We start from the raw sequence: 261,822 nt of genomic DNA on the forward strand, positions 1-261,822 counted from the left end.
GGTTCTTTAGCTGTGATTCCTGTATTGGACTAGATGACAATTGGTGTTCCTTCCCACTCCCATTCCACATATCAAAAGGTTGTTGATTTGGGAATATGGCCCACAGGCTGAAGAAGCTTCCTGTCCTAACATAAACACAGTTAACTAAGAGTACTGGTGAGTTGTAGTGGGGAATTCTTCATTTGTTTCACATCCCTTCGCATCTTTGCATAGCGCTGACGGTGAGGAATTATCCAGTCACCTCTTTATTTATAGCCACTGCATGCTATTTATTAACAAAGCACCACAAAAGGAGAATTTCTTGCCTGGCCGTGTTCAAAAGGGCGTTTCTCCTGTCTTGAAATCAGAGCCAGGGCAGATTTGGAACACAGAGCACTCATTTAGCGTTTAAAGCGTTTGCTAGACTTGGGAGGATGGGGAAGAAAGAGAGGGAAATCTGTGGCATGATCTCAAGAGGAAATGTTCAAAGGGCACCGTGCTCTTGTGGAACTCTGACTGATAATCAGCAGGGCGTGCAAAGCAGAACTTCCCAGGTGATTGTGCTCAAAGCTGCAAAAACGGCCCATTCTGGACGCACTATTAAATCTCTGGAGTGGATTCAGGGCATCTGGAAGCAAGACACTCGGAAATGGACGTGGCCTTGGCCTGCAAGCACTAATGAAGGGTGACACAGGGGCACATGCACACCATATGTTTAAAGCAACGTCAATGCATGTTTAAAACAGATGACCCCCCCCCAAAGAATCATGGAAAGGGTGAGTGGGGAACTACAGTTCCCAGGATTCTTTGCGGTAAGTCATGTGGGTCACTCCTGAGTCAATCCATTGGTCCATCTCTAGCTCAGTATTGTCTACAATGATTGGCAGAAACTTTGCAGGGTTTCAGGCAGGAGTTGATCCCAGAGATGTCAGGATTTGAATGGGAGATCTTCTGCATGCAAAGTGGGCAAATCTGTCAATTTCACTTTCTGTCTTTCATTTTTCCATTCCCAAATTTAGTTCTCTGCATTTATGATTGTTGGTTTTTTTAAAAAAAAAACTCCTCATGCAAATCCATCACCATTTTAGTTGACTTTCTCCTAATATACATATGTTTGTAATGTACGGAATTTTGCCCAATATACACATTTTTGCAAAACACATTCTGTCTGCATTCAGGGTTAGTTCCTCTCCCGCATGGATGTTTCAGCTGCATAAGGATTCTACTCTCAGAGAAGGAATTTGCTGCTAGTATATTATAGGATGCACTGTTTCTTTTTATTTAAAATCATTGATAATCTCCTTAACATTTTCAAAATCTCCAAGTAGTGTACAACATAAAAACAATAAACAACACCATCAATAAAAAAAACCACACCAACAAAACAAAAACACGGTGTAAAATAGCAGCATAAAAACCTACTAAAAGAAGGTTCAGGGAATCCAAACAAAAACGGACCAGTCTTACTGGTCACGGACAGCCTGGGCAGAAAGACATGGCAGAGGGAAGGACATTTCACAATATAGGGGCAATAGCAGAAGCCTGCTTTAAGGGTTACCAGTCTATGGTATTTTGTAAGTAGAATTCCTAGGAAACGTATTCTGAACTATGAAATGCATGTTAGTAGGAGACATTAAAATAATGGTGGCCTGGTAAAGGATGGAGGTCTTGATGAGCAGCTGATTCCCCAAATGGAGCATGAACAAAGGTTCTTATCCAGGAGACAAAGGAATATGCACATAAGTAAGTAAACCTGGTTATCAATAGGATACAAAGCATAACTAGCTCTTCCTTTTACTCAGAGAGATGGGATGACAACAATGGGGTCTGAACTATGAAGGCTGCAACGTTCACAACCACAACCCACCTTAAGAAAACGTCCTGTTATAAATGTTATAATCCAATAGCCCAAATATATAATATGGTTCATAGAGGGTAATGAAATGCAAAGCTCTCCCTGCCCTCCGATGAACCAGTGAGCGTTCCCCCAGTCATTAGTCCAAATTAGCGAAGCTGAAATGAGAAGGAAGACTCGGCAGGCTCTCCTAACGGTTCTGATGCAAAGTTCAATCTGCCTCATTGTGTTGTTGGCAGAAAACAGCTTACTTTGTTCAGATTTTTGGAAGGCAGCAAGGGAACGGTTACATAATGGAGGCCTGGTCCCATTCGGTGGCTTTGGCCATCACAAATTTTGCCCAACACAAGCCTGTAATAAACGGAAATCTGCCCTTATTCCCTTATGGGAGACACAAGAGCCCTTATAGAGTCCTTTGTAGGTTCTCCATTGGTCGGAGAAAATAACAGAGGCCAACCAGAGAATATTGAGAAGCAAAGCAGCTAGTAAGCATGATCTTTATTGAATTGTTGCAACAGGGTGCTCCCCTCACACGCAGGAGAAGGAGGAGGACCCTGAACAAAGGCGTGCCTGCCCTTATATAGACATTTTAAATTGCCCGCCCTGGAGTCCAAGACCACCCCTAGACACATCATATCTACATCACAGAAGGGGTGGTCTACAACAGAAATCTGAGTGCATTGTTTATCTCCTGTCGTTGTTTATCTCCTGTCTGGCAGGTTACCTGTTAATGCTTACTTGATTGGCTATCCTGGGGAGCCTGGCCAGTCTTTTGTAGTGACAAATACTTAGTTCCTGAGCCAGGTCAAAGGCTCACCCTATTCATACACAGATATACCCTTAAGACAGGTTTTGTGAATGAAAAGACAATGGGGAGGCCTTTCCATTTTCCTTTGACCTTGCAGAGCAAACATTTGGTCAGTTTGGGAGCCAAAATGGCTCCAGGGCTGCCCTCCTGTGCTGCCTCAGACCTGTGGCCCATACATTTATGTACGTGTTTGCCTGGCTCATCCATGAACATTTATTATATATATAAGACCTTAATTTGTTTATTTCAAGCCCCTGAAACTTTTGTCACCAGGAGTCCTTTCCAGCTAAGGAGGCAACAGCCTGACCTCTCAGAAACTCCCCAGCCCATTCTGATGGCACAGTTGCCCCCTGGGCTGCATCTTGAAGGCTGGGATCCCTTCCACCTCGGAGCAAAATTGCACACACTTTTGTGCAAGGAACTCAAGGCTATGCATGTGGCTCACTCCTTCCATTGTATCCCCGCAACAACTTTGTGGGCATAGGAGCCAACTCCAAGGTGTTGAGGTTACTTTGCACCCCCCAATAAAATATTTGAGTACCCCACCCCAAGTTGATGGACATTGCCATTCAAATGGTGTCCGTGAACTGTGTCATGTGATTGATTATGCCTGCCCCCCCCCAATATTTTATTCAAGTTGGCACCCCTGCCAATAATACTATATTGCAACAAATGTCATATAATAACCGATAACAGGGGTTCCCAAACTGTGGTCCATGGATTCAGGTGGTTCGTGGTGTGTTTGTAAAAATACAAGTATACATTGTACAAAATTTAACATGCTGCAGTACACTTGCTACAAATGGCAGGAAAACCATTAAGGGGTCCACTAAGACCCTCAACAAATTTCAAGTGGTCTGTGGGAGGGAAAAAGATTTGGGAACCATTGACCTATAAAACACTCCCCCAAAATAGCTGCAGTAATTTATCAATAGACAGGAAACAGATAGGGTTGTTTGCATCAGAAAATGCACTTTCTTTATCGCTGCTTTGCTGAGACCATTCTAATAGGTTTTTCTCTCCATCCCTTTCCCTTCCACAATCAAAGTGTTCAGGTAGCTTTCAAAGGCCAGCCCCGTGGGGACCTGTTAAAAAGGCCTTCATCAATGCCCATCTCCTCCTGCAGGAGTGACCTTTACCTCCTCTCGGCTGCTGCTGCGACCAGATTCATATCACCTTGGAAGGAAGGTTGCCATAGCGATCAGAGATGAAATTCAAAGCTGTTTCTGCTCCAACCCACCTGTGCAAATTGAAGTGCAGTCGCTTCTATCGCTGCCTCTGCCTTCTGCGGTTGTGTCTTTCTACTCTGTATATATTTGCTGATGCATGCCCAAATTATTTTTTAAGTATACAACTACAATATGAAGGTACTTGCAAAGGTGAGCATTGTGTACGTATCTTCACCTGGAAGCTGAGTTGAGTTGCAGCCCCAATAAGTGCAGTCAGTGGCAAAGCTCTCTCTCTCTCTGTGTGTGTGTGATGCCAAAAAAGGACAGTACTGTGAAGATCTGCCTGAAGAAGTACTAACTGGATGAATATTCTGTGGGGTGAAACTTTCCCCACCCCCCAACACACCTTTATTTAGTCATCGTTTCATCCTTGGGACTGCGCAGCAAATCTCACTGAATATTAGCAACTAATTTCTTCCAAAACCAGCTGCTTACTCTATCTCATTTTACAGGAGCTGCTTGGAGGAATCTCTGGGATTTATGAAGTGGATTTTCGCTCCATGGCTGCTTCCAAAGAGAGCAGGGAGCATCATGGAATGTGGGAACAGCAGCGTCCTTTAAAGTAGCAGGGCTGAATTCATTGTGGTTATTAAGGAGAGAAGACTCACAACATCCTTACCCAACCCCATGCCCAAACATCCTTTCTTTTTGCTCTGGAGCTTTCCCTGTGATAACCTGCTCTTTAAAGCTGAACTGGAGCAAATGGAAATCCATGGAACACCTGAATTGCTGTTTGTTGTGCCTCAGCTTTAAAGAACAGGTTTTTGCTGGGAAAACTCCAGGGGAGGAGCAAAGAGCGTTCAGACAATGAGCTTGAAAGCATGGCACTGTGCTTGGGAAGAGCAAGGTAAAAGGTAAGTATGGATAAGCCCTCAGACACTTTTTCTGTGAATGAATTTCAGCCTCCCTCTGAAATGTGCATCTTTAAACACCCCACACAAAGCATCCTGCGTTGCTATCTTCACTTTAGTTAGTGAAGAAGAGGTCAATTGAGAAGCATTTTGATTATCTGGAGCCCCATTTCTAAGTGCGTATTTGTTGGCGACCTCAAGAGAACTGCAAAAAAGAGCAAGAGCAAAATCCATACTAGAGAAACCAACGTTACCATGATCTGTTTCACATTAAAAAAGAGCATAAATGAAGGCACTGTCTTCCTTCCACCTCCCTGATTATCTCCTTTCCCTCACACAGATAAAAGATAATGAAGGATCCCATGGTGTTAATCTATTCTGTGGCCAAGGAATTGTCTCTCTCTTTCTCATTCTCTCTCTCCATTCCTAATTATGCTTCTTTTCAAATCTGCAATTAGCAAAATGACTTTGTCCAAAAAGAAATTACAGAGGCTCCCATGCCCAGAATTACGCTGAATGTCTTTGTCAGTTCTTGAGAGTTATAACACTGTTGGCATTTTGCTGACATTTGATATGACAAATGTGTTAAGTATTCTAGGATTTAAACACCCCCCCCCCCAATTCTTTTGGTTAAGAGAAGGGTTCAATTCACTCAGGGCCAAGGAGAATGGAAAGTGTAAATTAAGCTGCAAATCTCTCTCTTGCTCTCCTTTCCAATGGGTTGGGGATTGTTAATGACAAAGAAAGTATGAGTGTGACCCTTTCCCAAAACATCTAGATGGAACCAGGTTAAGGAAGATGGTTCTAAAGGAGCAGGTTGAGGGATGCACCACGTGAGAGTCATAGCTGTTAAAAGCTCTGGAGAATGCGTAATTGAGTTATTTTAGTGGGGAACTGTCCTCCCTTCACGGGATGGGTAATGCTACTGTTCATATAGAACCCAGGTAGGTATCTCCTGGTTGCTATGGGAACATAGAATGCAACCACTTTGAAATCCCTACTTGAACAGTGCAGCGGAAACAGGTCAGGATAATTCCCCAAGTGTCTTTTCAGGTGTGCACAGCCTACCTTCCTATTTGATGATTTCAGAGTGTTGTGTGGTCCAGGGTCAAGATTCATAGAAACAAAGATAATTGAAGAGGAAACATGTGCCATATGACAGAGGTTTTCAAAATCATGAAGTCGGTGGAGACAGTGGCTAAGAAAACCTCTCATAATACTAACACCCAGGAACCTTAAAGGAGCTTGCAGATGGGTACTTATTATGGGATGGACACCCTTCACACAGGCAAGTTAATGATGTTGTTTGTAGGGCTCTGCACGCACTCCAATTTGGGGTCTGATCTGGTGCTTCAGAGTAGTCCCGATCTGACCTGAGACGGCTTTGAAGTCAGCTTGTTTGTGGTCTCTCTTGCACTGCTTGCTGTCTGTCGAAGTGACTTTCTCTTGGGGAAAGATTTTGAGTACCTCTCCTCCAACCTGCTGGCTTTCAAAACATCCTCTTGAATGCCAAAAACACTCGACTCATGATAAAGATAAAAGATAAGAGAGGGGGAATACGCTGAAATTGTGAAACATCTTAGTATATTTCTGTTCATTCAGACAGGGTTCAGAAAAGAACCGTTAGAAACCAAACACATTTCAGATGCACTGAGCAGCAGATCAAAATATCATTATACTCTATTTGTAAATTCCAATCTAGGCATCTCCCATTTAGCAAATTAGGCAGAGGTGCTAATTAAGGTGATCATTAAATGTTCATTTTCCTGAACGCTTTGGTAAAATCAACATCAGAGCAACTAAATAGCTCAAAAGTGCAGGGCTGTAGCCCTCCAGATGTTATTGGACTCCTGAATCCCACCAGTCCCAGCCAGCAAGGCTGTTGGTCAAGCATGATGGGAGTTGTAGTTCAATAGCCTCTGAAGGGCTGTATGTTCCATGCTCTAAAGTCTCAAGTTCACTTGGAATAACTTAGGTCTGCAGTATCCTATAGTCTTGGTATAATAGTTATTTTAGGCCAGCTTTTGCTGACCTGGTGCTGTCCAAATGTTTTGGACTACAACTCCCATCAACCCCAGCCAGTGCACATTGTCATAGACTTACAAATGATCTAGAGAGACAATTGGTGGTAGAAACACCAGTTTCTGGGATGGCTTCCCCTTCTTGTCTTCTTATTTTGACACATAGTAATAAGTCACGAACCCCCATTCATAGGTGTCTCTTCCAGGAAGGATAATCAATTGAAACAACTGAAAAAGAAAGCGTCAGAATAAAAGAACTTGCACCCACACCAGTTACCAAGCTATAAAAGGTAAAGGTAAAGGGACCCCTAACCATTAGGTCCAGTCGTGAACGACTCTGGGGTTGCGGCGCTCATCTCACTTTATTGGCCGAGGGAGCCGGTATACAGCTTCCAGGTCATGTGGCCAGCATGACTAAGCTGCTTCTGGTGAACCAGAGCAGCGCACGGAAATGCTGTTTAACTTCCTGCCGGAGCAGTACCTATTTATCTACTTGCACTTTGACGTGCTTTCGAACTGCTAGGTTGGCAGGAGCAGGGACTGAGCAATGGGAGCTCACCCCGTTGCTGGGATCTGAACCGCAGACCTTCTGATCGGCAAGTCCTAGGCTCTGTGGTTTAACCCACAGTGCCACCCTTAGATGCCTAATGCAGTGTTTCCCAACCTTTTTTGGGCAAAGGCACACTTGTTTCATGAAAAAAATCTCGAGGCACACCACCATGCCAGATGGGGAAAGGTCACTTTTTACTTATTCACTTTTTGAATAATAAGAATTATACGTCACGGGGGGGGGGGATTTTAGAGATGTTTAGGTGGGGCATGGCCCCAAAAAAGGTTGGGAACCACTGTTCTAGAGCAAGTAAGAAAGCTACCCCAGAGGGGGAAGGGTGGATTGAAAAAGTGGAATGAGGACAAGAGCCTATTCTTGCCAGGCTGCTGCTACACCCACTGGTCTTCCAATTGATCCAAATTGGGTCGCAGTGCCAAGTGCAACCGTGCAAACTATATGGCCAAAGATTTAAGAAGCTGGTCCCCCAAGTGCAATGTGTTTGGGTTCATTGTGGAAAAAGTTGACAGCGGCGGGTCTGCACTTGGAGGGCAGGAGCTCTGCAAGGTTTCCAAGGCAGGGATCGACGCCGGGAACTGATGTGCCTGGGATCCTTTTCGTGCAAAAACACACCTACACTCTGCCCGCTGAGTCATGACGCAGAAGCCTCTGTGGTTGTTTGATGCTTGTTCAGCATTTGGCGGTCATTCTGGGGGGTTGGGGGGTGTCTGGAAGAGGGGCAGCCCCCCGCCAAGCCCCTCGAGGCCCCGTCTCGGCTGCCCCTCGCCTCCTTCCCACGGCTCCCGGGGCTCCTTCCAGAGAACAGGAAGGCCCGCGACCTGGGGCGTGTGTATCCCCCCCCAGTCTCGGGCGCCTTCCTCACCCGTTCAGCGGGGGTCCCAGGGGCTCGCAGGCGTCGGTTTCCCCCTCCGGGACAAGGCGCAGGACTCCCGCCAGGTCCGCCCGGCACTCCCAGGAGCAGGCGGCCGGCGGGCGCAAAGGGGCCTCCAGCGGCGGGAGCTTTTGCGAGGCCAGCTACCGCCGCCAGGCTGCTGCCGCTCGCCATGGCAAGCAGGAAGCCCCCCAGGCTCTGGGCGCCGAGAGGATGCTACGCGGCGGGACCATACGCGGGCAGCGGAGAAGAAGAAGGGCGGCGGGAGAGGGGCGGTTCTCGAGGGGGGAACTCAGCTTCCCAAGATCGCGGGTCTCACCGGACGGTTCTTCCCCGCAGGAACTTCCGCCCTTCCGCAGCTTCAACCATAGACGTATTAGCATATGATAGGATGAAAGCTGGCCATAGAGAAAAGGCGAAGTTTGGCTGTCCGCAGCCTGGATTCCCGGGTTTCTTTCGACGTTACAGCCCCGTGACGTCAGCGCCATGCAGGCAGCCAGACGGTGAGAGCCCCGCGCTGGGCGGCCTCTCCTCGTCGCCGCCGCCCCGCCTCTCGCCGCCCGACTCGCCCGCCTCCCTCCCACGGCACACCAGGCAGCGTCTCGCGGCACACTAGTGTGCCACGGAACACCGGTTGGGAAACACTGGCCTAATGCATCCAACAGTTCCCAGGTTCTAAGAACTCTCCCCAGGGTGCCATCATTACATACATTCGGGCGAAAGGCAAAAGCATTCCTTTTTAGCCAGGCTTTTGGGCTTTTTCCTATCTATGGCCTTTTCACATGGATGGGATATTTTAACACAGGAAGGTTTTAATGTATGGGTTTGTTTTTTGCTTAAAATATTCTAAGTGGCTTTGAGCTGCTGTAGCAAAAAAGGTGACTAATAAGGGACAACTACTACTACTATATTCAAAAACTATCAATATTGGACCATGACTTTGCCACCAGCTAAACAGACAGATTCACAAAAAGACAACTATGCCTGTTGCATCTGGACATCTAAAGGTTCATATGCTCAAGTGGGGGTGGTTGTCTACGTCCCCTTTGGTTTGTGTACACCACAAAACAAATGCCATTATATATTTGGGAAGCTGTTACCAGAGCCCCTGCGGGACGCGGGTGGCGCTGTGGGTAAAACCTCAGTGCCTAGGACTTGCTGATCGTATGGTCGGTGGTTCGAATCCCCGCGGCGGGGTGAGCTCCCGTCATTCGGTCCCAGCTCCTGCCCACCTAGCAGTTTGAAAGCACTCTTAAGTGCAAGTAGATAAATAGAGACCGCTTTATAGCGGGAAGGTAAATGGCGTTTCCGTGTGCTGCGCTGGTGCTGGCTCGCCAGCTGCAGCTTCGTCACACTGGCCACGTGACCTGGAAGTGTCCTCGGACGGCACCGGCTCACGGCCTCTAGAGCGAGATGAGCACGCAACCCCAGAGTCGGACACGACTGGCCTGTACGGGCAGGGGTACCTTTACCTCTACCTTACCAGAGCCCAAGGCTATGGAACTAACGAAGCTTAAGCTTCAGGGGCCCCCAAAGCAACATTATTAGTGTGTGTATAACATTTCCCTAATTTTCATCCCCCGCATAACTTGAAAACTATAAGGCATAGGAAATATTTATTCGCACTGGAGACTTTGTCATGTGAGGCGATCCAGTGCAGCAGTTTAAATGAAAATCTGAGGTGTAGATTAAAAAAACATTGTGGTGCTCTGTCATGGAACAACCCCATCAAAGAAGATAACAGGAGTTACCCAGACCTCGTTTCTGGTTGGGAAGGGGCCCCCATAACAGTTCAAGCTTCAGGACCCCCTAAAATGTAGATCTGCCCCTGCCCCAAGGAGTGGCACACCTTTACAGCCAGTCTCCCTGGTCTCTGTGGGCAGAGAGGGACCAGGGGCAAAGCTCTGCAGAATGCCTGCCCTACTCCTAAGCCAGTCAGAGGAGAGGCATTCTGCCACCCAGCTTTGCTGCTGGGCAGTGCTATGGGGCTTTAAACTGGCTTCTTATGAAGGGAGGAGCTGCTGCAAAGCCCCACCTGCTTAGCAAGGGAGACTCTGCAAGAGCTTCTTGGGGCAGCAGTGGGGCTTTTGGTTTTAGGTGCCGAAACATGTCATGCCAACCCTGCATGCTACTATTCCTCTTCTTAAGAGTCTCTAATAATAATAATAATAATAATAATTTTTATTTATATCCCGCCCTCCCCAGCCAAAGGCAGGCTCAGAGTGGCTAACAACAGTAAAATAATACAGCATTCTAAAATCAATTCATTATAAAATCAGTTCAAATCAAATTAATGGCAACCATTGGGCTAGAGTTCTGTGAGGATTACCAAAGGTACCTCAGTGGCCCTTGCCAGGCTGTCCCTGTGGGAGCCAGACTCAATCGCATTCTGGCAAACTCAGGGTGTGCAGCTATAGTTGATGGGGGGGGGTGTCTTGTGGAACAACCCTGCCTCCCCCAAAAGCAGACTTTTGCGATAAGGAAAGTGACATATCAGTGCACTGGGAACTGTGGGAGAACATTTGCTCGACTCAACATCACCCTAAGCACTCCATAAACAATTCAGAATTAATGGTCAATAAATAGTCACTGCAGGATGCTTTCGGGCTGTCGTTTTTGGGTAGGATCCAGTCAAAGGCTGGAAAATTCAGCTTGCACAATTATGGTTGTCTTGGAGCTCACTTGAAACAAATCTCCCCTCCCAATCAGATTGTTGTGCTAAGGAAAGTGATTGGAAAATGTAGTGGAAAACGTAGGATTGCACTCTCTTTGATGCAAGTTGTGTAACCTCCTGGTAAAACAAATGATGAACAGCTTGTCTGGATGTAACCTGATTGTTTGGCAAAATGCTGTCCTTGAGGCTATCATTTGCATCTGCAGCTTGGACAGAGCTGACTTTTGGAAAAAGATATGGCTTCTGCTTCACTTAGTGCAGCGCTACTCAAAGTGGTTGTCCGTGGACAAGGGCCACAAGCCATTAGTTGCTGGTCTGCAGTGACTCCACACAGCCCAGGTTGTGTAGGCAGCTTCAGGGAACAAATATGGTATCTGAAGAGTCAATGCGAAGACAGTGCCAGGTGGCCAAGCAATGCTGCAATGATAGAAGTCATCATGCGATTCTCTCTCAGTTTAATGTTCTATACAGGTCTCCTCAGGCCTGTAAGCCCCAGTAACTGCAGTTAAACTGTGAGCTCACCCATATTTCTGTTTGTGCTGTGATTTATGGGCACAGGCCAATGATTTACAAGCACAGGTCTGAGCAGGGGTCCCCCCCCTCCATCCTGTCATTTCCCCCAGGAAAACCTGCTGTTTACTGCTGAATTGGAACAAACACCAGTCAACTTTTCTATAGGTTGCCAATCATTCTAATTCAGTGATAAATGCACGGTAATTGTTGGACTCGTGACTGAAAATTATGGACCTGAGCCTCCACTCTCAGTTAAGTGTACATAGGATTACAGACCCAGATTCATCTCCAACTAAGTTTTACTCAGAGTAGGCCTACTGAAATTCATGGAGCTAAGATAACCATGCCATTGAGTTTAGTAGGCCTGTTCTAACTTAGTTTGAGAAAATCCTCAGTCTTCTCAACAAGGGAGGGTTTGAACAATTCCCTTGATTCCAGAAGGTTCCTGGTGGTAAAAGGTAATAATTTATCATTACTACTACTTGTACTTGTACTCAGTTGTTGCTCAGGGATTCTGAGAAACCAACAAAATCAGTACAGTTTTTAAATAAGTGGTTTAAAATAAGTGCAGTTTTGAAATGTTCAGTCCACCACCATGATTCAAAATGGCGTCCAATTGCATCCAAACATAGACAGAAACCTGATCCTTGATCTTAGGAGCCACCATTAAGAATTTGGTTGCAATATACTGTATTAAAATGTGTCCAAAAGCATAGTGAACAAATAACTTTCCAAAATATATCTAGATTAAAGATCCTCCAGGTGTCCCCATTTTTCAGGGACAGTCCTAGATTTACAGAAGATGTCCCAGTTTCTGAATTGATCCCAGAATGTCCCGCTTCCCCCTAGGACATCCCTATTTTCATAGGAGAAATGCTGGAGGGTGTGGAGTTAGGCAACTCCTGAGCCAAGGAGTTAACTAACTATACAACCTTTAGAACACATCTGAAGGCAGCCCTGTATCAAAAAGTTTTTTAATGTTTAATTATGTTTTTATGTATGTTGGAAGCCACCCAGAGTATGAGATTATTATTATCCACCTGTCACTGGAAGGTCCCAGGGCAGGTTACAACAATGTAAAACACAACAATTAAAAACAGTATCTGAAGAAGTGTGCATGCACATGAAAGCTCATACCAAGGGCAAACTTAGTTGGTCTCTAAGGTGCTACTAGACAATTTTTTTATATTTTTAAATATATTTCTAGTGTGTCAGACCAACACGGCTACCTACCTGAGTATAAAGCAAAGTACTATAGCAACTAGGGTGGGTCCTTATAGATCAAGTGTCAGAAGCCAGTGCATCAAAATAAGTCAATCCATTTGGGCTTTTTGTAGGTCAGCTGCATCCAAAATCCTATGATTTGTCATTTGCAGACTAGGCAAGCATGTCAAAGGAACAAGAGTCTGGGGACCACACCCTAGCAAAGCCAGAGAAAGCCCAGGTGGTGAGCCGACTCTTGAAGCAGGCGCCGCCCGGAGAGTTCAACGAGGCCTTCAGTGACCTGCGCATGCTGGTGGATGACGACACCATGATGTGTGAGGAGGTGGCCAGCCTTTGCGCTGTGCACAACAAAGATCATTTCACTCCAGTCAAAAGCAAAAAGTGTGAGGTGTTGCTGACCCGTCACAATGAGCTGGAGGAGAACCGCTTCCTGGACCCTCAGAACAGAGTCTCCTTCAAGTACGACCACCTGAAGAGATTGCCGAGCAATTTCCAGGATCAACCCGAGGAGGACGAGAAAGGTGAACTGTGGAGGAGAGCACTTCAAGAGGCCTTGAAGGTCTATGTCAGCAACCACTACCCTGAGGGGCTTTGCAGCGTCTTCATCAAGGACACAGCTGTCCGGAAGATCTTTGTGGCTTGCATCGAGAGCCACCAATACAAGCCCTCTTCTTTCTGGAATGGCCTGTGGAAGTCAGAATGGACTTTTGCATTGGCACCGGCCTCCACTTCTACCGAGGTGTCTGGCACCATCATGGTCCAAGCCCATTACTTTGAGGATGGCAACACACACCTGACGGTCATCAAGGACGTCGAGGAGACCCTGCTGGTCACGGATGAGACCCAAACAGCACAAGACTTTGCGAAGCTGGTGGAGAAGGCAGAAAACGAGATCCAAGGTGGGCTGATGGAAGAATATCAGCACATGAATGGCACATACCTGAAGTCCTTTCGGAGACAGCTGCCCATCACCCGCACCAGCCTTGACTGGGAGAAGGTTGTGATGACCAAGATTGTTGCGGCTCGTGCTAGCCAGTGAACATCCCACTTCAATGCAGCAGTAGGGATGAGGGAAGGGAGGCAATGCCTGTGGAAATGTGAGATGTTTGGAATAGCATTTTAAAATAAAGTAAAGTGAGGGCACTTCCAGGCTGTTGCTGGTTTCATGTGGGATTCAGTTAGGTAAAGGACCCCTGACATTTAAGTCCAGTTTCAGATGAGTCTGGGGTTGCGGCGCTCATCTTGCTTTACAGGCTGAGGGAGCAGGTGTTTGTCCACAGACAGTTTTTCCAGGTCATGTGGCCAGCATGACTAAGCCGCTTCTGGCGCTATGGAACACCGAAACCAGAGTAGTGTATGGAAACGCCATTTACCTTCCCGCCGGAACGGTACCTATTTATCTACTTGCACTTTTTTGGGCGTGCTTTCAAACTGCTAGGTTGGCAGGAGCTGGGACCGAGCAACGGGAGCTCACCCCATTGCGGGGATTCAAACTGCCGACCTTCTGATCGGCAAGCCCAAGAGGCTCAGTGGTTTGGACCACAGCGCCGCCCATACCCAGTCAGGTTGTGGGATTGCCTTACCTTAAATAGGCCTGTTTGACCACTTCAGTCTGCGAAACTGGCACTATTACAGGTGCCACAAAAGACCTGCTATGCAGTTGTAAGAAAGAAGGTAATTCCTGAGTGTGGGTGCCGCCCCACTGAAAGATCCAATTCTTACAAACATGGCATCTGTATTGTGTGGCACTAATTTCACAGAGGAGATGTTGGCAGAGGCTGCTGTGTGCATACAGAACACTGTAGAAAGAGACAGTGTTCTGTACTCTCAGCGTGGCCAACCACATGCCCCAAAACAAAGCCCAAAAGCCGAACCTGAGCAGGCACACCGGGTTCTACCCAACACTGTGGGTGCCTGGCGTGTGTGTGTTTGTGTGTGATGTTATGTGCAGCAGCTATGGGGAAATGGGGAGGTCATCCAGAGAGAATACACAGAAGCAGCCTGTCCTATTAGAGGGAAGCAAAAGGAAATGGGAGAAAATGAAGAGAGACAAGGCAGTCCAAAATAGACCTAGAGGTAGACATAAAGCGTGAGTGAGCTGCGGCATGTGTGTGTGTGTGTGTGTGTGTGTGTAGGAGCTGGGGAGGGGCAGTCTGTATAGAAAGCTGCTGCTGTCATTTGGGATGTTATTACAGATGCTCACAGTGTGACGCACACATGCAGATTCCCATCTGAGGAGCATGAATCCCCTTTCCCTCCCATTCTCTTTGGGAAACGGGCGTTAATTAGCCACGGAGATATTCATCAAGCTGCTGCCTCTTGGAGCAGATCAGTCCCAGAGACATCTGGCCAGCCCGCTTTCCACCCTGCTTCCAAAAAAGCAGAGAGTCTGGCTTAGGAAGAGCTGCAGTCCTCCCTGGTCCCTGCCCTCTGTCTGCTGGAAAAAGGCAAACTGCAGGATGTAGCGCCGAAATGGCTTTAATAACACAAGCTGAAAATGTTTCATTCTCCTCATCCTTGACCCAGAAGATGGGTTCTGCAATGCTAAGTTCCCTGTGTACCAGGGATGGGGAACCTCAGGTCCAGGGAGGAGGAGGAGGAAGGAAGCAGAAATCCACGTGGTGCTGGCTGGAGGAGGCTACACCAAGGGATGGGGCCATGACTGGCTGCTGCTTCAGATCCCTGCTTGCCATGAATGTGTCTAATCTACTTTTAAATCTACATCGGTGGGCATCAACAGCGGGAGCAAGTTCCACAGTTTACACTGTGTGAAGAGGGACTTTCTCTTATCTGCCCTGAATCTTCCAACATTCAGCTTCATTGGAAGTCTACAAGTTCTAATATTAGGAGAGAAGGAGAAAATGCTTTTCTCTCTACACTTTCTCCATACCAAGCATAACTGTATAAACGTCTAGCAAAGGCTTCCTCAACCTTGGTGATCCAGATGTTTTGAGACTACAATTCCCATCATCCCTGACCACTGGTCCTGCTAGCTAGGGATCATGGGAGTTGTAGGCCAAAAACATCTAAGTGAAAAAGTCCCAAATGCTGCAACTTAAAGGATTTGTTCCCCTTTGCCATGCAGGCCCCTGCATTGACGGACGTGGGAGCCAAACAATAAGGGTAGAGACAGAAAGAGCTGGGGAAGATTTAGCTCTTGTATTATCAGTAACCATGGGAAGCTCATGGTAGCCAGAAGCGCAAACCTGCCCAGCTTATACACTGTGCTTGACTTGGTCTCCCTTGAGCCTGAGTGGAGAGAGGGAATGCATTCGCGTTTCCAAAAACAATGAGACACCAGCTGTCCAAACCTTCCTAACCCAGCTCCCAACCAAGTTCTAACTTGGCTTGGCAAGACGCCACAAGTTGCTAGAAATGATAAGGGCATGCTTAGCAATAGGCAACGAGGCTTGGCTTCGATTCATACGACAGCGCAGAATGGTGGGGAATTTTGAACAAAATTCAAAAAGATGTAGCAAGCTTTTCTCTGCTCAGCTTGGAAATGTCCCACTATTGACGACCTTCCTTTGGCAAGTTGTCATGGAGCTTTGTAATGTGATGGCAATTGATGGTGCTTGTGGATTTTTCTTTTCTTTTTCTTTTAATTAAAACTAAACAGAACATTTTTATCCCCGCCCAAAGGCTTCCAGAATGGCTTACAAATACCCGTGATAAGACAGCCCCTGCCTTCAGATTTACAATCTAATATACATCACACACGGGCACGCGGGTGGTGCTGTGGGTTAAACCACAGAGCCTAGGACTTGCAAATCAGAAGGTTGGCAGTTCGATCCCGCACGACGGGGTGAACTCCCATTTCTCGGTCCCTGCTCCTGCCAACCTAGCAGTTGAAAAGCACATCAAGTAGTGCAAGTAGATCAATAGGTACCGCTCCGGCAGGAAGGTAAACGGCGTTTCCGTGCACTGCTCTGGTTCGCCAGAAGCGGCTTAGTCATGCTGGCCACATGACCTGGAAGCTGTACGCCAGCTCCCTCAGCCAATAAAGTGAGATGAGCGCCGCAACCCCAGAGTCGGCCACGACTAGACCGAATGGTCAGGGGTCCCTTTACCTTTACTATACATCACACACAAACACAATGCCAGGGTGGGAGGAGGAAAAAGAAAAGCCCATGCTCTAATTCTTTGCTACAGAGTTGTACCAGGAAGTACTTTCTGTGGGCAAGATATTTTTGACAGTGGAGCAGACTCCCTCAGAAGGTGGTCGACTTTTCTTCCTTGGAGGTTTTTATACAGAGGTTGAGTAGCCATCTGTCATGGATGCTTTAGTTCAGGGGTCAGCAAACTTTTTCAGCAGGGGGCTGGTCCACTGTCCCTCAGACCTTGTGGGGGGCCGGACTATATTTTGAAAATAAAAATGAATGAATTCCTATGCCCCACAAATAACCCAGAGATGCATTTTTAATAAAAGCACACATTCTACTCATGTAAAAACACGCTGATTCCTGGACCATCCGTGGGCCAGATTTAGAAGGCGACTGGGCCAATTCCGGCCCCCGGGCCTTAGTTTGCCTACCCATGCTTTAGTGGCAATTCTTGCATAGCAGGGGGCTAGACTAGATGAACATTGGAGTCACTTCCAACTCCACAATTCTATGATTCTATAAGTTATGCTCTTAAACTCACCACCATCTGGAATCAAACAGAATTGATTGTGAGGCTGAGTCATGACAACCGCTAAAATCTCCATTTAACCAACCCGTGCCATTTTCTTCTAGTACGCAACAATTGCCGCAACTGAGACTTTTCTTCCTAAGCTTCAGTCTGTGATGTATTCTTTTAAACTGTTCACCAATGCTTTTGTCACATCATCAAAGCTGACATTATTTTAAAAGTCAATAGTGAGTTCTCAGCCACGAAGATCACTGGATGACCTTAGGCCAGTCACTCGCTATTAGTCTCATCTACCTCATAGGGTTGTTCTAAGCAAGCCTTCTTTATTGGATTCCCATTTCCCCCAGCTTTGGTGGTTCTAAACCCACCCACCACATCCAACGTTTTTCAGCCTTGCACCTTTATGGAAAGAAAAAACTTCAAAGAATAAGAGGAGGTTATCAGCTTGGACCACCCCCTTGTGGCTTAGTAAATTACAGAGATTTAAATAATATGTGCTTGTATGCCAGGCGTGTGTTTTGTGGGTGTTGCGTTGACGTCCCCTCCTGCAGTCACACAAGATTCCCTGAGAACGCTCGGCTTTGAAGGCCCGCTAATGAAGTCATTAATTGCACAGAGCCTTTGATAACCGCAAAAAGCCTTTTTGTGTGTGTTCCGGCAGCACTTTTCCCCACTGATGTTTCTCAAAACGTAATCCATCATGTTCTTGTTGTGAAGACTCAAGGTGAATGCAATAAAGTGCCAGTTCACACACACACAGCAGACACTGGCAAGCGGCTTCACACTGTGGGTTGAAGCAAAAACAACCTGTAGCATCTTAAGGAAGACTGGAGACCCTCTCTAGTCTATATAAATTTTTTTCCCCCATATGCGAAGACCACAGGGGAGTTTGAAGTGTAAGAAAATAGCAGAACATATTAAGAAACACATTAGAGAGGATGAAATTAGATAAGACAGAACCTTAAAACACAGCTGCACGTCATTTGGGTTATAAACATTGATGCTGGGTGAGCGGGAAGTGACTAGTTTTGTTCAATTGGAATATAATTGTTGAGTAACAAATGTAACTTTCCGCATGGAAAAAGGAACAAAATATTCTTATATTTAGAAAGACTTATGTAGCATCTTAGAGAGTCAGGGTGCATCTAGGCTGTTACTATTTTCATGTGGGGTTCAACCACATACCAGAAAATTTAATGAGCATTTAATGTGTGTGTGTGTGTGTGTGTGTGTGTGTGTGTGTGTGTGTGTGTGTGATGATTTTAGTTCACAGGGAAGGTGTTATGTACTGAGCTAGGATCCTAGACCAATAGGCAGGTAGGATCCTAGAATGCAACAACCGGATTGGCCTGCAGGAACAGCCCAATCAGGCCCCAGGAGGAAGTTAATCAACCTATTAGGTCAGGAGGATCCTAGAATGCAACAACTGATTGGTTTGCAGGAGCAGCCCAATCAGGCTCCAGGAGGGAAGCAGAGTCAGCCAATCACACAGGACCCATCGTATAAATAATGTATATAAAGCCTGAAGGTTGGGGGTTTTTTTTTGGGGGGGGGGGACTCAATTCACTGTTATGAGATGCAATAAAGAGCATGAAATCACTATGCAACTCCGAGTATATTTCAGAAGGGCTTTTAGCACCTCCCCTCTCACATAGGGAGCTACTCTCAAATAGGAAGCTATGATGGTATTCCTGGTTGGAACACCACCAGCCCAGAGCGATCCATTAGCAGCTGCTATCAAGCTGTGTGCTTCCTCTCACAGGAGCACCTCAACATCACCCGGAAAGTCTTTGATCATTTCCAAAGAAAGGGCACTTTTACAATCAGTTAAAACATGCTCCTCCACTGCTCAGGTGACGCTCTTCTCACTTCCCTCAGTTGTCATTGTCTCTGCCATTCTCCAGTGTCACTTCCCATGCAACTCTCATATCAAGCGACCAACCACCCTAGAAAGTTGTGGCAACCCTGAGTGCCTGCTACCTCTCCTCTTATATAGTCCTCAGTTGCTGGGCACGGACTCTCCACCTGAGTCTTGGCTCCATTGGTTTCAGTGCTGACCTGGCCCTTAACTGGCTTCAGGTGGTGAGTTATGAGCTCTCAATCTTGCACTCCTTCATACCAGTTGCCTCAGCTGTTCTGCCCTCTGCCTTCTGGCCCTTGGAGGCAGCAGGGGTGGGAAGTCATGCTTTGGCAGCATCCTTAAAAAAAATAATATTCAATTTTACAAATATATTTTAAATTCAAATATCAGTCATACTCTTAAACAAACTAGGATTCCCTGAATCTTAAGACTTCTTTGTAAAAAATACCAGAAGCATTTTTATTAGGTATAGTGGGTAGAGAGATACCGAGACAAGATAAAAAAAATATTCTTATATGCAACAACTGTGGCAAGAATTTTGTTAGCCTAAAGATGAAAACAACAGGAGTTACCAACAAAAGAAGAGTGGCAGATGAAAATGATGGATTTTGCAGAACTGACGAAACTGATGGGAAGAATCCGGAACCAGCGAGACCAAGCATTCCAAAAGGACTGGAACAAGTTTATATTATATTTGAAAGACAACTGTAAGCAATTAACACCATTCGCAGGGTTATCTGAAAATCTGTAAGGTGAAATTGCTACCTATTCAGGTTCAGTAATATAATCTTTTAGGTAATGATATAACAAGGATAGGAAACGAAGCGAAATGTAAAGATGTACAGTTTAATTTTGTAAACCATCAGACGAGAGGGAGGGAAGTCCTTAGGCTCAGTCGAGCCAAAGAGATAAAACAAGAGGATATGATGTTACATAATGTGATTATATGTAAAAACAATAAAAATCATTTATAAAAATCCTAAGACTTCCCTCCACCCCTCCATGGTTTCCATTATTCCGTCAGAAGACACCTTAAGGCAGCCCTGTTCAGGGAAGTTTTTAATGTATGACATATTAGTGTATTTTTGGTATTTGTGGAAGCCTCCCAGAGTGGCTGGGGAAACCCAACCAGATGGGCGGGGTACAAATAAATAAATTAATAATAATAATAATAATAATAATAATAATAATAATAATAATAACAACTAGTCTTTTTCAACTGCATCTTATAATAACTTCCGTTTTTTCTTAAAACTCTTACCATAGGTCTTGTTACAAGTGTTATAACAGTCCTGCCAATGTTTTTAGTTCTTTACAGTGTTCTCCAAGGGAACTTATAAATTCCCCCCATTCCCTATTAAAGTTCTTGTCTTCTTGATTTCTGATTCTCCCGGTCATTTCCCCCATTTCAGCATAGTCTATCAGCTTCTCCAGCATCCTAGCCCGCTCCGTGTTGGAGGGCTGTGGGATCTCTCCTTCTCTTCTTCCTGCTCTCCCACTGGCTTCTCATCCATCTCCTCTGATGCCCTTCCATGTTCCACTTGGGTGCTGAGGTCTCCTGGCCAGAGTCCCAAGGGTCCCCAGTAGCTGCTGGTGTGTCTTCCTCTGGGTCATCCTCTATCTGCCAGAACTGTGGCTCCCACTGCTCCACAACAGGAAGTGGGCTTGTTGTGCAAGGCATCCCAATTGACTATAATTGTTCAATATAAATTTGCTGGTATGTGAGCAACAAGTGTGGCTGAGGGCTCCCATGTAGGAATGCTGTTCCATACAAGCAAAAATCCCATCTACTAAAAATAAAATGTTGGAGGGAAGTGTTAGCAATTCACTTAAATCATGCTGACAGAGTCCAGAGAGGAAAGTCTGGATATCACTTTACTGAGGAAACTGGACAGAAAAACAGTGTGTAATTTGTAGAGAAAGGAATGAAGAGGTTTTGTCATTCTTAGTTTAGACCAGGGGTTCCCAACCTTTTTTTTGGCCATGCCCCAACTAAGCATCTCTAAAATCCTGATCCCGCCGCCGTGACATATAATTCTTATTATTCAAAAAGTGAACTCCTATTCACATGCAGGAAGCCTAAAAGGCCATTAACTTGGTCTAACTGATTCCCAGATTGCCCCCCTTAAAAATCAAATTGCCCCCCTGTGGGGCATGTGCCCCACGTTGGGACCCTTGTACATAGGGAGCCCTTTTTACTAAGCAGAGGGAAGACACCCTCAGAACCACACAGCCAATCAGAACACTACCTCAGTGTGTTCAATCAGAACACTGCTACCTCAGTGAAGATCATGTCACTCTGCTTGGTTGCTAAGCAACACCCCCCTCTTGTTTAGCTGATGTACTGGTAACAGAATTAACCCTTAAATTGCAAAGAGAACGATCCCTGCTGTTGGCCTTTCAACAGGGTGGTGGTTCCACCCTACCCTTCTCCCTGATGTGCTAGTTTTCTACACAAGGTTCTTCTTTTTGCTTTGATATGAGGAGAGTTGTGTCATTTCAGACCTCACCTGCAGTCTGCATTGATACATCTCACATACAGGATTACCTCCTTAACCTGCCGCCTGTGAAAACCAGGCCTATATCCAGAGAAAGTGATTGTTGTAAGTGAGGATGGCATACCAACGTTTTAATAAAGAACTACAAGAAGAAACAGAAGGCAACAGTGACTTAAAAATAACTGGTTTAATAACAAATCAGCTAGACCACAGCAAAGCAGTCACTTGGGTGATCTGGAAAATTCAGCTTGTTTTTTTGAACTCTGCAGTTTGATTCAGCTAGAGAACCGGTCATGAGTTCAAATCCACCTCAAGTCTTCTAAAAGCTGGAACTCTTGACACCTTCTACATACTACATCCCAACGACTTTTGTTAAGAAAGATAGAAAAGGAAAGAAAACCAAGCGACCTTTCTAAGTCCACCTCAACCGTGTGTGTGTGAATTTCATTTATTTTACATCAGCCACATTACATCTTCTTGAGGCCCTGGCATTTTCTCTTCCTGTAGGAATGTCAACAAACCCAGCCATCTAGTTTCCAAGGATTTTCGGCTTGCCTTTCTGCAGCAAGACACCGGAGAACTTCTAGCGGTTTCCAGAAACCAAAGGGCACCCCCTTCACTTAAGAAATAGTATCAGATTGAAAGGGAGAAGCTCAGTCGACGTCTCTGGGATTGATGCCCTTGGAGAACCGGCCGTGGCTGCTACTCCTCACTCCCCTCCCCTCTTTGCTTTCTCAGGCAGATCTAAGGATTAACCCCCACCCCTATTCCCCCCTTGTTACCACTAAGCCAAGAACACAACACGAGCCAGAAGTCTGGCTTCTTGGCCAAACAGGCCCTACCTACCAACTCACAACACTTGGCCCTAACATTTAGTTGTCACGCTAAAGTACCCACACAAACCACAGTGACTTCCCAAGCTTGGTTTTTTTTTGTGGGATGGGGGAGGCTGCCGTTAAGTACCAACCCCCTTCTGCACCCAGCCACTCTCCCCTGTCTGGGGCTGCTTCTCTCACCAGTCCTGTCCCTCACGTTCCACCCGCGAACACCAAACAGCAACACCATCAGAGGTAGAGCACAACCTGTACCCCAGATACAGGTCTCATGCATCCCCCATTCTGGACGTCAACAAAGAAAACCAATCCCACTACTGCCACCACCATCACCACTTGCTGCTCATCTGTGCCTCCCCCTCCCCCTTCCTCCCATGGGGCATAGCCTCTAGGAAAGTGGGTCCCCCAGAGACCCCATCCTACGTGGCCCCCTCACACTCCCCCACAGTGAGTTTCAAGGCTCCTTGTTGGTGCAGTGCCTTCAGGGCTTTGAACTCCAAGGGCATGGTGTGAGGGCTGGCCTGCGATGTGTAGCCATATCTCAGAGTGTCATAGTAGTGATACTTCACGGGGTTTTGGTCTTGATCTCGAGGAAAGGGCCAGAAGCCGTAGAGATGGATCCGGTTGCAGAAGCGCGTGGCCAGGGTGTACATGAGCAGTCCGGTGGTTGGGCGTTTTATGTACACTTTGTTTGTCAGCCAATACCTAGGAGGGAAAAAGAGAAAAGAAGTCTGGAACTTCTTTGTGAGGAGATACGAGAAGGACCTGGGAAAAGTTGAAGGGGAGGCGGAAAGGGAGGAACGACAGAGAGACGAGGAGGGTGAAGGGAGTGAAGAAGAAGAAAAAGAGGAGAGCTTAACAGGAGAAGGGGAAGAACAAGAGGAGGAAAGCAAGGAACAGTAGTTTCTATTTAATCTAGTTAAATTAGCTAGAATAGTTTAATAGATGGCTCTAAAAACAATAAGCTGGAATGTGAACGGTTTGAAAAATAAAAATAAGAGGAATCAGATTGCGCATGTATTGCTGAAAAAGAATTGGGATCTAATTTGTCTTCAAGAAACGCATGTAATAGGAAAACACAAGAGGGTATTAAGTAATAAGAGATTGGGATTGGACTTTGTGACCTCCGACAAGGTTAAGAAAAGAGGGGTAGTAATTTATATAAAGGAAAAATATGACCCGCAATTACTGTACAAAGATGAACATGGGAGAGTAGTGGTGGTGCAGATGGTGTTTCATGGAGAAAAAATAGTTGTGGTTGGAATATATGCCCCGAATGAGAAAAAATCAGCTTTCTTTTTGGAATTAGATAATATACTAACGGAATGGATGGATCAGAAAATGATATTGATGGGAGATTTTAATGGGGTGGTGACGCCGAATACGGATAGATTAACAAAAAGACAAGATGGGAAAGAAGGTAAACTACCACGATCTTTCTTTGACATGGTAAATAATTTGGGATTGACGGATGCTTGGAGATTTAAAAATCCTACTGCAAAACAATTCACTTTTTTTTCAAATCCGAATCAGAGCTGGGGGAGGATAGACAGTATTTGGGTCTCGAGGGAATTGGTACAGAACTTAATTAAGTCTGAAATTTGGCCTCGAACTTTATCTGATCATAGTGCGGTTTCCATGGAGTTAAAAGGTAGAGAGGTTAAAACAGCCAGATGGAGAATGAATGAATATTTATTTAATGATCAAAAGATAGTAAATAAGGCTATAGAAACAATTGAAGAATACTTTAGGTGGAACTTAAATGGAGAAACTTCCATAGAGACGGTGTGGGACGCAGGAAAAGCGGTCATGAGGGGTTTTTTGATTCAGAAAAATAGCCAATTAAGAAAAGAAAAGGAAAAAAAGAAAGAGCAGATTTTAACACAGATTATGGAAAATGAAAGAAAATTAACTGTTAACCCTAGTGAAGAGAGTTTAAAACAGAACTTAAAAATATTACAAGCTAAATTTGCTACAATAATTAACCAAGAGATAGAGTGGAAAATTAAGAGGATGAATCAAAAGAACTTTGAGTCCGCAAATAAGATAGGGAAATATCTAGCGTGGCAGTTGAGAGAAAGGAAGAAGTTGAGTACGATCAGTAAAATAAAAGAAGGAGATATGATTATGGAAGAACCAAAAGAAATAAAAAGAATATTCCAAAGATATTATAAGGATTTGTATAAAAGAGGAGAGGAAACAGAACAAGAAATAGATCAATTTTTGCAAAAACACCATCTGGAACAAATTGTAGAAGATGAAAGAGCAGCACTAGATGAGATAATAACACAGGAAGAGATAAAAAAGGCTATCAAAAAGATGAAAGTTGGGAAGGCGCCGGGACCGGACGGCCTTCCGGCCAAATATTACAAAATATTAATTAACCAAATATCACCAGTGCTGGGAGAGGTTATGAACAATATATTGAGAGAAGGAAAGATACCTAATACCTGGAAGGAAGCCTATGTTACATTGATTCCTAAAAAAGAGGTGGACACTATGGAAGTAAAGAACTATAGGCCAATCTCATTATTAAATAATGATTATAAGCTATTTGCAGACATAATGGCGGAAAGATTAAAGAAGGTCTTGATTAATAAAATTCATGGTGACCAAACAGGATTTCTCCCAGGGAGACAATTACGGGATAATGTAAGGAATTTGATTGACATTATTGAATACTTGGACATGAAAATAGACAGAAAAGCTGCACTGGTTTTCATAGACGCCGAAAAGGCATTTGACAATGTTTCCTGGAACTTCCTAAAGAAGGTTTTGGAGAGGATGGGAATTGGCGAAAAATTTAGAAGAGGCATAGAAGCAATATACAAAGAACAGAAAGCAAAGCTGGTGATAAATAATAATACAACAGAATATTTTAACATTTATAAAGGGACCAGACAAGGTTGCCCCCTGTCCCCCTTATTATTTATTATAATTTTGGAAGTACTTAATAAGAGACTGAGGGAGGCAACAGAAGTGAAAGGAATTAGAGTAGGAAAGAAGGAATTCAAAATCAAAGCCTTCGCCGACGATATTGTTCTGACTTTGGAAGATCCACAAGATAGTGTAAAAGAAGCACTACAAAAAATTGAGGAATTTGGAGAGGTGGCAGGTTTTAAGGTAAATAAGAATAAAACTAAAATGCTGGTTAAAAATCTAACTAAGGAAGAAACGAAAGATCTAGAACAAAAAGTGGAAATCATGGTGGTGAAAAAAGTGAAATATTTGGGAGTGTGGATCACGGCAAAAAACATAAACCTATATAAAGATAATTATGAAGTTACATGGAAAAAAATAAAGAAAGATCTGGAAATATGGGGGAGGATGAAATTTTCCTTTTTAGGGAGGATAGCAGTGGTTAAAATGAATGTTTTGCCGAGGATGTTGTTTTTATTTCAAACTCTTCCAGTTATTAAAGGTTTAAAACAATGTAAAGAATGGCAGAGAACCCTGATGAAATTCATCTGGCAGGGGAAAAGACCAAGGATTAAAATGAAAATATTAACTGATAAAAAGGAAAGAGGAGGTTTTGCTCTCCCAGATTTGAGCCTATATTATGAAGCAGCGTGCCTACTTTGGCTAAAAGATTGGATAAAACTGGAGAACAGAGACCTATTGGATTTAGAAGGTTTCAATAATTGGTACGGGTGGCACGCATATCTCTGGTATGAGAAGGTGAAAGTCCACAGGGCTTTCTTAAATCATATTTTCAGGGGACCAATATATCAGGTCTGGGAAAGAAATAAGAACCTTCTTGAAAGAAAAACACCATGGTGGATCTCACCGGTAGAGGTCTTAACAATAAAAAAAACCAACATGGAAGGGAAGTTAGCCACTTACGAAGATTTGGTAAGAAAATCAGAACAAGGGCTTAAACTTAAACCGTATGAGGAAATAAAGGATCAATTCACCGGTTGGCTACAATATCATCAGGTGAATGATATGTTAAAGCAAGATAAAAGAAAAATGGGCTTTGAGGACAAGAAATCAAAATTCAATATAGAAATAATAGAAGGTAAAAACAAAACATTGTCTAAATTATATGACATATTACTGGAATGGCATACAAAAGACGAGGAAGTCAAAGAGGCAATGATTAAATGGGCAATTGACTTCGGCTATAACATCGAATTTGAAAAGTGGTTGAAATTGTGGAATAGAGATATTAAATTTACGGCCTGTACGAGTTTGAGAGAAAATGTTTGGAAAATGCTCTATAGATGGTATCTTACGCCGGCAAAATTGGCTAAAATCTATAGATCAGAAAATAAGACATGCTGGAAATGTGGTGAAGTGGAGGGAGACCTCTACCATATGTGGTGGCAATGCAACAAGGTGAAGGTTTTTTGGGAAGCAATTTATAATGAACTTAAAAAAGTTTTTAAATATACTTTCCCCAAAAGACCTGAGGCCTTTTTGCTGGGAATTATGGGTAAGGAAATAAAAAATGAAGATAAAAAAATATTTCTCTATGCCACCACAGCCGCAAGAATTATGTTGGCACAAAACTGGAAAACAGAAACTATACCTAACGTAAGTGACTGGCAGGTCAAAATGATTAACTATGCCGAGCTAGATAGATTAACAGGCAGAATACGAGACCAAGACGACCAGAAATTTCAAAAAAATTGGAGTAAATTTTGGAAATATATTGGAACGGATATATAGGAGGAACTGGCGGTATTAGAAAAACTTTATCAGCTAATAATTATAAACTTTAATAAACTAATTACGCAACCCGGGATTTATTTGATACTTACCAAAAGGGTGAAGGGAAGTCAAAGGCTAAGTAGAGCCTAATGTTTATATTATTTTTTTGTATGATTGTACACTTACTTTTTGTATAGCATGAAATTAGGATGAATAATTTATGTTAAAATGTTTATTTTTGTATTTGTTTGTCCTTTTTTCTTTTTTCTTTTACAAATTCTGAATAAAAATTTACTTGCAAAAAAAAAAAAAAAAAAAAAGAAGTCTGGAACTCATCGCCCAAGGAAAGTGAACTGCGGCGGGTCAAAGACAGACAAAAGGAAAATGCTGGCCACATCCACTGTGTAAAATTAAAGCACTCTTAGACAACTTCAGCAGTCAAGAAGACTCCTGGAAACTTCAGTTTAAGGGTGCTGACCTCACAGAGCTATAAATCTCAGTCCACCCCTTTCTTTCTTCTCTTCCCTCTGTATTTCCTGGGAATCTGTCTCTTTAAGGCAAGGATGGGGACTCCCAGGCAGGGAAGAAATTTGATTCAAATTGACCTCATTTGCACTTTTTGAAACTCTATGCTCATTCTTCAGAATGTGCACACCTCCAAATTTTGCAATTGCAGTTCTTCAGCCAAATCATGTGTACGACAATGCAATTTACTGGGGTAAATGCATCTCTTAGTGAAAATGACATATAAAAATGCATTATATAGGGTAAATAGTGTGTGTGCATGTGCGTGCGTGTGTGCATGCATATAAGAAACATTGCAAAAATGTTTATATTAGGCAAAAGTGTGTACAAAGTTGTGTGTGTTAGGAGGAATTTGCACTAAAATGCCGGATAATGATCACAAGGATTTGTTTATTTTTAATCACAAACCGCTGTGGACCTGTGGAAAACTAAACTCGTTTGGAAAAATGAGAAATTGACAGATTTGCCCCTCCTTAGTGTGTTGCAGGATCTCTTGAGGTTGGTGCAGAGGGAGCACTGAGGGCAGAACGTTTGAACTGGGGAGGGAAAATATTCTGGCTAGACTTCTAAATGAGGAACAAATTGCTGCATTATCTCTTTCTTCACACTCAGGTCAGCTTTGACACTGTCCATGTAGGTGCCAAGCACAGCTCTTCTGTTTTGCAAAACAGCTGAGGACCGTAAAAAAAGCTAATTAATTTTGCAGACCCAAACGAAGGTGCCTCAAGTGCACGTGGGATGCCATATCAACGGTGCACCTTTTGCTGCTGGAGACTCCAGGTTTTAATTAGGAAGGGAGGCTGTCTTGAGGAAGACTGTAATTATTCCCCCCCACTGCCGCCAAATTGGCTACACCAATCAGCCTTGCTGTTGAAGCCTGAGATTTGTGTCGACTCAGGAAGCTGGAAAAAGGGCTGAGGACCTGCTGTTTGATACCTCTTTTCAGCAAGCCATAGTGGCAGGGAGTATTTTCTTCCTAAGCCAGAAAAAGAGAATTTGTAAAAATAAATATCTGATAATAGGGACGCGGGTGGCGCTGTGGGTTAAACCACAGAGCCTAGGACTTGCCGAACAGAAGGTCGGCGGTTCGAATCCCCACGACGGGGTGAGCTCCCGTTGCTTGGTCCCTGCTCCTGCCAACCTAGCAGTTCGAAAGCACCTCAAAGTGCAAGTAGATAAATAGGTACCACTCAGGCTGGAAGGTAATCGGCGTTTCCATGCGCTGCTCTGGTTCGCCAGAAGCAGCTTAGTCATGCTGGCCACATGACCTGGAAGCTGTACGCCGGCTCCCTTGGCCAATAAAGCGAGATGAGCGCCGCAACCCCAGAGTTGGTCACGACTGGACCTAATGGTCAGGGGTCCCTTTACCTTTTAAATATCTGATGGGGGCTCTTTAAGGGCCCCCAAGAGGTCCTTTTTATTGTGCACCCCTGATGATTTTCTCATGTTGACATAGAAACAGGAGAAGAACCTTCCTTCTCCCCATATCTGATTCCCAGCAACTGTTATTCAGAGACACATTGCCTCCAGCAGTGGAGGTAAGACCCCCTGGCATCACAGTGACTTAGAGACCCCTCCGGACTGCTGTCCTCCACCCCCACTGCCCCATGGATATTCTGCGACAAGTCACTGATGCAACACTAGTGCATTAGTGGTAGAGTTACACTCAACCACCCACCATTCTGCTTTCTTAGCTCTTCTGCACTGCTTTCCCAGCATCCCTGCATTGTTGCCATGGGGCACTCCTGTGCTAAAGCACAACAAACGTAGGGTCAACTGGAGTATGAAAAGTTAAAAGGACTTCAGCAGGAGGTTATGGTGCAAACACTGATTGCAAATGAAGCAGTAGGTCTGGCCCTAAACCTTTGCGGCAGCTAGACTGGCACAATTCAAAGTGTTGGTGTTGACCTTTAAAGCCCTAAACGGCCTCAGCCCAGTATACCTGAAGGAGCATCTCCACTCCCATCATTCTGCCCAGACGCTGAGGTCCAGCGCCGAGGGCCTTCTGGAGGTTCCCTCATTGTGAGAAGCAAAGCTACAGGGAACCAGGCAGAGGGCCTTCTCGGTAGTGGCGCCCACCCTGTGGAACGCCCTCCCATCAGATGTCAAAGAGATGAACAACTACCTGACATTCAGAAGACATCTTAAGGCAGCCCTGTTTAGGGAAGTTTTTAATGGTGACATTTTAGTGTATTTTTGGTCTCTGTGGAAGCCGCCCAGAGTGGCTGGGGAAACCCAGCCAGATGTGTGGGGTACACATAATAACTTCTTCTTATATTTGCAGGCACAAACAGTCTTGAAAGCTCTACCTCAGAGTTTCCCAAACTTGGATCTCCAGCTGTTTTTGGATGACAACTCCCACCATCCCAAGCTAGCAGGAGCAGTGGCCAGGGATGATGGGAACTGTAGTCCAAAAACAGCTGGAGACCCAGGTTTGGGAAACCCTGCTCTACCTTCACTGTCAGAGGCAAGATTGGAGAGAGAGGTGATGTTGTTCTCAGGTCCTGCTTTTGTGAGCATCTGATTGGAGAACTGGATGAGAACTGGGCCTTGGCCTGATCCACAGGCTCTTCTTATCTTCTTAGACCCTCACCTGGAGAGTGCACTGGTCAACTGGGTATAGAAGGGATGGGATGATCTCTCGGGGCCCTTGTTACCTGGGCAGGAGGATGCCATGGCATCATGGGTGCAAAGGAGCAGCACTGTGTAGTCATCAACCATCTGTTTGCATCCTTGCCTTGCCTTCCCTCCCCATTGGAGCAGAGTGACATATTATACATGCCCACAAGACAGCTGGTCATCTTGCTGCCTTTTTGGCTGCAAGCATGGACCTTGTCTGTGGCTTGGAGCTCTAATTGAATTAGCTCTTCCCAGCCCCAGCTGTTGGCTCTCCTCACCCCGCCTTCCCATCTTATTCATTACAGCGCGGACGTGTCTTTGCAACAGACAAGCCCTCTGTGCTTCTCTCGCCATCTGACCTGCTAGCCTGCGGCACCGTTTCATGGGCGGAAAACCAAACAAGCAGAGAAAAGCAACCCTTTGACGGACAATGTACACAGAAGATTTGTCAGCTGGACAGCCGGTTCCAAATTTAGATGCAAGAATCTTCCCTGCTGTCACCAGGGATCACCTCCCCCCCCCCCCCGTGGCATAGCCCAGGTGGTTTTCAAGGCCCCCAAAATCTAACAGCTGTTGAATTTCTGCTAGGCAATGCCTTAAAGGCACAGGTCCCCTGCCAGAAACAAAGAGCTGGCAGTCCTACTCAATCCCTACCATGATCTGCACAATTACACTTTGGCCCCATACCTTCCTGGCTCAGGATGAGTCAGAAAAGGAGATCCAAATCTGCTCATCCTCCACCTTGTCTGCCCTGATGGCACCTCCAGGGATCCAGGGAGCCTCTCCAAATTGCAGCAAGCCTGGCTGATAGCTTATGGCATGAGGCGACAGATGCAAGCACAGGTTTAGGAACCAGTTGATATGCAAAGCTTTTTTCATGAAATCCACTTAATTACAGCTTGGAAAACAGCTTGGAAAAGAGTAAGAGACCCTTGTTTCTCTTCCGGTCCACCCACCCACCAACCTTCTCCTTGCTGTGGAGATGTAGGGTTACGCTAGTGCTGGATTTACGTATAAGCTAAACAAGCTATAGTTTAGGGGCACACTCTCGGGGGGGGGGGAATTAAAGGGGAAAAAACCCTGGATGTTCATTTCCAAAATATAAGATAAAAAGCAAATAAAATAAAACCTACGTACAGCAACAGTGTTTTGTGTTGTGTAGGCTCCTATGATGTAAGTAATGGGCCCCACCTGCTAGTCTGCTCCCTAAAATATCACTGGTTTGCTCATTTCTATATATAGGGTGCCTACATTCTGCATGTGCAAATGGCTTTAGATACCTATTAAGTCCGTAAATTACCATATAGCATATACTCAACACAAAAAACAGTAGCAATTTGTTGTTGACAAAGGGCAGCTGGACATATAAAGGGCCCCATTACCTTCAGTAGCTTAGGGCCTCATCGAACCCTGGGTTAAGCCTAATGCAAAATGGAATTTCTCTCTCTCTCTCTCTCTCTCTCTCTCTCTCTCTCTCTCTCTCTCTCTCTCGTATGTTTAGCTTCTGTTGACAGTGTCATTCCTGTTGGCAGACAGAGCAAAAGTCCACCTGCTGTGGGCTAGTGGGTTCTGCTGTGTGTGTTGCTGCAGCCATTCAGGCTTGTGCACCTGCATGCAATGGGCTGTGATTCCTCTTCTGCTTTTCCTTGTGTTGGCAAGAAGGAGCAGAGCCACAGCCAAGGGTTGAAATCTCCACCTGTATCTCCTACCATAGATGACGCAGGAATTAATTCATGCATATATGTGTACATCAATATTTAGTGCCGATCCACACATTCAGAGTAAACATGCTATTAAGCCTGGTATAGGAGCCAGGGAACAGCACATCCCTCCCTAATAGTTTGCCAAGGGTGCTGGGAATTGTAGTTCTTTGAGGGGTAAACTACAGCTCCCAGGGTTCTTTAAATGTACGATCTGTATAGAGTTATGTGTGCACGTCCTTTCTCTAACCCAACCAACAAACCTCCCTGCACATAGAAATATAGCTCATGAAGAACTACCCTTGCACTAGTTTTTAGTTCTCTCTTTTTCTTTTTTAAAATGAGCATTGCATTTGAACATGAAACAAACAATCCCAGGACATGCTGTTTTGCTGAAGGCTCTGAACGGCGTACAGTTTTTAGAAGCCATCTCTCAAAACTGAATTTGTGAGTGTCATCCCTGATGGGAGATGTGAGGCAGGCTTGGTTTAACTGGGATGCCTCTGCAGGGGACTTCATCTTTGATCAGTGCCACCAGAGGATGGCCTGGGAAGAGGGGCGTTGCTTTTTCCTTGCAGGCTGTTTGTCTGCTGATCAAAAACAAGCAAGCATGCAAGCAAGGTACCCCTTCAAACTGCTTTATCTTCTAGCAGGGGAAAAAGATACGTGGAGCTAGTATACACATTAAAACAACAACGACACACAGTTGGGTGTTGGTGATTTTGTTCAGCAAAACAGCCCACAAGGAACGTTAAGCATCCCTTTCTCTCTGTATCTCTGCTCAAATTCAGATAAATACAAGCTAATGCAGGAGCAAGGAACCTTTTTTGGACTGAGAGCTGGCATTCCCTTCTCAACCACCTGTTGAGGGCCACATGCTAGGAGTAGTCAGGGCCAGAGCAAAGGAGAGCAGAGCAACGAAGGTGAGTTTTATTCTTGTGAAGCAGGGCCTGTGAGGGGCGTGGCCTAGAGAGAAGAGGTGTGGCCTGGGGAATAGAGAGGCTTGGCAGGCCGGATTTGACCCCAGGGCCTGAGGTCCCCCACCCCACATCCCTGCACTAAAGCATTAAAGACAAAGACCATCAGGAACTGCTCTGCATGTCTCCCAAGAGCCAAATTTTGAGTGGCTTTTTGGCCCGGGTCGCCAAGCTCCTCACCCTCTGACGGCATGCAGCAGCCGCAAGGATGGATAGGCGGTGCGGACGTTGATGCGGTGCTTGAGGATGAGCTCGTTGACCCACTCCACACGCTCCTTGCCTCCTTTGGCCATGAAGGCTGGGATCCAGAGGATGCTGCCGTTGAGGCTGTGCAGGCGCTGGAGCAGCTTCTCCCGCCAGGTGTCGTTCACCAGGTCCTCAAAAGCACGCTGGATGACTGATGGGTTCATGGTCACCAGATCTGTCTTGGTCCCCACGTCCCGGGTGTACTCTTGGACTGGGGCGAGGTTGCACCTGGAAGGGGAAATGTCAGGGCACACATCCAGGAGGTGGACGTTAGAGCAGGCACCAAAAGAGGGTCTGAAATGATCAGGGAATGGGTCTGTTTTTTGGCGAGGAAAAACCCTTTCTGACCTGAGGGTTCCATTCCTTTCAGGAAACTTCCTACGGGTTTCATGTCAGGAGTGGTGGTGCAAGAGGCCATGGGCAAAAGAAGGTTGCCCAGCCAAGAACGTGGCACTTGGACAGGGAATCCCAACTCCCTGTGTAGCATGTCAGCAATGGTCACAGTCTTATCTTGAAGCACTGGCAAAGCCACAAGAGTGATGAAGCGGCTCAGCCCTCATTGCTTCATGCTTCCTTTCCCATTGTGTAAAAGTCATACAGACAACCCACAGAAGTTAAGAACAAGGCAAGAAGAGTCCTGCTGGACCAGACCAAGGGACATATAGTCCAGCATTCAATTCTCACAGCGGCCAACCACATGGCCCCATTGGGAAGCTCACAAGCAAGACATGAGCACAATAGCATTCCTCTGCTCGGTTTCCCAGCAACTGCTCTGTGATACAGCCTTCATGTAGTGGTCTGGGGTCCTTGGAGGTTGAAGACCCTCTACTATTTCTTTATCAGGGTACCTGCCCCTGGCATCCTAGAGCTGCCCAGTCAGCATGAAAGGGGAGCTTTTTAGCCACCGTATGCCCTGAAGTGAAGCATTTAGGAACACTCAAAACACAAGGGGCTTTCATTTCAAGAGAATGGTGCTCAAGTTCTGTTACGTACAATGGAATGTCAAGGAAAACACATATTAATTCACTCTGAAAGAAGATATTGGAGCACTGCAAATCATTTGCCCATGTATGTACATGGAAAGTTGCTGAAAGGCAACACATGGAGATCTGCACTGATACATCTGTACACAATGCATCTCTTATTATTAATAATATGATTATTGTATAATTACAAGATTACTGTATAATTTTTAACTTAGAAAAGGTGTGGCTGTGAGTGGGGAGAGGCTATCACTGTCATGCGCTTCTGAATTTCTCACTACACTACTGCCTTCAAAGCCTCATCCTCCGTGAATTTGTCTACACCCCCATATCTATTCTTCCTTTGACTAGATGATCCTTTGGGGTCTCTACCAAGTCTACGGTTCATTTAAATGCAAACAGACTTGGATTTCTCCTCCACCCCTAGTTGAGATGCATGGTTTGGTTGGGGGTTATTTTAAAGAGAAGGGCCTTCTTCAAAGCCGAGTGCTGCTTCTTGGAAACCACCATTACCTTATCACAAAGTTGTGAGCATCTATTTCCTCTCCACAGCTGCTGTTCAACAGGATGCCTGAGTTGCCCACAATGGCGCATGTCCGAAAGTGTTTGCCTTTCAGTGGTGAAGTCCTGGGCAGGAGGGCGTAGAGGTTTTGGGAAACGTTCATTGTACTGTCTCTGTCAAACACATAGTGGATAATATCCCCAGGCTTGAGAGTTCCCTTGAGCACTGAGATGTCTTTTTCAGCATCCAGAAATTTCAAGATGTGCTTTCTTTTTAAAAGAAAAAAGGAGGGAGGGAGGCAATAAGTCTAGTTAGGAACAAAGGAAGCTGTCTTCAACTTAGTCAGAATCATTGTCCTTCTAGCTCAGCATTGCCTACACCAGGGTTGGTAAACCTTTGGTCCTTCAGCTGTTGCTGGACTAAAAAGGTAAAGGACCTCTGACTATTAAGTCCAGTCGTGGCCGACTCTGGGGTTGCGGCGCTCATCTCGCTTTACTGGCCGAGGGAGCCGGCATACAGCTTCTGGGTCATGTGGCCAGCATGACTAAGCTGCTTCTGGCAAACCAGAGCAGAGCACGGAAACGCCGTTTACCTTCCCGCCAGAGCGGTACCTATTTATCTACTTGCACTTTGACGTGCTTTTGAACTGCTAGGTTCGCAGGAGCAGGGACCGAGGAACAGGAGCTCACCCCGTCGCAGGGATTCGAACTGCCGACCTTCTGATCGGCAGGTCCTAGGCTCTGTGGTTTAATCCACAGCGCCACCCACGTCCCACCGTTGCTGGACCGTTGCTAGTCCACCGTTGCTGGACTACAGCTCTCATAATCCTGGACCATAGTCCATGCTGTCTGGGACTGATGGGAACTGTGCATGGAGATGTTTGGGATTGAACCAGGGACCTTCTGCAGCTATAACCCTTTCATAGTCATGCACCTAGTTATGTAGCTTGTGGACTCAACAACTAAAGAAGATAAGACGCAAGGACCATCACACTTGAATAATGCCATTTCTTGCAGTGTTGCTGCACTGTATATGTTATTATGTACTGTAATCCAGAGTAACCAATGTGATGTTCTCCAGATGTTCCTGGATTGCACCTTCCATAATTCTTGACCATTGGCCCTGCTGGGTGATGGGAGCTGCAGTTCACCTACATCTGGAGGGCACCATGTTGGCTACCTCACATGTAAGCTGTGCCTTGATGCTATGGTTGTGCTGTCTTAATGGTATGGTTGTGATGTTGAGGGTCCTCTGTCATGGAGCCATCAGTAGACTGCATCTAGAAGGTTGCGGGTTCCCCATCCCAGCCTTACATTTTTTGTATGCCACTCTGCAAGTTTTTGGGGCGAAAGGATAGTGTATAAACAAACAAACAAACATTTTTACATATACCGGTATCTAAAAGGCTGCCACATATGCAGCACAAAAGCATCATTTTCTTGAAGGATCTCTTTACACACACAAACCATGTGTGCACAAACCCCATTCATGATGATGACAGGCATTTCCCTGTAATAATAGTGAGGCTGCTGTTTGGAATTCATAATGCGAGTGTTCCAAGCAGCTCACATCGAAATTATCTCTGTACTGCTTACATCAACCACCTTGGTGGCCGCATTACCTCCAGCTGGGGGGCTGAGATGAAGGGATTTGCTGAAGGCTGCCCACTGAGTTGATAGCAGAGACAACATTTGAACTGGCGGCTTTGTGACTTAGATGCTGCACCAGCAATCCTCAGTCCTCACTTCCCATGGTACTCCTTCTACTTTGGCCCCCAGCTCCCTGCTGCTGCTCTGTCTGGAATTACTAGTAATGCTGCCCAAACTCAAAATAACCTGGCTTGTAGATCTAATGCTTTAGTTGAGATTCCTGCATTGCAAGGGGTTGGACTAGAATTATCAGGGGTCAGCAAACTTTTTCAGCAGGGGGCTGGTCCACTGTCCCTCAGACCTTGTTGGGGGATGGACTATATTTTGGAGAGAGAAAAAAGAATGAATTCCTATGCCCCACAAATAACCCAGAGATGCATTTTAAATAAAATCACACATTCTACTCATGTAAAAACATGCTGATTCCCGGACCATCTGCGGGCCAGAGTTAGATGGCGATTGGGCTGGATCTGGGCCCTGGGCCTTAGTTTGCCTACCCATGGACCAGATGATCCCTGGGGTTCCTTCCATCTCTACAATTCTATGATTCCATGAAATCTGCCAAGTTTGTAAATTCCCAAATAGAGAACGAGCTTTGCTACAACGGAATTTAATATTTGTTCAATATTTTTTTGAATAACTGAGATCAATTATGGGTCAACTTATTCTTATCTGGGTGAAGCGGTTGTTTTATGTTGTTGGGTGATATTTGTGGATGAATGCTTTTATTGCTTTTCTGTTATGTTATTAGTGCTTGTCTTCTTTATAAGTATTTTTATATTTTCTCTGTAAATGGCCTCAAGCCTTCTGCTGACTGTGTGAAATGATGCACAAATTGAATAAACTAAACCAAACGGAAAAAAACCTGTAGATACGTCAAAATCTCGAAACAAACATCAAACTTTCATCCAATCTTGTAACACTGGATTTTGATGTGCCCATTCCTAGAAATTAGATAGTAGAATCACAGAACTGTAGAGCTGGAAGGGACCCTGAGGGCCATCTAGTCCAACCCCCTGCAGTGCAGGAATATGCAGCTGTCCCATACGGGGATAGAACCTGCAACCTTGCTGTTAACAAGTGAGCTATCATCTAACCAACTGAGCTATCCAGTACCTGATCTTCAAAGAGAGTGTCTGGTTGTGTTGCCATTTGGATGGAGCTGGATGGTGCTTAATACTTTCATTGCTTCTGTCAACAACAGCTGGAGATAAGGAGCCATTTATTAACACTTCGGCTCTGGAGAGGAGAAAAAGAGAGAAAGGGAGAGGTAGTGGCGGAGGAAGAAAAAGAGCAGGATCCATTAGCACAGATTCCAGCAAGATCTCTCAAGATACCCAAAAGAATTATGGGCGCTGTAGTTCACCCTTCACAGAGTCACAGTTTCCAGCAACCCTGAACAAACTGCATTGCCCAGAATCCTTTGAGGGAAATCACGTGCTTTAAAGATATAGTGTGTACACAACCCTTGTGGAACTCAGCAAAGTGAGGGGCAAAGCTAGAATTGTTTGGTGCTGCCTGCCATTGGCTCTGGCGCCACCTACTGTTGATCTCCCTGCTTTCTGCCCAATCAGTCTCAATGACTACAAGCTGCTGGTGGTAATGAGATAGGAGAGTACTGCAGGAGAGGTGGACGATTCTGGGTGAACAGAGGGATGATTAAGAAAATCTGCAGCAGAACAGGAAAGGAACAGGTATATACGAGGTGAGTTGAAAGAGCACCATCCCACATAAAAGAGAAAGGGGGGGGAGAGAATATGCATGAGAATGTGTGAGCATGAGTGTGTGTATGAGAGAGAGAGAGAGAGAGAGAGAGAGAGAGAGAGAGAGAGAGAGAGAGAGAGAAGCAGATTAATAGCCCTCTTAAAGCAAAACACAAATGAACACAACATCCAATTTACGAACCTATTAGGTTTGCCATGTAAGCTGCTCAGTGCCGATCTGATTGCACCTCTGCTTCCAGAATTCCTACAGGACAAAGGAAATGCATTATTCATCAAACTGGTGCCTTTTCACAAAGCTTTTGCTCAACCGTCGGTGTGATCTCCTCTTTGCTGTAGTCTAGAGGGCTCCAAAGTTAGAAGCTTTCATTTATATATCATGTGTAGGTTCCAGGGCATAACGTAAAGGCACACTTTGTGACTGGAGGCATTTTCTTGTAATTAAATATCTTCCAAAAATTCTACAGAATTCTATTGGCCACAATAAAATATTTACCCTAGCAGGTGGACTCCAGAAGCGATGGATGGCTAACCCCCATCAGCCCAGCCCGCCCAGCTGTCACCTGGTCACTGGCTTCCTCACTAGGCAGAAATGGATTGTATTTCTATTTAAATTACAGGGTTGTCTCTAAGATAACACAAAATGAAAGCCACTTATACCTGCCCAGCTGGTGAAATGTTTTGCACCAGCAGAACTTCATTGTGCAATTGAATTTTGAAGCAGGTTGCTGGTAACTCTGTTGCATAGTAGATTGTGTGATCTGTTGCACAAGAGGTTTCTGCTAGCACAACAGTTGCATTAGATTACTCTGCTGTGCAACATTAAAGTGCTTCCATTTGTTAGCCTGAGAGTCCTTGCTAGAAGACAGAGAACACTGGATACAGACCATAGTAATTCTTTCTAAGCCTGCATATAAATATGTGATATATGTTTATTAATATGCATACACACATGCAATTGCATAAATCAATATGTGCAATTATATAATATGTATAATTGGTGCTTTTTTCTAGGGGTAGTCAAGGGTATGCAGTACCAGAACCACACACACACATATATATACACACTATGAACAATATGCTTGTTTAACCTGGAGGTAGGCTGTATGAATTGTGTATTGTTTTGTAATGATTTGTTGGGTCTCTGGACCATAATAAAGATTGATTGAATATATATACACACACACCTGTGTCATTTTGGGGCAGAGGCGTAGCGTGGGTTGTCAGCACCTGGGGCAAGGCAAGTAATTTGCGCCCCCTAGAGTGAGTGAGCCAGGTAGGGGCAGAGAGCTGCGAGTGCGAGCGCGCGCGCCCCCCAGATGTTGCGGCCGGTGCGGCCGGCCCCCCCTGCACCCCCACGCTACGCCACTGTTTTGGGGGGCTGATGCTTATGTGGACATCCTGCTAAGGGCCCCTTTACTCTGGTATCCACAGGAAGCGGATGGCACAGTGGTCTAAACCACTGAGCCTCTTGGGCTTGCTGATCAGAAGGTCGGCGGTTCAAATCCCTGCAATGGGCTGCACTCCCGTTGCTTGGTCCCAGCTCTTGCCAACTTAGCAGTTCGAAAGCATGCCAGTGCAAGTAGATAAATAGGTACACTGTGGCAGGAAGATAAACAGCATTTCCGTGCGCTCTGGTTTCCGTCATGGTGTTCCATAAGTGGTTTAGTCATGGTGGCCACATGACCCGGAAAGCTTCCTGTGGATAAACACTGGCTCCCTTGGCCTGAAGCGAGATGAGTGCTGCAACCCCATAGTCACCTTTGACTGGACTTAACTGTCCAGGTTCCTTTACCTTTTACCTTACTCCAGTATCAACAGTGACTGATCGGCTGTTTCTGGGAAGCTGGCTAGGGTGCTTGGAAGTCATAGCTGTCCCTCCTATTGTTTGAACACCACCCTGAGCACCTGATATTCAGAGGTCCTCTGCCTCTAAGATCGTATCCAGATCATATATCTAAAGCAGCTGTACACCTCTTTAACAGTTGTGGCTTCCCACAAATAATCCTTGGAAGGGTAGTCTAAAAAGGTTGTTACAGGAGAGGGAAGCAACAGTGACCTTACTGTGGGTGTCTGCTATAGACCTCCAAGCCAGACTGAAGACTTGGATGATGCCTTCCTAGAGCAGATTACTAAACATTCAAAAAGGAGAGCTATAGCAGTCACAGGAAACTTCAGTTACCCAAATATCTGGCGGAAATAAAACTTTGCCAAGAATGTAAGGTCAAACAAATTCCTCAGTTGCCTTGCTGACAATTTCATTTCCCAGAAGCTGGAAGAAGCAACAAGCGAATCAACTATCGTGGACCTGTTCCTCACCAACAGGGAGGAACTGCTCAGTGAGGTAGAAGTAGTGGGAAACTTGGGAGGAAGTGATCATGTCCTCTTGGAATTCAGTATTGCAGAGGAAAGAGAAAGCTGAGTGAAGTGGGATGTGCACTCTAAGACTTTAAGAAGTGGGATGTGCACTCTAAGACTTTAAGAATGCCAATTTCAAAAAGCTTATAGAACCACTGGGTGAGATCCTATGGTCAGAAATGCCCCAAGAGAAGGGAGCTCATGATGGATGGGAGTTTCTTAAAGGTGAAATACTGAAGGCACATTCACAAACAATTCTAATACAAATTAAAAGTAGGAGGCATCTAAAGAAACCAGTGTGGTTGCATAAAGAATTTATGGATGAACCAAGATTTAAGAAGAGATGAATAAGAATATTACAAAGGTAGGGAACATGACCAGCCAACACTCGCAGGGAGAGGGTCAGGTGGGCTAGAGCCCAGGATTGCAAGAGAGGTTAAAAATAATAATAATGATATATATATATTTTGCTATGCTCAGAGCAAGAGGAAGAATAAGGAAGTACTATTTCCTCTGTGTGAGAAAAAAGGAGAAATGCTATTGAGCGAGTGAGATAAGGCAGAACTGCTCAACACCTACTTTCCCTCAGCCTTCTCCCAAAAGGAAAACAGTGCCCAACCTGGTGATAGTATAATAAATGATGCAGAGAGGGAGTCGCAGCACAAGATAGGAAAAGAGGCAGTAAGGAAACACCTAGCTGCTTTGAACTGCATCCAAGGGTATTAGCGGAATGTGCAGATGTAATCTCAGAGCCTCTGTCTATAATCTTTGAGAATCATTGGAGAACAGGTAATGTCCCTGCAGACTGGAGGCAGACAAATATTGTCCCCAGCTTCAGAAATGGGGAAAAGAAAAGCCAGGTAACTAGTGACAGATTGACATTCAAGCCAGGAAAAGTCCTAGAATAGATAATGAAACAGGTGGCCTGTGAGCTCTTGGAAAAGGAAGTTGTGGTTACTAAGAGCCAGGCTGGGTTTCTGAAAAACAAGTCATGCCAGACTAAACTTATTTCTTTCATATATATATATATATATATATATATATATATATATATATATATGCAGGTTTTGGTGTCTTCGGGTGTCTTCCTGTGTAAGAGTTGGGGTGTCTAGGCGACGTTTCGACGAGGTCTCACTCGTCATCTTCAGGCTGGTGCTTTCGGCTTCTTGTTACTGGAACAGAGCAGGATCTCAGTGTTTGAGTTCCTATAAATACTGTTGAGGGGGTGTGGTGTATAGCCTCCAACATTCTGGGCAGAGAGGAAGTTCCCAGGTTAGTGTGCCTTTTCTTCTTTTGTTCATTAATTACTTGAGGGATATCTTGAGTGATTTCTTGAGTGATATACTGAGTACCACTTAGGAGGGTCATTAGGTGTGGATTAGCCATCTTCTCAGAAAAACTCTTCACAAGCTCAAGAGGTCAAGACACGAAAGCTTTAGCAACTAATCCACACCTAATGACCCTCCTAAATGGTACTCAGAATATCACTCAAGAAATCTCTCAAGATATCCCTCAAGTAATTAATGAACAAAAGAAGAAAAGGCACACTAACCTGGGAACTTCCTCTCTGCCCAGAATGTTGGAGGCTATACACCACACCCCCTCAACAGTATTTATAGGAACTCAAACACTGAGATCCTGCTCTGTTCCAGTAACAAGAAGCCGAAAGCACCAGCCTGAAGATGACGAGTGAGACCTCGTCGAAACGTCGCCTAGACACCCCAACTCTTACACGGGAAGACACCCGAAGACACCAAAACCTGCATTCCTGTACCCGTGAAAATCTACGAAAGCAAATATATATATATATATATATATATATATATATATATATATATATACACACACACACACACACACACACACACACACACACACACAGCAAGAAAGAATTACAAGCTTGGTGGATCAGGGGAATGCTGTGAATGTAACCTATTTGGATTCAGTAAGGCTTTAGGCAAAGTCCTCTGTGATATCCTTGTGGAGAAGCTGCTAAAACGTGGGCTGGACAATGTTACTGTTAGGCGGATTTGTGTTGGCGGATGACTGATCAAACCCAAAGAGTGCTTACCAATGAATGGCTCCTTGTCAGCCTGGAAAGTGGCAAAAGAACTTTCAATGTACATTGTAGCTGTAACCTGCATCTGGAGAGACCATTTAGGGCAGCCAAGCTTCAGAAAAGAGCAACCAAAATAATGAAGGGGATGGAGTGATTTCCTGATGAGGAAAGGTTGCCGCGTTCGAAATGGTGAGGATGAAGTGACATGGAAGAAGTTTATTAAATTATACTTTGCATAGAGAAAGTGGATAGGGAAAGGTTTCCTCCCTCTCTTATACTACTAGAAGCCATGAACAGCCAAAGCAGCTAAATGCCAGAAAATTCAGGACAGATGGAACAAAGTACATCTTCATGCAGCTCATAGTTAAACTGTGGAACTCCCTCCCACAGGACGCAGTGATGGCTTCCAAGATGGGTGGCTTTAAAAGAGGATTGGACACATTCATGGAGGGGCAGGCTATTGGAGTTGAATAACAGCTGGAGGGTCACAGGTTCCCCTTCCTAGTGGACATGTACACTGTACTCCATGTGTTGGCAACCTTGAGGCTGGACTACAGCAATGCACTCTCTGTGGGGCTTCCCTTGGGCCTGGTTTGGAAGCTCCAGCTGGTGCAGAACCAGGCAGCCAGACTGCCGGAGGGGGCATCTGACCGACAACATGTGACTCCATTGTTAAAACATCTGTACTTGGCTGCCCATCTACTACTGAGCCAGGGTCAAGGTCCTTGAATCAAGTTACAAAGCTCTGAACAACTGATGCCCAGGATACCTTAGGGAACCCCCTGGATCCTTATATCACTGAGATCGTGTGCAGGCGTGTCATTTGCTGCTTCCCAAGTCTGCTTCCCCAAGAAACTGAGGCATTAGTGCTCTGTCAATACAGATCCAGCAGGTGACTTCGAGTTACACCTTTGCTGGGAACTTTTATTTGTTCTCCAGGCTTATGCAGACAAGATAAACAGTTTCTGTGTTAGCTAGCTGATGATCTAAAAAAACCCAACCACCTGTGGCTTTTATTGTGTATGTATAATTGTTGTGAACCATTTAGATTTTGTTGTTTAAATCAAATTTCAGGTCCCCAGTATTTTTAAAAGACAAATAAATAAACTAAGTGCCCATGTGTAGCTCCTTTTCTACTTTACTTGACACCTTGCATCATTTTCAATCTCTGCCATTCCTCCTTCTGGGAGTTAAGTGTTTGATAAGTACTCTGAGAAACAGTCGGATGCCCATCTTCCCAAGGCTGCAGGCAGCAGCCGAATCCACTCTGCTGGTTCATGTGTATCATTTTCCTCAGCAGATTCTTCTTCCCCTTGCCCTCCCCCTGCATCCCCACCCAGACCTTTCATCTTTATGTGCTCAGCCATTCAGTGGCCTTGGGAAGAGGGAGCTCACTTTCATGTCTCTTTATTGTTTGCCAGTCCCAGGGAGAGGAAATCCAGGAGAAAGGGCCCTTTGTTTGCTAAAGAGCAAAGGGTGTGTGTGTGTTTGCGTGCGTGTGTGTGCATCCATTTTGGCTTTACAGGTGGCCTAGGGCACCCTTCCCCAACCTGGTGCCCTCCAGATGTTTGGAGTGAAGCCCCAGCCAGCACAACTGTTTGATCCATGTGTGGTTTAAAGATTCACAACCTTTATGAAAGGAGTGGAAACCTTTTGCACTTAGCAGCACCTATGGTAGACAGCTGAGGTCACATCCACACCAAACATTTAAAACACAGGGCTTTCCCTCAAATAATCCTGGGAACTGTAGTTTATCCCCCCCCCAGTGCTACAATTCCCAGCTCCCTTAACAAACTACAGTTCCTGGGATTCTTTGCAGGGGGGGGGCATGCTTTAAATATACACTTTAAATATACCAGGCAGAGGGCCTTCTCAGTAGTGGCACCTGCCCTGTAGAACGCCCTCCCACCAGATGTCAAGGAAAGAAACAACTATCTGACTTCTAGAAGACATCTGAAGGCAGCCCTGTTTAGGGAAGTTTTTAGTGTTTGATGTTTTATTGTGTTTTTAATATTCTGTTGGAAGCCACCCAGAGTGGCTGGGGAGGCCCGGTCAGATGGGCGGGGTATAAGTAATAAATTATTACATTATTTTTATTGTTATGGATATGATCTGAACAGGTATAATTCACCTGCTCACGATCTGTAAGGTACAATGTGTTGTACTTCTGTCTAAATTATGTTAATTCTTTCCATGGATATGTATGCAAATTGGATGCAGACTGTGCAAAGAAAAACCTGGGTATTTGCAGAAAGGATCACTCTCCCATAAGTTCTATCCTCACATAGCTCCTGGCCTTGAAGTTTCTCCACCCCATGGCTGTGGTAAGCCATCAGAAAGCCCGTTGCATGACATTTTTAGCAACCCTGATCAGCTCTGCTTCCTGGGCTGCCTCTTCCTGGAGCAGCAAAACCAGTCATGTCCTGTCACACATTTTGTGTTACTAGATGTCATGGGAGAGGAGGATGGAAGATGACTGAAGGGGGTGCAGAGTAGCTTTGTCTCCCTTGAGTGAAGGGATCTCCCATTTGAGCACAGCCTCCCCAGACTTGATCTCCCCTGCCCAGGACAAGGGGAACCTTGTCATATTCCTGCCTTGCCAAGATGACTTGAGACCTTGCACATCAATGTTTAAAGGTCTCATCTGCTCACGTTGTCACAGCCTGGCAACGAGGTGTCTAAAAAAGCTCTCCTCCGAAACAGCAGGTACTCTCTGGGGAGCCGAATCGTTCTTCAAAGCCACGGCAGTGAATTCTAGCAACGTCTCTGCCAATAAAGTCAAGAATTGCCTTTTGCTCTAGCTATACAGAACTTCTCCTTCCTCCCTTGGAACCATATAAGGAGGAGGGGGGGTCAGGAGGCAGACCCCTGCAGTTCAAATTATGCCCTGAAAGGAAGGCAAGATAACTCATAACTTTCAGGTTTAGACAACCGGGGTGGATGGCTTTATAGTGCAAAAATCCATACCCTACCAGGGAGACTCAGAATATTATGCTTGCTTTATGCTTTTCTTCATTCAGGGCTGTGTCCACCATATTCTGTCTGCTAGCACAAAGTCTCTTGCACTATTGGACAGGTGAGTTTTTATGTTGAGCGGCAGAGGAATTCAAAGCAACAGTTGTGCTAGAAGGAACTTGTTGCACAACAGATTGTGAAATTTACTGCACAGCAAAGTCACCAGAAAACCTGCTTATGCATTCTTGTGTGCAACCACGTTTTGCTGATGGCAAACCTTTCACCAGCAGACAAGTATGCTGCTAAGTGACTTTAATTAGCACCACAGCCTTTAGGTTTTACATAATTGTATTCAGAATTGCAAGCATTCGTTTTTGTTTCATCTCATTTTAACATTTTATCTTTCTTTTTAAAGGGAAATTTACCAGAGAGAATTGGCATTTTACATCTGTTTGTGTGGCGGTTTATTCAGCTCTGAGTTCACTTGTTCTGTGATGACCAGATACAAATATACCAGTCTAATACTACTGCTCAGAAGTAAGGATGGGGAGAATTTGGTTCACGGGAATTCACATTTTAATGTGAAACTACCTAATCTTCATTCTCTGAAGCAATAAGAGAACTGAAACACAATGATCCCCAGGTTCAATCCTTTGTATCTCCAGGTAAAGCTGGAAAGTCACAAGCCAATCATTGTAGATATTATTGAGTTAGATAAGCCAGTGGTTTGACTCAGTAAAGAACTCTTTATTCCTGTATATTCATTGTTGTACGTATGAAATACAATTGCAAAATTCGGAGGTATGCGAAATTTGGAAAAGGGCTGTGCTTTGGTTTGTGCAGTGCTTCAGAAAGTGCAAAGGAGATGGATTTGGATTGAATTTCTTCCCCATCCTTGCCTCTAAAGATCCCCCAGGAAACATGGAAGGAAGAGAAGAAAGAAGACAGGAAAACAAAGAGGGAGAAATGTGGAAAGTGGGATCTAAAAGGTCTGCTTGCTGAGAATGGGTGGGAGCAGACCGGGGGTGGGGGGTGGGGAGACCAGCATCCTATACATAAATATAGCCTGACATGATTGTCATTACACTGGGACCGCCAGACCAGAACCGGCCACCGGCCCATTTCACATCTCATCCCTGTCTCTTCCAGTGGTTGCTCCTGGTTAATTCAAAGGCAGGTTATTATCCCTCTGATAACCTCCCTCACCTGCGCCTCATCATTCACACTGTATCCTGGTGTAGGAGAAGGAAGGAGATAGCGAATTAATTTGTGTTGCTGTGGGGGGGGGAGTCGGGAATAAAATAACTGCAAGCTGTGTGCCAGGCAGACACTGGGCACCCTTCCTAAAGCACTCTCTAGTGCCTAATTGATTTCATGATAAAGGGGAATGATTAGGACACAGTGTGATTTTTCTCAGGGTGGGGTGGGGGAGAGGGACAGAAATTTGGATGGGGAAGTGATGCCCTGCTTCTCCTTAGACGACCCAAGTTTCCAGGTGTAGAGAACTCCTGGGCCTCCAGATGTTTCAGCGTGGTGCTGATAACGCCAAGGTTGCAGGTTTGATCCCCATATGGGACAGCTGCATATTCTGGCATTGCAGAGGGCTGGACAAGATGATCCTCAAGGTCCCTTCAAACTCTATGGTTCTGTGATTCTATGATTCTCTGATCTACAGTTCCTTTGGATTCACCGACACGACATCTTTGGATTCACGGGTTCCCCAGTCATTGAGACCAAGGCCTTCTACGGAGAACCCTCTGGTGAATTTAGGGTTAAAAACCTGAGCCATCTCCACAGTATCACAGCTTTGTGGGAGGGATTAAGTGCCTATAGTAGATGTAAATGTAAAGGTAAAGGGACCCCTGCCCATTAGGTCCAGTTGTGACCGACTCTGGGGTTGCGGCGCTCATCTCGCTTTATTGGCCGAGGGAGCCAGTGTACAGCTTCCGGGTCATGTGGCCAGCATGACTAAGCCGCTTCTGGCGAACCAGAGCCGTGCACGGAAACACCGTTTACCTTCCCGCAGGAGCAGTATCTATTTATCTACTTGCACTTTGATGTGCTTTCGAACTGCTAGGTTGGCAGGAGCAGGGACCGAGCAACGGGAGCTCACTCTGTCGTGGGGATTCGAACCACCGACCTTCTGATCAGCAAGTCCTAGGCTCTGTGGTTTAACCCACAGCGCCACCCACGTCCCTATAGTAGGTGTAGGTTTGCACAATTAAAGTGCAACAAATGGTGCAACAAATCTATTTAAAATATTAATAATAATTGACTTCTGGCAGCTTGAAAAATGATAGGGAAATCTGCTGTAAAGTATAGTATGAGCAAATTACTAATGGGACTAATGACTAAACAGCCCTCGAGCAAATCGGGATGAATACCAGGTGAGTGTTCATTGTCTTATGACTGCCACAGAATCAAATCAGCACAAATGCTCAATCAAGTTCCAGTATAGCTTGTTTCCAGGCTGTCACTGTTTTCAAGTGGGATTCAACCACACATGGACAAATTTAGGTTGTGCGATTAAAGCTGATTGGGAGGTTTTTGTGCCACAATCTCACTTCCCTAAAAGATTGGACTTTTTTGTGATACGGAAAATGATGGAGAAATGCCCTGGGAAGTGTGGAGTGATGCTCGATGCAACATCATCTATCCTTCCTGCAAACATATCAGGATAAATGCTCAATGAACAAATTATCTGGAATCGGGGGGGGGGGCATGCCCCATTTTGCTGTTTGAGGGCTCTTCTGCTCGGGTCTTGCTTGCAGGTTTCCCATTGGGGCATCTGTTTGGAACAGGGTGCTGGACTGAGGCCAGAGATGGAAGGAAGAGATAACCCTGACTAGAGAAGAATGGCAAATCAAATTGATGGACTATGCTGAAATGGCAAAACTAACTGGGAAGCTTAGGAATCAAGAAGACACAATTTTTTTTTTAAAAAAAAAGAATGGGAAATGTTTATAATGTATATACAAAATCATTGTAAACAGGTCAAAACATTAGCAGGATCTTAAACACACTTGTTTAATGTAATAGAACGTACAGATAACCTAGGAAGATGAAAAATTGGAGAAGTATTGATATGTACCGTATTTTGCGCCCCATAAGACGCTCCGGCCCATAAGACGCACCTAGTTTTTTGGGGGGGAAATAAAGGGAAAAAATTATTTCCCCCCCAGGCGCGGGGCTGGGGCAGCCCGAGCTTCCCCCGACCCCAGCCCGCAAACAGGCAGCTCTCTGCAAGCCGTGGGAGCCCAGCGGTGGTTCCCGCTGCTTGCGGAGAGATCCGCGAAGCCTGCAGGCGCTGGGATCAGCGCGGGCAGGCTTCGGGATGCCTGCAACTCTCCCCAAGCAGCGGGAACGTTCCCGCTGCTTGCGGAGAGATCCGCGAAGCCTGCAGGCGCTGGGATCAGCGCGGGCAGGCTTCGGGATGCCTGCAACTCTCCCCAAGCAGCGGGAACGTTCCCGCTGCTTGCGGAGAGATCCGCGAAGCCTGCAGGCGCTGGGATCAGCGCGGGCAGGCTTCGGGATGCCTGCAACTCTCCCCAAGCAGCGGGAACGTTCCCGCTGCTTGCGGAGAGATCCGCGAAGCCTGCTGGCGCTGGGATCAGCGCGGGCAGGCTTCGGGATGCCTGCAACTCTCCCCAAGCAGCGGGAACGTTCCCGCTGCTTGCGGAGAGATCCGCGAAGCCTGCAGGCGCTGGGATCAGCGCGCGCAGGCTTCGGGATGCCGGCAACTCTCCCCAAGCAGCGGGAACGTTCCCGCTGCTTGTGGAGAGATCCGCGAAGCCTGCAGGCGCTGGGATCAGCGCGGGCAGGCTTCGGGATGCCTGCAACTCTCCCCAAGCAGCGGGAACGTTCCCGCTGCTTGCGGAGATATCCGCGAAGCCTGCAGGCGCTGGGATCAGCGCGGGCAGGCTTCGGGATGCCTGCAACTCTCCCCAAGCAGCGGGAACGTTCCCGCTGCTTGTGGAGAGATCCGCGAAGCCTGCAGGCGCTGGGATCAGCGCGCGCAGGCTTCGGGATGCCGGCAACTCTCCCCAAGCAGCGGGAACGTTCCCGCTGCTTGCGGAGAGATCCGTGAAGCCTGCAGGCGCTGGGATCAGCGCGCGCAGGCTTCGGGATGCCGGCAACTCTCCCCAAGCAGCGGGAGCATTCCCGCTGCTTGGGGAGAGGTCCGCGAAGCCTGGAGAGCGAGAGGGGTCGGTGCGCACCTACCGCTCTCGCTCTCCAGGCTTCAGCGAAAGCCTGCATTCGCCCCATAAGACGCACCCACATTTCCCCTTCATTTTTGGAGGGGGAAAAGTGCGTCTTATAGGGCGAAAAATACGGTAGTTGAAAATAGAATCAATAGGACCCATGGAAGGGATGCGGATAAGTCAGGAGATTCGGCATAATCTCAATAATTAGATTGGGAATTGTTTTTGTTGTATGTTCATATTTTGGAAAATCAAATAAAAATGTATTTATTTATTTTTTTAAAAAAGGAACTGGATGGGCCATTGGCCTGATCCAATGGGACTCTTCTACTGTTCTTCTGTCCTATCCCATTTCAGTTTGGCAAGTACCAAATCTCAGACCCTCCAAGTGTCCCTATTTTCCAGGGGCAGTTCTGAATTTACAGAAGCCATCTCGGTTTCTGATTTGATCCTGGAATGTCCTTAGGATGTCCCTATTTTCTTTGGAGAAATGTAGGAGAGCATGAATCTCTCCCTGACGACTGAGACTCTTCCCTTCTGATTTATATCTAGAGGGACTTTTCACAATTGCACCTCTAAAGGTGTACCTTTTAGTTAGGGCAAGTAAGGAGCAGTCCACCTTCTGGATACCTGCACAAGAAACTGCTCTGGTTGTGCTTCCTAACTGGAAGGAAGAAGGTGGGCTTGGAGTGGTGTTTTGTGCCAAAATGCAGCAGACAGTCTGCTGCATCAATGGCTACTCTGGAGTCACAACAGTCTTTAATTAAGTGATTGATTTCTCATGGCACAGTCTGAGAACTACATTTTTACACATTGCTCCATCCGTATCTCGACTAGCAGCTTCCCCTTCAACTTGATGGAGTGCTCCTCCCTCCTTGGTCTAATCAGGACCACACACTCCATCACAGAATAATAGGAAAGTGGAAGAACTCCCTTCATTTTATCCTCTACTCAGCCTAAGACAAGATTGACAGCAACATCTAAGGCAGGGGTGGAGAGACTCTAACTTCTGTCTTCCCTCCCTGACTATTCGCCAAACCCATCCCTGACCGGGAAGTGCCCACAGCAGATATCCACCCAACCCTTTTCTCCAGAATGGCAGAACATAAGAAAAGCTCTGCTGGCGTAGGGCAGAGAACTGTCTGCTCCAGCATCCCTCTTCCATGGTGGCCAATCAGATGCCCCAGTGGGAAGCTTGCAAGCAGGACCTGAACACAACAGCAGCTCTCCCCTTTTGGGATTGCCAGCAACTGGTGTTCAGAAGTCCTCTTGAATTAGATTGACAAATGGTCTCAATCAGCACAAGACAGTTTCCTATGTCCCCAAACAGCCTTTCCCATGGCAGTACAAGTCCATAAGAACATAAGAAGAGCCCGGCTGGATCCAAAGGCCCACCTATCTAATCCATCCTCCTATTCTCACAATGGCCAACCAGTTGCCCAGCTGGAAACCGAGAAGCAGAATTTGAGCATTTAAAGCACATTTGGAGCATGTGGCTTCCCCCGAGGAATGCTGGGAACTGTAATTGATGTGTTGCAGAGCTGCAATTCCCAACATCCTTAGCAGTTCCCAGTGTTCTTTGGAGGAAGCGATGTTCTTTAAATGTATGGTGTGTATGGTGGCACTGTAAAGGCACCATACATTTAATGCACACTTAAAGAACATGGATCTGAAATTATTACTCCGTATTGAGAGAATTGCACTCAGTACCAGCCCCGTGGCACTGGGGCACTCCTCTTACTTAATACATTCCCTTCAAAACAAACACTACAGCTGGGTCCTACAAGTGTGGAGTAGGTACACAGAGAAGGGGAGAACCATTGCAAAAGGGGCTTCTATCCATGTCACAAGCACTAGGGCAGAAAAAGGATAAGTGCAATGAATGGTTATTGCCTCTCTGCTAGATATACCTGAGGGACATTTGTGGCACTGTGGTCTAAACCACTGAGCCTCTTGGACTTGCCAATCAGAAGGTTGGCAGTTCGAATCCATGCAATGGGGTGAGCTCCCGTTGCTCTGTCCCAGCTCCTGCCGACCTAGCAGTTCGAAAGCACACCAGTGCGAGTAGAGAAATAGGTACCACTGTGGTGGGAAGGTAAACGGCATTTCCATGGTGTCCCATTGTGCCAGAAGCAGTTTAGTCATGCTGGCCACATGACCTGGAAAGCTGTCTGTGGGCAAACGGCGGCTCCCTTGGGCTGAAAAGTGAGATGAGCGCCACAACCCCACAATCGCCTTTGACTGGATGTAACTGTCCAGGGGTCATTTACCTTTTACCTACACCTGAGCATGATGCCTAACACTTTCCAGCTTTGCCAACAATGCCATTGCCACTGCCCCTGGTTGTCAGTGGAGTGTGGTGGATCCATGTCTCCCACTTTAAACTTCCAACATTTCTCAAGTGCTAAACCTGGAGCTTTTCGGTACTTCTTGCATTAAACCAGCCCTTCTACAAGTCCCTATCCCAAGATGCAGAGATGTAGCTCAGTGGCAGAGCATCTCCTTTGCACACAGCAGGTCTCAGGTTCAACCCCTGCCTGAAACCCTGGAGAACTACCGCCAGTCAGCGTAGGCAATGCTGAACTAGAGCAGCAACTGTATCCTTCATAGAACCAGAAAACTGTGGAGTTGGAAGGGACCCCAGTCTTCATGTAGTCCAACCTCCTGCAATGGAGGAATCACAGCTAAGAAAACCCTAACAGATGGGCATCCAAGCTGTGTTTAAAAGCCTCCTGCGAAGGAGAGTCTACCACCTTCCCAGCTCATCTGCTCTACTGTTCTTACCATCAGAGATTATTCCTCAAGTTTTGTTGGAATCTCTTTTCCTGTCACATGAATCCATTGGTTTGGATCCTCCCCTCTGGAGCAACACAAAACAAGCTTGCACCTTCTTCCACATGACAGCCCTTCAGATATTTAAAAGACGGCTATTGTGTCATCTCTTAGTCTTCTCTTCTCCAGGCTAGGCATACCCAACTCCCTCAACTGTTCCTCATAAGGTTTGGTTTCCAGACCCTTGATCATCTTGGTTGCCTTCCTCTGCAACCAAGTTCTAGTTTGCCAATATCCTTCTTAAATTGTGGTGCCCAGAACTGAGCACAGTACTCAGTGGGGTCTGATACAAGACAATATAATGGTACTATTACTTCCCTTAAACAGGACTATTACTTCAGTTGATGCAGCCCAGAATTGCATTAGCATTTCTTGCTGCAGAATCACACTGTTGACTCATGTTAAGCTTGTTGTCTACTAAGACCCCCTAGATCAGGGGTAGGCAACCTAAGGCCCAGGGGCCGGATGCAGCACAATCGCCTTCTAAATCCAGCCTGCAGACGGTCCAGGAATCAGCGTGACATGAGCAGAATGTGTCCTTTTATTTAAAATGCATCTCTGGGTTACTTGTGGGGCATAGGAATTTGTTCATTCCCCCCCAAAAAATATAGTCCGGCCCACCACACAGTCTGAGGGACGGTGGACCGGCCCATGGCTGAAAAAGGTTGCTGACCCCTAGATCTTTTTCACATATACTACAGGCAAACCAGGTGTCTTCCTTCCTATATTTGGGCATCTGATTATTCCTGCCTAACTGTACAATCTTACACTTGTCCCTATTGACATGTCATATGTTAGTTTTGGCTCAGTTCTCCAATTTGTTAAGGTCATCTTGAATCTTGATTCTGTCTTCTGAGGTACAGTATTGGCTACCCCTCTCAATTTGGTTTCCTATGCAAATCCTCTTCAATTCCTTCATTTCCTGCTTGGCAGGGGGTTGGACTTGATGGCCCTTGTGGTCTCTTCCAACTCTATGATTCTATGATTCTATCCTTAATCCAAGTCATTCATAAAACTGTTGAACAACACCATGTCCAGGACAGAACCTTGCGGCACCCCACTTGTCACGTTCCCACCCCCAGGATGACAGGGAGTCCTTGGCGAGTACTCTTTGGGTTTGGTTAGTCAACTACCTAAAAATCCACCTAACAATAACATTGTCCAGCTTCTCCGCAAGAATATCATGGGGGACTTTGCCAAAAGCCTTATTGAAATAAAGATATGCTACATCTACAACATCCCCCTGATCCACTAAGCTTGTAACTATCAAAATAAGACATGAGGTTCTCCTGTGTCCCAGAGGAGAGACCAGAGCTCACTGGTGGAGCATCTGCTTTGCACGCAGAAGATCCTAGGTTCAACCCAGGGCATCTTCAGGTGGGGCTGGGAATTTTCCCTTCTGCCGGTTAGGGCAGACAGCACGGAGCTAGATGGACTTGGTATCCAAGGCGGCTTTCTCATTTCCCGTTTCTCTCCCCTCCCCAACTTCCAGCCGGTCCACGCCCCCCTCTCCTCTCCTGCTTTCCAGATCTCCCCAAGACCCACATCGATTGACTCCTTAACCCCCCAACAACTGCAGCTGATAAGCCCGACCCCACCCTCGAACCTCACCCCGCGCTGGCCGGTACAGGGGTTGGGAGCTCGGTCGGCGAGAGGCTAGAGCGAAAGCGCTCCCCCCTCGCTTACTGAGAGCTGTAGCAGCCGAGGCAGCGCGCGCGGAGACAAAGAAACTCCGGAGTCCCCCCCCTCGCCCAGCCCACCCACACTCTCCTTCTCTTGCAGCCCCCCTTCCACTCCATCGCGCCCCCTTCCTCATCCTCCTTCCCCAGAGAAAAAACATCCTTTGTAACCGCATTCCCCCCCCCCCGCAGAGGTTTCCCTTCTCCTTTGTAAACCCCCCGCCAGCATCATTTCGCATCGGTCCCTCTTTTTGAAAAGCCACCCCCGAGCTAAAAGTGTCCCCTACCTTACAAGCCCCCCTCCACCACGCCCCCCTGCCCGAACCAAAGCAGAGCTTGATTTCCCACCCCACCCGGCTACTCCAGCCCGGCTCCAAGCCCCCTGCTTCTCCCAAACTGTTTTCCCTTAGCCCCCCCAGTCGCGCCCCCCACAACAAGAGCCACCTGGATCAGAGCGCAAGGACGCGCGGGGGAATCGAACCCGGCTTCATTGTTTCTTTTTTACCCGATTTCCAGCTCGATCTCGGAGATGTCCGCGAAGATCAGGATCCCCACCAGCAGCGTGAGCAGAGCCAGCGTCCAGCCCCGGCAGGGCAGCGGCGGCGGCGACGGCATGGCTCCGGGGCGCAGGGAGAGAGCGAGAGAGACCGGCGGGGCTCGGCTGGGCTGCAGCCGCCGGGGCGCCTCCTCTGCCGGTCCAGAGGCGAAGAAGGTCCCGAGCGCAGGAGTTTGGAGATCTCCCAAAAGAGAGACCCCCCACCCCTTACACACACCGCTGCCTACAAGTTGAGGGCTCCCTCTTCTCTCGGGGGTCACCGCCTACTGCATCCCCAGGCTGGGAAGCTGGGCTTTCATCCTCGCGAAAGGGACCTGCCAGGACAGAGCCGCCTCCTCCTCCTCTCCAAGATTTCTTGACACTGAGAGGGGAGAGAATGAGTGAGAGAAAGAAAGAAAGAAAGAGAGAGAGAGAGAGAGAGAGAGAGAGAGAGAGAGAGAGAGAGAGAGAGAGAGATAAGCCTCCCCTCCTTCCTTCCTTCCCTCTCTCCTCCTCCTCTCCAATCCTCCCTCCTCATCTACAGCCTTTGCAAAGTTTCTCTCTCTCTCTCTCTCTCTCTCTCTCTCTCTCTCTCTCTCTCTCTCTCTCACACACACACACACACACACACACACACACACACACAGCGGAATCCCCCTCCAGTCCGAAGAAACAAAACACATATGTAGATAGACATCTCACAAGGCCAGCAGTAGTAAGAACCATTTAGAGAGCACTTCCACTTTGTTGTCACCCATACAACCTGGTAAGGTAGGCCAGTGTTTTCATCTCTGTTCCTCTCCTTTGAAGAGTAGTTTCCATTCCTGGGAGATTGGGGCTTCAAAGGTGTGACTTCTCCAAGGACAGCTGAGTGGTTGGGGTGTTCCCTTTTGGGTTAGCATCTAGACCAGAGGTAGCCAATGTGATGCATTTGAGATGACTCCCATTATTCATGCTGGCTGGAGCTGATGGTAGTCCGGCAGTCAGGGCCCTTCCAGCGATACGATAATCTTTATTGTCATTGTCCCACACAGAACAACAAAATTGAAAAATCTACATAAGACATTCAAAAACTAACAAGCCTGCTATCCCAGCTACCCCAACCTGGTTAGCCCCCTAAAAACTCTGATACCCTATTTTTAAATACAATATACTCCCATAAAAAGGGACGCGGGTGGCGCTGTGGGTAAAACCTCAGTGCCTAGGACTTGCCGATCGTATGGTCGGCGGTTTGAATCCCCACGGCGGGGTGAGCTCCCGTCGTTCGGTCCCAGCTCCTGCCCACCTAGCAGTTCGAAAGCACCCCTAAGTGCAAGTAGATAAATAGGTACCACTTTATAGCGGGAAGGTAAACGGCGTTTCCGTGTGCTGCGCTGGTGCTGGCTTGCCAGAGCAGCTTTGTCACGCTGGCCACGTGACCCGGAAGTGTCTTCGGACAGCGCTGGCTCCCGGCCTCTTAAGCGAGATGAGCACGCAACCCCAGAGTCGGACACGACTGGCCCGTACGGGCAGGGGTACCTTTACCTTTATACTCCCATAAAGACTCCTTACACTGCGTTTAAAACCAAAATTGCATTTGGGTAGAAACTGTTTCTCAGGCGGCTAGTCCTAGTCTTTATAACCCTGTACCTTCTTCCAGAAGGCAGAAGCTGAAAGAGATCATTTCCGGGGTGCGCACTATCCTGCACTAACTCTGCAGCTTTCTTATGACACCTGGAAGCATAGATTTGATCCAAGGTGGGAAGAGTGCACCCAATTATTCTCTCTGCAGTCTTTACAACCCTGGACAGCATTGTTTTTCCCCTGACCATGCAGCGGATGTGTTTATTGAGCATTCATCCTGATTTGTTTGCAAGGCGAGTAGACAGCCTTGGTTACTTAATGAGCATTCCCAGGAAGATAAGAACATAAGAAGAGCCTGCTGGATCAGGCCAATGGCCCATCTAGTCCAGCATCCTGTTCTCACCATGTCTACCCAGATACCTGTAGGTAACCCACAAGCAAGACCCACGCACAAGAGCACTCTCTCCCCCTGTGGTTTCCTGCAACTGCGATTCAGAAGCATTGTTGCCGTCGATTGTGGAGGCAGTGCATAGCCATCCTGGCCAGTAATCATTGATAGGCTTCTCCTCCATTAATTTGTTCAATCCCCCTTTGGGGCCATCTTAATTGGTGGCCATTGCCGCCTCTTGTGGCAGTGAGTTCCATAGTTTAACGATGCGCTGCATGAAGAAGGACTTCCTTTTATTTCATTGCCAGAGGGTGGGGTGTTGGTGCTTTGTTGACGCTGTGCCAAAGCAAGTGCTATCCTTATACATTCTCTAGTGCCCCTCCCCTTGTCACTTTCCTTATGGAAGAAAGCTCAGTCTTTGGGGGAGGTCGGTTTGTTTCACCAGAGTTTCAGATCAGCTTTCATTGTGCAGCCCATGTTTGCTTGTGTGTGGCTCAATCCCATCCGAAAATCGTGACAGCCTGGAAGTGCTCTTAGATTAAATTGGTACAAAATAAGATAGTTTATCGCCTTGGATGTTGGGTCTCGTAGCCATTATGTTACATCAGTTCTTGCTTATTTCATTTCTGTGTGTGGTTATTTCAATGGCATTATATATTAATACCTTTTATAACTACCTTTTAAAAAAAAAAATCAAACCCCCAAATAAGCACTTTGTTAAAAGGGTGCCAACAGACGAGACAGGAAAGTCAAAGTGTTTTAAAATCCTCCGCAAATTGCACAAAAACACCTGTTCACCCAAGTGCTGTTACGTTTAATAATGAGTTTAACAAGGCAGGTGAAACAGTGCAAATTAACAGATCAGATTTAAAAAGAAAAAAAGGGGGGGTAGAGAGCTATAATGGCTCAGACTGGGACAGAAATAGTAAAGATGTGCTGAGATAGGGACTTGTGGGTGACAATAGGTTCAAGTACCTACTATTTCCTTGCACATGAAAACCATGCTTCTTCCAAAAGATGGAAAAGTAACACAATGGCCACTTGCACCACCCATGGCTCAATTCTTTACACATGCAAAAGTTCACTCTTAGCTCAGTCAGTAGAGCATGAGACCCTTAATCACAGACTCATGGGTTTGAGCCCCACAGGTGAAAGATTCCTGCATTGTAGGCCCTTGGACTAGATTATCCTTATGGTCCCTTCCAACTTTACAGATCTGATTCTGTGATTCTGCAAGTCTGAAAACACAAGAGGGCAAAAGTTGGATGCCAGTGTCATGTGGATGCCCCATAAAAAGTGAGTGGCAATGCCACAGGAAACACAGGACACACACAGACTTTGGTATATACATTTTATTTAGTGTTACAAACCTTTGGCTAAGGGTGTGCCCAATGTTTGTCCCACGACCGTTCCCCATCAAGAAATGAGAAAAGAGATCACATTGGAAAATCATCAAAGGGGGAGAATTTTTCCGGTGAAATTCTCATGGGGAAAAGTGCAGGATTTTTGTTAAGAATATCAGAAGAGCCCAGGTGGATTAGCCAGTCGCTCGTCTAGTCCAGAATCCTGTTCTGACAGTAATCATTGAGATGCCTATGCAAAGCTTACCTTACTTTTGAGGTGACCAAGGAGAGGTTGTGAGTGTTTTTCATTCTACAGATAATTGACCGGTTGTGTGTCTTCCGCAGCCTTCCCGGGTGCTCACACTTTGCAGAATCATAGAATTGTAGAGTTGGAAGGGACGACAAGGGTAATCTAGTCCAGTGTTTCCCAACTTTTTTGGGCAACGGCACACCTGTTTACTGAAAAAAAATCTCGCGGCACACCACCATTAAAGCCCTGCCCCGTGACGTCAGCGCGCAGCGTCACGCCGGGAGGGACGCACGAAAGTGAAAGTTTTTTCCCTCCCCCCTCAGTCCCTCGCTCGGAATTCAGCTCGTTTGGGGCATCGCTCCGGCTGCTCCCTCTCCCGCCGCGCAGGAGCGATGCCTCTCTCTGGCTCTCCCTCCGCGCAGGCTGAGGGAGGGAGGTGCGCGTGTGACCCGTCTCTGCTGGGAGACCAAACCCAGCGAGGCAGAGTCGCGCGGAGGCGCCCAGGCAGCGCTGCCGGCTGCGAGGAGGAGCGCCAGGCAGCAGCAGGAGGCGCGGCCTCTCCTCGCCTCTCGCCGCCCGACTCGCCCGCCTCCCTCCAGGCATCTCGCGGCACACCAGCCGATGTCTCACGGCACACTCGTGTGCCGCGGAACACCGGTTGGGAAACACTGATCTAGTCCAACTCCTTGCAATGCAGGAATCTTTTGCCTACTGTGGGGCTCCATCACAGCCCAGGGGAATGCATTGTGAATAGGTCATCCCATGATTTGTTTTTGGGTTTTTTTAGTTCAGGAAGTGTGGGTGGCCAGGGATGCTGCAGCATGCTAGAGAAATGTTTATTGAAAAGAAAAGCGAACACCCACACACCCCAACTTTGACCAAGTCACAAAGTGAGATAATCTCAAATCTCCACACCCACTGATATTCTAAATGTATTCTAAAGTGCCCTGAGAAGTGAAGCAGAACAATGAAAGCCTCTTTTGCCAGGCTAGGAGAAAAATGTGACCATATTACATTTGCTCCTAATTCAGAAATGGTGTTATTTTATTGCTAAACCCTTTCAATTTGAATTGTTGGTGGACTGTGCAATTTTGAATTTAATGGGATGAAGAGCTTTTGATTGATTTGCTGATATGCTGATTGCAGGCTTAAGTTCGGAAATGAATTGTTAATGATTGGGTAGAAATAAGATCATATATTGGCTTTGTACCATTGGCTTCTCTGTATTTCAGTTTGCGCTGACAGACTATTTAGCTGTTAACTTGGATTCTTAGGATTTTTATTGCAATGCTTCCGTATGATCCATTGCACAGTCTCTTGAATGTATTGATGTTAGATGTTTTAATGGGCCGACTGAAATGTTGATTCAATGTTTATATTTTGCTGATATGTTCAGAATTGTTCAGGAATCATCATGGAATGCTGTGGCAAATTCAGGCTGTGCAGTTAAAACAGATTTGGCCTCTTGCACAACAAAGCCACTTCCAAAAGGAGACTTCTTCCTGTAAAAAAAGTGATGAGGGGATGCTTGGTAAAGTGTGGGCTGACACTTGACACAACATTTTCCACATCCACACCATACATTGAAAGCACTCTGATACCCCCTCAGACAGTCATGCCATTCCTCAGAGAATTCTGGGAACAGTCGTTCATTAAAGGTTGCTTCCAACTCTACAATTCCATGATTCTATGAAGGGCAGTGAGAGTTGTTAGGCGACCCCTATTCCCCTCACAGAACTGCAATTCTCAGAGTTCCCTGTTGTGTGGTTGTTTTATTTTTCTGATTAATGTTCATTTTTTCACATCACATGTAAAACACCACAAGTCACAACACATCAGCTAATTTGCTTAAAAATATCAAATCTAATTCTTTCAGTTCACTAAAAAAAGTATCTTTCCACATACAGTGGTACCTCAGGTTAAGTACTTAATTCGTTCCGGAGGTCCGTTCTTAATCTGAAACTGTTCTTAACCTGAAGCACCACTTTAGCTAATGGGACTACCTGCTGCAGCTGCGCCGCCGGAGCCCGATTTCTGTCCTCATCCTGAAGCAAAGTTCTTAACCTGAAGCACTATTTCTGGGTTAGCGGAGTCTGTAACCTGAAGCGTATGTAACCTGAAGTACCACTGTATTACCATGAGATGTCAGAGGGTGATAAACACAACCTTCTTGATGCATATAATTCCAAAATGGTTGCCACACATTAGAGAAAAGAAGGGGGTTAGAATTTCCTTTGTCACACGAATCTGGCATGCCAGCTTTTCAGCCAGGGCCATTGTCCATGCTCTGGAGCACCATGCTTCAACATTCAAGTCCGAGGCAGTGCGCCATCATCACATGAATATTTCTCTATGTGCTGCTGCAAGGAGGAACATGAAAAGTTCTTTATGAGCAACTGGTGGAGCAGTCATGTCCTTTATTCCAAATAAAGCAAGTTGGAGGGAAGGCTGTAGCTCCAGTAATAATAATAATAATAATAATAATAATAATAATAATAATAATTTATACCCCACACATCTGGCTGGGTTTCCCCAGCCACTCTGGGCGGCTTCCAACAAAACACTAAAATACAGTAACCTATTAAACATTAAAAGCTTCCCTAAACAGGGCTGCCTTCAGATGTCTTCTAAAAGTTTGGTAGTTATTTTTCTCTTTGACATGTGGTGGGAGGGCGTTCCACAGGGCGGGCGCCACTATCGAGAAGACCCTTTTCCTGGTTCCCTGTAACTTGGCTTCTCGCAGTGAGGGAACCGCCAGAAGGCCCTCGGCGCTGGACCTCAGTGTCCGGGCAGAATGATGCAGGTGGAGATGCTCCTTCAGGTATACTGGACTAAGGCCGTTTAGGGCTTTAAAGGTCAGCACCAACACTTTGAATTGTGCTCAGAATATTAAACTCAATTCTTTAAATACCAGAATCCAAAATGGGTAAACAGATTTGCAAAACCACCACATATGTCTGTAGGATCCAGTTTCTCCATATCCCCTCCAACAGGTTGATGTTGCCCCTGGTATCATGTGGGATATTCACAAAGGGGAAAGATGCCACCTGTGTAAGAGTTTCAAAGAAGATTCCCTTAATTGGGCCAAAACTGTTTTAAAATGTGTTTTCCCTGCAAAGCAGGTTTCATTACTTGAAGGTCCATTTCCCAGGGAATTTTGTGGACATAAGATGGCCAGATTCTACCTCCATTAATATTTTATCTATAGTTGATACTACACCCTTTGATGTAGCAGAAACATTGACCATAATTTATTCTAAAGCGGTCAACTCTCTGTCTGCTTGAATGATTTTAACAGAAATAAAAACAATGGATTAAAATTAAACCACAACCACATTACATTACATTGGGAATTTTAGCTAAAATCTGTTATTTACGTAGTGGGGAACCATGTGCATTAAAATCCTTGAGTCTATATAGACCTGCTTGTTCCCCCTCTTCCCAGTCCATCATATCTCCAGCTTCACAAAACCTGGGGTGGTATTTAAGTGGAATCAGCGGGGAGATCGGAGGAATGGCTTTCTTGTGTACTGAGTAAAAAATGGGTTTTTCATTTTGTGAATTGATTTTTGAGTAGTAATAAGAAAGGGAAATACCCTAAACTTCCGATCTTCCAAGTCTGTATCAATTAGTGATTTTACTCGTGGATCTTGAATCAAAGAGAGACCAAGTTCCTGACTTGGAATGCCTTATAATATATAAGCAAACGGGGCACTCTCAGACCTCCCTTGTTGACATTATTACACAATATACTGCTGCATAACTGGACTTTCTTTCTCCTATCTCTGCCAAACTTTAAGATGTTTAGGCATGATAGTCATCGGCAGAACTTGAAACAGAGAAACTTTGGGAGGATCAACATCTTTTAATAATAATAATAATAATAATAATAATAATAATAATAATAATAATAATAAAAAATTTATACCCTGCCCATCTAGCTGGGTTTCCCCAGCTACCAACAGAATATTAAAAACAGGATAAAACATCAAACATTAAAAACTTCCCTAAACAGGGCTGCCTTCAGTTGTCTTCTGGGAAGAGGGATTGATGGTTAAACCACTCTGGGACTTGTAATTTTTTGTGGAGAATGAGGGGTCTCCTGACAACTCACAGCACCCTTAACAAACTACCGTTCCCATGATTATTATTTTTTTTTGGGGGGGGGGAGCCATGACTGTTTAAAGTGATACCACAGTACTTTAAATGTATGGTGGAACCTCCTTGAAAACAAATCAGAACGAATGCTCAATAATCTGAAAGCAAACATAGATGCATCTTCTCCTTTATTCAGGGTGGGAGAGTGAAGTGAGGTGGTGGCGAAGAGGAGGAGAACGAGGGAAGGATTTAGCCGGCTGGTCACACAAGAGGTTCATTTCTTCCAGTCCTGTCATCTGTGAGCTGATCATCAAACATTCAAGTGGGAGAGGTGAGCCGAGGCCAAGCTATCCTCCCACAATCCCTGTCTCTGTCCAAATGAGCTAAAGGTTGCCAAAGGTAACAGTGAGCTATCTGACAGCAGGACCTGCCCTCTCCACAAAGTGGAAAGCAGCAGTGGTGTCAGAGGGAGAGATTGTCACTGTATTGATACTCCTTGCCTATCTAAAAAGCACACACTTTAAACTTCAGCGGGAGGTACCATTAAGCCAAATATGTGTCTGTGTGTCCTGAATTTGCCTAAATTAGAGGATGCCAGCTTGCTGTCAGCCAGATTTCCTCCTTCCCCTTTTTGCATTAGATCATGAGATTAAATGTGCTTGAAACCATTTCTTCTTTCCTGCCAAGGGAGATGGATGTGTGATGTTCAGCATGGTTACAAGCAACAGGAAAGTGCCAGAGAGGAGTTGGAGGGACAAAAACAAACTTTTGGCCAGTTGGATGATTACCACTAAGTCCCCTACTCTCTTGTGCAGGGCAGCTTTTGTTAATTTCTTAAATTTCTTGCACAGTTCTCCAATTTTTAGAATCTGAATTCAGGACGAAACAGAGCAGTAACACCTTCCCCACAAGAAAGTGTATATTTGAAGCACCTGGTGGGGTGCAGTAGTAACTGTCCTGCCATTTCCTGATTTTGCAGCACAATTCCTGATGGGGAGATCAGTCCCTTTCTGTTTCTTTCAGTGCCTCATGTTCCCAATCCCGAGTTCAGTTCTCATTTCCACATTGGTTTTGAAATATACTCAACTCAGTACATAACAGGTTTGCAGATTTATGTCTGTAAACTTTGGAGAAGTGTGAATCTCAAAGGATGGCTGTGTTTCAGTTCACACATTGCTTCAGAAAGTGTGAATTAGATAGGTTCACCTCTAAATGCACACCAAGTCAAATATCTCCCCCATCCTTAGCTGTGTGACTCTGCAACAGTCTTGTCCTTCCTTACTTTCCAGTGCAGCTGGGGATCCTTTGAGCAGACTGTGTCTAAAAAAAAGGTGTTCCTTTGGAAATATCAGAGGCGTTGGGAGAATTTGAGGCAGAGGCCCAGAGACCCCAATTTGCATAAAAGTTGCAAATACGTGGAAATACACATCTATAGACTTCAAACCAAGCCTTATGAGGAACAGTTGAGGGAGTTGGGTATGTTTAGCCTGGAGAAGAGGAGACTGAGAGGAGATATGATAAGCATATTCAAATATCTAAAGAGCATTCACAAGGAAGATGAAGAAGAAGAGAAGAAGAGTTTGGATTTGATATCCTGCTTTATCAACTACCCGAAGGAGTCTCAAAGTGGCTAGCAATCTCCTTTCCCTTCCTACCCCACAACAAACAGTCTGTGAGGTGAGTGAGGCAGAGACTTCAGAGAAGTGTGACTAGCCCAAGGTCACCCAGCAGCTGCATGTGGAGGAGCGGGGATGCGAACCCGGTTCACCAGATTACGAGTCCAGTCCTCCGCTCTTAACCACTACACCATGCTGGTGGAGCAAGCTTGTTTTCTCCTCCTCCGGAAGCTAGGACCTGAACCAATGGATTCTAATAACAACAAAGGAGATTCTGACAAAACATGAGGAAGACCTTTCTGGCCCTAAGAGCTCTTCCACAGTGAAATGGACTGCCTTGGAAGGTGGTGGACATTCCTTCACTGGAGATTTTTAAGCAGAGGTCATATGCTTTAGTTGCGATTCCTGCATTTCAGGAGGTTGGACTGGATGAACCTAGGGGGTCTCTGCCAACTCTACAGTTCTGTTCCTATGAAATGTCACAGGAGGCAAGCCAACAAATTCCCGTCTCCAAATTCATTTGTGGTGCAAATGAATTAAAGAACCCACATACCTGTAGGTTCTTTAATTCATTTGTGCTCCAGGCTTGGTCACCCCAAATCACTCATTCAATTCATTTACCTCCCATTTAATCGATCAGCAGATCCTGCTCAAGTTAATTCCATATTTTCATTCCCCTCAAATCACCTCTGGTTGTAGTAATCTTAAATTAATTTATTTTCACAAATTAATATCCTCCCCAGTAACTCAGTTCATCCCTCAGTTCAATCTCCTCCTTCATCACCCACCCCAAAGTATCCAGGGTACTCAGAAAAAGGGTGCCCAGAAGTATTGGGGGCAATCCATGTCCCCACAGGACCACCCCTAGTGAGACCCCTTAGAAATTGCAATCTTTCTCTCCCTCTCACTGATTAAGCCTGTGAACAATCACCAGAGTGGTGCATGCTCTAGTTATCTCACGCTTGGAATATTGCAATGCGCTCTACGTAGGGCTACCTTTGAAGGTGACCCGGAAACTGCAATTAATCCAGAATGCGGCAGCTAGACAGGTGACTGGGAGTGGCCGCCGGGACCACATAACACCGGTTCTGAGAGATCTGCATTGGCTCGCAGTACATTTCCGAGCACGATTCAAAGTGTTGGTGCTGACCTTTAAAGCCCTAAACGGCTTCGGTCCTGTATACCTGAAGGAGCGTCTCCACCCCCATCGTTCAGCCCAGACACTGAGATCCTGCGCCGAGGGCAGTGGCGTAGCATGGGTTCTCAGCACCCGGGGCAAGGCAAGTAATTTGCGCCCCCTAACCCATGGATTTTAGCACTCGAGTCTCTTCCGCGCCCCCCCAGATGTTGCGCCAGGTGCGGCAGGCCCCCCTGCACCCCCCACGCTACGCCACTGCTCCCACCACAAGTCTTCAGGACAGCCATCCGAAGGCTGGCGCAGGGAGAAGGTCTCTCCGCCCCACCGCCAGGCTTCGGAGCAGCCTTCCGAAGCCTGGCGGCGGGAGGAGGTCTCTCAGCCCCACCGCCAGGCTTCGGAGCAGCCTTCCGAAGGCTGGCAGTGGGGCAGAGAGACCTCCTCCCGCCGCCAGGCTTCGGAGCAGCCTTCCGAAGGCTGGCGGTGGGGCGGAGAGCCCTCCTCCCGCCGCCAGGCTTCGGAGCAGCCTTCCGAAGGCTGGCGGTGGGGCAGAGAGCCCTCCTCCCGCCGCCAGGCTTCGGAGCAGCCTTCCGAAGGCTGGCGGTGGGGCGGAGAGCCCTCCTCCCGCCGCCAGCCTTCGGAGCATCCTTCCGAAGCCTGGCGGCGGGAGGAGGTCTCTCTGCCCCACCGCCAGGCTTCGGAGGAGGTCCGAGGACAGTGGGGAAGACGCGCTGCGCTTCCCCGCTGTCCCGGAGATTTCCCTATGGACTTTTGTCTTGCGAAGGGCCGGCCAAACGCGCCCCCCCAATGTTGCGCCCGGTGCGGCCGGCACCCCTGGCACCCCCCACGCTATGCCACTGGCCGAGGGCCTTCTGGCGGTTCCCTCATTGCGAGAAGTGAGGCTATAGTGAACCAGACAGAGGGCCTTCTCGGTAGTGGCGCCTGCCCTGTGGAATGCCCTCCCATCAGATGTCAAAGAGATAAATAATTACCTGACATTCAGAAGACATCTTAAGGCAGCCCTGTTCAGGGAAGTTTTTAATATGTAACTCTGTACTGTTTTTAACACTGATTGGGAGCCGCCCAGAGTGGCTGGGGAAACTCAGCCAGATGGGCGGGGTATAAATAAATTATTATTATTATTATTATTATTATTATTATTATTATTATTATTATTATTATCCTGGCTCCAGAAATCACATTCATTGCCTGCTGCCCTGTACATGTAAGTAGGAGGAGAATTTGCCTTCCTCTGCACATTCTGTTAACTAAGAGTCCAATCCCATGCATGCTTTCTCTGAGGTAACCTCCAACTAAATGCAGTGGGGGATCTAGCCCCATGCAAACATAAAAAGGTAAAGGTAAAGGTAAAGGACCCCTGGACAGTTAAGTGCAGTCAAAGGCAACTATGGGGTGCAGCACTCATCTCTCTTTCAGGCCAAAGGAGCTGGCATTTGTCCACAAACAGCTTTCCGGGTCATGTGGCCATCATGACTAAACTGCTACTGGTGCAACTGAACACCGTGACAGAAGCCAGAGCACATGGAAATGCTGTTTACCTTCCCGCCACAGCGGTACGTATTTATCCACTTGCACTGGTGTGCTTTTGAAGTGCTAGGTTGGCAGGAGCAGGGACAGAGCAACAGGAGCTCACTCCGTTGTGGGGATTTGAACCGCCAACCTTCCAATCAGCAAGCCAAGAGGCTCAGTGGTTTAGACCACAGTGCCACCCGCATCCCTACAAATGTGCAGTATGCTGGTAGGGTGGAATTCAGGGAGATGCACAGCAGGGGGCTCCAGAGTCAATGAGAGGCAGAGCCAATTAATTTGAGGTTTGCCTCCACCCACTCCCTGCTGAGTTCTAGAAGGCCACACTTGGGATTAAGAAAGGGAAGGACTTAATTATGCATCTTATAACTGCAGCTCCTCTTGCTGTTGCTAGGCACTGCAGGACACTGAATGCAAATTTATATGGTATGCTCATGTTTGGGACTTAATCGTGATTGTAGAGTTGATAGAAAAGGTACAAGAAAGAAGATAACGCAGTATCTTAGAATGGTTGAGTTGGAAGGGAACCCAAGAGTCATTTAGTCCAGCCTCCTGCAATGTAGGAATCACAGCTTAAGAATCCCTGACAGATGCCCCTGTCCCCCAACAGACGACCCCCTATTTAAGTGAATCTACAAAAAGGGATGCGGGTGGTGCTGTGGGTTAAACCACAGAGCCTAGGACTTGCCGATCAGAAGGTCAGTGGTTTGAATCCCCACGACAGGGTGAGCTCCCATTGTTCGGTCCCTGCTCCTGCCAACCTAGCAGTTCGAAAGCACATCAAAGTGCAAGTAGATAAATAGGTACCTCTCTGGCTGGAAGGTAAACTGCGTTTCCATGTGCTGCTCTGGTTTGCCAGAAGCAGGCTTAGTCATGCTGGCCACATGACCCAGAAGCTGTACACCGGCTCCCTCAGCCAGTAAAGCAAGATGAGCGCCGCAACCCCAGACTTGGCCACGACTGGGCCTAATGGTCAGGGGTCCCTTTACCTTTACAAAATGTTTTACAAAATGTGGTCCACTTTGGTAATTTTTTGGAAAAAGGCAATAGAAAGAATTAATGTGATTGTACAGAAAAATCTTAAATTTGCAGAGGAAAAAATCCTCTTGAATTATATTCCCAATACATGGAATCTACCTAAGGGATAGTATAAATGGATTCTCCTTGCCCTTACTAGGGCAAAAAATTGATGATCTGGAAGAATAAAAATGTGGCTCCCTTCAATGGGCGGATAGAAGATATGCATAAATTCACAACACATGAACAAGTTGTGTATAAATGTAGACTTGCCATGGATGAATTCAACAATATTTGGAAATCATTTGTATAAACACTGTATTAGGTAAAGTTTAGAATAGGTACAATAACAAGCTTGCAAGTTTATAAGTTTGGTAAAGAGTCTAAAGAGGATGGGACAACCACAAAATGAGAGTTGCTCTGTCCCAGCCTCTGCCAACCTAGCAGCTTGAAAGCACACCAGTGCAAGTAGACAAATAGGTATTGCTGCAGCAGGAAGATAAATGGCATTTCTGTGTGTTCTGGTTTCCGTCACGGTGTTCTGTTGTGCCAGAAGTGGTTCAGTCATGCTGGCCACATGAGCTGGAAAGCTGACTGCAGACAAACACTGGCTCCCTCGGCCTGAAAGCAATATGAGCGCCGCAAGCCCATAGTCGCCTTTGACTGCACTTAACCATCCAGGGGTCCTTTGCACTTACCTTTACCATCAGACCAGAGCTTTGGGGCAGACGTCATGACCTTCAAATGCAGCAGGGCTGGCTGACCACGCAGTAATTCACATTGCCGTTTAAAGGTGGTGCATGTATCTCTGAGACCATTAAAGTACCAAGTTTAAAAATATCTAACTGCCCCATTGCCCTTCCAGATTCAATTAAGTCCAGTGCTGCCTAGTGACTAAACTGCAATGGCATTTTCCCTGCAGAAGGAAAATCCCCGCATTTAAAAGTCTCTACTTTGAAGCAAGCAATGATGCCATTAAGGACCAAAGTAGCAAGGTAACCAAACAAGGTACTTCCCTTGGCAGGGCACACAAGAAGCATTTGTATAGCTAAGGGTTTTGTCAGGTTCCCTCCTGCCTCTCCCGGCCTTTGAATCAGCTTTAATAAATCTGTCAACCTTGGTGAATGCAAACCCACTTTTGCAGTGCGGTTTAGGACAGTGGGTGTGTTGCGTTGGATATGATGAGCAGGCCTGGCTGATGATGGCAGCAGCTGGGCTCTGCCGCAGGATCCCACGGTGTTGCTTTCTGCAAACAACTTTCAGTCAAACCTTCAAGCCTTTTTTTTTTTCAAATCCCCCAAAATCTCTCTAGGGGCAGAAAAGAACTTCTCTCCTGGAGAAATTCGTTAGAAGGATTCAGTAATGCTAATCTGAGCAAAGCCCTCCATCTTCTTTAGGGAATGCTCTTGACAATAAGATAGCCTAGGAATCTGACCAGTGCCGCAACTCTTGCAGGACGAACCTTCTCTCCCCTGCCTGCACCATTGCATGGATATGTCCTGAGCAATTCCACTCGCCTGCCAGAAGTGCAAAAAGAGCAGGAAGCACAAGACTTTTGTCACTAATCTGTTTCCACAAAGGGCAGACATTTATCTAAAGATTGCATTTTTTTAAACACATCCTTAGCAAGGCTTGTGAGAAAACAGACAAGCTTATGCAGAAGACTGTTGAATTTAAACAGAATGCTAATCCTTAAATCTGGGGCACAGAATGTCTTGGGCCATTGCGTACTGAAGGGCAAACCATAAAAATAGTTAATTGTCGTAAGTCAGTGTAACCTAAAAACGGGGAATCAGTTTCTCATCTCTGAGCCCACACCCTCCTCCAAGGCTGACATCTGACCTCCTTGTCATGTTCCCAACCCGTTTTTCTTCATGGATGTCACAAAGTGTTAATTGATCCTGTGAGAATTCCAGGACATGTGCTTCAATGAGCTAAAAAACCAGGATTCCATTATGCAACATAGGAACGTAGGAAGCTGTCTTATACTCAGATCATGGGTCCATCTAGCACAGTGCCTTTTACTCTGACTGGCAGCAGCCCTCCAGGGTTGCAGCAGGGGACAGTCTGGAGATGTCGATGATCGGAGCTAGGACTTTCTGCCTGCAATGAGTTGCTCTACTATAGAGCCACAACCTTCCCCTGTAAATGAGATGATGTTTCATGGTTATATATACACTGATGATGCAAAATCACTGACTGTGAGGAAGCAATTCTATGCCACCATTGTCTGCAGAATGAAATATTGTAATGACATATGATGCTCCAACTGCATGGCATGATTCAAATATTTAACTGAAGATAAACGAGAAGATGTTGTTATGCACCACTAGGCTCTCTGAGCAGTTAGTGGTACCAGACTTGCCTGGACTGTACCCTGGGTGTAGTTTCCTTGCAACGAGGGTCAGCAGAGATACACCTTGAGCATAAAGGTAAAAGGTAAAGGACCCCTGGACGGTTAAGTCCAGTCAAAGGCATCTATGGGGTTGTGGTGCTCATCTCGTCTTCAGGCTGAGGGAGCTGGCGTTTGTCCACAGACAGCTTTCTGGGTCATGTGGCCATCATGACTAAACTGCTACTGGTGCAACTGAACACCATGACAGAAGCCAGAGTGCATGGAAATGCCGTTTACCTTCCCACCACAGCGGTACCTATTTATCCACTTCCACTGGCATGATTTCAAAGTGCTAGGTTGGCAGGAGCTGGGACAGAGCAACGGGAGCTCACTCCGTTGTGGGGATTTGAACTGCCAACCTTCCAATCAGCAAGCCAAGAGGCTCAGTGGTTTAGACCACAGCGCCACCCGCTGAGCATAGGGGGGAGGGGCTCACAGCATTGACACTCCCGTAGATCTTTCTTATCCTTTAGGTTTCCAGTTAAACTCCAAAGTCCAGCACAGATCAGCATATAGAGCAAGACATGCCCCTGTCTGTCCAGCTTCCAACATCCAGCTTCCACCTCTCACACACAGTAATGCTGGCTATCCTTATTTTACGCAGGATCATGTGGCCTACAGCCAGGTGAGAGGGTTTGGGGAAGATGCCTACCCGATTTCCTGGAGAGCAGCATCACCCAGCTCATTCTTTGAGATGCGGGAGGTGCAGTTAACTGGCCATCTGAAACCATTACCTAGACAAAGGGATCAGTTTGATACGGACACTAGTTTCCCTGATGTTGATGATTCTTTAACATCAACTTTGTTGGACTGGTCATGTTGTGTGGATGCCTGATTATCGTCTTCCAAAGCAACTGCTCTATTCCTAACTTAAAAATGGAAAGCATAATGCCGGTGGTCAACAAAAGAGGTTTAAAGGCAAATAAAAAAAAAAAGTAGTGTAAACACTGACAACTGAGAAACACTGGTCTGCGAGTGATCCAATTGGAGAACAGCCTTTACCAAAGGTGTCATGGGCTTTGAAGATGCTCAAACTCAGAATGAAAGGGAGAAATGTGCTAAGAGGAAGGCACGTTTGGCAAACCCTCACCATGATCAACTCCCGCCCGGAAACCTATGTCCCCACTGTGGAAGGATGTGTGGATCCATAACTGGTCTCTACAGTCACTTATGGACCCACTGTTAAAACCATGTTTATGGAAGATAATCTTACTCAGCTACAAGTGGTCGCCTAAGAGGAAGCTTCCCTCTTCTACGTTATAGCCTCACAGATACAGGGTCGCAAGAACTGGAAGAGACCCAGGATATTCTCCAGACTGATCCCCCCTCCCAACCCCACATAACACTATGTAATGATGCTGAAGATGGGGAGCTTGATCATGCGGGAGTTTCAAGGAAAGGCAACACCTACTATTAGGCACAGAATAATAGAGTTGGGACATTGAAAACCATCTGGACCAACCCAAAAGCAGGGTCTGCAGTGCAGGAACTTGTAACAGTAACATCTCTGATAGGCGCCCACCCAGCACCTGATTAAATGCGGCAGCTAGACTGGTGACTGGGAGTGGCCTCCGGGACCACATAACACCGGTCCTGAGAGATCTGCATTGGCTCCCAGTACATTTCCGAGCACAATTCAAAGTGTTGGTGCTGACCTTTAAAGCCCCAAACGGCCCCCGTCCTGTATACCTGAAGGAGTGTCTCCACCCCCATCGTTCAGCCCAGACACTGAGATCCAGCACCGAGGGCCTTCTGGCGGTTCCCTCATTGCGAGAAGTGAGGTTACAGGGCACCAGACAGAGGGCCTTCTCGGTAGTGGCGCCTGCCCTGTGGAACGCCCTCCCTTCAGATGTGAAGGTAATAAGCAGCTATCTTCTCTTTAAAAGACATCTGAAGGTAGCCCTGTTTAGGGAAGTTTTTAATATTTAATGCTGTATTGTTTTTAACACTTGATTGGAAGCCGCCCAGAGTGGCTGGGGAAACTCAGCCAGATGGGTGGGGTATAAATAATAAATTGTTATTGTTGTTGTTGTTGTTATTATTATTATTAAATGCCTCCATCACAGGAGAACTCGCTATCTTCTGAGGCTGACTTCCCCACATCCAAATAGCTCTCACCATTAGGAGGTTTGTCTGAGGACACCTCCTGATGACCTGTTGATTCAGCATCCATACTATTGGGGTTAACCTGTGACAGGGCCTTCTCAGTGGTGGCTCCTCATTTTTGGAATGAGCAAAGAATGAACCCAGAGTGGAACTAGGGGTGAAAATTTCTGAAGATATCAATGTCAAGTTAATCTGCACAGATTCCACACACCCAAACACCCCGATCTCGCAGTTGTATTAAAAATATGAACAATTCTAGCATATTATATGCATTATTCTATGTGTTATTATACACATAATATTCTATGCATTGTTATACATATGTACATATACACTCAGCACACAGATACCTACAACAACATATATAACTATGAAAATACATATGTTCCTCCCTCAGAATCAGCCATGTATGATTGGTAGGGAAGGTCCTGTTCTTTAGCCTGTAGCTAAAGGAAAGGAAAACAAGAAACTACAAGCTGCTGCCTGTCAGTGTGAACAATACTGAGTTACGTGGATACAAAATCTGACGCAGTCAAAGGCAGCCTCCAATTCTCCTAACATATCCACTGTCGGGAATTGGGAGCCAACAGTCATCGCATCATCTAGGATGAACCTTGCACAAAAAGATAGAACGAAATTGAATTATACAAAAAAAGATAAGAATCAATCAGTAGGGAATAAGAGTCTACTTCTCAGGCACTAGGAGAGAATTACAAATGAAGGGGGGGGGAACCTGCTTATTTTAGAAAATGCACCAATTTTCCTTTCGTTGGAGAAAATGAGAAATTAAGCAGGCTGTATAAACAGCCAATTGACTTCCATTTGGGATGAATGCACAATGACAATAATCACCTGTTTTCCCTTCTTTCTCCCAGTGTAGCATGTTGCAAAGTAGGATGCTCCTCTTTGGGTAGGCAAAGGTTTTTATTTTTATTTTTATATGTGTCTATTCTGCATTGTGCCATTGATGCAATAGCAGTGCATTTAGTGGTGGAGTTCTATTGGGGTGGCCACACACTTATTAGTTGTTTCGCAATGGTTCCGCGATGTTGCCGCGTTGCTGCCATCTGGAAAGGCACTCTTGCCCCACAGAGCACAGCAAAAGCAGGACCTGGATCGTTCGGAATATGAAAAAGTACAGGAATTCAGCAGGGAGTTATGGGACGTGCACTCACTGGAAACCAGGCAGTACTTTTTTTAAAAAAAAAGAAAGATATTTATTGAAAGTTTTTAAGATATAACAAGAAAAAAGAAAAATAAACATACAAAATAAAAAACAGAAAAACACACATTAATTTTCAATAACATAACTTCCATACACTTATTTCCTTGGACCTCCTCATACCTCCCTTCTTTGTATTCCAATTCGATTTGTTAGCTCAGCAAATCCTTACCATTAAACTTTTACCCATTTGTGAAACCTTTTCCCCCCCCTTCATATCTCTTAAAGCATTACAGCTGGAAACCGCTTAGTTTCTATCCAACATCCTTCTAACATTCATTAATTTTACAATGTTTCTGTAAATAGTCATTGAATTTCTTCCAGTCTTCTTTCACCGACTCTTCTCCCTGGTCTCGGATTCTGCCAGTCATTTCTGCCAATTCCATGTAGTCAATCACCTTCATCTGCCATTCTTCCAGGGTGGGTAGATCTTGTGTCTTCCAGTACTTTGCAATAAGTATTCTTGCTGTTGTTGTTCCATACATAAAAAAAGTTCTGTCCTTCTTTGGCACCAATTGGCTGACAATGCCCAGGAGAAAGGCCTCTGGTTTCTTCAGGAAGGTATACTTAAATACCTTTTTCAATTCATTATATATCATTTCCCAGAAGGCCTTAATCTTTGGGCACGTCCACCAAAGGTGAAAAAATGTACCTTCAGTTTCTTTACATTTCCAGCATTTATTATCGGGCAAATGATAGATTTTTGCTAGCTTGACTGGTGTCATGTACCACCTGTATATCATTTTCATAATATTCTCTCTTAAGGCATTACATGCCGTAAACTTCATACCTGTGGTCCATAACTGTTCCCAGTCAGCAAACATAATATTATGTCCAACATCTTGTGCCCATTTAATCATAGCAGATTTCACTGTTTCATCCTGAGTATTCCATTTCAACAGCAAGTTATACATTCTTGACAGATTCTTAGTTTTGGGTTCTAACAGTTCTGTTTCTAATTTTGACTTTTCCACCTGGAAGCCATTTTTCTTATCCAAATTATATGTCTCCATTATCTGATAATAATGAAGCCAGTCTCTCACTTTGTTTTTTAATTTCTCAAAACTCTGCAATTTCAATCTATCTCAGTCTTGTTCCAAAATTTCCCAGTATGTCGGCCATTTGGCCTTCACAATGAGCCTTTTCAGAGCTTTTACTTCCATTGGTGACAGCCACCTTGGGGTTTTATTTTCCAATAAGTCCTTATATCTTATCCAAACATTAAACAAAGCTTTCCTGACAATATGATTTTTAAATGCTTTATGAGCTTTGACCTTATCATACCATAAATATGCATGCCAACCAAATACATTGTTGAAACCTTCTAAATCCAAAATGTCTGTGTTTTCAAGAAGTAGCCATTCTTTCAACCAGCAAAATGCTGCTGATTCATAGTAAAGTTTAAGGTCTGGCAGGGCAAATCCACCCCTTTCCTTTGTATCTGTCAGTATCTTAAATTTTATTCTGGGCTTCTTGCCCTGCCAGACAAATCTAGAGATATCTCTCTGCCACCTCTTAAAACAATCCATCTTGTCCACAATTTGCAATGTCTGAAATAAAAACAACATTCTCGGCAATACATTCATTTTTATCACAGCAATTCGGCCCAACAGTGAAAGCTTCAAATTTGACCAAATTTCTAAATCTTTTTTCACTTCAGTCCAACATTTTTCATAATTATCTTTAAATAAATTCCCATTTTTGGCTGTCATATTAATCCCCAAATATTTCACTTTCTCTACCACAGTCAATCCTGTCTCATTCTGAAACCTATCTCTTTCAATCGGTGTTAAATTTTTCTCTAAAACCTTGGTTTTTAACTTATTCAGTTTAAAACCTGCCACTTGACCAAATTCCTGAATTAATTCTAAAACCCTTTTAGTACTAGATTCTGGCTCCTGTAACGTCAGTACTAAGTCATCTGCAAATGCTCTCAGTTTATATTGTTTAGCTCCGACCTGGAAACCAGGCAGTACTTTTGCCCCTAAACCTTTACCCCTGAAACAGTAATGAAAGCGGGATCATGATAACTGCCACAATGAGCACAAATCAACATGAATGCACAAATGGCCCTTGGTTGTATGAACCTTGCCTTTTCTGGAGCACAATGTTTGCTCTAAAATGGCAACAATTTTTTTTCTCATCTCCCCACTCTTGAAATTCTGTTTGTTTGGCTTTTTGCTAAGAGTCCCTGCCTTCATGAATGGAAACCTTTCCTTACACAAATATATTTGCATGTGAAAAGATCCCAACTGGTTCAAAATATGAAGCCTTCCCCATCTTTCTTGGCACTTCTTGTCCAGACAGATAAGGTGGATTTGCCTCTTGTTTCACAATTAGCTAAAACACAGACCAAATTAGGAAAGTAGAGAGGAAAGGGGGTTCCAACCACCTGTCATCCAGGATTAGATGCAAATGCATTGGCATTGCTGTTCATTTGTCTGGCACTAGACCAGGGTGATTATGGCATGGGCGCTATTACTGGGCACCTCCAGTTTAAAAAGGTAAAGGGACCCCTGACTGTTAGGTCCAGTCATGGCTGACTCTGGGGTTGCGGCGCTCATCTCACTTTATTGGCCGAGGGAGCCGGCGTACAGCTTCCGGGTCATGTGGCCAGCATAACTAAGCTGCTTCTGGCGAACCAGAGCAGTGCATGGAAATGCCGTTTACCTTCCCACCGGAGTGGTACCTATTTATCTACTTGTACTTTGACGTGCTTACGAACTGCTAGGTTGGCAGGAGCAGGGACCGAGCAATGGGAGCTCATCCCATCGCAGGGATTTGAACCGCTGATCAGCAAGCCCAAGAGGCTCAGTGGTTTAGACCACAGTGCCACCCGCATCCCATCTCCAGTTTAGGAAGGCGGAATTTATTTCAGTGAGGTGTGGGTAGTGGCATTGCCTTCTGCTGCAAGTGGGAATGGATGGGGCTGTCTGTTTCGGTTCCGCGTGTCTCCAATCTTAAATTCAGTTTACGACATTTCCAAATCGGGTTTTTCAGACCCTGCCCTACCTGGAGATGCAGGGGGTTCAACCTTCTGCAGATGCTGCACCACTGAGACACAGCCCTTAACCCCTCCGCCTCCGGTCTTGATCTCCAATATCAGGTGGCGGCAGTGGGGGGTGGAAATCATGTGCAGGGTCAAGTACAGATATCCTCAGCTGCTCTGTAACCTTTTCCGTGGACCACTCGAAAGCAGTTTATGGACCACAGTTTGAGAATACCAGTTTTGGGGATTTCCCCCCATGGGAAAGTGTTCAGGCATATAACCCAGCTAGCCCACAGTGGACCTACGCCTGCAAAAAAAGAAAAGGAGAAAGAAATTAATTAATCCATGAATACCAGCAGAGTGCTTCCTTTCCCCAGTCATTCTGATATAAGTGGCAGGTGTAAACCCACACAAACTTCCCCATCTGCTGGTTTAATCCCAGGAAATGTGCCTTTCCTCTCTCAGATCACATCAGGACAAGGAAGGTGGGGATGCTCAGACAGTCTCACCCTGGAAGTCTGATTCTAACCTCAGGCACTCCCGTGAAAAGACAGCAATGAATGTCTGCAGGTGTCAGTTAATTGACACAACATTTTCCCAGGAGAAAACAAGGCCATTCTGATGCAATTTTGAATCATGATGTAGCTTATTATATTTGAATTCCCTGGCACTCTGTAAGGCAGCAAGCTGACTGCAAAAGCAGAGGTCACTTTTTTTTTGGGGGGGGGTGTGCATATGTATGTGCAAGGATTCCCAGATCTAGAATCTGGCATTCACAACCTGAATTTGCACCTGCTAAATAATAACAGTCTGTAAGTGGCCTTAGTATTATTGAGCCTGAAATTACTTATACCAGTAAAAAGAAAAAGTCTTGAAATGACTACAAATGCAACCTCATTTTACCTTCATCTCTCATATGGTGCATTGAATAAGTCTCTCTCTCACCTCGGCAGGCTTCTGAGTACAGTGGTACCTCGGGTTAAGAACTTAATTCGTTCTGGAGGTCCGTTCTTAACCTGAAACTGTTCTTAACCTAAGGTACCACTTTAGCTATTTGGGCCTCCCGCTGCTGCCACGCCGCCATCGTGCGATTTCTGTTCTCATCCTGAAGCAAAGTCCTTAACCCGAGGTACTATTTCTGGGTTAACAAAGTCTGTAACCTGAAGTGTCTGTAACCTGAGATACTACTGTATATGCAGAGGTTCATGCAGCTTACTAGTAAGTAACCAAAGCTGTCTCCCACAGACACCTGGGATAGATTGCGGGACCCCAGGCCCTTTGAATCACAGCCCCTGCCTTAAAGCCCTGATCTGTTGGGCCCCATGTATATTTGGATTTTCTAAAACTATCACCACGATCATTTGTTACTTTCAGTTCAGGCCTGTGGTGAAAGTCAAAAGAGTTATCTCTGTTTCTGGCAGGCCCAATAAATTCTTTATTCTTCTTTCATGTACCAAAAAGTTCAATTGCCATGTAACATAATAACTCTCACTAGTCAATTAGCTCGCAATTAAGTTGCCTTTAACATACATGCTGAACATTTTCTGTGGCAATTAAGGACACCTAATGAACTCGCGGCAGTGATGAGATTTACACAGATAACTTGTAGGAAAATCCTTTTGTGCAACTCCAGAGCACATTAAAATCAGCACATGCTCTGATGAACATTTAGTTACCTTTCCGGAGCTGTTATTACTTCAGAGACTGCAGAGGTTTTCTCTGACATGCAATGCATACACACAGTAAAATATGGAAGGCACAAAATGTGCATGTAGGATGAACAGACACCTGTTCAGATCTTCTCTTCCATGGAAACCTTTGGCATCTGATTGCCTGACCCATTCAGAGGTCCAGAATTCTCTTCTAGTCTCCAAACAACACCAGAAAACTGCCAGTCTAGGTCTCCAACTCCATGTTACCTCTGCCCATTACAGTAGGGATAAACATCATTCAATTGTGGGATTTCTAGAGGCATTTGGTTGCTTGCAACTGAAAATGGAATAATCCCAACAAGGCAATTCTCACGCTTTTAGGTGTGCACTGTGTATTGTGTTTCTGAAGCTAACTTGACTAGATTTATTTAGTTAGTTAGTTCATAAAATTTGTATACAGCCTTTTATCCAAAGATTACAGGGTGGTTCACAACCCCCCCCCCAAAACAAAATGAGAACACAGAATACAAGATACCAAAGAGAACAGTTGGGTACTGTCCTTTTCCACACTTGTGCGGAAGTGAGAAAAGCTGCCAACTGCCTGAAGCTCCTGCTTGATCTTGGTGCCTCAAATTTAATTTCATTTGTTTTTGTGGTTTATAGAGTGTTGCTTTTCTAAACGCTCAAAGTGGAGAAACAAAACCAGACCACTAAGCAACAACAATAATTTAAAACTTAAGAACAGAAATAAATAATATGAATGAGTAAAAGAAACAATTCAGAAAGAGAATAATTTCAGGACACTGGAATAAGAACTTAACATAATTCTGCTGAATTCTCCATCCCTCCCATTCCTCCCAGTGTCCACTTTACTCCTAGCCAGTTTCATCTGGCCCTCCCCAATTTCTTCACTGTCTTTTCTGCCAGTCGCCAAAGGACTCAAGGTAAACGTAGGTCCTGGTCCATTAGATCCAGTCGTGGACAACTCTGGGGTTGCACGCTCATCTATAGGCTGAGGGAGCCGGTGTTTGTCCGCAGACAGCTTCCAGGTCATGTGGCCAGCATGACTAAGCTGCTTCTGGTGAAACCATTTACCTTCTCGCTGGAGCGGCACCTATTTATCTACTTGCACTTTGCCATGCTTTCAAACTGCTAGGTTGGCAGGAGCAGGGACCAAGCAACGGGAGCTCACTCTGTTGTGGGGATTCGAACCGCTGACCTTCCAATTGGCAAGCCCTAGGCTCTGTGGTTTAAATCACAGTGCCACTGGCGCCCCTGTCATACTAACCAGTCCTTTCTCATTTACCTACCCTCACCACCACACTGTTTTGCCAGAGCAACCTCACCCGCCCCTGCCTTTAGAACCTTGGAAAACAGCAAAGGAAAACAGCATGATGACACCCTTACAACTCTATTATATGCTGAGATGGCTAAGAAATGCTTAAGCTGTTTTTTAAACTAATAATTTAAAAAAGAAGCAATGGAAATGCAAAGAGGAAATCAAACAAGATTCTTTCTTGGTGATATGTGGAGAAAAGCATGTTTGAACTTGGGTTGTCAACAGATCAGAAAAAAACCCCAGTACCTGGCCTGGTCTCCTTCTCTATTTGTAACAGCTGATTGATATATGAGGCAGATACCACCTTTCATTTAAAGCACACCCAATGCATACTGAAAGCATATGACTTCCCCCCAAGAACCCCACCTGCTCTACAATCCCCAGCACTTCTAGGAAACTACAGTTCCCAGGGTCCTTTGGGAGAAGTCATGTGCTTTACATGTGCATTGAATGTGCTTTGAATGTAAAGTGTGGATGTGCCTAAAGATACCAGGAGGCAAACCTTGTCCAGCATGATGATCATCTAATATCTGTGGGCAAAACTGAAGCTAAAGACACAAGAGCACAGAGACTGGTAGAGAAGTTGGCAACCTTAGCCGTAATCAGCTGCAAAAGCAAAGGCAGCTTGAGGGAAGGCAAAAGATTAATCTGTATTTCAAAGATTTATTTAGCATTTTGTCTGTCGATGGAAAGAAGGAGAAGCCCTCCCCTCACAGTTTCCTTGGTGCTATGAGTTTGCCTCTTGCTCCCATCAGTGATTAAAGATGCCACGCTGAGGTAGGGGAGGGGAGAATTGCGAGCTGATTTGCATTTTAATGAATTTTTAATTGAACCGAAATCTGTTGTTTCTCTTTAAAAGATGCGCTGTTGACTTGGCGCTCCGCACAGCCGAGAGACAAGGGATGGGGGGGCGTAATGTGATAGAAACAGTGATAACGTCAAGCTTAATTAGGTTTGGAAGCCTGTGTGGTGCAGCAGTCGTGAGGAACGGTGGGATGGAAACGACTCTTTGGGATTGATGTGGGGTTGAAACGCAAACTTTTCGGGGGCACTCTTTGATTTCTCCACACAGTAGTTGTATGCTTCTTGAGTGGCAGCTCAGTGTCTGAACTGACTCCATTGGACGGAGATGATATGAATGATGTGTCAGCCTCATTCACACATGCACGAAAGAGCCAGTTTGGCCTAGTGGTTAGTTGGATTGCAACCCCAGAGGCCAGGGTTCAAATCCTTGCCTGACCCACCTTCCTCAGAGATTTGTTGTGAGGATAAGATGGGTAGGAGGAAGAAACATTTATACTTTGGAGGGAAGGTGTGATATAAAGGCAATCATATATTCAGTAAAATAGATAAGAATGTCAGTCTGATCTGCTTTATGTAGTGCCCTCAATGGACATCGAGCTTCCCCTGAATTTCACAGTCAAACCCAGAGAGATCTGCACACTGTTTAAACCAGACCTGGCATGGACAGGCCTGAGATAAAGGATACTTATTCTGACAGGCCTGAAAAATGGAGGATCGTCATCTGTAGAACGGGCCACAGGGCCACCCTCCTTGTCTATTTGCTTGTCAGGAGCGGGTGCCAGGAGGTCAACAATAAATCACACAGCACCTGTGAAGTTAACTCTTTAGTCAAGAAAACAAGGTTGACTCAGGAGGCCAGGCCTAGTGAGCAGAGCAACTCGTCCTGGTACCTCGTCCACCGGCTCCTTCCCAAGCAATCTGACACCCTCTCGCCATGCCTGTTTTTGCTCCTCCCTCTTCATACCACTTCTGGTTCTGGGAGACCAGGCGGGAGGAGAGCTGGTCGCAGCAGGAGGGGGAGACCCCCTGGCTTCTTCAGCAGCCTGCTTCATCTCTGCCCCTTCATCTCTACCTCTCCTCTCATCTCCAAGCTCCACTTCTGCCTCTGATTCTGGACTGCCCTCTGCCCCAGCCTCTTCCTGCTCACTAAACCCTGTTACCTCTTCAGCTTCTGACACCTCCTCCCCCCAGTCTGCTCCCTCTTCTCCCTCTGACCACTCATCACCGTCCCATCACCAACCCCCTGGCTCTGAGCCTTTTCCCCTTGGGGTTTCCCTTGCAGGTTCCCTAGCTGGCACCTCCTACCACTCTTCAGCATGTAGCCAAGTCCTACACTGCTGCACCACCCAAGTTCTAGAAACAAAGGGTATTACATGGAGTCAGACCATCTTCTTCTTTGGCGATCCCTTCTAGCCAAGCCAAGTCTTTCATAAACACAGTCTTAGCAGTGAGTCTGTAAGTGACTGTGGAGGCCAGTTCTAGATCCACACGTCCTTCCACAGTGGGGACATAGGTTTCCGGGCAGGAGTTGATCACGTTGAGGGTCTTCCAAATGTGTCTTCCGGAGTTCAAGCATCTTCAGAGTCCATGACACCTTTGGTAAAGGCTGCTGTCCATTTAAAGCATTTGCAGGCCAGTGTTTCCCAGTTGTCAGTATCCAGGTCTATCTAGCTCAGTATTGTCTACCTGGACTGACAGTGGCTCTCCAGGATCTCAGACAGGACTCTTTCTCTCCCAGCCCTACCTCTCTCATAGCTAGTAGCCACTAGAACCATAGAATTGTAGAGTTGGGAGGGTGTCCACACCCTGCAATGCAGGAATACACAGCTGCCCCATATGGGGAATCGAACCTGCAACCTTGGCATTATCAGCACCACGCTCTAACCAGCCAAGCCATTGATGTCCCCCATGAATTTGTCCAAGGCTCTTCTAAAGCCATCAGGTCTGTAATGCAAAGTACTTTGATACTTGAAGACTTGAAAGGCGCAATTTGAGTTGCCAAGCATCATTATTGTTAAGCTGATGGCGGCCTCTGTAGGGGCTCATGTCTGTCAAAATCCTGCAAATGGGATTGAGGAGGAGCGCTGCCTCACTTAGCCCTCCTCACCTTCACGTCCTCCTCAAACACAACACCCTTTTGAAGGGCAGGGGTCTCTCTCTCTCTCTCTCTCTCTCTCTCTCTCTCTCTCTCTCTCTCTCTCTCTGTGTGTGTGTGTGTGTGTGTGTGTGTGTGTGGCGAGAGAGACTAAGATGAAGCAGCTAAGTCTTTCCGTGTAACATTCTTCTTTGTCCCCAAAGGTGCCTGGTTGTTCAAACAGTGAAGTGGGCAAGCAAGCCGGTCGCGCTGCCCGCCCTCAGAAACCTCTAATTCAAACGTGTCACAGCCGAGACAGGGCATGGTATGCTTGTGGAGAGATCAGCTCGATAAAGTGGGGTGGGGGTGGGGAAACAAGACCAAATTACCCTTCAGAGGCACGTCGTGGCTCTTTCCGTTCAAGAGGGAAGGCTTCCATTTGCAAAACATTTATTCCAGGCTTAATTGCACATAAATCTGCACATTGGAGACTCTCTTTGTGGAGAGATCACTCAGTGCAGAGGAATAAGGACAGGGTTGTGTGTGTGTGTGTGTGTGTGTGTCTGTGTGTGTTCTGAAGCAACAGCTTCCCTGGCAAATTAATCAGCAGGTAATATAAAGGTTGGGGTGACTGGTGGGTGTTGCAAACACCCACTGCTGGTGGGTCAAGCTGTCCCACTTCCTCCCCGCCTTCCTCTTTGCCACGAATTAAATGTTCAGATCTACGGTAATTACTATCAGTAGCAGTTGCCCAGAGAGAGAGATGCTTACCCAGGCTCCGTTTGCACTGCCCATTTAAAGCACTATCATACCACTTTAAAGAGCTATGGGGTGCATTGGGGGGGGGACTGTGTCAGTTTCCCCAGTTATAATACTAGCTCTTCCATTTTCTAATGTTCCTTTCACACTGTGGTAGTACCTGTCGTGTAATGGAACGGGGTCTTTCTGACTGATATACAGTGGTACCTCAGGTTACATACGCTTCAGGTTACAGACTCCGCTAACCCAGAAATAGTGCTTCAGGTTAAAAACTTTGCTTCAGGATGAGAACAGAAATCGTGCTCTGGCGGCGTGGCGGCAGCAGGAGGCCCCATTAGCTAAAGTGGTGCTTCAGGTTAAGAACAGTTTCAGGTTAAGAACGGACCTCTGGAATGAATTAAGTACTTAACCTGAGGTACCACTGTACTGGAGCGTCTCGCTACATTTCATTTGCACCAGTGGGCACGGTGTGGCCTAGCAAGGAATGCCATTGGACAATGGCGCAACTCCCCCAGCCGTTCTGCACATGAGTGTTTGATTCCTCAATGAAAATGGCAGGAAGGAACTGTATGCCAGTATAATGCCCCAAATTCTGTCACTTTACTCCCACAATTATCTGGGTCAAGGGAACTGCAAACAGAATTCTTTTTCTCCCTCACCCCCCAAAATAAAATAACACAGAAATGAGCGTTGAACATGTACTATATTCCACGAGTTTTCGAGAAGTGGCTTTTATTCATGTGAAAATTCGAACAGAGTGGGGAACTAACTAACTATTAACAGGTAGGGAAACACTGGGGAACTAGAATAAATCATCATATGAATGCAGTCTTAGGGCTTGTCCAGACTTACCGTTCAAGGCACTTCTAGGCACAGATTCAGGATTTCCAGATCGGCGTTTGAGTGCTTCTTCCCCCTTATTTTTTCGCCTTCCTACTTTCCCCACAAAACCTGCTCTTTACTGCTGAATCGAAGCAAATGGTAACCTGCAGAAAACCTGAATTGCTGCTTGCTCTGATTCAATGTTAAAGAGTGGGTTTTCCTGGGGAAAGCAGTGGGGCAAATTAAAAGTGCACTCAGGCATGGACCGGGAGAGGGAAGAACTGTGCCTAGAAAGCACGGAGATAAAAAAATAAGTGTGGATAAGCCCTTATTCAGGGCCCACCTGCACTATACATTTAAAGCACTATTATTGAACTTTAATCCTTCGTGGCTCCCCTGAAACAATAATGGGAGCTGTGGCTTGTTAAGGATGCTGGGAGTTGTGAGGAGTTCTCCCATTCCACTCCCAGAGCTGCAATTCAGAGTTCCTTGGGAAAAGGGATTGAATATTAGAGTTGCCAGATGTCCTCTTTTTCATGAGTAGAGTCGTCATAGTGATCCATAGTTAAAAGTAGAAGTAGGCAAATGTGTCCTCTTTTTTTGCTCTTCAAACTTTGACAACCCTATCACCTGGGCTGGATTTAGGTTTGATGAGGCCCTAAGCCAGTGATGGCCAAACTTGGCCCTCCAGCTGTTTTGGGACTACAACTCCCATCATCCCTAGCTAACAGGACCAGTGGTCAGGGATGATGGGAATTGTAGTCCCAAAACAGCGGGAGGGTCAAGTTTGGCCATCACTGCCCTAAGCTACTGAAGGTAATGGGGCCCTTTATATGTCCAGCTGTCCTTTGTCAGCAACAGATTGACACTGTTTTTTTGTGTTGAATATATGCTATATAGTAATTTATGGACCTAATAAGTATCTAAAGCCATTTTATTTGTTTTATTTGTTTTGTTTTTTATCTTATATTTTGGAAATGTACATCCAGGGGGGTTTTTTCTTTATTTTTGGAGGGCCCCCAAGAGAGTGGGGGCCCTAAGCTATAGCTTGTTTAGCTTATATGTAAATCCGGCACCGCCTGTCACTGAGAATTGTCTGTGGCTTTTGTACATGCAATGGTGGTGAGAGGCATCTTATATGTCACCTCAGTGGGGCCTTTTTTTTCCAGTCAGAGCTCACCAGAACTCAGTGCCGGTTCATCTCAGGTGGGCACCGTTGCCATTACAAGAGAATGAGGGAGGTGTTCATGGTAAGTTCCAACACTTCGTTTTCTAGAAAAATAGCACTGCACCTCAGGCAGCAAAATGTCTGGAACGTCAATGAACAGATCTTTCCTTTATGATCCTCTAGTTTGGAGTTCGTTGTTAATTCAAATGAAAGGGAGACACACGAGCATCTCAGGACACATCTTCTCCTCATCTGGGCCTCATCAGAAGTCAAACCCTTTGTGCACCCACAACAGGGAGGGAGGCGGCATGGGCACTCCTCTTCTGTCTGTTTCTCTAGTCTAGTGTGAAACAAAGCCAGGATAGCATGTGACTGAACAAAGCTGCTGTAGAAACCTTGGAATGGAGCACTCCCAAACGGGCCAACTGGAGCTGGCAAGGCCTCTAAATGCCTTGGATGACTTAATTAGAGAAGACGTTTGTCGGAAGGAAAAGGCTGCATTCTGCATAGATGTCAGAGTGTGCTTCTGTTGTAGTGTGTGGGCCCACTTGCATATGTGGGTAGGGTCATATCCTGGTGGTTTTGCTGGGATTCAATCCATAGGTTCCTTGCCAGGTTCAACCCCCTTAATTCCAGGTTTTGTTCCCAGCATCTCCAGGTAGGGATGGGAATGTCCCCTGTCCGAAACCCTGGAGAGATGCTACAGGTCAGTATAGATGAGACTGAGCTAGATGGACTCACAAACTGATTCACTAAAAGGCTGCTTCCTGTGTTCAAAGAACTAGGATGGTGCAGCAGATGGATAAACCAGTCAAAGGGAACTACATCACCTTCTTTCCTCCTTTCAGGACCCCCCCCCTTTGTCCATATGTGAAAAATCACCTGAAATATACTCGGAGTTGAGAGTGGATTTCATGCTCTTTATTCAGCTCATAGTGGTGAGGAGGAATGGAAGTTCCCCAGAATGTCTGCTTTATATACATTATTTACAAAATGAGCCCTACATGATTGGCTAATTCCAGGATTCTCCTGTAGGCCAATCATGTTGCGGATTCACTTCCACCTGGAGCTGGATTGGGTGGCTCCTGTAGACCAATCAGACTGCTGCATTCTGAATCCTATTGTTCTAGGACCAATCAGACTGCTGCATTTTAGATCCTATTCAACTCAGTACATAACATCACCCCACCTCACTACAGATACTATCTTATCAGGTAGTCTATTCTGCACAATGTAGGAATGGGGCCTTTAGTGTGATGACCTGTGCCCTTTGGAACTCCCTCCCATTGCACAGCAGACAGCCACCATCTTGGTTCTCTTTTCGGTGCCTGCTGAATTCACCTTCCAATGAAACCTTTTAGGTAATGCTCTTTCCCATTTAGATTGTTTGAAAGATGCTTCTTTGTTTGATCACTTGTTGATCACTTCCTCCTTTGGGAGGAAGTATGGGGTATAAAATTAATAATAAAACAACACATGGAATTTTGCTCCACCAGAGCCAGATCAGTGTTTCTGTCCTCCATTGGCTTCAGACTACAGCTCCCACCAGACCCAGCATCATACAACCATGCTTGCTTGTTCAATCCTCTTTTGAGGCCATCCTGTGGCAGTGAGTTCCACAGTTTAACGATGTGCCACATGAAGAAGGACTTCCTTTTATTTCATTTGCAGAGGGAGTGGTGCTGCATGAATACATTCTTTGGTCTGTCCTAAATCTTCCAGCTTCACTGGGTGTGTATGAGTTCTAGTGTAATGTGAGGGGTGAGAAAACATTTTCTCTGTCCATTTTTTCCATGCTGTGCATAATTTCATACATTTCTATCATGCCACCTCTTAACTTGCCTTTTCTCTAACCTAAAAAGTCCCAAATCATGCAGCCTTTCCTCATCAGGGATTTGCTCCACCCCCTTGATTAGTTTGCTCCTGTTATTCTAAACCTTTTCTAACTAGGCTAGCTCCAGAGAAAGGGCTTCTGGAGCAAAGGCTGTTATTTTCAAAGTTTCTAACTTAACAGGTGTATAGAATTTATCCCTGCAGGTGACTGTGGCGATCACACAGGGCCCCCGGACGTTTCACGGTCTATTGACCCTGTGCCACCACTGCGGTTGCTTTCTTCGCTGCCACCACCCCGCTTCTCACGGGGACACACGGAGTCCAGACAGTTGTTAATAAACAAATAATCAAGTTTATTTTTAAGTGCAGGAATAAGCGTATGGTTTTGGTTTATTTTTCTCTTGTCAGTTTCTTAAATCTTAGTTCCTACAACTTCAAACTGAATTATTCCCAACTATCTATCTAACTCCCTAACAAATCCTCTCACTCACTCACAATACAACTCAACCAACCCACTGCGTATTCCACCCTCTTCCTTCTCCAACACCCAAGCCTCAACTCCCAACTCCCAAACCTCAACAGTCAACCCCCAGACCTCAACTGCCTTTTCAAAACCTCCCACTCTATGTTTACTCCCCCCTCGCATTCTCACTGGCCAATCACATCACACCCATTTTAACCCTTTCCTTGACCCATCCTAGGATGCAAACGCCACAGTGACGTCCAACAAAAGAGCCTTTTTGCTAGTATGGACGGGCATCAGATATCTCATGATTGTACGTAGCAAGAAAACATTTAGCAGTGGGGATTGGAGGCAGTTGGCTCCTCTGCAGTCTTCAGGTCTCATCGAATGCTCAACCACGGATGGTAGCAGCTATGTCGCTATCCACGAAGCAGCTCCATTTGCCCCCCAGGAAGGTAGTCAGTCACTGCTCGGTTGGAGGGGGCATCAGCATGGCGCCTCCATCAACACACAGCCTCCAACCAATTGCTTATTAAGCAGAATGATTCATGATGGCAGCCCCTGGGATGACACAGCACGGCTTCCGGCCCAGAATGATCACTGCTGGCTACGGGCAGCGAACTCTGGAAGTGATGCCATATGCTCTGTAATAAAGGCTGAGCTGTATTCTTCCTCGTGGTTAGCACAATGGCACAATTCTCAATGCCTTTCATGGCATGACTTTGACACAAGAAAGCAAAACCGGGAAAGAAAAGTGAGAGAAACTTCCTATTTAATCTAGGGGGTGGGGGTGTACTCAATAATAATATTATAATAATTTATTATTTATACCCCGCACATCTGGCTGGGTTTCCCCAGCCACTCTGGGTGGCTTCCCACAGAATATTAAAAACAATACAGCATCAGACATTAAAAACTTCCCTAAACAGGGCCACCTTCAGTTGTTTTTTAAAAGTAAAATAGTTGTTTATTGCCTTGACATCTGCTGGGAGGGCGTTCCACAGGGCAGGCGCCACCACCAAGAAGGCCCTCTGCCTGGTTCCCTGTAACCTCACTTCTCACAGCGAGGGAACCGCCAGAAGGCCCTCGGTGATGGGGGGTGGAGACGCTCCTTCAGGTCTACAGGACTGAGGCTCTTTAATGGTTATAGAAGTATATAAAACTGCCTTATGCCATTGGGCCACCTTGCTCAGTATTGTCTACACTGACTGGCAGCCCTCCATAGTTTCAGGCAGCAGTCTCTCCTAGCTCCAACTGGAGATGCTGGGGATTGAACTCAGGACCTTCTACAAGCAAGGTGAATGCTTTACCATCGAGCTATGGCCCTCCCCTGCTGCAATGGTTGGATAAAATATGGTGATGTGAGCCGTCAGACATTCCCATATCTTTGTATTTCAGAAACCCGCTGCACTTCCCCATGGAGTTGCGGTGAACTGCGTGGCCACCCACCCTCCTCTGGGTCGGGGACGTATTCCCCGCATTGCCTGGGGGATCCCGGCCGCATCAGCGACCGGCCAGCCAATCTGCTGGCCAGGACTATTTAAGCAGAGGCGCGAGCCGGAGGGCTTCCTCTTTGGCTCTCTTCCTCAATCTCCCGCCCTCCCCCTATTTTGCAGGTTTTAGTCATTGGCCTTGCTATGGACCTTGGTTGGTCGCCGTTGAGGGGCCTGGTAGGAATTTTTCCACTTGGCAAATTGGCACAGGCCATTTGGTTTTCGCCTACCTCGTAGCAATCATCACAACTTTGTTAGGGTTGCGGTTAGGCATTGTTTGACCTTATGATGGGGGAGGGGAGGTGTGGCCATCATCTGCCCCTCCGAGCTTAAGGGTATTCTGTTAAAGGAATCTGGATCTTGTCTGAAACCCGGGGTGGGGCTAGGGCCATGACACGACCCCGATGGGAACACTAGGGGGAGCTCGAGTTGGTATGCATTGATGGGGCTCCCCCTTCCAGTGGTTTACCCTTACTGGACTCCCTGCACAACCGGCAGGAGTCAGCTATAGTCGGGTCCATTCAATGCCTAAGCCAATACTGCTCACATTCTGTAATCAATAAAGTTGTGGCCAAAATTTGCCCAATAACATTAACCTAATATCCATGTCCTTGTGTGTGTAATTTCTCAATGAGGGGGTGGCTTTGGGGTCTCGACACGCAAGTATTTCTGGAAAAGGGACTTCCACTGTCGGAGGCAGTATACTGGGAATTGCAGATGGGGAGAGTTGCTGTTATACTCAGATCCTGCTTGCAGGCTTGTCAAAAGCACCTGGCCTTTGACTCAATCCAGCTGTGTTCTTCTTATGTTCTTCGGATGAGTGCTTTTCAAAGTTTCTCTTTTCTGGGTGGACTGTTTCTGCATGGACTTCTCTGAAAAGGAATCGCAGCACACTGCAAAGGTTTCTTTGCAGCAAGTTCAAGGGTGCAGAGCCAGTTTACATGGCATGCTAACCAGAGGTCACCATTGTCCACCATGAACATTATGTATGGCCAACAATACACTCCCAATGTGAAGGAAACCCTTGCCCAAGGCAGTACTTGGAGAAATACTCAAGCATCCGCTGTGAAATGGTCATGTGCTGTATCTTCTATAGCCTGATCTGCAAAGTGCAGCCCCCTGCATATCTACTCAGAAGAAAAGCTATTACACATTAGTGGCTTAAAATTTCAATCATGCCCCCAGCCTCAGTCTGCCCATAGCCAGCCACTTGCTGGCCTTTTTTACTCACAGGTCAGGGCTTGGTGACACTGGCTGCCAGCTTCCTCCTCTAGTCTCAGCAGAACTCAGCAAGGAGGGTTTTATAAGAGACATTTGTCTGCATGACCAAGCTTCTCTTGGAAAACCTTTCACCAGCTTCCGAGGAACCATAGTTGGCCTTAATTAGCCCTCTGTTTTTTCCTGCTAGCCTGCGACTTTATGAACAGGTGAAGGCAGGCACTATACCTCAATGCTAGAGCACGTGTCTTGCATGTAAAATAAAAAAAATCCCTGGTTGAATCCCAGCATCTCTAGGTAGAGTTTCTGAAATGCTATACAGTCGTACCTTGGATCTCGAATGCCTTGGCTCCTGAACAGATTGGCTCCTGAACAATCAAAACCCGGAAGTGAGTGTTCCAGTTTTTGAATGTTCTTTTGGAAGCTGAACGTCTGACGAGGTTTCTGCGGCTTCTGATTGGCTGCAGGAGCTTCCTGCAGCCAATCTGAAGCCGTGCTTTGGTTCCTGAACATTTTGGAAGTCGAACAGACTTCCAGAATGGATTCCGTTCGACTTCCAAGCTACGACTGTGTAGCCAGTGTCAGTCGGTGTGGAGCAGGGTGTAGCCAACATGATGCTCTCTAGATAGACAGCTACTCTAATCAGTTCTGTGTCCACCAGCCACAATGGCTGGGGCTGATGGGAGATGGAGTTCAATGACATCTGGAGGGCACCATGTCAATTGCTGGCGACACAGACAATGCTGAACTAGATCTGGAGGTCCCCACATTGGCTTCCAGGTTGGGGAACAGGTCATTACATTAAAATGATGGTCAAGTCATTGACTTTGCCTGAAGGTGATGTGATCCTACCTTGAAGGATTATACAGTGTTTCGTTCACCTGCTTTCATTCAAAATAGGAATGCAAGCAATACCCAAGTGGGGGTTTTTTTGGGGGGGGAGGAGGAGGGTAGAGCAGGCTGGAATTGTGTGTAATTGTAGGGAAAGCATTATATTGTCTGTTCCCTGAGATCCAGCATAGATAGGTAAGAATCTATTGGTTTTCAGTGAAGGCTGCAACAAGGTAGACAATAAGCTGCTTTGTTAAATATAGGTTTTTGTAAACGATCAAACTCTTCTTTCTCTAGGGGAAATAAAGGAGGGGTGCTTTTCTTTTTGGAAACAAATAGTTGCTTAAAACTCTCTGGGGAGATGGTTCCCTTTCCTTCAAAGCAGAAATGTTGCAGTGAAGCTGACAACTGCGTTGCGATTTCCCTTTCCCTGTCTTCTCCTACAGAGGGCAGAGAGAACAATAATTAGATAAGATTGTTCTGCTGCCTCCCTTTGAAGGCGACAGAATGTGCTGTGCTGCCATTTCCCAGTTTTGTTTGCTCTTAGGTGAATTCAAGGTGGTGGGAAACAGAGCACCATGTTACACAGACCCATGGAACCAAACTTCAACATGTCTTCCATAATCCTTGGCTGATGGATGATGTTTCTCTTACGTTTTGGATGAAGGTGGTTGTGTGACCTCTGAACTTTCTTAACCACTTCCTCAGCTCTAGGTACCAGTGTAACAAAAGGAACTGGAAACTGGGTCTTATTTCAGCACTGACGAAGGGACAGCAACCTCCACATCTGAAGACAACAGACTAGTTTGGCTGGTATATTATATATGCAGCTTTGTTGTCCAAGACCTCAACTTTGCTGTCTACACTCCCGGCATCTGCCACCCGAGGCATCTGCCTCACTCTGTCTAATGGTAGGGTCAGCCCTGCTCTATGTTACAAATCAAAATAAGCACCATATAATAATATTCTCAGGAGGTGCTACATCCTTCTTTGAGGCTTTTGCCTAGTGCACCTACACGGTAGCCAGTGTTGTTGGAAAAGTTGGGCACAGGTTGATTTATACTTTTGCCTTTGGTGGGAATAGTCCTGTATGGAAATAATGTTTCTGGTCACTGTCAGGGATTTCTCCACTTTAGAACCAAACTTTAGAACCAAACAACTCCAGAGATACATGCACAGCGATCCTCTTATGCAATTATATAAAACAGCAAAGTGACGTGGAACATGTTAACAGGAAATCTCCCAAGCAACCTTTTAAATCAAAGTGGAATGGTAAACACTAGGTGATCATTATTGTGAATGAGCAAGTGAAGCCAGGAATTCCAACTTTAGAAGAGGTGCTATGGGATGCATAATCTGTTTATTTCTAGTGTGGGAGCCTTTCAAATCACTGACATTTGGATGAAACACAGAAGCTGTTTTTTAAAATTATTTTGGCTGTGCTTCCCTGCCCAAACCTATACATGTCTACTCAAAAGTCCCCTTGAATTCAGTGGAACTTACTTCCAAGTAAGTTGGAACAGGATTGCAACCCTTTCAGCAGTTAGTGATCATCTCCTTAGGGTAAGGATAGCCCATGTGATGCTCTAGGTATTTTGGACTACAATTCCCATCAGCCCCAGCCAACACAGTCAGCGCTCAGGGATGATGGGTTTTGGAGCCCAACAATGTCTGGAAGGCACAGGAGTGGCTGTGGCTATCCTAGGCAATTTTTCTCCTACTATCTCACACAACAACTATGATTGGTTTGATCAATTCCTCTTTCCTTATTCTATAATCTGGTTCTATTGCCAATGTCCTTCCATGTTACTGACTTTCAGCTGTATTTCAGAATACAATTTCATGTTAGATACAAAACCAACTTTTGCCATACAATCCACTAAGAGCAAAAAATCATTTAAATGATCCTGAGGGTAGATATGTGCAGTTGTTGTTTGATGTTGTAAACATCAAGTGACCAGTGTACAGATATGGCCACTTGCTCATCCAACTTTCTTGTCTGTCAGCTTATTTCATAGCCTCACTTTGCTTTCTATGTTTCCTGAAGATATGAATCAGGTCACCCATAAAAACTTGGTCTTGTTTCTTTTAGCAATGGCCAAAACAGAAATTGTGCATTGTGAGTGGTGCAAAATTTGGAAATCGGATCTGCAAGAGCAGCGGTGCCAAACTTGAATAAAATATTTTGGGAGGGGGGTTAAGCCCCGCCCCACATAATCAATTACATGACACCGCCCCCACTTGAATGGTAATGCCCACCAAATATTTTAGGGGGGGCTGGAGACCCCTCAGCCCCTAGGAGTTGGCTCCTATGTGCAAGAGAAATTGACTCGCCCCCCTCACATGCCCCCCCCAAAAGCTTAGCAAAGGAACAATAAAAAAGGATTAATCTGAGGAATCTTGAGGGCTTTTTCTAAAATTTCAAACCCAACCTGAACGTACAAGACATCCACCAAATGACCATCTTTCCTTTTGGTAAAACTATCTATATTTAGTTTTTATATCTTCACGAATCCTGTCCTACCACTTTCTTCTTTTGCCCAGAAAGTTTTGCTTTCCATTTTGTTCTGGCTCTCAAAAGTAATCCTTGTGTTTTTGCACACTTGTAATTTCTATTGTGTTTTCCCTTGTTTATTTCTTTTGATTATAACTGTTATGCTAATGTTAAACATTAATAAAAAATGCAAATAAAGAATAGCTCACCTGAGGACACCAGTGATGAATGAAAATAGTGCTTTTAATATCATTTACAGCAAACTTACAGTACGTTATTTCACATCATCACATATTTCTAAACTCATCTGGAAAATATAAGCTTGCAAAAATACAGAATGCGGTACTCAAAATATACTGAGCACGACGCTTCTCTTTCCCGTTTTTCTCCCTTTCGATCAGATGTACAGCGAGATCTTTCTCGTTTTTTTAAATAAATCTCTTTCCCCTCCAAAAAAAGAAAGAAAAAAAAAGGATTAACATATTAAATTTCTGAAGTCCTGCTAGAACTCCCCCACCCACCCAAATGATAAACCAGCCAAGGCAACAACAACAAAAGAAACCTCACAAAAAAGATTATCATTAGTATCTTTGGAACAAACCCTCCTTTGGGGGCATGATCGATCCAAAAGCATCAGCATGCTGTCCAACTGAAATAGGGGAAAGGGGCAACTAAGCGTCAAAAGGAATCAGTTTTAGGCCCCAGAAAGGAAACACGGAGGAAGGCTGCTGAGTATTAATGCTTAGCTAGCCTTGGGCGGGTGGGTGGCGAGGTGGGCGGAAGGAATCACTGCATTTGGAAGTGCCTTTACATGTGATTTATAGGTCAGTTGGTTAGAGCGTGGTGCTGATAAATGCCAGGGTTGCAAGTTCGATCCCCGAACGGGACAGCTGCATTTTCCTGCACTGCAGGGAGTTGGACTGGATGGTGCTCAGGGCCCTTTCCAACTGTACAATTCTATGTGGATTCTGGATAAAAAGGGACTCTGCCATCCAATACCCACCATTCCATTGCCAAAGGAATTGCCACTGCAGATTTCACAACTTGCATTGACTTGTCACCCGTTGAATCAGGTCAAAGGCCTACCTAGTCTAGCATCCTGATCTCCCTGTGGATAGACAGGTGCTCAAGGGAAGCCCTCTCCACACTTGTGATTCCCAGAAAACGGTACTCAAATCCTGAGCTTGGGTGGACCAATGGTCTGGCTCAGGATAAGGCAGTTTTCTATGTACTAAATCTGCCTCTCCCCCCCCCCCACCCCGGGAGTCTAAGAAGACCCCTCTTGCTGGATTAGGCCAATGGCCTAATCTAGTTCAGCATCCTGTTCTCACAGTGCACAACTCGGGAGGAAAACCCACAAGGAGGCCACAGACACAATAGCCCCCTCCTCACTTGCGATCTCCTTAAACCTGGTATTAACTGCAACTGGTACCGTATGTTGCTCTTCTGGAAGCAAGATATTATTTGTTTTCCTGCTTGGATTCAGGATGGATCAGGTCATTTTCAGACCCATGTCCCCCCCATCCAAGAACCTGGGATTTATAAGGATTCTGCCTGCCTTTGCTTTTTGAGAGAGGCCCCAATGCCAGGAATCGAGAGTCTTGAAGCGCCAAATTCCAAATGGCTCACCTCTCTTAAGTGCCCCTCAAGAATGAGACGGGGTGTAATCGTGGCTGCATGGACCCTGCTGCAGATTCTTTTAAAAGCTGAACTTGTGCACCAAGGAAATGCAGATTCGCTGCTGACCAAACCCCCAATTCTGCAAACTGCATAAATGATGCAAATTTGCACAACGCCTAGTATTTTTTTCTGTCAACTTCTGCCATTCCCCCTATTTTTCATAATTCGGGTTGGCTTGGGAGTGGGGAAGGCAAGGAGTTCTGTTGGCTCTTGAGCTGGGTGGCCACTTATGCAAACCCCCCTCCCAAAAAATAAAGAGGAAACGGATTGCATCGACTTTGCATGGGCTAATTCTTATGCACAGATGCTAATTTACGATTATTCACTATCATTTGAAGTACAATACATTTCATCCTGGAGGGGAACAAAACTGTGATAGGTGACCCATATGTACCTGGTTGGTCGGATGTAGGTGCTCCTAATCACCAATGGGCAACGTCAAGGCCTCCCTCTCTCCTTCTTATGCTTGTTTGTCTTTAAACCACACTTAGACTGGACAGCCCTTCAAATGGAAGACACCTTCAAACGGAGGATTGTCCTCTGACAACACATAAGCTACCCTACTATCCCTGAAGCTAGGAACTTTGGGTCAGTCACCTTTTCCACTTCAGAGATTGCTGTCAGCATTCCCCACTCATGTCCCATGTGGACTAGAAACTCGCTCTTCTTCTGATGAAAGCTGGATTCTGGGCCCATAACCGCATGTTGTGCGTTTCCCCTGCTGCATGCACCAAGGAGCCAGTGACTGCCCCCAGGACTGGCTCCTACATTTTTTTCAACACGCTAGTCCTCATGAAATATCTGCATGGCACCGAACAATGTGATGAGAAGTTTTGAGGAAACTCTTTGCAAATGATTATTTCCTCTCTTTCAGATGGGAAAAAATTGTTACAATCAAACCTGTTCTTAGTAAATTATTTGCTCTAGCTTTGCTGGCTATACCTGATACTTTTCTTATTGCTTACGGCCGTTTCGTATCGGCACTCAAGATGCATGGATTTTTCTTTTTCCTGCACAAGACATGGCTGGAAATGGGTATATATGCTTTTCGTCTTTCCATTATAAACAACATCACAACAAACAACAACAAAAATTGGTATACATTGCATGGTGCTATGGACAACCTCGGTCCATAAAGCAGCCTGAACATTTTCCACAGAATTTTGAAAGAGATGCTGGATAGGAATGAGAGCAGATAAGATCTTTCCTATTGCGGTGAGACTCCAACAGATGTATCATTTTGTATAGGATATCCCTGCTTTACCTGGCAGCTCATAAAATGCTAAAACAAAGTATGTACAAACTGTTGCTAATTTTCATTCTGGGAATCCTTTTATCGCTTACTTCTGTCTTGTTTTGGAAATAGGGTGGGCTCTGAAAACACACATCTCAGGTGGCAAACACCAGGTTGAAGAGGTGTGTTTTTAGCATTCTCCCAAAGCTGTATAGTAAAGAAGACAGATTTATCATCTTTGCAATAACCTTTGATCTTCAACTAATAAAACTGTCTGACTGCCACCATGCAGAGAGAGAGAGAGAACTTGCCAATATTGTCCCTAAGTTAGGCTGCGGTCCTAAGTAAATAGTGCTGGGCTGGGAGTGGGGAGATCTGGGTTCAAATTCTAGTGCAAGTCCCTGGATCTCACCCTGCCTTGGCTCGTGGTGATATTTGGGTAGGAGTACTCCATGAATGTTGCCTTGAGCAACTTGGAGGAACACACAAAAGGGATGAATAAGAATACATTTTAAACAGAGGACCAGCCAAGAGGTGATCCAAGTGGAAGAATTGCTCACAAATATCTCAGGAAGACACAAGATCACGTTTGTAGCCCTCTTGGGGGAAGCAGTAGATCAGATTTCAGGGCTCTGCTTCTGTTCCACTTTTCTGGGAAGGGGACTTTCCAACCTCATTTGTGTCCTCCAGATTTCTCCATGGTCCAAACAAGGAAAACCCAGTTGTCTGGAAATTCCAGAACAACCAAACCCAGGATCCCAGAGATGGGGTGCTGGCACTATTCACGAAGGCAGCTTTCTCCAACTTGGTGCCCCTCCCCTGATTTTTTGGACTAGAACTTCAAGCCAGCACAGCCAGGCAGTAGTTCAGCACATCTGGAGGGCACCAGGTTGATGAAGACTATGCTAAGAAAAGCCACATTCTGCAGTTCAAGCCAACCTTTTGCAGGTGATGATGACCCACGTTTCTTGTTTCCCCGTATATGGCAATAGGCAAAATTAAGTTAACGTTCAAATTAGTGCCGAAGCTCCCCCGTTGGACCTACATTTTCAACAGATCAAGGATGAAGCATGGCAGAAGAGACCTTAAGTAGGAGAAAGGATATATCTCTTTAGCCTGCAGGGTAGGGAATGGTTTTGAATTATTGAAATAACGCCCCACCCTCCCGCAAGTCAATTTTATTGGGATCTGACTGCAATGTCCTTTTAGTGGAACCCTCAAATGAAATGCAATGGCAGAGTTGCATGCTGGGTGAAAAACTGGTCCCCTGCGAATACCTGGGGTATGAAATGGCAAAGCGTAAGGGGCACAGTTAGGCTGTTATACTCCTTTTTGGTAGGTGTCTGAAGTGTGAATGAAACCAAAAGAATGTATCATGCAGACGGATCAGAGAACCTGGACTGGTTGTGACTCCTTGTGGAACCTGCAACACATGGCAAGGCTCATCGAAAGCTGAGGAGAGCTTCGACCCCAAAAGGGGGAGTGAAGGAACTGTTGCTGTTCCTGTACTTGCTGCAATGGATGTTGCTGACAGGGGGAGAGAAGCTCGGAGTTGTAGCGCCCCCACTGCCATTGCAAGTGAAGAACAGGCTGTTGCTTTGAACGTGTGTGATGTGTGTGCAACGGCAAGTTTAGTGCAAGTAGAGCAAAGAGATGCACATCACATCCTGGGGGCACTCACAATGGTTCTCTTCCTTGCAGTGTGATTTTGGGCACTCCTGTCACTGTATTTCCGGGTGAGATTTAATTACAGGCCAGCAAATTCAGGTCACTTTTGCACAACGATCTGTTCCCTCTCCCCAAATCAGCCTTTTTGCAACAGAAAAAGTGTGTGTGTGGGGGGGGAGAAATGCACTAGAAAGTGTGGGCTAATACTTACTTTGAGGCAAGGCCACCTCCCTTCAAGCAAATCAGAATGAATGCTCATTAAATAGCCAACATAATCTAATCACCCGACAAACAAATCAGGATGAATGCTCAATAAAAACAGGTCACCTAGCAGTGACCAAGGAATGGCTGTTCTGCATTGGTGAGAGAGGCACTATAGTTTTCCCCAAGCTACTGGCCTGGAGAGGTTTTTGAACTGCAACTCCCATCAGCCCCAGCCAGCTAGTTTGGGGAAAGGTACCATAGGTAGAAAAAGGGTGGTTGACCTTTGAGCTGCACACGTGCAGAGAAACAGTGTCACCTTAGGGAGTGGGCTGAACCAAGAGAATTCCCACAGGTGAAAGCCAGTTGTTTGCCAAAATTTCCCAATGCTGCAGCAGGCGTTCTGGGATAAAATCATGGTGGCTGGTAGCCATCAGTCTCCCTCCCTCCCTTTTGGTCTTGCTTGTCACCGCAGAGAAAGAGAGGTTTTTACAGTTTAAGAGACAGGCGAGATAAATGTAGCAAAAGGAAGGTGTCCCTGAAACAGTTTGATTTCATTGCTCACTTCCTACACCATTTCCTCACAAATGAAGAGAGGGGCCAAAATGGCAGGCATTTCCCCTTGGCCCTAAGTGATAAACAAAATGCTTCCCATATGGAGGTGAGTAATTTGCCCTTGAGTATCAGGATTTGTATTTAAAAATAAGCAAACAAACAAACAAACAAACAAACAAACAAACAAACAAACCCACCACCCATATATCTATTCTCACTATACAGTGGCACCTCGGGTTACAAACACTTTGGGTTACAAACACTTTGGGTTACAGACTCCGCTAACCCGGAAGTAGTACCTTGGGTTAATAACTTTGCCTCAGGATGAGAACAGAAATCGTGCGCCGGCGGCACGGCAGGCCCCATTAGCTAAAGTGGTATCTCAGGTTAAGAACGGTTTCAGGTTAAGAATGGACCTCTGGAATGAATTAAGTTCGTAACCAGAGGTACCACTGTGTATATATATATATTCATTCACCATACCCCTACCAAAAAAACAAAAACCACAAATCTTGTACAAATGGATGAACATTTGCAGTGGGGAGAGGCGCTACCCTCAACCAAGCCCAGTCCAACCACGTTCCAACTTTCCACCTGGCTCAACCCAAATTGCACTGAAAATATGTCCCCCCCCTCAGAGCTTATGACAGAATACAAAAATGCACAGTGGTATACAGGAAGGGCAAGCATGTCACCTCTGCCACTTTTAAACTGTAACATCTCTCTTCACCCTTAACTGTCTTCTTCATCTGTATGTACTTTTAAAAAAAGTTCCAGCAGCCTTCCCCAACTGGGTGTCCTCCGGATGTATTGCACTGGAATTCCCATCAGCCCAAGCTGTTGCTTCCTGGGACGGATGGGAGTCGTAGTGCAACGCATCTGCAGGGATCCCAGGTTGGAAAATGGCCAGCTTACAGCACGTTCGGCATGGATCATCCAACGCCCCCCTTCCCACCTTATTCTGGCACAGCCAGGTTCAAACCATACCCCCCAATACCAAATGGAGAGATGTCAACTGAATGATGCTGGTGCGTTTTGAGTGGTGATGCGTCACGGACTGGCTTGGGGCATTTCAACAGCTGCCTAGATATGTCTTCTGGGATCGTGGTTTTCGTGATGGTGAAGTTGGATCAGCTGAGGAACTCCGATGTGGCTCCCTCTTTGATGACAAAGACAGAGATGGTAAGAGGAGAATGCTGGGACTAAACAGCAGCCAAGTTTGCATCCTTTTAGCTCTTATTGCAAAGGTTACCCCCAGCGGTACTTGAGATTCAAATGGCGCTTATTCTGGAAAAAAGGCTTTTCTTTCTTCCGTTCTCTCCTTCTTTCTTTCTCTTTGTCTTTATGCCAAAGGGCAGACAGCTCTCTACTGAAACTCTGGATCCCAAAATGTTGCGAGCTTTGCCCATCCATAATGTCACCACCAGCCAACATGTTTGGTACAGCTCCACACCTCCATTTCTGATGCCAAATTTTAAGAATGTTCCTGTTCTCTTGAATCTTGTCTAGCCCTGCTTCTCAGAAAAGGACAGAGTTTCCTCCTCTGTCCGTCTAACTATGTATGAGAGTGTTCTGGAACATCACAGTAGATTTTGAGATATAGTGGTGGCTGCCATTTTGCAAAAGATCCTTGTATATTATATTACATTTCTTCCCATATATCTTATCTATCTTTTTTTTTAACTTTAAAAAGGAACTTTGGGTTAGCAATCCACCCTCATAATCACTATAAAACAGACTCCATGTTCTCACACCACTCATGGTCTTCAAGGTTATAGATAAATTTTGTCCTATGTGGTGGATTCTGGCCAATGGGGTCCCGGCCTAGGTTGTCCAGGGTCAAAGTGGAGGCAAAGAACTCAGTAGTGCTTAGTCCACCTTCATGGTTTTTGATATATTTCTTATAGTTCTTCCTTAAGCACTGCCAAGTGGTGGTGTACAGGATGAACGCCAACGATTTCAGGGTTATTGCGATGCTCACGTACAGGTACCTGTAGACAACGTTGTCATACAGAGCACATGCTCCTTGCTCTCCACAGAACGTGCTCCAGAACAGGCATGTGGAATCAATCCCCGCTCCAAAGATCAGGGGAGGTGGGATAAAACCTGTGAAAGCAGAAGATAAGAACGTGAGAAAATGACAGAAGGGATATTTTTTCCATGTGTTGTGGACTTGCAAAAAAGTGAAAGACTATTGGGAAATCATTTATAATGACATAAAGAAGATGTTTAAGATGATGTTCCCCAAGAAACCTGAAGCTTCTCTCTTAGGGTGACAGAAACAAATACACTGAAAAAGTTGGTTAATTTATTTATTTATGCAACGAACATTGTATGCTCAAAAATGGAAAAAGGATGAGGTTCCAACGAAGGAAGAATGGCTTATTAAAATGATGGAGTATGCGGAACTGGCCAAGCTAAGAGCAAAAATTAGAGACCAAAATGACGAAACATTCTATGAGGATTGGAAACCCTTTGTAGAATATCTAAAGAACTATTATAATTGTTTGAAAACACGAGGAGGATTTGAAATATGAGCAACAGTAGAAGAGTAGAAAGACATCAAGGCTAATAATTTAGGATGTATATATGGAATGTAATAAGTTAAAATATGTAGCATTAAAGGATAAACATAGAACATAATGGGGGGATGGGAAGTCAATGGATAAATTAAACATATTGTTGATGGTAAAGTATGTAAACATTTGAAAACTAATGAACAAAATTTATATATAAGAAAACAAAGCAAGAAAAGCCATGCTGAATCAGGCCAACACTCCATCATCTTGTTCTCACAGTGGCCAACCAGATGCCTATGGAAAACCACAAAGAAGCATCTCAGAAGACATATCATTATATCTGCTTGGGTCCCTAGAACATCCTTAGCATCTTCATCAGCTCTGCTAAAAGGGCTCTCTCAACTGTCATCTACAGCAGCCCATTCCATCAAGCTACACAGGAGAGAAATGGAACGTCCAGATCTTTCTAACAGTTCTGCTGAAAGACCAGCAACTTTTGGCTCCTCCTCTGCAAGATGTTCCAGTCCTCGCTGAAGCAACATCTGAGCTCTGTTCTTATGGAGTCTCCCCCTTGAGCTCTCCATGGTGCTGGCCTGGTCTAGTCTTTGCTCTTGCTGAAGTCATTGCCTAAAGCAGCAGAGCAGCAAGAGAAAAGACGAAAAGGAAACTTACGTTTTACTTACCCAACAATCGGAGGAGAAGGAAGAGAACTCCCAAAGCGTAAGACTTCAGCTCTGGGCTCACTGTTCTGTACAGGAGAAATTCAAGCAAACAAGATATAGGTATATACAATACGTTTTCGTGTATAAAAATGGTTCCTTGCTCCAGGCTTTAATTAATGTACATGCACACCACTACCTCAGTTATGTTTTTCCGTCAACCAAGATGGTCCCATCTTCAGAAATTAAATCATTAATGTGCTCCCTTCCCTACCACTCCACTTCTAGGTGCCTTCAGATTAGAAAAAAGTTGCAGCTAACTGGTAAGTTAAGAAATCTAGCAGCATTGTGGACTTTCCCATCCACCGCCTGCAAATCACAACCCCTTGTGAACCATCACGTAAGGAATTCACATTTTTTATATGCTGGATATGACAGGAAACCTTTAGATTGGACCTTCTAGTCCAGTAACTTGCTTCCAACAGTGGTCAGAGTCGGAAGCCTCCAGAAAGGCCACAAAAAGAACCGTCCTGTTTTCTGTAGCCCCCCCCCCAACCTGCTGCCAGCACATGTAGGTAGTGGATTTTTGAAAGGAAGAAGGAAAAACTTTTTTTAAGAAAGAAGTTAGAACGTTGCAAGGAGGACAGGCAGTGTGAATGTGCAGGGAGAGGCGATAAAAAATAATAATCTATTGGCCTTGGGTCAAAAGTGTGAACATAAAAACTTAAGACGAGTTTGATGAATCAGGTCAGTGGCCCGCCTCTTCCAGCATCCTGGGCTGTTTATGAAGCAGTCCTGGCTCTTCTCGTATCTGCTATAGCAGCTGTGCTGGACAGGTCTCATGACAAGAGTAAGAATAATTGCCTTCCTACAGGAGCTGAGTTTCTGGCGGCCTCATCAGTCACCTAGCTTTCCGCTTTGATGAGGAACCTCTTTCCCATAGTTACATGTTTAGATTGGGATGGGCTGAGTGGTGCAGACAGCTGATTGGCCAGAGAATGGTAGATTGACAGAGATGTTTGCAGAGCTTTCTCTAACATCAAACAGAAGTATAAAATAGGCTGAGAACAGACACAGGAAAGAGTGTGTGGCTTTGAGATTTGAGGGCTTAAAAAAAAATTATTGACATTCTCCTTGGGAGGGCTGTGCACCAGTTTCCCCAGCGGAATAGTCTCCGCTGTGAGCCATGAAAGGGATGCTAAGTTTTGACGCAGCTTCAAACTGGGGTGTAGGACATCCAGATATAACCAGAGCCCCCTGCATTTGAAGTACTATCATAAGACCTCAGTCAGTCATGGCTTAATTCTTAAGAATTCTGGATGCTGGGTTCTGTTAAGGCTGCTGAGAGTTGTTAGGACACCCCTATTCCCTTCATAGGGACACAGGTGGCGCTGTGGGTTAAACCACAGAGCCTAGGGCTTGCTGATCAGAAGGTCGGTGGTTCGAATCCCAGTGGCAGAGTGAGCTCCTGTTGCTCGGTCCCTGCTCCTGCCAACCTAGCAGTTCAAAAGCACGGCGGGAAGGTAAACGGCGTTTCCGTGCGCTGCTCTGGTTTGCCAGAAGCAACTTAGTCATGCTGGCCACATGACCCAGAAGCTGTACGCCAGCTCCCTCGGCCAGTAAAGTGAGATGAGCGCCGCAACCCCAGACTAGTCTGTGACTGGACCTAATGGTCAGGGATCCCTCTACCTTTATTCCCCTCACAGAGGTACAATTCCCTGAATGGTTTAATTATCAATCCCTCTTCACAGTGAACTCTGGGAATTGTAGCTCTCTGAGGGGAATAAGGGCCTCCTAACAACCCTCAGCACGCGTAGCAAACTATAGCTCCCATGATTCTTAGGGAGAAGTCATGGCTGTTTAAAGCACCACAGCTCTTTAAATGTATGGTACGGATGCAGCCTTCAGCTGGCCACACTTTCAGATCCAGCTCTGCTTCAGCTGCAGCAGCCCCCATTTCTGTCACCACAGTCCCCAAACGCTCGAAGGCTCTCACCTGATGAGGATGATGACGGAGGGCGTCTGAGCCATGGCTCCGATCATGCTGCAGACACATATCACACAGAGGAATGTCAGAAAGGCTTCTTGGCATCCTGGGGTTGGGCACTTCCCAGGAACGACCGTGGCATTCTCCGCAGGGACCAGACCGAGGCACGTGCAACCCGTGAGGTTCTGGAAGAGAAAGCCCGGCTAAGGAGGCTCAGTTGACAAAACACAGAGCAGCGGATTTGTGCGGACAGGCGGAGTCCCCCAGATCCTGGGCGCCCCCCCCGTCATGTGGAATAATGACTCAAGACAATGTGCTATGGGATTAAAATGGCCACAACTTTATTATATTTCAGATATGGGTAGACTTTGGCTCAGGCATTGGGCGTTATCCCTCCCCAGTCCCCAGCTGGGGACCTAGGGAACATCAGGGTTATCCAGTGTGTGTGTGTGGGGGGGGGATAGGCCGGCTCTGGAGAACATATGTTCAAACAGAGATAGCCGCCCCTGTTACACCGCCGCCGCAGGGGAGAGCAATGACGACCTCTCGGCGTACGGTCAAAGCCTCCCCTTAGAAACCCCTTTGTATCGCTGCTGCAAAGAGGAAGATAGACTAAAGGATTCCGCCCTGGCGCCAAGTGAGGATTCCCAGGTAAGATCCTCCCTCTATTGTGTGGGCAGGTAGTCCCTCCCCTACCTGGCCTGGTCTCCTTGGCAATGCTTCCCCCAGGCAGGATTGGACAACTGACTGAGGTAGGCGGAGACCTCCAGGTATCCCACCCGGGGGAAGGCGAAGCCAAGCCTGTGTTGATGGAGCCGCTCCAGATCCAGGGGCTGCGCGCGTCCACGCAAAGGGCACCCCCCCATTTTATGCGGGGAGCAGTCATTTCTGCTACAGGGTGTGGACATGCCACTCATTCTAGTTTGGGAGCCATGGAAAGGCAAGAGGCAACCTGTAGCCTGCTTGGAAACTGTATTTAACTATGCCCTGGCTTCTGAGAGGCGCTGTCAACACACCATCGCATACCCTTCACCATTTCTTCAATGAAAATAGGGGTGTCATATTTAACAACAACAACAAATTTACTATTTGTATCCCATCCGTTTGACTGGGTTGCTCCAGCTACAACCCAGCTCCAACATATATAAAAACACAATAGAACATTAAACTAGGATTGCCATGGAAAACACAAGAAGTCCCAACAGTGGAGGAATGGCAGATGAAGACGATGGACTTTTTGGAGCTATCCAACCTGACTGGAAGAGTCCGCAATCAGAAGGAGGAGAGTACCAGAAGGAATGGATGAAATTTAAAGACTATTTAGCTAAATATGCTAAGGTAACTTAATAACTTGCAAATATCAGATAGGCTTAGGATTTAAATAGGTGATGTTAGAGAATAAAAAGTTAAAATGAAAAGAAAGAATGATGTTAAGTGATTAAGTTAATTTTATGAGAAATTTGGTTTTGGAAAACTGTTACAATGATATACATTGAAATTCAGCCGGGGGATTAGAGGAAGTCACCTAACAATGTTATGAAGATTGGATTAACTACAGTTAAGATTTATGTTTGTTTGTTTGTTTGTTTTAAAATTTTTGGAAAATCATTAATTTTTTTTTTTTGGGGGGGGGGAAACTAGGATTGACATACCATGAGGTCTTTTTGGTTGTTGAGCTTTTTTTTTTTTGAAAAATCTCCCTGAAAAGATCATTGCCATACATCACAATTTTTGGAAATTCCACCCAGACTCAATTTCACAAATCCCTGATATGTCCAGGAAAACTCAGATGTATGGCAGCCCTATATTAAACATTAAAAAAAACCTCTATACAGAGTTTTTCCTTCAGATGGCTTGGGGTTGGATAACTGAATTATTCCTTTTTCAACCTTTTGCACTATGGTCTTGGGTTTCAATATCATTATTAAAAAGCAAAATTCTGCGACTGTGTCCATAAAGAGATTCTACACTCAGGATTGTGCTCTGCACTCCTGCGAGGATCACAGTGCCACTGTAATATTGTCCATAAAAGTCAGACAAGAGGCAGGAAAATGGGAGGTACATGCGCGCGCGCGCACACACACACACACACACACACCTCCTGCATCTGCCAGTCTGAAGAGAGCCAGGGGACAGAATAAGGCCATCTTTGCTCTAGTGGTGTGCCATTCCTTTCCCCTTTGTGGTTCTCCCTTTGGCTCTTTCAAGTCTTTCAAATAAGCACAACTGTGAGAAAATTACCATTAAAAAAAGAAAAGAAAATTACCATGGGTTGAGACCCCTCGTGAATACAGGGATAAAAGGAAGACGCTGTGTCCCTGCATTAGGCTAAACCATTTTCAAATTAAAGCTTCTAATTACTTTCTGATTTACTCCCCCCCCCACTTTTCACCCACTGCTTCTAATTATGCCAGAGTGCATTAAAAAGAGTAAATTTGCCCAGCCCTTTGCAGCCTCATTTCAGAACCTCAGAACAATGAAGAGGCAAAAGATACTGGTTTGTGATGTTAACTCTGTCTCTTGCAGAAAGTCAGGAATCAGCAGCAGTAGGGATAATAACAGAGGTGCTTCCCTCTGTCTGTCTGTCTGTCTGTCTGTCTGTCTGTCTGTCTCTCTCTCTCTCTCTCTCTCTCTCTCTCTCTCTCTCTCACACACACACACACACACACACACACACACACACACACACACACACACCTTAGAAGGGGAACAGACAGCTTCAGGTTTACAGGGGATTTGTTCAGGGGCTGAAAGCCAGAGACAGGCGAGATAAGCTTTATCAACGCGCAATCAGAAAGGGAAGAAAGTGGCTGTATTCCCTTTGATCTCCCAGCCAGTTGCAAATTTTATAACACATACCTCATTAATACTTCCACAGCCACAGATAGAACCAACAATCCTCCAATTAACCCAGGAGGGAGAGGGGGATTGACAGTTAATGAAACACCATGGGACTGTCCCCCCCCCCCGCTTGGGGTGCGGTTGGTTGGGTTTTATCTTCTAGGGATACTTACCCTATCAGACCTCCACCTCTTTCCCATACCATTTTGACCCAGGAGTCCTGGCCCAAGGATGACTTGTTATTGAGGGGATGTTACCCATCTATTGGGGAGGCTAGTATGAGATCTAGGATTTCCACAATTGAAGGGCTAGGGAGGAATGGCGGTAGGGCTAGATATCTCTATCGGCGAAGGGTTTCGAGATGCAGTGATCCTCGAACCCCTTCCAATCTACGCCCCATCCCAAGGGATGAGGGTAGGGAGAACAAGGATTACACACCTCCGTCATTGGTGCTGTGCAATGCCAGGTCCATAGGCAACAAAACTGCCACCATGCGTGACTTTTTTGTCTCGCAGGGGATTGACCTGGCTTGCGTGACGGAGACCTGGGTACGGGAAGGCGAAGTAGTCTCCCTACATGAGATAACACCCCCAGGTTTCTCTGTCCTCCATCAATCGCGGACTGTAGGTCGGGGGGGAGGAGTAGCGTTGTTATTCCGGGAGGATTGCTCTTTCAGAGCTCTGCCATCACCGGCAATCTCCGGCATTGAATGTGTTGGTCTCGTGTGGGGCACCAAGGAGAGCTTGGCTGTCTGGCTGGTGTACCGACCACCCAGCACATCTGCAGCCACCCTGTCAGATATGCTGGAGGTGGTGGCGGGCTGGGCCTTGGAGTTCCCAAACCTACTGGTTTTGGGAGACTTCAACGTCCATGCCGATGCCGCTCCCTCCTCACAGGCTCTAGACCTAGTGACTTCCATGGCAACACTAGGGCTCTCCCAGTTTGTTTTGGGCCCCACTCATCAAGCAGGCCACACGCTGGATCTGATCTTTGGGGCTGGCATAGATGTGATCATGCTCCCCGCTGTGAAAGTGCCATGGTCTGATCACTACGCTTTAAAAGCCAAGATTGACTTCCCGCTCCTCCCCGGCTCGGGTGGCGAGCCTATTTGGGCTCGTCCGCGAAAACTGATGGATCCTGATAGATTCCGACAAGCCTTGCGGAACCCTGCTCCTCCTGGCGACTCATTAGATGACCTTGTTGAGGACTGGAATAACCGGCTCTTGGCAGCCATTGATGAGATCGCGCCTAAGCGCCCTCTGCGACCCCGTCGAAACCGGGCCCCTTGGTTTACTGAGGAGCTCCGGAAAATGAAGCGGGATCTCAGACGGCTAGAGCGAGTATGGCGACGGACTCGTGACGGAGCCTCAAGAACATCTTATAGGACGCTTATGAAAGCCTATGAGATGGCTATGAAAGCTGCTAAGAAATCTTACTTTGCAGCTTCTATTGCATCCGCTAGCTCTCGCCCGGCACAACTTTTTAGAATAATTAGGTCAATAACGTCCTTAGGAGGACAACCAAATTTAAGCACAAATTCGACCCACAGCTGTGAGGCATTCGCGAGCTTTTTTGCGGAGAAAGTCCTGTTGCTCCGCCGTGACCTCCCTGCCAATTTAGATACAGTGACTGAACTGGAGGCCCCTCGACTGACTTCAGGTCCAGTGTTGGACCATTTCGATCGGATACTCCCTACTGATGTGGATAGATTCCTCCAAGTTGGTAGGCCCACCACCTGCCTCCTTGATCCGTGCCCGTCTTGGCTGATTAGGGAGTGTCCAGATGTTGCGCGGACCCCCCTGGTTGAAATTATCAATTTGTCCCTTGACACGGGGACATTCCCAGGGGAACTGAAGGAAGCAGTGGTGCGTCCACTCTTAAAGAAAGCTTCATTAGATCCCTTAGACCTATCCAATTACCGCCCAGTTTCAAATCTTCCATACCTGGGTAAGGTAATTGAGAGAGCGGTTGCTGAACAGCTTGGTAGGTTTCTGGAGGAAACATCGGCATTAGATCCATTTCAGTCCGGTTTCCGTCCTGGTTTTGGGACGGAGACGGCTCTGGTTGCCCTAACAGATGATATCCGTAGACAACTGGATCGAGACGGGTCAGGACTGCTGATCCTTTTAGATTTGTCAGCAGCCTTTGACATGGTCGATCATGATCTTCTGGACCATCGCCTTGCAGACGTGGGGATACAGGGCATAGCCCGTAACTGGTTGTGCTCATTTATCTCTGGTCGGGGACAGAGGGTGGCACTAGGGAGGGAAATGTCGTCACGCCACTCCTTGGTGTGTGGAGTGCCGCAGGGCGCAATTCTCTCCCCAATGCTTTTTAACATCTTTATGCGCCCCCTTGCCCAGATTATCCGGAGCTTTGGGCTGGGCTGTCATCAATATGCTGATGACACTCAGCTCTATCTACTGATGGATGGCCACACCAACTCGGCCCCTTACACACTGACCAGATGCTTGGAAGCTGTGGCTGGATGGTTTCGTGGGAGCCGATTGAAACTAAATCCTTCGAAGACAGAGGTCCTATGGCTAGGTCGGGATAGCATGGGGATGAGGGACCAACTCCCTTCTCTTGCGGGGGCCCAATTAGTGCCATTGCCTTCCGTTAAGAGTTTGGGTGTAATCCTTGACGCCTCCCTTTCCATGGAGGCGCAAGTCACAGCAACAGCCAAGGCGACATTTTTCCACCTTCGCCGCATCAAGCAGTTGGTCCCTTACCTTTCCCGCCCCGACCTGGCCACAGTGATCCATGCGACAGTCATCTCCAGGCTTGACTACTGTAACTCGCTCTACGCGGGGCTGCCCTTGAAGCTGTCCCAGAAACTCCAGCGGGTACAGAATGCTGCAGCGAGGCTCCTCACAGCGTCTCTGCCATGGGAGCATATTCATCCAGTGCTTTTCAAGCTGCACTGGCTCCCGGTGGAGTACAGGGTCAGATTTAAGGTGCTGCTTTTGACCTTTAACGCCCTTCACGGCCTAGGACCCTCGTACCTACGGGACCGCCTCGCCTGGTATGCCCCACGGAGAGCCTCAAGGTCCATAAATAACAACACCCTAGTGGTCCCAGGCCCTAAGGAAGTTAGATTGGCTTCAACCAGAGCCAGGGCCTTTTCAGCACTGGCCCCAACTTGGTGGAACGCTCTGTCTCATGAGACCAGGGCCCTGCAGGATCTGATCTCTTTCCGCAGGGCCTGTAAGACAGAGTTGTTCCGCCTGGCCTTTGGATTGGAGCCAATTTGATTCCCTCCGCCCCCTTTTTCTTTTTTCTTTTCCTTCTCCTGCAATGAGGCTCCATTTTAATATTTTAATGTTCCATTATTTTAATGTTGTATTTTATTTTTGTTTTTAAGTTGTAATCACTCATCTTGTTTTTTATTATTGCTTGTAAGCCGCTCTGAGCCCGGCCTTGGCTGGGGAGGGCGGGGTATAAATAAAAAATTATTATTATTATTATTATTATTATTAAATATCACGAAGGGCTTATGTTGCACACGGATCTCACTCCTGGTCCCCTGCTCATGTTCTTCAGCCCCCACCCCCATTCTTATTATTTATTAAATTTCCGAGGATCACAGGGAAGTGTACCGTATTAAAACAGAAAAATTCATATCCTAGCAACAAAAATAAAATAAATAACCTCCCCCCACAATTTAAAAGGCCATAGAGGGCATAATTAGCCAAAGGCCTGGGAGAAGAGAAATGTTTTTGCCTGGTGCCTAAAGACGTGTAATGAAGGCACCAAGCCAGTCTCCCTAGGGAGAGCATTCTACGCATGAGGAGCCACTGCAAAAAAGGCCTGTTCTCGTGTTGCTACCCTCTGGTGGTTCCCTCACTGTGAGAAGTGAGTTTACAGGGAACCAGGCAGAGGGCCTTCTCGGTAGTGGCACCCGCCCTGTGGAACGCCCTCCCATCAAAGGTCAATATAACCTTTAGAAGATACCCGAAGGGAGCCCTGTATAGGGAAGTTTTAAATGTTGGGTGTTTTACTGTGCTCAATGTTTTAATTTGCTGGAGGTTCGGCATATAAATACTATCACTACTGCTAATAAAAATAATAATTGAGGGCAGCAGGTTAGGGAAGGCTGCCTTAAGAGAACTGGTGCATCTTTTGCTAATCAAAACCCTTGTCTGACAGGTTGTAGCAGTACACACAGCAGAGCTTTGGGGGTCCCAAGTACAGGGACATAGCTAGCAGCTTGAGGGTGGCCTCTGTGGTGTAGCACCCAGTGTGCCCCTCCAGCTATGCCTCTGTCCAAGTGGAAAGGTTCCCATCTGCCCTCAGAGCAAACTAATAAGCCCCTATTATGTAGGAAGGCATAAAAGACAACACAAAGTCTTTGCTTCCTAGTTTTTAAAAGTCTTTCTAGTTATTCTGGGATATGCCTTTCTCTGCTGTGCCTTGAAGCTTACAATCTTCTGCTTTTCCAGAAAGTTTGCATGTGGCCCCCCTCCACCATGCTTTCGCTTTTCTGGCCCCAAGAGCAGTGTAGGCAAGCTCCCCGCAGCTATTATTCATGCAACAACAACAACAACAAAAGAGGTGTCTGTCCAAACAGTGCCAAAAAGTGACAATGCTGTGGTTCCCCACTGGTGTGTCTGAAGAGGGACTCTGGCTCTCTGATGGCGTGCTTGCTGAAGGAAAGAGTGAGGAAGGCTTTTGATGATATCAGTGGCCCGGGAAAATGCCACACAATGGTGTGGTGTGATAAAGGAGGAGCAGAGGAGAATGGGGATAATTGGATCTGTGAGCTTTCAGCGGCACAGAAAATCTGCTGTGCTTTTCTTCCGCTTTTTGTGCGTGCATTTAGTAAGATCCCCAGAAGAACTGAACAACATTTTCTGAATGTGCCGCAATCATGGCTGTTGCTCCCTGAGGATGCTGGGAGATACAGAATCACTTTATTTCCTGCTAGGAGGATTTATTCTAACTGACTCGCCTTGAACTGTTAAGTTATTGAAATATCTAGGTCTAGATACACACACACACACACACACACACACACACACACACACACACACACACTTCTTAGTCCTTAGATATCAACTCTGCCTTGTCCACACACATCAGTCATCTTCTTTCTATCAAAATATCAGGCTTTGGAGAACAAAGAGAAATTATTCTCTTTGTCAAGCTTTTAGAGATTTGCTGAATTCACAACCTGTCATTGTCTCTCTCCCTCTCTCCAGAGAAACGTTGAGAGAGGATATGAAAGGGGTTTGGGGTGGGAAGGAGAATGAAGGAGATGCAGCTGAGGAAGCAATTATATCTGGGCACAATGAGCCTCCGGAAGAAGAACAGGCTCCCTTTGCCAGCAATGGCTAGCAAGCTCTTCCACAGCCACCTGCTCCCCTCCATCCTGAGGGCCTTGCCTGGCGCTTTTGGCGAAGGAGAATTTCCCACCTGCTCATGCCACTGATGCTCACCAGCACCTCTCTGTTGGCTCCATTCTCCCTCTCTTTGTTTTGAGGGTTGGGCCACTAGATGAGGCTCCGTCCATTTTGTTTAAGGCAAGAGCGGGGAGTGAGGGCCACATTCCTTTCTGGGCAGGGCTTTGTGCAAGCGATAGGCGGGGCAAGAGTATAAACAGGTGGCGCTATGAATGTCAATTTTACATTTGTATACAGTGGTACCTCGGGTTAAGTACTTAATTCGTTCAGGAGGCCCGTACTTAACCTGAAACTGTTCTTAACCTGAAGCACCACTTTAGCTAATGGGGCCTCCTGCTGCCGCCGCACCGCCGGAGCACGATTTCTGTTCTCATCCTGAAGCAAAGTTCTTAACCTGAAGCAATATTTCTGGGTTAGCGGAGTCTGTAACCTGAAGCATATGTAACCAGCATCGCCAGAGCACAAAGACATACATACCCCTCAAGTGTCCTGATAAAACCGGGACATCCCAGTTTTTTTGTGGCACGGCGGCCATTTTGGGCGCCACAATTACACCCTGAAAAAAAGCACTTTTTTGGGGGGGTGATCTTGCACAGTGCCCCAAATGCATTTTGTTGGTTTTTTTTTGTAACCAAATGCTGCAATCCGCACGGGGACCTTACGGTGAAAGGCAGGTAAGAAATCCAATCAATCAATGAAGGAAATATGGATTACCATGGTACTGCATCCAGCAAAACAGGCAGATAAGTACGTGATCCCGTCTGCCCCACAGACCGGAGTGAAGGAATCAGTTTGGCATTTACAGTTGTTATTGCAGGCGGAATATGGTGCCAGGATGGACGATGGTCCTGATCTGGAAGAAAGTGGGTGGGGGGTAAGGGGAGGGCAGCAGTTGGTCAGAAGGAAGTGTGACTCCGAAGCATTTCTTTCCTAGTGAACCTTTCCTCGCCAAAAGTTACACCCAGGCCATATTCACACCAAAATTTTAAGCAGTGCTATTTTTCTAGAGAAAGACATGTTGAAACTCACCATGGTGCCCACCTGAGAGGTGGAGGAACTGAGTTCAGGTGAGTTTCAGCTGGAAAAAGGCCTCACTTTTAAGGCCCCTCCCTGAAAAGGATCCTGTGAGGTGTAGTTTGTTAAGGGTGCCAAGACCCCTATTCCCCTCCCAGAGCTGCAATTTGCAGAATTTCCCATGAAGAGGGACTGATTGTTAAACCACTCTGGAAACTGTAGGTCAGGGTGTGTGTGTGTGTGAGGAAATAAGGGTCTCTTCACAACACTCAGCCCCCTTCACAAACTACACTTCCCAGAACTCTTTGGGGGAAGCATCATTGTGCATGGTATGACACCATGGAATTATGGTCTCAGACTCTTCCTTGGCTACTGATTGTATGGAAGACAACAAAGAGAACAGAAGGAGCTTAAGGTCCCAAAGGTTAGGGATAGTCATACTGATCAGTCAGAGACAGATTTAGGGCAGGTTGACTGGTTCCCCCTCACAGAATGCCGGGGCCAAGTGAGTGCCTTCCGGCTGGTGTGAGGGCTCTGACAGGGTCCAAAACCCAGCTTTGGGAAGGAGTAGGGAAGGCTCTAGATTCCTCATGCCTCCTTTCCAAAGCCTGGCTTTGGGACGCAAGGGCTGGCTGTGTGTGTGTGTCAAATTTTGGACTCGCACAGGGCACCATATTACCAAGGTCTACATCAGCAGCCATCTTGTCTCTTAATTGGGACAGGTGCATGCTGAGAAATCCAGGAGCAGCTAAAGGCTCTGTTGGAAGCCAGCCCAAAGCCAACCCTACCTGCATCTAGGCTTCATAACTATATGAAATATACTCGGAGTTGAGTGTGAATTTCATGCTTTTTATTCAGCTTGTAGTAGCAATGAATGAAACTTTCCCCAAAATGTCTAGCTATATGTACGTTATTTACACGGTGGGCCCTGCGTGATTGGCTAATTCCGGGCTGCTCCTGTAGGCCAATCAGGTTGCGGATTCACTTCCTCCAGAAACCTGATTGGCTGCTCCTGTAGGCCAATCAGATCGCTGATTCACTTCCACCTGGAGCTGGATTGGGTGGCTCCTGCGGACTAATCAGACTGCTGCATTCTGGATCGTCTTGTTCTAGGATTCAGCTCAGTACATAACACCATACCTTCAGGATTGCTGAAGGAAACCGCACCCCACTAGATTAGACCTCTCTAGTTAAGATGGCCAAATGAAAGAATTCCAGCAGAGATTCTGCTCTTAAAGGTGCCAGGCCACCAAGGCTGGGACCCTTCCTCTCATCCTCAAGTAGCAGCTCAGTCATAACCTGACCTATTGGATGCAGCCCTTACTTCCAGGTCGGTGGGACTTTTTAACATCCGGACCAGTCACAGGGGCGTATCCATCAGGTAACCCAAAACTTCTGATGGGCAGCGGGTTGGCCATGGAGGAATAAATCCCAGGAGCATTTCTGGCTCAAAGTCCGCTTCACGGGGCATACTCACTTGTTTCCATAGGGAACAGTGACCCCGGCCACCGGTCCTGTGTCACAACCCAGGAACAGGAATGAGACGTAGCAGCCCGTGGATACTAGGTTGACCAGCATAGCCATACGGATGGCTCCGAGAGCAGACAGGCTCAGCTTCTTGACTAAGAGGCCGCCCAGGAAGATGCCCAGACATGCACAGGGAATAGCTGTCATACCTGCACAAAGAGAAAAAGGGGTTCATAGCTTCCATTTCAATTTGCCTCAGTCCCTGCGCATGCAGGTGTGGAAAACCTACTTCCTGAAACATTAGGAACCCTTAGAAAAACAAAAACAAGGCACTTACAGTGGTACCTTAGTTGTCAAACAGCTTAGTTGGCGAATAAACTGGCTCCCGAATGTTGCAAACCTGGAAGTGAGTGTTCTGGTCTGCGAACATTTTTGGAAGCCAAAAGTCCGACACAGCTTACGCGGCTTCTGACTGGCGGCAGGAAGCTCCTGCAGCCTATCGGAAGCTGCGCCTTGGTTTTTCAACCATTCCAGGAATCGAACAGACTCCCGGAACAGATTAAGTTCAACAACCAAGGTACCACTGTATTTTTATATATATATATACTTTATATTATTAGAGAGACAATGTGGTGTAGTGGTTAGAGTGTCAGACGTGTGGGGGTTAAATGGGGAGGGTGGGAACTATGAGCTCCTTGGAGAAGAACGTGGGTGAGAAATGTAGGGAAATAAATATAATTTTAAGTTCTTTTGAAAATAAAAAACCAAGTTTCTAGGCCTTAAGGCAAGGGTCAGCAAACTAAGGCCCAGGGGCCAGATGTGGGCCCCCCAGGCATGTAAATCCAGCCCACGGACCCTGCTGCACGCTTGGTCAGTCCCTGTGTGCTGTGGATGCCTCACTGCGCGGGGACTGACTTCCGTGATGATGGCATGGCTTCTGGGTGGGCAGTGACACTGGCGCGGCTTCAGATTGGCTGCAGGAAGCTCCTGCAGCCAATCTGAAGTGCGGACGACTCCGGGCGGGTGGCAATGCTGGTGTGGCTGGTAGGAAATTCCTGCAAGCAATCCAAAGCTGCGGACGGCTCTGCGCAGGCGCTGGCGCGGCTTCGGATTGGCTGCAGGAAGTTCTTGCAGCCAATCCAAAGCCTTGCCCCCCACGTCTGAGGTAAACCCGGTGCGGCCATGGATGGAGAGGCTGGCCCCCCACAAGGTCTGAGGAGAAGTGGACCGCCCCCCTGATGAAAATGTTTGCTGACCCCTGCCTTAAGGATTGGATGATAGGACCGAGATTATGTGAGCAATGCTGAGTGACATTACAGCAACTGAGAGGGTGGAATGGCTTTCATGTGGGTGCCTCCACAGCTTTCAAAACCTTGAGAATCCCCCCATTATTATTATGATGACATTTCTATCCTGATCCTCCTCCACGTTGCTCAAGGTAACATACATAGTTCTCCCCCTCCCTCAATTTTATGCTCACCACAACCCTGTGAGGGAGATTAGTCTGAATAGGGATTTGAACCTTGTACTCCCAGGTTTTGGTCTGACACTCTAACCACTACAACACACTGGCTTTCTGCAAAGTGAATGTGTTCATAACTATTGCAGGTTACAGGGAATTGGTTTTCCTTGCTTTTCACATTGTGGGGAATGGCACAATTCCATGAAAGTGCCGAAAACGCAGAACTCAGAGGTCAGTTTTGTGAGATCCTTGGTTGTCTTTTTTTAAAAAAACAGCAAGATCCCAGACCTTACACTTTTCAGAGATATGCTTGAAAAGCTGGCTGCAAGACTTGCTGAAACCTCTGTAGTCAGACGGGTTGCTGAACAGCATTTCCAGGGCTAAGAGTGTGGCTGAATTGTGGAGAGAAAAATATTAAAAATTGCAGGGTACATTAAGCAAAGTGAGAGCAACCTCATCATTTGGTCTCATGTGCTTAATTTATGCAGGTCTCAAGCTTTGACAATTTCTTGTTTCAGAGGTTGGGTTCCTCTGGCACAAAATTGAAAGGCTAGCACCTGATTAAAGAAACCAGAGTTGATAAATGGCATGAGTTTGGGTCAATTAATTTAATCTGCATATGTATTTGCATATGAATAAAAAGGAACACAAAAAGCATAGCTTACTATGAGAGTTGGTGTGGAAGAATGTTTTGGAAAGGATGGGGTGGGACTGCTTCAAATCCCTGCTCAGCCAAAGAGCTGATGGGATGAAATGGGGGCAGTCCCTAAGCATAGCCTTCCCCACAGGGTTGTTTGGAGTATATTTGAAGGGGCAGCTGTTTTATTTATTTACCTATTCATTCAGTTTATACTCTACTCTTTCTCCTGAAGGAGCCCAGGGTGCCAAACACATCAATAATAAAACTACTTCTTTTTAAGAGCATTTTAAAAAGTTGTTTAAAATAGTCCAAAACAGTTAAAAACATCTTCTCAAACAGTGAGAAGTTGCCAGGAAGTGTTTTCCAGCCATCAAATGACAGGAATTTTCCCCTATTCTTCTTCCTGAAAGTCAGCAATGAGGGAGACAAGTGCACCTCACCAAGGGAGGGCATTCCACAAGTGGGGAACCACCACTGAAAAGGCCCTGGGTCAATACCAACCAGGCAGCCCCAGTTGAATTAGGACTTGTAACTGACAGGCAGCCAGCACAGAGCTTTCAGGATTGGTGGTACATGGTCCCAACAAGTTGCCTTGCTGACCAGCCTAGCAGCCCCATTCTGCAATAACAGCAGCCTCTGGGCCATCTTCAAGGGCAGCCCCATGTACACCGCATTGCAGTAGTCCAGATGGGAGGATACCAAAGCATAAGCAACTGGTGTCAAGCTATCCCAGTCCATTACACATACAATTTATTTAATTTTTCACAGTCCTCTTGACTCAGAGAGAGCCACCTACGTTCTGAACTTGAGTACAGTGGTACCTTGGTTTTCAAACGCCTTGGTACTCAAATGCCTTGGTTCCCAAACGCCAGAAACCCGGAAGTAAGTGTTCCGGTTTTTGAATGTTTTTTGGAAGCCGAACGTCCGGTGCAGCTGTCAGCTATTGTTTCCAGGGTGCCTCCACCAATCAGAAGCTGCGCCTTGGTTTTTGAACATTTCGGAAGTCAAACAGACTTCCAGAACGGATTACGTTTGGTGCTTTTGTTTTTGCTCTTTATTTTGCGTTTTTGTGGCTTTTTCTGTTAATTTGTTTTTGTGACTGTGTGGAACCCAGTTCAGCTACTGATGGATTGATTGTGTGACTGAGGAAATGGATAAAAGCTCCCGATCTAAACAATGACTATCATCAGTGCAGGTAAGGAAAAAAAAAATTAATTTTTATCATATACAATGCTGTCTTATTTATTTTATAGTACAGTACATTGATTATTGCTTTCATTTTATGGATCAATGGTCTCATCAGATAGTAAAATTCATGTTAAATTACTGTTTTAGGCGTTGTTTTTAAAAGTCTGGAACAGATTAATCCATTTTGCATTACTTTCTATGGCAAAGCGCGCCTTGGTTTTGGAACGCTTTGGTTTTGGAACAGATTTCCGGAATGGATTAAGTTTGAGAACCAAGGCAGCACTATTCATACCATAGTGAAAAAGGTTTTGTGAGCATCAACCATCTATGATGGCCATGAGACTGGTCCTGCATGACTTGTGAGCTGCCAAGCTTTTGCTACAAGCCTGGAATAGCAAAGGCAAGGGGTGCATGTGGGCATGGGTGTAAGCAGCACAGCATCTGACACCCCATAATATACCCTGAAAAGAACTATGGCCCAACCAATGGCCTGCTCTGGCTACTCACCCAATAACTGGTTGGCGGACGACGTTGTGAGATTGAATTGCTGCTCCAGGTATTTCCCCAGGAAAGCCGCAAAGCCAGCAACCACGGCGATCTCCATGCACGCTGCAAGGACAATGCAGGTGAAGACCGGATTGGAGAGCAAGTGCTTGGTTACTTTAGGGATCACTGAAGAAGAGAGAAGAGAGGAAAAGGGTCTTTAGAAAGGGGGCTACTTTCTGAGCTTCCCCAGATGCCCTCAAGAAGGTCTTCCCCAGCTTCTAGGCATCTTGGCTCACAATGACCTTGCTGAATAGAGATAATTGGAGTTGTGGTCCAAAACATTTAGAGGATGCCAGGTTATGGAAGGCTGCCTAAAGACATTTTCCCAGCTGTGGGGCAGCTGGTTGTCTGTAAGCAGCTCCCATGTGGCTGGGAGGACACTCCGTGTGACCCAACCACATTGGCAGGGCTCAGTCACACGGGTCTTATGCTGCTAGATCCATGTGACTGAGCCTCGGCACATGTGGTTGGCTTTCCCAAGCCGCAGGTCTATAGTTAACATCCTCTGTCCATGGTCAGAGGCAGTCATGCTTCTGAATACATGTGGCTGGAAACTGCAGGCAGGGAGCATGCTCTTGTGCCTGGGTCCTCCTTGCAGGTTTCCCGTTAGCATTTGGGTGGCCAGTTTGAGAACAGGGTGCTGGACTAGATGACAAGGAGGTCTTCTGGTGTTCCTATGCTCTCATGGAAATGAACTCAAGGCCAGGGTTGGACAGACTTCAGGCTTGTGGGGTGTACAATGGTACCTCTGGATGCGAAGGGGATCCGTTCCAGAGCCCCGTTCACATCCCCGTTCACAACCCGTGTTTGCATGTCTGTGCATGCGCGGTTGCGATTTGCCACTTCTGCATGTGACATCATTTTGACTGCGCATGTGTGAGCGGCAAAACCCAGAAGTAGCGTTCTCCGTTACTTTCGGGTCGCCGCAGTGTGCAACCCGAAAATACTTATCCCGAAGCTACTTCAACCCGAGGTATGACTGTACTATGTTTCCTTTGTTTTTAAACTATGACTCCAAGAACTATTAGCTCAGCCTTCCGCAAAACAGGCACCCATGATGTCGGCTTTCGCCCTCCACAATCAGGCAATGGCTTGACTTGCCACAGGGCGCCTTTTTTTAAAGTCGAGGCATTTTCCATTCTGTGCATTCTTTATTCCGACTTTGAACCAGATTCTTTGTAAGATTCTCATCTTTATTCTTACGACTTTGTATTGATTTAGCCTAATGGCTTTATGCAGCTTTGGCCTGGCTAGCCCCTTTGGGGATGTTCAACAGAAAAATCGACACAAGCAGACATGAGTTCCCTAAGAATACCATTGCCATCCAACCATACCTGGACTGCTTTGAGGCTCATGGGGCCATCTAGGGGCTACAGAGCATATTACACAGGAAATCAATTACTGTATGAGTAGCACTAAACTTCTGGGTGTTTAGATTTGAGGCTTTGGTTCTGCCCCAAATGTTGCACTAACTACTGGGTTTCTGGATAAGGGGTACTTGCCTTTCTCTAAAGCAATCTTTCCCAAACTTGGGTCTCCAGCTGTTTTTGGACAACAACTCCCACCATCCCTGACCCTTGGTCCTGCTAGCTAGGGATGATGGGAGTTGTAGTCCAAAAACAGCTGGAGACCCAAGCCTGGGAAACATTGCTCTAAAAATCAATGACAGGTCATCTATCCAATGGAGGCAAACAGGATTATCTCTTGATGCTTCCAAACTGGGGCTTATTTCTAAGAAGTTAACTGAGGTACCCCAATGGGTTGCTGGTAACAGGTTTTTTGTGTGTGTGCTGCAGAGGTCTGGCCCAGTGGGTCTGATCTTTATTCCTTACCTCATTCTATGGGCCAGTGTGGGCAGGGCCACTCACTTGTCAGTCATCTGATGTCATGATGACAGGTGAGTTGAACCACAGGGGTGGCAGGGAGAGGTCTCCTCTGTTGGCACATCCCCTTCAAGGAAGGCACTCACGAAGCAGGACTGAACTACCTGTGTGGAACTGGTGGGCCCAGTGAACTGAGAAATGAACTCTTGCCAGTTATGTCAGCTGATTGACAGGAGGACATGGTTTGGGGGGAAATGGATGGCCATTTCCTCCCAAACCGTGTCCAGCTGTCAATCAGCTGACATAATCACAGAATTATAGAGTTGGAAGGGACCACGAATATCATCTGGTCTCATCCCCTGCAGTGCAGAAATCTTTTGCCCAACATGGTGCTCGAACCTATGAACCTGAGATTAAGAGTACCATGCTCTATCAACTGAGCTATGTCAGGGCAAACTGGCAGGCTAAAGTTTACTGAATTTCCCCCAGAAAGGGTGAATCCACAGTTAATACTGGCTGGCCTTAGGGCTGGGCAATATCTGGTTTTCAAAATCGCAATATATTACCAGCTAAGCATCATGATATACTGATATATTATGAAATAAGGATGGAACTAAGTAGAGGCAAACAGTGGGGTTGGGTGATAGCTGGATCTGGAAATGTGGAAACCTGAAACTAAGACTGAAAAAAAGAGAAACTGAATTTGACAGATCCAGTCAGCCCTTTGTTGAATATGTCAAGAGTTGCATCCGGTATTACTCCATTCTGCCTATGTGAGTATGTGAAATCCCCATTTTCATTTTCAATTAACCTTCTCTAAGCCCCAACTCTCCCCCCGCAAAGCTCATGCAGGAGTTTCTCTTTGTTTCTAGGAAGGAGAGAAAGACTTTGGTTGCAAAGCGTTTCTTAAGCTAATGAATCAGGCAGAGCCTGTTCTGCTTGGGTGAGTATTTTAATTATTCCAGAGATAACCCCGCTTGAGCAAGATGGAGTGCGCTGAGGTTCTGTGAAGAACCTCGCCTTGCCTTGATACCTGGCAACTAACTCCTCTGCGAGTCCTACATGTGAAAAATCAGGACGTTTGAAAAATTATCTCTCTGAAGTGCAGCTGAAGACTCAGCAGGGCCTGTCTGCGTTGTGCAAATCCCATCCTCTCTCACTCTGCTTTCTGTTTCTTGGGTCTGAAAAACAATTGTCATATCCTCCTGGGTTGACTGCTGTCTCTTTAGATTCTCAAAGTTTTATAATGCAGGAGCAAGAACTGGTGGCAAGACGTGACTATGGGCAAAACAGCCCCTTGGCAAGGAAGGTTTTTAGACTCACCTGCCCCATACCACACTGGCTTAGGATGTATAGACACTAGGTTTTAATGCAGAGAAACATTCAGATATTTGACCCTCCCTGTAGTCAGAAATGGTGCAGCCCAGCAAGACATCACCAGGGGGCTTTTGCTTGTCTAGTTCTAGCCAACCAATTTTTTGGGGGGGCGGGGGATGGAAGACACTGGCTGTTCTGTCATCAAGATAAGCCCAACATCAAGGAGCAGCCGCTTCCTTTGATTTCTCCATCTGCACCTGTGCTTCAAAGGAATCTTTTTTTGCCCCATCACAGATTTTACACTAACCTCACTGCTTGGAAGCTCAAAGCTGACTGTTCCCCTCCACCCCTCTCATTAGACTCAGCAGGGCCAATGCTGGCACCTAGTAACAGTGGGCATGTGCTGGGACCCCCAGGCATCAATAGGGCCCAAAATTAATGCCATCCCCTCCCCCAAAATGTCTCTCCCCCCCCCCGGCCTGGCTCTGTCATTCAGGGCCCCGACAACACTCCAAGCAACACTATATCAGGGAATTGCTGGGAATTAACATGGCAAAAAGGTAAAGGTTAAGGTAAAAGACCCCTGGATGGTTAAGTCCAGTCAAAAGCGACTATGGGGTTGTGGCGCTCATCTCGCTTTTAGGCCGAGGGAGCTGGCATTTGTCCACAGACAGCTTTCCGGGTCGTGTGGCCAGCATGACTAAACTGCTTCTGGCACAATGGGACACCGTGACGGAATCCAGAGTGCACGGAAATGTTGTTTACCTTCCCCCCACAGTTGTACCTATTTATCTACTTGCACTGGAGTGTTTTCAAACTGCTAGGTTGGTTGGACAGCTAGGAGCTGGGACAGAGCAACGGGAGCTCACCCCGTCATGGGGATTTGAACTGCTGACCTTCCGATCGGCAAGCCCAAGAGGCTCTGTGGTTCAGACCACAGCGCCACCCGCATCCCAAGCAACACTATATCAGAGCATTGCTGGGAATTATCCTGGGGGGCAGGCTTGGCCCCCAGGGCTGCTCAGGGTGCAGATGTTACAGTGACTGCTCATCTCTAGTTCCCCAGCAGGGCCCACCAGCAGAGGACGGGAGTCTCCTAGAACCCCCTCATGCTGGCCTCAAACCTCACACTGCTTTGATATGCATTCCTGATATTTCTTTATAGTTCTTCAGCTCGCTGTCTCTTCCAGCAAAGCTCCTAATGACTGCAAGCTCACAGACCTTTTTTATTTTTTTTGTCACAGCACTTTCCCCAAGGAAACCCACGTCCTACCACTGAATTGCAGCAAATGGATTTTCAGTGGATTGCCATTTGCTCCAATTTGGCAGTGAATTTCCCACGGAAAGTGACAGGACAAAAACAACGACAGCAGATGGGCATGGACTTTTTAAGTGTGGACTTGTGCCTGTAAATTGCAGGGCAAAAGGAAGTCTGTGTTCCTCTAGGGAATCTCAGTTTTCAATCTGAGCAAGGGTTAGCTGAGCTCCATTTTTTAAAAAAGCCCTGCTGTACCACACAATAGTCCACTTAAATCTGCAGTCATGGCCGGCTCTACCATGAAGCAGAGTGAGACAGGTGGCTCAGGTGGCAGATATTGAGGGGTGGTAACTGGGTAGAGCTGAGAGCTTGGCTGCTGCATCACATCAGGATCTATTCCAGTATCCTGTTCTCAGGGATGCCTCTAGGAAGCCCCCAAGTAGGACCTGAGGGCATCAGCAAGTCTCCCTACTGGTATTCAGAAGCACGGCTGTCTCCAACAGTGGAGGTTGAACACAGCCTTCTCCTCCATGAATTTGTCCAACCCTCTTTGAAGGCCATCCTAGTTGGTGTCCATCACTGCCTCCTGTGGGAGTGCCATAGTTTTAACTACATGCTGTGCTTCTTTATGTGTCTGTCTTGCGTGTGCATCTGCCAGGCAGCCTGATTGTGTCTCTTCCTTTTGAGCTAGTCTCCTGCCCTCTAGTGCAGCAAGGTGAGAAAGATAAAGGACCCCTGGATGCTTAAGTCCAGTCAAAGGCAACTATGGGGTGTAGCACTCATCTCGCTTTTCAGGCATTTGTCCACAGACAGCTTTCCGGCTCATGTGGCCAGCATGACTAAACCGCTTCTGGAGCAACGGGACACCATGACGGAAAGCAGAGCGCACAGAAACGCCGTTTACCTTCCCGCCACAGCGGTACCTATTTTTCTACTTGCACTGGTGTGATTTCAAACTGCTAGGTTGGCAGGAGCTGGGACAGAGCAACTGGAGCTCATTCCGTCACAGGGATTCGAACCGCCGACCTTCTGATCGGCAAGCCCAAGAGGCTTAGTGGTTTAGTCCACAGCGCCACCCACGTCCCTAGTGCAGTGGAAGATGTGGAAGGGAGATTCAGCAGCCAAAATGCTCAGTATTTGCCCACTGATTCAAGAAAGACGCAACGAAGCACATTGTTAAACTATGGAACTCACTCCCACAAGAGGCAGTGGCTCAAATTCAGGAGTGGGGAACCACCAGCCTGGGGGGCAAACACAGCCCTCCTGACCTCTCGATCCTGCCCTTGCTTTCCTGGATAGAGAGGTCAGAGAAGGGCTTGCAGAAACTAGCCTACTGCTTAAATGTAAAATCTGCATTAATGGCTCCACCCACTGGCCTCTGGCCCCACGCACCATGGCCATGCGGCCCCTGGAAGGTTCCCCATGAAGGAACACGGCCCTCAGGATCCCCCACTTCTGATCTAACCAGTCATTGACCTGTCACCTCCCGCAGATGCCAGGCGAGCTACGAAGGGATAGTGTCACCTCTCAGTTGCTGGAAGCAGGAGACGTCATCTGGGGCTTCCAAGGTGTTTCGCGGGAGGACCCCGTTGCTGGGCTTTGGCCTCTCGTAGTCCCTGTCTGGCAGCATGGCCTGCTCGACCTCTGCCAAGAGTTCTGGCTGGCGGGTCAGGGACTGTGGGAATCCAAACATCGGGAGAGACGAGAAGAAAAGTAAGGCACCGCAGAGCAAGAAGCCCGCCCACCATGCGCCAATCCACCTGGGGTCATCGGGGGTGATGTCCAGCTTACCTGCAAAGGACAGAAAGACAAGGCTGTTGAGGATCATGACTGTAGATAAGAAGGAAACCCCACCAGGGACTGAAGGGGTATGTCATGGGGGTGGTCTACCCCACACAATGGGACCTGGGGCTACCCCAAACCTCAGCCACCATTCATGGAGCACCAGCCCAAGCTCCCTGGAAAAAACACCTGCTCTGCATGCAGAAGGCCTCAAGCTAAGTCTTTGGCATCTGCAGGTGGCCATGTGGCATGGATGCTTTAACTGAGATTCCTGCACCCAAAAGACCAGAAAAGACTGTTTATGTATGAGACAACAGCTGCAAGGATGCTACTAGCCCAAAGATGGAAAGAACCAACAGTTCTGACCAAGGAAGAAGGCAAGCCATACTGCTGGACTATGTGGAAATGGCAAAAGTGACTGGGAGACTCAGGAATCAAGGAGATAGTGACTTTAAAAAAGAATGGGGGAACTTCGGTGACCATTGTAAACAAATAAAAACATTAGCTGGACTTTAAAAATGACTTGTGGGATTGGTGGAAGTCAATGTTTGCTTTTCTTTTTAGTGTTTATATTATTAACTTGTAAGATATGGATGTTTTTGTTTTTTGAATATTGGTTTTTGTGTTTTGTTATTTTTCGATATTTTTCATGTTGCTGTTGTTGTGTGGAAAATACTAATAAAATTTATATTATTAAAAAAATGACTTGTAAAGAAACAATAAATATGGATAATTTAGAAAACTGTGGAGATCGTAGTTTTAGAAAAAATATTTAAGGACCCATGCAGGGGAGGGGGAAGTCGTGAGATTCAGAGGGTCTCAAATATGAATATGGTAAAAGGTTTTTTCTCTTTATTATTTTGATTTTTTTTTGTAAAAACCAATACAATATTTATTTTTAAAAATGAGATTCCTGCATTGCAGGGGGCTGGACTAGATGACCCTTGGGGTCCCTTCCAACTCTACAGTTCTATAATTCTATAGGTAGTATTTGGAATATTCCCTGTCTGAAGCCCAGGACAGACACTGCCAGTCTCTACAGACAATATTGAGCAATATTGGGTCTCCAGCTGTTTTAGACTACAACTCCCATTATCCGTAGCTAGCAAGACCAGTGGTCAGGGATGATGGGAATTGTAGTCCAAAGACAGCTGGAGACCCAAGTTTCGGAAACAGTGAGCTAATGAACCAATGGTCTGACTAGGTATAAGGCAGCTTCCTACACCTCTGTTTTAATCAGTTTTTTCTTCCAATAGCTCAGCTGGTTAGAGCACAGTACTGAAAATGCCAAGGTTGCAGGTTCGATCCTTGTAAGGAACAGCTGCATATTCCTGCACTGCAGGGGGCTGGACTAGATGATCCTCAGAGTTCCTTCCAGCTCTACAATTCCCTGATTCTATGATTCTTCAGAGCCCTGAGGACTGGTATCTTATTATGACATTTGAGGGAAATGCCACAGCTCACATGTTTTGCATGCAGAAGGCCCCAAGTTCATGTTCGAATTCCTGTTCCATGACTGCAGTCATGGGATTTATGTCTACCACATGATGGCGTATATTTTGACTCCACAGAGTGGGAAGTGACGGAGACAGGATGTTTGCGTTACTGTGTTCCGTGAAGTGGGACTACAGTGGTGCCTCGCAAGATGAAATTAATCTGTTCCGCGAGTCTCTTCGTCTTGCGGTTTTTTCGTCTTGCGAAGCACGGCTATTAGCGGCTTAGTGGCTTAGCAGCTATTAGCGGCTATTAACGGCTTAACGGCTTAGCGGCTATTAACGGCTTAGCGGCTTTAAGAAAAAGGAAACAAACTCACAAGAACTCGCAAGACGTTTCGTCTTGCGAAGCAAGCCCATAGGGAAATTCGTCTTGCGGAACGACTCAAAAAACGGAAAACTCTTTCGTCTAGCGAGTTTTTCGTCTTGCGAGGCATTCGTCTTGCGGGCACCACTGTATTGTCCTTTGTTCTTTTTTCTCTTTGCCGTCTGATGCTAGAGAGAGAAGGAGCCATGTTGCAGTGCTCCGTGTGTGTTTATATGTAAATAAAGTAGTTTAGCCAAAATGCTGAGTTGCTGAGGTCTGTCACACATGATGCACAAACTCTGTGGATCCCTAAGTGTGCTGGTGTCGGTTGGCATCGGTCGCTGTGATGTTTGGGCAGAAGAAAGCTTTTGAAGCTCCTGAACGATCGACCAGGAAAGAGGGAACATGCCAGTCAGCCATGTGTCTCTACCAGGGTCCTACTCGTGTGTACACTGAACTCCTGACAGTTCAATCCTCAGCATCTCCAGGTGGGGCTGAAAAAGACTCTGGGTCTGAAAATCTGGAGAGCCACTGCCAAGCAGTGCAGACAGTACTGAGCTAGATAAACCAAGAGAAGTCACCTTCCTATGTTTCTAGGAGCCTAGAATTGTACACCACAACTCGAGGACAGAAATGCTATGGCCACATCTGAGTAGCACCCTGGAGTCTATGTTGCACATGCCACAATCTTTACAAGGACCTTGCATAGTAGGCCAGTATTCTAATTCTCCTACTCCAGGAGGAAAGAATGACTTGAGCCGAGGGCTTCCCTGCTGGCAAAGTGCCGAGTGCCTTGGTGGCGCAAGATAAAACAAAGATCAGAGGGGGAAAACGAGGAGGCAGGTCCTTGCTGCAAGGAGCTTACAATTTGAAATGCAACTGGAATGTGTCTGGAATGTGTCTGTGAATTGCGGCAACGCTTCTGGGCATCAGGGTGTATAACCGCTGCCTTTTGTGTGGCTGGAATGTAGCCTTGATTCGTTGCTCCTCCCACTTTTGCCTTTGGCCCAGCCCACCTGTGGTCCCCCAGATGGTTCCTCAAGAAGGAATGTGGCCCTTTTCTCTTGTCTTAGCCATTGAGCTACACCAGCTGTTATGCCAGTAAGAAAACTTACACATGGTAGTGGTGGTGGGGTGCTAACTACACCTTCCATTAACGTGATTAGCAATATATACTGCTAATATATTAGCAATCACATTGGAGGTTTTTTTTTTAAAAAAAGAAAATAAATTCCAGGCACAAGGGGTTGGGTTTATGGTTATTATGGTCACAGCAAGCTGGGGTGTGTCTAGACATCTATGGAAACTTCAGAAATGCCATTTAAAATGAGGCAGCAAAGCAAGGCAAGGAAGGATGAAAGGATGAGGAAACCAGGTGGAGATGGAGAAACAGTTACTTTATAGCTCCCTCTGCTGGCCACAGGGGTCTCCTTTAAAAAAGAAAATAAATTGCAAGTTGTTCGCAGCCGCATCAGCTGCTCCAGAATAAGCAGCAAAAGCAACTGATATTTTTAAATTGTTTATTTTTGGCAAGCCTCCCAGAACTGCACTGTGAGAACACAAGAAGAGCCCTGCAGGATCAGGGTATAGCCCATCTAATCCCAGCATCCTGTTCTCACAGTGGCCAACCGGTGTTAGAATTCCTGTTCCGTGATTGCAGTCATGGGATTTATGTCTATCACATGATGGCGTATATTTTGACTCCACAGAGTGGGAAGTGACAAAGACAGGATGTTTGTGTTACTGTGTTCCATGAAGTGGGACTATTGTCCTTTGTTCTTTTTCTCTTTGCTGTCTGATGCTAGAGAGAGAAGGAGCCATGTTGCAGTGCTCTCTGTGTGTTTATATGTAAATAAAGTAGATTAGCCAAAATGCTGAGTTGCTGAGGTCTGTCACACATGATGTGCAAACTCTGTGGATCCCTAAATGTGCCGGTGTCGGTTGGCATAGGTCGCTGTGCTGCTTGGGCTGAAGAAAGCTTTTGAAGCTCCTGAATGAAAGACCAGGAGGGAGAGAACATGCCAGTCGGGCATGTGTCTCTGCCAGAGTCCTACTCAAGTGTAGGCTGAACTCCTGACAACCAGATGCCCCCAAAGGAAAACCTGCAAGCAGGACCTGAACACAAGAGCCCTCGCCCCTCCTGAGGTTTCCACCAACTGGGATTCAGAAACGCTATTGCCTCCAGGTATGGAGGCAGAACATAGTCCTCAATGCTGGCAGCCACAAATAGACTCGTCCAGAAGTGAGGCTGTGCCCCTATTGACAGGGGCGTAGGAAGGGGGTCGGGGGGGTCGGTCTGCCCTGGGTGTCACCCTGAGGGAGGGGTTTGACAAAATGGCAGCCGGCCAAGAGCTACACACACTGTAGGGCGGCTGTGGGCGTGTGTGCACCATCGTTATGGGTGCCGCTTGAGCACTGTCCATATGGACGCCGCTCGAACGCTGCCCGTATGGGCGCTCCAGTGGCGCAGTTGGTATCGGCACCGAGCATGTGTCGTTGGTATCAGTGCCGCGCATGCACTGTCTGTATCGGCACTGCGCATGCTCCACTGGGCAGTTTGCCCCGCCCCTTGACACCCCACACCGGGTACCAGAGAGCCTTCCTTTGCCACTGCTTCTTGACAGCCCACCTTAGCCTCTTACTCCCAGTTTGGGAGGGTAGCGAATGTGGTGCCTTCCAGTTTTTGTTGTCACCATGCATTATCTTTGACCATTCTGGCTGAGGGGAGTTGTGGTCTATCCCCATGTGAGAGCATCTTGTTACTCAGCGGAAGAGCATCTGCTTCATGTGCAGAAGGCCCCAGAGTCAATGCTCAACATCTCCAGGTAGGGCTCGGAAAAACTCCCGCTTGAAACCCTGAAGAATGATAGAACTGTAGAGTTGGAAGGGACCCCAAGTCTAGTTTAACCCCTTGAGATGTGGGAATCCCAGCTAAATCCATGACAGGTGACCATACAACCTCTGCTTAAAAGCCTCCAAGGAAGGAGAGTTCACAACTTCTCGCAGGACTTTGTTTCACTGTTGGAACAGCTCTTAATGTCAGAAAGCTCTCCCTGATGGTTTCCATGAATCTCTTTTCTCGTCATTTGAATACATTGGTTTGTGTCCTTCCGTCCAGAGCAGGAGAAAACAAGCTTGCTCCATCCTTCATGTGACAGTCTTTGAGATAGTTGAAGATGGCTATCACATCTTCTCTCAGTCTCCTCTTATCCAGGCTAAACATACCCAACTCCCTCCTCTGCACATGTTCCAGCTTGTCAATACCCTCCTGAAACTGTGGCACCCAAAACTGGACACAGGGCTCTAGGTGGGGTCTGACCAAGGCAGAATAGAGAATAGCCCAGTACTTCCCTTGACCTGGAATGAACCAATGCTATCGTGCAGATTCATATAAAAGGTAAAGGTAAAGTGACTCCTGACCATTAGGTCCAGTCGTGGCTGACTCTGGGGTTGCGGCGCTCATCTCGCTTTATTGGCCGAGGGAGCCGGCGTACAGCTTCCGGGTCATGTGGCCAGCATGACTAAGTTGCTTCTGGCGAACCAGAGCAGCACATGGAAACGCCGTTTACCTTTCCGCCAGAGTGGTACCTATTTATCTACTTGCACTTTGACATGCTTTTGAACTGCTAGGTTGGCAGGAGCAGGGACCAAGCAACGGGAGCTCACCCTGTTGCAGAGATTCAAACCGCTGATCAGAAGGTCAGCGGCAAGTTGGCAAGTCCTAGGCTCTGTGGTTTAACCCAAAGCGCCACCCGCGTCCGCAGATTCATATGCTGTGGCTTAAATCAACACAGCAAGTTTTGCAGCTATTGTTAAAGTTGAGTGACTGAGTGAGGGAGAAATTTTTGGAGCACATTGGGATATCAGCTCTGCTCAAGGTATGACGGATAGCAGCAAAAGATAGACATAACAATTTACAAGGACGGGAAGAAATGATACGGACAGAATAAATGTCACACGCAGGAAGAACAATGATATAGTATGAGATCTTCACTTGTAGTCTTATAAATTATTTAACGTGTCAACACGAATAGAAGTTATAAATATTGCAGCTGTTGTATAAGGGATTATTATGATGACTGGAATGTCAGTAAGACTTTGGAACGCAGAAATAAAGAAAATCATCAGAATCATCAATTCTAGCATGTGGAGGGGCACCTTATCTAAATTATATAATTTGGTATTTGAATGATTGATATTAGTAATTGTATTTTAAACTGGCATTGTTATAATGAGGCTATCATTGGATTATAATTGGAAAATTAATAAAAATTGTTTTAAAATAAATAAATCAACACTTTCCCCCCTCTGCCAAAAAATGGGGACTGAGGTCTTAAGTTATTTTCAGGGGGAAAGCACAGCTCAGTGGTTGAGTACATGCTTTAGGTAAAAAGCTGACCTATGCCAGGTCAAACCCTTGTCTGCCCAACCTGATATTGCCTACACTGACTGGCAGCGGCTCTCCAGGATTTCAGGCAGGGCTCTCTCCTAGCCCTTCCTGGAGATGCTGTCAGAGGTCCACCTCTGGTTGAATCTGGGACCTTCTCCATGCAAAGCAGATACTCTACCACTGAGCAATGGCCCTTCCCCAACATAAGATGTGCCTTATATGGAGTCAAACCGTTGCTCCATCCAACCCAATATTTCCTACACTGACCGGAAGCAGCTCTCCAGGATTTCAGGCAGGATTTCCAGTGCCATCTGGAGATGCTGGGGATTGAACCTTCTGCATGGGAAACTTGTGAGCCATCCTGAGCTACAATCCTTGCTCAATGTGCCTAAAATGCTTGCCAGATTTTTTTGTTTTTTGTTTTGCAATTATGCAAGCCAGCCTCTTCCCATTCTACACCTTCCAAAATGCAAGTGGTCCCCTGCCCACCCTGCCATGCACAGACCCACCACCTGTAACTAAGTGCCTCCTTACTTGTGTCGATGAAGACGGCGTCCACATAGATTTTGGTACAGAAGGAACCCAAGATAAATCCACAGGCTGGTCCGAACACAAGCATTGTAAACAAGATCCCTGTAGGGAACACAGAAAAACAACGACACAGTGTGAGGCACGTCCTGGAACAAGGATCTAGTCCTCAGTGAGGTGCTCGATACGTAGATGGGTTGTAGCACTCTGAGTTGCCACTGGGGAGCAGTGAGGGAAGAAAAGTTCTCTGGTGATTGAAGTTTCCTCCAGACCAAAGCATTCCCTTCACACAGAAAGCTAGCAGCTCATGGGAGAAGAGCTCTATGCGAAGCCTTCTCCTGACTTGATGGTTTTCTTAGGTAGGGGAGACCGTTCCACTAGTCACTGCCTTTCAGCTTGCCCTACCTCACAGGGTTGTTGTAGCGATTTAATGAGAATGGTGGAGACCCATGCATGCCACCTTAAGCTCCTTGGAGAAAAATATGAGATGCAGTTATTTGCAATAAAAATAATAATAACTAAGCAAAACAGTCTTATGCCACTTTCACAGTCGTGGCCACTTTCAAATCATCCTGGGAACTGCAGTTTGCTATGGGGTGCTGAGCTGAGAGAGCTACAATTCCCAGCACCCTTAGCGAACCACAGTTCCCAGGATCCTCCATGTCTGTTGAAGTGCTTTAAATGTATGGCGTTGGACGTGACTGATGCCGGCTGAACCTCTGTTGGAAGATAAATCCACAGCATGGGACCAACGGGACTAAATCTCCGAATTCTGGCTGAAGTCGGACAGGTTCTCTTTGTTCTCCTACTGGAAAAAAAAAATGCCTCGAGGCACTTTCCCTTCCGACAAGTCTGCTAACAGAACTGCAAAGATTGCCCTCCAGAAACTGAACCAAAAGCAAAGTTTGTACGTGACCAGACTAAACTCAGCGGTTCTATGAGTCTAAACATCTGAGAGATTACTGGGGCATTTTATTCTTTTCTCGCTTCCTCCAGTCTGAGATTTCACCACTAGAGTATGCACTAAGCATGGAAAGAAGACAGAGGGTTTCTTTCCTTTTTTCTTTTTTAAAAAGAGAAAGGATATTAACTAAACAAAATACAGTTTTCCGATACGGGTTAAATACTCTGAGCCCCCCCCCCCCAAAGAGTTTAATGTTTTATTATGTCTTTATATATGTTGGAAGCTGCCCAGAGTGGCTGGGGCAACCCAGTAAGATGTGTGGGGTATAAATAGTAAAATCATCATTATGGAATGGGATGTCCCTATTTTCATCGGAGAAATGTTGGAGGGTATGCAAACCTGTTTAACCAGAACAGAAGCTGGGGAGGGGGGGGGGCATCTCCGTAGCAGATTGTTCCTCTTGCAGACTGCTTTTTCAACCTCAGAAAAAATGTGATTGCCTTCGTCCAGCCAACATGACCGGCTGCCTCTTTAAAGCCCACGTTAATCTCAAAAGCCTGATTGCCCCACATTTCCCCGCTGTGGCCAGCTGATAGTAAAGGGGCGTGTCTCCCCCATGGAGAGATTACTGGGATATATTTAACCGAGGTGCCTACATGTGCGGCTTGGAATGGGGTGGGAGAGAGGAAAATGGACAGAGCACACGTGAACGTTTGACTGCCTAATGGCATCCATGTCACCCAGGAGACCACAGCCACAGACATAAGAAAACAAAAGTTGTTCTGTTTCTTGGAGAGGTCACTTCCTGGTTCGCATGGAGAAGCCGTTTTCAATGCGACGGAAGCGTGCAACTGTTCTGAGGCAGCACCAAATGTTGCACCCCTAACAACAGTTGCACGCTTTAGAATTATGGTGCTGGAGGAGATTCTTGAGAGTCCCGTGGACTGCAAGAAGATCAAACCTATCCATTCTTAAGGAAATCAGCCCTGAGTGCTCACTGGAAGGACAGATCCTGAAGCTGAGACTTCCTGGAAAAGAGCCTGATGCTGGGAAAATTGGAGGGCACAAGGAGAAGGGGACGACAGAGGACAAGATGGTTGGACAGTGTTCTCGAAGCTACCAGCATGAGTTTGACTAAACTGTGGGAGGCGGTGGAAGATAGGAGTGCCTGGCGTGCTCTGGTCCATGGGGTCACGAAGAGTCGGACACGACTAAATGACTAAACAACAACAGCAAACAACTTTGTGCCTGGGGCAACTGCCCCCATGACCCCCCCACACTACACCACTGAGTCCACCACTGCTTTGTCACACCCTAGACCTGTTCTCTGCATGTGGAGTGCAAGCCTTCTTCCTCCCCTAAGAACGTAAAAAGGGTGCTACTCGATCAGGCCAATGGAAGGGATGTTGGCTGCTGAGAAAGCCAAACCTTGAATCTGCCTGAACACATGAATTTGCCTGATTTGTGAACACACACCAATAGGGTAGTGGCAAATTCAGGATCCCTTTGTGATAGTCACAGCCACACCCCTCATAGTCAGGCCCACCTTTAAGATAATACAGCCACCTAAAATCACATAATAATCTGTTAATTAAACACTAATAATAATTACGGGTGCATGGCAATGATCAGTGCCAATCTCCATGTGTTGCCTTTCAGCTAGAGCTACTATTTTCAGTGCACAGGTGTGGGTAAATTATTTGCAGTGCTCCAGTGAGGAGTGGTTTAATGCTTAGCTTTGGAGCATACAAAACAACAACTCCTCACTGTTCTTCCTGAGCACCTTCTCCAGAGTGAGACTAGCAGCCAATCCTCAATGGCTGACTCACCTTCTTTCGCTCCAATTGGCTCCAGTCAACACAAAGAGTGAGGAGAATGGTCTTTGAGCCATTGCAACCTTGGACCACTACAGCTCTATCTCATGCACACCCCATTGGATTGCCTCGTATCTCCCAGGGTCATTCCAAAGTCATTTTAACAGTTGCCAGGAATCAGACCTGGGGCCCTCTGCCTTCAAAGTGTGCTCTCCTGCTGAGGTTGCCATCCATTCAAAGGACATGTCTTCCCACAAATAACCATGGCAACTGTAGTTCCCTTCCACAGAGTGACAGTTCCTGTCACCCTTAACAAACTACAGTTCCCAGGATTCCTTGAGGGAAACTGTGTGCTTTGAATGGATTACGTATATGTGAGGAAAGGGTAAAGGGACCCCGGACCATTAGGTCCAGTCGTGACTGACTCTGGGATGCGGGGCTCATCTCGCTTTACTGGCCAAGGGAGCCGGCGTACAGCTTCTGGGTCATGTGGCCAGCATGACTAAGCCGCTTCTGGTGAACCAGAGCAGCACAAGGAAATGCCGTTTACCTTCCCGCTGGAGTGGTACCTATTTATCTACTTGCACTTTGACGTGCTTTCGAACTGCTAGGTAGGCAGGAGCAGGGACCAAAAAATGGGAGCTCACCCTGTTGTGGGGATTCGAACCACCAACCTTCTGATTGATGAGTCCTGAGGTCTGTGGTTTAACCCACAGCGCCACCCGCGTCTCTTATGTATATGCAAGCTCAGCGACAATTCAGCAGGATACATAATTCATTTCTAAAGAAGAAACCTTTAGCCGAGGCAACGGGGAGTTAGCTAATGATCCATGGCCAACCAATGGCCTTTTAAATCTCTAGTGAGAACAGAGAGGCAGTAACTAACAGGCCAGATATTAGCAGGGCTGTAAACCTGGCCCTGCATTTCAACTCAAGAGAGCACCAGCAAGTCTTTGCATGCAGAAGGTCCCAGGTTTCAATTCCGAGCATCTCAAGGCAGGACTGGAAGAGACCCCTGTCTGAAGCCCTGGAAAGCTGCTGCCAGTCAGTGTATACAAATATTGATCTAGACGGACCAGTGGTCTAACCTGCTATAAGACAACTTCCTAGGTTTCTGTATCAAGGAGAAGGGCCACAGTTCAGTGGCAGAGCATTCTGTCTATCACACAGAAGGTCCCAGCTAGGGATGGGAGATATCCCTCTCTGAAACCCTGGAGAGCTGCTGCCAGTCAGTGTAGGCAATTCTGCTCTGGATGAACCAGTGGTCTGACTCGGGATAAGGCAGAATTTCAATGTTCTTTGAAGGCAGCTCTGAGACATGATGTACAAGTGCAAGGCAGCAGGGACATTTTCTTGATTGATCCACAACCTTTCTGAAAAACTACATGGTCCACAGTTTGAGACTCTGTGGTCTACACTGACTTTGGGAAGCAGCCCTCCAGGGTTCAAGAGGAGTCTACATGAGTCTGTTTGGAGGCAAGTCTGAGTCGCTCCAGGCATGTGGGTGGGAGGCTTTTAGCCCGACAGAGAAATCTAATACAAAAAGGTACACACAGCCCCTGCCTCCTGGCTGGCTGAAGCGGTTCCCGTCTGCTGCAAAATCTCACTTGCCAGGTGAAACCTGCTCTCCATTATTCATGGGTGCGCTGCTGCGTCGATTACAAAAACATTGTTATTTTAAAAATTAAATAAAAAACCCTTCCCTTCCTTCTCCCTGACTCTTATCTCTCTGCCCCCCCCCCCCGCCCTGCCAAGATGCTGGCGCTGTCAGACTCCATCACCCCACTTGGTACAAGTGCCTGGCTGGAACTGCTTTGATCCCCACCAGAATAAAAGGAGAACATTAAAGCAAGTCATCCTGGCATTGCCTCTCATTAATTAACAGCTGCAGGCTTTTTAAACATCTGTCAGGGTTACTTTAACATTCCCTTTACTCTCATGGCTACGTCGAGAAGGCGAATAAATCAAGAGCAGACTCTGCCTTGGCAGGACTTGGGGTTTTTCGCTTCTGCCATGTTTTCGCAGCAACAGCAACCAAAAGCTGGATGCAAAATCGGGTGTACTGATCAAGGCGGCCGCCCAGCCCTCACCAAACCTGTGTGCTCCAGATGTTTTGGATTGCAATGTTCATCAGCCTCACCCAGCGCAAATGGCATGATGCTGGAAGCTGATGGCAGCCTGTGCTGACTGAAATGAAGCAGACCTTCCTCAGGAACAAGCAGTAATGAAAGCAGGAACTCGTGTGACCACCCTGATAGCAAATCATCATGAATGCATGATAATAATAATAATAATAATAATAATAATAATAATAATAGGATATCTGGAGAGGCCCCGAAAATGCCCATGGGGCCAAGAGGGTTGGAAACCAAAGTAGATGGGAATCGGCTTCCTTCCCCCATGGCAGTAGATAAGAAGATCAAAGAAAGGAACATCTTACCAGTTAGAAACTTTAATAATCACAGTGAGAGAACAAAGAACACATCTCTTAGAAATGGCGGTGCTCCCAATTAAGGATCACACCTCCTTCCATCCCTATTAATCTACATCACTCCTAGTCTTGTAATCTGAGTTTGTAACCTCTGTGCTTTCTGTTCTGAGACTTTCTGAGCTCTTTGGGACTTTGAGGAGATTGGAGGAATGCTGTCCAACAACTGTGAATCTGTTAACCCTCTCTCTTCCAGTGTTTCTTCACCTAGCTGTTCCCCATCCAGTATTTCCCAGCTTCTGACTCCTGAACTATGCCCCTCTGCAAACCACTCTTCCAAATCTATACTTTCCTCCTGCTCCTGGGAAGATTCAGGATCAGGGGGAGAGGGTGGCTCCCACCATTCTTCCTCAGTGCCGTCCTCCTCAGCAAGGTCCCTGACAGTAGATTCCTATGTTTCACCCTGAGAAGCTTGGGGGTTAGCAGCCCTTTTCAAGCTTCAAATTGTAGAATCAGGAAAGGTTTTGGGCAACCAAAATAATCAAGGGGATGGAGCAAATCCCCCATGAAGAAAGTTTGCAGTGTTTGGGACTTTACAATTCAGAGAAAAGGCAACGAGGCATGAAGAAAGTGGTGTGCTTTAGGCAGATTCACCTTTAAATGTGAACTGAATCGAAATTCTCCCCCCTCCCTAGTTCTATGGAAGGTTTTAAGAAGCAGCCAAACATTTTCTTGTTCTTCTGGACATTTGAATGGTACAGCTTTATAATCGGCCAAATTCACATTGGCTTCCCGCTGTTCTGTTTACTGCGAAAGGATGTTGTTGTTGCTGAGCATTTAATAAAATCCAATATTTCCAGTGTGAGTTGAAAAGGCATTGTGTCCTCTTCTATCCTCCTCTCTTTTATTTATATAAATATTGCCATTGTCTGCTCCTTCAGGGGTCTCCAAACTGGGAACCAAAGGTGGAATAAAAATGTAAAGAGAGCTACGCAAATAAACAGAGGGAGCATTTGACAGCTATTTATATGGCAACATGTTCCAGGCATGCTGGCTGCTAAAACATAGCTGCCAGTGCCTTCCGATTATCTTTTCTCTTAGCAAGCAGCTTTAAAATAATCTTTTTTTTAAAAAAAAAAGGGGAAAAAATGAGACAAACAAATGGGCAAAAAGGCAGGATTTTAAGAGATTGTTGTACTGGCAAATTATGCATAAATGCCATGCAATTTAATTTCCAGGGCCTTCACCGGGAATAATACCATCCCGCTGTGTCGTCTTCATCTGCCTCCTAATAAACTGATTACAGGCTAACACGCCAAAGCCCTGAGCACCATTATCCATTATTTAGGTCCCGGAAAAGATGATAATTAACCCACAGGTCCTGAGATGCTCCATTGTCACACAGACAATAGGCGGCTGCGTGGCAGAAGCACAGCACGCGTTGCTCCTTCCCGTCAACTTAATTACTTGGGCAAAGCGCCAGCCCCCCCCCCCCCCCCGCAATCGGGCACCAGCTTGTTGCAACTGCAGCAAGCGTAAGATAAAAAAAGATTTCAGGTACTGCAGGTGTTGTGCCAATACAGGTTGTGATAGCTCTGGGCCAGCCACAAATCCAAGCTCATGAGAATGGGAAGGACTACCTTGCTGGGTCAGAAACCAAAGGTCCATCCAGGCCAGCACTCTCTTTACTAGCCCTGCTGCAGCCAAGCAGATGCCTCTAGGAAGATCACGCTGATCCACGGAACTCACTGCCACAGGACATAATGATGGCCACCAACTTGGGTGGATGTAAGGAAATGGATGGATTCATGGACGATAAGGCTATCCATGCCTACTAGCCATTATGGCTCTGCTCTGCTTCCGTAGTTGGAGGGAATACCAGTTTCTGGAAATTACAGCAGGGGGCAGTACTCTTGTGGCCTGGGTCCTGGGTGCAGGTTTCCTCGAGGCATCTGGTTGGCCACTGTGAGAACAGGATGCTGGACTAGATGGGCAGGCTCCTATGTTCTTCAGTTCTTCTTCCCAGAATGTGGCACCTAGACTGGTGACTGGGGGCGGTCGTTGAGACCACATAACACCGGTCTTGAAAGACCTACATTGGCTCCCAGTACGTTTCCGAGCACAATTCAAAGTGTTGGTGTTGACCTTTAAAGCCTTAAATGGCCTTGGTCCAGAATACCTGAAGGAGTGTCTCCACCCCCATCGTTCTGCCCGGACGCTGAGGTCCAGTGTCGAGGGCCTTCTGGCGGTTCCCTCATTGCGAGAAGCAAAGCTACAGGGAACCAGGCAGAGGGCCTTCTCGGTAGTGGCATCCCCCCGGTGGAACACCCTCCCATCAGATGTCAAAGAGATAAACAACTATCTGACGTTTAGAAGACATCTGAAGCTTCAGGGAAGCTTTTAATGTGTGACATTTTAATGTATTTTTAATCTTTGTTGGAAGCTGCACAGAGTGGCTGGGGAAACCCAGCCAGGTGGGCGGGGTACAAATAATAAATTATTATTATTATTATTATTATTATTATTATTATTATTATTATTATTTTCCCATTTTTGCCTCCTCCATCAGGAATGGGGAACCCATAGCGCCCTTCCTATGTTGTTGGATTCACACTCCCATCATCCTAACCATTGGCCATGCTGGCTGGGGCTGATAAGAACCGGAGTCCAACAACATCTGGGTGGCCACAAGTGAAGCATCTACTGGGCTTCACTGACTGGGGACATTCCCAGCCCTACCTGGGAGTTAACCTGGAACCTTCTGCATGCAAAGTAGATGCTCTACCATTGAGCTGTCACCTCTGTCTGGTTGTAAATTAAGATCGGTAAAGAGGCTGGTCCATTCAGATGAATGCAGCACTGGCTCATGAACCTCAGTCTGCCACATCTAGCGTCCACCTGCTTGTCTTCTTACTTATAAGCAGTCCAGAGGGTGGCACTGGCTGTCAGCTGCCTCCTCCTTCATCTCAAGTGTTGCCCTTGCAAAACTCAGCAGGGAGGAGGATGGGGGCAAAACTAGGATTAGCTGGAACTGCTTGCCATTGGCTCTGGCGCCACCTACTGTTGCCCTCCCTGCCTTATGCCCCAATAAGCAATAGTCACAATTGGCACCAACCATCACTGTTGCGACTCTCGCTGCAATATCTATGAAGGATAAACCAGCAGCATTCACTCCTCAGGAGGAAAAGGGATGGGAGGATGAAGTGTCCAGGCAAGTGTGTCAGCCCTTTGCTTCCACACAAACTGACTTTGAGCTCCGATTCAATTCTTTTGTGGTGCTTAATAGCACTTCATGCAATCCATTAAGTAACTCAGGAGACCTTTGTGAAAATCCTCTCGTGTTTCTCTCTGGAGGGAATTCTGAAGCTCTAAAAGTAATTTGCTGCGGGCTCGACAAAGCACAAGCAAAGGAGTCGCTCGTCACATGCGCAGGAGGGAAAGAGCAAAACCATCTGCCTTCAAGAGCCTGCAATGCGCCGGGATTAAATGGGGAAAGGGCCAATTAGCTCAGGCCGACACTTTCATCCGTCTCAGATTACCCTAATCAAACGCAAAAGCAGTTTGTGATCTCTCCCTCCCCGAACCTTCCTCTGGAAACTCACGAGAAGCACATTGGCTCTGCTGGTGTCATGCAGCGTCAAAGAGAATGAGGTTGTGATGTCGGAAGCTGCCAGTTCAAATCTCACCACCGCTGCAATTTCAATAGGTAGCCTTAAGCAAGTTACACTCCCTGTCAGCCTCAATCTCTGTCACTACCTGCCCCGCAATATAGGGACAATGACACTGGTCTACCCTACTGGGCTACGGCAAGGACTTCTGCAATACTCAACTTTCATTCTGAACATTCAAATGCACCCAATAAAGCTTCTGCATGCAGGGATCCCCAGCATCTCTAGTTGAAAGGACTGAGAAAGAGGAAATGGGAAAGAACTCTCTCTGCCTAAACCCTGGGCTCTGGCCTCATTTGGACCATACATTTAAAGCACTACTATGCTACTTTAACAGTCAAGGCTTCCCCCAAGAATCCTGGGAATGGTAGTTTGTTAGGGGTGCAAAAGGGTTTTTATTGTGTGGAAGTTATGATAGTAGTTTTCCTACCTAAATGCATTGGCAAGTACAGTGGTACCTCAGGTTACATATGCTTCAGGTTACAGACTCTGCTAACCCAGAAATATTACCTCGGGTTAAGAACTTTGCTTCAGGATGAGAACAGAAATCATGCTGTGGCGGTGTGGCGGCAGCAGGAGGTCCCATTAGCTAAAGTGGCGCTTCAGGTTAAGAACAGTTTCGGGTTAAGAACGGGCCTCCGGAATGAATTAAGTACTTAACCCGAGGTACCACTGTAATTACACAATTGATTATGTTTGCTTTGGCCATAGCGAATAGTGAATAAACCCTATTTCTCCCAAGAATGACGTCCACCAATTCATGGAAATAACACCCAAACTATGCTGAATCATAGGCAGCTAAAATAAGCAGTTTAGCTTCTGAATTGCAGTTGGCTCTCTCTATCCAGTGCTGAAGACATTGTCCATCTTTCACACAAACTCAAGGGACTCTGTGACACAGTTGCTTTTAAAAATAGCACCACGAATGGTGGAAGTGGAATTAGCAGCTTCTAAAAATAATCTCTCCACTGAGGCCCCCCTTTGCTCCCTTCAGATGGGCTATGTACTTTGCACCATTGCCCATAAGCGGCTGTCTGCAGGATTTCTCGCACTGCAGAAACATCAGCAAAAGAGAAGGAGAAGATCCCTGAACAACCACTCAGGTGTAAAGGTTGGACAGCCCCCTTCCAGAAAAATGCCTACCCTGGTGTGAGTCTCACACTGAGCTCCTTTCTCAGTGAGAAGAGAACAGGTCTTAAAACATTGCTTCGGTTTAACGAGCAAGCTGCCAGATCCTTGTTCACTTTCTCCCACTGCAAGAAAGAAAACTGCATTCCCAAAAGTACAGCTCAGTAAACAAACAAATTCACTGCAGGGAAAAGGGGGTGCCAGACTCTACCCCCAGCATCTTCAGATTGGAAAGATTCCTGTCTGGAAGAGTGAAGAGCCATGACCAGTCACTGTTGACAATACTAGGCTAGACAGATCAATGATCTGAACCTCGTATAAGGCAGTTTCTTCTGTTCCTTATTCTATTTAAATTCAGATCAAAGTGGAAGTTTGGGAAGCACTTTGCAACTGTTCTTAAAAAAAGTTGGTGAATGTACTTTTAAAGATTATAAACCACTCTCAATTCCACCCTGATAATTGCCACCTGCCTGGATTTTAACTTGTCTGAATTAATTTTAAGATGTATTTTAATTAATTGATGTCTGTTCTCATGTTTATTGTGTTGTTTTCATGATGTTAACTGCTCTGAGCTTGGCCTTGGCTGGGGAGGGTGGGATACAAATAAATCACCACCACCACCACTACCACCACCACCACCATCATCATCATTATTTGCCTTTGGCATTCCAGCAATTATCTCTTAAATAGTCTCTAACAGTGTAGTTCCCCATGTGAATGGGTGGCCCAGCAGTATTCTGCTTTCTCAAGCTTTAGAAACATCTTACCCCTCCCTCCCTCCTCCTCCTCCTCCTCCATAAGGAAACTTCCTTTCTGTTGCTCAAGAAAAGGCTGTAGCTCACTGGTAGAGCATCTGCTCTGCATACAGAAGGTCCCAGGTTCAAACCCCGCCATCTCCAGGTAGGGTTGTGAGAGACCCCCTTGCCTGAAACCTGGAAAGCCAAACCCATTTAATGGAGAACAGTGGAGTGAAACCTATGGACATCCAGATGTTGTTGGACTCCATATCTCATTTCCCCTAGCTATTGGCCATGCTGGCTGTGGCTGATGGGAGCTGGAGTCCAACAGAATCTTAAGCACCCCTGAGTTAGATGCTCATCATTGATATTAGGGCATCTTCCTATGTTGCCATCCCTGGAAGCTTATTAGAGATTCCTGAATGTACAGGTTGGTAATGATGAATGTGTCAGTTTGCATTTCTTAGTATAGAAAGTATTGATCTGATGTGCAGAGATCTTTCCTATTCTAATTAATTCAAGAGGGTTCTGGAAGCTTCTTCTTTGTGTGAAAGAAGCAGGCAAGATGTTCATGACTGTTTGGGTTATTCCTTCTGAGAAGCTGAGTACAGCTGGTTTAAACTGGTTCTGTTATCCCTACTGTCAAGGTCATGCTGACTATAATAGTCAGGCCAGAAGGAGCCTGAGTTTCACACTTTCTCTTTTTATCTCTTTTTTCCTCTGCATGACAGAATGCACTTTGACACACCATTGCCGAAATGTGCAGTCACATGAGTGGAAGTTTCAGGACCAACCAAAGGGATTGCTGTTTTCACACAGTGCAGTTAAACTATGGAATTCACTTCCACAAAAGGCAGTGACGGTCACCAATTTGGATGGTTTTAAAAGAGGCAGAGACAAACTCATGGAGGTGGCTATCAGGTCCAGCTTGCAGACATCTGGTTGGCTTCTATGAGAACAGGATGCTGAACGAAATGGGCCACTGAACTGGTCCAGGAGGCCTAGTTTCAAGTTCTTCTAGCCATGCTCTAGGTCCCACATTCTGTTTATATCAAGTGACAGTGGGGCCCAACAGCTCTGGTCAAAAACCGCCATGAATTGAGCGTGCCTTAGAACAAAGGTCAGCAGATTTCAGGCTTGATGGATCCACCAACCAGAGCCAGATCAAAATGGCTGCACTTAGCATTATGGCTCAGGGTGCCTCTGAGCAGATACTCAGCCAGGAAAATTGTTTTTAGGCTCAGAACCGATCTCATAGAGCCCTCGCACACACAGATCCACTCCTGGTTCCACAAACCACCAGCTTTCTTCATTTCAGCAAACTAATTTAGAAAAAAACACCCTTTCCCCAAAACTCTGCCTATCAACTGAAAATTGCCCTGAAATCTACCTGCAGATACCAATCTCCATTCTGCACACCCCCAGAATCCTCTGTTGCAGGTAGACAATGCCAAGATCACACAAACATTTGTGAATGGTCACTGTGCTGCAATACCTCACATCTAAATTTCATCTGAATTATCACAGGGTGTAGTTTTATTTTTGCAATTCATTGCAATTTGATTCCACGGTATACTTCGCCGCCACCCTGCACTCAAGTGTCTGTATATCCCCAAAGGGAGGATAGAACTTCATTCATCAGATGCAACCGGACTCTGGTCCACAGACGTTTTATGTGCCATAGAAATATTGTCGCTCTTAAAGGAGCTATAGAACTCTCTGTGTTGCCTTTCCTGCAGCGTTTGGGGTCCCAGGGCAGGCGCGTTCCGTGTCAAGGGCTCTCCTGGAAGGCAGAACATTTGAGCCGTGCCGTCCTTCAGGACAGCCTGCTGATTTCTAAAACGACAAAGCAGCTGGTGGGATGCTGCTCTGAAATGTCACGGAACAATAGTTGCAAACGTGCTTGGGGAAGTCAACGATTGCTATGATACTCTGGCGATTTAACACCCAGCTGTTGCTGCGGCAACTGCCTCACAGGGATGCAACAAGCACCCAGAAGACCAAAGGGCTCTCCAACCACTTATTTGCTCAGCTTTCCTCCCCACCTCCGACGGGGGCTGGAGGAATGTTTACTTTCCACCATCTGCCTCCCGGCTTTGCTTTCAATAGCCCAAGTGACCTTCAGGAGGTCGCGGCACCCTTGGGCTACTCAAGAAAATGCTGCGGCGAATTTTGCATTCTTGGAAGGGGCTCCCTTTGAAGAGGTGCCGGGACTTGAACTTGGGACATTCTTGAGTATGCAGAGCAAGTGCTCTCCAGGGTTTCCTCTCCCCCACCCTCAACCCCAGCTTGATCTGGAAATGCTGCAAATCTTACACCTGCAGAGTATGGGCTCTGTCACTAACCTCTGCCTCTTTTCTTAACTAGTACTAGCATCTGAATTGCAGATTTTTTCCAGGCCTCCCCCCTTCTTATGCCTTGAGAACTGTCTAGCTTCTGGTTCAGGCCAAAGGCTCATCTAAGCTCCCTCTTAAAGGGACCCCTGACCATTAGGTCCAGTCGTGGCCGACTCTGGGGTTGAGGCGCTCATCTTGCTTTATTGGCCGAGGGAGCCGGCGTACAGCTTCCGGGTCATGTGGGCAGCATGACTAAGCTGCTTCTGGCAAACTAGAGCAGCGCACGGAAACACTGTTACCTTCCCACCAGAGTGGTACTTTATTTATCTACTTGCACTTTGACGTGCTTTTGAACTGCTAGGTTAGCAGGAGCAGGGACAGAGCAATGGGAGTTCACCCTGTCGCGGGGATTCGAACTGTCGACCTTCTGATCGGCAAGTCCTAGGCTCTGTGGTTTAACCCACAGCACCACCCGCGTCCCGCCAAGCTCCCTCTTAGCACACTTCAAATGCCCTCTACTCCCGATAGGGCAAAGACAGAGAGCCAGTTAAGAGTGATGCAGTGGTTTGAGTGTTGGACCAGGCCTGTAAGGCCAGGGTTCAAATCCCCACACAGCCATAAAACTCACAGGCCAATCACAGTCTCTTAGCCTAAACTACTTCACACAGTTGCTGTGAGGACAAATTGCAGGGGAAGAATTTGAGGTCCTTGGAGGAAAGCTGAGATAAAAATAAATGTAAGAAATAAATAAGATAATAGGAGGCATAAAAGTTGCAGAAAGGTGACATTTTCCTCTTGCAGACTCTAGTCATTTTCCTAATTAAGGTCTTGTTGGTGTTTCTCCAAATATTATTCATGATTTTGCCTGCACAAGACTTTGCCTGTAATGGGTTTATAAGAGAAGAAGGAGGCTTAGGAGTGGAGCAGGCGGAACACATTTGATTCAGTGACCTACAGCCAGAATGATAACTCAACTGACCACAAAATTTGAAGTTAATGACAGCCTTTGAGCTGCACAGCCATGAAACTCCGGGTCAGTGGATGATGAGAAAACAAGGAGGACCAGAGAAATGTCAAAAGCTGAGAACTGCCGGGGAAAAACAAATAATGTCAGAAACAATATACTATGATTTCTCCCCTCCCTTTCCCTCCTGATGGCTCTGTCTGCAAAACATAGCACAGCATCATTTTTACACAGCAAAATCCTCTCCAACAGCATAAGGCGGCACAGCAGGAGCAGAGGTGGCTGCCTTATCCTGAGCTACACCAATGGTCTAACTAGCTCAGCATTGTCAACACGGGTTGGCAGCTGCTCTTGGGGGTTTCAGACAGGTCGTCTTTCCTAGCCCTACCTGGGGATGCCAGGGACTGAACCTGGGACCTTCTGCATGCATAACTGGTGGTTTATTCCTGCACTTTGGCACTTTCCTTAAAAACAAAATAAGATCCTAGTCCCCCTTTAAATAGGAAACTGCCTTATACTGAATTGGACCACTGATCCATCCAGCTCACTGACTGACAGTGGTTCTCAGTTTCAGGTAGGAGTTTTCTGTCCAGAGATGTTGAGCCTCAACAACAGAGTTATTGTTGCCTGGTGTAAACAGAATTATCGAACCTAGAGCATATGCATAAGAACATAAGAAGAGCCCCAATGGATCAGGCCAAAGGGAGGCCCATCGAGGGGAGTATCCTGTTCTCACATTGCCACAATGGGAAGCCTGCAAGAAGGAGCTGAGCAAAACATCAGTCTCCCCTCCTGCAGTTGATAGCTTTCTCCCCCATGGATTTGTCTAATTCTCTTTTGAAGGCATCCAAGCCAGTGGCTATCACAGTCTCTTGTGGGACCGAATCCTACAGTTCAACTCTGCACTGAATAGGTACCGCATTTTTTGCTCTATAAGACTCACTTTTTCCCTCCTAAAAAGTAAGGGGAAATGTGTGTGAGTGTCTTATGGAGCGAATGCAGCCTGCGCAGCTATCACAGAAGCCAGAACAGCAAGAGGGTTTGCTGCTTTCACTACGCAGCAATCCCTCTTGCTGTTCTGGCTTCTGAGATTCAGAATATTTCTTTTCTTGTTTTCCTCCTCCAAAAAATAGGTGCGTCTTGTGGTCTGGTGCGTCTTATAGAGCGAAACATACGGTACTTTCCTTTGTCTGTCCTGAATCTTCCACCCAGTAGTCTTGTGTGACTTCACATTTCAGGAATGGTTGTGCCAACTGCCTTTTATCAAAGGGCTTTCATTGTTACAGGTCCCTACACTGAGGACCCCCTAATAAACTTCCAAGGAAGAACTAGAAATGTAAGAAGCTGCCATACTAAGAAGTATGACCACTGACCCATCTGGCTCAGGGGTGATTAACCTGTGGTCCTCCAGATGCTATTGGACTCCAACTTCCATCAGCCCCATGCAGCATGGCCAACAGTCAGGGGTGATGGGATCCAGAGTCCAAAAACCTCTGAATGGCCACTGGCTTCCTCCCACGCACCCTGCACTACACCAAATTGGATTGGCTCTCCAGGTTTGTAGATAACCACTCTATCAGGCTTCCTCAGCGGGAAAGATGGGAAGTGAGGCTAAAAGACCAGCTTCATGGAGCACCTCGTGCCCCTGGGCTGTTTCTGTGGTCATTATAAGAACCATTGTTTAAGAATTGGCCACCAAAGTTTGCTTCCCCCATCTCCCCCCCCATCCCTTTCCCCTTGTGTGCCATGATTATTTTAAGCCTGTAGGCAGGGACTGTATGGGAGCCTTTGGGGCTGAAGAGAGGGCTGAAAATGATGTAAATAAATAATAATAATAACCATATTAATAATGCTGTGCATTGAACCTGGAACTTTCAGAATTCAAAGCAGGCACATTACCCTTGAGCCACAACCCTTCCCGCTTTATATAAGCTTCTTTCCTCTCAAATCTCAAGAACCTGTTCTGTTTTGCTGATGGCTTTTCAAGTTGCAATAGCTTGGAATTGGTATGAATGAGAGAGGGAGTCAGATGGGCGGAAAAACAACCTTCCCTCACTCTTATTTGCTTTCATGAACTGTATCAGTGAATTTCAAAACCGTCTACTGCCAGGAACCCTTCTAGATATGCATCTGGCCTAACAATATGGAACCATATTTATTTACCCTTCTAAATGCATGAGAAATCATCCCCACTCTCCCTGTCAACGGTGTTAAATTTTTTGCAGGTGAGCAGATATCATGAAATCCTCTTATCCCCGCCGGATACAGCAGCCAAACTGGGGATGGTACGAGTCATTAAAAACAGCACATTGATCCAAGTCAGATATAATCCAAGGGACTTTTTCTTTTTTTATTGGATTTCATATAATTTTAGAAAGCTAAAAATGAGAACAACAAATAAGGCAGAAAAGGAACACCCCATATTCCCCACCCTCCCACCTCCCTAGCCCCAAGTGGTACAGTTGGGACTTTTTGAAGACACCCTGCTGCATGGAATTCTTTTAAGAGGAATCTAAATATCCATAAAAGGGACGCGGGTGGTGCTGTGGGTTAAACCACAGAGCCTAGGACTTGCCGATCAGAAGGTCGGCGGTTCAAATCCCCGCGACGGGGTGAGCTCTTTAAACAGTCATGGTTTCTCCCAAAGAATTCTGGGAACTCTGGTGCTTCCTTCCCAGAGCTACATTTCCCAGGGTTCCCTGGGAAGAGAGATTGAGTGTTAAACCACTCTGAAATTGCAGCACTATGAAGGGGATGTGGTGGTGGTGGCGGCGGCAGTGGTTTGTGTGTTGGTCTTCTGACAACTCCCAGCACCCTTAACAGACTACAGCTCCCAGAATTCTTTGGGGGAAGCCATGACTGTTTAAAGCGATACCATAGTGCTTTAAATGCATGGTGTTCATGTGCGCAACGTCACATAAAGAAAAAGATGGAAGCAGATGAGTTAGACCCTCCGGAAAAAAACCAAATAAACCTACAGTTGGATGGAACCTTTCTTAGGACCAACCCAAACATTTCAGAAACAGAGCATAAGCTTTGGAGATCTCCAGAATTCTTCACCAGGATAAACCAGGATACTAAAATCAGGTTTTGGATCAGGCATACATCCAAGTAATATTGACAGTTGTTATGTTAGTGAACTCAGAAATTATTTTTGCAAAGCGTACTAGGGTTAGAGAGTCAGTTAAAGCCAAATTACTTAGCACTGAAGCAGTATTACTTAGCAGTTAGAGGGTCAGTAACCCTCATATTTAAAGCATTTCAGAACTGCAAACTACCCAACTCCTCACAACATTTACAATTCTCACATTTCCCAGATCAGTTTCTAGCTGGGGACTTGAAGGGAGCAAATTTACGATGCCACCTGCCATGGGACTAACCCACCCAAGGTCCCAAGGCCTCATCCAATTTGCAGTTTACTGATACACTCCTCGATGTCAGGATGCGAAGTGCTCAGTGAAGCATCCAAACCGGTATGCTGACCTCCATCACTCCAGCAACTGGGACGTTTCCACGGCTGAGATTCCAACCATTAGATGTCGACGAGAAAAACTGCCTGCTTCTATTTATAAAGTCTACAGATTTGCACTTGACAAGCAAGGAACAGCTGCCTTGCTTGTCATAGTTTGGATAGAAATCAGAGTTCCTGAAAGGGGAGAGACGGCTTTATGTTCAAGGCAGTGATCCATTGCCCACTCAACCTTCCTGCCTGATAAAGCAAACACGGAGAAGATTTTCCTTTTGGTTGGCTAATTGATCGCCCCAATCATGGAAAAGTCAAGCATTCTTCTTTCGCTCCAGAGAAGAAATGAGTTTTGCACAAGTGGCAAAGCAAGGTCTCCTATATGTCTGTGACTGTAGAGGAAAACTGTATTATAAGCTGGGCAAACAAACACTTTTCTCTTACAGCTATGAAAGAGGACAAATTAAACCACTTGGTACAGCTAGGCCTGGACTTCAGGTCTATGGCAGTGTTAGAAACTCAGATATACATGCTAGGTGTCAAATGGCTCCTTAATCCAGGGTTGCAGTCGCCAATATGAAATGCCTAGTTGCCATTTGGGGGCCAGATGGCTCGAAAGTCATATTTTTCAATACGACTTTTTGGTTCCTGAAATTCATTCTGATTGCACAGATAAAATATAACGGGTAGAATTCTACAGGATGTGTTGCTAGTGTGTGAAAACAGGCAAGATCCAATGATCCCCAGGCATGTACCTCCAGATGGTGGAGACATCAGGTGCCATCCGGATACCCGGACATCTTCACTTGGTTGCAAGTGGCTGATAGCCAGGTGCAAAATCCACCTGGCGAATTTCGAATACTGGCTATGGTCCAGAGGCCCCCAGGTGACCATTTAGAGGACATAAGATGATGGGGACACTGGCAAACAAGTCTCAGATCAGCATCTGGGATGCAAACCAGAGTCCACCAGAGCTAAAGATGGTCTCAGCATCCTTTCACACACACACACACACACACACACACACACAGAGAGAGAGAGAGAGAGAGAGAGAGTGCCCTTGGTTTTCAAACAGCTTAGTTCTCGAATGTTTTGGCTCCCAGAAGTGACTGTTGTGGTTTGCAAACTATTTTAGAAACTCAAATGTCCACCGGGGCTTCTGATTGGCTGCAGAAGCTTCCTGCAGCCAATTAGAAGCTGCGCTTGGGTTTCTGAACATTTTGGAAGTTGAACGGACTTCCGGAACAGATTCCGTTTGACTTCCAATGTACGACCGTCTAGGGGTTGGGTGGCCACATACATGGTACATTTTTATCTATTTCATTTATTTCACAAGATTTGAGAACACAAAAACAGGATCGACAGGATCAAGCACCCTGTTCTCACAGGGGCCAAGCAGATTCCTTGTGGGAAATCTGCAAGCAGGGTTCAAGCAGAAGAGCATTCTCTGCTCCTGTGACTTTCAGCACCTGCTATTCAGAAGAATTTCCTGCCTTTGACTGTGGAGACAGAACAAAGCCATCAGGGCTAGAAGCCATTGATAACCTTCTCCCCCATCAATGTATATACCTCTCCATTCAAAAATACTCAATGGCATAAAATATTCATTTTAAAAGAACAAGTAAGAATAGACTTTAAAGACTGATAATAGCAAAATTATCAAGATATAGATGCTCAAGAAACAAATATACACAATAAAATTATAGGACTGGATAGGCTTTCCTAAAGAAGTAAGTTTTTAGCAGGCATTGAGAACAGTACAGTAAAGGCGCCTTCCTAATACCAACTGCATTGCAAAATTCGGAAAAGTGAGAATTTCAAGGGATAGCGGTTTTGGGTCACATCTTGCCTCAGAAAGTGCACATTTGAATTTGGCTTTAAATATGAACTGAATCATTTTTCCCCTCCATCCCCAGTCCTAAGCGTTTCACATCAGGGCAGCCAAAGCAAACACTATTTGAATCCTGTAGTCACGATGGTATTACTGTCTGAGTTTTTAAAATGAGAAACTGCACATGCTCAGAGTACTTCTTTTCTTTTCTTTTCTTTTTTCAATAAGGGTTGGAAAAGTACTTTTTGCCTGGTTCTTTCTCGATCAAATAAGGAATGTAGTAAATCATTGCAAGCCATGGAACAGCAGTTCGGTAGTGGGGTTTCAGGGCAGTGAGAAGATGAAATGTTCACTGTCTGCTTCACCACTGGAGCAATACACATGACCGTCCCAAATGGATGCACCCTCCTCCCCGCCCCCCCCCCACCGAAATAAAGCCATTAAGTCCAAGGTCTAAAACTAACCCAGCTGCACCACTGAGATAAATGTTCTTTTGGGAACTCCGTCTGTAGAGAAATTTTGCCATTCGCTCAGGATGCAATTTTACACATAGGATTAAAAGTTCCTTTCCCTCCAACAACCCTGAAGTTTGGAATATAAAGCCATCAGTCTGTTTCAAACATCCACACACACACACATCTCTATGGAGGACTGTCGCCATTTGAAATGGCCCTATGGTTTGGCGGGCCACTCAATCTGTTAGAATCATAGAATCATAGAGTTGGAAGAGACCACAAGGGCCATCGAGTCCAACCCCCTGCCAAGCAGGAAACACCATCAGAGCACTCCTGACATATGGTTGTCAAGCCTCTGCTTAAAGACCTCCAAAGTAGGAGACTCCACCACACTCCTTGGCAGCAAATTCCACTGTCGAACAGCTCTTACTGTCAGGAAGTTCTTCCTAATGTTTAGGTGGAATCTTCTTTCTTGTAGTTTGGATCCATTGCTCCGTGTCCGCTTCTCTGGAGCAGCAGAAAACAACCTTTCTCCCTCCTCTATGTGACATCCTTTTATATATTTGAACATGGCTATCATATCACCCCTTAACCTCCTCTTCTCCAGACTAAACATGCCCAGCTCCCTTAGCCGTTCCTCATAAGGCATCGTTTCCAGGCCTTTGACCATTTTGGTTGCCCTCCTCTGGACACGTTCCAGTTTGTCAGTGTCCTTCTTGAATTGTGGTGCCCAGATCTGGACACAGTACTCCAGGTGAGGTCTGACCAGAGCAGAATACAGTGGCACCATTACTTCCCTTGATCTAGATGCTATACTCCTATTGATACAGCCCAGAATTGCATTGGCTTTTTAAGCTGCCGCGTCACACTGTTGGCTCATGTCAAGTTTGTGGTCAACCAAGACTCCTAGATCCTTTTCACATGTACTGCTCTCAAGCCAGGTGTCACCCATCTTGTATTTGTGCCTCTCATTTTTTTTGCCCAAGTGCAATACTTTACATTTCTCCCTGTTAAAATTCATCTTGTTTGTTTTTGCCCAGTTCTCTAATCTGTCAAGGTCGTTTTGAAGTGTGATCCTGTCCTCTGGGGTGTTAGCCACCCCTCCCAGTTTGGTGTCATCTGCAAATTTGATCAGGATGCCCTTGAGTCCATCATCCAAGTCGTTGATAAAGATGTTGAATAAGACCGGGCCTAAGACAGAACCCTGTGGCACCCCACTAGTCACTCTTCTCCAGGATGAAGAGGAACCATTGATGAGCACCCTTTGGGTTCGGTCAGTCAGCCAGTTACAAATCCACTGAGTGGTAGCATAGTCAAGACCACATTTTACCAGCTTCTTTACAAGAATATCATGGGGCACCTTGTCAAATGCCTTGCTGAAATCAAGGTAGGCTACATCCACTGCGTTCCCTTCATCTACCAGGGAACTGAGGCTCAGAAGGAACTGTGGAGAAGAATTTGTGTTTGCACCGTGGGATCTTCCTAATTTGTTCGGAGCAGAGCTTGTGTAAAGTTAGATTACATCTGGTTTTTACTGATCATTCATTTGGATTTGTTTATGGGGCAGTTATCTCAAACCCTCCAACATTTCTCTGATGAAAATAGGAGTGTCTTATTCAATAATGATGACGACGACGACGACGATGATGATGTTTATAACTCACCCATCTGACAGGGTTGTCCCTGCCACTCTGGGTGGCTTCCAACATATATAAAAACATAATACTGTACAGTGGTACCTTGGTTCTCGAACTTAATCCATTCCGGAAATCCGTTCAACTCCCAAAACCATTCGAAAAGCAAGGCATGGCTTCTGATTGGCTGCAGGAGCTTCCTGCACTCAAGCGGAAGCCGCGTCGGACGTTCAACTTCCGAAAAATGTTCAAAAACTGGAACACTTACTTTTGGATTTGCGGCATTCGGAAGCCGATTTGTTTGACAACTAAGCTGTTCGAGAACCAAGGTACCACTGTAAAGCATTAAACATTTAAAAACTTCCCTATACAGGGCTGCCTTCAGATGTCTTCTAATGGTTGTATAGTTACTTATCTCATGGGCTTGGAGTCACATAACTCCATACCCTCCAACATTTCTACAATGAAAACAGGGATGTCCTAAGGAAAAGCGGGAAATTCCAGGATCAAATCAGAAACCGGGACAGTTTCTGTAATTCTGGGACTGTCCCTGGAAAATAGGAACACTTGGAGGGTCTGTTTTCTTGCAGTGATGATTCGTTTTAATTTGCTTTCAGGCTGCATACCTGTCCTCATGTTAATCACTTGTTCATGCGCATGTTTCTTTGCATTTCCCCATTGCTTTCCTAAATGCAAAAGGTCAATTTGTACAAACCTAGATTTCTGTATTTGACTGAATCCCTCTTGCAAAATACTGATAGCCGGCAGGCAACTGGAGAGCTGTGGACTTGGGACTCAGGATGCACAATTCCTTATTGGTCCAAGAAGGAAATCATCTGAGCTTCCTGGATCAATTCTAAATCAGACCTCTCATGTGGAAGTATCTAAACTCCAAAAAATGAGGCCTGTAATGGGGGTGGCTAAAGGCTAAAGTCCTCCAGAAAAACTGAAAAGTTACAGAATTTCAGCTGGAAGCTATGTAACAGGCACTGACTGGAAACTATATTCTTCCTGGAAAATGAACAAAGTCCCAACTAAAGAAGAATGGCAACTTCAACTGATGGAATATGCGCAGCTTGTGGACTTAACATATAGAATAAGAGAACAAGAAGAACACATGTTTAAAGAAGACTGGATATTCAATATATGGGGGGGGGGAATTGTGTACATTCGAAAACGCTGGCAGCATTAAGATAAATTCAACAGTGTAAATAAGTTTTGATGGATGTAATAATGGAATACTGAATTTTATATAAAATACGCAGGGATTTATGTTATGCAAAATGAACCATGGACAGAGAAGAAGGGAAGCCACTGATATTTTAAGGATGTTTAAATGAATATTCTAAAATGTAAAACAGAAAAATTAATAAAAATTATGAAAAAAGTAATATATTCTTCCCGAAATTTTGCAGGTGCAAACAGCATTGAATGCAGGATCACATACAACCTACCTGATACCATCAAGAGCACAAATCAATATGGATGCTTTTTTTTTAAATGAATAGACAGTGGCAAGGATTGGCAAAGAGGTGGACTTGTTCAAGTGTGTGTGTGTGCGCGCGCGGGGGCTCACTGAGAGACTGTTGTCCAAGCCCCACACACCCCAAAATATGTAGCTGACATTTCTAGAGGTCTCTCAATCTCTTTTCGATATCTGGCAACTTTAACTGGGCATCCAAAATAAGTCCGAAGTTCCCAGATCCCTTGCCGGCAGCCTTGCACAGTAGATTGAATACCGTTAACCAGATCACAGCAGGGAAACGGCTGGCAACAGAAAAGAGGAAAGCGTCCCACTGAGCATCTTAGCTGTGCACAAGGAGCCGATGTTGAACTCCTAAGCTGATGACAGAAAGCCTTTCATCAGTGGACAAAGGAGGGCACGAGCAGCTTGGCATTTTTCTGGAGAAGTGCAAAGCTGAAATCTGTCTGGCACCAATGCAACACGCTTCGTGATCTCAAGGACACTTCCTTTCGTATCGGCGCCATTCCAAACGTCTGGGGATCTTGCAGTTTCTCTTAGGGGAACAGGAGCCCCAACCCAACAAGGGAGCTGAAATTAATGGAGGAGGGGACCATTGAAGGCTTCTAGCCATGGTGGCTATCCACAGATAGAGGAGGCAATGCCTCTGAAAACCAGTTGCTGGTAACCAAAGGATGGGAAAGGGCTCTTGCGCACAAATCCTGCTTGCCGGTGTCCCGCAGGCATCTGGTCTGCCACAGGATGCTGGACCAGATGGGCCATTGGCTTGATCCAGCAGGCTCTTCTTATGCTATTAAATTTGTATTGCATTGTAAGTGGGGATTTGAACCCTGGTCTCCCAGGACCTAGTGCAACACTTTAACCACTACACCACACTGGCTCTCCAAATGGGTGGGGGAGCTGGTAGGCACTCAAGAGCCCGACATGGACTACAAGAACCTCCAACAAAATATTGCAATGTGGAATGATCCTGTTCAGAAGTTGAGTTAGCCACGCTCCCTTCCAGGATACTCTGTTCCATTTCCCTGTCCCCATCCCACCACCCTCCAAAAATGTTTGTCACTTTCCATGTCCTGGGAGTCTATCACAACCCAGCTTTAAACCAAGCAATGGAACTCTAGGTGGGTTGAAGGTGGGCAAGTTATCAGTGGTTCATATTCAGTTCTTGGGGTCAAGGGAAACAAGCTGAGATGTGGAACGCAAATGAAAGGATTACAAAACCTCATCTTCAACCCCAGTTCTGGAGTCACCCTCAACAACAAGGATTGGCTTCAACTGTATGGCAGCATTTGGGGTGAGGATGAGAATAAAATAGGGTTGCCACACATCTGGAATTTCCCTAACATGCCAATAATAATAATAATAATAATAATAATAATAATAATAATAATAATAAATATTATTTATATCCCGCCCTCCCCAGCCGAAGCCGGGCTCAGGGCGGCTAACAACAATAAAATAATACAGCATTCTAAAATCATTTCATTATAAAATTAATTCAAATCAAATTGATGGCAACCATTGGGCTAGAGTTCTGTGAAGATTGCCAAAGGAGGGAGTCAGGCTGTGGCCTGGCCAAAGGCCTGGTGGTACAGCTCTGTCTTGCAGGCCCTGCGGAAAGATGTCAAGTCCCGCAGGGCCCTAGTCTCTTGTGATAGAGCGTTCCACCAGATCAGAGCCACAACCGAAAAAGCCCTGGCTCTAGTTGAGGCCAACCTAACCTCTCTGTGGCCTGGGACCTTCAAGATGTTTTTGTTTGAAGACCATAAGTTCTTCTGTGGGACATACCAGGAGAGGCAATCCCGTAGGTACGAGGGTCCTAGGCCGTATAGGGCTTTAAAGGTTAAAACTAGCACCTTAAACCTGATCCTGTACTCCACCGGGAGCCAGTGCAGCTGGTATAGCACCGGGTGAATGTGATCTCGCAGCGAGAATATTGCAGTCAGAAGCAGTGTCTGGGAAAATCCGGACGTATGGCAATCCATGTCGGCAGTGTCGCTTTTGCAGATTTTCCTTAAAAATAGCTCCAACATGTCTTCTTTTTTTGAGATTTTGCCAAAAACAAAAGCTTAAAAACTTTTGTGTCCAGATTTTCACTTTTTGAAATATGGCAACCCTAGGACAAAACTTTCCATGGAACTTTTTAGCAGAAGCTGTGCAGGGTGATGTGGATAGATGATTCCATGAGGCATCATTGAAACAGATGTTGAATGATTCTATGAACTGCCGGTTGATTTGACACAGGTGAAGATTCCTTACCTCCCAAAATATATTTTGTTAGCAAATAATTCTTCCGAACTAGAAGTCTGGGATTATATAAGATTAAAACTGCACATACAAGCAAAACACCTTCCAAGTTCCTACATTTATGAAACTAACCACCCCTGACAGATATAATAGGATCCTTTTTCTGTTTTGCAGCTGTGATTGTCCAATGCATATGTTTTTCAGCTGCAAGTCACCTTGAAGGCTCTTTCGGCAGAGAGGCAGGAGGTGAAATGCTTTACCTCTTTAAAGCAAATATTCTTATTAAGATGGCAAGAAGAATTCATGCAAAACACTTGCACACATGCTGTAAATGTATGCCTTTGAAAGGTCACCCCAAAAGCTGGGCCTATGGTAGAAAATCACTTCCATTTCCTTGCACAGAACATATAGTCTCTCTCTCTCTCTCTCTCTCTCTCTCTCTCTCTCTCTCTCTCACACACACACACACACACACACACACACACACACACCCCTAACTACATGAAATGCTCTATATTCAAGGCGCTTCCTTCTTTACACTGAAAGCTCTTAAAAGGAAACACAGTTATCAATGGTACTTTCTAAAGGTGATTCACACTGAGTTTTAGCCATCCATCTCCTGCTCATCTTAATTGGAACCTCATAGCAGCAGCAGACGATGACACTTCACAAAAATGATTGGGCTGCAGTGGGTTTATTCTTTATTTCAATGGGCTAGGAGAGAGAGAAAAATAGACAGACAGACCCACTTGCCTCACTGTGTTCCTGAGTGTACAGGTGTTTGTACGGGAGAAACAGAAAGTTATCATTTAACACTCATGAACTGCCAAAAGTTTCTGAATGCTGCACTTCCAACGAAAGGTAAGACCATCGCTACCTGAAATCTAATAAGCCTAGCACGAAAGGAAAGATGAATGGGGAGGGCAGAGGAAAGAGAGCATTGGAGAAGGTGCTCCTTCACTGGCTGATGGATGGAGCCAGGCCAGTCTCTCCCTTGCCACAATGTTCTTCCAGGAGACAGCCTCCAAGTGACCATAGTTCATGCGCCCAATAGCAGAGGCCAGAGTGTGTGATGCTCAGAAAGGGTCTGCAGGGCCAATGGAAGCAGGGAGAAGGAACCTCCCCACTTTGTCAGTGAGCCCCTGAAGGTCCCAAACAGGCACCTGATGGTTCTGACTCCTGGAGCCAGGTATATGGCTGGCCACTGAAGGACTAGAGAGACCTCCTTCACCTGACCTAGTAAGGCAAGTCTGACATTGTTTCCCAAAGGCCAACACATGACTGAACTGGAATTAGCAGCAGCCAAGCAGCTGATCAGGCTAAAGGTGGAAAAGCAGGCAGAAGAGAGAGTTCAGCTGAAATTAAGACAGGCTGCAAGGATTAACAAAGGATTGCTTGTTAGCCTTGACCTGCGAGTAGCTTCTCCAACGCAGAGTGCCCTCAGAGCTTGGTATGTAGGTCAGTCTTTGCCAGCCCGGTTCCCTCCAGATGCTTAGGACTACAACTCCTGTCAACTTGCATGGGAGTTGCAGTCCAATATCTCTGAAGGCTGTTGGGTTGGCAAAGGCAGGTGGAGATAAACTGAAGTGCTGCTTCAGTCCTGTCTCGGTTGAGAGAGTGAGAAGCAGGCTGGGAGTGCAAATGAAGTGAGCTTCTTCTGAAGTGGAATGTTCGCCTCCGGGGAATAATGTGTAGTGCAAAATGCAATTAAGAGTGTTCAATTTTTCAGGAGTCTATTCCTGCAGCTCCAAACAAAACAGAGGAGAAAACCAGCTCTGGAAAGGCTTGTACTCAAAACACACAGCTTCCAACAAATAGTCTCTCAAACAGGACTCCCGGACCAGGCATCTCTGAGAAGCTCTCAGCTGCTCCAGAATATGCTTCTATCATTGCTTAGCTTGACCCACAGAGAGAGAGAGATATTGTAGCCAAACCTAAAAAGATCCCTGCTCTCACTGTGGCCAACCAAATCTCCCAATGAGCAGCTCACTAGCAAAATATTGAATAAAAGGGCACTCCCTCCATCTGTGGTTTCCAGCAACAAGTATTCAAGAAGCATTACTGCCTCCAACTGTGAAAGTAGGAACATTGGCTTTGTGGCTAGTGACCACCAATAGCTTCATCCCCCATGAATTTGTCCAATCCTCTTTTAGAGCCATCCAAAGGAAGAGAGGAAACTGCTTTACAGATGAGTAGAACCATTGGTTCGTCAAGCTCACTACAGTACTTGCCTGCTCCAGGGGTAGCCAACCTAGTGCTCTCCAGATATTGTGGACTACCTCCCACCTCACCCTTGGTCCATGGCCATGATGTCTAGGGCTGATAGGAGTGGGAGTCCAGAACATATAGAGGGATCCATGCTGTTTACCTCTGGCCCACACTGACTGGCAGCAGCTCTTTAGGGTTCCAGGATAGAGGTCTTGACCAGCTCTACCTGGAGATGATGGATATTGACCCTTGGATTTTCTACAAGTAAAGGAGCTGCTCTACCATTGAAATTCAGCCTATGCTGCAGGGGGTGGGGAACCCTGATCAGTCTAAAGGGCCACATTTCCCTCTCAGAAACCTTTCTATATTACTGCTGGCGTTTTTTATGGCAAAATTGCTTTGAGATGTTTTATGGGAAGCAACTGAGAAAATGGAATCAAATAAATAAACAAGCAGCAATTAAAAGCAGACTTTACAACAGTAAACGCAATAGCTTGTATCCAACGCTAGTCATATTCAGAGGAGATCTTTCAATGGATGTGCCTAATTTGGGTCAGTCGATTTCAGTGGGTCAAGTCTCTGAACAACAGTCCGATATAATTATCAAAAGATACATAAAATCCACAAAGTTTTTTTAAACAAACAAACATACAGGATAAAATCATATGTAAGATGGGTAGACATGTAACGAAGAGGCTGGAGTTGGGAAGGTACTTAGATTTGGGATGCCTTTGCCCCCAAATGGAAAGAAGTCCCGACAAAAGAAGAACAGATCCAAAAACTTATGGAATATGCAGAAATGGCAAAACTTAACGGAAAAATAAGAAATCAAGATAACAAACTTTTTAGAAAAGAATGGAAATGGTTTATTGAATATTTACAAACAAACTGCACACAGATAAGGACATTGGCAGGATTATTGTAATAACCTCCAGTTTTATAAGAGCATAGATTTAAAGTAGATGAATAAAAGAATAAGTTAAATTAATTTAGAACATGAAGGAAATGTAAAAAATAAATAAATTTAAGGAACCACAGAAAGAGGAGGAAGGAAGCTGAGTTTTGAAATGTTAGAATGATTGTAAAACTATTGAAATGTATTTAACTGAAAATCATATTTTTTTTGGGGGGGGGGGAATTGGGATGCAATTGGACATAGGGAATATCACATTTGTTTCCCTGATGATGATGCGAGCACTTGGGACCCATTTTTTTAATGTCCCTTTCACACTGCAATACCTCTTGCATTGCGGACCTGTGGCTTTTTCACCCATATACCATCATATGTGGTGTAGTGTGCCACAACAACAAATGTCATTGGATAACATCACTATTATTCTGCCCATGTTCTCTCATGATACCAGCAGGAAACAACTATGTGGTGATATGCCATCCCAGAGCCCATCACTTTACTTCCATCATTTTCTAGGTTAAGTGAGCTGCAATTTTAATTTTTTTCTGGAATCAAATAACACAGAAATGAGCATGAACGATATTCTGTTTGTTATCTGGAAGTGGCTTCTATGACACGTGACAGCTAAAAACTAACACAAGAATCACCAGTTAGAGAAACATCAAGGAAAGGGACCACACTGCCATTTGAATGCAGCCTAAATCATCCCAATTTCAGTTCCAATGATGGAATCACCCACATACCATATCTCTGCAAATGGCTCTCCTCCTCACTCCTGGACACTTTGTGAAGCTGACTCAGCTGCCCAGGAAGGGGGCTCAGGCTAGTGAATGAAAAGGAATCAATAACATGACAATGAGCACCACTGCACTCAATAATTGCATGAGGTTTCCGCTGCTGAGCTGGATCTCAGCACTGATTCTTTTTTTAAAAAAACCAACCCTGTATAAAAAACACAGATGAAATGCTCAACAGGCTTTGCTGCCTTGACAGTGCATTGATTTTAAAATAAAATAGCCACATCGACTGTAGCCAGACTTGTAAATAGGTTAGATCACCAACAGAGTCAGCCTCTCCTTTGGTCTTCTGCAGGTCTGAAGGGCTGCAGGAGCCATGAAAGAGATACCAGAAAACAAGGTATGGATGCCACATTCCATGACTCCCATTCTGTTTGTATGTCATAGTCCTCACCTTCAGGGAAGGTCCTCAGCCCAGTGGCAGGGCACCTGCTGTGCATACGGATGGTTTCCAGTTCAATCTCCAGCATCTACAGGTAGGCCTGGGAATGCTCCCTGGAGAACCACTCCCAGTCAGGGTAGATGGTACCCAACAATCTCACTCAATGCACGGTAACGTCTGATGTTCTTTTGGAGAATCCATGGTTCAGTGGCAGAGCAGAGCTATGCAGAAGGTTCCAACATCTTCTGGATGAAACCCTGGAGAATCTGGTCCTTCAGGCATCTCTGTATGGCCCCTCTGGACTCTCCCCTGTCTAGGCCACACCTCTCACTGGACCTGCTCCATTACCCTTTTGAGTTCTACTGTTTGGCTGGCAGGCCTGCTTGAGCTGTGATAATGTCCCTTGCTTGTCTAGATAGAGAACAGAGAGGTGTGGTGTGACTTCTGTACAAAGGTAACAGTCACAACTGCTGCTCTGACCACTTTTGCTTCTGCTGCCTGCCCAATGTGGACATTAGCTCCACCTGAAGGTCCCCCAAGAGGCAATGTGGCCCTGAAACATTGGGAAACGAGGCACATCGGGAAAGGAAGGCTGGCTTTCACTCCTTTTTCCTCTGAGATGGCATGAATGCTATTAATATACGCCCCCATTTTATAAGCAAGGCTCAGGTTTTTCCTAATTACCTTGCAGGAGTGTTAATGCTTAAATTTTAATCTGAGAAGGACTTTCATCTTGACGCGGAAGAGAAAAGATGGCCCATCTCCTCTGGGTTTGGCTGGAGCTGTGCTCTGAAAAAGGCAAGCTTTTAGGTAACTTGTGGAGAACCAGGTTCATGATTACCCTTAGGGCATTGCAGCATCTATGGGAGGCTGTTGTTCCTCATATTCTGGCTGGCCTTGGTAGCCAGGCCAAAACGTCTGCTCAATAGGACGCTTCACCTTTACCTTCAGACCGATCCTGTGCATCCCTCAGACCACGGGTCCATCTAGCTCACCACACTACACTGACTGGCAGCAGCTCTCCAGGGTTGCAGGCAGAGGGTTCTCTCCCAGCCCTGCCTGAAGACGCTGCTGAGATTGAACCTCAGAACTTATGTGTGCAAAGCAGAAAGCTTTGCCCTTGAGCTACGGCTCTTCCGAAAGTTGCCTTGTAGCAAGTCAGAACACGGGATCTAGTCTAGTACTATCTACAGTGACTGGCAGAAGCTCTCCTAGATTTCAGACAGGGGATTTTCACAGCCCTAGTTGGAGATGTCATGGATTGAACCTAGGCCATTTTTTCATGCAAAACAAGTATTCCATCACTTAGATACAGCCTCTCCATATATATATATCTATATTGTGTGTGAATACACACACACACATTCTAGAAAAAGAGGTGCCAGAACACACCATGAACGCCTGCCTGGTTCTCTTGTAATGGCAATAGTGCCCACCTGAGAGGTGCCAGAACTGAGTTCCAAAAAAAAAAGCTGTTGTGTGTGTGTGTATGTAAACTTATATTTAAATGCAAAATAGAAAAAAATGACTTTGAAAAAACCTTCAATAAATTATAGAGTATGCTACAAAAAGCCTCTTCTTTAAGGTCAACAACAACTGGAGAAAAGAAAGGATTTGGAAATTAAAAGTTAAAGGGAATTGCCACAGTAATCCAAATATCCTTGCATACGTTTATATTTCAGGATGACCTCAAATGGTCCAGATCTGCTAGTCCACATGAAAGTCAATAGGAAGTACGATAATAAACAGCCATGGACAAAAGTGCTCGCTAGAAAGTCCAGGGACCGGGTGACTTTGCATCGTGAGGCTTGCAGCCCCAATCGCAGGCCGACTAATGTATGCTTAAAACCTCTGAAATCAATGGGTTTAGATGTACCTAATTATCCACAGGATCCATGTTACTGTCTATTTAGCACAGCAGCAGGACATAAGAGTTAGGGGCAGGAGGAAGGGGAGAAGATCCATTCCTGGAGCATTTTCACATCCTGTTGTTCTCCAGTTGCAATTGCACTGCGACTCCCATCACCACTGTCCTGCTGGCTGGCAGAGGGGAGTAGAGTCATCGCCCAAAACAGCTGGAGGGGCTTCAAAAAGGAAAAAATCTCTTTCAAGAGGCATCCTTGCAAGCCTCCTCTGTTTAGCACTTACTCCAAATGAACAAAGGCACTCCCTGTCCTTTATCAAGAGCTTTCCTGAAGCATACAACATTTTAAAAGCTGTGTGGAGCTGCAGTTACAATTTAAATTATTTTAATAGTACAGGCTCGTACTCCCAGGCTTTTGGCGGCACTCAAATTCGGCTGGCGATTATAACTCTGCCCTAGTTTATCGGTTTATTTAATTCTGCACGCAAAGCGGTGGGTATATAGACTTTCTTTTTAAAAAAAAGTGTTCTGCACAAGCTCGGGACTTTCCGTAGAAGGCGGTGTCGGAGATTTAAAAATAAAATAAAATAAAATAAAAATCTAAGGCCCCTGCCTCTGGTTTTTGCACCGAAACAGGAATTCTTCCCAATGAAGAATGATGAGAATAGGGTTATTGTGCATATAGCTGCCCTCTTCTACCATTAGGTAAGCTGGTAAGGGTCATAGTTCAGTGGCAAAGCATCTGCCTGGAATGTAGAAGATCCCAGGTGTGATTCCATTCTAGCATCTCCAGGAAGGGCTGGGAGAGACCCCCTGCCTGAAACCCTGGATTGCTGCTGCCATTCAGGGTAGCTGGTACTGAGGACCAATGGACCAACTCAATGTAAGGTGGTTTTCTGGGTACATGGGGAATCATATCATATATGAAGCTGCTTTCAGACCCTCCAAGTGTCTCTATTTTCCAGGACAGTCCTGGATTTACAGAAGCTGTACCGGTTTCTGATTTGATCTGGAATGAACCGCTTTCCCTTGGGATGTCCCTATTTCCATCAGAGAAATGTTGGATGGTATGCAGTTATGCAACTTCCAAGCAAAGGAGATAAGCACAACCTTTAAAAGATACAGTTGTACCTCGGGTTACATACGCTTCAGGTTACATACGCTTCAGGCTACAGGCTCCGCTAACCCAGAAATACCTCAGGTTAAGAACTTTGCTTGAGGATGAGAACAGAAATTGTGCTCCGGCAGCACGGTGGCAGTAGGAGGCCCCATTAGCTAAAGTGGTGCTTCAAGGGGGGACTTCCGGGTTTACGCGATCTGGAAATGGCGGATTCCCTCTGAGCTGCGGAGGGAATCGGCTCTACTGAGGACGGGTCTTTGCCGCGCCGGCGACGCGGGGACCCTTAAAAACCGCAGGCGCGGAAGCCTGCGGACTGAAGACTCGGCGGGTGCCTTAAGCGCCCCCCCTGATCCACGAAGAGCCTTTTTAAAGGCTGCGGAGAGGATACGGGGGTGGCGTGGCACTGAGAGTCGACCGCTACCTCGGTGGAGCGAAGCCGCGAGCCATGACCAGAGAGCGCTGACTTTCTTCCTTGAAAATCTGGACTGAAAGAATTACCCGTGAGTAAGACGGATTGGGACTTTAAAAAATTTACCCTAAATTGGAGACGACCGGGGGGTGTGCTAAAAGGAAGTCCGCACCCCCCCCCTTGCAGACGATCTAAGCAACGACATAAGAGCTAAGCTGGAGAGCCTACCCTTGGTGGGGTGAGTTAAAAAGGACACTAACTTTCAAGATTTAGCTAAAGGAAATTTTGTGCTGGAGAGTGGAGTTTTGGAGACCCTCTTTTTGTTTTAAACAACCCCCCCTCCCGGGCTCGGGAACGTCCTGCCTTTGTGCCTGTGTAAGAGCTGCGGAGTTTGACAGCTGTCAAAGCTGCCAAACGGGCAGTTTAAAGTGGAAAAATCACTATCTAAGATCCCTCTGGATTAAGACGAGTTATAATTGAGCCAAAATTGTTGGAAACAAAGTAATAATAATAAGTTAAAGGACTGTTGGAGAAAAGACTAATAAGTAACCAGATTCCCCCTAGGGGGAATTCTGTGAAACTACAATGGATACAATGGCTGTGGATGGAAAGTTACTAGTGGAAATCGAAAGGATGTTTCAATTGGTGGGAATCTTACAAGAGCAGAGCTTAGCCATGAATAAACAACTTATCACTATGACCTTGGGAACAGGCAACTCTGCTGTTTGTATTGAGGACCTGAATGAGAAAGAATCCACAGCTGAATGGGAAACAATGTCTACAGAGGTGGAAGAGACTAAACAAGAAAAAGAGAAAGTAACCTTGGGAAGCAACAACCAAAAGCTGACATCTGTGGAACACAAGCAAGGAGACTCTGGGAACATATCTACCACAAGTCTGCGAAAGACGCAGAAGAAGAAGGAGGAGGTTCTGGGACAATATGGAATACAGGAACTCAAAATAAAGAAATATGATTGGGGCCTCCGTTTGGACTTTGATTTTGAAGATACAGGCTTTGTGGAAATTCTCCAGCAGTTGCTTTCAAATCTCCTTGTGGGAAGAGAATATACTTTGATGGTGAAAGATCTTTTTCCAGACTCGACGACTGACATAAAGGACTACCAACAAGACCGGCGGAGAGGGACTGAAAGAGACTTGAAAGCCTCGGACGTGAGGAACCCAGGCTGAGAATCTTGACTTTGGATTTTTATTGGGAAGGGACAAAAACCGGGGATGGGAGGGAGGGAAGAGGAGATTCTTAAAAACTCTTAAGACTTTTAGGTTTGGTTAATATGACTTTTAATTAAGATAAAATGAAAAATCGATGGAAGAGAACTTAAGTCCAACTTAGGAAAATCAATTTATTTTTTTATTAGAAAAGAGGTAATAAAATGAATAAGATGGTTAAGAGGAGAAATACCAACTTGCTGATATAATCTTGGGAATTGGGATGCACGAGGGGGGGTGGGGGGAAGTCAGGGAACAAGGTTATGAAACGAGGATCTGCTGAATTTATACATGTTTGTGTCTTGTGTTATTTTTGTGTCTGTATTGTTTTTATAAAAGCGGAAAACCCAATAAAAATTTAAAAAATAAAAATAAAAAAATAAAAATAAAGTGGTGCTTCAGGTTAAGAACAGTTTCAGGTTAAGAACAGAGCTCTGGAACGAATTAAGTACTTAACCCGAGGTACCACTGTATCTGAAGGCACTGTATAGGGAAGTTTTTAATGTTTTGTTATATATTTTTTATATGTTGGAAGCTGACCAGAATGGCAAGGACAACCCTGTCAGATGGGCAGGGTAATGATGATGATGATGATGATGATAATAATAATAATAATAATAATAATAATAATAATAATAATAATAATAATAATAATAATGGAATAGGACATCCCTATTTTCATCAGAGAAATGTTGGGGATATGATATTTTAGTGGTTTGGAGTTACTCGTGCATAAACTGTCCCCGTTTGGGAGCTTAACTGCCTGGGTTAAACCTTCTTGACTGCACAGCCCATCTCAGCGTGGCTGCCTCAGTCGCTAGCAGAATCTGTCTGTGGGCGTTTCTTAAACCTTTGCCAGCATAAAAACTGTTTGACTCCCAATCGTCTCCGCCTCTCATTGTGCGGGAGTCTCCTGCGCAAGGAGGGCGTGGGTAGTGGAGGACCAGGGCTCTCCTCACTGACTTCCAAGGAAGAATCCCAGAGCCCTTCCCCCTCTTCCCCCATTTGCTCTCCTGGATCCTTGGTGTTGCGCTGATTTCCTTCCCCCTCTATCAAGCTGCGTCTCCCCCTAGTGCTGGTACCTTCCCCTGCAGAATCGGAGAGCCTCTCCTTCTCCTGTTGCTCTGATGTCAGTTTCCTGACAGATATCATATAGTCATCATGAAGCTCCTTCATATTCAGAGCTGTGTGGATGCCATGCTATTTTTTTTTAAACAAAATCCTCTGCAAAACAATCAGAATTATGCAACATACACATTGGTCCAGGAGTGAGGAACCACCGAAGGGCCACATGGCAGTGATGGCTGGAGCCACAGACAGTGGTGACATTTGTCTTTGTGCACACCTGCACCGATATGCCTCTATCATCCCTCCAACAAGGAAGAAGACCATCACAGTTCAAGGATGAATTGTACTGAGGCAAAAAATAAAGCTTGGAGGTGTGAAGTTTGACCAGTGGGGGGGGGGTGGCGGCCTGGGGAGAGTTCCAAGGTCCAGGTAGAGAGCCCTGGAGGACTACATCCAGATTGGCACTACTAACTGAGGCTCCCCTTCCAATTGTAAGGCCTTAGATGGCTGATATTGAGGAAGGTGCTCTTTTAGCAACTTGGGTCTCAAGTCCTTTAGGGCCTTGTACAAACACCTTGAATTGGTGCCAGTAGCGCGCTGGGCTCTCCCTCCCTGCCTGCCCAATAAGGGGTTGAGCATCTTGGTCCTTTGCTACTGACAAAGGACAATATTGGTTGTCTCTGTGTGCAGACCCAGCTCATTGAGTTTGAGCTTCCACAGCTGCCACCTGCCATGAACAGCCACTGGCAGGCTTGGCAGCAGCAACAGCAGCAGAGATGCTCTGTGCTTGTGGTAATATTTTATTCTCTTGCTAATTACGCTGTTTTGAATGTGCTTTTTATATTTGAATTTCTTCGGTAATGTTTTTTTAAAAAAATGTTTTTTGTTAACTTTGCTGCATTAAATGTGTGTCCTGTAGTTGACCTCCTTTATAATGTTTTATTCTGAAGTCTTTAAGATAATATTTTTAGTTTCCTGTTCCTTATGTTGCTTTGAATGTATACTTTATACCTGGCTTTCTTCAGTAATGTTTTATTTGATGCTTTATTGTAGGCTGTAAACCGCTTTGAGATTTTTTTCCTTTAAAAATATAAAGTGGTATAGAATTTAAAGGAATTATGAAGAAGAAGAAGAATGATTTACAAATGCCCACCCTGCCTGGTCCCCAGAGTCCATCAACCTCCCACATTGCTCAACCACAAACTCATAACTCTCTTTGGAGTCCTCTGCCTACTGTTTTTATTCTTCTGATGCCTAGACTGATTAAATAACAAGCCTGCATGTAGTTAGCCAACTGCTAACAAGATCCAGGTGGTCTTGATTGCAGGGTAATTGCAACACACACTAATTACAAATAGCAGTCACAAGCATAAAATGAGGCTTGTTTGCATTAACTTTCTATGTTAAATAACTTCCCCCTTCCCCCAAAAAAATCCACATTAATATTAATCATTCGTGTTCCTGCTGTGCTTATCACTGCCCTGGGTATGTTTTTAAATGGAGAACATTAAAAGTCATAAACTTATGAATCAAGAAAGAAAGAAAGACCCACAGCCTTCGCATGTCATCAAAAATGATTGCCTGTCAGATGGAGATCAAAATACAGAGATCAAGCATCGCAAGGTGTCAAATATATAGATATTATTGAAAATATTAGAACAACCCCATTAGATCAGAACCAAGGTCCACCTAGTGTGAGAGGGGCTGGAGTCAGCACTAAATTAATAAGTCACTAATGTGCTCACTGGAAGGACAGGTCGTGAAGCTGAGGCTCCAATACTCATGGCCACCTCATGAGAAGAGAAGACTCCCTGGAAAAGACCCTGATGTTGGGAAAGATGGAGGGCACAAGGAGAAGGGGACGACAGAGGACGAGATGGTTGGATAGTGTTCTCGAAGCTACCAGCATGAGTTTGACCAAACTGTAGGAGGCAGTGGAAGACAGGAGTGCCTGGCGTGCTCTGGTCCATGGAGTCACAAAAAGTCGGACACGACTAAACGATTAAACAACAACAACAATGCCTGTGAAGTTCTCTATTCAAGGGGGGGGGGATGTAGCTCAGGTCTAGTGGTCTCAGCAAGTCTTCCTAGGAAGTCTTGGCCCAATGACAGTTGTGAGGACTGAAGGTCCCTGCCTTCCCTCAGCTGTCTAAGGCTCCTCCTGTCCAGGGTCCCACCCCCATAGTCTCAAACTGCATCTGTGCACAACCAATCTCTGTCCTGCTCTTTTCATTTCTCTGTGCATTTTCTGAGACTAGCGGGGAGGGAAGCTGGATGCAGCAGGAGGGGGAGACTCCCTGGATTCTTCAGCAGCTCCTCCTCTTCTCCTGCCTCTGTTTCAGCCTCGGAGTCTGAACTGCACTCTGCCACAGACTCCTCCTGCTCACTAAACCCTGTTTCTGACACCGCCTCCCCCTATAACCACTCACAGTCGTCCCGCCACCAATCCCCTGGCTCTGAGCCTTCTTCCCCTGGGGGGTTCCCAGCTGGTGCCTCCCACACTCCTCTGCATCCAGCCAATCCATGACGCCTAGGTTGGCATCATGGTCAACCAGGAACAGCCAGCATGGTGCTTCTAAGATCCCATCTCCCCCACATATTGAAAGCAGTGGCTCTTATTTGGGGGATGCGCGTGGCGCTGTGGGTTAAACCACAGAGCCTAGGACTTGCCAATCAGAAGGTCAGCAGTTCGAATCCCCGCGACGAGGTGAGCTCCTGTTGCTCGGTCCCTGCTCCTGCCAACCTAGCAGTTCGAAAGCACATCAAAGTGCAAGTAGATAAATAGGTACCACTCTGGCAGGAAGGTAAACGGCATTTCTGTGCGCTGCTCTGGTTCACCAGAAGTGGCTTAGTCATGCTGGCCACATGACCCGGAAGCTGTACGCCGGCTCCCTTGGCCAATAAAGCGAGATGAGCACCGCAACCCCAGAGTCTGCCATGACTGGACCTAATGGTCAGGGGTCCCTTTACTATGTACTTTAAATATATACAGTCTTGAGTGTGGATTTGTCATCTGTACCAGGGGGCATGTTTGTAACATGAGTTCTATTTGGCACCCTTAAAAGCTGGCATCCAACAGGGGAAAGGTCGTAACAGAAGTCCACTGTGTTACAAGGCCTATGGAAGGCAGCCAAGCTGATACGTCTGGGTTTGGTGAGGCTTAGCACGATCCTATTAATCGCCAGAGCCACAAAATCTTGCAGGTGGGAGGGTGTGTGTGTGTGTGTATGTGAGAGAGAATGGATAAAAAGTCCATTGTTCTGGAACAAAGGACAGTGAAAAGGGTTGCTACGTCTGCAACCAGATGCTGTGACAACAAGCTCTTTATGAACAAGCTACAAAAGTTTCTACAAAGCACTCCTTGATTACATGTAGTAAAATATTTGTTAGCTAAGCAGCCCAGACCCAACATCCCTCCGACAGATCCAAAGGTAGTAGCCCTGTGAGTTTCATAAAGCAAACACACAAAGGGAGAGAATTTCTTGCGGCACCTTGAAGGCTAACGGATTTCTCGTTAGTGTTATCTGGAAATCTGATAAGACTTTGTGCGCCCCCTGCTCAGGATATAATTAATGTGTTCTTTGTCCATGAGATTCAATGTAACTTTGCCTGGAAATCTCTCTGTTATGGAGAAAGCTCAGCTCATTTTCAAGTAAAAACATCATCATCATCATCATCATCATCATTATTATTATTATTATTATTATTATTATTATTATTATTATGCCATCCATCTGACTGGGTTGCCCCAGCCATCTTGGGAAGCTTCCAGCAAAATATAAAAACACAATAAACCATAAAACATCAAAAACTTTCCTATACAGGGCTACCTTCAGATGTCTTCTAAAAGTCAGATAGTTGTTTATCTCCTTGACATCTGATGGGAGTGTGTGCCACTACTGAGAAGGCCCTCTGTCTGCCTGGTTCCCTGCAACCTTACATCTTGCAGTGAGGAAACTGCCAAAAGGCCCCTGAAGCTGTACTGAACAATGGGGGTGGAGACACTCCTTCAGGTATACAAGGCTAAGGCCATTTAGGGCCTTAAAGGTCAACACCAGGGGGGTCAGCAAACTTTTTCAGCAGGGGGTTGGTCCACTGTTCCTCAGACCTTGTGGTGGGGGGCAGACTATTTTTTATTATTATTAAAAAAGAACGAATTCCTATGCCCCACAAATAACCCGAAGATGCATTTTAAGTAAAAGGACTCATGTAAAAACACGCTGATTCCTGGACCGTCCATGGGCCAGATTTAGAAGGCGATTGGGCCGGATCTGGCCCCCAGGACTTAGTTTGCCTAACCATGGTCAACACCAACACTTTGCATTGTGCTCAGAGACGTACTTGGAGCCACTGTAGATCCTTTAGGACTGGTGTCATATGGTCCCGGTGGCCGCTCCTGGTCACCAGTCTAGCTGCCGCATTCTGGATTAATTTTAGTTTCTGAGTCGCCTTCAAAGGTACTCCCATATAGAGTGCATTGCAATAGTCCAAGCGGGAGATAACCAGAGCATGCACCACTCTGGAGAGGCCATCGCCACTGTTGGAACCTGCCCTTTATTCAGCATCTGCCATGAACAGAGGAGAAGCAGCAGGCTGTATTTAGGACAGGAAGTTGTTGTTGAGAATGGGGAGAAGAGCCAACTCATGCGTCCCATTATTGGGTTGCAAGGCAATTTCCAAGGGAAAGAAGGAGAAAGGGTGCTGCTCAGTGGCATAGCATCTGTGTTGCATACAGAAGAACCTGGGTTCAACCCCCAACTTCTCTTGTCTGAAATGCCAGTCATTATAGACAATGCCAAGTTAAATGCACTGCGTGCAAAACGTCCCAAATTCAATCCCGGGCATCTCCAGGTAAGGCTGGGAAGGGCTCCCTGTTGGACAACCCAGAGAGCTGCTGCCAGTCAGTGTAAGCACTACTGAGCTAGACCAACCAATGGCCTGATTTGGTATAAGGCAGTGTCCTATGCTGTGAACAAACAACACTTTTGGGCAATGTCCAAACCATACATTCAAGGAACTAGGATACCACGTTAAAGTCATGGCTTTCCTCAAAGAATTGTGGTAGTTTGTTAAGGGTGCTGGGGGACCATTATTCCCCTCCCAGAGTAACAATTCCCAGAATTCCCTGGGAAGAGGGGCTGACTGCATCAAGCTCCCTGAATCTGCTGGCACTGAATCCCACCCGAAACTAGCGAGAGCCTGGAAGAGCCCCAAATTCAATCATAATCCAGCCGCACAAGCTACTTAGTGATTAAGGCAGTGGTTTTCTGCTAACATTATGTCCTGCATCACTCAGCATATTGCTCAGCTCTCCGTGGAAGGTGAAAAGGGCATCGCTGAATTCTTCAGAGCTCCATCTTGCTCATTTGGCTGAGGGCAGCCGGAATAATCTTCCCCGACAGGCCTTGAAAATATCTTGCAACACCCACTTCTTCCTCTGCTATTATTACTGCTGGGGCAGCGTGGTGAGTGAGGGGTGGGTGTGGGGAGGGCAGAGGCCTTCGAAGGCTGGAGGAAAAGCCGAGAGAACGGTGAATGGATTCCAGGGTTCAAGCAAACAAACAGAAAAAGCTGATTCTACAAGCCTAAAGTCCACCCTTCCCTACTTTGGCGCAGGCTCTGCCAGCACTTCTGCTACCTGTACAGCTACCTCAGGGGTGGGGGACCATTTGGAGCCAGAGGGCCAGATTCCCTTGCAGGCATATTTCTGGGGGCCGGATGCAGGTGGTGGGCAGGGCCAGAAGCAACGGTAGGTGGAGCAACAGGTGCAACACTTCCTTTTCATCCAATGGAGAAAAGCCTTTACAGTGGTACCTCGGGTTACATACGCTTCAGGTTACACACACTTCAGGTCACACACTCTGCTAACCCAGAAATAGTGCTTCAGGTTAAGAACTTTGCTTCAGGATAAGAACAGAAATCGTGCTCCGGTGGCACGGCAGCAGCAGGAGGCCCCATTAGCTAAAGTGGTGCTTCAGGTTAAGAACAGTTTCAGGTTAAGAAGAGACCTCCGGAACGAATTAAGTATTTAACCCGAGGTACCACTGTATAGCTCTGTGGTTCCAGTCTCTGTAATTCATTCTGTAATGCCTGTTTATTTTGCTTCCATGCCACCTGAATGTCTACCACATTTTCCTCTGCTGCAATGAACCTTTTTTTTCAAAGGAAGCCTTAAAAAACCCTTTCTGCCCTTAGTCCTAGAGGACAAAAGCAACTGAATGACCTGTCAGTGGTGTGCAAATATCATGCAAAATGGAGAAGGTCACAGCTCAGGGGTAGAGCATCTGTTTTGCATGCAGAAAGCCTCAGGATTCAGTCCCTGATGGCATCTCCAGGTAGGGATGGGAGAGGGAGATCGCCCCCCCCCCGAAACCCTGGAGTGCAACGGGCGGTCAGTGTAGATAATACTGATCTAGACAGACCAGTATTTATATACCCTCCTTCATACGTAGATCTCAGGGTGGTTCGCAACATAAATATACAAGATAAAAACACAAAATACATAATAATAGCAGGAAGTAGGAACCACAAGGGACACGGGTGGCACTTTGGGTTAAACCACAGAGCCTAGGACTTGCCGATCAGAAGGTCAGCGGTTCGAATCCCTGTGACGGGGTGAGCTCCCGTTGCTCGGTCCCTGCTCCTGCCAACCTAGCAGTTCGAAAGCACATCAAAGTGCAAGTAGATAAATAGGTACCACTCCAGTGGGAAGGTAAACGGTGTTTCCGTGCACTGCTCTGGTTCGCCAGAAGCGGCTTAGTCATGCTGGCCACATGGGAGGGAGCTGTACACCGGCTCCCTCGGCCAATAAAGCGAGATGAGCGCCGCAACCCCAGAGTCGGCCACGACTGGACCTAATGGTCAGGGGTCCCTTTACTTTTTAGGAACCACAAATCAACAACCCCACTCCCCGCATCCACTGCTCCTGGAATGAACAGAACCCAGAAAAGGAGAAGATACGCAGAGAAAGGCAGGGCTTTTGCGTGCCTCTCACAAGATGCTTTGCACTTTGGCACCAAGCAGACGATACGTGCCTAGTACTTTAGATCATAGCTATACCACTTTGAAAATAAACATAAGACTGCTTCTGATGGTCCTGTGAAATTAAGCACACAGACATGCTGCATTCTGGAATGGGCGAAGCTTTCAGCAGCCTCTCATGATGCACTCTATTTGACTAGTCAGAAACTGTAACGACCAGCTGGCTTCAACCAATCTCATGCAAACCAGGCAGCTGATCCAACTGTATTGCTCTCGTTTGCCTCCCTGTCTTGCCCGCTGCGTTCAGACCTCCGATAGCTATTAGCAAAATGACATGAAGTGGAGCAATTGCCGTGATATGCCAGAGATCCAGAGCGACGGTGCTGCAGTGAACGTTTTTCTCCCCCCCCCCAATCTTTGTAATTTAATAAATACATCCGCTTAAGTGCCCCCGCAAAGCATAGAAGGTGTTTCCATTAATTGATTACGGCCATGACTCTAAGTGAACTGCAACAATATTTATGTTTTCATTTAATTTTCTGGGTTAATGCTGCCGCGAACAGGGATGTGGGCAACCTGAGCCTGGTCTACTAAGGAGCGGATATTCAAAAGCAATGACTCCGGAGGAAGGGCAATGATTTAAAAGGCTTCAGGTTTTTTTCTGGATCAATGATGGTGTGGCTGATACCACAACATCCTTGTAGATTTTTGCCATTTAATCTTAAGAGGAATCGGTCTGAGATGGACAGAACACCTGCTGTTAAGAATATATATGGCACTTCTGGGAACAGTTCCTGGATGGCTAGTATTAATAACTCATTCATTTCTCACTAGTACATCCCTTTGTACATGGGGTAGGCAGGGAATGGAAGCTGTAAGACTTTACTAAATGACTCTCGTCTGGGATTAGTGAAAAATGTTGTTGAGTACTTTCCATGGAAAATAGATAAGGCTGTAACCAACTAAGGGGACGTACAGATGTAGGGAATATTGTGTTGGTTTTCCTGATTATAAAGCTAATGTTTCTGTCCTGTTTTCTAATGTTCCTTTCACAATGCGGTATCTGTTGTGTTGACAACCCCCCAGATCAACACAGGAAATTAAAAGGAAGGGAGACCCACCCTCTTCTCTTATTGGACTACAGTGGTACCTCGGGTTACATACGCTTCAGGTTACAGACTCTGCTAACCCAGAAATAGTACCTTGGGTTAAGAACTTTGCTTCAGGATGAGAAGAGAAATCGTGTGGCAGCAGCAGCGGGAGGCCCCATTAGCTAAAGTGGTGCTTCAGGTTAAGAACAGTTTCAGGTTAAGAAGAGACCTCCGGAATGAATTAAGTATTTAACCCGAGGTACCACTGTATAGCTCTGTGGTTCCAGTCTCTGTAATTCATTCTGTAATGCCTGTTTATTTTGCTTCCATGCCACCTGGATGTCTACCACATTTTCCTCTGCTGCAATGAACATTTTTTTTCAAAGGAAGCTTTAAAAAACCCTTTCTGCCCTTAGTCCTAGAGGACAAAAGCAAGGGTTAAGAATGGACCTAAGGTTAAGAATGCACCTCCGGAACGAATTAAGTACATAACCAGAGGTACCGCTATACAAATCATCCACCTGACATTACCAACACAGGGAAGATTGGACGAGGAACAGCTTGGCCACAATTCATGCACCGGTTACGTCAAGACTGGATTCCTGCAATGCACTCTGCATGGTGCTCCCCTTGCACTTGATCCGGAAGCTGCAGTTATTGCAGGATGCTGCAGCATGACTGCTGACAGGACTGAGGCCTTGCCGGCATATACCACCCATACTCGGAGATCAGCACTGGTTGTTAAGTTGCTACAGGGCTACCATTGGTACATAAAGCCCTTACCAACTGGGGACCAGTTTACCTGCAAGATCGCCTTTCCCCACATTCACCAGCTTGACCACTCCAATCTAAGGAACTGGCACTGTCACAAGTGCCACACAATACCCATTCTGCACTCGGGAGACCTTGGTCTTTTAAGTGTGGCAGCACAGACTTTGGAACTCCCTGCTTATTGACACCAGGTAGGTGCCTTCACTGTACTCATTTCGGCATCTGCTAAAAAATACTTTTGTTTAGAGAAGCCTATCAAGACATGTAGAGAATGCTGACATGTGTTGCAATCTGGTTTTTACCTTATTGTTGGTTTAAATTATTATTTTTTGATGTTTTACGTAGTTGTTTTTAATTGTTTTTACTGATAATTTCATTGCTTTATTCTTTCTGTAAACTGCTTTGAGGGTTTTTTTTCTTTTCTTTTACAGTCAAACTGCATATGAATTGAATGATGTAAATAAATAAACCTAGACAGCATCTTAGAAAGCAGAGACATCATCTTGCCAACAAAGGTCCGTATAGTTAAAGCCATGGTTTTCCCAGTAGTGATGTATGGAAGTGAGAGCTGGACCATAAAGAAAGCTGATCGCCGAAGAATTGATGCTTTTGAATTATGGTGCTGGAGGAGACTCTTGAGAGTCCCACAGACTGCATGAAGATCAAACCTAGCCATTCTTAAGGAAATCAGCCCTGAATGCTCACTGGAAGGACAGATCCGGAAGCTGAGGCTCCAATACTTTGGCTACCTCATGAGAAGAGAAGACTCCCTGGAAAAGACCCTGATGTTGGGAAAGATGGAGGGCACAAGGAGAAGGGGATGACAGAGGACGAGGTATTAGTGTTCTCGAAGATGGAGGGCACAAGGAGAAGGGGATGACAGAGGACGAGGTATTAGTGTTCTCGAAGATGGAGGGCACAAGGAGAAGGGGATGACAGAGGACGAGGTATTAGTGTTCTCGAAGATGGAGGGCACAAGGAGAAGGGGATGACAGAGGACGAGGTATTAGTGTTCTCGAAGCTACCAGCATGAGTTTGACCAAACTATGGGAGGCAGTGGAAGACAGGAGGGCCTGGCATGCTCTGGTCCATGGGGTCACAAAGAATCGGACACGACTAAATGACTAAACAACAAGAAATAAATAAACACAGGGCTTTGATGACCTGCATTGAGGGCTATGCTACTAGCCACAATGGCTGTGCTCTGCCTCCACAGCTGGAGGCAGCAGTGCTTCCAAATACCAGGAGGGGGAGGGCTCTTGTGCTTTGTCCTGCTTGGGGCATCTGGTCGGCTCCTGTGAGAACAGCATGCTGGGCTAAAGGGTCTATTGGCTTGACCCAGCAGGCTCTTCTTGTGCTCTTGACAAGAGACAAAATGATCCACGAGAAGTGCCAGGAACCTGGCAGCTGCAGAGAGCTGAGGAATCACATACCAGTTTGAAACAAGCAGTCAAATCTTTCGTTTCAAGCCTTTTGTTTTCGTTTGGTGCTAAGGAAGATGCAGTGCCCATCACCAGCTGGAAAGGATGGCGCCTGCGAAAAGCTGAATGTGCTGGCAGTTTGAACATCCTCTTTTGAGCTCGGAGAGGGCGGGGGTAATTTGGATTTGGTTTGACTCCAAAGCACTCCCCCACCCTTCCTTCCTGCTATTCCTATAAACAGTTGCTACAGCAACACTCTCTTGTGGCTGTCTCACAACCTTTACAGCACGTACTACAGAGCTTTCTACAAGGAGTGGCATCAATCCTTCTAATAGCAAACTCAGGTGGCGAGTGCTGACAGGACTGCCACAAAAATGGGGCCAAGGAGGAACAAGCGGGAGGTATCTGCATGCCCAAGGGAACCCAAAGTTTTCAGAAGTATTTTTTTTAAAAATGTGATAGCCAAATATTCCTGCCCCGCTCCCAAACCCCATAGTCCAATGAGGACTGAACATGCACCGTAGCCTTGGAACGTTGTGACAATTGGGGCGGGGGAGAAAACAGCAGGGGGAAAACTGGTATATCCTGCTTGGAGGGCTGTCATATCTGAGCAGATCCATCCTTTGACCCAGACCAGGGTTCTAGAATGCTGTGGGAATTCTGGAAGCAGGAACTCCAGTCTGTACTTAACTATGAGCAAGGAAAGCATTCTGAAATAAAGCTCTTCATTCAGCAAACATGGCCTCCATCTATGTTCTGTTTCTCTGATGCCAAAAATCAATGGAGAGAATGGACCACAGAATGGATGGCTGGAGCCCTGAACTTTGTTTATGAGGCAAAGATACGTTGCCCCACCCCCTTGACTCATCCAATGCAAAACAGGAAAGCCCTGGAACAAAATATACATTAGAAAGAAGGAACCAAAAAAAGAAAGACAGAAGGAACAAGGTGATGTGAAGGTCCTGTTCCCTGCAGGTGTCAATGTGCCAGCGAGTTCCCCATGGAGACCTTAGTCAGATTCCTGGAATCACATAGGATGGAAGTGATAAAGGCGATGCACAGGGAGCTCAATCTTGTTTTCTGACCCAGCCGTGTTCCTACTTGACCCACACCTGACATCACATATGGCAACAGGTGTGGGCAAATGGGCATGGAATGTGAGGAACGGTCTGTGAAGCTGTTCCTGAGCCCTGACCAAAAAGATAACCACACCCTTATACACTGCACACATCCCTGGCACTCTGTAGAAGAGGGCCTCCTGAAGACACCATTATCATCAGGAAGTCTGTTCTACACAATGTAGGAGCTAGGCCTTTGGAGTTGTGGAACTTTTCTGTGCTGGAACCTCCTTTTCCTTACCTATCAGGCATCAGAGAATTGCAGAGTTGGAATGGGACCCATGGGTCATCTAGTCCAACCCCCTGCAATGCAGGTATCACAGCTCAAGAATCCCTGGTCATCTAGTCTCTATTTAAAACCCTCCAATGAAAGAGAATCCACCACCTTCTGAAGTAGCCTGTACCACTTTTTTCTTCAAGCAAGCCTATTCAGACTTGCAAGATACTGACATGTGTCTTAATCTAGTTTTAGCTTATTGCTGTTCTTAATTACGATTTGAATCCTTTAAATGCTTGTTTTTAACAGTTCCCCTCACTCCCCAATAATTTCATTGTTTTAGTCTTCTTGTAAACAGCTTTGAGGGTGCTGGGGTCTTTTTTTGTGTGTGTAAACAATCAAGTGGTATATAAATTTTGTCAAATACCGTATTTTTTGCTCTATAAGACGCACCTAGTTTTTGGAGGAGGAAAACAAGAAAAAAAATATTCTGAATCTCAGAAGCCAGAACAGCAAGAGGGATCACTGCACAGTGAAAGCAGCAATCGCTCTTGCTGTTCTGGCTTCTGGGATAACTGCGCAGCCTGCATTCGCTCCATAAGACGCACACACATTTCCCCTTACTTTTTAGGAGGGAAAAAGTGAGTCTTATAGAGCAAAAAATACAGTAATTAAAACAAATAAGAGGGACCACAAAGGCCAGCCAATAGAGGCATTCTGTCCCTGATATTTCACCTAAGGTGAGATTGCAGTGCAGAAAGTTAAAAAGCAGAAACAGGGGAACAATCCAAGGGTTGCCAAGCCATCATCTGAGCCAACTGTGTTTTGGAACAAGAGGTATCATAGCTACCAGAAAGGACTAGTCGACAGAGGCTTCCCTTCCTGGCAGCCAGTCGCGATGGAGATCAAGGGAGAAAAGGGCAGGGCTGTGTAAGCTGGCTGAACAATGAGGAGCTAGGCTGGGTTTATGTGAGGCCTTTGAGGGAGGAAGACAGCCCAAGAAAAAACTTCTCCACTACCCCAGTTCACTTTGGCCAGTGGTGAGAAAGGAAGCGTTTCCCACAAATGAAAATGACAGTGGGAATCATTTTCCTGGATCCACAATGCTCTAGGGGGATAACATTTGCTTTTAATTGTATGTTGTTGTTTCCATCACAGAAGTGTCTGCTACCCTAGACTCCTTTTGGGGGAAAGGTGGCATCTAGATTTAATTTAGTAGAATGAATGAATGAATAAGTTGGCTGTCTGTGCCTGCCACTGACTCTGGCTCCATCCTCTGCTGGGCTCCCTTGCTTTCTGCCCCACAAATCCCAAATGGGCCCCCAGCCACCATTGATGGAAAAGTTTAAGGCTGAACATGTCAAACCATCATAAAGGATTCCTCTTCTTTGTTTTCCAAAGGTATGCCCCACGGAGGACCTTAAGGTCCACAAATAACAATGAGGTCCCAAGCCACAAGGTGGTTAGATTGGTCTCAACTAGGGCCAGGGCCTTTTCAGTACCTGCCCCAACTTGGTGGACCGCTCTGTCACAAGAGACTAGGGCCCTGAGGGACTTGACATCTTTCTGCAGGGCCTGCAAGACAGAGCTGTTCCGCCTGGCCTTTGGTTTGGACTCAGTCTGACCCTTATGTTTCCCTCCCCTTATAGTTTTGATTTATGGGCTACTATTAAAATGAGGCTGCATTTTAAATTGCATTTTAACCCATATTTTAATAAACTGGTTTTTTGTTTGTTTGTTTGCCCCCCCCCATTATGTTTTATTGTAATTTTATTGGTGTTAGCCACCCTGAGCCCGGCTCTGGCCGGGGAGGGCGGGGTATAAATAATTTTTATTTATTTATTATCATTATAAAGTGTCTGAGAAGGGCAGCCCAGCCTTCAAGATGCCCACTCTACCCTATGACCCCCCAGCCCTGACCACCTTCCCACAGGGGTCTTCTAACAGGTATGCATCCATTACTGCAATTCAGGGTTTCATACACCTGTTTTCCAGCTCAGTCTTTAGTGAAGGTGGCTTATCCCTTCTGCTGTCCTTTATTGGTGGCTTTGGGGCAGCAATGGGATGTACTGTAAGTAGGACTAAGGGAGAAATCAGACTCAGTTTGCACTGAGAATGAAACCAACCTAATTTGCACTTTCTGAAACCATACGGTAACCAAAGCACGACCATCTTTTGTAATCCTCCAAATTCTGCAATGCAGTTCTCAAGCAATGTGTACACAAAATGCACAAAGTGTCCAAAGAAATGCATATATTGAAAATAACATAGAAAAAATGTTATAGTAGGGGAGATCACTTTGCAAAATATGTGGCTACTGCATTGAATGTGTATATTTGCAGAAATTTATGCTAAAATGCATTTTTAATGAGGACTTTTGAAAAGAAATCACAAACTGATGTGAAAATGTGGTCTAAAAGTTAAGATTGGAAACAAGAGGAACAGGGAAACTGAAATTGGTGGATTTTCTCATCGCTAAAGGTAGGCAGCCACCTATTCCTCAGTTTGATGAAAGATGCCAGGCAAAGCAACCTTCCCTATCTTAGCTCCTTGTAAATCATCGTTGACCTCTTATGATGTCCGGTTGGTGCTTCTGAATCTTTTGAATGACATCGGTACAAGCGTCTGTGAAAAGTGTTGGTGTCTTCCTCTGTTATTTTACACAAGAACAACTTACAAGTCTTGGCTTGTGATGCCAAGGGCAGACTGAAAACATATTACTTCCCACTAGGCAGAAACTAAACCTGAATCTTCCAGCAACTGACTTAAAGCAATGAAAAGTGAGAGGAGGGAACCTTACTGCCTAGATAAGAAAGTCATAATTGGTAACTTTGAAGTCAATAAAAAAAAGATCCATAAAAATGTTAAGGGTGCTTTAGAGATTTCACTTGCAGAAAACATTAGGAGAATATCTTCCTAATTAACCACTCTCTCATTACACTTGTCAGCCCAAAAGGATTATTAACAGATCATCAGCTTTCTCTAATGCCAACAACCATGAATAAATAGAATGGTTATCTCTTTCCTGACATTCTAATTATAAAAAAATAATAATAAAAAATCAAATAGACAGGGCAAGAGGAGCTATTCATAATAGTTTCTTCTCTGCCACACCCTTAATTTCCCTATCCACCCACCAGTGGTGGACTTGGACCCTACGGTACCCTGTGCAAGGCCAAAATTTGCCCCACCATCCTCTCAATGCCTTTCCAAAGGCAGGTAAGGAGGCACCCAGCTTTGGGAAAGAGATACGAGAGCCCTGTCTGGGTCCTAGAGCCCTCCCTCCTCCTTCCCAAAGCTAGGAAAGTACTAACTAGACTTTAAAAACAAGAGGGAGGACTCTAGGACCCTGACAGACCCTCATGCTTCCTTCTGAAAGTCCAGCACCTTGTTTTCTGGGCTCTAAGACAGCAACTCCATGGTTCAGCACCCATTGCACAGCCCTAATCTGCCCCTACACCCATCCACCATGGATATCCACAAATTCCATCTCATTTCAAGATGCCATTATTTTCCCCATCATAAATATTTTGGCATTGTGTTCCAAAATAACTAATTTTCGGAGCAACGAGCCAAGAGGCACACATGTTTCTGGAATGGCAACTATTTCCTGGGGAAGGTGAATGAAAACAGAGACCTAAGAAAAGACTATTTATGTATGTGACCACGGCTGCATGGATGTTATTGGCCCAGAGATGGAAAGAAGATAAAGTCCCGACCAGAGAAGAATGGCAGATCAAGTTGATGAATTATGCCGAAATGGCTAAAATGACTGGAAGAATCAGAAACCAGGAAGACCAAAATTTTAATAAGGAATGGGGAAAATGTATAATTTATCTTAAAAACCATTGTAAACACAGTTAAAATCGTTAGTAGGACTGGAATATATCACTTGTAGTTTAATGGTGAATTTTGGATACAATGGAGAGGTAAAAGATTTGGATTATTATAAAAGATGCAGGAGGAAATGATTAACAATAGGACCCAGAAAGGGGAATCCAGGAGATTCTTTGGAATCTTGTTTCTGTGTTGTATGTTGGATACATGACTGTAAAATTTTAGTCTGAAAAACCAAACAAATAAATTTATAAAAAAGAAAGGAAATGGAGACTTAAACTAGTCATCAGGAAAGAGGAAGGTGCTGTAGAGGTTTATTCTTAAGAACGTAAGAATAGCCCTGTTGCATCAGGGCCCTCTGACCCAGAACCCCATTCTCATGGTGGCCACCCAGTTACCTGTGGGAAACCTGTAAGAAGGGCCCATGAACAAGAGCACCTCCTCCTCCTCCTGTAGCCTCCAGCAACTGGAACCCAGAAGCATTACTGCCTCTGAACATGGAGGCAGAGCATGACCATCATGGCTAGTCCCCATAGATAGCCTTCTCCTCCACAAAAATGTTCAGCCCTCTCTTAAAGCCATCCAAGTTGGTGGCCTTCACTGCCTTCTGTGGGAGAGAGTTCCATATTCTATGTGTTGTGTGAAGAAGTTCATTCTTTTATTGATTCTCAGTCCTCCAACATTAAGCTTCATTGGGTGTCCATCAAATACAGCGGTACCTCGGGTTACATACGCTTCAGGTTACATACGCTTCAGGTTACAGACTCCGCTAACCCAGAAATAATACCTCGGGTTAAGAACTTTGCTTCAGGATGTGAACAGAAATCGTGCTCCAGTGGTGCGGCGACAGCAGGAGGCCCCATTAGCTAAAGTGGTGCTTCAGGTTAAGAACAGTTTCAGGTTAAGAACGGACCTCCGGAACGAATTAAGTACTTAACCCGAGGTACCACTGTAGTAATATAATGATGATGAGGATTCCCACCCAATGAACAAGAATTCAGAAGCAAGAAGGCACCATTCCAAATCTACCCAGTTAGTAAAGAGGACAAGAAACAGTCAAAAACGATACTCTGGAAAGCTCCACCACTTACCTATATAAAGGGAAGAGTCTTTCCTTCTCACGTGGTCGTCGATGTAGGAAACTCCTAAAGGCTGCACAGGGGTGGCCCCAATCCCTAGGAGGACTTGAGCTCCGATGAGAAGCAAATACATCATGTTGGTGGCAGTTCTGTTCCTGCAGATAAGCTCCGGGTCTGGTCCCTCATCGCTGGCAGAGCCATTGACCACGCAAACATCCCTCCCTTCGGCGCCCCACCGAATCTCCCCGGATTCGTATTCGTACTGATGGGTCAGGAATTCGGGCAGCGCTGAGAGGAGAGCCCCGAGAGCCATGACGATCCCTCCGCATCCTATCAAGCGAGGCCGGTGGCCCCGGGCACCAAAATAGCTGACAAAGAGGATGAGAGCCAAGTTCCCAATCTCAAAGCTGCTGGCGATCACACCCACGTCGGCACTCTGAAGGTTGAATCTCCGCTCCAAGGTGGTCAACACACTCACCTGTGAGGAAAGACAACGAGTTTTAGTTTTCATCCTTTATTATTTTATTCGCATAATATACATTCTTTACAACAAACAACTCCAAAATATACAGACAACTCCAAAATAAAATACCGTATTTTTTGCACCATAACACTCACTTTTTTCCTCCTAGAAAGTAAGGGGAAATGTCTGTGCGTGTTATGGAGGGAATGCCGCGGGGGGGGGGAGATCTGCTGCAGTCGTGAGCAGAGGATCCATGGTTCCCCTTCCTTCCCTCCTCCGTGGCTCGCTTTGAAACAGCAAAGCGGGAGAAGAGCCGCTGAGTGGGGAGGAGAGAGGGACAGAGAGCCTGCTTCTTTAAAGGAGCAAAGCGGGAGAGGAGAGGAGCCGCTTACACGAGTGTAAGCGACTCCTGTCCGGTTGGTTCCTTTAAAGCAAGCAGGCTCCCTGTCCCTCTCTCCTCCCCACTTAGCTCGCTACATAGCAGCAAAGTTTTTCAGCTCGCTAAGCCAGGGATGAGTGGGGAGGAGGAAGAAAAGCAGAGCCTGCTTGCTTGAAAGGAGCAAAGTGGGAGAGGAGAGGAGCCTTCTCCCCTTATACCCCTCTTCTTCATTATTAGCAGCACCTTCTCCACCCACCCCACACATGCTTCTTCTCCCCTTAAACCGCTCCTCTTCATTATTAGCAGCATCCTTCTCCACCCACCCCACGCGTGCTCCTTGTCCCTTGAGTGCTTTTCCTTTCCTCCCCACTTAAAACGTGGTTACAAAGCACGGATCCACATGGATCCTCAGGATTTTTGCACTGGGTCACCCCAAATTCACCATCAGATCACATGTCTGTGGCCACAGCATGAACCACAAAAATCATACATCCACTGTTTCGTTTAGAATATTTTTTTTCTTGTTTTCCTCCTCTAAAAACTACGTGCGTGTTATGGTCGAGTGCGTGTTATAGAGCGAAAAATACGGTAATATGTAACAAAACCATAAGTCTCGTGTTTTCATTTACACTGATCTCCTCTCCGATACCTTTACTTAATATTTCTTGCTGCTTTCTGCTTTCCTTATAGAATCTTTATGAAAATTTAGATCTCTTAAATCCTATACCAATCTTTAACAGTTTCAATTAATCCCTTCACCTCCCTCCCCCACAGCCCAGCACTTCCCTCCACCCATGTGTGATCTTCTTTACCTACTATTATTTTTGTTATTGTTGCGTTATTCACTTTATTTGTTATTCCATCCTTAATATATTATTACCCTATCTCCTTGTGCCTTTTAAACTTTTGCATATTAATTTTTAACCTCCAGCACCAACTTTTTTCATGCATTCCTTAACGCATTCCCACTCTTTATTAATTTTTTGATTAGAGTAGCCTCTAATTGACGCTGTTAATTTTACCATCTCCGCGAATTCAAGGAATTTGATTCTCCATTTGAATAATTCTGGTATTTTATCAATTTTCCAATTTTTTGCCACTATGATTCTGGCTGCCGCGGTTGCGTAAAGGAATACATTCCTTTTATCCTTAGGAATGTCACTCGATACTAAACCCAGCAAAAATTCATCTGGTTTTTTAAAGATTGAACTCCTAAAAATATTTTTATGCTCTTCATGTATCATGAACAATGAAACTCATTGTTTCACAATGAGTTTTAGCATGCTTGTGTCCTATTTTCTAACGTTCCTTTCGCATTGCAGTACCTGTTCAAATATGGAAAGTGGTGTGTTTTTTACTCATATACTAGAATGCCATGCTAATTTTCATTCACACCAGTGGGCACGGTGTGACATAACAACAAACATTGTTTGGCAATGTGTTGGTGCTGACCTTTAAAGCCCTAAATGGCCTTGGCCCTGTATACCTGAAGGAGTGTCACCACCCCCATCGTTCTCCCCGGACACCGAGGTCCGGGGCCGAGGGCCTTCTGGTGGTTCCCTCACTGCGAGAACTGAGGTTGCAAGGAACCAGCCAGAGGGCCTTCTCGGTAGTGGCGCCCACCCTGTGGAACTCCCTCCCATCAGATGTCAAGGAGATAAATAACTATACAACTTTTAGAAAACATCTGAAGGCAATGCTGTATGGGGAAGCTTTTAATGTCTGGTATTTTATTATGTTTTTATATGTGTTGGAAACCACCCAGAGTGGCTGGGGAATAATAATAATAATAATAATAATAATAATAATAATAATAATAATAATAATAATAATAATAATACAACAATAATAATAGTAGCTCCCTCACACTTTCCACACTTTCCACACATGTTTCCGTTCCCCTGTGATTTCCCCATGAAAATGGCAGAAAAGAACTGTATGCTGTTATAGTGATCTGAATTTTGTCACTTCTGTGATTTTCTGGGGTAAGGGGGCTGCAAACAGGGGTTTTTTCTGGAATCAAATAAAATGGAAATGAGCGCAAAAAATGCACAACATTCCATTAGTTTTCTGGAAGTGGCTTTTATGGCATGTGGAAGCTCAAATACAATGCAGAAACTGACAAGGAAACACGAGGGAACTGGAGTAAACGGCTGAGGGAATGCAGTTTCGGGGTCATCTTACTTAACACCTGACCCACCATATTCTGTTGCAGAACTTTCTCCTCTTGCTGACAGGGGATAAGCTCTTTCAGCAGCTTTATTAGATTAATAGGCACACAGAAAATTGTTCCTCCTGAAAGGAGCAAATGCAGAAACTGTTCTGGAGAGAAACATATATTCTGCAGCAAGCCTTTAAAAACATCCACACCAAAGACTTAAAACACACACACCCCAAACAGTAAAGACCCTAAAAACAAAAAAGGACAGCCTTAGGAGAAAGGCAAAAAATAGTTGGGACCGGAGGCGATCAGAACCTCCTCAAAAAGCAGATGATGTTCCCTGTAGCTGGATTCTAAGAGATTCTGGCAGCCTCTGTCCTCTTAGATATGCCCTCAGTGAACATCAGAATGCTGAGAGGACATTAAAAGATCACTGGGCAGATGAGAGAATAAGTATTACTGGACTCGTCTGTATTACTTAGTATGGGAAAATTAAAGGGGGGGGGGACTAATTTCTTGTATCCCTGAAGCCAGACAAAGCCAATGTAGTGACATACAGATGTTGTCATGTGCAATTCCCATCATCCCTGGCAATTGGCCACATTCGTTTGGTCCAACAGGAACAGCAGTCCAGAACATCACCTGGGTGCCACGCTGGCTATTCTTGCCTCAAAGTAACTAAAATAAACACTTCTATATTTCTTTATGAATCACTTCCCACTAGCCGCCCCGGAGTGATTTACAATCCAATGAAAACATACACCCAAAATAGCAGATGTTTGTTTATTCAAGTTTATATCCCTCCCAAAGGAGCCTAGGGTGGCCGCTACAACATTTGCATATATAAAGAGCTAAAGCTTTTGCATATAAAAAACAATATTAAAACAATGAGGTGTATACATAAATGACTTCTACATCTTGCTCAGCACTGTCTTCTCTGAACAGCTGTGGGTCTCCAAGGTCACAGGGAAAGAAAGGCTTTATAAGCACCAGCTCCTTATTTCTTTTAACTGAAGGTGCTGAGGGTAGAACCTGAGGCCTTCTGTGTGTCAAGCAGGTGTGCCACCACTGAGCCACGGGCGAGACATAGGAACATAGGAAACCGTGAGATTCTTGGTCCATCTAGCTCAGTCTTGCAGCGTGCAGTCAGTGGACTTGGGGGAACTAGGCTAGTCCCCTAAATGTTCCTGGAGAGCCAGCGTGGTGTAGTGGTTAAGAGCGGTAGACTCGTAATCTGGGGAACCGGGTTCGCATCTCCGCTCCTCCACATGCAGCTGCTGGGTGACCTTGGGCCAGTCACACTTCTCTGAAGTCTCTCAGCCTCACTCACCTCACAGAGTGTTTGTTGTGGGGGAAGAAGGGAAAGGAGAATGTTAGCCGCTTTGAGACTCCTTCGGGTAGTGATAAAGTGGGATATCTAATCCAAATCTTCTCCTTCTCCTTCTTGGTAAATTAGAGTATTAAAGTGTGTTCAACTCATTCGTATACGTTCATGTTTATATCACGATATTTATCACTCTGACGTGATAAATACTCTGTTTGAGAGATGTTCCCTTGGTTCATTTCCTGCGTGCAAATGCATTTTGTACAGCCCTGCTTTGGCTTCTACTTATGACAGATGAGTCATCAGCGGGAGTGGCTGGAGCCGAGGAACAGGAATAGTCTGTTGGACAAAATAACTACACGTGGTGTTTGGTGTTTTGCATTTAACATGTCTCCTTTTGTTCTCAAGACAACACAGCACAGGTTTGTTTGTTTGTTCCCTGTAGCAACTAAAAGCGTGCAGTTTCAAGCATTCAAGTGAAGTGACCAGAAAGACCATACCGTGTGTCTATACAGTGGTACCTCGGGTTACATACGCTTCAGGTTACATATGCTTCAGGTTAGACTCCGCTAACCCAGAAATAGTACCTCGGGTTAAGAACTTTGCTTCAGGATGAGAACAGAAATCATGCTGCGGCGGTGCGGTGGCAGCAAGAGGCCCCATTAGATAAAGTGGTGCTTCAGGTTAAGAACAGTTTCAGGTTAAAAACGGACCTCCGGAACGAATTAAGTACTTAACCCGAGGTACCACTGTACTTTAGTTAGAAAGTATGGAGAGGGACTCAGTTAAAGAAACATTTCCCTGCTTAGAGAATGCATCTGCGCATGTGCAGTCAGGCTGCAAACCTGTGCCAAGGCCAGCGCAATTTGGTGAAATGCGCCTGCTTCCACAATGTTGTGTTTCGGACCTTCTTTGTGGTACATCTGTTCCCCTATGAAAAATTTCACTGCATGCCACCAATGTACATCAAGTTCCTGGAGGGTAAGTCGCCTTGGAAGAGCCAGGGATTTAATCTGGAACTTCTTGTATGCAAAGCAGGGTAAAGGGTATTAGGACCCCTCAAGGTCCTTAGAAGATTTCAGGGATGTTAGTTGTAAAGCTCTCATAGCACCATACAGAACTACCTTAGACCAAGTCAGAATATTGGTCTATCTGGTTCAGTATTGTCCACACTGACTGGCAATAGCTCCCCTGGATTTTGCAGGGTTATCTCCTAGTTTGGCAGCAATTAAAACCTTCCCCCAGGTGAACTTGACAAAAAGGGACCTGCCAGTTCTGACCTGTTTGTGGTTTCCTAATACAGTTCAGTCCTAATACACCCCTCACTGGAAAATGATGAGGTTAGGTGTAATGCTTAGCCATTTTTCACTAGTGTAATAGTAGTGTTTCTGCCACTACAGTTTCCATTTAAAACAGCAGGCAGTGCAGAATAAGAAACATGTGAGCAAGAACTATTGCTGTGCATGGGATGTGGGGAACAAGAAGACGTTTGTCTGGCTCACATTTTAATGTGGGTGCACCTAATTCCTGTAAAAATGCATTGAATGGAAACACAGTTATCCTGCAGAATTTGCACTCATCTGATTTTTGCAACGCAGTTCTCCAACACACACACAAATGTATTACATAGATAGATGGATAGATAGATGATAGATAGAGATGATAGATAGATAGATAGATGATAGATGATTGATTGATAGATAGATAGATAGATAGATGATAGATAGATAGATAGATAGATAGATAGATAGATAGATAGATAGATGATAGATAGATAGATAGATAGATAGATGATAGATGATAGAGATAGCCTTGAATGTCTTCCTTCTGTGAGACATTTAAGAATACAGAAAAGCCATACTTGAAAGCATCACTGCAAAATGCCTTCCTAGTACTTTGGCACACCTGGGATTGTCTTACATGACACAACCTACTCCTGAATTTGTCTTTGCTCCATATCTCCTTGGAGACACTTCTTGGCAAGTAGAGAACACCAGTAATAACACTTCATACACAAAGAGCCTTGTGGTTTCTTCTGCGAGTGAGTGAAGGAGGGATGGCTTGCACGTCGGGCAAGGGGAGGGATGAAGGTGCAAGGAGCATCCAATGCGAGGGTTCATCCACACAGTCTGCTTGTTCCATGCCTAGAAAGCAAGTCTCCTACTTGTCCCACGTTTTGCAGGCAGGAGTTCCAGCGGTTTTGCCCTTACCCCTCTGCTTTCCCCCGGGAAACCTGCTCTTTGGGGCTAAATTGGAACAGATCACAATCCATGGAAAACCTGATGGCCATTCGTTCTGATTCAGCACCAAATCACAGGTTTTCTTTGGGGGGAAAGCAGAGGGGTAAACAGAAGTGTGAAAAAGCTACTCTGAGGTTCAATGGACCTCAGATCCATGCAAAACAGGCCAAGTTTTTGCTGGCAGCATTTCTAGAGATGCAAGCAAGGACAGATGTACAGCAATACAGTTCAGAAAGCAATGCAAAGGGGTTGAGAATAATTAGGAAAACAAACATTTCCCAGAGGTCTAACATCAGAAATACTGTTTGTTTTGTAATGCAACTCCTTACAGAAAAGGAAAAGAAGGCACCTCTGAATCCAAACATCATCAAAGCTATTTTTGAAAAAACATACAGTAGGGAACCATTTTCATTTATTGTTTTGCAAAGCGATTATGTATTTAGGAGATCTGCTTCAGGATCCTACCCCCAAAAATTTGTTCTCATTTTAACAAGCTTTGAGCACTGATTCTGTGAGAAGACCCCATCTCCCCTCCGCTGCCGCCCTCCCCAGTCCAGTTAAAGGAAACTGTGCTATATTCCCTGCTACTGTCACAAACACTGACTTCCAATGTCAAAAGATAACTGTGCTCATCATCATCCCCACAGAAACAGCCTGATGGGTGAAAAGCTGCTGACCTCAGCATCCACCCAAAATATCCGCCTGTCACACAAAAATGGGATTTACCAAGTAAGAGACAGGAAAAGTGGGAAGCCATGAAAGACTCAGACTCCAGACTCTCAGCTGACAGATTTGCAGAGAGCCAGTGTGGTACAGTGGTTAGAGTGTTGGACTAGGACCCGGGAGAGAGGGGTTCAAATCCTCACTTGCCCACAAAGTTCATTAAATGAGCTTAGGCCAGTTATTGCCTTCTTAACCTAACTTACCTCACAGGATTGTTGTGGGGATTAAATGAGGAGGGTTTGCCACATGGTTGGCAAAGGTCCAATCAATTTGTTGGATGGGGACATGGGACAGGGCCTTTTCAGTGGTGGCACCACAATTATGAAATGACCTGCTCCTGGAAGCATGCCTGGCACAGATAAAGCTGATATTTCGGTAGCATTTAAAACCTAGGTGATTCGTAATTTATCATTGCCATATTTTTTGCTCTATAAGACGCACCAGACCACAAGACGCACCTAGTTTTTGGAGGAGGAAAACAAGGAAAAAATATTCTGAATCTCAGAAGCCAGAACAGCAAGAGGGATCGCTGCGCAGTGAAAGCAGCAATCCCTCTTGCTGTTCTGGCTTCTGGGATAGCTGCACAGTCTACATTCGCTCCATAAGATGCACACACATTTCCCCTTACTTTTTAGGAGGGAAAAAGTGAGTCTTATAGAGCAAAAAATACGGTAATTAATGAGATTTATCATTAGATTTACAACCCACTCTTCCCCAGGAATGGGTCGCAGCAATATGAAATACAGCATTTGAAATCATTTAAACCAAAATACAAAACAGAGTGGGTTCTAAAATCTCTTTCTCTCTGGAATGTTCAGGGCCAGGGTAAAGAGGTACATATTCAGTATAAGCCAAAAGCTATATCATCATCATCATTATTAATTAAATTTGTGTACTCCCCTTCATCTGAAGATCACAGGGTGGTTCACAATGTAAAAATACAAAATGAAAATACAAATTACATAATAAAGTAAAAGCAAAACAATAACCCTCCTGACACATTTAAAAGGCCATAGAATGTTAATCAGCCAAATGCTTGGTTGAAGAGAAATGTTTTTGCCTGACACCTAAATATATGTAATGAAGGTGCCAGGTGAGCCTCCCCGGGGAGAGCATTCCACACATGGGGAGCCACCACTAAAAAGGCCTGTTCCCATGTGGCCACCCTGCAGACCTCTCGTGGGGGAGGCACCCAAAGAAGGACCTCAGATGATGGTCACAGAGTATGGGTCTGTTCATATAGGGAGAGGCGGTCCTTGAGGTATATGCTGAAGGTGCCAGGCCCACTGCTGTTGGGAAAGAATCCCACAACTTAGGGCCTGCCACTGAGAATGCCTTCTCCTGGGACTTCGCTACCTCTGAACTTCTGAGAGTCCCCTCTGCCAATCTGAGCACCCGAGAAGGTCTGAAGGAAGTTTGCCTGCAGTGGCTGCAATTCCTGTCCTGGAGTTTGCTCTTCTGTTTTCAGTTTATATCAGGCGTGCCCCTTGTTTTGTCTAGATTACCGTCTCAATTGTCATTTTAAATTGTTTTAAAATGATGGTGTAACCCAGCCTGGGGATCCATTAATGAAGGGCAGGTTAAGAATGCCCTTAATAAAAACAAATATAAACAATGTGGGCAAGGAAGGAGGCGCTCAGCTGCAACGAGGCAGCAACATGGAAAGGAGGTGCTGCTGCTGCTCCAGGATGCCTGATTAGTCTCCTCTGTTCCGAATAATTTGTGAAATAAATCCCCCGGCAAATTAAGGTTCCATTTTGGAGCTAACAAACAACACCAATTTGCATCTGGAGTGCTTCTGACACATTTTAATTGCCAGATGTAACAAAAGTTCATTCTCACTTGCTCCATATTTCCTGAAGATGAGCCTTTGCTCCCTAGAGTGCTGGGAATTCAAACTCCTGGGAACCAAATTTTGTACTTACAAGCATTATATAAGTTCTCTCTCTCTCTCTCTCTCTCTCTCTCTCTCTCTCTCTCTCTCTCTCTGACACACACAGACTTACCTGCCAAGCTGTTAAAAACACCACAAGTAATCTCTCTCCCACACATCTCACAGGCACACAGAGATGTAGGTGGTAAGAACAAAAGCTGCATCTTACTGAGAAGCAGATGAATTGGAATTCATTAACCCACCTGACATAGTTTTTAAAAGCCTAAGTAAGGAACATAGATGGTTTTAATAGACTAACCAATGTAAGAAGGGCACTATGGGGCAAGGCACAAGGCCCATCTTAGCCAGCCTCCGGTTCTCTCACTGGCCAACCAGACATCCCAATGGGAAGCCAAAAAACAGAACCCATGCACAACAGCCTGCTCCCCTCCTGTGGTTTCCAGCAACTGGTATTCAGATGTATAATGCCTCCAAAAGTGGAGGCAGAATACAACCCTCATGCCTAGCAGCCATTGATAGCCCTCAACTCTGTGAATATGGCTAATCCTCTTTTAAAGCCATCTAGGTTGGCGGTCATGGGACGCGGGTGGCGCTGTGGGTTAAACCACAGAGCCTAGGACTTGCCGATCAGAAGGTCGGCGGTTTGAATCTCCGCAACGGGGTGAGCTCCCGTTGCTCGGTCCCTGCTCCTGCCCACCTAGCAGTTTGAAAGCATGTCAAAGTGCAAGTAGATAAATAGGTACCACTCTGGCGGGAAGGTAAATGGTGTTTCCATGCACTGTTCTGGTTCACCAGAAGTGGCTTAGTCATGCTGGCCACATGACCCGGAAGCTGTACGCCGGCTCCCTCGGCCAATAAGCACCGCAACCCCAGAGTCAGTCACGACTGGACCTAGTGGTCAGGGGTCCCTTTACCTTTACAGGTTGGCGGTCATCACTGACTCCTGCAGAAGCGAGTTCCATAGTTCAACTATGCACAGAATGAAGGAGGGCTTTCCTTTATCCAACATTCAGCAACACCAGATGTCCTCAAGTTCTAATATTCAAACTAGAAATACTTTAACTCCACTGGATCTTTTGAATTAGGTGCAGGATCTAAGATGAAACTACTGTAGTCTAATACAGGACAGAGAGGCATACACTTCTTGTAATCTTAAAAATAAAATAAAAATGCAACCACTTGATGGATTCTTGCCAGATCTGCCTAGGATTCTTTACACATGTTTAGTTCTTTCTGGAGAGCCAGGAGGATCACCTACATCAAATCCCAAGCCAAGCAAGCAAACCCAGTATCTGCCAACAGAGAATAACACCCCGAGCATATGATACAGTCGGCTTTGGTCCACAAAAGCTTTTGCCACAGTAAATCCGTTACCACAAGGGATTGTGTGTTTGCTGTAACTGACTAGCACATTTCCCCATCAGCATTTCTCCTCAGTGTTTTAAGATGTTGCAGCTTGTATTGAGAGGAGAACGCCTGAATGTCAGAGATGGAAATGCAGTACAATCAGATCTTACGCACATTCAATTTGTGAGATTTCAACCTTACGTGGCTGAAGGCTGGCAAGCTGAAATCTCACAAATTAAATGTATAGAAGACAGAAAGTGTAAAAGCACTTTCTTTCTTTCTTTCTTTTTTTCTTTCTTTCTGGGTTTTCTCAGTATAGCACAGAGCCTTGATCTGCCCAACTGACACCTGACATGGATCCCGTGCAATGGGCACACAGTGTGTGAACCAAGCCTGAGAGAAACAGGCATGACAACACACACACACAAAATATGGGAGGGGTGAAGCTGGATATAATCGACAAATAGATGCAATTTCATCAGGCTGCAGCAGGAGAGAAAGCAAGCAAGGCTGTTTCATTGACTCTGCTGCCTTTGGCTTTCCTTCAACTGTCACCTAGCTGCAACCATTCCATCAGGATGTGAGAGAGAAAGAGAGAGAGAGAAGGGAAGCAGATCTGTGCCATCAGGATCTTACCTTTCTGCTCCTTCAACTGTCTCTGAGAAGTAGCAGTTTCATCAGGCTACCTAAGCCTTTTCCATCCCAGCTAGTTGTTATAAGAACACTAACTTTAAGAACTGGGGAATGAGCTTGCTTTTTTCTTCCTCCCTCTTCCTCCCTTCTTCCTTTTATGCTGTGTCTTCGAGATTGCAAATCTGAGGACAGAGGTGGCCTTGTTTTTCAGCCCGAACTGGCCCAGCTCCCCCTCACTTTCCCAAGTATGCTTTTTCCTTGACACCACAGCTCTTCCCTTTCCTAGTCTCCTTCCCACCACGAGGTCTCTTTACCATAGGTGGCCCCAGGTCCAGTCCTCAGCATCTCTAGGTAGGGCTAAGAAAGAATCCCTGCCTTAAACTCTGGACAGCTGCTGACAGTCAGTGGGAGCAATACTGAGTGAAGTGTGGCAGTGGTCTGATTCATGCAATTTCCTATGTTCGCCCAGCCAGCCACATTCAGAGCCAGGACTGGTGAGCAATAATCAACTTCTCCAAAGGCCTCGGTTTAAACAGCCAGCCCAAAGCAGGCATGGAACTGCTTTCTTCAGCAACACATCCCCCAGATGGACAGTCTTTTATCTGAAGCACCCCCTGACTCTGGCAGATGTTGGGTCCTTGCAACTAGGTCAGCCTGAACTGGAGCTCTCTGGCACTCTCGAAGGCTAAAGACCGAGGAGAGAAAATTAAATCAGGCTCTTTGCTCTGCAAAAAAAATATGAAAAAAGCAACCCTGGAAGCTGTCAGACCTGAGAGCTTTGCTTCTTGCTGCAAAAAGAATAATTCTGTTTCAAGATAAGCCACAATATCAGCTTCAGGGCAGGAAATATTATTATTATTATTATTATTATTATTATTATTATTATTATTAAGCACAAACATTCTCTGTTAGACAGAAGGAAAAAGGTATGCAACACTCTCCTAAGAAGGATGGGGGCTTTATAAGATTGAAATGGGGGGGGGGGCAAGCAGAGAAGAGAAATCCAATTGTAGGGCATAGTTTCATCTCCTTTTCAAAACCAAGCTTTTTGGCTTGCTCTGCTCCACCAAACCTCTCACGACGCCAACATCACTGAGGATTTGGCTATTTGCAAAATGACCAGTTTAAAATAATAATAATAAAATTGAAGGATAAATTGATTACTGGTTAAAAGGGGACTAACCAACTGAAATGCCACTAATCGTCTGACAGGCCTCATAAGAAGAACACTTAGCACCTGCAGTTGAAGCGCTCAACATGTGCCCAAGAAATCCTACAACAGCCTTGGAAGGTAGACCAGTTTTCTCATCCCGTAGTTGCAGGGAGAAGGTTGAGGATGGAAGTCCATGCACCTAGATATGGATTTGCTGTTTTCTATATATGCTTTCCCAACATCAATTAGGAGGTGTCCAGGGAGACCAGAAAGCAGCCTATGTCCCCACAGCTCATGACCATTATTTTAATATTAAAAAGTCACTAGATGTGCCTAGAAGCTATAACACTTGTCCCTCTCCTTTTTCTAATGCCTTTTTGCAGGTCCCAGCACCATTTCAAGCAAGAGGAAATTCAGAACGAGGCCTTTTCTGCTTTGGCACCCTACCTCTGTAACTCGCCCCAGAGAAGTTCAACTGGTGCTGTCCCCATTGCCTTTTCAGCACTGGGTGAAAGAGGATTCAGATGAGTCACCCTGACTTTTCAAGACGTTCAGCTCAACTGTTCTTCCTGTATTCATCTCCTTTCTTTATGTAACTTATAATTTCCATAATGCTGCTTAAGGCCCTACTTTCAAAGCAGTACACAATAGGAAAACAGCCTAAATCATATTGATCCTGTATGGTTTCCATATATTTTAAAAACAGCTCTGGGTTTGGCTGTGTAATCCAGGGGTCAGCAAACTTTTTCAGCAGGGGGCCGGTCCACTATCCCTCAGACCTTGTGGGGGGCCGGACTATATTTTGGGGGGAAAATACGAACAAACTCCTATGCCCCACAAATAACCCAGAGATGCATTTTAAATAAAAGCACAGATTCTACTCATGTAAAAACATGCTGATTTCCAGACTGTCGCGGGCCAGATTTAGAAGGCGATTGGGCCGGATCCGGCCCCCAGGCCTTAGTTTGCCTACCCATGGTGTAACAATAGAATAGAATAGAATAGAATAGAATAGAATAGAATAGAAAATATATATTCTATTATATATAATTGCCTAAAAGCAATAATAAATAATAAATTACATAAATATATAAATGCCAGAAGAGTTACAAACCCACCAAGTCTCTCGCCTACCTGCCCTCAATATACTGATTTACAGTGCAATGCCTACTCAGAAGTAAACCCAATAGAATTCTGTGGGGGTTGCTTCCAGGTAAGAAGGGTTAGCAGTGCAGTCTTAGTCAGCCGAAGCCTGAATGAAGCATGCTTTATCGGGCCTCCTGGCCTGATCACCTGGAGGGCCTTCTTCCTCGCCAGAGGTGACCAGGGAAAGCCAGTATTGACAAGTCTGCGGGGAAGCTGACCACCATGAAGGGAATCGAGCTTGGACTAAACCCGACAGGGTGAAACTCCCGAGCTGAGTGGGGCCTTTGCCGGTGCCATTTCAGTCCACCCTAATTTCTATTTTCAAAGTGCTTATGGGATAATTAGACAGGATCCAAACAAGAACATAAACAGAACATTAGGAGAACGTGAAAATAGCAGGGTGCATGCAGCCGCCTCTGAGCAAGCAGCGTGGGTTTGCATTTGCATAAAAGCTATGCAAAGTGGAAGATGTGGACACAGGGAGGTGCAGGCGGCACAGCCAAAGCCCTTCATACGTGTCAAATGGCAGCTGAGAGCCCTTGCAAGGCTGCAGAAGAGCACCCTTTGCTGTGCCATCTTGGCAAATGTTCTGGAAAACATTACCAGGGATATTTTATTTTGGAGGTTGTGAGGGGGGGGAGGGGGAAGCACAGGGATGTGGACGCATGCTCTGAATAAATAAAGGCTGTTTATATATCACCGGCACTGCGGCAGGTGCCACATATTGCCAATAAAAATTAATACATAAATAAAGGACCTACGTGATGCCGACACCAAATCCTACACAAACACTATGCAATAGAAGCAGTGGCGTAGCGTGGGTTGTCAGCACCCGAGGCAAGGCAAGTAATTTGCGCCCCCTAACCCGTGGATTTGCGCCCCCTAACCCTAACCCCCAGATGTTGCGCCCAGTGCAGCCGGCCCCCCCTGCACCCCCCACGCTACGCCACTGAATAGAAGGAAAGAACATTGCCCCCCTCGTCTCTCTGCCTCCCTCCCCTCTCTTACCCCCCCCCCAACTGCATGATGCATAGCTGTCAACTGTTCCCTTTTTTTAAAGGGAAATTCTCTTATTCCGAATAGGATTCCTCGCAAGAAAAGGGAAAAGTTGACAGCTATGGCATGATGTCTATGACAATACCAAACATAAGCGAGCTGCGAAAACGACTCTATGAATCGAAAAAGGAGAGGCTATCCAGTGGTACCTCGGGTTACAGACGCTTCAGGTTACAGACTCCGCTAACCCAGAAATATTACCTCAGGTTAAGAACTTTGCTTCAGGATGAGAACAGAAATCGTGCTCCAGCGGCACGGCGGCAGCGGGAGGCCCCATTAGCTAAAGTGGTGCTTGAGGTTAAGAACAGTTTCAGGTTAAGAACAGACCTCCAGAGCGAATTAAGTTCTTAACGCAAGGTACCACTGTATGTGCTTTTACTTGTTTAATTGTTTGTTTTGTGACACAAGAAAATATCTAATAAAAAATAATTAAGAGAGAGAAATGAGAGAAAAGGTGAGAAATGAGAAAGAGAATACACCTCCCCCTGATAGTTTCATTGTTTTCTTTTTGTAAACCACTTTGAGAGTGTGTGGTTTTTTTAAAAAAAATATCAAGCAGTATATACATATCATGAAACAAATAAATAATCTAGAAAGAAATTTAACCTGCATACAGCACACATTAGTTATTACGGGAATTAGTAATACCGTAATACGAATTGCTAACAAATATTGATATAAATTCCTTCCTCTGACATGCTTCCCCACTCAATGTCGCTCAGCCTCCTGGCTTTCAGCCACAATTCCCCCCTGGCTCTCTCCCTGGGGCCAAACAATCTCACAGATCACCCCCAACTCATGACTATAAGAGTTTCTGAAACAAATTGACATCACCTTAGTCTCTCCCTCTAGGCTTGTGTGTGTGGAGCTTTCTCAGGCTTCTTGCTGCTGTGTCCCTTTCGGACTTCAATCAGCTGTGCTGTACCCATCCAGCTTCAGGCTACAGGTGGTTTTGGTGAGTATCTCAGGGGGTCCCAAGGATGGTAAATAGACTGGTAAATGTCCCTTCTCTCCCAGCCGCACCCCTCTCCTCTTCCAAAGCTAGCAAGGCAAGGCAGAATTATTCTACCCACAACTGTTTCCAAATGGCCCATTTTCCCACATGCTTGCATTTTTATTTATATTTTGAGCCAGCTCTGATGATTTAATCGTCTGTCTTGCTTCTGCTTTGCTCTTTTTGCTTTTTAATTGCTTTAATTGTTGTTCTACTGGGGTTTTGTTTTTTTTTGAGGGGGGCGTTGGAGCTGTTATCCACACTGAGCACTATTGTGTTTTCTGGAAAGGCTGGCTATAAGTTATCCTAATGAATAAATTAATAGTTATATCTGCTAAGGAAACGTGCTGTGAATGCCAAAGCAGTCAGGTTTGGTCCTTGGCATCTCCAGGGAAGCGGGGAAAGGCTCCACTTGGAATATTCAGAGAGCAGCTGCCAGTCAGTGTAGACAACCCTGGAAGAAAAGAACAACCAGATGGATCAAGGGGTTGAGCCACCCAGCTATGAAGAAAGGCAGCAGCATTTGGGACTCTGGTTTAGAGAAAAGGCAGGTAAGAGGGGACATGATCAAAGTCTATTAAACTATGCATGGAGAGCCTCCAAGTGTCCCTGTTTTCCAGGGACAGTCCCGGCTTTAATGAGGCTTTCTTGGTTTCTGATTTGATCCCAGAACCAGTGGCGTAGGAAGTGGGGTGCGGTGGGTGCGGGCCGCCTCGGGTGTCATCACTGAGGGGTGTGACAAAATCGCCAAGATGTGTGTTTTTGAAAAAATAACTCCCGCACCCACCGCACGCCCCTTCCTACACCACTGCAGGAGCACCTTCCCCTCGAGCAATTTCCAGAAACGTTGCCGCCTCCAACTTTGCAGGCAGAGGGCAGCCTTTATGGCTAGTAATAATAATAATTTATTATTTGTACCCCACCCACCTGGCTGGGTTTCCCCAGCCACTCTGGGCAGCTTCCAACAAAGATTAAAAATGCATTAAAATGTCACACATTAAAAACTTCCCTGAACAGGGCTGCCTTCAGATGTCAGGTAGCTGTTTATCTCTTTGACATCTGATGGGAGGGCGTTCCACAGGGCGGGCGCCACTACTGAAAAGGGCCTCTGTCTGGTTCCCTGTAACCTCACTTCTTGCAGTGAGAGAACTGCCAGAAGGCCCTCAGAGCTGGATGTCCATGTCTGGGCAGAACGATGGGGGTGGAGACGCTCCTTCAGGTATACTGGGCCGAGGCCGTTTAGGGCTTTAAAGGTCAACACCAACACTTTGAATTGCGCTTGGAAACGTAGCCTTCGACAGCCCTCTCCTCCATGCATCTGCCTAATCCAGAGGCATAGCTGGGTGAGACGGGGGGCACTGGGCATCACTGCGGGGCGTGCAGCATGCCTGAGCATCTCTCCTGAGGGGGAGGTGGCGGGTGGACTGCCTCCAAGCTCCCCACTGCTTTTTCAAGCAGTTCGGGGCTTGTCTGCTGCCCTACAGCTGAGGGGGAGGCTGCAGAGAGGCTCCACACAGTGCGCCCTGCCTTCGCTCACCCCGTCCCCATGGATGGCTCGCTCTGCCCCTGGCTGCAGGGCACACACGCTGCTCCAGGCACCCAAGCGGCTAGCTACGCTGCTGCCCAGAATGTCCTGTCTTTGCTTAGGATGTCCTTATTTTCATCAGAGAAATGCTGAAGGATATGATGTGGGAGAAACTGGGTATAGAAAAAGGTTTTTCTCCCTCTCTCAGAAGACTAGAACTCGTGGATATCCAGCTGAATGTTGAGATATTCAGGACAGACAAAAGAAAGGACCTTTTCATGCAACCCATAATTAAACTATGGAACTCGCTCTCATGGGACTTAGTGATGGCCACCAGATTGAATGGCTTTCATAGAGGATTGGGCAAAATCATGGAGAAGGCTTCCAATGGCTGCTAGCCATGATGGCTGTGCTCTGATTTCATAGCTAGATGCATTAATTCTTCTGAATACCAGTTAATGGAAACCACAGGAGGGGAGGGGGCTCTTGTATGTGGGTCCAGGATTCTAACAAGCATCTGGTTGGCCACTGTGAGAACCACATGCTGGACTAGATGAGCCATGGGCCTGATCCAGCAGGGTCTTCTTATGTTCTTACAACACTGGGCCCAAAGTCTGAGACTGTCGCTCAATTTTAACAGAGCACCGCTCTGAATGCAAAATGATCCAGTTTCATTCTTTGGCATTTCCTATGATAAAGGATCAGGTCAAAGATGGTGAATGGGACCTCTCTTTGCCTGAGACCCTGGAAAGTCACTCGCAGTCAGAGGAGACACTACTGAACCAGACAGGCAAATCAATGGACCTCGAATAAGACAGCTTTCTATGTATCCCCTCCCATGAAATCCTTTGCACATTGCAGAGGATGCTGGGTGCATTCTTAGTTGCACAAGAGAACATGTTGCACAGGCCTATGGGGTCTTGTCATCCCAGGACACAGTTTGAGTTTTCTTTTGGCTGCACACTGCAAGGAATGGTGACTGGTGCCTTTCTGAAAAACTAGCCCACTCCTAGGATCCTAATGAGCTACAAAAGCAATGTCAAGGATCCCCAGACTATAATTTTAGAACCACTGTTCTAACCACGATGCACCAAGAGAAACTACTGGTCATTCAATGAGGGATGAGGAACCTGTGGCCCTCCAGGTGTTGCTGGCCAATCGGATGATGGGGACTGTAATTTAGCAACATCTGGCAGGCCACAGGTTCCTCATCCCTGGCTTAGATAATGGACCTTGCAGACTTTCTGTAAGGGCCTTGTTGCTTTGGTGATGGACCAAATGACACATTACCAACGCAGATTGATAGCCACTTGAAAATGGTTTCTCTGTGGCTGAATCATATTGCCTTAGTAGCATATGAAGGCTGGAATCAAACAGGTCTGTCAGAAATGCCCAGCCTGCGAGAGAGGCTGTTCTGATGCAATCCAGCGCTGACACTTTCTCCAGCAAGCAGTCAGAATGCCTGCAACTATTCCATAACATCCCAGCAACTCATTCAGTGGCTCGGGGAGAAGGCTCCAGCAACAGATGATCGGCCACAGGACATCCATTTTTAAAATATTTAAGCTAAATCTGCAGAAAGGAAAAATGGGGAAGGGCGTAACCGTTGGCTTCCTGGCAACCTAAAAATGTTTCTGTGGGTTATGTGATAAATTGCAACTGACCTGTTTCAAGGACGGTTAAAGCTGGCATTGTAAAACATTTCTAAAAGTGATTTATAAACAGCAAACAATAAAAAAAATGCTACTTAAGCAGCACAAAACTGAAGCTGGTCTTTGGGATAAAAGAGAAACGTACGGCTTTAAATATCTTAGTCCTTTTCTTCTGTAACAGCATTGTGGGTAGCATAAACATGAGCTTGAAAGAAATCCCACAAAGGAGTCAGCAAAGTTGGTCTCACTGATAAATTCCTTAGGTTGTCCCGAGCCCCACCTAGGGCTTGTTTTGGCTGGCTCAGTAAAATCCTAATAATAGGTTTTGCAGAAGGGAAGAGGGTGGTGTCAAGTAGCAGCAGTGGCATGATAAAGTCTGGCTAGCTCTTAAAGCACTCTGCATTTGCATCACCCGACCAGCCTGTTGCGACGTGCAACTGGCTGCTCACTATGGACTGAATGCTCTCATATGTTCCAACACAGCATAAAGAAAGGACATCCCTTTGGCAAGCTGCATTTAGTGTGGCGGCACTTGCCCTTTGGAACTCCCTCCCACTGCATATCAGACAGGCACCTTCTTTGCAGGCTTTCCGGTACCTGCTAAACACATTCCCCTTTCAACAAGCCTACTAAAATATTTATCCCAGTTGATGTGTGTCCTGGTTCTGACCTGACTTTATGTATGTGTTGTTGTTTGAAGTGTTTCAGCATTTATAGCTGTTGTTTTTCTAATTCTACACACACACACACACACACACACACACACACACACACGTATATGTGTCATTATATTGTAAATCAGTTTGATATGCATCATGAGAAGTGATTCATAATCGAATTTACCCTCCAACATTTCTCTGATGAAAACAGGGACATCCTATTCAGCAACAATGACAACAACAATGATTTTATTATTTATACCCAACCCATCTGACTGGGTTGCCCCAGCCACTCTGGGCAGCATATAAAACATTTTTAAAAAACCTTCCCTATACAGTGGTACCTCGGGTTACATACGCTTCAGGTTACATACACTTCAGGTTACAGACTCCGCTAACCCAGAAATAGTACCTCGGGTTAAGAACTTTGTTTCAGGATGAGAACAGAAATCGTGCGGCGGCAGCGGGAGGCCCCATTAGCTAAAGCGGTGCTTCAGGTTAAGAACAGTTTCAGGTTAAGAACGGACCTCCAGAATGAATTAAGTACGTAACCCGAGGTACCACTGTACAGGGCTGCCTTCGGATGTCTTCTAAAAGTTGTATAGTTACTGATCTCCTTGACTCAGGGGTTGCATAACTCCATACCCACCAACATTTCGCCAGTGAAATTAGGGACACCCTAAGGAAAAGCAGGACATTCCAGGATCAAATCAGAAAAAGGGACAGCTTCAGTAAATCTGGGACTGTCCTTGGAAAACAGGAACACTTGGAGGGTCTGTGATAATGATAATGGCTTCATCCAGGAAACCTTTGCAGCCACATCCCGCCTCTCCCTCCTCTGTTACCAAACTACTCCTACAGCCATCTCTCAGATGCTTCCCATGCCCTTTGTCGTCTAGCTATTTTTGGTTACATCCAGGAATGGACATGCCCTGAAAGCCATTCATTGACCCATGCTTTACTCAGGTGAATAACTGAAATTGAAATCAATGGGAATGGCTAGCATAGGTCTCTTAATTTCATAGTAGCACTATCTACATTTTCACACCTGGGATATGCCTTTAACATAATTTGGGGGGCACATTTTACTTATTTTTTTGCCATATATTTGCATGGTGCTGCTGCTGCTCTTGAATCAGACCTCATTCTGGCAGTGGGTCCTGAGGACCCAACAGTTAAAAACCAAGGGGGGCGTAAGCTAAATTTTACTTAGAGTAGATCCACTGAAATGAATGAATCTGACTATGTTAACGCCATTAAGTTCAGTATGTCTGCCTATATATATATATATATATATATATGTAGGTTTTGGTGTCTTCGGGTGTCTTCCCGTGTAAGAGTTGGGGTGTCTAGGCGACGTTTCGACGAGGTCTCACTCGTCATCTTCAGGCTGGTGCTTTCGGCTTCTTGTTACTAGAACAGAGCAGGATCTCAGTGTTTGAGTTCCTATAAATACTGTTGAGGGGGTGTGGTGTATAGCCTCCAACGTTCTGGGCAGAGAGGAAGTTCCTAGGTTAATGTGCCTTTTCTTCTTTTGTTCATTAATTACTTGAGGGATATCTTGAGTGATTACTTGAGTGATATTCTGAGTACCACTTAGGAGGCTCATTAGGTGTGGATTAGTTGCTAAAGCTTTCGTGTCTTGACCTCTTGACCTTGTGAAGAGTTTTTCTGAGAAGATGGCTGTACTGCACTTAGTTGTGCTCTGGCTTGGCTTCGTGTATAGGGGCGAGCTGTGGTTTTGTGCCCTGTGCCAGCCAGATCTGTGTAGGGATTGCAGGGGGGTGCAGCATCCGGAGGTGCCACTATGGTTTGGCTACTGGATGGTGTCTGTAATTTATCTGTGGAGAGGGTCTGGGTTTGGGTCTGGTGTGGTTGATTGGAGATGGCGTTCTGTGTGCCTCTGGTTCTGGTGTCGGTTTTTGTGGGGAGGGCTAATTTCCAGATGTCTGGCAGGCGGGACGTGTCGTCACGCTTGTTCATGTTGTGAGGGTGTTTCTCTATCTCGATGGCTTCCATGATTATTCTCTTGTGGTGATGTTCCATGTTAAAGAGCAATTTGGAATCTGCAAAATTAATTTCGTGTCCTGTTTCTTTCATGTGTTGGTAAAGAGAGGAAGTTTTTTCTTCTTTTTTGACGGCATTCTTGTGTTCTGCGATACGTGCATTTATTCGTCTGTTTGTTTGTCCAATGTACGTGGCTGGGCAGACTTTGCAGGGTATTTCATAGACCCCTTGGTTTTCTAACTGGATTTTATCTTTTGGGTTTCTGAGGATATTGGCTATTTTTTGGTTGGTGCAAAAGGCTGTTTTGATATTGTGTTTATGGAGGATTTTGCTAATTTTATCTGTAGTGCCCTTGATATAAGGAAGGAGGGCCATGCCATTGTTTTCTTCTGTGTCTTGGTTTTTTGGGGGTGTTTCTTTTTGGATTAGCTTCGTAACCCTGTTTTGCTGGTATCCGTTGGCGATTAACACATTTGAGAGATTCTGTAACTCAGTTGTCAAGTGGTCTTTGTCAGCCAGGCGTTTGGTTCTGGAGATGAGAGTCTTGGCTACGGAGTTTATTTGTGCAGGGTGGTGGTGTGATTGTGCATGTAAGTAGCGGTTGGTGTGTGTTTTTTTCCGGTAGATAGTGTGTCCTAGGGAGCCATCAGGTTTTTTGTAGATTAGGACGTCAAGGAAGGGAAGTTGGTTGTTGGCTTCTATTTCCATAGTGAATTGTATTTTGGGGTGTAGGCTGTTGAGATGTGTGAGGAAGCTATCTAGTTTTTCCTTCCCGTGTGGCCAAATTACAAAGGTGTCGTCAACATATCTGAGCCAAAGTTTGGGTTTGTGTTCTGACTTGTCTAAAGCATTGGTTTCAAAGTGTTCCATGTACAGATTTGCGATGACCGGTGAGAGGGGTGATCCCATAGGTGCTCCTTCTATCTGTTTGTATCTTTGTCCATTGTGGATGAAGTACGTGTTGGTTAGGCAGTGGTTGGTCAGGTCCAGGATGTATTCGGGGGGATTGTATTTGTTTTGAATGGCTGTCAAGGCTTCATTAATGGGCACTTGTGTGAAGAGAGATACAACATCGAAGCTCACAAGTAGGTCATCGGGATGTAGGTTTTGCTTCTTTATTGTTTCTATGAACTGGAAGGAGTTTGTAACGTGTGAAGCGATAGATTCTGCATAGGGCTGAAGTTGCTTAGCGAGAAATTTAGCGAGATTTTGTAGAGGTGAGCCTATGGAGCTGACTATTGGTCTGAGTGGTGTTCCTTCTTTGTGTATCTTGGGGAGACCGTAGAGTTTGGGGCATCTGGATGATTTTTCTCTGGGGATGATTCTTAGCTGGATTTCTTCACTGATAGGAGAGGCTTTTATTTTGGATTTGGTGGTTTTTTCCAGATAGGTGGTGGGATCTGTTTTTATAGGTTGGTAGGTAGGGTCTTGGAGTAGATTTGATAGTTTTGCTTGGTAGTCCGATGTGTTCATCACAACAGTGGCATTACCTTTGTCTGCTGGGAGAATGATTATGTTGTTGTCTTTCCTCAGGTTGGTGAGTGCTTTCTGTTCTTCTTTGTTCACAACATGAACAAGCGTGACGACACGTCCCGCCTGCCAGACATCTGGAAATTAGCCCTCCCCACAAAAACCGACACCAGAACCAGAGGCACACAGAACGCCATCTCCAATCAACCACACCAGACCCAAACCCAGACCCTCTCCACAGATAAATTACAGACACCATCCAGTAGCCAAACCATAGTGGCACCTCCGGATGCTGCACCCCCCTGCAATCCCTACACAGATCTGGCTGGCACAGGGCACAAAACCACAGCTCGCCCCTATACACGAAGCCAAGCCAGAGCACAACTAAGTGCAGTACAGCCATCTTCTCAGAAAAACTCTTCACAAGGTCAAGAGGTCAAGACACGAAAGCTTTAGCAACTAATCCACACCTAATGAGCCTCCTAAGTGGTACTCAGAATATCACTCAAGTAATCACTCAAGATATCCCTCAAGTAATTAATGAACAAAAGAAGAAAAGGCACATTAACCTAGGAACTTCCTCTCTGCCCAGAACGTTGGAGGCTATACACCACACCCCCTCAACAGTATTTATAGGAACTCAAACACTGAGATCCTGCTCTGTTCTAGTAACAAGAAGCCGAAAGCACCAGCCTGAAGATGACGAGTGAGACCTCGTCGAAACGTCGCCTAGACACCCCAACTCTTACACGGGAAGACACCCGAAGACACCAAAACCTACATTCCTGTACCCGTGAAAATCTACGAAAGCATATATATATATATATATATATATATATTCAATTTTGGATATATATTTTTACAGACATACAAATCCAATAGCTTCCTGATAAACATATATGTTTTGATTTCCTTCCACCCCTTTTGCGGTTTCCTTATAATGTTAATTTTTAATACTGCATTTCCTACATTATTCCATTTAGTAGTTACTCCCTGATTTTTCTTTAGCATTACCCTTAAAGGCAAAGGGACCCCTGGCCATTAGGTCCAGTCATGGCTGACTCTGGGGTTGCAGCACTCTTCTCGCTTTATTGGCCGAGGGAGCCGGCGTACAGCTTCCGGGTCATGTGGCCAGCATGACTAAGCTGCTTCTAGCGAACCAACTACTTGCTAATCCTGTTACATTAATCCTGTTAATGAACTTAAATGTATACATTTTTTTTCAGATGTTCCACAAATTTTCCCCATTCCTTAATGAAATTCATTTATTCTTGGTTTCTTATTGTTCCAGTAGGTTTTGCTGCTCTCAGTAAAACTTAGTTGAACACCACGTCAGTGCTCTAATATGCACCATGATAGGGGTATTTGGGGTTAAATCCACTCCTTGTATTTATTTATTTTATTTCATAAAATTTATATGCTGCTTGACAAACCCTAAGCAGCTTACAAAGGGGGAGAAAAACAATGACATTATCAGTAAAAACAATAAAAAATGATTTAAAACATTCAAAAATAATTGTAATCAACAATAAGCCAAAAACCCGATTAAAGCACATAGCACCTGTTTACTGAAGTTGTTTCAAAGAAGGAAAATATCCCCATTAGATACATGGATGGCAATGATTCAATATTTCCCTATATTTCCACATTATTAAATATTATTCTAAATAACAAAGGAAACATCTGTAAATCAGCAACTAATATCAGCCTTTGGCAAAGAAAAGAAAAGAAAAGAAAACACCCTCCAAATCATCTTAAATTGACTTAAATGTATGGTTCTAAAGGAAACAAAACCTATGGTTGAATACTAACATGAAACTTTTTGGGTTCCAGAAGTTTATAAAGTAACTGCTCCTCTCTCAATATATTTATTGCCAGCCTTTATTTTACACCTTTATTTTGGATTTTGGATACACCGTTGCATTGCATTTGGCCCATTGGGAGATTTTCAAATTACCCACAGCTATTAATAATGCCATAGCAAGCTCTAATTCCCCCTTATTAACAATTCTTTGGAAACAACAAAGGAGCATTTGCTTTGGATTTAAAACTACATTACACCCAACCATGCCACTTATATTTATAATCTCTTGTCAAAAAGGCCTTAGTTGGGTGCAGTTCTAGAATGTATTCATTACGTCCGTTCCTGGGTTCCTCACATATATCATGCTGAAGATTATAAATTATTTTTAACCTGGTAGGCATCAAATACCGTCCATTCAGTGCAGTGTATTTTATAATGGTTTTCTTTTCCCAGTAAGTGGGATTACATTTTTCACTATGCTTTTTGTAAACCCATTTAGAATAATCCCTGGAAATTACATCACCTATGCCTTACGTTGTCCCGTTTCATAATTAGTTACCCTTCGGTCTGCGTCAGGTAAGATCTCATAGAGGTGGCATCTGCAGAATACATTTTAAGCACTGTGATACCAATTTAACAGTCATGGCTGCCACCACCATCTTGCCCCAAATCAGGAAACTATAGTTTAAGGGTGCTGAGACATATAGAATCATAGAATTGTAGAGATGGAAGGCCCTCTATGATCATCTGGTCCAACCTGCTGCAATGGAGGAATCACAGTTTAAGAATCCTTGACAGATCCCCCCCTTCTGTCACAGATGAGCATCATCATCATCATCATCATGATTCTACTTAGCTGGTCCCCCTATTTCCCTCGCAGAGCTACCTTCTTCCCAGAGAACTCTGAGAACGGTCACTCCTTGACTCACCATCACCTGGACTGGACCACATCCCTGGTGTCCACACCCAGCTGTGGATACGTTTTGGGCCCATTCACTGGTCTGACCAACCAACCACATGGCTGCCCACAGGGTCAGCAAGACAGCCACTCCCCGTGCCACAGATGAACCTTAATGCCCAGATTCCCAGCTTTCAATAAAAAAAGAGAGATAGTTATGTTTCTAGTGTTTGTGGAACTTCAGATATGAGGCACAATATTTCAGGCACTATTCTCCTCATTTGTTTTGCAAGAAGCCTGTCCGTTCCCAGCTTTCAGTTAAGTTTGTTTGTTTATTTGTTTGTTTGTTTGGAGTATCTACTTTGCATGCGCATGCACATACACATATGAAAAATTCCTGTGGATGCACATGACCAAGAAACATGTTTCAGGATTGGTAAAATAAATTTACAGTGGTACCTTGGGTTAAGAACTTAATTCATTCTGGAGGTCTGTTCTTAATCTGAAACTGTTCTTAACCTGAAGCACCACTTTAGCTAATGGGGCCTCCTGCTGCCGCTGCACTGCCGCTGCACGATTTCTGTTCTCATCCTGGAGCAAAATTCTTAACCCGAGGTAATATTTCTGGGTTAGTGGAGTCTGTAACCTGAAGTGTATGTAACCCAAGGTGCCACAGTATACCATTTGCCATACAATGCTGCTTTGCTAGTGCTAGGATGAATGTGCCATGTATTATATGGATATCCAAGAATAATAAAACACGAGGAGTTTAGAGTTGGTCTCTCCTCCTGGATCAACCAACAACAACAACAACCTTAATTTTGTTTCTGGGCTGATTATTATTATTTTTTTCAAAAGATATTTATTAAAGTTTTTAAAAAATATAACAATGAAAAAATAAAAAAATAAAAAGAAACAAAATACAAAATACAACATAAAAACCGTTAAAAAACAAATAATTTTCCATACCATATCTTCCTTACGCTTATTTCCCCAGACCTCCTCATACCTCCCTTCTTTGTATTCCACTTCAATTTGTTAGTTCAGCAAATCCTTACCATTAAGCTTTTACCCATTTATAAACCTTTTTTTTCCCGTATCTCCTAAAGCATTACAGCTGGAAACCCCTTCGTTTCTATCCAACATCCTTCTAACATTCATTAATTTTACAATATTTCTGTAAATAGTCTTTAAATTTCTTCCAGTCTTCTTTCACTCTGGGCTGATTAAAAAGGTCTACAAACCCTGACCTAGTAACAGAAGTGTGGTCTATTGACCACTGGTGGCCTATGAGCTCCATTCAGGTGATCTAAAGAAAGGCTGTAGAACAACTGAAAATATGTGTACTTGGGCCTCACTGGAATCTTTTCCCTTCTTCTGATAATGGCTATTGAAGTTGTTTGGTCTGGGACCAACAATTGTCATAATACTGTTGGTATTGGTACTAACATATTAAGTACCCATACACCTCAGGACCAGGTAACTTGAGAAACTGCCTTATCCCTTACCCACCGCCTGCCACCATCTGTGGGAGAGTTTCTCCTGAAAATTTGAAGCCCTCTCCACATTAACACAGAACAGCAGGGCTTTTAGTGTGACTGACTCCGTTCTGTGGAATAGCAGTCATATTGAGATTTGACAGGTGCCCACTACTGCACTTTCTCGAAACGGTTGAAGACATTTTTGTTCTGAAAGGAGATAAATGGGTCTTTTCCATGAAGGTCCACTTTTAGGATTTTAGTCTTCTACTTGTGGCTTTTGTGGTTTTATCTGCTTTTAATTATCTTACGTGCAAATCACACTGACACAGCAGTTTAGAAGGAGATTAATAAATCAGTTGTAATAATGACAATATGGCGCTGGTTCAGCATACTCATTTTTCTCTAGAAACCTTCCAGTTTTAGCTGCTTTTGTCAGTGGCCTAATTCTGGGTTTGTGGCTTTCACAATATGGTGGTGGTTTTGACACAGCTGGAGGGAGGGGAGGAATGTTTAGGTCTGACAAGCCCCCCTCACGGTTTTCAAGGGGTTCACAAAAACAGCTGGAAAAAGGAGGCTTTAAACTAGGCATAGGCAAACTTGGCCCTCCAGATGTTTTGGGACTACAACTCCCATCATCCCTGACCACTAGTCCTGTTAGCTAGGGATGATGGGAGTTGTAGTCCCAAAACATCTGGAGGTCCACGTTTGCCTATGCCTGTCTTAGGCCCACCCATCTGCACTATCCATGTAAAGCTGTATCCTACCAAATTTCCCAATCGGTCTCCCCCAAAGAATCCTGGGAACTGTAGTTTGTTTAGGATGCTGAGAGTTCTTAGGAGACCCCAATTCCCCTCACAGGGCTACAGTTCCCAGGGCTCCCTGGGAAGTGGGATTGATTGTTAAACTATTCTAGGAGTTGTAGCTCTGGGAAGAGAATAATGATCTCCTTTAAAAATTCTCAGCACCCTAAACAAACTACAGTTCCCAGGATTCTTTGGGACAAGCCATGACCGTTAAAGTGGTATGACACAGCTTTAAAATGTTAGTTCAGCTGGGGCCTTCATTGCAATCAGCACTGTTTCCATTCTGCCACAGTCTGAGTTCTGCTAAGACCTACATTATTTGTCACCACTATCCACCAATGTAATTAATCACATCATTAACTTCAGTGCATTTAGATAGGAAAGCTACTATCATGGCTCCCACTAAAGAATTCTGTAGTTTGTTAAGGGCGTTGAGAACTGTTAGGAGACCTCTGTTCTTCCCACGGAGCTACAATTCCCCAGAGTTCCCTGGGAAGAGGGATTGGCTGTCAGATCAATCCAGGAGTTGTCAATCAAGAAGTCACCACTTCATAACGCAGCAAGGAAGAGTCAGCATTATAAGCAGTAAAAAAAAAAAGCGAAAATCCTCAATGTCGGAAGGTGGACTTAATAATGCCCATTAACGTCAGTGGATCTACTCTGAGGAGGACTGGCACTGACTGCCACCCCATATCATCCTCCAATCCTGAATCCATTCTGTGCCACACTTTGCACGCCAGGGGTACATCTAAGCACCTGAAGGTGCCTTGTAAAAGGTGAACCCAGCAGTCCCCACCACGGCTGACAGCACTTCTCCAAGATCCTTTGGCCATAGCTGAGCCCCACCAAATCCAGCAGCTCCAAACTTCACCTCCTCCCTCCCCTGCAACAGTGAATAAAACAAAAGGCACAATGTCCTTTTACTGTGCATTTCTCCACCCTCCTACAACTTTCATTGGCTGCTGCATTCATGGGTGGGGAAACTAGCAGAGCACCGAAGGCACATTGCCTGTCTTGTTTTGCTCAATGTTCTGGGGGGAAGGCAGAGCAGATGTGGGGCAGATTGCTCTCCAGGGCATCCACACTGTGTTGCAGTGTGCAGGCTTAAGGTGGGGCAGGGCGGGGGGGGGGTCGTCTCCTTTCCTGCTACCTGAAATGGGATCACTGAAATGAGAGACAAGAGCACAGGAAACAGTCATATACTGAGTCAAACCACAATCAGTCCTGCCTACACTGACTGGCAGCAGTGGTTTCAGGCAGGGGACAGTCCTAGCCCAATCTAGAGATGCAGAGAATTGAACCGGGGACCGTGTTATGGTCCTTAAATAAATGATGCTAGAGAGTAACTTGTGGCCTTCTGTGTGCAGAAGTATTTGACCTTCTGTAGGCAAAGCCAATGCTTTGGCCCTGAGCTCCAGCTCTCCCCCAGCAAAATCAAAGTGAAGCAGTGGGAGGCATCTACAGATATTTGAAAAGCAAGGTGCAAAACCAGACACCCCATCTGCCTATTTTACTTTCCTGCACAGCCCATCCAGAGTAAAATAGACTCTGCATAAGTGGTAATTTGACAACCAGCCTCCACATACTGTCCTAGGCAAGGAGGGTGGGTAGATTTTAATGCTTTTGGAACAAACTGCCTTGGGCGTGGATCCTAGAATTGTAGAGCTGGAAAGGCTCACGAGGGTCATCGAGTCCAACCCCCTGCAATGCAGGAATCTTTCAGCCAACGTGGGGCATGACGGAATACAAATGCTTTAAATGAAGGATTATATCATGCCGTGTCCAAGTAGGCCTTCCAAGCAAGCTCTGAGGCTCAGGCTCTGGGGCTTTGCTGTTGCTTGTCTGTGCTGCTGTGATATCACAGAATGCTCACAGAGCATTCCAATCACTCAAGGTAAATGTGGTCACAGCTGAGTGTTAAGCGACAACACAGCTTCTCTGAAGCTCTGGACTGGGGGTGGGTCAGGGACTCATAGGTTCAATCGACGACATTGACGGCAAGATCAAAGAAGAGGTACAACTCCTGCTATTGATATTCTCAATTTCAATTAGAGAACAGTCTCTCTCTCTCTCTATCTATCTCTCCCTCTCTCTCTCTCTCTCTCGTGCGTGTGTGTGCACATACACACACTTTATAACAAGGAAACAGCAAGCCCACTCACACTATTCTAAAGCAATGGAACAACTTGGATTTCAACAGCAGCTGCCAAAATAGCAATCTGAATTAGGGGGTGCGTAAAAAGTCCAATTAAGGGAGCGAAAGAACTGCAGAGTGGGACGACTCAAAGCACAGTTCCTCAGTCGGACCAGAACCATTTACTATTTACCGGCAATTTTACAACCCACAGCATTTTGAGCAGAATAGTCAAGCCAGCTCACAATGGCGCACTTCTCTCAATGCGCTTGCACCTCGATTTCATTCCTCTGCAGCTATCGGCACCTCCGGATGAAATATTGCCTCCATGCAAGGCCACACTGAAACACCCAGCGCAGGCCTGCATTTCACAGCACACACATCAAACTCTTTCCGCTGCTCGGTTTCCATCTGTTCACAAGAGCCAACCGAGGGAATTTGCTGCCTCTCCCTAATGACACCCCCCCCACACAAAACCCATTGGGCAGAATCAGCCAACGGCAAATGTGCAGTCTCGTGGCCTTTGCCTGTATCAAACACAGGACAACCCAGACATGAGACGCACCCCGTGCTTGTGAATGACATGCTGTCACTCAGATCCAGCAAGGTGAAACAGAGCGAGAGGAGGAACAGAGAGACGGTATCCCATTCTTCCCTCTTCCGATTTGCTTTCCTTGGCTCAGGTACCCTGACATCTGATCTCAGGGCAGGACAGCTGGTCCCCCGATCAAACCCATTTGCCTTGCGCTCTCAGATTCCAAACGCAACCTTTTATCTCCCACCCCATCCCCCCCGCCACCCAAAAAGTGTGCTTGTCCTCACCCCATCATACAAAGGGAAAGACAGCCGGCAACCCCAGAGCAAATGCTGAGTCACTTAACGAGAAAACCAAGCTTGCTAATAGCCACCCCCTGCTTGCAAGGTGGTCTGCACTGGAGATTTGCAAGCCAGGTGACTGCAGAAACCTTTCTCCTCTTTTGCCTTTCCCTGTTTCCCTTTCACCTTCAGGGCAAGGACTCAGGTGAGAAGCTCATGGCTGAACGCAGGCCCTAAATAGAACTGCACTGGCTCATCAGAAAAGAACGTAAGAAGAATCTAGCTGGATCAGGCCAAAGGCCCATCTAGCCCAGCATCCTGTTCTCACAGTGTCAACCAAATGGCCCAATGGGAAGCCCCCAAGCACGACCTGAATGCAACAGCAGCAGATGCCCCCCCTCAGTGTCCCTATTTTCCAGGGACAGTCCCAGATTTACAGAAGCTGTCCCAGTTTCTGAGTTGATCCAGGAATGTCCTGCTTTTCCTTAGGATGCCCATATTGTCATCAGAGAAATGTTGGAAGGTGCGGAGTTATGCGACCCCCTGAGCCAAGGAGATACAACCTTTAGAAGACATCTGAAAGCAGCCCTGCATAAGGAAGTTTTTATATATGTCGGAAGCCACCCAGAGTGGCTGGGGTGCAAATGTTGTTGTTGTTGTTGTTGTTGTTGTTGTTGTTAAATAGGATGTCCCTATTTTCATCAGAGAAATGTTTGAGGGTCTGCAGCAGTCCAGAGGTGGTTTTAGGACAGTGCCACTGATTTGCTCGCACTGAGTGCTCAACCAAGGTGGACGCCTTCTCAAAGCCCAGTGAGCACTTGCTTGGCTTCAAGAAGGAAGCACGAGGGCTCTGGCAGGGTCCTAGAGTTCTCCTCCCTCCTTCCCAAAGCTGGGCAAGCGCTTAGCGGACTTTAGGAAGGAGGTGGGAGGGCTCTAGAACTCTGCCAGAGCCTCACACCTCCTACCCAAAATCCAGCACTTGTTTACCAGGCTTAAACTAGCACCTTGAGGGCTGTGGGGAGGGCACCATATGTTAGCCTTGCATAGGACAGCATATTCGCAAGGTTCACCCCTGACCCATTTTCTGCCTCTACTGTAGGAGGCAGTGTGCCTCTGATTGCCAGTTGTTGGGAATCACAAATGGGGAGAAAGCACTGCTGTTCTTTGGTCCTGCTTGTGGGCTGCCCTTCTGGGAATCTGGTTGGCTGCTATGAGAACATAATGCTAGACCAGAAAGGCTTCCAGCCTGATGCAGCAGGGTCCTTAGCATATAGCCATTGCTGCTAGAAACTCTTGATAACCTTTCCCCGTTGCCAGCAAAAGGTGCAGGATGGAGACAATTATATTCATACGATAGCCTACAGTATATAGCTGTACATTAAATTATTATTATTATTATTATTCACAGCTACAATTATATCAGTCAACAGGATGGTCAGGAAAAAGCCAAGCCTCTGCCCCACAAAGCTTACAATTAGGGTTGCCAGTTTTTATTGTCTTTATTTGACCAGTCCTTGTGCCTTTAAACAGCACTCTGGTGTGAAAATGCTCCTTTCCATGGTCTTGAAGCACTTCAAGCTGCTGATCACTGCAGATTACAAGGCACAGTTAAGGATCTCCCCCCCCCCCTTCTGTTCAGCTGGTAACCCACACTTAGAATGTACAACTTGAGAGGAGAAAAGGGTAAAGTGGCTTAAGCAAATGTTTTTGTGCTCTTAGGCCTCATTTCACAGCATGCATGTAGTTGGGGGAGAAGGGTTTCATCATACACAACTGTGGCTAAATGTCCGGATGTACCTTAACTGGGATACCTTTATACCAGCCTTGTAAGGCGGGCTAGAATACTAACTGCCCCCTTTATGAATTGGCAAGGGGGAGGCCACAGCCATCATAAAGCAGCAGAGTGCATTCCTAGCCAAGGCGACATTTGAACCAGGGGCTTCCTGGCTGTCAATCACCATGCCAGCTAGATACACAGATGTCACTGCCTCTGTTGGTTCAGCTTCTGTGTGTCAGACCAGAGCGGGTAGAGTTAATCAGGTCACTGAGGGGTTGACCCACAATGGCCTCTGCTTAATTCAAGTTGATGATTACAGTTATTAGCATTAGGAATGTATATCCCCTATGGACCCCTCAGCCACAGCATCTCTACTGCATACCACCTAGGCAAATATGGGATTCTTTCCACCCCACACTGGATTACTTCGGAGCAACTACTGCGGCCAGGGCCAATTACTGAAGACGCTCCCATGCAGCTGTGTGTGTGTGTGTGTGTGTGTGTGTGTGTCCCATTAACTGCGGGCAGGGGAGGCCACGCTTCCCCCTCTCTCGCTCATCCCAATCGAAGCTCAACGGCAAGGCTCAGGATGCCCGGAGGAAGCCGCCGCGGACAGCTTGCCTGGGCACCAGGAGGGAACCGCGGCTGCTGGCTGTCCATCAAGCCACCTGCACCAAACACGCCCCTCCTCGCATCACCTTCCATCCTGCCGAACCTGGCACGGGACCCGGAGTGAGAGGTGCGGGGGGGGGGGGTGGGAGTCGGAATGAGAGAGATAGAGCGAGGGTCCCTATCCCTCTCGCCCCCAGACCCTCAATACCATCCGCAGCCTTGGCTGACGCTACAGCGGAGAGGGGCTAAAGATGCCACCCGCACGCCCGATTCCTCTCTCTTCCTCTCCAAAAGAAGGTGGCACCCACTTTCCCCCTCCGCACTTTCCGCAAACCCTCTCCGGCTCCCCCCGCTCCCCGGCCCCGCTGGCTCACCAGGTAGGCGCCCACCGTGCCCTGCGCCAACATGAGCGCGCACTCGGAGACCAGGAAGATCTGGATGTTGGAGACGCACGGGGAGCTCTTCTTTTTCCTCTTCTTGGCGCGCTGCGACTCGTCCCCTTGCAGCTCCCCGCCGTCCCCGCTGCTGTTGCTCCCGCCGCCGCCGCTTCCTCCTTCTCCCGAGGAGCCGCGGGGCTTCTTGCCCTGCATCCTCCTCCTTGGCCCTCTCCGCGTCCCCACCGGCCGCCCGGGAGCAGCGGCGGCGGCGGCTCCGGGGGCCAATCAGGCGCGCAACGACGGCTGCCCGCGCCCGCCTCGCCTCCTGCGGCGGGCTCCTCCTGCCGCCGCCGCCGCCGCCGCTGCTCGCACCGCTGCCATGGCCGGCCCGCTCCCTCCTTCCTTCCTTCCTCCGCCCGCTCTGCTCGGCTCCCTCCCTCCTGCTTTCCTTCCTTCCCTCTCGCTCCCTCTCTCGGCCGCCGCTCCAGCGCCGGCCCCAGAGCGCGGCTGCTGCTGCTGCTGCTTGCTTGGCCCAACCCGCCTGCGCCTTTGCTGGGCTGGAGCCAAGAGGGGAGAATGGCGCGCCCCGAAGAGGAAGCGGGGCAGGTCGTCGCTGTATTTTCTCCCACCCCCCACCCCCCGGGAAATACTGGTTCTGCGCTGTTTCTGGAGGAGGAGGATCTGCCTTGCATGTAGAAGGTCCCAGGTTCAACTCTCAGCATCTCCAGGAGGGGCTGAGAGAGACCCCTGTCTGAAACGCTGGAGAGCTGTTACCAGTCAGTGTAAGCAACACTGAACTAGGTGGGCCATGGTATGAGGCAGCTTAGCCAAGGGCCCTAGCTCAATAGTAAAACATCTGCTTGGCATGCAGAAGCTCATCGCTTTAACCCCCAGTATCTCCAGGCAGGGCTGGGAGAGACTCCCTGCCTGAAACCTGGGGGAGCTGCTGCCAGTCAGTGTAGATGATACTGAGCTAGATGGAACAATGTGTCTGACTCAGTATTAGGCAGCTTCCTGTATGGCAAGGTTTTGCCACTCTGGGAAGGAGTTTCCTCTTTGGCCCCTGAGTAGCATTGGAGTCTTCCAGGAGGGTGGAGCAGGGCCAGCTCTGCCATTAGGCAGAGGGAGGATGTAGAAGGTCCCAGGTTCAACTCTCAGCATCTCCAGGAGGGGCTGAGAGAGACCCCTGTCTGAAACGCTGGAGAGCTGTTGCCAGTCAGTGTAAGCAACACTGAACTAGGTGGGCCATGGTATGAGGCAGCTTAGCCAAGGGCCCTAGCTCAATAGTAAAACATCTGCTTGGCATGCAGAAGCTCATCGCTTTAACCCCCAGTATCTCCAGGCAGGGCTGGGAGAGACTCCCTGCCTGAAACCTGGGGGAGCTGCTGCCAGTCAGTGTAGATGATACTGAGCTAGATGGAACAATGTGTCTGACTCAGTATTAGGCAGCTTCCTGTGTGGCAAGGTTTTGCCACTCTGGGAAGGAGTTTCCTCTTTGGCCCCTGAGTAGCATTGGAGTCTTCCAGGAGGGTGGAGCAGGGCCAGCTCTGCCATTAGGCAGAGGGAGGATGTAGAAGGTCCCAGGTTCAACTCTCAGCATCTCCAGGAGGGGCTGAGAGAGACCCCTGTCTGAAACGCTGGAGAGCTGTTGCCAGTCAGTGTAAGCAACACTGAACTAGGTGGGCCATGGTATGAGGCAGCTTAGCCAAGGGCCCTAGCTCAATAGTAAAACATCTGCTTGGCATGCAGAAGCTCATCGCTTTAACCCCCAGTATCTCCAGGCAGGGCTGGGAGAGACTCCCTGCCTGAAACCTGGGGGAGCTGCTGCCAGTCAGTGTAGATGATACTGAGCTAGATGGAACAATGTGTCTGACTCAGTATTAGGCAGCTTCCTGTGTGGCAAGGTTTTGCCACTCTGGGAAGGAGTTTCCTCTTTGGCCCCTGAGTAGCATTGGAGTCTTCCAGGAGGGTGGAGCAGGGCCAGCTCTGCCATTAGGCAGAGGGAGGATGCAGCTCCAGATATACAAACCTAAGAAGAGCCCACCCAGATCAGGCCCATCTAGTCCAGCATCCTGTTCTCACAGTGGCCAACCAGATGCCTGTGGGAAACCTGCAAGCAGGACCCGAACTCAAGAACATTCTCCCCTTTAGTGATTTCCAGCAACTGGCATTCAGAAGCATTGCTGACTCTGACCATGGAGGCAGAGCAAAGTCATGTCGGCTAGTAGCCATTGGTAGGCCTCTCCTCCATGAACTTGTCCAATCCGCTTCTGAAGCCATCCAAGTAGGTGACCATTGCTGCCTACCCTGTACTCCATGGTCCTCTCTCCCCTGACTCTTCTGACAGTCCAGTCAGCTTCTGCACATGGAACAGGGTGGGTGAGATGCCATCTTCTGCTTTGCAACAAAATGGCTCAGGTGAGGCTGTGGGTTTGGGCAAGGCCGCGAGGCCTCCACCACCCCACTGAGGATGGAAAAGAAGGACCATTTTGGGAACCAGATGCAGAGAAGGAAGTGAAGCGAGTGCTGGGCTGGACAGCAGAGGTCAGGATGAGACTCTGCTGTTCCTGGAAAATGAGAGGAAGGGTCCAAACCAGGCCTGGCCCACTTTTGAGGCAGGGTGAATGACAATGATAAATGTCTAGCTGTGCTGATAATTTGCCGCCATGTGACTTAGTAGGGCTCTGCATCAACACCCCCAGGCTAAAAGTTCTGCTCACCACTTCTAGGCAGTGATGGACCACTGATGGCCCCTGGCTTGCTCTGCAGACTACCATGCCTTGATACCACCCAAGAGACCTCAGGCTAACCAATTGCCACTTGTCCAAAATGGACTAACTAATTTCTGGGCACATTTGCTTATTCATACCATAAGCTTTCCATCCCAGCCTCCTGAAGATCGTCTGGTTCCAATTTCCTCGGGCTTCCCCGTGGCCTCTCCCCAACTGACAAGGAGAGAAATTTTCAAGGAGAAACTGTAATTAGCCAGCCATCTCTACAGGATGTTTTGTTCCAACTCTCTAGTCCTCCAGATGGTGCTTTTACAGTGCAAGCTCCTGTCAAGCTTAACCTGGGAATTCATTCCAATGGAGGGTGCATCACCCCTGGAGCAAACACACCTTCACACCTCACAGGTATGTGCAAAGATCTAAACATTTTGGAATTATTTATTCACAAAAGTTATTTTAAAAGATATATTTTTAGGACATGAGCTGCCAGGAAATCCAATAGCTGTGCTGTTTGGACTACCTCATAGGGTTTTCCTGAGAGTAAAAGGGAAAAGGGGGAGAACCACAGGCACCAAATCATAGAATTGTAGCATTGCGGAGTTGGAAGGGACCCCGAGGGTCATCTAATCCAACCCCCTGCAATGCAGGAATCTCAGCTAAAGCATCCAGGACACATGGCCATCCCACCAAATATGGAGAGGATGGGAAGTCATAGATTTGAGTAGAAAACACATAGTCGAAATCGTATGTATCTTTTGTGAGCATTGATATCTTTATTGGCTTGATGGAAATGAATATGATTACATGTTGTATATATATGGAAAACAAACAATAAAACATCAAAACAAACAATAAAACATCAAAACTGGGAAAAGTGCCTTTTTTCCTTTAAAAAAAAAGTTTAGGGGTACTCTCATTTTCCTAGGTAAAGGTAAAGGGGCCCCTGACCATTAGGTCCAGTCGTGGCCGACTCTGGGGTTGCTGCGCTCGTCTCACTTTATTGGCCAAGGGAGCCGGTGTACAGCTTCCAGGTCATGTGGCCAGCATGACTAAGCTGCTTCTGCCGAACCAGAGCAGCGCACGGAAACGCTGTTTACCTTCCCGCCAGAGTGGTACCTATTTATCTACTTGCACTTTGACGGCCTTTCAAACTGCTAAGTTGGTAGGAGCTGGGACAGAGCAATGGGAGCTCACCCCATCACGGGGATTAGAACCGCCAACCTTCTGATTGGCAAGTCCTAGGCTCTGTGGTTTAATCCACAGCGCCACCCGCATCCCACTCATTTTCCTACTTATATTGAAATATTGCCCCTCAATGAAGCCAAACTTAGATTCACAAAATGTTTAGGGGTATGCGTACCCCCAGAAAAAAAGCACTGTCTTAAACCAACTTTCCCCAACCTGGTGCCTTCCAGTTGTTTTGGACAACCAATCCTATCAAGCCCGCCCACAATTGGGGAAGGTTGCTTTATCTATACATTTCTTAGCATTACCAACTGGAATTCTGCAAGAGCCTCATTATAAACTATGTTTGCCTGGAAGCCTGATCGGTTACCTGCCCCTTCAGTCCTAGATTGTAGGTGTGCATAGTCATTAAAGTCCATGGTCACCTTGAATTCTTGTTTGCAAAGCTCCCATTAATTTCAAATGGGGCCAGGATCCCATTCGCAGCTGCACTTTACCACTGCAGAAACCATTTCCAGCATATAAACATTTTGCAAAATGATCAGGCCAGAACCAGTGAGAAGGTAATGAGCTGAAATAAAGATGCCAGTCACGTACAACATTCCCCCCTCCGCACTCATAAATACACTCATAACATGATATATCAGCAGAAAGGACACACCAGAGGTCATCCAGCTCCACCCTTTGCATAGAAATAGGTATCTGTGCACCTACAGATCTTTGCACATCAAACCCAACCCAGCAAGATGCAGTAACCCTAAATCCATGTGGCAAGATGTTTTTTTAAAAATATAATACTAGAATCTGGGGATATCCAATGAACCTTGGAGAATTCAGGATAGACACAGGAAAGTCCTTCACACAGTGCATGGAGTACTGGAATTTGCTCCCACCAGAGATAATGATCGCCACCAATGTGGATGACTTTAAAAGACGATTAGGCAAATTTCTGGAGGATGAGGCTAGCAATAGCAACAATGTCTGTATTCTGTCCCCCTATTGTCAGGGCTGCCCCAAGACATTTTGGCACCTGGGGCAGACCCCAAAATGGTGCCCCCTCCCCATCAGAGAAGAAAAGGTGGGGGAATATCTACACCAGGAACAAGCGGGGAAGAAAGATCAAAATCGGAAGCCCTGGTGGATTCTGCCGCCTGAGGCAGTCGCCTCATCTTGCCCCCTGGGTGAGCCAACCCTGCCTGTCGTTTGAAGCAATATGCCTTTGAATCAGTGCTGGATTACCAAATAGGCAGAGTAGGCACCAACCTATGGGGCTCCACAACAACGGATCAAAATAATATTGATTGGATTTAGAAAGAAAGAAAATTGCAATCAAGCTTTCTTAGTTCAATGTGGGGAGGGGGCTGAGATTTTGAATGCCTAGGGGCCTCCACAGGGTTTAATCCAGCACTGCACTGAATACCAGGGAATCGGAGAAGGGGAGACCACTTTTGAACTAAGGTTTTGCTTCCCAGCTTCCCACAGGCATCTGTTTGGACACCGTGGGAGCAGGGTGCTGGACTAGACCTGATCCAATCGGGCTCTTCTAAAGCTCTTATTAATTTCACAGCTCATTTCTATTCCTCAGTCCAACAGTATTCATTTCTGGCCATAGTGAAAATGCATGGAACCTCCCCCACAAAAAATGTGAGTGAAGAGCTGGGTGGGTGGCAAAGTGAACTGGCTGATTTCTGTTCTTTGCTTGGCAGACTGAACTGCCAGCCTCAACAGCACAGCCAGTTCACCAAATGTTCTGTCTTTTGCTAGCCTGGAGAACGCTGTTCCTTTGGGTCTGCCTTGCAGCTTACAAAATAACAGAGACGGTGTACTGCTAACTTTCACCCGTTCCTTCTCCTGTGTCAGTATCCAAGGCATTTGTGTATTAAGACATGACAGCTGTCATTTGGCAATAGTGCGCTAGGCCTAGGTGATTTTTTGGCTGAGTAAAGTGTGATTAGCTCAATTGCTTCATCACTTAAAAGAATGGAACACAATTTTCAGCTTCATTGAGGTAGTGGGCTCATTAAGCTTGGCGCAGTTGAACTTTGTGTGCGTATGTATGCAAACATCCTTGAGATGTTGAATTTAATTAAAAGACCTTTTCATAAAAAGAAGTCAGCAAATTCTAGCAGGAGAGAGTGAGAGAGTGCACTCTAGAATTAACAGGGAGAAAGTCTTACCAGCCAAGAACTCCACTCACCTGTCAGTCTTCACTATGACATCCAGTGACACTGTGATTTGAACCCCCAGTTGTTGTGAGTTCAAAGTGCAGCATAGGGCTGTTTAAAAGCCATTTTGCAAAGAGCCTTGTGCTACTCTTTAAACCAAAAACTGTAAAAAGTAATAATAGTTGCTTAACTAGGTAGGATTTAGCCCTGGTTTCCCTTATAGACTCTAATCCACTGACTTTAATCAAGGAGTAGGAGAAATGAAAAACAAAAACAACACAACCAACTAAAATACCAGAATTCAATAATGCCACATTTCAAAGGTATTTTCTCAGTTAACAATGTATACTGATATCTTGGGGACCCCTCAGCTACACAGGGCCCTGATTCCGCACATCTTGCACATGACTATAAATCCATCACTGATGCAGTAATGACTTCTGCCTATGATTGAGTGTTCTGGATGTTGACCTGGAGGGAATTTCCAGGGGTAATTTATGTAGATGGATGGTTGCTATGAGCTGAGAGGTGTTTTGTATGGGGAATTTCGGAGTAGAAATCCAAACCTATAGCAGCCCTGGCTCTGAAGCACGCTGCATGCTGCTGTAAGGCACTTTTTCCCAGCCACAGAAGGGTCCCCAGCTTCAGTCTGTGGTCACAAGCTTGTGTTGACTTTAGCATTTGCAGGGGGAATATTAAATGTTTAGGATTCCACATAATTGTGAGCATGTCTTTGGATAATGGGAGGGATAGAAGTGAAGAGGGGAGAAAGAAGAGAGGAAATTAGCTTGCTTCAGCCCCTAAGTACCTGGGTTAGGATTTTTTTTGGGGGGGGGTGCATCATGAGGTTAAAACAGGAACTGTGTGGGTAAACAGATTGGTCCAGTTTACTTGTGGGAACTCCTTGCTCCATAAATGCCTGCCCAACCATATTGATCTGTGGAATTGGCACTGTTTCAGGTGCCACATAATAACACTCCTTCTGCACTTGTAATAAATCAATCTTGTAGTGTGGCAGCAGTACTCTTTCGATACCAGCTTAAAACATTTTTGTTTAGGCAGTGCAGACATGCAGAAGTTACATGACTTTTATTTCTTTTTGTCTACAGTTGATTTTAACCATCTTTTGAATATTTTAAAATATGTGTTTTTAACTGTTTTTAATCAATCATTTCAATGTTTTCATTTATATTTTTGTAAACCAATTAGAGGTTTTCTTACAATCAAGCTGTATATGCATTTTGGTTCAATGAGATTAACACACAAATAAAACATTCTACTCTTCTTGCTCTGGCCTGCACTGAAAATTCAGAATGTTGAACTTTTGGCCAACTTAAAAGATGTGTTGGGGGGGTCAAAACTGCCTTCTTTCTCTTACATTTTTGAGGTTGGGGACAAGGCAAAATGGTAAGCACCCATCAGAGGTGAGTGAGGAGTCGAGCCAGGAAGTATTTTGACGTGCAGCCCAAACAGGAAGCCATTTATGTCTTTTCCCATCCGAGAGGACCCAAATGGCAACTTGGATGCACAGAGCCAATGCAGAGCCTAAGTACTGGGGGCTAGGAAATGCTCCAAGTCACAATGTCAGTATTTTGCTACAAGGGGCAACTGCACATTGAGACAAAGGTTCATATTTCTAAAGTCAGCACCTCCTGGTTCTGGAGATGGTGTGGCAGGAATCGTGGGGGTTCTTGGCCTTAAGCTGCCATTTTATTTACTCTAGAAGGCCGCAGAATGAAACTAGGTCAATATGAGATTAGCTGTCTACGAGAACTGCCTGTCCTCTATAACTGGCTCTCCTTGATTCAGGCAATCGTCCCCACCTTATATATCAAACAGCAGTGTGAATCCTCTGGTCTGGTTGGGGGCCAAATGTGGCCCTCAGGGTCTCCCAGTCTGGCCCCCGTGATGCTCTTCAGCCTGCATTGCTCACATTCTTCTTGAGTGAGTGAAATATGTCATTGAATTCTGATAATGTTTCTTGCTTGTCTAGAAGGAGAGTGGGGGGTATTTGTAAAACTACCATATTACACAAGGGTAAAATTGGCATTTCTCAGCTGGAAGAGCATGAGACTCTTAATCTCAGGGTCGTGGGTTAAGATTCCTGCATTGCAAGGAATTGGACTAGATGATCCTAGTGGTCCGTTCCAACTCTGCAATTCTATGATTCTATGATTTGTTGCTCTGTCCACATTTGCCTCTAGCCCTGCGCACCACTGGCATGTGGCCCCTGGAAGGTTACACAGACGGGAATGTGGCTCTTGGTTTGAAAAAGTTGGTTCCCCCTCCCCCATCTAGAGTTTGGGATGGAGAAAGATGCTGTTACGGAAAAGATGCAATTGTCAGAGCAAAATGCCTGCAGTAGTTCTTTCAAGGCTGGTAATGCAACACACCGTCTCCTCCATGCAGCTCTGAGAAGAACCAGCTTGTGCAGTAATAAGCAAGACATCTCCTTTCTTGTCAAGCGGTTACATTTCCCACCGCTCATTTTAAAAACCACCATGCCATGAGCCAGCCCGCTCTTTCCTTTGTTGTTGTTATTAAATATATCAGAAGTGTCACTTGCTCAAACGTTCATTGCCTCGGGGAATGGAAGGAATATCCAGATTTAATTTTCTTACCTGCTCCTTGTCAGGTGTGGGTGATTAATGTGTTTTTCATTACAAACAATAGCCAAGAATCAGGCTTCCATTTCAGTAAGGAAGATTTGTCTACTCAGAGAAACTAGTGTGGAAGGAAATAACCAGGTGTTGCTCCAAGTAGAGCCACTGAAATAAATGGATGTGGAGAACTTAGGTCCATTAATTTCAATGGTTCTACTTCGAGTAGGACATAGCTGGCCAGAACCCATTTGTCTCTGTTACAAGTACACTCGTAAAGTGGGGTGTCTTTCAATGTTCACTGGGAATGCTTTTCTTGGCCATATCCAATCAATGGGAGGGTGGAAGAATCAGTTTCTCATTCTTCCATTCTTAAGCTTGGTTCTCCACATTTCCACATCCATTTGTGGATGTATATATAGATATATGGAAAAGTCCTCATGAAAACTCACCAACATTTCAGTGTAAATTTCTCCTCACATACAATATACGATATACGATATCTTTATTGTCATTGTCCCATGCAGAACAATGAAATTGAAAAACTACATAAAACTACATAAAAACTACATAAAACATTCAAAAACCCCTAAAAACTCTGAAACCCCATTTTAAAATACACTATACTATATAGAACCATTTAGAACCAGAATTGCATTTGCGTAGAAACTGTTTCTCAGGTGATTGGTCCTGGCCTTTACAACCCTATACCTTCTTCCAGAAGGCAGAAGCTGAAAGAGATCATTTCCGGGGTACATACTATCCTGCGCTATCTCTGCTGCTTTCTTATGGCACCTGGCAGCATAGATTTGATCTAAGGTGGGAAGAGTGCACCCAATTATTCTCTCTGCAGTCTTTCCAACCCTGGATAGCATTGTTTTTTCCCTGGCCGTGCAGCTCCCAAACCACACACATACACATTTTTCTATGCATTTTCCCCTAATACACACATTTTTGCAAAGCAAATTTCCCTAATATAATGCATGTGTGCATGTTAGTTTCAATATGTGCATTTCCAAACACACTTTCCCCTAGTAAATGCTTTTTTGCACACTATCATTGGCTGGAGAGCTGCACTACAAAATTGGAGAAGCGTGAATTCCAAAAGATGGCTGTGTTTTGCTTCATTATTCTTTTGCAAAGTGCAAGTTCTGTTGGTTCACCCCCAAAATGTGAACGGAATCCAATCCCCCCCTTGCATTCCTATCCATCAGTATTGGCATTCCACTGACTCTTGAAAGCATACCTGTTTACGTTTTAATGCCTATTTATACTTGTGCTTTTTAAAACATGTTATTGTCCATTTGTTGATTTTTAAAATGTTTTGATGAATACATTACCATGTGTTTTAATGACATGCTTTTATATTTCTTGCAATTGAACTACAACTCCCATAAGCCCTCAGCCACCCTGTGTTGACTTAGGGGATCACTAAAACATGGACTAATGAACTAATCCAGCCATTGAAGGAGCAATCTCAGTGCTCATTGCCTTTCACTGCAGGGGAGGGATGCCTCTGTGTTGTCGTTTCATTTGCTAGTGCTGGAGATATTATTGAAAAGGATGGTAGAGGCACTTAAAATGATACACCATAAAGAGGTTTGGCTGTCATCTGTGCCTCTGAACCCTGCCAGTTTATGAATATAGATAGACTGATTTCCATAATTTTAGATGCATTTTTTCCCCGTTCAGCAGCTGCTTCTGTGCCAGGAAGTCTTTTTTTATATAGAGAGAGGAAATGATGTACAAATTGCTTTGCTAGATCACCTTAGCTATCTGGTCCAGGATTCTGGCACCAGTCAGCTGCTTCTGGGAGCTCAATGGGGCATGAAGGTGAAGGCTGTCTTTCATTCTTTATCACCAACATCCTGCAAACACAGAGATCCTGAATTTGCTAATGAAGGTATCATGGTCAGGTGGGGATTTGAAATGTGGTCTCCCAGGTCCTTGCCTGACACTCTAGCCCAGGAACAGGAAATCTCAGTCCTCTAGATGTTTTGGGACTACAGTTCCCATGATCCCTAGCTAACAGGACCAGTGCTGAGGGATGGTGGAAATTGTAGTCCCAAAACATCTGGAGGGCCAAGGTTGCCTATGCCTGCTCTAGCCACTATACCACCCTGGCTCTCACCAACCAGATGCTTCTGAGAAGCTTTCAAACAAGACCTGAGTGAATCAGAACTCTTCCTATCTGTCATTCCTAGCAACTCCAACTGTGGCATCAGACACAGTAGAAGTTAGTTCCTGCAGAACCAGCTCCCCATAATCTTTCACTCCATTCCAAAACCAGTTCTGCAGCCTTGCAATGTCCAAAAAAGGAGCCTAGGAACAGCCTAGGAACAGTTCCTAAGACTGAGGAGGTGTTTCCCACTCTGGATAATGGATTCTATTGCCGAGAGATGCACAGAGGATTTATTCTTTGTGTCAGCTATCCAGACAGCCATTGTTGGGAAGAGGTAGTTTATCTCTCCCTGTTTCAGTACATTTTCAAGACATGAATGTCAATGTAATTAAGTTCCAGGGAGGACACAGAGAGGGATCATGGTGGGTGGTGGTAAGGAGGGTCATTCTTAACAATGGAAGTGTGAGTAGATGAATAGAGCCATTGCTTCAGAACCTATGAGCATTTGTCCTGTAGAGAGAATCTCCCTTTGTCACTTGTTACATCCTTTGATTTGCAGGAGGCAGAGTGTGTGGCACAGGTGAGGAAAGATGTGAGGTATTCATTCAAAGCTTCCAAAAAGAAATAAGCATTAAGGAACTGCAATAATTCACCAGCAGTCAATGTCCATTAAACCATGTGGCAGATGCTACATTGGGCTGAGTTCCAGACCATGGGGCTGTGGGCGACAGCCTACATGTATTCAGTAGTCCCTCCCCCCCAGCCAGATCCCACCAACCCACAGACAGCATGGGGTCACTGCAGGATGCAATGGTTAGGGCACAGCCAGCCTGCATGACCCCACTATGTCTCCCCATGCAAACTGAATCATGTGGAAACTAGGTCCAATGTGTGAAACTTAGAGGCTTTTTAAATGTTGCTGCAGTTCTAGTGATTGTATAAGCCAGGGCCAATTGTCTCTTCTATCTCATCTGCTAGCTAGAGCTTACTGTTTGCCAGGGAAGTGGTGGCAGTTGCTGGAGTCTTTTCAAGGAAAGGCACATCAGCACCCTGGACAGCTCCCAGTGGGACCTGATGGCTGAGCTATGGAATATGGTGTCTCAGCAAAGGAGCAGAATCATCTGGAGGCTTACGAAAGCTAGCCCAGCTTACCTGTCATTGACTCTGCTCCCCTACCTGCCGTTCTGGCCTGAGAGCTGCCTGCAGTCTTTAAAAGGAGGACAAATGGGCACTAAAATAAATATGTTTTTCATGTGGATTCCCCCCCCCCTGCCTGCGGTGGTTGCCTCACACTGCCTAATGATAGAGGTGGCCCTGCATCACCTGAGATCCAATATGTGCTATACTCCATCAGCCTGGGTGGCTCTTTGCTGGAGGGAGCTGCTCCCCCTTTGCCTGTCTTTGAGGAGAGTCCTGAATCTTTTGTGTTGAGGCTCTGGCTCTCCTGTCCTTTTCTCTTATTTTTTTTTAATTCTCTTATTTTTTAAATTAATTTAATTATTTTTTAAATTTTTAATTATTGTAATTATTTTAAATTTTTTAATTTATTTTTTTAATTTTTTTATTTTTAATTTTTTATTATTTTTATTTTTTAATTTAATTTTTAATTTTTAATTTTTAACTGTGAAGTGCTGTGTTGATGGGACTCCCCTCCACTTCCCTGAGGCAAATGGATGGTCATCTGTCATGAATGCTTTTGTTTAGATTCCTGCATTGCAGGGGGTTGGACTAGATGATTCCTTGGGGTCCCTTCCAACTCCACAATTCTATTGTTCTATGAAATCTTCATGGCCGAGTTATCCTGGGCAGCAGGATAACCATCATGGTGCCCTCCAGGTGCTGTTAGACTATCACTCCCACATCATCTACCATTGGGTAGCACTGGTGGGGAAAGTAGACCAGCATCATCCAGAGGAGGCAGCACATTGGCTGCATCTCAGTTACAGTTTAATGGGGATTTTCCTCCCCCTGAAAATTTGCCTAAAATGTCTGCCTGTCTATAAATGTGTGTGCACATTTTGTGCAAATTTGCGTCATGCGTCTTTGCCCCACCTGATCCTTCCTGACCTTCCAGGACTGAGAATGGCCACTGAAATATATTCGTTCCATCCGAATGGTCCTAGGAATGCATTGCATTTCTGAATGACCATTAGGAATGCATTAAAGCCCAGAAGGTTGGTTGTTTACATCACTGGTATTCAACTCCCCACTTTCTTTGGCAGAGGAACTCTGAAATGTCCTGAGCAAGCCCCTCTCCACCCCTCACCACAAAGTAAAAGAAAATGGTAAAAGCAGAAAATGAGTAATTTACAAAACAGTGTGCTTGGCGCCACCAGCAACATGCAACCACCTTGTTACCTAATGGTGATTACTGCAAAGCAGATGTAAACTTGAAAGAACCTTTAGCAGCTAATCATTTATTGCTCCCAAAATTTATTGCCCTCTTGGTGCTGCGAAATGTAAAATGCAGTAAAACGCTGTCCAGCCAGAGAGAGGCTCTGCTAGCAGAAAGTGCTGACTTAAATCTTGGAAGGGCTGCCAGGATGCTATTAAGCCGGACCATCACAAATCTCACTCTTGGTCATGATTAATGGCCTGCTGGGGTTTGTTCCCTGGGCTGCCCAGCACAGCCCTGCAAAAATGGTGAGCTCCGAAGGTCATCCCAAAATGCTCCATCAGCTGCCTTGGGCACAGGGCAGGAGTATGTGCTAAGACAACTACAGGTGGCTGCTTCTACTTTGAGCTTTGAAGAAGGCGTTTTGATGAGCCTCAACTATGGATGGGGGAGAAATTCGATTCAGTTCACATTTAAAGGTGAATCTCCCCTAATTTGCACTTTCCACAATGATAGATGAGAATTGAAGACTGGAAAAATGAGAAACAAAGAGAAACAGAAATGGACAGATCCATCCATCTCTGCACCGGCATCACTGCAGCTTACCGTATTTTTCACCCCATGACGCACCTGACTATAAGACGCACCTAGTTTTTAGAGGTACCTAACATAAGGATATAAGTAGAGCCCTTCTGGATCAGGCCAATGGCCGATCTAGTCCAGCATCCTTTTCTCACAGTGGCCAAGCAGCTGCCCTTATGGAAAACCCACATGAAAGATCTGAGGACAAGAGCAATCTCTCTGCTATGGTTCCCAGGCAACTGGTGTTCAGAAGCATTACAGACTGCAACCGTGGAGACAGAGCTTAGTCATCAATAGCCTCTTCCTGCCCAGATGGTGCTCGGATGGGGCATAGTAGCAGCAAAGTTGGGGCTGGGTGGTTAATCTGTCCCTTTTCAACTAGCCTAGCTGGAAACTAGAAATACTCCCAAGGTTTTTGCAATGGAGAGACCCACGTGGGTGAGCAATACAATTGTTCCTGCTGCCTCTTGGGGAAACGAGTGCTGCCTACCTATTCCCCTGATTCAACGCGATATGACGCTTCCACCACTTTTGTGTCTGAGCTTCTGCTCACAACAGTTATTATCCTTGCTGAAGCGAGGACAGAGAAAAAGACAGAGCAGCGCTGTCAAGCAGTTAGCAAAAAATCTTTCAAGGAGCCAGAGATAAGCTTTTGCCTGCCTTTCTGAAGATAATATCAAAGGCAGCAGTGCCCCCCAAAAGAGCTCTTCCCTCCACACCTCTTTTTAAAAGGTGTCTGATTCCATCTCTTAGTAGTAAAGGCAGGTTTTCAAATAACCCAGTGTAGTCACCTACATTCACAATTATAAAAATGGTGGGTCAAATCTAAAGGTTCTGACAGCTGAGTAGTCTACTGGAATCCACAGCGTCTTCATTCTCCCTGCTATGCAAGTCAATCACAGTTGCTTCAAGGAGCTTTTTTGATCTCAGCTGCACTTCACATCTGAAAATTCTACAAACCCCATATCAAGATGCAGCTGTGAGAAAAAGACAAATGGGCAGCACTTTCAAAACAGTTGAGAAAACTTGATGGGTTCTGGCCAATTTTATAGCTTCCCTCTTCAACAACCCTCCTTTGGCATTCCGTGTACCCAGATTTGCTTCACAATGTTCTTCATGCCAAGGTCCCTGGCACCTTGCTTCAAATGCTGTGTCACCAGCACTTTTTCTCTGCCAGAGCACAGTTATGGCACCTCTCAGGTGGATGCCATTGCAAGCCGATGCTCCTCCTGCCCTGTTCTTGCCTTTATGCACTTCTGAGAAGCCCAAAATGACCCATTGTCACGTCAAAATGGAAACTGGCCAGCGTGTGCAAGTCTACACATATTTTTTTAAGATCTATAACTCCACCTAGCTCCTAGCCACTCCTAGCCATGATTGGTAAAGCTATGGTGTGAAGCCAATATGTATTTCCTTTACTTCAATCCATCTCCTGTGTAGCAGTGGTGGGCCTTAAGCTTAAGCCTGGCCTCTACCATTGCACACATGGGGATTTGTGCGAGGGCCTTTCCGAGCTGCCCTGGCCTTCCACCTGAATCTAAGACAACGAGGGAGACGGGGGCACTATTATTTGACCTGCACCAGAACCAAGACCTACACCAAACCAACTAGGGAGACAGCTTGCAGTAGTTTTCAGCACCTTCATGGGCAGTGAACACGACTGTCGCCAAACCAGCATCTGTTCAGGGCTGCCCAGTGATTTACTGTAACGACTTCATGTGGTGTAGTGGTTAAGAGTGGTAGTCTCTTTATCTGGTGAACCGGGTTCACGTCTCCGCTCCTCCACGTGCAGCTGCTGGGTGACCTTGGGCCAGTCACACTTCTTTGAAGTCTCTCAGCCCCACTCACCTCACAGAGTGTTTGTTGTGGGGGAGGAAGGGAAAGGAGAATGTTAGCCGCTTTGAGACTTCTTCAGGTAGTGATAAAGCGGGATATCAAATCCAAACTCCAAATCCAAACAGCTGGAAGCAGTAATGGAGTCAGTGTGTTGTAGTGGTTAAGAGTGGTAGTCTCGTAATCTGGTGAACCGGGTTCGCGTCTCCGTTCCCCCACATGCAGCTGCTGGGTGACCTTGGGCCAGTCACACTTCTTTGAAGTCTCTCAGCCCCACTCACCTCACAGAGTGTTTGTTGTGGGGGAGGAAGGGAAAGGAGAAAGTTAGCTGCTTTGAGACTCCTTCAGGTAGCGATAAAGCGGGATATCAAATCCAAACTACTACTACTACTACTACTCTTCTTCTTCTTCTTCTTCTTCTTCTTCTTCTTCTTCTTCTTCTTCTTCTTCTTCTTCATGGTGAGTTCCAGCACCTTTGGGGGGGGGGGCAGAAGCACTGTGCATCACAGACTGATTTGGAGAAATGTGTAGCCAGCAGTTCCGTTTAGGCAACAAACAATCTGAAGCCCATGCTGCAGTATGAAAATGATCAAAACATATTACAGTGGTACCTCGGGCTACAGATGCTTCAGGTTACAGACTCCACTAACCCAGAAATAGTACCTCGGGTTAAGAACTTTGCTTCAGGATGAGAACCAAAATTGCACAGCGGTGTCATGGCGGCAGCGGGAGGCCCCATTAGCTAAAGTGGTACCGCAGGTTAAGAACAGTTTCAGGTTAAGAATGGACCTCCAGAACAAATTAAGTTCTTAACCCGAAGTACCACTGTAGTGGAAGCTATGAGTTAGAGGGTTTGGCATCAGAGCCTGTTCCTTACCAAACAGGAGAAGTCTCCATCATCTTTTCAGTGCCTGCTGAAAACCTTCCGTTTTCTACAAGCCTTTTGGGTGGAGGTTTATATTTGGTTTTATGCATGAAATTGTTTTAGTTGTTGTAATGCATGGAATTATTTTTAATTCTGTATATATGGAATTGGTCTTATGTATGGACTTATTGTTGTTTTTACTGCAGAATTGCTTTGAGATGTTTTATGTGAAGTGATTCCTAAATGGAATTTTAAAAATCATTTAAATTAAGCAGGGGTGGTCATCTGGCAGCCTGAAGGCCAAATCTGGCCTGTCATCCCCATGACTTTAAATTTACTTGCAGTGGTATTGGCAGTAGCACTAAACAGCCAACCACTTTCTTCCAGATCAAATTAAGAAAAGGATACAGTGGTACCTCGCAAGACGAATGCCTCGCAAGACAAAAAAACTCGCTAGACGAAAGGGTTTTTTGTTTTTTGAGCTGCTTCGCAAGACGATTTTCCCTATGGGCTTGCTTCGCAAGACGGAAACGTCTTGCAAGTTTGTTTCCTTTTTCTTAACACCGTTAATACAGTTGCGACTTGACTTTGAGGAGCAACTCATAGAACGCGGTGTGGTAGCCTTTTTTGAGGTTTTTGAAGACTTTGGTGATTTTTGAAGCTTTTCCAAAACTTTCCCGACACCGTGCTTCGCAAGACGAAAAAAATCGCAAGACGACAAAACTCGCGGAACGAATTAATTTCGTCTTGCGAGGCACCACTGTATATCACTGTACCCTCAGTTCAGTCCTCCTTCCATTGAGATATGAAGCTGGAACCTGGACCAAGAGTCATGAAAACTCACATCTATTTGGGTCCTTACTGCTTACCTTTTCGAGAGGCTCCATCTAAAGGTGGGAAGTGCTGTCATGGAGAATCTTGGAGTCTGATTGGCTGAGACACAGTGCTTTTTCTGGGGGTACACAGGGGTACGCATACCCCTAAACATTTTGTGAATCTAAGTTTGGCCTCATTGAGGGGCAGCATATGAATAGGAGAATGAGAGTACCCTTAAACATTTTTTTAGGAAAAAAAGCACTGCTGAGACCCATCAACACCTGGAGGTCTACAGATTAGTCACCTCTAGGGGTAGGGGAGGAATTCCATTTTGTTTACCTTTCAGTGAGACACTACCTGATCCACACTTTTTGAACCAATACACAAACCAAAACACAGCCCCCCCCATTTTTTTTTAGTTCTTCTCTGAATTTTGCAGTGCAGTCCTCCAACCAATGACTGCTTACAAAAATGTATATACACTAAGGTAAAGTGAGTGTTAAAATGCATAGTGAAAATAACATTAAAATACATCATATCAGGTAAAAGTGCTAATCAAAAATGTGTATATTAGGAGAAATTCTGCTGATGAGCTTTCACGAGGACTTGTGAAAGAAAATCACACATGGATGTGTATAACTGAACATAAGATTGGAAAAATGAGAAAATGAAAGAAATGGGTAGATATAGCCATCTGTATCTGGTGCACAGTTTTGCATCCACCATATTAGGCACACCTGAGGCCCTCCCTAAACAAATGGCAGGATGTTTGCTGAGAGCTTTCAGTGCTGGCTGGCCCTGCAGCTGGTGGCAAACAAGCAAAAGCTCCTCGATAAACATGGTTTGTTTGTAGACCAAACACTGCGTAATTACTCCCCAGCCATTAACATCATACTGTTTATCTGAGGCATTATTCTGGATCAGCAAGAAAACCATACTACAAAGAGCAGGAAGCTGTTACATACACCTGGTCCACGAGGGATGCTCATCTGGCTTGGATGAAGAATCTAGGCCTGAATGCCTTAATAAAAAGAGCCGTTTCCAGGTGGAAGGGTTGCCAAATGGCTAAGCCAGGCTTCTTCAACCAGGTGCCCTTCAGATGTCCCCTCCCTCCTGCTTAAATATTTTTGTTGATTTGCTGCACACACAAAGACGAGTGAGAGGTGACATGATAGAGGTTTATAAAATTATGCATGGCATGAAGAAAGTGGAGAGAGTAACGTGTTTCTCCCTCTCTTATAACACCAGAACTCAGGGACATCCAAGGAAGCTGTTGTAAACAAAAATGGCCCTTTTCCCTTATGGGGTATCCAAGAGCCCATATAGAGTCCTTACGTAGGTTCCCTATTGGTAGGAGAAGATAACAAAGGCCAACCAGAGAATATTGAGAAGCAAAGCAGCTAGTAAGCTTGATCTTCATTGATCTGTTGCAACAGGGTGCTCCCCTCACCCGCAGGAGAGGAGGAGGAACCCCCCAAAATGGCGCACAAGGCCTTATAAAGACTTTTGAAATTGCCACCCTGTAGATCAAGACCACCCCCAGAAACATCATACATACATCACAGAAGGGGTGTAACCTAAGACCCCCCCCCCATACATCGTACCTACATCACAAAAAAAGGCGGTCTAAAACAGGAATTTGAATGTTGTTTTTCTCCTGTCATTGTTTATCTCCTGTCTGGCTGGTTACTTGATTGGATTTCCTGGGGAGTCTGGCCAATCTTTTGTAATGATAAATACTTAGTTCCTGGGCCAGGTTACAGGCTCACACCCTATTCATATCTTAAATGTGCCCTTAAGATAGGATTTGTGAGGAAAGAGACAATGAGACGTTTCCCACTTTGACCTTGCAGAGAAAACATTTGCTTAGTTTAGGAATCAAAATGGTTCCAGGTCGGTCTTCCTCTGCTGATCTATGTATGTGCTTGGTTGGTACACTTATGAACATTACCATATATCCAAGCCCTCAAAATTCCTATCACAAAGCTGAATGTTGGAAGATTCAGGATAAAATAAAGGATGTCTTCATGCAACTCCTTCCCATAGGAGTTAGTGATGGCCACTAACTTGGATGGCTTTTTAAAAGGCTAGACAAATTCATGGAAGATATGGCTGTTAGTGGCCACCAGTCACAATGCTATGCTCTGCCTCCACCACCAAAGGCAGCAGATATTATTTTCTGGAAGCCACTAGAGGGGAGAGTGCTGTTGTGCTCCTGTCTTGCACGAGGGCTTCCCACAGACATCTGCTTGGCCACTGTGAGAACAGGATGCTGGACTAGATGGGCCATTGGCCTGATCCAACAGGCTCCTCTTGCATTCTTATGTTGTACTACAACTCCCATCATGCCTGACTGTTAACCATGCCATGCTTGCTGGGCAAATGAGATCTGGAGCCCAAAATCAACAGGAGGGCCAAAGGTTTCCCACTCATCGGCTATTATAGCTCTAACAATATCCTAAATGGAAATGCTGAACCTTGCTGAAATGTCAATGGTGGTTTTATTAATAGCTAGTGGCCATTAAATACACCTGAGATTCATGGCTGAGTAGGAATTTGTTTTTTGTTTTTTTAAATGATATTTATTACTTTTTCAGCATTTTCAACACAACACTACAAACAAAAAAGAAAAGAGAAAAGACAATACAAATACAATACAAAAACGCTACATGGACTAACAAAACAAAGCAAAAACCAACAAAAACAATTTAAAAACACCTCAAACATTTTCAATATCTTATATTTCATTCACTTATTTCCAGCAACCTCCTCGCACCTCCCTTTTTGTATTCCACTTCTATTAATTGTTTCAGCAATTCCTTTCCATCTTACTCTGTTTTCTATCCTATAATTATCTTAACACATTCTTGCCTTATTTTTCCTTTAATTTTCTATTAATCTATTTATACTTAATTCCTTATGACATTTCTACTAAAGGCATATAACTTCATTCCAACATTTTTCTAACATTCCTTAATTTTACAATATTTCTATAAATAGTCTTTAAACTTTTTCCAATCTTCTTCCACCGACTCTTCTCCCTGGTCTCGGATCTTGCCAGTCATTTCCGCCAATTCCATATAGTCCATCAACTTCGTCTGCCATTGTCCAACACTTCAGTGTTTTCAAAAAGCAGCCATTCTCTCAACCAGCAAAAAGCAGATGGTTCACAACGGAATTTAAAGGTCTGGCAGGGCAGGTCCACCTCCTTCTTTGGCATCCATCAATATCTTAAGTTTTACTCGAGGCTTCCTGCCCTGCCAAACAACTCTAAAAACATCCCTCTGCCACCTCCTGAAACAATCCATCCCATCCAAAGCTTGCAATGTTTGAAACAAAAGCAACATCCCCAGCAACACAGCAGCCCTCATCCCCACCACAGTAACTCGGCCCAACAGTAACAACTTCTGATTTGTCCATATTTCCAAATCCCCCTTCTCTTCAATCCAACATTCTTCACAGTTATCCTTAAACAGATTCACATTTTTGGCGGTCATACTAACCCCCAAATACCTCTCTTTCTCAACCGATGTTAGTCCTGTCGCCTCCTGAAACTCTGTCAAGCTTTCCTTTTCCAGTTCAGATAGGGCTCTGGTCCTCAAATTCATCTGTTCTTCTTTAAGTTCAATCATAACGAATGTCAGCTTACGTTCATCAGTTTGTATGGATGGGACTCTCCTCTCCAGTTGTATTGCTTTAAATTCAGCAGCAAGGGTTTTCCCCCTGACTTCATCTGCAGTTTGCCGTATCAGAGTAGATTCCTGTGTCAGTTTCTGGGTGGTTTCTGAATTGGTATTCACCTTTTGTCCCAAGTTATTTAAACTTTCTACGATTAAGTCAATTTCAATATTTGCAGCATCCATTTTCACATTTATCACGTCTGTTTTCTTGTGAAGCTGTTCCAGCGAATCGTTTATTTTCAATAATGCAGCCACTAAGGCCTCTTCTGTCGACATCCCGACTGTTTTTTCCTTTCCGTTTGCCATAACACTTAAGAGATTCAAGGTCAATTCCAAAGTCTCACACTTTTTTTATCTTGCAGCTGGAAATTCCCCTAGCCCAGCTCCTGTAAAGTAACCAATTTCAAAAGCTTCCACTAGGGGAAAACAGTTTCTATTTGTATCGGTCAGTATGTCCTCTTTTAAACACAGTTTCAATAATCCAAAGTTAGTTTCAATTTTCAGTTACTTTCCTCCTTTTCTTTGAAAACAACCGGAGACAGCAGAAACAATGTATTCTCTTGTTCAGCTACCTGTCAATGAACGTTCTAAACGCTGTCAATGGACGTTCCAAAAAACATCAATCCTGCTAGCAGCCCGTTTCCAGGATCAGAGCGGCGGTATTTTAACTCTCTTAACTCTCTCCTACAGGCATATTCAGTCCACCACTTCCCCCCCTCTTCTCCTGTCTCCAAAGGGGGGGGGGGTTAGTTCTTCACCGATGGAAATTTAGTTTTTTACAAAAGGCTTTCCAAGACTTTAGCTTGCAGCCTCCTTGCTTCAGTTTATTTACAAAAGGGGGAGGTGGACTTCCTGTATTGAACTTCCCCGTTTCGATGCCAGATTAAACGTTTAAAAATCCAATTCTTCCCAATTCAGCTCTACTCATGGGTAATTACTTTAGAGTCAAATTGTCCACAGGAAAAAGTCAGTGCTCTCCGACAACAGCTATGCGGCTTCGCTCCATGGAAGAAGCAGACGATTCGAAGCACCGCGCCACTCACCCCACATCGCTCCGGATCCCCGAAACCGGGTTTCCCCGCAAGTAGGGGAGGTGCAAAAGGTGTCCGCTGAATCCCACGTTCACAGGCTTCTCCCGCCTGTGATTTTTACGGGTCTCCGCCTTCGCCGTGGGGGTACAGACCCAAATTCCCACGGGGCAAATTCCTCCCGATCAGAGGAATTCAGCCATTGCCGGAGGCACCAACCCGGAAGTCCCCATGGCTGAGTAGGAATTTGAACCTGAGTGTCTCAGGTCTCAACTTAACACACTAACCACTACAGTGGTACCTCAGGTTACATACGCTTCAGGTTACATACACTTCAGGTTACAGACTCCTCTAACCCAGAAATAGTACCTCGGATTAAGAACTTTGCTTCAGGATGAGAACAGAAATTGTGCTCTGGTGTCGCGGCAGCAGCGGGAGGCCCCATTAGCTAAAGTGGTGCTTCAGGTTAACAACAGTTTCAGGTTAAGAACAGACCTCTGGAACGAATTAAGTACTTAACCCGAGGTACCACTGTACACCCTACTGGCTCCCTCTTTAATAAAAGGTCAGATTTTTCCTTCTCATTATGTGCAAACCTGGGAACACTCCCATGCCAGATGAACTAAGTGCATCCGTCATAAAGTTTTGTCATTTCCTGCCTAAGGCTGCCGTCCAAACTATGTCTGCTCAGAAGCAACATCTGTTGAATTCAGTGGAATTTACTCTCAGGTAAGGGGGAGCTTGTGAAACCAAACTATAAATGTGGAAACCACACTGGTTCTCTGTGAGACAGCCTGCTTCAAATCTGGCCTTTAACCCAGAGCTCTGTAGGCAATCTCAGCCCAATATGGAGATGGTCATATAAGATTTCCGGGTAGGAATGGATGGGGTCATTCACCTTCTAAAACACTACGGCTTGTCAACAACAAGAGCTGCATATACACCGTACATTTAAAGTGCATGACTTAGCCCCAAAAGTCTTGGGGACTGTAGTTTACCTTTCGCAGAGCTGCAATCCCCAACACAATTAACAAGTTAAATGACCAGGATTCTTTGGGGACAAATCCTGTGCATTAATTATGCTTTAAATGTATGGTGTGTGTATGACATCCAAAAACATACTCAGCATAGACACACTGAAATCATTGGGGCTAATTTAAACTCATTGATTTCAATGAGTGAATATGACTCAGTCAAATGTAAAGGTAAAGGGACCCCTGACCATTAGGTCCAGTCGCAGACTACTCTGGGGTTGAGGCACTCATCTCACTTTATTGGCCGAGGGAGCTGGCGTACATCTTCTGGGTCATGTGGCCAACATGACTAAGCCGCTTCTGGCGAACCAGAGCAGCACACGGAAATGCCGTTTACCTTCCCGCCAGAGTGGTACCTATTTATCTACTTGCACTTTGACATGCTTTCAAACTGTTAGGTTGTCAGGAGCAGGGACCGAGCAACAGGAGCTCACCCCGTCAAAGCGATTTGAACCACCAACCTTCTGATCGGCAAGTCCTATGCTCTGTGGTTTAACCCACAGTGTCACCCGCGTCCTTCAGTCAAATGTAATTGTGGTAAATGCTGACTATTATCATTGTCTTACTTATAGCAGAGTAGTTGTATGTAAATGCAATATCAGAACCAAACAATGTCAGGCAGGTGACCAGCTTTTAATTATTTCAGCTAGACCTTGTGATATGCTGTCTAGGACCCTGCCCCACTCGCACATACACACACCCAAAAAATCCTTCTCTTGACCGCAATGTGAGAATCTTGAGAATAATTTCTGGGCGTCTCCTTAGTTCACAGTAAGACTCCCTGCCCTGCATGACAGTCTTCCAAAACAACTCTGCCAATATAATTTTGCAAGCCGAAGGAGGAATTGCTGGGGATTTGGAAAAGTTAAAATGAGGTGTCAGCTAGATTGTATCCACTGTCCCTTTTTTTTTGCCCAAAAGATGCAAATAAAGATATATTCGGCTACATTACAAGCACAATTCCCTGCCTGCCCTCTCATTCTCTCTCCAAGCTTCATCTGCCTGCAGTGAGCGAAATGAGCTTTTGCAGCTTCTTGGCTCTCGGGGATGGAAGGAAGCCACGCAGCCCATTCAATTTGATCCACCAGCTTGCACAAGCTATGGATGAAGCAGAAGCCAAGTCAACATTATTGGCTCAGATGCTGTTTTATTTCATTAGCTAGTTATTTAAAACCCTCTCCAAAGAGCTCAGAATCAGTCACAAGTGAGTGTCAGGTTCAGCCACCAGAGGATTTTTTATTTTTAAAAAATTTTATCTTTAAAAGCAAATTCGGTTTACTGAAAACTTCATTTTTTATTTATTTGATTTAAAATGGTAAATCTACCTTACCACTGGTTAAAAATGGTTAAAAATAAAATAAGGGCATTAAAAGAAGTGTTAAAAATGCAATAAAAATGCAATAAAACATTTTTTTTTAAAAAAACCAACAGCTTAAATCCATTAAATATAGTAAGCTGGGGCAAACAAAATGGTTTTAGTCTGCTACGCAGAACTCAGAAAACTCAGGGGAGAAGCCCAGGGCAACAAAACAAAACAAAACAAAACTTCTCCACAAAAGCACAACAGCTGTAAGCAAACTCCGGTTGTGTGAATGGCTTTCTTGTATTACACAAGACACCTGATCTCCAACATTTCTTTTCCCACCCAAGAGAACACAAACAGACCAGTCAAGCTGCACGACTGTTTTATCCCCCTGTCTGTGCTTTCTTCAGTCTTTTGTCTCAGTGTGAGAGGAGTACAGCATTTATTTGCCTGAATCTCTCCTGGCTTTGTCCTTGGGAACATAGCGTGTCCATTTTACAGAAGGAACGCTCCAGCAGAGTGAGCCCCCAAATAGCTCAGCCAGACTCTTCATCTCAGGGTTGTGGGTTCAACTGATCTATATGACCAAATCCTGCAGAGAGTTTTGGCCACTGTTAGTTCTAGCTTGGGACCCCACCCACAGTTATCCTTGATGTGAAGGTGTGCTTTTTAATGGATTGATTTTAATCATCACCCTGCTTTTCAGTCCCAATAAGTATCCCCAGGAGATCTGGGGCAGTAAAATCCCAAAGAACATAGAAGCAGAGAGTATTCGGCCCTGGCCCCAGCCTGGTGGAACACTCTGTCACAAGAGAGCAGGGCCCTGTGGGATTTAACAGAGCCTGCAAGACGGAGCTGTTCTGCCAGGCCTTTGGTTGGGGCCCAGTCTGACCCTCCTTTTTCTCTTTGTTCTTTTTAATAAGACCCTGTATGTAAGTGGCCTCCCTAACCCTTTCCACCAGATCATATAAGACCAGCACAAACAGTTGGGCCTGGTGAGCACTCAATGTTCCCAACCCCTATAGTTATAATCTGTGGGCTGCTATCTGATTTTATTCTGCTCCAAATTTGATTTTTAAGCTGTATTTTAATTGATTGTTTGATTTATGTTTTTAATTTATCATATACTTTGAAGTTAGCCGCCCTGAACCTGGTCCTGGCTGGGGAGGGCGGGGTATAAATTATTATTATTATTATTATTATTATTATTATTATTATTATTATTATTATTATTGATTTGCTCTGCTGACAGAACTTTATCTCCCAGAAGGAAAATGATGTCTCTGCTCTTCCAGGTCAACAAACTCAATGAGATTATTTCCTTGGAAGAGAGAGATCTACCCCATTCCTGCCTTCTACCTTCTCTGTTTCCTTCTTCCTTTCCTCCCAGCCAGAGCAATATTTTCAGTTTTCCTTTTTATTTCCCTCCTGGGAAGGCTTCAGACCATGCCTGTGTTGAATTGCACCAGACAGCCATGGAGTTTTGACTGCTCCCACCCTCCCTGAACAGCAACTATATTTAGAGCCTAACTAGACAAGATGACAAAGACTCTTGGCTTTAAAATGTATATATGTGCGAGCTTTAACAGGGCATATATGAACTTCACGGGGCAATTTGCTTTAGGCAAATCATGCTGGGCAAAAGGATTGTGTTTACTGGACTCCTCTCCTAGGGCTCAGAGGCCAAGTCCAAACTGAGTGCTTGCTTAATGCAGTGTTCCCTAGCCTGGTGGACTCAAACTCCCACCAGTCCCAGCTAGCCCAAAACATCTTGAGGGTATCAGGTTGGAGGCAGCAGGTTAAATTAAACGAGACAGGGCCTTTCGTCATGGAGCTCTCTTGTAGTTTGGCTCTTAATTCAGGGGAAAGTAGAAGTCAAAAACTGGGTACAAAAGCACCAGTCAATTAATTACCTTGTTAGCGTACAATTAACTTCTGTGCTATAAGTGCTGCTAATCCTTGCTATTACCTAATCAAATACAGCTACATATGCAAACTCAATCTTCGCAAATAGGCTTAATACTCCCTTGATTCCCCAAGGCCTAAAGAACTCCCCCTGTGTGAACACACGAGGGTTTGCATGCACACTCAAACAGCTGCAGCCTCCCCCATGGAGGACTCTGACAAGGACAAGGTTCAGGGTGCTTTTGTCTCCCCAGCCTTTCAGAAACCAAGGGCTACAAAATAAGTCAAGGGTCCTTTAACTAGCCAGGCAACTCCTCCAGGTAGACAGAGCCTTCCACACTTCAGGTTTGGTCAGACTTATGTAAGGGTTCGGTTGGCACTAGCTTCCTGAGCAAGAGAATGCTTCAGCCAAGAGCAAGGAGCTGGCCAAGGTCCTGATCTTGACTGCCATCTGCTTGGACCAGATACTGCCTGCTGCGGTTGATTCAAGGTCCCTGTTGAAACCACATCTTTTGTGTCAGCATGGATAATACTGAGCTAGATGGACTGGTCTGACCCAATCCAAGGCAGCTTGCAATGTTTCTAAATGTTCTAGGAGGGAGGGTCATAGCTCAGGGACAGAGCTTTGCTCACAGAAGCTCCAAGTTTTTGATCCCTGATGTGACATAAGAATAAGCTGCTAGATCAGGCCAGAGGCCCATCAAGGCCAGATTCCTATTCTCACAGTGGCTGACCTGTGGGAAGCCTGCAAGTTGGACATAAGCACAACAGCACTCTGCCCACCGGCAATTCCCGGCAAGTGGAATTCAGAGATGTAATACCTCCGACCACGGAGGTAGAATCGTGAAAGTGTTGTTGTTGTTTAGTAGTTTAGTCGTGTCCGACTCTTCGTGACCCCGTGGACCAGAGCACACCAGGCACTCCTGTCTTCCACTGCCTCCCACAGTTTGGTCAAACTCATTCTAGTAGCTTTGAGAACACTATCCAACCATCTTGTCCTCTGTGGTCCCCTTCTCCTTGTGCCCTCCATCTTTCCCAACATCAGGGTCTTTTCCAGGGAGTCTTCTCTTCTCATGAGGTGGCCAAAGTATTGGAGCCTCAGCTTCAGGATCTGTCCTTCCAGTGAGCACTCAGGGCTGATTTCCTTAAGAATGGAGAGGTTTGATCTTCTTGCAGTCCATGGGACTCTCAAGAGTCTCCTCCAGCACCAGAATTCAAAAGCATCAATTCTTCGGCGATCAGCCTTCTTTATGGTCCAGCTTTCACTTCCATACATCACTACTGGGAAAACCATAGCTTTTACTAGACGGACCTTTGTTGGCAGAGGTAGAACCGTGAAAGTATCTCCACATAAAACTGGGGAAGAACGGCAGACCATCCGTGTTGCCAATGCTGAGTTAGTGTGAATATAAGCAGCCTCCTATATGGGAAGCAGAAAACATTTCCTCTTACTGTCACTGCTAATACTAGGCTGTCTCCCAGTCCCCAACTGCTGCTCAATGAGGCAAGGCAAACAGATTGTTATCAGAAGGCCAACATCTTAGGGACCCCTTAACCCCCTTCTATCCCAGCTCCATCACTGAGATCATTACCAAGAGCATAGTTGGTCATGGTCCAAGTTGGTGAAGCTCCTTTGACAGACACATGAAACAAAGCTGGTGGAAGGGGCGCAGGTGTTTGGCAAGACGCCTTCAGAAACTTCAACCAGTCTCAGACTCCTCATGCTGTTCTTGAACTCCCAAGCCATACCTTTTACAATCTGTACCCACAGCCTGACGGTTGAAAGTCTCAAATCAAGCTTTCTTTCTAACTCAGTGCAGGAACCTCTGTCATAGCATTTGGGATGGGAGCCAAGACAGCAACAGTTAGCTGTTGATCTCTGGTTTTAACATTTTTATTGCTTTCTTGAACTTGAAAAACTTGAACTTGATTGCTTTAGGTTGTGTGTGTGTATTTTCGATTGCCCTTTTGTTCTAAACCCCATTGATATTTTTCTATAAAATTGTGGCACATATTTCTATAAATAAATAAACAAGATGCGCTTCCTTCAAGAAATGGGTGAGTGAGGGGTTCTGTTTGGGAGCTAAGAACACTTAAACTTGCCAGTATATGCAGTTTTCCATTGAGCTGTGAGCTGTGAGTTCATCCCTGTTAGAACCAAGGATGTTACATAACAAAGGAGGCAAGTGAGGAAGGAATGAGAGTCATTTCTGTTGCAGCACACAGGTACAGCAGGAGCTCTGTGCTGAGAGTTGCTAGCCCTCTTCCAGATCCCATGTTCGGATGGTGATGATTTTTTTAAATTTTGATATCCCGCTTTATCACTACTAGAAGGAGTCTCAAAGCGGCTAACAATCTCCTTTCCCTTCCTCCCCCACAACAAACACTCTGTGAGGTGAATGAGGCTGAGAGAGTTCAGAGAAGTGTGACTAGCCCAAGGTCACCCAGCAGCTGCATGTGGAGGAGCAGAAAAGCGAACCTGGTTCACCAGATTACGAGTCCACTGTTCTTAACCACACTGGGTCTTGCCAGAATGCATTTAATTAAGCCCTTGCTCTGCTAACCCAGCAGCCATTTACAAGGCCCCATGCTAAGCAATCATGCTAAGTAGAATTCTTTACAGGAGACTGGGGAGGAGCTCATCCTGGCTCTCAGCGTCATGCTGAAAGACCGTGGAACAAGTTCTTGGAGGTTCCCCATGAAGTACGCTCCGCCTCTGTGCAGCTACGAATCTTCAGCCCTGATCAGTAGTTGGCTTCACTGGAGGACCACTTTTAGAAGGGAGTGGTGGCAGTGACGCCCACCAACTTGGAAGGATTTAAAAGAGGCTTGGGACCCAGCTACACTGGTAAAGAAAAAACGATTTGTATGTGTTACAACACTGTGGCACCAGATGGTGCTGTGGAGTCCCGTCTTTCGCCAACGTGATTTCCCTTTATGAAGTTACAACGTGTTTAACTGATACGCTTCTTTGATGTGTCTAGATCCAGGCTTGGACCAATTGTTGTGCTTGGGTCCTGCATGTGGGTTTCTCATAATGGGCATCTGCTTGGCCACTGTGAGAACAGGGTGCTGGATTAGATGAGCCACTGGCCTGGAGAAGAGGCAAGAACGAAGATATTGGAGATATTCTTCAGAGGTCTAGGCTAGGCGGAGCCCGGAAAAATTAATAATTAACAATTTGGACTGTAATTTGTTCTGCTTTTTATATTATTGTTTTTAATTGGATTATGATGTGGATATGTTGATTGGCTGTTTTTATTGGAAAATCAATAAAAATGATTAAATTTAAAATTTAAAATGAGCCACTGGCCTGATCCATCAGGTTCTTCTTATGTTCTTATCTCTTCCTGTTCCTAGGAAGGAAAACCCTCATGGAAAATAACCAAGGTTTCCACTGGTAAAATATATCTTTGGAAATATCTCCCTGCATTTATTTCCCAACAAGGTTTTCAAAAACAAAATGCCCTTGAGACGCCACAGGTTACGAGAAATGCATGTCTTTGGTGCTCAGCAAGAGACTAGAGGGATACTAATGCTGGCCTGTCACCCCAAATACAGTTTCTTCTCCCTGATATCTCTGGCTCTTGCCTTTTAAAGCATAAAGCTTTAGAACACTCTAACAAGGCAAGCAAAACAGCTTAAGCATATCAGACAGCACAACAACATCAAAGAAAGCAACAGCAGGAATAGTTTCTCCCCCTTTCAATGGAGCTTAAGAGAGTGAAACTAAGGAACAAATATTCAACGTGCTAAAATAGGAAGTGTTATTCTTGCTATTATTACCACCATCTATGATGCTGTGATCCGTCACCGCAGAGGGTTGGACTCGATGACCCCTTGTGTCCCTTCCAACTCTACAATTCTATGCTCATCAGTTACAGGAGTCTTAATTGTGACTGCCTAAACACAGCAGTGTCCTCTGACTGAAATCCTGAAGAGCCGCTGCCTGTCTGTGTAGACAATACTGAGCTAGATGGAGCACGATCTGACTCAGGCTCCATTCACACGACAGTTTCTTCCATTTCCCTGACATTTCTCTACTGTAACTGTTAATTTCTGCATCATATTTACATGATGTAAAAAACACTTCTGGAAAATTATTAGAATACAGTGTATGTTTAGCATTTGTTTCCATCATCCAAATAATTTTTTTGTTAGCTTTGCTCTACTAAATGGGCATTCTGCAGTTGACCTCCTCTGTAGTGGTTTTTTTTAAAGAAGAAGAAGAAGAAGAAGAAGAAGAAGAAGAAGAAGAAGAAGAAGAAGAAGAAGAAGAAGAAGAAGAAAGAAGTACAGTAGTAGTTTAATAATAATAATAATAATTTATTATTTATACCCCGCCCATCTGGCTGGGCCTCCCCAGCCACTCTGGGCGGCTTCCATAAAAAACAAAAATACAGTAAAATGTCACACGTTAAAAACTTCCCTGAACAGTTTAGGATAATGTATTTTAGTTTGCTATTAATTATGTTTGAATGAATGTTAATTGTATTTAAATGTATACTTTATATTCGACTTTCTTCAGTAAGGTTTTATTCTGGATTATTTGTTGTTTTAATGTAGGTTGTAAACTGTTTCACCCGCCCTTTCAAAATATAGAAATGAAATGAATAATAATAATAATTCCTCCCCAAAGAGCCCAGGGCAGCAAGCACATTTTTTAAAATATATATATATATTATTAGAAACATTCTAATAACAATTAAAAACATTCTATTAACAGTGTAATGGTTCTCTCAACCAGTGATCTCAGAGTTGCCAGGAATAGTATCTTTCAACCATCAAATGCTTTGGTAAACTGGAAAGTTTTTACATTCATCCTTAATAATGCAAGATATAGGCTCACCTCACTACAAATGTTTGCTTTCCAAAAATGAGGAACTGTCACTGAAAAGAACCTGCCACAATTCTGTGCCAACCAGGCAGCCCCCAGTGGTGGCAAACCAACCAACCAGGCCTCTCCTGCAAATTGTAGATAGTTGATGCTGGTTGTTATGTACTGAGTTGAATAGGATCCAAAATGCAGCAGTCTGATTGGTCCTAAAACAATAGGATTCAGAATGCAGCAGTCTGATTGGTACTAGAACAATGCAGCAGCATGATTGGTCCACAGGAGCCACCCAATCCAGCTCCAGATGGAAGTGACTCCACAACCTGATTGGCCTACAGGAGAATCCCGGAATTAGCCAATCACGTGCAGCCCATTGTGTAAATAATGTATATAAAGCAGATACTTTGGGGGGACTTTCATTCCTCCTCACCACTATGAGCTGAATAAAGAGCATGAAATCCACTCCGAGTATATTTCACTGGTCAAAGCACTCTTTTAGGTATCTGGGCCACTTGTCATTTAGGGCTTTATATGCCAGTACTAACACCTTGAATTGGGACCAGTCAGTGGCGTAGCGTGGGGGGTGCAGGGGGGGCCAGCCGCACCGGGCGCAACATCTGGGGGTTAGGGTTAGGGGGCGCAAATCCACTGGTTAGGGGGCGCAAATCCACGGGTTGGGGGCACAAATTACTTGCCTTGCCCCGGGTGCTGACAACCCATGCTACGCCACTGGGACCAGTAGCTCATTGCCAACCAGTGCAGCACTTTCAGCTTGCTCACCTTACCAGCCTAGCAGCTGCATTCTACACAAACTACAGCCTCTGGGCCATCTTCAAGGGCAGCCCCACATTGAGTGCATTCCAGTAGCCCAGACAGTAGGTCACAAGGACATGGACAACTGCAGACCATGCTGAGCTGGATGGACCAATGGTCTGGCTCAATATAAGGCAGCTTTCTAGGTTCCTGTAAGATAGCCATGGTTTCCCGAGGCAAATGAAAAAAGATGGGGCACAGCCTGCACTCTGGAATGTTCCAATACATCATACTAATTAGCTCTTAATGTGTTAAATGGTGTTTTACATATAAACTTACAGATATAATTTGTCTACCTCTCACGGGGGGGGGGGAGATACATAAGTTGGTCAGAGGACTGGTAAGCATATTTATCCTTCCTTGCTATTTTGGGAGCCAAACTTTAAGCAAGCGGAAGGTGATAAACGGCTCCCTTCAGAGTCATTACCTTTCGCCTTGGTAGGGCTGGAGGAAACACCTGAGGTTGAATTCTAGCTGAGATTAAGAAAAGGAGAGGCATATAAATCATTGTGAGATGCACAGCATAGAACGATGGATGAACCTTGCACAGGTCTCTTGCCGCTCGACAGACCTAGGAGGCAATCTTTTCTAACCCATTGCCTTCCAGATGTTTTGGACTACAACTCCCATCAGCCCCAGCTGTCCCAGCTGAGGCTGATGGGAGTTGTAGTCCAAAACATCTGGAGGGTACTAGGTTGGAAAAGGTTGCTGTCAGATCACTTAGATCATCCATTTAAATTCTGCTCGTGGTACCACACCCTAGAGAGTATCATTGGGCAGTGACCCCAAAATGTGTGCTTTCTACTATCATGCCTTGAGAATGCTCTTTCTTTTGCCACACATGAAGCATCAACTCTCTGTGGTTTCAGATGTCTTGTAAAGATCTATCACTTTCCCAGGCTTTCAGTGACTCATTAGATCAGACTTTTTATTTGAATCCCCTAGATTCCCATTTTTCTTTGTTCTATTGGTGTACTGCCGTTCTACTGGTCTTTATGTTCTGTCTTTTTAAAATAATAATAATATTTTGTTTATTGTTTTTATGTTGTACATCACTTAGAGATGAATTAAATAAATGGGATGATTCAGTGGCGCTGAGACTCCAGCACAGATGTAAAAAGGAGAGGGGGTCACAATGACTAACAATCATTAAAATACGCAGTCAGAAGATGTTGTCAGTTCCATCTCCCATCCCCCCCACTTTCCAGGAGTTGTGTTCACAGCCTGGCAGTAGACTCCACTCCTAGCAGTTCTCATGGCTGTGGTGGAGCCACGGAAAATCCACAAGGACCCAGGAGCCAATTGACATCCAAGTCAGGCTTCTGAAGGGCAGGACTTCAGGGCGGACTTGGGTGAAGACTTCACCTGTCCAGGTCTGCTCTGAGGGAACATAAGGAGGTGAAAGTTGCTTTCAGGCACCCCAGTCTTCTTCAAACTTTCCCTCCCACTCACCTATCTTGTTTTGGCTTCAGAACTACAGTGGTACCTCGGGTTAAGAACTTAATTCATTCTGGAGGTCCTTTCTTAACCTGAAACTGTTCTTAACCTGAGGTGTCCACTTTAGCTAATGAGGCCTCCCGCTGCCGCCACTCAATTTCTGTTCTCATCCTGAAGCAAAGTTCTTAACCCAAGGTACTATTCCTGGGTTAGCAAAGTCTGTAACCTGAAGTGTCTGTAACCCGAGGTACCGCTGTATTCAAGGGAAATGAGTCAATTCTACTCACATACCTTGCCATGGAAATCTGTTGGTCACTGTTTTCAGGACCAGGGAGGAAGTTTCCTGCAGACTGGTTTTTTACAGAGTTGGCACATTTTGTCCACTTCAGAGGAATTGTCACAACTTTAGGGTGGAAGAGGCCTTGGGCTGCATCTTTAGTGAGAGTGGGTGGGGTAAGTTGCCCCCATCACATGTCATAGGGATATCCTCCTAAGTGTTGGGGGGGGGGGAGGTTGGTGGCATAGGAGCCAACTCCTAGAGGCCAAGGTCCCTTCAGCCTCCCCAGTAAAATACCAAAGGGGGCTGCCCCATCAAGTTGATGTGCATTGCTATTCAAATGGTGTGTGTGTGTTGCACCTTGTAATTGATTATGGAGCTTACCTGCCCCCCATATTTCATTCAAATTGGCACCCCTGGAGGTGGTACTTCCTGTTCACACACCTAGCTTCGGGGCTCAGGGCCACAACGCCCCCTGCCAGTGACAAGTCAGGGTTCACCAGATGCAGTTCACACCATCAGCGGACCCTAATATTTGTCATTCCCAGGTGGGCTGGTTGCTCACTGCATCCACACCCAATGCCTATCTCAATCCTGTTTTCAGCTGCAATCAATAAAGCTGTGTCCTGTTTTGAAACCAATACATACCTCCTTGAATTTGCCAGCGGCACACCCCATCACTGCATCTGGGCCTACAAATACATTACACTGGGGACATTTAAACCATCAGTTGTCCTCCAGATGTTTTGGATACCAACTCCCATCACCCACCCAAGGCACTGAGTCGGACCATCTAGCTCAGTGTTGTCTACACTGACCGACAGCAGTTCTCCAAAGTTTCAGGTGGGGGAGACATGCCCAGCCCAACCCGGAGGTGTCTTGGACTGAACCCGGGACTTTTTGCATATAACACAGGTGCTCAACCACAGAGTTTGGCCCGTCACCAAATATGATCCCAGCAAGTTTCAAAGAAATAGAACACTCCCCTCAAAACAAGCTCAGAGCTGGCTAAGTCGTTTCAGCTCAGATGAAGTGTTTCCCCTCACCCAAGGATTATCTCTATGTGGGAAAATTGCAATGTGTGAAACAACCCACCCTCCCCAATTAAATCCGTATCTGCCCTGCAAATGGAGGTTAATTTAGGTGGCTAAAAGTGCGCCTCAGCTGGAATACTGTCAGCTGTTTTTAGATCCCTGTCTTGAAATAAATTTAGTCCCTGAATTCCCAGAGCGAGGAAGAGGGTTGCCATGGTAACCGCAGCCTACCATATTGCTGCCATATAATCTCCCCCCATGAAGCTCTGTAAGGGAGGGATCAGTCAGTTTTAGCATAATGGGAACCATAATGGGAACGTGTCACTTTCAAGGGATAAAGAAAAACGAAATGAAACATTTTTGCAGTGGCAGAACATTTTATTAAACGTATTAGCCCACTCATCTCTAAAGGTCCCAAGCAGACCCCATCTCCCCCTCTGATCATTTTGACTCTGGAGCATCGGAAAGAAGAGAGATGACTTAACAGGGGATCCGCACACTTGCAAGCGACAAAAAAAGTGAAAGGATCAGTGCCTTAGATATTGAGAATTATAAAAATCCGAGACCGCAGCTAATAAATTGCAAGATCTGTAGGTTTATTAAAGTAGATTAGGGGAATGTTCCAGTGTAAGATCCTGCACTGGTCTAGAACAGGGCCTCCTCCAGGTGAGAAATCGAAGAGGGGTGTGTTAGTGCTTCACAGATGGGTATGGTATCTTAAATGTGTGGACTTGGCAGTTACTCTTTGCATGTGGGGTGCAGTATTGTTGGAACTGAGTGGTTGGTTGAAAAAGATAATGTATGGTTAATGATTGACCTGGTTGGGTGGAAAGGATGGAGAAAGTGAGAATTGGTGAGCATGAACAGCTGCCACTAGGTGCCATTTTATTTACAGTGGTACCTCGGGTTACATATGCTTCAGGTTACATACGCTTCAGGTTACAGACTCCACTAACCCAGAAATAGTACCTCGGGTTAAGAACTTTGCTTCAGGATGAGAACAGAAATTGTGCTCCGGCAGCTCGAGGCCCCATTAGCTAAAGTAGTACCTCAGGTTAAGGACAGTTTCAGGTTAAGAACGGACCTCCGGAATGAATTAAGTACTTAACCTGTGGTACCACTGTATTTCCATAACTTTCATCTAAGGAACTCAAAGAAGTGTGCATGATTCTTACTCTTCCCTGTTTTATCCCCACAGCAACCCTATGAAGATGATTAGGTTCAAAGTGAGCTCTCATAGTGAGTGGGAATTTGAACCTGGGTCTTCCAACCCTCTAACCACTAGACCACACTGACTCTATTCTGCTTATATCCAAAGAAACCTGCCCCGCCCCCCCACTTCTATCTAACTTGCTTGCATTTTGGATTAAAAGCTTAAAGTGAGTAACTGACGGGAGGTTTGCCGCAGCTCCCTGAAGAGTCTAGCAGTTCATAACGCCAAAATATCATAAAGCCAAGTAAATAACTCAACAAAAGGGCAAAATGGAAAAGTAAGCATGTTTCCTCCTCCCCCCCCCCACTCCAATAGCCCTGAACAAAACATAATTATTTTGCACAGATACTCAGATTTCAAAGAAAAGCTGTATGCCTCTCTTGCAAGCTCTTCATAAGAGGAACAGAAGCTGCAGTCACTCAGCTGGAGATTAGGAGCAGATTTACTCTGTGGAAATTTGAGCATTCTTCCCTCCTGCTTGGATTTAGCAGTGTGCAGATAATCACTGAGAAATTTGGAGGCTTATGCAAAACTTGTCTAAACAAACTGCTTTAAAACACACACACACAAATAGCATACTGCTTTGGTCTGCATATTCTGAGCTAGATATAACCTGGTTTGCTCATTTGTGCTACCATCTTTACAGAGGACAGTTCTATAGCTGAGGAACTGCCCATTTATCTTGCCTGAAACCCTGGTAAGCTGCTGCCAGCCACAGTGGTCAGTATTGACCTAGATGGACTAATGGTCTGACTTAGCATAAGGCAGCTTCCCGTGCTCTACTAAAGGACTGACTGGTCCAACTTGGGTTTGGACATACAGTGGTACCTCGGGTTACATACGCTTCAGGTTACAGACTCCGCTAACCCAGAAATAGCACCTCGGGTTAAAAACTTTGCTTCAGGATGAGAACAGAAATCGCGCGGCGGTGGTACAGCAGCAGCGGAAGGCCCCATTAGTTAAAGTGGCGCTTCAGGTTAAGAAAAGTTTCAGGTTAAGTATGGACCTCTGAAATGAATTAAGTACGTAACCAGAGGTACCACTGTACAGCACCATAACAAGGAAGAACAGGAGGGACCTGTGAAAACCTATTCTGCAGACCGAGTCATTTTTTCCCTTTCCCTTCTTTCTGGTGTTATATAATTTTGGGGTGCACACACACACACAGCAGACACACACGACACTGAAAACCAATCCTTCACCCTTCAGAATTTAGGAAATATTCCCAGGGAAAATACCGAGGCTAAAAATTTGCATTTGGGATGCCGCATGAAAGCAAGGTGGGCAAGGTCATGCGATGATTCGTAAATATTTGCTTGGAACTGTCAAGTTCTTAGGCATGAATTGTAAGGCAATGAATGATTCATTTGTTAAATTCAATCATTTATACCTTGTTCTCTCCACACACACCCTTAAACCACATCTGCCACCACCCATAATTGGAAATATTATTTTTAAAAATGTACCTCATGTACATACATTCAAAATTTCAGCAAGCAGCTTCATGGTTTTGTTTCATCTTTATTTCCTCTCAGCATTCTCTCTCCCTCTCTCCCTCTCCCTCTCTCTCTCTTTCTCTCTCTCTTTTTTATACTTCTGGCTACTACTCCACATGGCTACACATAGAAAAAATAAATATGAGATGTCATAGGAAGATTAATGCAAAGTCAAATGGCAAAAGCAATTGCAGCTCTTGCTAATCCGTTTACTTTTCCTCCTCCAGGCCCACAACCCTCCTGCCCCCCACCCCAGAATCCCACCTGCCTCCGTGGGGTTCAGGGCTGAGCATTGCTTTCCGTCACAGCAAGGCATTTTTATCTTCTCAGTTTCAGAATGGTATTTGCTGATTCTTAATAATCTGCTTCCTTGAGATAAAACCGCAAGTCCTTCGCCTCTTGGAAATAACAGAATGCATAGCTCTTAACCTACTGCCATTATTCTACTCTTGCTTGGCAGAGACCCCTAGAGAGGAGATGGCTTTGGAACAGGTAGAAACACTTAACTTGCCCTGAATTTCTTTATCATAAAGAATTTCTCTCTCTCTCCTTGTTTCAGTTCTGCTTTATCCACCTAGCATGGGAACTAAATGGGCACAGTATTAGTTAAGAATTTAACAGGAGGAGGAGGAGAGACAATATGCTGGAGAAGACCTATCTCCTGCCAAGTCAACAAATAAATGGGTGATCGATTTAGTCATTGCGCAGATAAATAAGTGGCAACAGGCAATACTGCAGGCACTTTTCAGGCTAACCTGGGACACACCACTAGTTGATTCTCAAGAAGATGCCTGGGGCTCTTTGAATGGTGACTCCGTAAGGAACCTTCCTTTCTGAACAGAACACTGCCGCCATCAAACCAGAAGAAGACTTTGGTCTGTCAATGTTCAGCAGTGCCCTGTGTGGAGCCAAAATTCAGCGCCCCCTGCCTCTCACCTTCTGTTCTGTTCGACTACATCATAGTTGTGACGCCTTGTGGCACCCCCTAGGCTCAGAGCCTAGTGCAGTGGAACCAGTTGCACTTTCCATACTTAGTTTCAGTCTTCTTCATTTGCAATTTTTAAAGAACAGTTCTCTTTTTTAAAAATATGATTTTTATTAAGTTTTCCATATTTCATTACATTTCCATATCAAAAATAAAAAATCCATAACTTAAAACATTGCTTAAATAAAGCATCAACCTCATTCCCTCCCTCTAACTGACTTCCACACAACTTTACCAATTTCTTCACATTCCTATATCCACTGTTTTACCTTATGTCAATCTTTTAGCATTCACCTTCTTGTATGTAAATCATCTCCTTATTTTCCCATTACCAAACATTTCAACTCAAACCTAAAAACGTTTTCAACTGTTTACAATTTTCTTTCATATAGAGAATAAATTTGCTCTGGTCCTTTTGAAACAATTCATCATGCCAATTCCAGATCTTCCCCATCAGCTTTGCCAGCGCCACGTATTCGACCATTTTTATCTGCCAGTCTTCCAGTGTGGGGAGTTCTTTAAAGCAGTGTTTCCCAACCACTGTTCCGTGGCACACTAGTGTGCCGCGAGATGTTGCCTGGTGTGCCGCGAGATGTTGCCTGGAGGGAGGCGGGCGAGTCGGGTGGCGAGAGGCGGGGCGGCGGCGGCGAGGAGAGGCCGCCCAGCGCGGGGCTCTCACCGTCTGCCTGCCTGGCTGCCTGCGAGCTCAGCGGGCAGCGCCTCCGTCCGCAGCGCCCGCCTCGTGGCTCTCATTCCCTGCCCCTGCCAAAGCTCACCCAGCCAAGCCGCGCTCTCCTTCCTGCCTCGCTTTGCTGCCTCCTCCCCCCCACCCCCAAAGCTTGGAGGTTCCCCGGCAAGGGGGAGGGGAAAAAATTTGAAACTTACACTTTCGTGCATCCCTCCCGGCGTGACGCTGCGCGCTGACGTCACGGGGCTGTAATGGTGGTGTGCCTCGAGATTTTTTTCATCAAACAAGTGTGCCTTTGCCCAAAAAAGGTTGGGAAACACTGCTTTAAAGAACAGTTCTCACGAAAATTCGCCAGCCTTTCAGTGTGCCTTTTCTCCTAATAGATGCATTTTTAATGCAAGCTTTACCACAGTCAATGCATTTCTGTACACATTAATTGGCTGGAGAACTTCACTGCAAAATTGGGGAAAGTGTGGGTTTTGAAGGAGGGCTGTGTGTTTGGTTCTCGTGCCGTTTAAGGAAGCGCAAATTAAATAGGTTTGCCTTTAAATGCAAACTGAATAGCATTTCTCCCCAGCCACTACCTCTGAGTACCAGTTATTAGACACAAGCCATAGGGAAAGACCATCACTCTTGTGTGCTGCTTGCAAGCTTCCCAGGCACAACAGGACATTCACAGTTTGAAACGGGACTCTCTCCCTGTCCTCAGGCTGACTCAGCACCAGCAGGACTTTTCACCCATCCTTATTCTCACACCTGTCAACCTTCACCTCACCTGACAGCCACTGAGCTGACAGCAGCAACGCTGCCACTAGCCTTTCCCTGAATCCGGCAGCTGTGCTGGCCCTGCTTATGAATGTTTCAGGATAACTAACCTCTTTCTCATTGGAAATTTCTCTGGGCCTCTTAGCCTGCTCATGTGGAATTGGGTTATTCCATTGCACTGGCTTTCAAAAGCGCTAGCAGCGCACAGCGATGTGTCCACATGAACACAGGAGGCCTGTTGTGGGTAATCGAGTGGAAGGACATACAGTGACCCTCTTTCGGTGGCTTCTGCTCGGAACCTGAAGAAATGGAATATTCACAGCCGTTGTGGTTGCTCGGCAGGCTTCTCACAGAGTTATGGTTTCGGCCTGCAACCAGAATCCTGCGTGGACAAGGTCACTCCCTCAAATTCTGAACGTCACAGTCACACCATGCATTTAAACAGAGCTACAATTTCCAGAGGGATGCGGGTGGCACTGTGGGTTAAACCACAGAGCCTAGGACTTGCCGATCAGAAGGCCGGTGGTTCGAATCCCCGTGACGGGGTGAGCTCCCGTTGCTCGGTCCCAGCTCCTGCCAACCTAGCTGTTCGAAGGCACGTCAAAATGCAAGTAGATAAATAGGTACCACTCCAGTGGGAAAGTAAACGGCATTTCCGTGCGCTGCTCTGGTTTGCCAGAAGCGGCTTAGTCATGCTGGCCACATGACCAGGAAGTTGTACGCCAGCTCCTTCAGCCAATAAAGTGAGATGAGCGCTGCAACCCCAGAGTCGGCCACGACTGGAGCTAATGGTCAGGGGTTCCATTACCTTTACCTTACAATTTCCAGAAGAGGTCAAACCACTCTGCGAACTGTAGCTCTGTGAGGGGAATAGGGGTCTCCTAACAATTCTCAGCACCCTTAACAAACTACAGCTCCCAGAATTCTTTTTGGGAGGAGGAAACCATGACTGGAGGAGTCTCAGGTGCCAGATAGGGGCTCCTGGGGGTTGCAATTGACTTCTGGGGAAGTGGTTTCCTATACCACACATGAGGTAACTTTTTTTGTGTTCTGTCTTTGCATTTGAAAAAAAGCAGAGGAGGGGCCTCAGTTTAGCAGAGGAAGTATTGATCACATCTTAAGAAGCCACCAGGGACAGTGAAACAAAATGGGCTTGTCTTTCAACAGATCAATAGAGTGCAGTGTTGCTGATAAGTAGCAGTCATTTTGGAATTAGTTACCTGCATGCTTAAAAAATCATCTGCTAGGTGTCTTTGTTTTTGAATCTAATATTTTGGGAATGTAGAATAGGATTTGACTCTGTTCTTCACAACCAAGAAAAGAAAGTAAATGTCCTTCTTTTTAAAGTAGGGCTTTCTTCCAAAGAGTTATTCCACACTATCCATGGGCATAAAAGCACTGCCTTTATATGCATTGGATTAATGATTGCACATATTGATCTGTCACAAAGCAAAGTTAATAGACACATTTAAAAAATAAGATCATGTGGCATCAGCATATAGATATACATACCTACATACATACATACTAGCCTATGAACAGCCTGGGCAGTAGACTCTGATAGGGACATAGGAAGCTGCCCCACTCTGAGGAAGACCAATGGGTCATCTAGCTTAATATTGTCCACACAGACTGGCAGTATCTCACCAGGCTTTCGGACACTCCTAGGTCTACCTAAAGATGCCACGGATTGAACTCCAGAACCACAACGGAAAGAGCAACAACATCCCCTGGATGATCCATCGATTCCCCTGTGCGATGGTTCCTGGTGCCTTTTAATATGATAGTATTATTTGTTGTGCTTTTAAAATATGTCATTGAACATCACTTGTTAGCTGCCGAAGTGGGATATATACATCATCACCAAGTGTAATAATAATAAATAATTGCAGCAGCAACAATAATAATAATAAAATAACAGATTTATTTATGATATATGTTTTTGCTGTTTATAGGAAATGCTGCTGAATGTTATTGAGATAATTTAACTGCAAACTGCTTAGAGCTGATTATTACATTAAGTGGTATTAAAACGTTATAAGGGAAAGCATGCAGCGCCAAGCTGCATAAATTGTCCCTTTCCCTACCCCTGCCACTCTTCTGAGAGCAAAATTCATACATTAGGTCATTTCAACACAGCAGCTCCTGAATGTTAGATATTTATTTATGTATTTATGCATGCATGCATGCATGCATGCATTTACATGCACTTGCATTAAACTGTCAACTGAACAAGACCCAAACTGGTTTGTTCTGTAAAGGAACAAACGTGGACTGGAATTCGTTCCTTTGGGGACTTCTTGAACCTTAGCCCATTCCTTTTTCAAAAAATGAACTTTCCAAGATCTGATTCCACCTGCATGAATTGTCTCTAGTTGTTTGTTTTCATCTTGGAAGCTGCCCTGAGATGACTTTTGCCCTCAAAGCTTATCTAAATAAATAAACAGCAGCACTGCCTTCCCCAAACTAACTGTTTTCACCCCCTTCCCCTTCATCTGAAAATGTCTTCAAGAAACTCTCTTGACTCTGTTAACTCCAACTCCCGTCAGCCTTGACCATGGGCCTTGCTGGTTAGGGCTGGTGGGAGTTGGAGTCCATTCCAGCTGGAGTACCACAGGTTGAGCACCCCTGCTCAAAAGGAACAAACAGCCAGCCAATCTTTGTGGCTGTGCTTCAGCTGACTACAGAAAACCTTCTTCCCACATATGCAGATATCTCCAGCCTTTGCCAGAATAATGAACTGCGCTTGAGCCAGCACTGGGCAGGCTGGGGGTAATTGTTATGATTCGTTTTTCCTGGTACAGTACAAATGCCATGGTTAATCTTTTCTGAATTTTAATCAGCGGGGAGAGGAAGACTTAATTAAAGGGTTCTTTGTCCTGTTTTATAGCAACTGCCATCTGCGAGCGTTTCAACTCGCTGTCTTATCTCCACCTCACAGCTTTGCCTTTGTAGGATTTGGGGAGGCAAAAAGATCTCTCCACTTCTCCCTCAACCTTCACACACCTCACAAATTGATAGTTTTGGAGAAAGGAGAAACCAACATTCTAGGGGTAACACACTAGAGGAGAGATTGCAGCTTGGTGGGAGAGCGTTCACTCTAATAACAACAATAATAATTTTATTATTTATTCTCCGCCCATCTGACTGGGTTGCCCCAGCCACTCTGGGAAGCTTCCAACACATATAAAAACATATTGAAATGTCAAACATTAAAAATTTCCTGATGCAGAAGTTTATCAGGCCCTGAACAACCTGGGTCCAGGAGACCTTAGGAACTCTACCTGTAGAAGGTCTGAAATCAGTGGGGGCTGGTCCATTTCAACCAATGGGGAACTGCCCCCACTAGTCTCAGTTTACTTGCAGCCAGCCCTCACTTGCCTGCCTGTGGCACAGCAATGAACATCATTGAAAGATGTTGCTAATCTCCCATCTTCTCCACCTTTGTGTGCTTTTGCTCCCCCAGGAATTCCCCATGAAAACACCCCTCCTCGTTCTCTGGGTTAAGAGGGCTACAAAACATCTCTTTCCCTGGAATCAAATTAGATGGAAATGAGAGGTTTACATGCACTATATTCCATTAGTTTTCTAAAATTGGCTTCTACATTGTGTGGAAGCTCAAACATAATGAGGAAATTAACAGCTAGGGAAATGTCAGGGAAACAAAATAAACTACTGTGTGGATGCAGCCTTTGTGTTGTCCTTGTGGATCTCAGCAGAAAGGAGGATGGGGACAAATCTGAAATTGGTTGGTTGTGTCACTAGCTCTGGCGCCACCTACTGTTAGCCTCCCTACCTTCCTGTCCTGCCAGGCCCAATCGGCATCAACCACAATTCCAGATTCAATCCCTGACCTATCTAGTTCCTGTAGGAAATTTACATCCCACCTTTCCTTGTGGTCTTGCAGGTCCTTGTTCAATGCTCTAGTCACCACACTGGCTGAAAAGATCACAAAAAGCAGAATCGTGCTTTCTGCTTCTGCCATGGTTCCATTCTGTTAGGCAGTTCATTGATTCCACCTGAACCTGCTTGGCTGTAAATGCTTTCAGGTTGGTCCAAACAAGGTACAGTCAATGTGATGCCTTTCCACAGTTGTTGGACTACAGCTCCCATCAGCCCCAGCCGACATAGCCAATGACCAAGGATAGTGGGAGTTGTAGTCCAACAACATCCAAGAGTTCCACAGATTTCACACCCCTGCTTTCTAGGACCCACACTGAGTCCCTTGTGCCACCTTATCCTTGCTGATTTGGCAGCTGTAGTCATATGCAGTGGTGGTGCATCAACACAGCAGAGATCAGGCTAGCAGCAATTCCACACACAAACTGCAGCAAGCTGCCACAGGGACTTAAAGAGTAAGGTATTTGACTTCATCGAGTAGCACCTCCACTTCAAAACCTCTGGCAATTTGCACCAGCCTTGCATTGCACAGACACTTGTGTGCAATCAAGTTGTACCTTCCAGACTCTTAAAAAGTGATTTGTTTTGTGCAGGCCTCTTTCAAGCCATCAGACGTGAGCAAAGGTCAGAAGATGCAACTCCCTTCTCACTTACCAAGAATAAAATGGCACTGCAATGCAACCTCACTGCAGGAAAATTCTACCTATCGCTGGTCATGGACTTTCCTCAGAGCAAGTGCTAACCCATTCATTTTTTCTTTGTGAATCCAGGCCTTGCATCCTGGTGTCAGCATCTGTTCAGGGCGGCAGTACCAAAGTCAGCTCATTATAGAAGTATGTGCCCAGGGCCAGAGAGAGTCTCTGAAAAGCAAGGTAAGGAGATTGATTAATTCACAAATGTGACCTGAAAACATGGCCTGAATAACAGAACACATTGCAACACACACCAGCCCTTATCCATCAAAGGAACCTGGTCATAGGATTGATTCCACCAACCCCCCATCTTTCCCCCCTTTTGTGTGCTTGGTTGAAATCAGCAGGAAAACAACTCACTGAACTATTTGACTGCTGCTAGAATTTCAGTCTTATTATCACATTGTCATACAGATTCATGTCATTGGCCCATCTACCTTGATGTTGTCTACACCAAATGATAGCAGCAGCTCTCCAGGATTTCCAGCAGGCAACCTTTTCAGCCCTACCTGGAAAGGCCAGGGAACAAACCTGAGACCTTTTGTATGCAAAAGCTCTAGTTCAGTATTGCTTTGAGAAACAGACGTTCTTCAGGATTTCAGGCAGGATTTCTCTCTCCATGCCCTACCTGGAGATGGTAGAAAGTGAACCTGGAACCTTCTACATGCAGAGCAAGTGATCTCTGACTGAGCTACAGCCCTTGCCCAAAAGCACTTCTGCTCTCAGAAAATTAGAAAATTAGAAATTGCTATGACTCAGGTTTACCAGATGGGCAGCTAATTCAATAAACCAGCATTATCTGTAGACTTACGTCTTTATTAGGGCAGGGATGTCTCCATGGAACTGCATCTAAACATTCACAACCAGCTCTATGAACAGTGTTGTGTTGTGTGTCTGTTTTTGTAGGGTGGTGGCATATTTTTTCCTCACAGACAGAAGCTCAAGATCATTTTTGTTCCCTTTAAAAATAAATTTGAGGAGACAGACAGGTCTTGCTCTGTTTGTCATCCTTTGAGGAAAGCCAAAGAAATCTCTTGAGAAACACGGAGAGTGACATACAACAAAACGGCGCCCAATAAGACCCAAGTCTAGGGGATGAGACAGACAGAGATAACAACAACAACTCTGTACACCACTGATCATGAGTTTACTCTTTCCTTTCATAACTTTGAATGCTGTTTCTTTTCACT

The 261,822-nt window shown here is 45.7% G+C and overlaps 2 protein-coding genes and 1 pseudogene across 4 annotated transcripts; 1 reads left to right on the plus strand and 2 right to left on the minus strand.

The window, feature by feature from the left end:
• The first annotated feature begins 5,671 nt into the window (after positions 1 to 5,671).
• On the plus strand, positions 5,672 to 13,742 carry LOC308573863 (F-actin-capping protein subunit alpha-1 pseudogene; annotated as a pseudogene). Of its 2 annotated transcripts, none has more exons than XR_014013417.1 (2): positions 5,672 to 5,775; positions 12,746 to 13,742. The product of XR_014013417.1 is annotated as an F-actin-capping protein subunit alpha-1 pseudogene (transcript). The 2 variants fall into 2 exon arrangements; XR_014013418.1 differs by having other exon boundaries at positions 5,690 to 5,745.
• An 8,010-nt stretch (positions 13,743 to 21,752) lies between these two features.
• Positions 21,753 to 55,081, minus strand: ST8SIA2 (ST8 alpha-N-acetyl-neuraminide alpha-2,8-sialyltransferase 2). Its single transcript, XM_081171253.1, has 6 exons — positions 54,583 to 55,081; positions 38,177 to 38,239; positions 37,388 to 37,510; positions 34,634 to 34,891; positions 33,072 to 33,365; positions 21,753 to 23,122 (listed from the first exon to the last, which is right to left on the minus strand). Exons 1-6 carry the CDS (start codon positions 54,690 to 54,692, stop codon positions 22,837 to 22,839), a joined length of 1,134 nt encoding a protein of 377 aa, XP_081027379.1. The 5' UTR covers positions 54,693 to 55,081; the 3' UTR covers positions 21,753 to 22,836.
• Positions 55,082 to 99,199: 44,118 nt separating this feature from the next.
• SLCO3A1 (solute carrier organic anion transporter family member 3A1) lies at positions 99,200 to 216,632 on the minus strand. The gene is made up of 10 exons (XM_081171127.1): positions 216,314 to 216,632; positions 182,801 to 183,266; positions 131,200 to 131,298; positions 124,218 to 124,484; positions 118,257 to 118,421; positions 114,470 to 114,668; positions 112,693 to 112,831; positions 103,745 to 103,920; positions 101,773 to 101,837; positions 99,200 to 100,676 (listed from the first exon to the last, which is right to left on the minus strand). Exons 1-10 carry the CDS (start codon positions 216,527 to 216,529, stop codon positions 100,297 to 100,299), a joined length of 2,172 nt encoding a protein of 723 aa, XP_081027253.1. The 5' UTR covers positions 216,530 to 216,632; the 3' UTR covers positions 99,200 to 100,296.
• Between the last annotated feature and the right edge of the window lie 45,190 nt (positions 216,633 to 261,822).

Source organism: Podarcis bocagei (genome assembly GCF_964188305.1).
Source record: "Podarcis bocagei genome assembly, chromosome: 14".
Taxonomy (NCBI): Eukaryota; Metazoa; Chordata; class Lepidosauria; order Squamata; family Lacertidae; genus Podarcis; species Podarcis bocagei.

Coding starts and splice junctions, on each gene's coding strand:
- SLCO3A1 (XM_081171127.1), bottom strand. CDS start 216,529: ATGCAGGGCAAGAAGCCCCGCGGCTCCTCGGGAGAAGGAGGAAGCGGC. Junction 183,267..216,313: donor GCACGGTGGGCGCCTACCTG/GTGAGCCAGCGG, acceptor CTTTCCTCACAG/GTGAGTGTGTTGACCACCTT. Junction 114,669..118,256: donor GTCCGCCAACCAGTTATTGG/GTGAGTAGCCAG, acceptor CTCTTTGTGCAG/GTATGACAGCTATTCCCTGT.
- ST8SIA2 (XM_081171253.1), bottom strand. CDS start 54,692: ATGCCGTCGCCGCCGCCGCTGCCCTGCCGGGGCTGGACGCTGGCTCTG. Junction 38,240..54,582: donor GAGATCGAGCTGGAAATCGG/GTAAAAAAGAAA, acceptor TTTGTCCTGTAG/GAATTCTGGAAGCAGAGGTG. Junction 33,366..34,633: donor GCTCACAACTTTGTGATAAG/GTAATGGTGGTT, acceptor TTCCCCTTCCAG/GTGCAACCTCGCCCCAGTCC.